Genomic DNA, 286977 nt, shown 5'->3' with positions numbered 1-286977 from the left:
CAAGGCCGAGGGCCTGTTCTGGCACAGCCTGAGGCACGTGGTCCTAACCGACAACCAGTCCCGCTACAACCACTTCTACGTGGACTCCATCAAGCAGTACTAGCCGGCTGACCGGCCGGCCAGCGGCCATCTTGGGAGTGAGACAGTGGCCATCTTGGAGGGTGAACCGATGGTCAAGGAAGACCTTTCTCTCTGTCTCTCACTGTCAAACTCTGCTGTGGCCTGGGAGGCGGCCATCTTAGGAGCAGACGGTGGCCATCTTGGGAGGGAGACAGCGGCCATCTTGGGGGTGAACCCACGGCAAAGGAAGACCTTTCTCTCTGTCTCTCTCACGGTCCACTCAAAAGTCTCCTGCGAGATTGACAGAGAAGCCACACTGTTGAAAAAACGACGCATTGGAGGTTTCTCTCCTGTTCATCCCGAAGCGACTTTGTTTTCTTGTGCTTGGGTGAACTTTATCTTAAATTCATAGGTAGTGTCTAGACTTTATTTCCTGTTTTATTTACCTTTCTATTTTTTTATTTTTTTATTTTATTTTTTGACAGGCAGAGTGGATAGTGAGAGGGAGAGAGACAGAGAGAAAGGTCTTCCTTTTGCCATTGGTTCACCCTCCAATGGCCGCAGCACCCAGCGCTCTGCGGCCGGGGCACCGCGCTGATCCGATGGCAGGAGCCAGGTACTTACCCTGGTCTCCCATGGGGTGCAGGACCCAAGGACCTGGGCCATCCTCCACTGCACTCCCTGGCCACAGCAGAGAACTGGCCTGGAAGAGGGGCAAGCGGGACAGAATTTGGCTCCCTGACCGGGACTAGAACCCGGTGTGCCGGTGCTGCAAGGCGGAAGATTAGCCTAGTGAGCCACGGCTCTTTCTATTCTTTCACTAATACATTGCATTAACTAATAAGTTTGGTAATGTGAAATTAAATTTGTAAGTTTTGGTGACTGGCAGGATGAATTTCCCTTCTTTGTCCCTGTTTATCAAAGTTTTCTTAGCTATCCAGGCACCTTTTTATCCATCTAAATGAGTCTTATAGTTAATTCTACTTAATTTCCATAAAAAATCCTGTAAAGATTTTTCTCAGAATTATATTGAACTTACAGATTAACTTGGGCATAATTAATATCTATATGAGTCCTCATAAATATAGTACAACTTCATTTACATGTGCCTTCTTAGCAATCTTTTTTTCTTTTAAAATTTTTATTATTTATTTTAAAGACAGGAAGATATAAAGAGAGACAGAGAGGATCCATCCATGGGTTCATGCTACAAATGCTCACATGAACGGAAGACAGAAGCCAGGCACCAGAAATTCCATACCGGCCTCACATTCAATGGCAGGGACCCAAGTACTTGGATCATTAAGCAATCCTTTTGGAAATTATTAAATATCATCTTATAATTTTTATATTTATTTCATGGCCCTAGTAATTGCCACATATTTTCCAAGATATCATTAAAAAAGAAAGTCTCACCTCTGAGAGCTTACCATCTAGTTAATGACATAAGATAAGAACATATGAAAATTTAAGTCACAGTAAAAAACTGGAATACTACAAAAAGTTATAGATATCGGGGCCTGCGCTGTGGCAAAGCAGGTAAAGCCACCACCTGCAGTGCCAGCATCCCAAATGGGCACCAGTTTAGGACCTGGCTGCTCCACTTCCGAATCAGCTCTCTGCTATGGCCTGGCAAAACAGCAGAAGATGGCCCAAGTCCTTGGGCTCCTGCACCTGCGTGGGAGGTCTAGAGGAAACTCCTGGCTCCTGATCAACCCAGCTCTGGCCACTGCAGCCATTTGGGGAGTGAACCAGCAGATGGAACACTTTCTCTCTGTCTCTCTCTCTCTCTCTCTCTCTCTGTCTCTCTGTAACTCTCCTTTCAAATAAATAAATAAATCTTTAAAAAATTTTTAAAGTAATAGATATTATAAGCTCCAGAGAATGTCAAATGACGTGAACAAGCAGTGCAGTAATTATTAGTAATTAATAAGTACCTGGGAACCAGAAAAAAAGAGCACTTTGAGTAAATATTGTAAGAGGAAACTCCACTATAATCTCCTTTCATCTAGATCTTGGAGAATGAGTAGGATTCAGATAGGCCTAAAGGATGTGGAGGGAATTTCAATTGGGTTGAACAACTTCAGCACAAACCCAAATGCTAGAAAGCACAAAACATCTGTATAGGACAATGTAAAAAATCTGTTTGGCTATAAAAGTGGAAAATAAAGATAAGAAAAGTCTCTCAAAGTTTAATAATGGATAATCTCCTAACTAAGGAGTTCAAAGTTGAACATAAAGTATGAGCAATGGAGGACCAGGAGAATGAAGGTTATTAGATAACTAGTGAGCACTATAATATTGAATATGCCATTTTTCCCACCTTTCTCTCCATTTGTCTGTGCTTTTTACTTAGCACATAATAGATTCTCAACAAATATTTCTTTAATGAATAAATAAATGATCTGGTTGTGATGTTAAGAATCTACCTGAAGTGGTGAAATGGAAGATACAGAACCTTTTAGAAATCTATTCCAATAATGTGGTTGTAAGTTGTTAGTGGCCTCAGTTTGGATAATGACAGTAGGAAAAGGGGGGGGGGGGGCACAGAATATAATGCTTCTGTTCTCCTGTTCCTAATAACTGATAAAATGAATATTTATTAATAGACTATGAAGGTAAGTTTCATACTTCCAAATATATTGTCTATTTTAAATAAATAACTACTGTCTATAAGATATTGTCAGTTAAATATATTGCAGGTTACCAAGTTGTTTAAGACTGGACATTAAGAATGGAAAAAAAACATGTGGAGCTGTTTTGGGTCTGGGATTTGATAGAGGAAATTGCAGGAAGATAAGGAGACAAGCACATCTAATAACGATACATAAAATTGATGCAATGCTTTACAGTTTTCAGCTGGGAAATAAAGCTTTGCTGAAGAAAACTCACTGAATTTTGCTGGCTGAGAGTCCTACCACTTTAATTTCAATTGGGTCCCAAATGCTGCTTCATAACCCATTTAGATAAGAGTAATCAATTATTCATCCTGAATTGATTAGCCCTTTCTCCCCATTTTATATACAAAGAAAGGCTCAGAAAAGTGTGTCTTAATCAAGGATGCTAGAAAGTGAGTGACAGAACCATGACTTGAAATTCAGCTTGTTGGGGCCGGCGCCGTGCCTCAATAGGCTAATCCTCCGCCTGCGGTGCCGGCACACCTGGTTCTAGTCCCAGCTTGGGCGCAGGATTCTGTCCCGGTTGCTCCTCTTCCAGGCCAGCTCTGTGCTATGGCCCAGGAGTACAGTGGAGGATGGCCCAGTTGCTTGGGCCCTGCATCCGCATGGGAGACAAGGAGAAGCACCTGGCTCCTGGCTCCAGACACAGCACAGTGCGCCAGGAAAGGGGAAGGGGAAGGGGAAGGGGGAAGGGGAAGGAAGGAAGGAAAAGGAAGGAAAAGGAAGGAAGGAAGGAAGGAAAAGGAAGGAAGGAAGGAAAAGAAAAGAAAAGAAAAGAAAAGAAAAGAAAAGAACAGTTTGTTGGGAGCAGGCCTTTAGCCTAGCAATGAAGAGGCCCAAGTCCTATATCAGAGTGCCTAGATTTGATTCTTGGCTCCTTTACTCCAGCCAATGCTGGATCCTGGAGGGCAGTGGTAATGACTTGATTGGTTTCTTACCTCTCACCTGAGAGATCTGGATTGTATTCCCAGCTCCTGGCTCCAGCCTCAGCTGAACACTAGCCATTATGGATCAATGGATGGAAGATTCTCTCTCCCCATCTCCCTTTCTCTCTCCCCTTTTCTCCCTCCTTCCTATCTCAATGTCTCTCAAATATTTTTCTTAAATCTATTTTGTTGAATTCTGAGTCCAATGAAATTTCCTTTCTGCACCATAGTTGTTTCATCAGGAGGCAAAGGATTTTTTTAATAGCACCATTAAAATGACCATATATTTTCTCTTCTGAATAGGGACTCAAATTTGGCCAGAATAGGGACACAAATTTGGTTAATCACATTGATTAACCTAGAAGGAGGTAAGCAGGTGGCACAGCAGTTAAGTCTCTGCTTAGGACACTCACATCTCAAATTGGAGTGCTGGCTCCAGATTCTGATCCAGCTTCCTGCTAATGTTCTTCCTGGGAGTCAGCATGGGATGGCTCAAGTACTTGAGTCCCTGCCCCCATGTGGGAGACCCAGATGGAGTTCCAGGCTCTTGGCTTCATCCTGGCCTAGCCCTGGCTGTTTCAGGCACTTGGGGAGTAAGCCAGCAGACGGAAGGTTTTTCCCTTTCTTTCTCTGTCTCTCTGCATTTCAAATAAAATGAAAAAAAATTTTAAATAAGGGTATAAGCAATTAGATTTCTCAAATATATGAGAACTATTCCATTGTCTATAATCAAATACTAAAACTGGAAGGACAGAAGAAGGAAAAAGAGGGCAAGAACAAGAGGAAGAGAAGGAAAAGAAGTAGCAGTGATTTGTAGAAACGGACCATAATATAGTGGAAATATCAACAGGTAGGATCATAATGAGACCTAAAGTAAGCCCTTGTTGATATGAGGCCTATGTGGAGTAAATACAGAGGTCAATATTGTTATTAAGAGCTATGTGATGGCCGGCGCCGCGGCTCACTAGGCTAATCCTCCGCCTAGCGGCGCCGGCACACCGGGTTCTAGTCCCGGTCGGGGCCCCGGATTCTGTCCCGGTTGCCCCTCTTCCAGGCCAGCTCTCTGCTGTGGCCAGGGAGTGCAGTGGAGGATGGCTCAGGTGCTTGGGCCCTGCACCCCATGGGAGACCAGGAAAAGTACCTGGCTCCTGGCTCCTGCCATCGGATCAGCGCAGTGCGCCGGCCGCAGCGCACTGGCCGCGGCGGCCATTGGAGGGTGAACCAACGGCAAAAGGAAGACCTTTCTCTCTGTCTCTCTCTCTCACTGTCCACTCTGCCTGTCAAAAAATAAAAAAAAATAAAAAAAATTTAAAAAAAGAGCTATGTGAGGCCACTGTTGACATCTGTAAATTCTTTTCAAGATTAGCCCAAACACTGACTCAAATGATATGTATTGGTTGATGTTAGCATTATTATAGTTCTAATGCTGTAAGTCCAAAGATCAACATAAAAACTCAACATGGAGAATATAGACCAGTCTGGGAAATAGCTATTAAAGAAAAAACACAGGGGCTTATGTTGTATCATAGCGGGTAAAGTTGTCGCCTGCAATGCAGGCATCCCATATGGGCACCGGTTCGAGTCCCAGCTGCTCCACTTCTGATCCAGCTCCCTGCTAATACACCTGGGAAAGCAGCAGAAGATGGCCCAAGTGCTTAGGTCCCTGAACCCATGTGGGAGACCCAGATGAAGCTCCTGGTTCCTGGCTTTGGCCTGGCCCAACTCTGGCCGCTGTGGCCATTTGGGGAGTGAACCAGCAGATCTTTCTCTCTCTTTCTCTCTGCCTCTGCCTCTCTGTAACTCTGCCTTTCAAATGAAAATAAATAAATCTTTAAAAAACATATATAAATACAGATGGTAATAACATGGCAGGTAAGACATTTGGGGATACGTAAGAAGTAGCTGGGAATAGCAAGTGCACCAGACTAATTGGAACACAAAGTTTGTGGTGAGAAGTAGTGGGCAAGGACTGTAAAGAAGACTGGACACATTGTGAAAAGCTCTACAATGCTAATTTAAGGAATCTGAATTGTCTTAGGTTGGCAGAGGGAAGCTGATAAATGTGTTTTGAAGGAGAATTGTGTGATACAAAGGTAGTGTTTCAGCAAAATTAATCAGACAGAAGGATGTGGGATGAGTCAGAAGGAGAATAGAGCCTGGAGGCTGAGGATGAATTAGGAGGCTGAGGGTGAGAAGGAGGTGATAAATAACTACAAAGGTAAAGGACACAAGAACATTTAGACATAAGACAAACAGGGGCTGAAATCCAGTGTGCACTCCACTTGCCAGTCCCTGGGCGTTTGCATCTGGGTAGCCTTTTTCTAATTCTCAACAAGTGACCAAATGGACTAGCAGGGCTCTGTGCCTGCATTAACTGTTTGATCCCTCCTTGCTGGTGAGAAAATTGATCCATTTCAAAGGGACTGTGGGAATCTAAAGATACTTCTTTTACAGCATTACAATGCCCAGGGTGAAAACACAAGCACTAAAATCAATGACCAGGGAGAACACATGACACTTTAAGGCAGCTCTTTTGATGTCAGGAAAATTCTAACCAACTTAGAAACAGATCTTTAAAATTGCCTTTGTGTTGGCCGGCGCCGTGGCTCAATAGGCTAATCCTCCGCCTAGCGGCACCGGCACACGGGGTTCTAGTCCCGGTCGGGGCGCCGGATTCTGTCCCGGTTGCCCCTCTTCCAGGCCAGCTCTCTGCTGTGGCCAGGGAGTGCAGTGGAGGAGGGCCCAAGTACTTGGGCCCTGCACCCCATGGGAGACCAGGATAAGTACCTGGCTCCTGCCATTGGATCAGCGCGGTGCGCCGGCTGCAGCGCGCCGGCCATGGCGGCCATTGGAGGGTGAACCAACGGTAAAGGAAGACCTTTCTCTCTGTCTCTCTCTCTCTCACTGTCCACTCTGCCTGTAAAAAAAAAAAAAAAATGCCTTCGTGAAACATCCTCAGTCCCTCAGGACGGAAGAGAAATCGGTGATCAGGTGAGGCTGAGGGATAGGGTGAGGCTCAGAGGTGAGGATTGAGGTATCATCTGGCTGGCAAGCAAACTATATATAACCAACAATCATTTATCTAATAATGAAACTTATTTGGGCTTCTGTTTCAAAATGTAAAATACAGACACCTATGCTTTCTGGTAACACTAACTTTGGGTGTATATTAAACACTAGAAGAAGTGGGAATGGGGAGAGATATTTGGGAAACAGAAAAGAAGACCATGATTAAAATGATACTGAATATATTGGACCTACTCACATTACCCAATTCTGGCATATTCTATGTGGAAGAATTTGTGAATAAATCCATTACACTCCCTCTCCAGTTTTACAGCAGCCATAAAACTAGACAAATTTAACTTCAAAGGTTAAGCCCCAATCTGTCTAATTGATTGTGGTAATCCCACATCATATTCTAAAGTGATTCATTCAGGACTAGGCAGATCAATGTATGCCATTTCCCTAGTCAAGGGGATTGGTTCAGGAATAAGCATAACCCATAACCCATTGGGTCAATGAGATATTTGGTCTGCTAACAACTTCCAGAAAAAAAGAAATGTTCCTACTTTAAAAAAAAAAAAGACTCATTTATTTACTTGAAAGTCAGAGTTACACAGAAGGAGAGGCAGAGAGAGAGAGAGAGAGAGAGGTCTTCCATACAATTCACTCCCCAATTGGGCACAATGGCCGGAGCTGCACCAATCCGAGGCCAGGAGACAGGAGCTTCTTCCAGGTCTCCCACATGGGTGCAGGGGCCCAAGTACTTGGGCCATCTTCTATTGCCTTCCCAGGCCATAGCAGAGAGCTGGATAGGAAGTGGGGCAGCCAGGACTTGAACTGGCACCCATATGGGATGCTGGCACTGGGGCGGTGGTTTTACCCGGTATGCCACAGCGCTGGCCCCTCTACTTTTTTTTAAGATTTATTTATTTATTGAGAGGTAGAGTTACAGAGAGAGAAACACACACAGACACATAGAGAGAAGTCTTCCATATACTGGTTCAATCTCCAAATGGCCAAAATGGCCAGAGCTGGACCAATGCAAAGCCAGGAGCTTCTTCCAGGTCTCCCATGTGGGTGCAGGGGCCCAAGCACTTGGGCCATCTTCCACTGCTTTCCCAAGCTATTAGCTGGGAGCTGGATAAGAAGTAGAGCAGCCAGGATGCAAACCTGTGTCCATATGGGAAGCTGGAACTGCAAGGTGGAGGCTTAACCTACTACACCACAGCACCAGCCCCCTACTTTTTTTTAAAGGCTTATTTATTTATTTTATTTATTTGAAAGCAGAGTGATAATATTCCTATTCTTTTTTTTAAATATTTATTTATTTATTTATTTATTTGAAAGTTAGAGTTACACAGAGAGAGAAGGAAAGGCAGAGAGAGAGAGAGAGAGAGAGAGAGGTCTTCCATCCACTGATTCACTCCCCAACTGGACGCAACGCGCGGAGATGCGCCAATCCGAAGCCAGGAGCCAGGAGCTTCTTCCAGATCTCCCAGGCCATAGCAGAGAGCTGGATGGGAAGTGGAGGAGCCGGATCTCGAACCACCACCCATGTGGGATGCTGGCACTGCAGGCAGCGGCTTAACCTGCTACACCAAAGCACCAGCCCCAATATTCCTACTCTTTTAAGAGAGATTTTTGAAAGCAATCTCTTCTATGACACAGAAAAGGAGGTTTTTGGTAGCATTTTCTGAATACAAGGGTAAGCTAGGCTTTGGTTGAAGTTGAAACAGTAGAGGCTTATGGAAATGACATTAAATAACTAGATCTGATGGAATTGTTGAACAGCTAAATCAAAACCACACGATGACGATGCCCTTCATGTCTATCAATATCCAGTTGTATGAACCAATAAGTTTCCACTATTATTTGTTACTTTATTTAGGTATAATTACATGCATTAAAATGCCAAATCTTAATTGTACAGCTTGATGACTTTATAAAGTGACCACACAGATCAAAATATTGAACATTTCTGTCATTCCACAGAGTTCCTTTGTGTCTCTTTCCAGTAACACCCATCCTTGCCCATTTAAATGAAATCATGTAGTATGAATTCTTTTCTAACTTTTTTCACTAGGCATAATGCTTTTCAGAGGCATCTATTCCTGTGGTAGTTTACTTTGTTTTCATCTTGAGTACTATTCCACCATATAAATGCATCACATGTTCTTTACTCATTCTCCCTTATATGGACATTTGAGGTATGTATTAGAGTAGGATCAGATATGCAAGAGATTAGAAATGATGTCTCACAGGAAAATGAGGAGGGAGTTATGAAGTAGAGAAGACTGTGAGAGCCATTAGATCTCACTGCAAATGAAAGAAAGAAAGGAATGCAGGTTGACTGGAAGGGCCCAAGACCACAGTGTGGTTCTAAAAGAGTTGGCCTAGGCCAAACTTGCCATGGGAGGAGACTTACGTTTTCCAGGGATGAGCCCAAGTGCCCCTTCTGCACTCATTTATGATGTGGGAGCAGCCTGTAGAAGACATGGCCTCCAGGTAATTTGGGCATGGGTTTTTAGATCATAACAAGCTAAGGTGGTCAGTAAAGTATGCGCCCCACAACCCAAAATCTGAGAGAAGTGTCCCCATGGCTGCCACAGTCCACTCCTTGATCTCACAGATTTAGTTTTTTTTTTTTTTTTTTTTTTTTGACAGGCAGAGTGGACAGTGAGAGAGAGAGACAGAGAGAAAGGTCTTCCTTTTGCCGTTGGTTCACCCTCCAATGGCCACCACGGCCGGCGCACCGCGCTGATCCGATGGCAGGAGCCAGGAGCCAGGTGCTTTTCCTGGTCTCCCATGGGGTGCAGGACCCAAGCACCTGGGCCATCCTCCACTGCACTCCCTGGCCATAGCAGAGAGCTGGCCTGGAAGAGGGGCAACCGGGACAGAATCCGGGGCCCCGACCGGGACTAGAACCCGGTGTGCCGGCGCCGCTAGGCGGAGGATTAGCCTAGTGAGCCGCGGCGCCGGCCCTCACAGATTTAGTTTTCCATGCAGGATCAGGCAGCAGATCCTCCGTGGTTTCTTCCTGGGGGGAAAGTCAGAAGAATTGTAGTGGAATGAACCAAATCCCCTATTTCTACAATTGATCTTGGGCCACAACTAGTGTTCATCTTTCTCTTCCATGATCCATTCCAGATTCCTCTCACCTTCCATTCTCATCTCAGCAGGTCTTGGAGCTTCTGTAGTGGTTAACACCCAAGCCCTCAATCCTTAGGGTTCTGAACCCTTACTAATGACACCCTGCCAGGCCAGGATTGTTTTACCAGTCTGCTCACGGTCACAGTAGGCAAGGGGGCACCCAGGTAGATCTCTTGGGTTCTCCCTATATTCCTTCCTGCTTCCACTGTGTAAAAGGAACACTACCTCCTTCTGCTTAAGCGTTAATGACTCCTGTCAGGATGCTGACTTTGCATCTGGTTGTTCTCAGACACGAGGTATCTGTGGTGCTCTAGCAGCAGCTCTAACTTGGGGTACATGGATCTGAACCTTTATCCCTGCAGAACCTAGAGTTCCAGGGACAGGAAGCCTAAAACCTCCCAGCATGTCTGTGGGAATGATAAGTGAGGCCCCTGCTGCTTCTACTCCTTGGTTTCTAGACCTAAGTCACTGGAGACACAGCACTATTTTTTTTTTTAATTTTATTTATTTATTTGAGAGGTAGAGTTACAGAAAGAGGGCAAGATAGAGAGAGAGGTCTTCCATTCACGGATTCACTCCCCAAATGGCTACAATGGCTGGAGCAGGACTGATCAGAAGCCAGGAGCCAGGAGCTTCTTCTTATTTCCCACATAGGTGCAGGGGCCCAAGCACTTGGGCCATCTTGCATTGCCTTCCCAGGCCATTAGCAGAGAGCTGGATCAGAAGAGGAGCAGCCAGGACACGAACCAGAATGCCGGAGCTGCAGGCAGAGACTTAGCCTACTATGCCACAGTGCCGCCCCGACACAGTACTATTTAGAAGTCCCTAATTTAATGCATAGACATCATCTTGAAGGCTAGCACCTCTCTCCCTTCAGAATGTTGTCTCTGAACTGAGCACTTTAAATATGCCTGCATTTAAGACCTTTCACGGGGCCAGCGCTGTGGCAATGTGGGTAAAGCTGCTGCCTCCAATGCCAGTATCCCATATGGGCACTGGTTTGGGACCTGGCTGCTTCACTTCCAATCCAGTTCTCTGCTATGGCCTGGGAAAGCAGTACAAGATGGCCCAACTGCTTGGGCTCCTGCACCCGTGTGGGAGACCTGGAAGAAGCTCCTGGCTCCTGGCTTCAGATCAGCCCAGCTCCAGCCATTGTGGTCAATTGGGGAGTAAACCAACAGAGGAAAGACTTCTCTCTCTCCCTCTCTCACTCTCCCTCACCCTCTCCTCTCTCTGTGTAACTCTGACTTTCAAATAAATAGATAAATCTTTTTAAAATGCAAAAAAAAAAAAAGACTTTTCAGGATTTTTTTGAGATTAGCTGCTACTGGAAAATGTGTTACATATGACTAGTGAGTTCCATGTTCATACACATCTTTTTTCTGGGAAGTAGGTCCCCTAGTTGGATGCTATTCCATGAATTTGTAAACCCCTTAATACTGGTATTCTCTGAGGTATGTGGGTGGGCATCCATCTTCAGGTACTGATCCCTTAGAAAGCAAATCTGACACTTCAAGAGTGGAAGGGGCCTGATATACTTGATCTGTCACCAGAGTCCAGTTAGTCTCTGGAACAGGACCACATCAAGAGCATAGTTGTTCATCTTGGTTTCCAGTAGGTTGGACATTCAAAGCAGCAAGAACTAGCTCACCCTTAGTATATTACTCTGTTCTCTGTTGCTATAATAGAATACCTCAGAATGGGTAAATTATAAAGAAAAGAAATGTATTTCTCATAGTTATAGAGGCTGAAAAGTCCAAAATCCAGGGGCTGCCTGTGGTGAGGGCCTTCTTGGCTGTGTTATAAAATGGTAGAAGATGTCACATGGAACCCACTCCCATGATAACTAAACACGCTCACTTACAGTGCATTAATCCATTCACAAGGGCAGAGTCCCCACAATCTAACCACTTCCCAAAGGTTCCCACCTCCCAACACTGTCATGATCAAACTAAAATTCCAATATGAATTTTGGAGGGGGTATTCAAACCATGGTATTTGATAAGTGGGAATGCCTTTTTTGGGGCCCACTTGTAGCCATTACTTGTGCCACTATGACTGCTCTTTCATGTCCCTGTCATGCCCGTTGTGGGGAGCACTAACCAAGTTGTTTTGTCTGCTTGCCCATTCAGTGCCTTTTCCATGCTTTCTGATAGTCCTTATTGTGTGAAACAAAATCCTTTTCTTTTGAGGCATATAACCAGGGAGCCCACACATAAGCCACTGTCCATAAATCTATCTATATTTCCATCTCTCTAGCCACTTCTCCCTCACAAGGTGGATAACCAAATGCCCATGTTCTCAGCTCTACCCATCTATGAAGCAGGTGTGTTATCTATTTTTGGCTTGTAACCACATTCCAAACAGACCCACCATACACCAAGCTCTGGATTTTTTCCCTCCTTCAGATATCATATCAGACCTTCTTCCCCTCACACAAACACACACACAAGCCGAGCGAAGAGCAACAGTGCAAGTGTGGTGGGTAATATAGGAATCTGCACTTCCTATTTGAGCCCTCCTCCACTGCACTCCCGGGCCACAGCAAAGAGCTGGACTGGAAGAGGAGCAACCAGGACAGAATCCGGCGCCCCGACCAGGACTAGAACCCGGTGTGCCGGTGCCGCTAGGCGGAGGATTAGCCTAGTGAGCCGTGGCGCCGGCCAACTCTGCCTTTCAAATAAATAAATAAACAAAAAAGCAACAACTTGAGAAGACTGTTTGTGTGCAGATGTGTGGTCAAACATTATTCTAGGTATTTTATGAAAATACTTTTGGATGGTATTGACATTTAAATCAGTAGACAGAGTAAGCAGATTGCCCTCCCTCTACCCCCACCAAAGCTTCACCCAGTCAGTTGAGGATCTAAACTGAGCAGAAAGGGTGACTCTCTTCCAACTAAGAAAGCCTGATTTCCTTTGAACTGGGACATCAGCTTTATTCTGGTCTTTGGACTCAAACTGAACATTAGCCCTTCCTGGGTCTCGAGCCTGCTGGCCTTCAGACAAGAACTATGTCACTGACTCTCCTGTTTATCAGGCTTTCAGACTGAGACTGGAGTAAAAACGTCCCCTGTTCTGAGTCTCCAGCTGACTTACCATGCAAATCTTTGCTGAAGAACCCTAATAGAATGATTATGTTCTATGTGAATGTAACTCCTTCAGACCCTCTTTCCTGGCAAAATTTTTTGGGTTTTTTTTGTTTATTTTTAAAGGTTTATTTATTTATTTGAAAGACAGAGTTACAGAGAGGCAGAGACAGAGGCAGAGGTAGAGAGAAACATCTTCTATCCGCTGGCTCACTCCCCATATGGTGGTAATGGCAAGAGCTGTACCAATTCAAAGCCAGGATCCAGGAGCTTCTTCCAGGTCTCCCATGTGGGTGCAGGGGCCCAAGCACTTGGGCCTCTTCTACTGCTTTCCCAAGCCGAAGCAGAGAGCTGGATCGGCAGTGGAGCAGCTGGGTCTAAGTCAGCACCCATATGGGATGCCAGCATCACAGGCAGAGGATTTACCTGCTAAGCCACAGCACCAGCCCTGTGGCAAAAGTTTAAAAGAAGGCATTCACCAACTCAACGGCTATGTAACTGAGGCCATATTAACCCAATACACCAATGACATTGAGTCTAGCATGGCAATTGCAATTAGGGCTGCTGCTTGGTTGAGCTTGTGGTAACCTACAGGCATCCTTTAGGGTCTTATTAGGCTCTACAGGGGCCACAATGCCAAATTAGATGAAGTTATAGTAAGGATCACCATTCCCTGCATCCTTTTTATCTTTAACTGTGACACTAATCTTCTCCATTGCCTACACACCAATTTCAACGATTCATGGGGGTCAGACTTTTCAGAGGCTTCCATTTGGCCTTTCCTAGTCTGATAATTCTTATCCTACAGGTCAAGGATCCAATGTGGAGGTTACTATAAATATGTCATCCTCAATCACACACTTGAGAGCCAAAGAATGACTATTGAGTGACTCCATGTCTCCCACTGATATCTAGATCTTGTCCAAGACTCCACTTATTGCTTGGCCTCCATGTGTCCCCAGTCTCAGATAAGGATCATGATTACACCTCAAGTCTCCAATAGCAATATCATTTCAAACCCTGTGTCCTAGAGTCCTCACAGGATGAGTAGTTCTTCCCAAGTATATACTCAAGTAAATGGCCATAGGTCCCTTTTTACAATACTTGGAGGGGGCATTATTATCACATATACTTGCCATGGTGTTGCAGGGTTCACTTTCCCTAGGAATTCATCACTTTCCAGTTGAATTTCAGAGTCTGAAAACTGGCTCAAGTTTGGAAATTTGGCAGAAGACCGTTAATTTCAACTAGAATGACTTCCTCCAGCCTCCTAATCATTTGTTCTGGTTTCTTTTGATTTTGTTTTCCATAACTGCCTAGAGCAAGTGCCCTTGACTGTCACTCCCACTCTGGCTTCTGGTAGTTAGGTGTTGATATAGGACCTCTGTTCTGGGGGGACCCTATCACCCACTTCCTAACAGGAATCCGAGTTTGTGACAGCCTCTAGCACCACTGGCTTACAGAGGAGAGACATTATTAACTTAATGATGCTGGGGTCCCTCCTCTACCCCCTTTCTGAGCGGTACGTCCTCCAGGACATTGTGAGGAACATAACCTTCTGGCAAGTATTCTGGTCTCACATAATATATACCTGCTCCCTTCTTTGAGCTTTCAGTCCCTTTCTCCACCGTCTACCATAACAATCAAGAACTTCAACCCTGCTCAGTATAGACTATCACTTTTGCCAGGCTTCTAGGATCTATCTACCCTAGAAGCGACTGCACTATCCTCTAGTCCTTGTCAGGGTGTTGAAATTGTGTGTCTGGAGAGAAGGCCCTTTAGTCAATAAATCCCCTCATCCAGTCTAATGTTTGAGTTCTCTGAGTACCAGCAGATTCCAGTCTCACTGGCATTCCTCTAGTTCCTGCCCAGTACACGGCAGCTACGCTTCTTTGGAGTATAGTTCTTATCCTTCCTTGTCAGGCTGAGCATGTTCCTAGCTATGTTATGCTACAGCCTCTCCCAGGTTAGAAGTCCAATGACTGAGAGCAAGTGGGGCCAGTTCCTGTGGGCAGAACTTGCTGACTTTTAAGGGAAAGATCTCAGTATTCTCCTTCCACATGGGGAGAATACTGATTCTTTTTTTTTTTTTTTTTTTTTTTTTTTTTTTTTTTGACAGGCAGAGTGGACAGTGAGAGAGAGAGACAGAGAGAAAGGTCTTCCTTTTGCCGTTGGTTCACCCTCCAATGGCTGCCGCGGCCGGCACGCTGCGGCCGGCGCACCGCGCTGATCCGATGGCAGGAGCCAGGAGCCAGGTGCTTTTCCTGGTCTCCCATGGGGTGCAGGGCCCAAGCACCTGGGCCATCCTCCACTGCACTCCCTGGCCACAGCAGAGGGCTGGCCTGGAAGAGGGGCAACCGGGACAGCATCCGGCGCCCCGACCGGGACTAGAACCCGGTGTGCCGGCGCCGCTAGGCGGAGGATTAGCCTATTGAGCCGCGGCGCCGGCCTACTGATTCTTAATTGGGAGGCACAGGCCGGTTTTGCAGGCTCAAAGGTTCAGAGAAAACTGTGGAGACAAATCTTCAGGTATATCTAGCTAGCCCTCTCTCACCCATGTGTTAGGCTTACAGGTTTTCCCAAAAAGGATTCTGACATTGGCCCCCCAAAAAATAAATTAATTAATTAAACTCCCTGCTTTAGCTGAGTATTCAGTTATCCAGAGTTCAGCCACTCCATTAAGTCCTGTGCTTAATCTTCAACTTTTCCTGCTTACCCATTGCACAAGATGACAGCATCTTTGTAAGCCACCAAAGAGCCTCTCTGGCTCTCATACTTGATTTCAGCTATCTGCAGATTGCCCCCTGCTTTTCCTCATTTGCTAGAAGGCATTGACACAACTAATGGACAACCATCTCACTTCCATTGTCCTTATAATTATTATTACTCCCCAAATTTTATCGTACTGGCCCTTCTATTCTGTTCTACATACATATCATTCCAGCTCACAACTAGGGAAAGTTTCACAATCAGAAGGACATCCTGTGCCTGCGCTGTCAGTGTACTACTTACCACCAAGGATGGGTGATGACTGAGCCAGTCTTCATCTTATTTCCTGCTTTCCTGGATCACTTCTGGTACCAGCTGTCAAGGGTTAGTTCCCCAGGAAGCAGATGTCAAGACAGAGTTGGGAACGTCTTGGTAAATAACATGTGTAGAAAGAAAATAGGAAGTGGAATTGAGCGTGCAGAATGGTCAGACTATGATGCCAACCTGACAAGGTCTCTGCCAGCCTTGGAGGGCAAAGATTACCCATTAAAGGAGCCCTACATTAAGCAGGAATAGCAAGGCACTTGTTTAATTGTTGCCCAGAGCCTTTGAGAAAAGCTTGCTCTCTGCTCACAAGCTGAGGTGGACCCTGAAGAAGCTAATAACTGGAAACCGCTATCTAAACACACTCCTCACCACTAAGCTAAAGCCCTTCTCAAGGGGAAATGAGGAACACAGCTGTGTGTCTGCCACCTTTTCCTCCCTTCTTGTGTACCCACCCTATCAGCTTTTCTGGGCAAGCCGTGAACTTTCCTAAGGTTTGCAATACGAACAACTTTTCTTCTTTGAGGATTCTCCCCGCTCCCCCGATTCCTACCATAAAGGCACTTGGGTTTCTGCTTTCTCCATTCTGCAGAGTTTGTCCATCTGCTTTTCATCTTCCCACTTTTTAAAATGCTTCTCTGTTTTCATCTCAACTGTACTTTCTGTGCTCAGGGTTTTAGACTTTCTTCATTCTCTTTCTACAAAGGGCTGGCTAGTATATCTTTTAGGCTTTATGAGCTGTGCAAAATCAGGCCATAGCAATAGCTTGTTAGTCCATGCTCCACAGCCTTACTACTCAAAGTAGGATCCACAGTGGCGGTGGTAGCGGCGGCGGCGGCAATAGCAGCAGTGTGGAGCTTGATAAAAACACGGAATTCAGGCCCCACCCAGAACTGCTGGACCTGCATTGCTGTTTAATGAGCCTCCCAGGTGATTCATATGCATGGGAAAGTTCAAGAAGTATTGGCCCAGAGAGGTTTGGAGGGAAAAGCAAATAAGTGCAAATGTTCAGCCCATTGTGTTTACCCAAAATTTCTCTACTTGAGCTGATTTGAGAGGCTGGCATTGTAGCTGCTCCATTTCCAATCCAGCTCCCTGCTAATGTCCTGGGGAAAGATGGCCCAAATAGCTGACTCCCTGCTACCCATGTGGAGACCCAGATGAAGCTCCTGGCTTTCGCCTGGCCTAGCCCTGATCATTGAGGCCATCTGGGGAGTAAAGCACAGGATGGAAGATATCTCTGTGTGTCTCTCTCTGCCTCACCCTCTCTTAATTCTGACTTTCAAAATAAATAAATAAATAAATTTTAAAAGAAAAAAAAAGAAAGCTGACTTGATTTGGGGTTTCTAAAACCTGCGATTGAAGGTGTGCTAGTTCATACCTTTTTGGCGATGGAACTCACACAAATTACTTCACTTTTCTGGACATTAGTCTCTTCTCCATAAGTAAATGGTTAAGTCTAATGCTATTTTAAGGTCTTTACTAGCTCACAAATTCCATGACCCAGTGTCTCTAGTTTTAAAAAGGATGGAGAAACTGGAGCCCTGAGCAAAAAAAAACAAAAAATGCAAGGAACTCAGACACAAAGAGACAAAGACTCAGTTATTGTACTTAAAATAAAAGAGGATTTGATCTCTGAATAAAACTAAATATACCATGAAGCTAATGCAATATAGGTTTCATTACTCCTCACTTGGATGGACTTTTTAAATCTTCATACCTACTTTGTTTTTGTACTTAATTTTATGTTCATAATTGTGTTCTTTTTCTTAAAGAGAGTACCTGAGATTGCATAAGTTCTTGCCCCACAAAACTTTGATCTGCCCCTATTTCTGAAAAGTAATGGGAAATAACCACATACAAAAGAGAGATGGAGAAAAAGATTGTGCATGGGGCCAGCACTGTGGTATAGGGGGTAAAAGCTGCCACCTGCAGTGCTGGCATCCCATATGGGCACTGGTTCATGTCCCGGCTGATCCACTTCCAATCCAGCTCTCTGCTATGGCCTGGAAAAGCAGTAGAAGATGGCCCAAGTCCTTGAGTCCCTACACCTGCATGGGAGACCCAGAAGAAGCTGCTGGCTTTGAACTCATCATTCTCATGAGTTAACCTAGTGCCAGAATTTGGCCTAATGGTTAAGATGACCATATACCATATCAGAATACCTGGTTTGAATTTATGACTCTGGCTCCTGACTCCAGGTTCCCGGGGAGGCAGCAGTGATGGCTCAAGTAAATGGATCCCTGCCACCCATGTGGACTGAGTTCCAGGAAAAGCAAGAGGAGGGGATCATTAATGAAATAATTCAGGAAAATCTAGAATTTCTAGATTTAAAAGTATAATCTTACTGAACATATCATTTTTCCTGTTCATATTAGGATGAAAAAAAGCTGAACACTAAACTTATAACTAACTAGAATGTGTGTTCAAACAGATAAATAATGCTTAGTTATGAATTCCAAAAACTAGCCTTGGGAAAAACCAGCTGAAGTTGCAAAATAATCCAGCTAACTGTCTAGTCAGCATGACCAGAAGACTGAATTTATTGTCATAGAGTATAAAAGAGCACAAATTACTAAGGGCACAATAATCTGGTCTGAGGGGGTTTCATCTTGGTTAATGAGACACTGAAATCTCTTAACATAATAATTTGCTTCTTTTAGATCTCAGCCAACAAATATTTTGTAGCTGCTTATTTGTACAGAACACCCTGCTATGCCCTCCTCATGTTAAAGTCAAGCCATCAAGAAAGTTTTTTTTAACATTTATTTGAAGATTTTTTAAAAAGATTTATTTATTTGAAAGGTAGAGCTAGAGAGAGAGAGAAGGAGAGACAGAAAATAGAGATTTCCCATCTGCTGGTTCACTCCCCAGATGGCTGCAATGGCCAGGATTGGTTTAGGACAAAGTCAGGAGCCCAGAACTACACCCACATCTCCTGTGTGGGTGGCAAGGGCATAAGTACTTGAGCCAGCATCAGCTGCTTTCCCAGGTGCATTGATAGGGAGTGGATGGGAAGCAGAACAGCTGGGAGCTGAATGGGTGCTCCGATGTGCAATGCCAGCATTGCAAGCAGAGGCTTAACTGGCCACAGCACTGGCCCCCAAGCCATGTTCTTAAGGAACTGCACTGACACCTGAGATGGATAAAATACTCTGTTGTCATACCACAACTGGATTCAACACCTGACTGTGTGACCTGCCACGAGTCATGTCCTCAGCAGCCCAGCCTCCGTCTTGCATGTCTTAAAAACCCTAGACCATCCTCAATGAAGAGGATGATACTGCTGGAGACCCTAGTCTGCTGGTATTCTCATTCATTGGTGGATTAAGCTTTCTTTTCTTTTTTTACTCTCAAACATTGTCCTCATTATTCTGATTTTGCACCGCTGACAAGGACTGGACTTTTGGTAGCAAAAGGATTGTAGCAAAAATTGTGAAATGACTAGAACATGAGGAGGTTAGTACTGCTTGGAGAAGGAAGGACCTTTTAAGCCATTCCAAGGAATAGAATTTTACCTAGTAAGCACATAAGAGCCAGCAGAGATTTAAAGAGGGAATGATCAGATTAGGTTGTAGACCAAGAGAACGGAGGAAATGTAGCAGTAGGGTGAAGAGTGTTGTAGAGGAGAGAGGGAATAATGTTAATGTAAATGTAAATGGTTCTAAGGATATTTCAATTGGCTAGGAGAAGAATGTTGAAGCAGATTTAAGAGCTATTTAAAAGGTGTACTACGGAACACTACTAGAAGACTTGATGAAAGATAAAGTAGAAAGTAGTTTCCAGATTTCTAACTTGAACTATATAGTAAAAGTTGAAGTAGGCGGGCACCACGGCTCAATAGGCTAATCCTCCGCCTGTGGCGCTAGCACCCCAGGTTCTACTCCCGGTTGGGGCGCTGGATTCTGTCTCGGTTGCTCCTCTTCCAGTCCAGCTCTATGCTGTGGCCTGGGAAGCGTGGAGGATGGCCCAAGTGCTTGGGCCCTGCACCCGCATGGGAGACCAGGAGGAAGCACCTGGCTCCCAGCTTCCGATGAGCGCAGCACACCAGCCAAAGCAGCCATTTAGGGGGTGAACCAATGGAAGGGAGATCTTTCTCTCTCTCTCTCTCTCTCTCTCTCTCTCTCTCTCACTGTCTAACTCTACCTGTCAAAAAAAATAGAGAGAAAAAAAGTTGAAGTAAATAATCAACATATAAAATACAGGAATAGGAGATTTAAAATTAAGCAGGATGATTTCAATTTGGGAGATGTTAGACTTGGTGTCTATGTAGGGAATCCAAGTGTAAATGGTCTGAAGCTCAGGAGAATAACTTAGGACATGGGAGACTTGGTTAGAGTTAGGGTAAGAGTTGGGTGTCTTATGGAAGAAGATGGGGTAACCCAAAGCAAGTATAGAGAGTTAGGTGGGATGGAGTGGGGCAGGGAGAGAGGAAGTCAGATGACACCAAGTGACTACCAACAATTAAGGAGTGGACACACAGAGAGAGAAACAAGCAAAGATAAGTGGAACCCCTCAAGAAGCAGAAAGTGTGGTCCTACAAGCCAAACAAAAGAAAAAGTTTTTAAAAGAAAGGCAAAACAAATAAGCAAACAAACAAAAAGCATAGGATAGGATAGAAAAAGAGAATTTATATTTGACCATTAAGAGATTCAAAATTTCAGGGCCAGCACTGTGGCACGGTAGGTTAAGCCCCTGCCTGCAGTGCCAGCATCCCATATCAGGGCTGGTTCGAGTCCCAGCTGCTCCACTTCCAATCCAGCTCCCTGCTAATGTGCCTGGGATAGCAGTAGAAGATGGCCCAAGTGCTTGAGCCCCTGCACCCACGTGGGAGACCTAGATGAAGCTCCTGGCTCCTGACTTTGGATCAGCCCAGCTTCAGCCATTGTGGCCATTTAGGGAGTGGACCAGCAGATGGAAGACCTCTCTCTCTGTCTCTCTCTTTCTCTGTCTGTAACTCTGCCTCTCAAATAAATAAATATTTTTTTTAAAAAAAGGAGGAGATTCACAATTTCAATATTATGGCATGTCATACAACTGGTTTTAGTTTCCAAAGGATTAAAAGAGAGAAGAATGGAGGACAAGTAAGCATAAATATGTGTAATACAAAGCAGTATGTACATAGTATTATAAGATAAACATACACTTTTCTATGCCGCTCGAAGTCTCATATATGCATGGTAGCTGGCTTCTTTCAGACTGCTGGCCTCCAAGTTACCCAGACAACACTGCCCAGGTTCCAACCTCCAGTGCTCCCCTATGCCCATTCAATAAGAGCAAAACTGATGGGCTCTTAGAACGCAGGCTTTTCTTCCATTCATCTCTCTCTTCTCTGGCGCACACCAACATTCCAGAAGGGGTTGGAGAGGGCTATTATGGTCAGGTAGGACTCTCCTCACCCCTACAATTACTGCCACCACTCTACAGAGTTTGTCATTCAGCCTAGTCCTTTGCACAAGACTTCTTCATTTATGATGTTTTTCTCTCAGAAGCTCCATGAACTCTCCCTCTAGTCCTGTCTCCACTGGGGTATACAGATACATATATGCCAGAACTCAAATATGAACCAATTTCAAGATCTTTCCCAAAGGTTTCCTGTATTTGAAGTAAACCATGGGGGCCGGCGCTATGGTGCAGCGGGTTAACGCCCTGGCCTGAAGTGCTGGGATCCCATATGGTTGCCGGTTCTAATCTCGGCTGCTCCACTTCCAATCCCGCTCTCTGCTATGGCCTGGGATAGCAGTAGAAGATGGCCCAAGTCCTTGGGCCCTTGTACCCACGTGGGAGACCCAGAAGAAGCTCCAGGCTCCTGGCTTCGGATCGGTGCAGCTCTGGCCGTTGCGGCCAGTTGGGGAGTGAACCAGCAGATGGAAGACCTCTCTCTCTCTCTCTCTCTCTCTCTCTCTGCCTCTCTTCTCTCTGTGTAACTCTCTGACTTTCTAATAAATAAATAAAATCTTTTTAAAAAAAATGAAGTAAACCATGGATTGACCTTAACACATTTTTTCAGTTACCCAAGGCAGATCAGGGGCCAGAGATAGATGGAAAATATGGAGAAAATTAAAAATATAGGGTCCAGCACTGTAGCACAGTAGGCAAAGCTGCTGCTTACAACACTAGCATCTCATTTGGGAGTGCTGTTTCAAGCCCTGGCTGCTCTGCTTCCAATCTAGCTTCCTAGTGATGCTCCTAGGAAGGCTCTGGAAGATGGCCCAGGTATTCGGGCTCCTGATACACACGTGGGAGACCAAAACAGAACTCCTGGATCCTGGCTTTGGCCTAGCCCAGCCCCAGTTATTGTGGCCTTTAGGGAAGTGAACAAGCGGATGAAGGATCTCTCCCTCCCACTCCTAACCCCCTTCTCTGTCTGTCTTGGTATCTCTCTGCCTTTCAAATAAAACTAAATTATTTATTAAATAATAACTAATATAAATTGGTGTGTCAGGTACTATACTAAGTTCTTTACATATATTTTACAGGTGAGGAAATAGATTCAAAAGTTAAATAACTTGCCCAGGGGCCAGCGTTGTGGTGTAGCAGGTAAAGCCACTGCCCGCAATGTCAGCATCTCATATAGGAGCTGGAAGCTCCACTTCCAGTCCAGCTCCCTGCTAACACTGCTAGGAAAGCAGCAGAGGTTGGTCCAAGTGTTTAGGTCTCCGCCATCCTCATGGGAGACCTAGATGAAGCTCCTGGTTCTTGGATTTGGCCTGGACCAAGCACTGGCCATTGCTGCCTGGGGAGTGAACCAGAGAGATGGAAGATATCTCTCTGTAACTATTTCAAATAAATAAAACTTAAAAAAATCTTTCCCAAAGTAACCATGGTTGGTGAATGGTAGAGATATGAATTGAACTTAAGCAGTTTAGTCCACAGTTCTTGTTGGGCTAAGGACAAAGAATTAAACACTGAAGGAAAAATAAAAACAAAGCAAATCCATTGCCTGCCCTCAATTATCCTTTTTGAATTGAAAGTTCAGTTTAATAAGAGGACTAAAATGTAAATAAAAGAAATGTCAAGAAAGCATAACAACAAAATATATAAAGCAAGTTACAAAAATAGAAGCAAACATCAACTACAACAACAGATGCAAGCAGTTTAAAATCCTACATTAAAGAACTAAGGCTGAGCAATTCCACTTCAAGCTGCTAATTTGGGCACAAGAATTCAACTTCCCCTGTATTAGTCAGGGTCCAATAAGAAAACAGAAATCACACCAGTAATTAGAACAGGAAAAATTTAACATAAAGAATTGTTGAGGGCTGGCACTGCCTGGGAAAGCAGTACAAGATGGCCCAAGTCCGTGGGCCCTTGAACCCACGTGGGCAACCAGGGAGAAGCACCTGGCTCCCGGCTCCAACCGTTGCGGCCATTTGGGGAGTGAACCAGCAGATAGAAGACCTCTCCTGTCTCTCTCTGTCTCAGCATCTGTGTAACTCTGCCCTCCAAATAAATAAATAAATCATTTTTTAAAAAAGAGAAATCAACAAGAGACAAAGGCAAGAATATCAAAAGAAGAAATGGGAAGAAAATTTCAGAAACTTACTCAACAGTGCAGATCAGGCTTGGCATCTTCCCTCTGCTGGCAGCGTGGTGCTGATTTCAGCATGAAGGCATCTTTCGGTGGAGAAGCCCTGACACTCATCAGTGATGTTCCCTTTGGTTAATTAGAAATACTAAATAACATGGGAATAATTTTGCTAGCCTAAAAGAACATGAATAAATTATAAGAAAACCATGAGTAAACACAATGTTCACATTAGCTTTTCATAATGGTTCCCATCTCAACTTCACAAACTTGAAAAGACTCCAAAGTTCAATGTGATGGAAAGTGAGAATAAAACTCAATGAGGCTCTGTCACATTTCAGATATATAAGTAGTTCTTATGCAACAGACAGCATGCTGCAGAGGTAGTAATTACTTTCCTGAAAGGTATTTTGGCCATGCTATCATGTGTACTTAAACAGGATTGAGGGGAAATTTTTGGCCAAGTATGAAGTGTGGCTTTGGAGTGAATGATTTTCCTACAATGACTCATTTTAGAGGCTTCGAAAGGATGAGGGAGACAACAGCAAAGTACCTTTCTTTCAGTTTTCAGAAGGATTCAGAGAGTAGTGGTTCTAGCCAGAATGGATGTTCTCACAAAGGGGAGAACAGAACTCCCTTGATTTAATGTTTCTCTTGTCTCCATGAAACTACCTTGCCTGGTCAAGGATCCTCCCTAGAAAGCACAGGAGAGTGAAGAAAAAAAAATTTACAGAAACATCATTTATATAAACAATTTGATTCACTCAAAATCAGCATTCTAGCACCATTCTGGTAACCCAGTTTCATGCAATTTCAGTGAAAGTAAAAACTTGCTAGCTAGCTAGTCTCCAGTCTCCAGGCTACTTTTTTGGAACTGGCACCCAGCCATGAGACTCTGGAATGACTCCAAAGCATGAGTCCACAGGTCCTCAGAAAATCCAATCAACTCCATTTGTAGGGCAGGAATAAATAATTAGAAAACGAGACAAGGAGCTGTTATTGTGCTGCAGTGGTTTAAGTTGCTGTTTGTGATGTCAGCATCTCACACGGGAGTGCCAGTTTGAGTTCCGGCCGCTCTTCTTCTGATCTAACTCCCTGCTAATGTGCTTGGGAAAGCAGCAGAAGATGACTCAAGTGCTTGGACGCATGAGACTCAAATGGGAGATCCAGATGGAGCTCCTGGCTCCTAGCTTCACTATGGCCCAGCTTTGGCCATTGCCACCATTTGGGAAGTGAACCAGCAAATGGAAGATCTCTTTCTCTTTCTGTCACTCTACCTTTGAAATAAATAAAACAAAACTGAAAAAAGAAAACAAGATGAAAAATAATTCAGCTTTTGGGACAGGCATTTGGCACGATTGTTAAGACACCACTTGGGATGCCCTCATTCCACACTGGAGTATCGAGTTCAAGTCACTGTTCCATTCCCAATGCCAGCTTTCATATTCCAGTTTTCACTGTATCTTTTTGGAACCTGAGAGAGTGTAGCTCAACCTGGGAGGCAGCACGTGATAGCTCAAGTGCTTAGGTCCCTGCCTTCTAACCAAGTGGGGCACCAAGACTGAATTCTGGATTCCTGGCTTCAGGCTGGCCCAGCCCTGGCTGTTGCAGCCATTTGGAAAGATAATCAGATGGAAAATATCTCTCTCTGTCTGCTTTCCCTCTCTCTCTGTAAATCTTCCTTTCAAACAAATTAAATTAAAAAAAATAAACATAAACTTGAAACCTGGGGTAAGCACTGTGGCACAGCTGGTTAAGCTACCGCTGCAACCCTGGTATCCCATATTGGAGTGCTGCTGGTGTTGAGTCCCTACTAATCTGTTTCCAATCCAGCTTCCTGCTAATGCACCTGGGAAGGTAGTAGAGGCTGACATCCATGTAGTAGACCAAGATGGAGTTCCAGGTGCTGACTTTGGCCTGGTCCAGCCCTGGCTGTTGTGGTCATTTAGGAAACAAACCAAAGGATGGAAGATTCTCTGTATCTGACTTTCAAGTCAAAAACAAAAAAAGAAGAGGGGCCGGCGCTATGGCTCAGCAAGTAAACACCCTGGCCTGAAGCGCCGGCATCCTATATGGGTACCAATTCAAGTCCCGGCTGCTCCTCTTCTGATCCAGCTCTCTGCTATGGCCTGGGAAAGCAGTAGAAGATGGCCCAAGTCCTTAGGCCCCTGCACCCGTGTGGGAGAAGCTACTGGCTCCTGGCTTCGGATCAGTGCAGCTCCGGCCCTTGAGGCCATCTGGGGAGTGAACCAGCAGATGGAAAACCTCTCTCTGTCTCTACCTCTCTCTGTAACTCTGTCTTTCAAATAAAATAAAATAAAATAAATCTTAAAAAATAAAAAAAGAAGGGCCGGCGCCGCAGCTCACTAGACTAATCCTCCACCTGCAGCGCCAATACCCCAGGTTCTAGCCCCGGTTGGGGCGCCGGGTTCTGTCCTGGTTGCTCCTTTTCCAGTTCAGCTCCTTGCTGTGACCCAGGAAGGCAGTGGAAGATGGCCCAAGTGCTTGGGCCCTGCACCCACATGGGAGACCAGGAGGAAGCACCTGGCTCCTGGCTTTGGATCGGCGCAGTGCACCGGCCACAGCGCGCCGGCCATAGCAGCCATTTAGGGGGTGAACCAATGGAAGGAAGACCTTTCTCTCTGTCTCTTTCTCAATGTCTAGCTTTGCCTGTCAAAAAAAAAGAAAAAAAAAATAAATAAAGCTTGTGCCACGGCTCAGTAGGCTAATCCTCCGCCTTGCGGCACCGGCACACCAGGTTCTAGTCCCGGTCAGGGCGCCGGATTCTGTCCCAGTTGCCCCTCTTCCAGGCCAGCTCTCTGCTGTGGCCCAGGAGTGCAGCGGAGGATGGCCCACGTGCTTGGGCCCTGCACCCCATGGGAGACCAGGAGAAGTACCTGGCTCCTGCCATCGGATCAGCGCAGTGCGCCGGCCACAGCGCACTGGCTGTGGCGGCCATTGGAGGGTGAACCAACGGCAAAGGAAGACCTTTCTCTCTGTCTCTCTCTCTCACTGTCCACTCTGCCTGTCAAAAAAAAAAAAAAAAAAGTCAAGGACTGAACAAAATGAATGCTCAGAAATGCTTGTCGGGGGCAGGCATTTTGCCTAGAGGTAAATAATCTGCACCCTACACCAGAGTCCCTAGATTCAAGTCCCTGTTCCCTCCAATGCCAGTCCTGCTAATGCACAACCTTGGAGGCAGCAAGTGATGGCTCAAGTACTTCGGTCTCGTGGTGATGGCTCGATACTTGGGTATCTGCCTCCCATGTGGGCAGTCTAGATTAAATCTCTAGCTCCCACCTTTGACCCAGTCCAGCCCCAGCCATTGTGAGTGTTCAAGGGAATGAATCAACAGATGAGAGCTCTCTCTCTTTCTCTCTCTCTCTCTCCCTCTCAAATAAATAAATAAAAATTTAAATGCTTGTTGAATGCTTGAATAAAGTCAGAGTGTTGTTACGTGTTAACATGAAAGGGGAAATCAGGGAGCTACAATAGGGAAGGAACATGAGGTGAATGATAGGGTTATGTTGTTCACACCAGGAATCTTTTGTAAACAGACAAAAAGAAACTCACTTTTTCAGACCCTCTAGATTTTACAGCTCACAAAAGCTATCCACTATGTTAGTGATGTTCTAGTTCAAATACATGTTTTTGCTGTGTGGTTTTCTTAAAGAGTCTAATTTAAAAAAAGAAATCATTTATTTGAAAGGCAGAGCTTGAGAGAGAGAGAGAGAGAGAGAGAGAGAGAGATCATCTTCCATTCACTGGTTCACTCTCAAATAGCTGCATCAGCCAGGTCTGGGCCAGGCAAAGCTAGAAGCCTGTAATACCATCCTGATCTCTTATGTCGGTGGCAGGGGCCCAAGTACGTGAGCCTACTTTTCCAGGTGCAGTAGCAAGGAGCTGAGTCAGAAACAGAGCAGCTGGTACTTGAACCAGCACGCCAGTATGGGATGCTGACACTGCAAGTGGTAGCTTCACTCACTATGCCACAAAGCTGGCCCCAGAGCCTAAGAATTCAAACATAAATATTAACAGAAATACAGGCCGGCGCCGCGGCTCACTAGGCTAATCCTCCGCCTAGTGGCGCCGGCACACCGGGTTCTAGTCCCAGTCGGGGCGCCGGATTCTGTCCCGGTTGCCCCTCTTCCAGGCCAGCCCTCTGCTGTGGCCAGGGAGTGCAGTGGAGGATGGCCCACGTGCTTGGGCCCTGCACCCCATGGGAGACCAGGAAAAGCACCTGGCTCCTGGCTCCTGCCATCGGATCAGCGCGGTGCACCGGCCGCGGCGGCCATTGGAGGGTGAACCAACGGCAAAGGAAGACCTTTCTCTCTGTCTCTCTCTCTCACTGTCCACTCTGCCTGTAAAAAAAAATAAAAAAAATAAAAATAAAAAAATATTAACAGAAATACAGATTCAACAAGACATAAAAGCTTAGGTGCTGGAATCAAACTAGATTGAGTCATGCTCAAGGAGGTGACCTCAAAGTGTCCAGGATGATGGCCGTTATATAAATTGGACACACAGCCCTTAGAGGGACAGAGTGGTTCTGCTCTGCAGCATCACCGAAGGGCACCTTGGCTAATGTCCTCGTACAACATGAGGAACTGAGACTACAAGAGTTTCTCTTTTCTTCATTTCTATGATTACTTATGTTACTTGAATTTATTTTACACTGTAGTGTTGGGATAGTGTTAAAAACCCAACAACATTGTCAAAGATGTTTGTGTTGCCTTTATAAACTCTGTTGTCTTAAATTTCTGGGTCCCTTCACTTCAAGTGTTTTCACTTAAAGAGGCTCTTGACACCTTTCACTCCTCCCTCTGTCCCTGGAGCCTTTCTGTGTCATATTCTCCCTGACTAATCAGAAATCAAAAGGACCTTTCTCAGAGCAGCTCTCAGATAGCTGAAGGAGGTAAGAGACCACCTCACATCATACTTTATAAAGGCAGACACCAGAGTGAGGCTCAGCCCTGGACTCTGGAGAACTGAGGTTGGTTTTCAGCACAGATGGCAGCAAAGTAGGATTCTGAGAAGAAAATGAAGAACCTAGTTACTTATGAAATGTTTGTTGTACAGTCTCATTTTGTTGTAGCATAAAATTATTCAACTCAGATTTAATTCTCATACCCTTCGTTTTTTCTACAAAGATTTGAAAAGCGTCACGTACTAGACCACTGGTAAAATGTCCTCAGGGGCAGGTATTTGGTGCTGCAGTTCAGCTGCCTCTTGGTACACCCATATCCCATTCTCAAGTCCTGGCTCTTCTCTCCATTCCAGCTTCCTAATACACATCTTGGTAGGCATTGGGTAATGATTAAAGTATCTGGGCACCTGCCACCTACGTGGGAGACCTGGATTGAGTTCAGGACTCCTGAATTTGCCCTGTCCTAGCCCCATCTGTTTTAGAAATTTGGACAGTAAATCAGCAGATGGGAAATCTAACATTTTTAGGATGTCTTTTCAACCATTCATACTTGTTAATTAGCCACACTGTCTAATTCTGAGCCCCCTATTTGTTCATTCTTAATATAGAGGATAATTAAGAGAAGTCACAATACTTAGAATGTATGCTATGTTATAAATATACAGCATTTACAATACTATGCCTACCGAGATCTTCTGTTTTTTCAAGTTTTTTCAACATCTAGATAACTGTCAGTTATGAGTCACACAAACAGTATTAGCAACAATCAAAGAAAGAAAAAATGTATTCTCAAACCCATTCTGGCAACAAATCAAATACCAAATATAGTTCTTACCACACAGGCTTACCGCTATGGTAGCAAAACAGTTGCTGAAGTTCTAGATCCCACAGATCTGCACCTCATCAAAAGGGTTCTTTGCAGTGGCTCCCAGTAGCAAGCTTTTCTTCCTCTAAATCCTAAGAAACAGGTTCTGATTGGGTTACCCAGCCACAAGCCGGGGAGAGGAGATTCAGATTGACCTGAATGATCGAGACCCACTCATATGACTGAGGGTTGGAGAAGAGCAGTTTCCCTCAACACTTTTTAGGGGAGAAAGGGAAGACTGGATTCTGAATAGCGTGAACAGTACTGCTTGTTTCCACAAGCAAACTTGATTTGTTTTACATCATTGTGATAATGATTTAGATGTGATTTTATAGTCTGCTTTTTAAATGTAATTTTCTATAGAACGATATTTCAATGTGGCAGACTAACAATATGCATACTTCCAGTGTTATTTAATGTAGGTCATTTTCAGTGATTCTGTCATTATTTTTTAAATGATCTACTTATCATTATTTATTTGAAAGGCAGAATTAGAAAGAGAGAGTGAGCGAGTGAGAGACCTTCCATCCACTGGTTCACTTGCCAAATGTCCCAGTGGCCAGGGATGGGCTAGGGTGAATCTAGAAATCTGGAACTCCATTCATATCTACCACACGGGTGGCAGGGACCCGACCCAAGCACTTGGGCCATCTTCTACTGCTTTCCCAGGTGCGTTAACAGGGAGCTGATTGGAAGTGGAGCAGTTGGGACTTGAATCAGCATTCATGAGATGCCAATATCACAGGCAGTAGCTTAACTTGTTGTGCCACACACCAGCCCCATTCTGTCATTGTACACTGTGGCAAAAAAAAAATTTTTTTAATTAAAAAAAAATGACTTAAATGAAAGATCCCTGTGAGATCCCAGCAGAAAGAACCGGCCATCAAAGAAGGAGGTACCTTTCTCTGAAGGGAGGAGAAAACTTCCACTTTGATTATGGCCTTGTCTAAATAAGGTCAGAGTTTGTGAACTCAAGAGGCTTCCATAGCCTTGGCAGCTCATGACAAGAACCTCGGGTGATCACTGACGTCATAAATAAGAGCATCGATTGTTAAATCAATAGCGGGAGTCACTGTGCACTTACTCCCCATGAAGGATCTCTGTCATTAATGTGCTGTACTATGCGAATTAAGGGTAAAACTAATACTCAAACAGTACTTTATACTTTGTGTTTCTGTGTGGGTGCAAACTGTTGAAATCTTTACTTAGTATATACTAAGTTGATCTTCTGTATATAAAGATAATTGAAAATGAATCTTGGCCAGTGCTGCGGCTCACTAGGCTAATCCTCCGCCTAGCAGCGCTGGCACACCAGGTTCTAGTCCCGGTCGGGGCGCCGGATTCTTTCCTGGTTGCCCCTCTTCCAGGCCAGCTCTCTGCTGTGGCCCGGGAAGGCAGTGGAGAATGGCCCAAGTGCTTGGGCCCTGCACCCCATGGGAGACCAGGAGAAGCACCTGGCTCCTGCCATGGGATTGGCGCGGTGCGCCGGCAGCAGCGCGCCAGCCGTGGCGGCCATTGGAGGGTGAACCAATGGCAAAGGAAGACCTTTCTCTCTGTCTCTCTCACTATCCACTCTGCCTGTCAAAAAAAAAAGAATCTTGATGAAGAGTGGGATGGGAGAGGGAGTGGGAGACGGGATGGTTGCGGGTGGGAGGGAAGTTATGGGGGAAAAAGCCGCTATAATCCAAAAGTTGTACTTTCAAAATTTATATTTATTAAATAAAAGTTTTTTTAAAAAAAAGATTAAAAAAACTTGAATGCAAAATACTGCTGATACTTTTAAGTTGATAACCTAAGCAAGTGAGATAAATTATGCATAGAAGCTGATATATAATAACAATGATCATAACACATCTTTGGTATGGTCAACAGGTTAAGGCCAAGAATTTAAGTCTATATTCATTTATTTATTTGTTTATTCAATAGATGTTTAATGGGGGCTCCTCTATGTCAATGTGTGAGAGCAGCAAAGAATGTAAAAATGAATCAAATCTGGCCTCTGACTTCAAGGAAGGTATAAGTTTTGTCAGCATTTTCTCCAAACCTCATTCTGGGTTCCATAATCTTGTTTGTATTTCACTTGGATGCAGCAAAATTCAGTAACAATCTTGAGCTTTATATCACCATGATTTGTTTCTTAGGGCAGCCTGAACACATCTGAATTTTTTTCATACTGACTTTTAAGCCACAGGACTGTGGTGTCTGATTGTAAAACAAACCCTTGCATATCTGTTTATGTGCTTCTAGAATGAGTTATCAGCACATAATAATTCCCAGATATCTAAAGGAAGACTTGGCCAAATGGAGACAAACACCATCCTCCTAGATGCCAATTTCCACAAATTAATATATTACTAAGTATAATTCTAATCAGTCATCAAATTAATTTTTTAAATTTCATTTATTTGTCTGACAGGCAGAGACACAGAGAGCTCCCAAATGCTGGTTCATTCCCCAAATGCCCACCATGGCCCCAGGCTAGGGGCCAAAGCTAGGAGCCAGGAAATCAGTCCAGGTCTCCCATGTGGGTGTTAGCAACCCAATGACTTGAGCAATAACTGCTGCCTCCCAAGGAATACATTAGTAGAAAACTGGAGTGAAAAGCCAGAGGCAACTATGGAACCCCAGACACTCTGATATGGGATGCCAGAATTTGAACTGGCATCTTAATCAATATGCCAAACACCTGTGTAACATGATTTACGATCATTTGAATACTTCATGAGAGAATATAAAATCAAGCAAAACATGAGTGAAGCTTACAAAACCATAATTAAAGTAGTGGTGTATCTTCTTTCAGAAGAATTCCAAATAATTCATGCAGAACCTCCCACACTTAGGAGGTGGATCTTACTCCTAACCTTTCCCTTTGGCAGGTAGGCTAGACTTAGCAACTCTCCATGAAAGGCTAGAACAGGAAAAGAGCAAAACGGTAATGCTGTAGTGGAGAACTCTAGCAACCACCACCTTAGTCATGTGACAAAGTCAGCATCATCAGTGATGTCACATCAGTTGATGAGATATAGGGTCGGTGCTGTGGTGTGGCAGAGAAAGCCTGTAGTGCTGGCATCCCACAAGAGTGCTGGTTTGAGTCCCAACTGCTCTACTTCTGATCCAGCTCCCTACTAATGTGCCTGGGAAAGCCGTGGAAGAAGCCCAAGTCCATGGGCCCCTGCACCCATGTGGGAGACCGAGAAGAAGCTCCTGGCTCCTGGCTTTGGCCTGGCCCAGCCTGGCCATTGCAGCTATTTGAGGAGTCAACCAGATCTCTCTCTCTTTCTTTCTTTCTTTCTTTCTTTCTTTCTTTCTTTCTTTCTTTCTTTCTTTCTTTCTTTCTTTCTTTCTTTCTCTCTGCCTTTCAAATAAATAAATAAATCCTTTTAAAAAAATGATGAGATGTAATGAGAAGGGCATTTCACCTCTGTGATATTCCTTCCATAGGAAGCCCAGTCTAATCATGAGAAAACTTCTGACCAACCCAGATTGGGGGACATTTTACAGAATAACTAGCCAATACTTGTCAAGACTATCAAGGTCAAAAAAAAGGGAAGACTGAGAAACTATCACAGACCGGAGAGACTGAAAAGACATGGAAACTAAATGCAATGTGGTAGCTTAGGTTGGAATAAAAAAAGACATGAGTGGAAATACTGGTGAATCTGAAAGTTTGGCATTTACCATAACTGCCACTTATAATCATAATAATATATCAATATTAGTTCCTTAGTTTTTCCTCAAAGTTACTTAAAATTATTTATTTGAGAGACAGACAGAGAGTTCCCATATGCTGGCTCACTCCCCAAACGCCCACAACAGCCAGGACTAGGTCAAATCCAGGTCTCCCATGTAGGTGGCAGGAGCCCAATTACATGAGCCAAGGTCTACGTTAGACCCCCCAAGGTCTACGTTAGCAGTCAGAAGCTGGCGCCCAGCATCAAGCCAGGCTCTTCAATATGTGATGCGGGTATGTTAATCAGTGTCTTAACTGCCAGGCTGAATGTTCGCCCCAGTTACTCAATCTTGACAAATGTACCACAGTAATGTTAGTCATTAATTATGGGGTAAACTAGGTGAGAAGGATATGAGAACTCCCTATACTCTCTTTGTAACTTTTCTGTGAAGTCAAAATTATTTTAAAATAAAGTTTGTTTAAAAATAAACAGGGGAATACAGGGTGTCAAGTGGGTTAAGCTGCCCCTTGGGATGCCCACATTCCATGTCCAGATGCCTGGGTTTGAGTCCTCCCTCTGCTTCTGATCCGGCTCTCTGCTAATGTATCCTGGGAGGCAGCAGATGAGGGCTCAAGTACTTGGGTCCCTGTCACCCATGTGGGAAACCCAGATGGACTTCCTGGCTCCTGGCTTCAGCCTGACCCAGACCAAACTATGGCAGGCATTTGGAAAGTAAACCAGGAGAGGGAATATCTCTTTATCAGCCTTTCAAATAAATGAAAATAAACCTTTAAAAACAGATTTGTGCTGGCACATTATATATAGACAGATCAACAGGACTGAATATGCTGTCTAGAAAGAAGCTCTGTTAGTATACAAATATAAGATACAACAAACGGGAACAGGCATTGTGATATAGCAGGTTAAGTCACAACTTGGGTTGCCTGCATCCCATATCAGAGTGCTGCTTCAATTCCCAGCTACTCTGCTTCTGATCCAACTCTTTGTTAAGGTGCCTTGAAAAGAGTAGATGATGGCTGAAGTCCTGGAGTCCCTCCTACCCACTTGGGAGATTTAGATGAAGTTCCTGACTCCTGGTTTTTGACATTTGGCTAAAACTCTTAGCTGTTGTAGCCATTTGGAAGTGAACCAGTAGATAGTAGGTCCCTCTCTCTTCTCTCTTCATTCTCTCTGCCTTTCAAATAAATATATAAATCATATATATATATACACACACACATATATATACATATATATATATAGAGAGAGAGAGAGAGAGAGAGAGGGCACTGTGATATAGTGGGTAAAGCCACTGCCCTGGGCACCAGTTCCAGACCTGGCTGCTCCACTTCTGATCTAGCTCTCTGCTATGGCCTGGGAAAGCAGTGGAAGACAGCCCAAGTCCTCAGGACCATGAACCCACATGGGAAACCCGGAAGAAACTCCTGGTTCCTGGCTTCAGATTGACTGAGCTCCTGCCGTTGCAACCATTTGGCAAGTAAAGCAGCAGATGGAAGCTCTCTCTCTCTCTCTCTCTGTCTCTGCCTCTGCCTCTCTGTAACTCTGCCTTTCAAATGAATAAATGTCTTATAAAAATATATAAGAAAGCGAAGATATCATAATTGTGGTCAATGTATATATTATTCAACAAATAAGGTTGAACCACAGCTGTTCAGCAAATTGAGGTGAAAGACAATTTGACCTTTACTTTTATTGACTCATCTATGCATAATCTATAATTTATTGAGCACAAATTATATACCAGATATATTAGGTATCATCATTGCTTCTTTTTCAAGGTGCTTACAATCTGCTTAGAAATGAGATGTGCAGCAAGTAATTAGAAATGTAATGATTATAAAGGAAAAATACTAAGTGCTTGAAAAAGTCTAAGGCATCAAAGGGAGTCTTCTCTGAGGAAGTGACAGTTAGGCTGACATGTAAAGAACAGGAACTAGCCAAATAACGAAAGGGTGAATAATCTAAGTAAAGCCTGAGGTAAGAGTGGCTGTGGTACTGACAAGGAAATGGGAGAAGGCCAGTGTGGCTCTAGGGTCAGCGGCAATAAAGAGAGGCAGAAGAAGATGCTGGGAAGTAGGCAGGATTCCATCATGCACAGCCTTGAAGGCCACAGTAAGTGTTCTGATCTTCTTTCTAAGAATGATGGAAAGCCACTGCAGTTTTTCCAAAGGAGAGATGATCTTATTTGCATTTTCAAGGGATAACTGCCTTCTGTGTGGAAAATGGAGAAGGGCAAGAATGAACAAGAGTTGAGCTAGGTAGCTGTGGTCATAACCCAGGAAAGTGCTGGTATTTATAAATACTAGCATGTTGGAGTGGAGTTTGGTACATCAATTAAGTTAACACTTGAGATGCCTATATTCCCTATCGGAGTGCCTTGTTCAAGTCCTGGCTCCTCTGTTTCCAATTCGGCTTCTGCATACCTTGGAAGGCAGCGGATGATGGTTCAAGTACGAGAGTCCCTGCCACCCAAGTGGGAGACTTGAATGAGTTCCAGGCTCCTTCGGTCTGGCCCAACTCAACTGTTGTAGGCATTTGGGGAGTGAACCAGCAGATGGCCAATGTCTCTCTGTCCCTCTGCCTTTTAAATAAAATGAAATAAATAAATTTTAAAATGTTTAGGGGCTGGTGTTGTGGCGTAGCAGGTAAAGCTGCTGCCTATAGTGCTGGCATCCCATGTGGGCATCGGTTCTAGTTCCAGCTGTTCCACTTCCAATCCAGCTCTGGGCTATGACCTGGGAAAGCAGGGGAAGATGGCCCAGGTCCTTGGGCCCCTGCACCCATGTGGGAGACCTGGAAGAAGCTCCTGGCTCCTAGCTTTGAATCAGCACAGCTCTGGCCATTGCGGTCATCTGAGGAGTGAACCTGTGGACGGAAGACTTCTCTTTCTGCCTCTGCCTCTGCCTCTCTGTACCTTAGCCTTTCATATAAATAAATAAATCTTTAAGAAAATTTAAATACAAGTATGTAGACAAGTGGACAGAAAAAAAAATTAATGTATTGTAGATGCATTTAGAGAGAATACAATAGAATTTCATGTTGGAATTGGTGTCAAAGTAAAGAAATGTGGGAATTCATGAATAATTCCTACCTGTTTGGCTGAGCAAACACTGGATAGTGGAACCACTTTGTAAGATGGAGAACAATGGAGAAAAAGATGCAGGAGGGTAGGGATGATGCTGTCAGTTTCATACATCCACAGGTAAAAAGAAAATTCTGGCCTGAAGATAAAGTGGCACACAATCAGTACATAAGTGGTAACTGAAATTATCAGAATAAATGAGATGACCAAAAGAGAGGGGTTAGTGTGGCAAAAAAAAGACAAGAGCCAAGGAAAACAGTCCTAAGGTACCATAACATTAAAAGATGAATAGTGGAGGAAGAGGCAGCCATAATACAGAGAAGAAGCAGTCATACATACATAATAAACTAAAAAATAGAACAGCAACACAGAAGCCAAGAATAGAGATTGTTAAAAGCTGCTAAAGGTTGAAGTGTCCCTTGGAATTAGCAATATAAGGTCATTGATAGTAATTATAGGAATGCAAGTCAGATTAAGTGGTTTGAAAACAGCAAAGGATAGGACTTCTAGTTTGAGGATAGCATAATGATCACTTAGAATAGTCTCCTAAAAATGCAGGAGATCCCTTAACTCAGGCCTTGAGAAAGCCAACGATGAGGCTTGTATTGCTTGAAAGGCCCTGTATTGGCATTCTCTGCAAGTCAGGAATGACAGGGTGTAATGCTGACATTGAAATGGGAGCTCTCTCTCTCTCTCTCTCTCCTGGTTGTTCATTTTTCCTGGAAAGAGAGATAGTAAGAGGCATGTGTTTACACTAATTCGATGATGACTGTTAATGAATGTGACTTGTGGGCTAAAGCCTCCACCTGCAGCGCCAGTATCCCATTTGGGTACTGGTTCAAGTCCCAGCTGTTTCAATTCTGATCTAGCTCTCTGCTATGGCCTGGGAAAGCAGTGAAAGATGGCCCAAGTTCTTAGGCCCCTGCACTCGTGTGGGAGACCCAGAAGAAGCTCCAGGCTCCTGGTTTAGGGTCAGTGCAGCTCTGGCCATTGTGGCCATTTGGGGAGTGAGTCAGTGGATGGAAGATTCTCTCTCTCTCTCTCTCCTCTGCACTTCTGTCTTTCAAATAAATGAATAAATCTTGAAAGAAAGTAAGAGAGAGAGAGAGAGGGAGGGAGGGAGGGAGGGAGGAAGGAAGGAAAAGAAATGCAGGGAACTGTTCTCTGCCATCTTTTTTTTTTTTTTTAAAGAATTTCCAGAAGGAATCAGTTCTGCAGGTTGATTTTGGACTCTGGCCTCCAGTCCTCCAGGACTGTGACAGAATGAATTTCTCTTGGGTTAAACCACACAGTTTGCGATAATTTGTTACAGCAGGCCTAGGAAAGCAATACAGGTGGCATTTAGCTACTGTTTTGTAGTTTATTATTTTCTAATTGTATGTCTTTTGTTGAGTATCTGAGTCATACATCATTTCCTCCAGTTTGACACTTAGCTTTTCACTTTATAATGCCATTAATTTATGTAATTTTTCTGGATTTAAACAATGTTGATACATGCTTCTCTATTTCAAAGGCAGAATAACAGAGAGGAAAAAGGAGATAGATAGACACACACACACAGACCTTCCATTGCTGGTTCACTCTCCAAGCAAATCCCTGTAACAGCCAGGCCAGGCCATGCCAAAGCCAGGAGTAAGGAACTCCATCCAGTTTCCCACACGGATGGCAGATATACAAGTACTTGAGCAGTCATCTGCTGTCTCTCAGGTGCGTTAGCAAGAAGTTGTACTGGAAGTGGAGGTGGGACCCAATCCTAAGCACTGCAACATGGGATGCCAGGCACCTCAAGCGGCAATCTAACCTCACCTTGTACCATAATGCCCACCCCCAACTTACATAATTCTTGGTGTAAGATGTATAAACCATTTCCTTCCTTCATGTTTTGTGCTTTTTAAAAACTTTATTTCAGAATACTTTTGAATTAACAAAACAGAAATTGTGAAGTAGTACAGAGTCCTCATATACCCCAAATCCACCTTACATTAGTATATTTGTCACAATCTATAAACCACACCCAGCTTCTGCTATTACTAATCTCATATAGTATATTTGTCACAATCAATGAACCACACTCAGCTTCCTCTAATTTTTTTTTGTCTAAACTCCCTCTATCCCTCCCACCACTCCTAGCTTCTAAAAGTCAACATTCTGTGTTCAGATCAAGTCATTTTTGTTGCTGTTGCTTAGCTCCCACATATGAGGGAGAACATGTTTTATTCTTGTGTCTTCCTTATTTCACTTAACATGATGTCCTCCAGGTCTATCCATTTAGCTACAAAGGACAGGGTTTCATTCTTCTTATGGCTGAATAGTACTCCGTTGTGAACATACGCATTTTCTTTATCTGTTCACCTGATATGACATTCTGTGCTTTTGTGTCCTATTTAAGAAATCCTGGCACTGGTATTGTAGCACAGCAGATTAAGCCACCAATTATGACACTGCAACTCATTTTGGAGTGCAGGTTCAAGTCTGGGCTGCTCTGCTTCCAATATAGCTGCATGCTCATGCACCTGGGAAGGCAGCAGAAGATGAACCCAGTAACTGGGCACCTGCAACCCATGTGGGAGACCAGAATGGAGTTCCTGGCTCATGGCTTTGGCCTTGCCCAGCCTAGGCGTTGCAAGTATTATGGGGAATGAACCAGCAAATGGAAGATTTTCTCTGTCTTTTTCTCCCCTTCTTGCTCTGCCTTTCCAAATAAATAAGTAAATCTTTTTAAAAAGAAAGAAATCCTTTTTACCCTGAAACAGTAATATTCTCCCATATTTTCTTCTCAAAGTTAGGAATTATTTTCAAACAATTGTTCCAGAACCATTTAATAAATAGCCTATTCCTTCTCCATTGACACATAATTCCACCTCTATCATATATCACATTCCATATATGAAAGAATTTGTTTTTAGTCTCCCCTATTCTGTGGATCTGTTTATCTACCCTCATATCAGTAACACTTAATTACTATAACTTTATATCAGTGGTTCTCAACAAGAGGAGATTTTACTTCCTTGGGGACATTTGGCTATATCTGGAGACATTTTTGCCTGGGAGTAGGGTACTGTTGGCAACCTGTGGCTAGAAGCCAGGATGCTGCCCAACATCCAACAATGCACAGGATAGTCTTGAATAACAAAAAATTATCCAGCTGAAAATCTCAATGGTGCTAAGGTTGAGAAACTCTTTCTTACAGTAAGACTTGGAATCTGGTATGACAGGGCATCATCTCATTAAATCTTCCCAAAAACTACATGAAATGTATCATTACTATTGTCCTTTACAGATGAGAAAAATGAGGTTCTAAAAGTTTGTGCGACTTGTATCACACATTTCTCAGTAATTGGTGAAACTAGATAGAAACCCAAATAAGAGGCTGACACTGTGGCACAGTGGGTTAAAGCCCTGGTCTGAAGTGCCAGCATCCCATAAGGGTGCTGGCTGCTCCTCTTCCGATCCAGCTCTCTGCTATGGCCTGGGAAATCAGTGGAAGATGGTCCAAGTCCTTGGGCTCCTGCACCTGTGTGGGAGACCCAGAAGAAACTCCTGGCTCCTGGCTTCGGATCGGCACAGCTCCGGCCTTTGCAGCCATCTGAGGAGTGAACCAGCAGATGGAAGACCTCTCTCTGTCTCTACCTCTCTCTGTAACTCTGTCTTTCAAATAAATAAAATAAATCTTTTTTAAAAAACTCAAATAAAACTCTCCCCTAATATAAGATAGTTATCACCATGTCCTAAGACAGGGCGCCCAAATCCCAGTGAGTTTTCAATTGATTAATTTCATTAAAAAAATTCACTGTGTACTTTTTATGTGCCAGGTCCTGGGTGGATGGTGAGAATGCCCAATAAATAAACCAAAACCTCTGCCCTCTTTGAATTCAGAATCTAGGACAGAGAGAAAAATGTGGGAATAATATCCCCTAAAAATGCTGTTGCAGAGGCTATCTCTTTGTATTTTAACATCTTCAAGGAAACTTTGTCATCCTATATACTTCCAATTGTTATTTAAAATAAGAATTTAAATCTGTGCTGAAACAGATTTGATAAGCAAAATTGAATTTTAATCCAGCCATGTTCAAATAACTGCAAATTCCGAATAAACTTATCAAGTAGAATTTTACTGTGTATGGAGAGTACATGAATGTTGGACAGTAACTACATACAGGTATATAACATTCATGAAAAGACCAATAATTAAGTCTCTTGTTTAGAGAAAATACTTGTGAATTAAATGAATTAACAGCAGGGAAGCTGAGATGAAGCAGCAAAATGAAAGCTAGCACCATTTAACCTCTCTCTGCCTTTCAGAAGTTTGGAATGAAGACCTGCAGTGTCATTAAGTTCTCTCTGTGGTAGCAGGATGGATGTGTTAGTCTCAAACCATCCATAATAGATGTGTGTCTGGTCTAGCCTTAGAAATCTACTCATATGATGATTGCTCCACAGTCTCCCTCGGTAGTTCCTAAGTGTTCTTAGAATTTTAATGTTTATTAAATACAAACCTCATCAACTTATTTTCAAAGCCCAGACAACAGCAGGCAGAATGTGTCGTAATTGATTTGTCACCTGTCCCTCCCTTGCCACATGCTCATCTTACATGCCAGGTATTTTCCAATGTCAGACTACTGCCCTTCTCTCCTAATTGTCAGACTTTCTTCTACTTAGTCTTACCTCCCCTCCCCCCTTCCTCTCCTCCCATTCACATCCTGCCCTTCCTTTTTGTGTGTTCAGCTCTCAGTGTCCTCCAGACTTAATTCTGGTAGTCCTCTTGATTCCAGCTGCCAGACCGAAACTTTCCAGTTGCCTAGTGTATTAGCCTTTCATCACTACAACAAAATACTTGAGGCAAATAACTTTACAGAAAAAAATATTCATTTAGCTCACAGTTTTGGAGGTTCAAGTTCAAGACTGATGGCCCTGTTGGTTTAGCCTTTGGTGAGCGTGCTGAAAGGTAATGGTGGGAGCATCTCAAACCAGGAAGAAGAGAGAGGCTGGGCCCAACTCAGACTTCTATAACAACCTCTCAGGAGACTCACCTTCCAGGACTTTGTGTTACAGCAGGTTAAGCTGCTGCCTGCAATGCCAGCATCTCATATGAGAGTGCCGGGTTGAATTCTTACTGCTCTACTTCTGATCCAGCTCTCTGCTAATATACCTGGGAAAGCAACAGATGACTGGGTTCTGCCACCCACGTGGAGACCCTGAAGGATTCCTGGACCCTAGTTTCAACCTGGCCTAGCCCTGGCCATTGCAGGCATTTGGGAAGTGAGCCAACTGATAGAAGATCTTGTTCTTTCTTTGTGTCTCCCTTTATTTCTGTCACTCTGTTTTTCAGATAAATCTTAAAACAAAAATTACCTTACAAGGGCATACCCCCAATGATCTAAGAATCTCCTACTAGGACCACCTTCTAAACACTAGAATGGATTAAGTTCCTGCCCTCTTAGTACCATTAACTTATGATTTCAGAGTTTAAACATCCACATGAGTGCAGGAGCAAAATTATATTCAAACTTTATCATCTGTCTTACTTTTTCTAAATAGCAGATGCTTTAGGCATGAGATTAATATTGTCTAAACACATACCTGGCTAAGGGAAACTGATGCCTATTTTATAATGTTTCATTTATTAGAAATAATTTAGTTTGGAAAACTTTCACCTATTAATGTCCACATTACCTAGTTGGCCATCTTTTACACCATTTTCAGCTATGTATTTCTTTCTTTTTTTTTTTTTTGACAGGCAGAGTGGACAGTGAGAGAGAGAGACAGAGAGAAAGGTCTTCCTTTTCCTTTGGTTCACCCCCCAATGGCCGCTGCAGCCGGCACGCTGCGGCCAGCATACCGCACTGATCCGAAGCCAGGAGCCAGGTGCTTCTCCTGGTCTCTCGTCTCTCACGCAGGTGCAGGGCCCAAGGACTTAGGCCATCCTCCACTACACTCCCGGGCCACAGCAGAGAGCTGGCCTGGAAGAGGGGCAACCGGGACAGAATCCGGCGCCCCGACCAGGACTAGAACCCGGTGTGCTGGCGCCACAGGTGGAGGATTAGCCTATTGAGCCACGGCACCAGCCTTATGTATTTCTTTTTAATTTAATCAATTAATTTATTCGAGAGGCAGAGACACACAGACAGAGCTCCCACTAGCTGGTTCACTACCCAGATGCCCACAATGGCAAGGGTGGGCCAAGTTGATGCCAGAAAACAGAAATTCAATCCAGGTCACCCATATATGGATGGCAAGAACCCAAGTACTTGAGCTATCACCTACTGTCTCCAAGGGTACATATTAGCAGGAAGCTAGAATCAGAAACAGAGCAGGTTCTCAAACCCAGGCACTCTGATCTGGGATGTAAGCAGACCTGTGACAGCAGCTCATCTCCTCAGTGGGGTGCCAGGCATTCTAGATAATAATTATGATAAAATGTAATAACTGGGGCCTGCATTGTGTCTCATTGGGTTGAGCCACCACCTGTAATGCCAACATACCATAGGAGTACCCATTCGAATCCTGGATACTCCGTTTCTGATCTAGGTCCCTGCTGATGCACCAGGAGGAACAGCCAAAAGTGACCCACGTACCTGGGCCCCTACCATTCATGTAGGGGACCTAGGTGGAGATCCAGACTCCCGGTCTTGGCACGGCCCAGCCCCAGCCACTGCAGTCATTTGGGGAGTGAACCAGTGGATAGAAGAATTCACTCGCTCCCCCCCCCCCCCGATTTTGTCTTTCAAATAAATATAATAAATCTTTAACAACAACAACAACAAAAAATCTGCTGTAAGTGTCATAGGACCACAGTGGAAGTTAGCTTGATCACAAATATTTCCCAAGTAACTCCAGTTTGGCTGCGAGATGTGACATGCTGACCAGGGTCTACAAAAATGTACTATCCCAGGGTACTTCAGAAAGTTCATACAAATGAAATTAACAGGTAGTATTTTTGTACAAATAAAATTTAAATCCATGCATAGATTTTTTTTAATAATACACATTTTCCATGAACTTTGTTTTTTTGAAAGAGAGAGACAGAGAGGTCCCATATGTTGGCTCACTCCCCAAAGCCAGGAACTGGAAACTCAATCCAGGTCTCCCATGTGGGTGGCAGGAACCCAATTATTTGACCCACCACTGTTGCATCTCTAAATAATGCATTGGCAGGAAGCTGGAGTCAGGAGCTGAAGCCTGGAATTGAATTCTGAGGTGGAACACAGGCATTATTTTTTTAAAAATATGTTATTTATTTACTTGAGAGGTAGAGTTACAGTGAGGGGGAGAGACAGAGAGAAAGGTCTTCCATCTGCTGGTTCACTACCCAAATGGCTGCAACAGCTGGAGCTGAGCCAATCCGAAGCCAAGAGCCAGGAGCTTCCTCTAGGTCTCCCATGCAGGTGCAGGGGCCCAAGAACTTAGTCCATCTTCCACTGCTTTCCTAGGCCATAGCAGAGAGCTGGCTTGGAAGAGGAGCAGCTCGGATTAGAACTGGCGCCCAAATGGAATGCTGGCACTGCAGGAGGTGGATTAATCTGCGCCACAATACTGGTCCTGGAACATGGACATCTTAAGCACTAGCCTAAATTCCTACTCCCTACATGAGCTTTGTGAAGAGCCCCTTATATGCATGTATTTCCAAAAATGTTGCACCAAATAAATTTACATTTTAATTCAATTTTTCCATGAACTTTCTGGAATAACCTATATGGTTCCTACTCTCAGGAACTCACATTCTAGCCAGGAATTTTGAATAGGGTAAGATGCCTTTAAGTTTACAAAAAGAAAATGCCTGAGTTGAGTCTTGAGGGATAAGAACTTATTGTGCAGACATAAGTGAAAGAAGGAACTGTTTCAGGCAGGGTAACAGCCTAAATAGAGACACAGACAAGAACCACAGGGTACGTGCAAAGAACCACAGATATTTTGGCAAGCAAGAGGGTAAGGGACAAGCCTAGGTGTGGTAAGAGGCGAGAACACAGAGGCATATGCATGTTTTGGATAAGGACTTAATAGTGTAGTCATGGTAGTGGTCGTATAGGCAGGTTTGAATACTAGAAAGAACACTCAGGTCATGAGGTGGAGGGGTGGGTTTCTAGCTTGGGCAAATGGATCTATTTGGTAACATTTATTGAGCTAGAGACCACTGGAGGAAAAAATATAGGTCACTTAGAGTGACAGAGGAGATGCAAAATGTTCAGCTTGGGGTACACTGAATTTAAGTGTCTCTGAGACATTAAAAGGGAAATATTTAGCGGGAGCTTGAATATGTTAAGCATCAGATCTGGGAAGATGTCAGGACTGAGGAAAACTTGTCAGTCATCAGTTTATAGGTGGTAGTTAAAACCAGGGAATGTGATAAAACTAAATATGCTCAGACATAAGATATTAATGGACAAAAAGTAATGCGATTTCCTCATGACCATCTTCTGGTCACTAAAGTGAGTCACCTAAGATGCAATAACAGAAACTTTCCCCACAGTATTTAATGAAACTTCACTTAGTTTTCCATTTTGTTTTCATTCCATTTGAATTTTTTAAAATGCCACAAGAAAGGGCACAGGCATTTAGCCTAGTGGTTTAAACATCTGCATTCCACATCAGAGTGCCTAGGTTCAATTCCCAGATCCAGGTCCTAACTCTCTTCCTGTCCATGCAGATCCTAGGAGGCAGCAGTAATGGCTCAAGTTTCTGAGCCATCAGTAGGGTTCCTGCCATCCATGTGGGAGACCTAGATTGTGTTACCAGTTCCTGGTTTCAGCTCCAGCCTAGCCCTGGCCATTGTGGGCATTTCAGGAGTAGACTAGAGGATGGGACCCTTCTCAAATAAATACATAAACTTTTTTTTTAAATAAATGCAGCAAGAAAGAAGTAGTGGCGGCAAAGGGTGGGGGTGGGACAACTTTACATTGAAGGAAACTGTCCATCACTAACTCAACTAGGTGATCAAGGTTGTTATCAGAAGTGGTAAGTCATGATAATAGTACATACCCTTGATATGATGACAATGACATTTTATTTCTGTGGTCTTCCTTCCCCAAACCCAGCACAACCAAGAGAAAAACTTCAGACAAACCCAGACTGAGGGACATTTTGTAAAAACGTCCTGGCCTGTGCTTCTCAGCAATTGTCAAGGTCGTGAAATAGAAAAGCATAAGAAAATCTCACAGACCAGAAGAGGCTGGGGAGACCTGATGACCACATGTAATATCTTGCCCTGGATAGGATCCCAGAATACAACAAGGGACTTCGGGAGAGAAAATCAGTGAAATCTTAAGAAAAGGGTTAATGTTAAGTAAAGTACTAATGTTGGTTTCTTAGCTGTGATATATGTTACCATGGTAATCTAGGATATGAACAATAGGGGAAACTGAATGAGGGATATATGAAAACTGTACTATATGCAAGTTTTCTGTAAATGTAGAACTGTACTGTTCTAAAATAAAACATATATTTAAACAAATACAGCCAGTAAACATTTCTGTTTTCTCCGCAAGTGTAGACTGAGACAAGCTGTGGACAAAGAATGGCCCCTGGGAAAAATCAACATTTACAAGATAGTAAGAGAAATGAGCCAAGAACCATTACTGAGGTTAGGAGAGTATAATGTTGTTGTTGTTGTTGTTGTTGTTTTTAAAGACTTTATTTATTTATTTGAGAAACAGGGCTGCAGACAGAGAGAGAGACAGAAAGAAATGTCTCCCATCCACTGGTTCACTCCCCAGATGGCTGGAACAGCTGGAGCTGAACTGATCCAAGGCCAGGAGCCAGGAGCTTCTTTTAGGTCTCCCAGGTGGGTGTGGGGGCCTAAGCACTTTGTCCATCTTCCACTGCTTTCCCAGGCCATAAGAAGGAAGCTGCATCGGAAGAGAAGCAGCCGGGACTCAAACTGGCGCTCAAATGGGATGTTGGCTCCACAGGCAGAGGCTTAGCCCACTACGCCACAGCACCAACCCAAGAGTATAATGTTTAAAAGCGCACCCCCAGGATCTAGTGCCAAGAAATCGAGTAAGATAAAGACCTAAAAGTCCACAGGAAATAGCATAAAAAGCCCAGAAACAGTCCTTCGCCTAACTGAAAACTTAATATGTCACAAGGTAGGCTTAAGAATCAATGAGGGAAATGATGAATTAGTGAATTATTTTTGGACAATTAGTTACTCATATGGGAGATAAAACGGACCCCTGTATCACACCATTTATTAAAAAATCAACTCTAGGGGCTGGCGCTGCGATGCAGAAGGTTAATCCTCTGCCTTCAGTGCCAGCATCCCATATGGGTGCCAGTTCAAGTCCTGGCTGCCCCACTTCCGATCCAGCTCTCTGCTATGGCCTGGGATAACAGTAGAAGATGGCCCAATTCCTTGGACCCCTGCACCTGCATGGGAGACCCGGAAGAAGCTCCTGGCTCCTGGCTCCTGGCTTCAGATCAGCCCAGCTCTGGCTAATGTGGCCATTTGGGGAGTAAACCAGCAGATGGAAGACCTCTCTCTCTCTCTCTCTCTCTCCCTCTCACTGTCTGTAACTTAATCTCTCAAATAAATAAAGCCTTTTAAAAAATCAACTCTATGTCAAAGATTTGAATATGAAAAAAGTACTTAAGTTTTTAAGAAAAAAATATGGAGGAGAGATGGAAGCAATGCTGTGGTTAAGGTGCCACTTGGGGGACTCACATCCCACATCAGAGTGGCCTGGTTCAGGTTCCAGCGCCTCAACTTCCCATTCAGCTTCCTGACTGTAACCACTCTGGGAGGCAGCAGTCTGTGGCTCAAGTATTTGGGTTCCTAACACCTAAGTATGAAGCCAGGATTGAGTTTCAGACTCCTGGCTTCGCCTGACCCAGAACTGGCTGTTGCAAGCCAGGGGGCAGATGTCTTTCTGTTTCTTTTTCTCTTTTTCAGAAAAGTAAAATAAATAATTTTTTAAAAAGAAAACATATGAGAATATTCTTTACCTCAAGATAGGGTGAGAGTTCTTAAACAAGATGCTATAAGCTCTAGTCACAAAATTGTAAAATAAGTATTAAAATTATAATACAAATTATAATTAAATATTAAATAATTAAACATTATCACTATAAATAGGTATAAATATTATAACTTCTTATAAATATTATAACTTCTTATAAATATTATAATTGAATAAGTATTAAAATTATAATACAAATTATTTCTACAGGAAAATACACTATCATACCATAAAACTGGCTAAAATTTAAACATTAAGCAATAGCAAGTTTTGGAGCAACTGTGGAGAAATTGGAACCCTCATCCATTGCTCTAAAGACATAAAATCAATTAGGAGGACAATTGTATAATATCTGGTAAAGATGAAGATTTATATGTGCTCTAGTTAAGTGCCCATACTCTTAAATATAAATGCAAAATAAATTACACATATACGTATGTGTGTATTAGGAGATATGAATAAAAGAAGACTATTCCTTGAAGCATTACTCAAGACAGTAAGAAAGTGGAAATAATCTAAATGTCCATCAGCAGGAGACTGGATAAATAAATTATGTACTTTTATTCAATGTGTAATAGATGTTAAAATCAAACTATTTAGTGAGGTGCTGAATCAGCATGCAGGACCTGCAAATGAGATTTTTAAAACCAACTGCCAATTTTGGACTTCTCACCACAGTAAGGGTAAAAAAAGTCTCAGTCAGAAGCGGAGATGGAAAGAGAAGAGGTACAGAGGTCATATCAGATCAGAACTGGCCACTGGGACCAGCGCTGTGGCTTAGCTGGTAAAGCTGCCGCCTGTAGTACCAGCATCCCATATGGGAACCGGTTCCAGTCCCAGCTGCTCCACTTCCAATCCAGCTCTCTGCAGTGGAGGACGGTCCAAGTCCTTGGGCCCCTGCAACTGCGTGGGAGACCCAGAAGAAGCTCCTGGCTCCTGGCTTCAGATCAGCACAGCTCCGGACCTTGTGGCCATCCGGGAAGTGAACCAGCAGATGGAAGACCTCTCTCTCTCTTTCTCTCTCTGCCTCTGCGTAACTCTTTCAAATAAATAAGTAAATCTAAAAAGGAAGAAAGGAAGGGAGGAAGGAAGAAAGAAATGGAGGGAGGGAGGGAGGGAGGGAGGGGCCAGTGCTCTCAACACTTAGGGCAAAAGATTCAGCAGTAAGTCACATGCATGAGAGCCTGTTGCTGCGGGGTCATGGCAGATCCCGTTCAGGAAGGACCTCTGGTAGAAAAAAGAAACCTTAGCCTCCAGACGCCTAGGAGCTGAAGAAGGAGGCGCCGTTAGAGACCACCTGGAAAACGTGTTTTCATCGATATCAGAAAAATGCTGCTGAGAAACCTCTATGATGGCGAGAAGGTTGGGGCAGGGGAGGGGTGTCTCCAGAGAACTCACTCTGCCTTTCAAAAATAAATAAATCTAGGCCAGCGGCTCACTAGGCTAATCCTCCGCCTTGCAGCGTCGGCACACCGGGTTCTAGTCCCGGCCGGGGCGCCGGATTCTGTCCCGGTTGCCCCTCTTCCAGGCCAGCTCTCTGCTGTGGCCGGGAGTGCAGTGGAGGATGGCCCAAGTGCTTAGGCCTTGCACCCACATGGGAGACCAGGAGGAAGCACCTGGCTCCTGGCTTCAGATTGGCGCAGCTTGCCAGCCACAGTGCGCCGGCCGCAGTGAGCCGACCGTAGCGGCCATTTGAGGGGTGAACCAACGGAAAAAGGAAGACCTTTCTCTCCGTCTCTCTCTCTCTGTCTAGCTCTGCCTGTTGAAAAAAAAAAAAAAAAAACTCCCAAATGATGTGTTTAAAGTATTGATTACATTTGGAATGCTATACAGGGGGTAAAACTGCTAACTCTGAGGAATAATACATCAACATATACATTTTCTTTTTTTTTTTTTTAAGATTTATTCATTTATTTGAGAGTTACACAGAGAGAAGGAGAGGCAGAGAGAGAGAGAGGTCTTCCATCCGCTGGTTCACCCCCCAATTGGCTGCAATGGCCAGAGCTGTGCCGATCTGAAGCCAGGAGCCAGGAGCTTCTTCTGGGTCTCTGACGTGGGTGCAGGGACCCAAGGACCTGGGCCACCTCCCACTGCTTCCCCAGGCCATAGCAGAGAGCTGGATCAGAAGTGGAGCAGACAGGACTCGAATCAGTGTCCATATGGGATGCTGGGGCCACAGGCAGAGGATTAACCAAATGAGCCATGGCGCCAGCCCCCAACATATACATTTTCAAAACTAGAATGTTGAATGAAAAAAATTACAGAAAGATATATACAGCAGGTTATAACTTACATAAAGTTTGCGTATATGTAAAATACCACTATATTAGGGTTCTGCAGAGAAAGAGAATTCACTTATTTATTATGGGAATTGACTCACACGATTTTGGAGGCTGATGAGTCTCATAATCTGCTGCTACTAGATGGAGAACAAGGGAAGTGGTGGTGTAATTCAGGCTGAGTCCAAAGGCCCAAGAGCTGGAGCACTGAAGTCCAAGGGCAGGAAAAGATGCTCAGACAGGAAGCAAATTCACCCTTTCTTTGCCTTTTTGTTTTATTCAGGCGCACAATAGATTGCATGACACTAACTCCCAATTGCAGGTGGATCTTCTTTACTCAATCTATTGTCTCAAATGCTAATCTCTCCCAGAAACACCCTCACAGACACACACATGAGTCATCTGTCTACTATTATATAGATACTATTTTCATATATAATACATATTTTATAATGTATACAATGCTATATATTACATAGTGTATATTGTGTTATATATTATATAATATAGAATACACATACACACACATATAATGTGTTTTCTATTACTAGCTATCTGGGCATCCCTTAGTCCAATCAAATTGATAATTAAAATCACATATCATAAACATTATATATTATTTTGATGCATTTGTGTAGTAAGATTATAAAATATGAATGAAAGTGTTAAATACTAAATTTACTCTGTGGTTACCTGTGGAAAATGAGTAAGAAGATTAGGGAAAGAAAGGGATACGAGGCTTCATGTAATGATTGATTTCTTTATCTGGATAGTGAGTACCTGAAGACTCATTGTCGAGCCTTTGTTTTCTTTTGCATGTGGCAATAGTTCTGAGGACAACGGATAGCTTATGCATCAAACACCTGCATCTCAGCCTGAGGGATTTCTCTGGCTGCAGGGGGATTCAGCCCATGAGCAAGGAGGCTGAGATACTGGGGGATTAGCACTATGAGGAAAAATCTGCAACCAATGTGGAGGAGTTAGTGGAAAATTTCCCAGGTTCCTCAACCCTTGGTGGGACAGTTCTACACATTCCTGCAGAAAGTACCCCACTGGATGGAGGCCCCAGTTGTCCCCAGCTGTAACCCTCTCATTAATATACTATTATTGGCTTTCTTCCATTTTCTGTCTCACTTTCCCATAAGCTCCCTGTGCTGTGTTCAGAGTGTGCTTAGGGAGCCCTAACAGACACAGCTTCAGGAAGCCCTCTCTGAAGCCCCAGGCACGGTTTTTGCTCCATCCTCTCCACTCCCTTTGCTCTAGCTCCTTGCCAGCCTTTGTCACACAATCCTAGAGACTTCCAATGGTAGGTCTGACTGGCACACTTTGAACAGTTCAAAGCTGGATACCCTGTTTTTTGTCCTTCTGGCTCCCAACACAGCCCAACCACTTACTGAGTTTGTGCTGAATAGGCTGAATTGCTGACAGTCCTTTTTATGTTTTAACTGATAGATCCTTACCCTCCTGGAAATTCTCTGATCCCCTTGGGCTAGGAACTATTTACAGGTGCTAAAATCAAGACACAGGAAGTTGTGACAAGAATAAATTCTTGAGGCTGGCTTTGTGGCACAGTGAGTTAAGCCACCAATCTGCAATGCCAGCATCCCATATGGGTGCCAGTTTGAGTTCTAGCTGATCCAGCTCCCTGCTACTGCATTTGGGAAAGCAGCAGATGGCCATAGTACTTGGAACCAGGATGGAGTTCCAGGCACCTGGCTTTGACATGGCCCACTCCAGGCTATTGTGACCATACAGAGAGTAAACCAGCAGATGTGAGATTTCTCTCTCTGTATCTCTTCTTCTCCCCTTCTCTCTTTGTAATTCTGCCTTTCAAATAAATAAACAAATTTTTAAAAAAGGAATAAATTCTCCCCTGGTTTGAATCAGAAATCAGCTATGGAAAAAAACACTTTATTAATTTTACATATTCTTTTTTTTTTAAGAATTATTTTATTTATTTGAAAGAGTTACAGAGAGAAGTAAAGCCAGAAAGAGAGGTCTTCCATTCTGTTGGTACACTCTCCAGATGACAGCAACGGCCACAGCTGAGCTGATCCGAAGCCAGGACCCAGGAGCTTCTTCTGGGTCTCCCACACGGGTGCAGGGGCCCAAGGACTTGGGCCATCTTCCACTGCTTTCCCAGGCCAAGGCAGAGAGCTGGATCGGAAGTGGAGCAGTCAGGACGTGAACCGCTGCCCATATGGGATGCCGGCGCTGCAGGCCGGGGCTTTCACCCGCTACGCCACAGTGCTGGCCCCATAGTTTTATATAAAGATTTACTTGATTTATTTGAAAGGCAGAGTTACAGAGAGAGAGGGAGAGGGAGAGACAGAGACAAAGACAGAGATCTCTATCCACTGGTTCATTCCCCAAATGGCCACAACAATCAGGGTTGGGCCAGGCTAAAGCCAAAAGCCAGAACCTTTATCCAGGTCTCCCATGTATGTGCAGGGGCCCAAGGACTTGGGCCATCCTCTGCTGCTTTCCCAGGCACATTAGCAAGGAGCTGGATTGGAAGTGGACCCTCCAGGAATTCAACTGGCACCCATATGGGATGCTGGCACTACAGCCAGTGACTTAACCTGCTGCACCACAACACCAGCCCTGAGTTTTATATATAAATTTTTACATTTTCCTTGTTTAAAAAAAACTGATGGGGCAGGTGTTTGGTATAGACACTGCTTGGGATGCCTACAACCCATATTAGAGTGGCTGGTGTTTAGCCATGGTTCTGCTTCTGATTCCAGCTACCGCTACCTGCTGATGCACATCCTGGGGCACAGCAGTGTTAGCTCAAGTACTTGGGTCTCTGCTGTGGGGACCCATGAGCCGGCCATGGGCCCACATGCTAAGGCTTGGCTTGCTGACCATTGGCATTAGTTACTGCTGTGTGGATGTTTATGGTTTCTGTTGAGCTGCAATATCCGGACCTTTCCATAACCCCAGGGTTGAGTCTACAACTATGGCCTTGGGGCTTCCCATACTTCTTTTCCCACTGACCAAGAGTTGAGAAAACACCAGGTGGAGCAACGATAAGCTTTCTGCTGGCGTCCGAGCCGCCTGCTACGTGACCAGGAGCTTGACTGGATGAAGATACGTGATCACCTTTATGGTTGGACAAGGAGCGCGTGGACTGTGCGTGATCAGGCACCCGATTGGAGCGCCGCTGCATGGACTGTAGCATGGACTAAGCTTGCATTACATGCTTCTGCAATGATATACTATATAAGCCGTTCGTGATGTAGTAACGGGAGCTTCCCCTTTCTTTCGGAGCTCCCCTTGCTCAAGGGTTTCTTTTTCTATCCTGTTTAAATAAAAGTCTACTGAAGACCTATAAGCTCCGAGCAACATCGTTCCTTTGCGGGCAACACTCTACCATCTTGGATTGAATTCTGGGCTTCTGCTCTGGCCTGGCCCAGCCCTGGCTGTTACTGGCATTTGGGATGTGAACCAGTACATGGAAGATATTGCTTTCTCTCTCTGTCTCTGTTTCTCTGCCTTTCAAACAAAATGAAAATAAAAATAATACATAATAAGGTAAAAAGTAATAAAGGCTGCTCATGTTGCTTTGAGTTAGTGTGTAGATGAACTGAAGAAACTGATAATTTATTATAAATAAAATGCAAACATGTTGCTTGAAATGAACACAAGCAGGCTGGTCCAGGACCAGAGATATCTAAAGAGAAAGGTGTGTGTGGTTTTAGCAAGGCGCCTTTATGAAACAGCAGAGAGTAGTAGCTAAGAGCATGGATGCAGAAGACAGCCTGTCTCTGTCTTCTTCTTGGTTCGTGTGATGCAAAACATTTTACTCAATCCCGCTGTTTCTTAGCTGCCTTAACTGTAATACGGAGATAATAATAAGATTGCTGTTATTGAGATGGAGGTAGGGATGATGACATTTCTGTTGCGCTTGGCTCACCCCTGCTGGCTTCATTGCCTTCTTCTTCTTCATGCCCCATCAGAATCTTTCTCTAGGCCTGTCATTCCTTCGCTTCTCTCCTTCCCCTATCCAGCCACTTCCTCAACCTCATTCTCTTCCCTCACTACCCGGATCCAGCCAACATCGCTCTTCATCGTTTGCTTGTGCTTTGGTCTCTCCTTCACATTACCACCTCCCTTGCCTGCCTCATCGCTCTCCTCCAGTCTGAGGACAGGTAAACAGAGAGGTATATGCATATTTGTAGGCCTTAGAATGGAAGTTCAAGAAGGTACAATGGAATGATTGAGAAGTGAGGCAAGAAAGGAGGGCAGGTTCATTAAAGGTGATGTAAAGAACAGGTGGGAAGGAGAGTTAGCAACGTAAGGTGACACAGGTGAATAGCATTCATCCTGAGAGTCCCTTGCAGGAAGCAGCACTAACCCTGGCCATTTTTCCCTGTAAGGCAGTGTTTTTCTGGACCTACCCAGGCCCTCAGGTGTAGCTCTCACTCCAGATGTCTGGAATAGCTGAACCAGAGTCATCTGTCTCTCCGACAGATAAAGGTGGCACTGTCGTCACTTCTGAAGAGCAGGTATTAGGAGAGGAACTTGGCTCTTCTAGTTTCTAGCCTGCCCCAATCTTGCAAGATCAACTTGGCTTTATCTGAGAAGTGGGAGATACAAATACTCAGTTTCTTATCTATAAAACACTGGCTCCCTGGCTATAGATCTAATTTAGATTACAATCTCCTGGAATCATGTCTAGCAGTGCTGCATGGAAGAAAGCATCAACTATAATGTCAGAGATATAAATTCAATTTTCAGCTTTGCCACTCACCAGCTATATGACTTTGAGCAAGTCATTGAACCTCTCTGAGACTTGGACTCCTCTTGCAGATTAAAGTATCCACCTACCAGGTTTTAGGGAGTACTAGATAAGATGAAATGTGAAATCCCCATAATATGTGAGGGCTGGACTGTACCAATTTATTTTTCATTATCATCCACTTCCTGGCATGGAGTGTACCCCCAACAATATTTGTGATAATTGAATGAGTGAGTAGGTACCTAACAAATTATAACTGGGAATCCCTCTGTGCAGGTTATAGTTTGATAAGGATTCTGGTTGATGGTAATGACACTGCCCTGACACAGTCAGAAAAAAGTCATTACATCAAATCCAAGGAGAGTGGCACATCAATCTAACGTGACTGATGTATTGTGTTCATGCACCACAGGTTTAAAGGGGCTCGTATGGAATTAAAGTTTCAATAGTATTGATTGTGCCCACTGAAGAGTTTAATACTGTGATTCTCAAACTTTAATGTGCCTGAAATCACCTGGGGATCCTTTTAAAACGCAAGTGCTCGGTAGTTCCAGGTGGAAACGTCATAAACTCCCAGGTGATGCTGAAAGTTCTGGTTTGTAGACCTCCTTTTGAGTAGCAAGGGCCAAAGCAAGGAGTCAGCTTGCTTTTCTGTAAAGAGCCAGACAGCAAATATTGTAGGCTTTGTAAACTGTACAGTATGCTGCTCAACTTTGCCATTCTAGAACAAAAGCAGCCATGAACAATACACAAACGAGCATGGTTGTGTTTTAATAAAACCCTATTTATAAAAAGAAGGCAAACCGAATTTGGCCTGTGAGTCATAGTCTGCCTGGCCGTGACCTAATACAGTTAAAATCAGTGTATGATTCTCATAATGGATATGCAGAAGTGCACTTCCTTAGCTCTCAAAGACTTTCTCACATATATAGTTATCTCCCCTTCCTGCAGATCTGTCTCTCCCTACCCACAATCTATATGGTTCCAGGAGCTCAGCACCCACTGCTAGTTTCCCACAATGGATTTAGATCCCAGATTCCAATGATTGGTTCAGGGTGGTGGTACCCAAGAGGAATTATTCACATTCTACTCTACAAAATGTCACGTTCTAGGACAGGGGTGAATTTTTTTTTCTGCCAAGAGTCACTTGTATGTTTATAATATCATTTGTGGGCCAGACAAAATTGTCAACTAAGTCCTACCTGCAGTTGCCTTGGCAGGACCAGACCAAATGATTTCATGGGCCTTATAAGGCTGCAGGCCGGATGTTCCCACCTCTGCTCCAGGGGATGCCTAAAACATGCCCTTTGCATAGAAAACAAGGTGAATGCATTCTATAGGTTACTTATAGATTTTCCACAAGATTCTGAAGTTGAGGGGCCAGCACTGTGGCACAGCAAGTTAAGCTACCACCTGCAATGCCAGCATCCCATATGAGCAACAGCTCAAGTCTGGCTGCTCCACTTCTGATCCAGCTCCCTGCTAATGCACCTGGGAAAGCAGTGGCAGACTGGTCAGGTGCTTGGGCCATGCCACCTATAGGGGAGGTCCAGCCCTGGCTGTTGTAGCCATTTGGGAAGTGAACCAGAGGATGGAAAACTGATTCCCTCTCTCCCTCTCTGTTTCTTCCTTTCAGATTCCAGAATTGACTCTAGAATATTTCTGCCTCAGTCTGTCTGTCCTCTTAAATATATATTTATATTTACATTTATATAAGAATATATAAATGTGGGCCGGCGCCGCAGCTCAATAGGCTAATCCTCCGCCTTGCAGTGCCGGCACACCGGGTTCTAGTCCCGGTTGGGGCGCCAGATTCTGTCCCGGTTGCCCCTCTTCCAAGCCAACTTTCTGCTGTGGCCCGGGAGTGCAGTGGAGGATGACCCAAGTGCTTGGGCCCTGCACCTGCATGGGAGACCAGGAGAGGCACCTGGTTCCCAGCTTCAGATCAGCACGGTGTGCCAGCCACAGCACGCCGGCCGCAGTGGCCATTGGAGGGTGAACCAACAGCAAAGGAAGACCTTTCTCTCTGTCTCTCTCTCTCTCACTGTCCACTCTGCCTGTCAAAAAAATTTAAAAAAAAAAAGAATATATAAATGTGAAGATGAAAGTTTTTTTTAAACCCTGTATATCTGAATGCTGAGAAAGTTAGTGATGAGAAAAATAAAGGGGAAATGCAGAAATAAAAAGGGTGAGAATTGTCAAGAGGGCTTCCTGGGCTCTCCATAGCATTGCAATCATGACTCCAGGCCACTTCTGAGGTCTAGCCACATCCTAGCCCTTCGGTTCTATGAGATACCTTGTATCCTTGTATAATTCCATTCTTCTTTTGTTTAAATCAGCAGAATTCTGTTGCATGCAAACTACAGTCCTACTTGCGTTAGCAGAAAAGGGAGTGTTTCAATCAAATTTGAACTCAGAGGTCGGTGCTTTGGTGTAGCAAGTAAAGCTGCCACTGTGGCATCTGCATCCCTTAAGGGCACTGGTTCAAGTCCCAGCTGCTCCACTTTCAATCAAGTTCCTTGCTAATGTGCCTGGGAGGGCAGTGGAAGATGGCCCAAGTGCTTGGGTGTCCTGCACCCACTTGGGAGACTCGGAGGAAGCTCCGGGCTCCTGGCTTTGGATCAGCCCAGCACTGGCTGTTGGTGACCTTTTAGGGAGTGAACGGGTGGAGGACGTCTCTCTCTCTCTCTCTCTCTCTCTGTAACTATGCCTTTTGAACAAATACATCTTTTTTAAAAATTAAAAATTTCAACTCAGTGGGATTTTTAAAAATCAGTTTATAGACTTTCAGCAGCATATATTTTTGTTTAAATGTGTATCTACCTGACAATAGAGTATATATAGTTTAATACATATTAAATTATATCTGTATTCTAATTATCTACATAGTAATAAATCATTTTGTCAGTTGTATAGTAACTCCTAGCCCTTTGCTTTGGTTAGGATTCAGTGGCAGAGGGGGAAAAAACCTACTCCTTTGGATAGAAAGAAATTTACTGCAAGGTATTAAATGCTTTATAATATGATAAATGGGCAAACACACACACACACACACACACACACACACACACTCTAGGCTGATCTTTCAGGAACAATTCTCCAAGCCACACCACAGCTTTGGACTATGACGGAAGTTGCTGCTCTTGCCAAGCAAAGGAAATCACCAACTGAACCAAGGAGTAATCACCAACAGTAGGCAGAAGCTCGGGAATCATGCCACTTCCTCCACATCAGGAAGCTGCCTACCAAATTAGGGAGCCATCACCTGCACTTCTGGGTCCAGACCAAACTGCTCTACAATCAAGACCAACAACATAAATGCCAAAACCTCTCTCTCCCCACCTTAACTCAGGTCATTTACAGAACCCCAACACAAAGGAGTCTGGGAATTGCAGTTTTAAGTTTTTCTGCCTCTGCATTCCAGGAAGCCACTCTATAATGAGACTGGAACAGATGTTGAGTGAACCAGTTCACGAAGTAAGTCACACCCCTAACTTACCACACAGTTGTGAAACAAAAATTATATTTTGGGGAGTAAAATGTAAATATTAGGAAACAAATAATAGCATTATACTTGTCAGATTGATACTACATAATTCAGAATTTCCCTGTTTCTGCCAGATAGTGTTGGCTATAAAGTATTCCTACTTATGCAACTGGAGTAGCATTTAAAATCTGAATGATTATGATGAATAAAGAAATTTATTCACTCATTCATTTAGCCAACATACTCTTTGGACACCTGCTCTGTGTGTGCCAGGCATTATTTCTATGCTGGGTTACAACAGAGAATAACAGATGTTACATCTTACCAGGTCAAGATTCTCTATGAACATTCTTTGTCAGGGCCAGCACTGTGGTGTAGCGGGTAAAGCTGCCACCTGCAGTGCCAGCATCCGATATGGGCACTGGTTTGAGTCCCAGCTGTTCCATTTCCCATCCAGCTCTCTGCTATGGCTGGGAAAGCAGAAGAAAGTGGCCCAAGTGCCTGGGCCCCTGAACCCATGTGGGAGACCCAGAAGAAGCTCCTGGCTCCTGGCTTCCAATCAGAGTAGCTCCAGCCATTGCAACCAGTTGGGGAGTGAGCCAGCGGATGGAAGACCTCTCTCTCTCTCTGCCTCTCCTTCTCTCTGTGTGTAACTTTGATTTTCAAATAAATAAATAAATCTTTAAAAAAGAAAGAAAGAAAGAAAATTCTTTGTCTCCTGGAAGGCTTAATGGATTCAGGGGGTTCTGTTGGCATAAGCAGACAAAGCAGTTTCAGTAGTCGATGACCCTTAATATTTGGCTTTTTAAACCCAAAAGGTGCAATTGCTTTGTCAAAGCTTTTAATAAAATATGTCAACTTTATTGCCTTAAAGATTAGGTAAAAATCTACATTTAAGATTTATGTTTTCAAAAAAACAGGCCAACGCTGCGGCTCACTAGGCTAATCCTCCGCCTGCAACGCCGGCACCCCAGGTTCTAGTCCCGGTTGGGGTGTTGAATTCTGTCCCGGTTGCCCCTCTTCCAGTCCAGCTCTCTGCTGTGGCCAGGGAGTGCAGTGGAGGATGGCCCAAGTGCTTGGGCCCTGCACCCGCATGGGAGACCAGGAGAAAGCACCTGGCTCCTGGCTTTGGATCGGCGCAGCGTGCCAGCCGCAACACTCCGGCCGTAGCAGCCATTTGTGGGGTGAACCAATGAAAAAAGGAAGACCTTTCTCTCTCTCTCTCTCTCACTGTGTAACTCTGCCTATCAAAAACAAACAAACAAACAAACAAAAACAAATCTCTCTTGACCAAAACTTCACCATCTGATGATCCTTAACAGTTTTGCCTTGCATGCCAACTAATCTTTGGTAGTGTGTAGTGGAAGAGTAAATGAAATTACATGTTCAGGGCCAGCGCTGTGGCGCAGTGAGTTAAAGCCCTGGCCTGAAGTGCCGGCATCCCGTACGGGCACCGAGTCTAGTCTTGGCTGCTCCTCTTCTGATCCAGCTCTCTACTGTGACCTGGGAAAGCAGTGGAGGATGGCCCATGTGCTTGGGCCCATGCACCCACGTGGGAGACCTGGAAGAAGAACCTGACTCCTGGCTTTGGACTGGCGCAGCTCCGGCCATTGCGGCCATCTGGGGAGTGAACCAGTGGATGGAAGATCTCTCTCTCTCTCTCTCTGCCTCTCCTCTATGTGTAATTTTGACTTTCAAATAAATAAATCTTTAAAAAAAAAAAAGAAATTCAGCGCCACGGCTCAATAGGCTAATCCTCCGCCTTGGAGCGCCGGCACACCGGGTTCTAGTCCCGGTCGGGGCGCCGGATTCTGTCCCGGTTGCCCCTCTTCCAGGCCAGCTCTCTGCTGTGGTCCGGGAGTGCAGTGGAGGATGGCCCAAGTGCTTGGGTCCTGCACCCGCATGGGAGACCAGGAGAAGCACCTGGCTCCTGCCTTCGGATCAGTGCAGTGTGCCAGCTGTGGCGGCCGTTGGAGGGTGAACCAATGGCAAAGGAAGACCTTTCTCTCTGTCTCTCTCTCACTGTCCACTCAGCCTGTCAAAAAAAAAAAAAAAATTACATTTTCCTTGTGCTGAAATCACTAAGCTAAGCACGGTCTTTCAGGAGTTAAATATTTGTGCTGACTAGTTTGTATCTTTTGTTCCAATTCATATGGATAAAAGCCCATACGGTAAAATGCAGAGGAGATGCACAAGGAAATTTCAGGCACCTGTCAGAATCATCACTGATGTAATTACTAGTTCATGCCAAACCAAAAGAAGACAAACAGAAAACTGTTCATGAATTTGCTTTTTTATTCATTTGGTATTCATTGAAAACCTATTATATTAGTTCTATATTGTTGCATAACAAATTACCCCAGACCTTAGAGGCTTAAAGCAACAATAACCATTTATGCTCTCTCACAGGGAGCAATGTGACAGAATAGTTCTAGCTTAGTATCTCTCTCGAGGTTTCAGTCAGATGTCAGCCAGAGCTGTAGTTATCTGAGGCTTGACTGGAGTGAAGGATCTACTTTCATGGGGGCTTCCTTCCTTGGGCAGTAAGTTGTTAAAGTCCTCAGTTCCTCTCCATACGCTCCCTATCATGGGTTTACTTCACTGCTCTTGCATGAGGGCATGATTTCCTCTGAATAAATGACCAAAGAGTAAAGGAAGCTGCACTCTTTCTATAACCTGGCTTCAGAAATCATACACAGTCATTTATACCATATTCTATTTGTTAAAAAAGTAGTCACTAGGCCGGCGCCGCGACTCACTAGGTTAATCCTCCGCCTTGCGGCGCCGGCACACCGGGTTCTAGTCCCAGTTGGGGCGCCGGATTCTGTCCCGGTTGCCCCTCTTCCAGGCCAGCTCTCTTCTGTGGCCAGGGAGTGCAGTGGAGGATGGCCCAGGTGCTTGGGCCCTGCACCCCATGGGAGACCAGGAAAAGCACCTGGCTCCTGGCTCCTGTCATCGGATCATCGCTGTGCGCCAGCCGCAGCGCGCCGGCCACGGCGGCCATTGGAGGGTCAACCAACGGCAAAGGAAGACCTTTCTCTCTGTCTCTCTCTCTCACTGTCCACTCTGCCTGTCAAAAAAAAAAAAAAAAAGTAGTCACTAAGTCTGACCTATCAAGAAAAGGAGATTTACACTCCTGCCTTTGAAAGGGAGTATCAAAGAATTTGTGTGTTGCGGTGGATATGTTTCTGAGAGGAGGCGCATGGGTGGGTGGGGGGGGCAAGAGGCGCAGAGTCACCACACAGACCCTGGGAAGCAGGTGAAAGCAGGCCTGAGGCAAGCAGCCTGCAGACTCATTTATTTCAGTTGCTACAACAGCTTACATAGCCAAGGCAGCCAATCTGGTCAAGGGGTGGTCTATGCCCTAACCAATCACAGCCTGTTTCCAGGCAGTTTCCAAAGCCATCAATCAAGGCCTGTTGTCAGCCAGGCTCTGTTGTCATGTGGTTTCTGAAGCCATCCAATCACAGCCTGTTGCCAGGCAGTTTCTGTTGTCAGCGGCCATCTTGGCATGACCTTCTCACCTCATTCCACCACATTTGTGGAAATACTTTTATTTAGGTACTTATTTTATTTAGGTACTTATTTTATTTAGGTACTTATCCTGGTCTCCCATGGGGTGCAGGGCCCAAGCACTTGGGCCATCCTCCACTGCACTCCTGGGCCACAGCAGAGAGCTGGGGAAATACTTTTATTTATTTTTAAAGATTTTATTTGGAGCTGGTGCTGTGGCATAGTGGGCTAAGCCAACACCTGCAGTGCCAGCATCCCATAAGAGCACTGGAACATATCCCTGGCTGCTCCTCTTCCAACACAGCTCTCTGCTATGGCCTGGGAAAGCAGTATAAGATGGCCCAAGTGTTGGGGTCAGCGCTGTGGTGCAGCAGGTTAAAACACCGGCCTGAAGTGCCGGCATTCCATATGGGCGCCAGTTCTAGTCCTGGCTGCTCCACTTTCCATCCAGCTCTCCGCTATGGCCTGGGAAAGCAGTACAAGATGGCCCAAGTCCTTAGGCCTCTGTACCCACATGGGAGACCCAGAGGAAGCTCCTGGCTCTTGATTTTGGATTGGTACAGCTCCAGTAGTTGGCAGCCATCTGGGGAGTAAACCAGCAGATGGAAGATATCTCTCTCTCTCTCTGTCTGCCTCTGCCTCTCTGTAACTATGCCTTTCAAATAAACACATAAATCGTAAAAAAAAAAAAAAAAAAAAAAAAAAAAGTGGAGCAGTTGGGATTCAAACCAGCATCTATATGAGTTGCTGGTACCACAGGTGGCAGCTTTACCTGCTTTGCCATAATGCCAGCCCCTGTGGACTTCTTTTAAGATTTATTTATTTGTTTGAAAGGCAGAGTCACAGAGAGGCAGAGGCAGAGAGAGAGAAAGAGGTCTTCCTTCCACTGGTTCACTCCCCAGATGGCTGCAATGGCTGGAGCTCGAACGATCCAAAGCCAGGAGCCAGGAGCTTCTTTCAGGTCTCCAACGCAGGTATGGGAGCCCAAATTCTTGAGCCATCTTCTACTGCTTTCCCAGGCCATAGCAGAGAGCTGGATCGGAAGTAGAGCAGCTGGGACTTGAACAGGTGCCCACATGGGATGCCAGCACTGCAGGCACTGGCTTTACCCGCTATGCCACAGCACCATCCCCATGTGGACATATTTTTAAAACACCACACCTATCATGTGCAAGTACAGTTGGCCCTCTACTGGCTCTGCATGTGTGGATTTAATAATGGATTAAGTTATTTATATCTCTATATAAATAAATAATTATATATGTGCCAAACATGTACATAATTTTTCTTGTCATTATTCTCTAAACATAACAGTATAAGTTATTAGTACAACTTTTACATTTTATTAGGTACTATAAGTAATCTAGAGATGATTTGAAGTATACAGGAGTATTGTGTGAGTTACATGTAAATACTATGTCATTTTGTATAAGGGACTTAAATATCCATGGATCTTGGTATCCACAGGGGGTTCTAAAATGGAACTGGGATAATTGCCAGGATACCATGCATATAAAACAGGCATGTAGGAGCGACATTGTAATGCAGTGGGTTAAGCTACTCCTTGCAATTCCAACATCCTATTTCAGAGTACTGGTTTGAGCTCTGGCTATTCTGCTTGCAATTCAGCTTCCTGCCAATGTGCCTTAGAAGGCAGTAGAAGACGGCCCAGGTACTTAGGCCTGTTGCCCATGTGGGAGACAAGGAAAGAGTGCCTGGTCCAGACCTGATTGTTGCAGCCATCTGGGGAGTGAACCACCAGATGGAAGATTGAGCTCACTCGCTCTTGCTCATTCTTTCTTTCTCTCTCTCTCTCTCTCCCCAAATAAAGAAATAAACCTTTAAAACAAAAAACAAGCAAACAAAAAAAGAAAAACAGGTATGGTCCTCATGGAACTTACAAAAAGGAGGAAGAGATAGGCTCTGGTTAAATAAACACAGAGACAAATGTCAAATTACAACTATAATAAGCTCTTTGAAAGACAGGTATACAGTGTGATGTGAGATAATGACAGAGTCCTGGGGCAGAGCGGAGGGGGGAACCAAAGAACTGATATTTTAGTCAAGACCTGAAGGATGAAAAAGGTCAGAGAACTGACTCAATCTGTGCATTGGGCTTGCAAATTTCCAAGAAATACTTCAATAACTAGAAATGTAGTTTTTAACAGATATGGGGAAATTTATAAGTATATAAAATTCTTTTTTGTTAAGAACATAAACTTTTATATATCTTTATTTGTTCATGGTTATTATATTTTGTATATCACATTTTAATACTTTTATTCAGTGTTATTTATAAAACTATTAATTTAAATTTTACATTTTTAAATATAAAAAATGGAGCCCACATGTTGCTGAACTGTAAGAACAAGGTATGGGGCCGGCACTGTGGTACAGCAGGTTAACGCCATGGCCTGAAGTGCCAGTATCCCATATGGGTGCCGGTTCAAGACCTGGACACTCCACTTTTTTTTTTTAAGATTTATTCATTTATTTGAAAGTCAGAGTTACACACACACACACACACACAGAGAGAGGTCTTCCATCTGCTGGTTTACTCCCAGTTGGCCGCATCAGCCAGGCTGCTCCACTTCTGATTCAGCTCTCTGCTATGGCCTGGGAAAGCAGTAGAAGATGGCTCAAGTCTTTGGTCCCTTGCACCCATGTGGGAGACCTGGAGGAAGCTCCTGGCTCCTGGCTTTGGATCCTCTGGCCGTTGCAGCCAATTGGGGAGTGGACCATCAGATAGAAGACCTCTCCCCCCCCCCCCCCCGCCCCGCTTCTCCTCTCTCTGTGTAACTCTGACTTTCGAATCAAATAAATAAATCTTTGGAAAAAAAAAAAAAGGGGGCCGGCGCCATGGTGCACTAGGTTAATCCTCCGCCTGCGGCACTGGCATCCCATATGGGCACCGGCTTCTAGTCCCGGTTGCTCCTCTTCCAGGCCAGCTCTCTGCTGTGGCCCGGGAGGGCAGTGGAGGATGGCCCAAGTGCTTGGGCCCCTGCGCCTGCATGGGAGACCAGGAGAAAGCACCTGGCTCCTGGCTTTGGATAGGCGCAGTGCCAGCTGTAGTGGCCATTTGGGGAGTGAACCAGCGGATGGAAGACCTTTCTCTCTGTCTCTCTCTCTATAACTCTATCTGTCAAAAAAAAAAAAAAAAAAAAAAGAACAAGGTATTATCTGTTGGATAGTAAAAGCAGACAAAATCAGCAAACAGAAGATGTCAACTTGGCAAACAGTTGTAATTCAACTGTCATTCTTCTGGGGGGTTACTATTTAATATCCAGAAAAAATTACAAATCACTGTCACACATAACGTAGAAGTCCCCATATCACTGATTCTCCTGTGTTCCAGATTACAGTGGCTTCTCTGGCTCAAGGTTCTTCCTTGGACAGGGTGCTCCCATCTTCTCATTTATCCTCATTGGCTGACACTCTCCAGCCCCTCAGGCTATTCCCCCGAGCTGCGCCAAACTCTTCTGATCCCCTACTTTCTTCAGCAGAGCAACTCTGCTCTCTTTATCTTACGCCCTCTCCTCCCCCATGTATTGCTCATTCCTCCCCATAATCATGGGCTTTTTGCTTGACAAAAAGAAGCACCTATCTGTTCCTCCCTTGAGAGTGAAAATGGCTCATGAATTATTTTCTGAAGAGCAATTTTTTCCTCTTCCCACTACAGAAAAATAAGCATTTCTGACACAGGGGCATCTGCCTCTCCTCTATGCATACTGTTCCCTCAGCCTGAAACACCCTACACACTCATCAGTTCCCTCTGTTGCTCTGTGACTCGTTCAATTTGCACACAAGTTCAAGTCTCACTCAATATCACTATCCCCAGTATCTGGTGCAGGTTTGCTGACTGACCAAATAATGTCTTCTCAACTCTCAAATAAAAGCAGCATTCATTTCTGGAAAAGATCCTTCAGAAAATTAAAGGAAAATTGATTCTGAATTAATTTAATAAGCCTCGTATTCTGAGCTACCATTGCTATCAGTTTCTGCTTCTGTGACTTTATTGCTAGAATTCTGATTGGCTGACGGTTAGCCCAGACTGGAACATGTCTCCCTTTCCCTCTTTATGTTTACTTACTTTCTCAATGAATGCATTTACAGCACAGAGCATGCTGCTTATCAGACCCTTAGCTGCTTCTCTGTGGTCTCTATCATTTTTCCAGACCTTTCTGGTGTTTTGTCATCTGGTGAGTATTTATGGGTTTGCATTTCTTTCTCTCCCAGTGAAATAGCAACAATTCTTTTGATTTTTTTCCCCTTTTTAAAAAGATTTATGCATTTATTTGAAAGGCAGAGTTACTGAGAGGGAGGGACAGAGGGAGAGATCTTCCATCTGCTGATTCACTCCCCAAATGGCTGCAACGGTGAGGGCTGGGCCAGGCCAAAGCCAGGAGGCAGGGGTCAGATCTCCCACATGGGTATAGGGGCCCAACTACTTGGGCCATCTTCCGCTGTTTTTCCCAGGCACATTGCCAGGGAGCTAGATTGGAAGTGAAACAGCCGGGACTTGAACGGCTGCTTGCCACTGTTGCCAGTATGCCAAGCAGCAGCTTTACCTGCTACACCAAAATGCCAGCCCCCCTCCCTTTTTTATATTTTAAAAATTTATTTATTTGAAAGGAAGAGTTACACAGAGAGAAGGAGACAGTATTTTGACTTTTAAAAATTCTCCTCTGTATAATCTGGAAAAGAGCTGTTTTCACAATGTAATAAAGAAGAAAATGTTTAAAAAGGAATGCACGTGTTCATTTAGATTTGGTCTTAAAGTAGAGATAAATAACTACGCATTATGACAAAACTATTTTGATAATTACTTGTGTTACTGTTTTAATGCTGTTTTTCTGTAACATGCCTGTGTATATTGTTAGCAAAATGAAGATTTTATCAGTCCCAGTCTTTTGCAAAGTATCTAACATTGTTAAATATAAATTATTACAAGGCAGCATTAAAGCCCTGTCCTGAAGCGCCGACATCCCATATGCCACCAATTCTAGTCCCAGCTGCTCCTCTTCTGATCCAGCTCTCTGATATGGCCTGGGAAGGCAGTAGAGGATGGTCCAAGTGTTTGGGCCCTTGTACTCATGTGGGAGACCTGGAGGAGGCTCCTGGCTCCTGGCTTCAGATCGGCTCAGCTCCGGCCATTGCGGCCATCTGGGGAGTGAACCAGTGGATGGAAGACCTCTCTCTCTCTGTCTCTACCTCTCTCTGTAACTCTTTCAAATAAATAAATAAATAAATAATGTTCAAATAAATAAAATAAATCTTTTAAAAATAGAAATTATTATAAAATAGTATGGTTTTGGACTAGGCCCCAACTGACTAGGCTAAAAACCAAAATGGATTCACTCATACCAAGCTGAAACTAAGCTTTATTTGACCTTCTGAGAAATCAGGAGAGAAAGATAATAACCAAATGTCCCAAAAGGTAATTTCAGTCACCATGGTAATTTTCCTTTTGCTTTAATTCCTACAAAAAAAAAAAGTAACCTGATACATACAAATCAGTCTTTTTTCAATTTTTCTGTTTCTCTGTCCCTCCCTTAAAAGGAAAGTAATTTGAAATGACCATCCATTTTTTGTTCTGCATTTCTATATTATTTAGCCCTTTTTTGTCTATTTTAAAACCAAACTCCTTTTGCTCAGTTCATTGGAACACTTATTCTATTTTACAAATGAAGTGTTACCCAATTCTAGAACTGCAAATAAAGCCAATTAAGATCTTTAAAATAATTGTTGTCGGTTGCCCCTCTTCCAGGCCAGCTCTCTGCTGTGGCCAGGGAGTGCAGTGGAGGATGGCCCAAGTGCTTGGGCTCTGCACCCACATGGGAGACCAGGAAAAGCACCTGGCTCCTGGCTTTGGATCAGCGCGGTGCGCCGGCCACAGCACGCCGGCCGCGGCGGCCATTGGAGGGTGAACCAACGGCAAAAGGAAGACCTTTCTCTCTCTCTCTCTCTCACTGTCCACTCTGCCTGTCAAAAATAAATAAATAAATAAAAAATTGGTGTAATTTTGTCCTTTGACTTCATTAACCTCTAATAGATTGATCATCGTGCTTTCACAAGTTTATTTCTTTCTTTTTTTTTTTTTTTTTTGACAGGCAGATTTAGACAGTGAGAGAGAGAGAGACACAGAGAGAAATTAGGGAAGTTCCCCTCAAAATTAAAAGTAGAACTTCTTGTATGCATGCGTAGCCTAGTGATTAAGATACCCACATCTCACTTTGAAGTACCTGGATCCTGACTTCAGCTTCCTGCTAATGCAGGTCCCGAGAGGCAGAAAGAAGGGTCTTCCTTTGCCGTTGGTTCACCCCCCAAATGGCCACAGCGGCCGGTGCACTGCGCCAATCCGAAACCAGGAGCCAAGTGCTTATCCTGGTCTCCCATGGGGTGCAGGGCACAAGCACCTGGGCCATCCTCCACTGCACTCCCGGGCCACAGCAGAAAGCTGGACTGGAAGAGGAGCAACCGGGACAGAATCCGGCGCCCCAACCAGGACTAGAACCCGGAGTGCCGGCACCACAGGCGGAGGATTAGCCAAGCGAGCCACGGCACCGGCCACAAGTTTATTATTTCTTATCCCCAAAACCATTTCATCTATCAGTATAATTAGACACAAAAATTCATACTTCAAACAGATTTTATCTGGTCATAATCTGGCTACAAAGACCTTTGCTAAAATTTAATAATGGAGCAAATAGGAGAGCATACAAAGTAGTTTTTATTAGTACCTGGGTTTTGAAGTCAGCAAATGCCTCTGTGTACAGGCTACATGACCTTGAAAAAGTCATTTTAACTCTGAACTCTAAGCTGCTATTTTGTAAAATGGGAGGTGGGGCTGCATAATTATTTCAACTAATGGCTGTAAGAATTAAATCAGATTAAATATGTAACACAGGGAGCACAGAATATGAAACACAGCAAGTGTCTAAACAGAAATTATTATTATATTATTATTCATTTCCTTTGGATATATACCCAAATTTTTAAAAATTTATATTTGAGAGGCAGAGAGACAGAGACAGAATGAGAAACAGAGAGCTTCCATCTGCTGGTTTACTCTCCTAAATGCCCACACTGGCCAGTCAAAGTCAGGAGCTAAGAATGCCATCCAGGTCTCCCACATGAGTGATAGGAACTCAATTACATGAGCCATCACCACTGCCTCTCGGGACCTGCATTAGCAGAAAGCTGAAGACAGGATCCAGGTACTTCAAAGTGAGATGGGGGTATCTTAATCACTAGGCTACGCATGCATACAGGAAGTTCTACTTTTAATTTTGAGGGGAACTTCCCTACTGTCTTCCATAACGACTATACCAGTTTACATTCTCACTAACAACCTACAAGGGTCCCTTTTATTCTCACTTCTTTCCAACATTTGTCATTTCTTGTATTTTTGATAACAGCCATCCTAACAGGTATAAGATGACATCTCATTGTGGCTTTGATTCACATTTTCATGATGTCAGTAATGTTAAGCTTATGTTTTTGTAAATTTATTGGCCATTCACATGTCATCTTTGAAGAAAAATGTTCAGGTGACTAGGACATCTGGGTGTGACAGCATCTTAGTGCGATAATTCTTAGTGTGATGGCAGAAACATGAATATCACATGAGGAGCCGGTGCCGCGGCTCACTAGGCTAATCCTCCACCTTGCAGTGCCGGCACACCGGGTTCTAGTCCCTGTCGGGGCGCCGGATTCTGTCCCGGTTGCCCCTCTTCCAGGCCAGCTCTCTGCTGTGGCCAGGGAGTGCAGTGGAGGATGGCCCAAGTGGTTGTGCCCTGCACCCCATGGGAGACCAGGATAAGTACCTGGCTCCTGCCTTCGGCACACCGGGTTCTAGTCCCGGTCGGGGCACCGGATTCTGTCCCGGTTGCCCCTCTTCCAGGCCAGCTCTCTGCTGTGGCCCGGGAGTGCAGTGGAGGATGGCCCAAGTGCTTGGGTCCTGCACCCCATGGGAGACCAGAATAAGTACCTGGCTCCTGCCTTCGGATCAGCACGGTGCGCCGGCCGCAGCACGCCGGCCATTGGAGGGTGAACCAACAGCAAAGGAAGACCTTTCTCTCTGTCTCTCTCTCTCTCACTGTCCACTCTGCCTGTTAAAAAAAAAAAAAAAAAAAAAAAAAAAAAAAAAAAAAGACTTCCAAATTAACTTCTACTCTTTACTCATCAGATTCAGTTAGCATAATTGTTCTGAAAGCCATGCATAGTTTTTTCAGTAATATACTTCTTTCCACAAACTGAAAACCCCTTGTATGTAAGAGTCTGAAGACCAAAAGAGGTGTGGGCTCAATATAGATCTTTGGAAGTTGTACCCAGGCTAGCCTACCAGAACAGTAGACACCCTAGTGACCCAATACTTTTAAAATGCATTAATTTGCTATAAAGTAAGAATAAAAATCAAATTTTTAAGTCACAGAATGCTTTAATATATAATATTAATATTTCAATCTTAAAGCTAATATAGTCATAAGATATAAATTCTGAAAATTTTTATGTAGGAAGTTTCATTCCACAGAAGTCATACTGCTGTCCTAGCTCTATCGGTAAAGATGACTTTTGCTACAAATAACAGAAACTACACTCTCAATGACTCCAGCAGAGACTGCTAATTTCCCTACCTAGGAAGTTCAGCATTAGTGGCGCCTCCAGGGTCTGCAGACAAAGACTCCTCTCAGCTCTGCACGCTGCCATCCTTGCTGCTGGCTCCACTCTCAGCTGTGAGTAAAACAGCTACAGCAGTTCCAGGCACCTCCAGACTTGACAACATTCCCAGGGAGAAGAGATACTGTCACTTCCAGGGACTGTCTCCTAGCAGTGAGACAACCTTTCTCAGAAGCACCCTCTCCCCTCCTCTCACAGATGTCCTTGCTATGGACTGAATGTTTGTGTTTCCACAATTTATACATTGAAATCCTATATTCCCAAGGTGTTGGTCCTAAGAGATTGGGTTTTTGGCAGTAATTAAATCAAGAGGGTGGAGCCCCCATGGATAGGATTAATTCCCTTATAAATGAGGCCCTTCAGTAAGAAGGCAGACATCTATGAACCAGGACAGCCCCTCACCAGTGCTCCAATACTGGACTTCCAAACCTCCAGAACTCTGAGACAAATGCGTACTCCAGCCAGTTTATAGCATTCTGTCCTAATAGCCCAAACTGACAAGAGAGTCTCCTTTGTCTCACTGAACAGGACCAGGATACACCCTCACTCCTAAATCAATGACTGGCAAGAAGGATGGAATAAGCAGAACATTCTCAAAGTAACCACCGGGGTGGAAAGGGGACTCCTCCATCTGCTTTCTCCAGGAGTGTCCCTCCGGGAAGGGTGGGTGAGCGCACCTGGAGAAGGTGTTCAGAAACAAGCAGAGAGCGCTCAGGAGCTTCCACATCTGCAGAAGAGCAGAAATGGAGTCAGCCGTGGTTTCCGTTACAGCGGGGCTTCCTGTCTGATGGAAGAGACACATCATAAACAGCTACATGAACCTGGGCTGTAGTTTGGTCTGCTGGTAAGAGCAGACTGGGATATGAAGTGCCAGTTCTATATTAACAATTATATGACTCGGCAGGTTACCAAAGCACTCTCTGTTTCAATTTCTCCTTCTTCTCCTTCTCTTTCTTTTTTTGGACAGGCAGAGTGGACAGTGACAGAGAGAGAGAGAGAGAGAAAGGTCTTCCTTTGCCGTTGGTTCACCTTCCAATGGCCGCGGCAGCCGGCGCATCGTGCTGATCCTATGGCAGGAGCCAGGTACTTCTCCTGGTCTCCCATGGGGTGCAGGGCCCGAGCACTTGGGCCATCCTCCACTGCACTTCTGGGCCACAGCAGAGAGCTGGACAGGAAGAGGGGCAACCGGGACAGAATCCAGCGCCCCGACCGGGACTAGAACCAGGTGTGCCGGCACTGCAGGCGGAAGATTAGCCTATTGAGCCGTGGCGCCAGCCCTTTTTTTTTTTTTTTTTTTTTTTTTTTCTTCACACAACATCTAGACCACGCAGGAGAGATGACACTGTTACTTCATCTGCATTTACAATGGCCCAATATTAGTTTATCCCATTTGTACAACTGCTGATAGCACTGAGAGCCCATAGCAGCAAATAAACGGAAAGTCATTTTACTCTTCCATAAAGCACCCAACACAGAGTAAATATCGAGTAAATGCAACAATTATTATTTTCATATTCGGGTGGTGGGAGGCCGTTGGAAGGGATTCAAGCAGGAAGGTGCACTGGTGAGATCTGTGTCTTGGCTGCATGGCTTGGGTAGTTTGTTCTGACTCTGCTCTCGGCTTCCTCTTCACCAGATCAGCGTGAGCATGTATCTCCCCAGCTGAGTTCACTTCTAGCTATCCCCACAACGAGCCCCACCAGACTCCTCCAGGCCCCAGCAGCATCCCTGTAAAATCTCTGTTGGTTTTAGCAAGGCTTCTACGCTTTGGAATCAGGATGAATTACTGCCCCTCATTTCACCCCTGTCCACTTGCATTGTTGCTGCTCAAAGAAATTAATCAAGTTTATTAAGCATGACCTCTCTTAGGAGCCTGCTCCCAGGCTGCTGTCTGTACCTGTCTGCTCCTCTCCTAGCTCAGTTCCAATCAGAGGCCTCTGCCTACATTAGTGCTTCTGTGGGGGCAGGGACAGGCGGCTGGGTGGCCACATCTTTTGTTGTTTGCAGAGACTGACGCACTGAGCTGGATCGGACAAAGGCAGGATGCTCTGCTACAGTGAGCAGGAGGCCCTTTGTTTCCATAGCTGTGAAAAAATAGGAACAAAAAGGATAAATGTTGCATCCAAATGCGCTAATAATTAACATGTAGCACCATGGATATAAAAAGCACTTAATGCTAAATTACAAGGATCATAATAGCTATTCTTTATTCAGCCCTCCTCCGTATGGCACCATGGCTTGGTAGCTAAGTACATATAAGCCAGAGCCTAACTGCCCAGGTCCCAAATCCTGGTTCTACCATCTATTAGCTCTGTGACCTCGAGCGAGCTACTCAATCTTTCCGTCTCAGTCCTTGTATCTGTGAAGCACAGACAATGAAAGAACACAGTTCATAAATTATGTGAGTTCAGACTATTCCTATAAAGCACCCAAACATGACCTGCCACACAAGAAATATATTTTTATATACCAGATTTTGGGTTTTACATACATTGATTATAAACTTAGACCTCAAAACAAACTTGTGATGTGGATGTTCTTATTATTATCCATATTTACCAGGATATGGATAGATAGTATCCTCATAATCCTTGCTATCCTAATAATATCCTTGAGGAAATCAAGACTCAGAGAGGTTGAATAACTTCCCAAAGGTTACACACCAAGAAAGAGGTAGAACCCAATTCTGTCTGACTGTCACGGCCGTCTCCTGTTATCACAGTGGAACACACCAGGTCTTTTCAGAGTGAAGGACAGAGGCAGCTCGATCAATGGCTTCCATCCCCTCCGGCCTTCCGTTACATACAGGCCTCCAGCCTGCCCTAGAACGTGCAAGGTCCAGTTCTCTGGAGAAGGTGGAAGGCCAGCCAGGGAAGAACTGAGACATGGCCTAGCTCTACTAATGACTTGTGTTAACTACTTGCCCACCAAGAGTTGAGCCACTTACCAGAAACTGGCCACTGGGCAATGAATGATACAGGTCCAGGGGACAGACAGATCTGGGGCCAAGGTGGCACAGTATAGACTTTACATCCTAAGAGACTTCGGACAGCACCAAGAAAATGCAGTGAATGGACCTGCATAGCTCAAGGCCCACAGCATTTGTAGAGCAACTTTGTGCCAGAGAACTTCAGATTCTTGAGGGATGTCTGAATTTTGTTTTTTGATGTGAAGGAATTTCAGAGTCTGGCTTGTTATACCTCATGTGGAGTGGACATGTGCCCATTCTAGTCAGGCCTCATCACAGTCCCCACCCAGCCTCCAACTACTCACTTGTCCCTCCAGTTGATGCCAGCTCCTCATGACTCCTCCCCTGTCCACAAGTCCATCTGCAATCAGATAAAAGCCAACTGGGTCTACCCAGGACTCTGGGAAATACTGTCCTGACTCCTCAGTGAGGACAAGGCCTGGTGTCAGCAAAATGGCTGTGAATGGACATTCCTGGAGGTCCCCAGGCTACGTTCACATCTACCTAATGTGGCATAGCCACTCGTGTGCAAACAGGCAAGATGTCGGTGCTATGTGTTCCCCCTGCCCCCCACCTAATGCCTCATTGCAGGGCTTCTCCACCCTTCCACCTGCACTTGTCTGTTGCCTCCCACTCACATCCCTGGGTTTCCAAATGAAGATCAGAGCAGGAGAAAAATGGTCAGGCTGAACTTCAGTGAAAATAGGAGGAGCTCCGTAGTTGGACAAATAAGGGTTTGAATCTCTTCATGTCACACAGCAGATGTGTGACTTGGGCTGGTTACTTAACCCCTCTGAGTCTGTTTTCTCATTTCTGAAAGAAAAATAATCTTTACGCTTAGGGTTTCCGTAAAGATTGGAAATAATATGTATAACTCTGTTATACCCAGTGGCACTTAATAACTATTGTCAGACACAGGCAGACATCTTTCTGTTCACTGAAGTACATTCACTTTCTCTGCCTAAATTCTTATAATCACCAGGCGGCATGTAATCTTCATGCACCAGGGATGTTGCTGTGAGAGGACGGGCTGGAGTGGAGCTAAGTTCCTTTAAAAAAAAAAAACAAAAACAACAATTGTATTAACAGTTGACTTTTTTTTTTTTTAAGATTTATTTGAAAGGCAGAGTTACAGAGAGGCAGAGGCAGAGAGATCATACATCCACTGGTTCACTCCCCAAATGGCCTTAATGGTCAGAGCAGGAGGAGCCAAGACCTTTTTCTAGATCTCCCACGTGGGTGCAGGGGCCCAAGGATTTGGGCCATCTTCTACTACTTTTCCAGGCCATAGCAGAGAGCTGGATCAGAAGTGGAACTTCTGGGACTCGAACTAGCACCCTTATAGGAGGCCAGCACTGCAGGCAGCAGCTTTACCCACTATACCACAGCACTGCTTTGAGTGGGGCTAAGTTCTCTTGCTGGACCTAGACTTTCATCTGGCAAAGACAGGAAGATTTTGATTCCTCTCCCTGTAGTTGTGAAATTAATCCTCCCAATTATCCAGGACCATCCCAGTTTTAGCACTGAAAGTTCAGTCTTGAAAAAACTGGGATGATTAGTCATCCTGTTAAGGGCACTGGCCAAGGAAGATGGAGGTGTTAGATCTGGAAGAAGCAGTGGAGTTTCTCATAATCAAGCCGAGGCCAAGGGTGACACCTAGTGGTCATATGAGAAATTGCAGTCTGGGTTTTTTTGGGCCCTCAGTTCCTAAATATTTTTAAAGCTTCCAACATGTGCCAACCCTTGGGAGTCTAAGTTTCAGGAGTCTTGGAAGGTATCCTAAAGGCAAGGTAAATTTATTCTGAGACCTACTGACTGATAAAATGCGGGCCAGGTCAAGGTTGGGGGTGGATTAGGAGAGAAGAACAAAGACAAAAACAGTTAAGTAGGAAGCAGCAGGAAACTAGTGACAGTACGGTGAAGCAGGATAGTGGTGAGAAGAAAATCTGGAAGTTTGTCAGGGCCTACTAACCATTGCCTTGACCCTAAGAGCAATCAGAATTTACCACTTGGTTTTAAGGACAGTCATATAATAAATATGCATTTCTCAAAGCCAGCTTTGGCTACAGGGTGGAGAATGGTTTGGAGTATAGCAAGTCTAAACCCAGTGAAGCAATCATACAGTTATTTTAGTACTCATATAATTCCAAGACGGTGGTGACCAGGACTTGGGTGGTGGCAGAGAGAGGAAGAAAGATGTAATGTTTCCAGAGATATTGTGGAAATCGGATGGACAGGAGTAGCGTGACTGACTAGAGGTAAGGGTTGAAGGACAGGGAGTTTCAAAAAATGACCTGCAGGTTTTTGGTTAGGTTCCCTGGAAAGTAGTGGGACAGCTGTGAAGGAGAGAGAGGACAATGCTGGGCATGATGGATTTGGGGGTGGCTATGGGGCATCCAAGTAAAGACAGCAAATAAATATTGAATAAAGGTTGGGAAGAAGGCTATAACTGTGGGAATCATCTGCACATAGGGCTGGCACCCATAGCCCTAGGTGGCATCAACATTTAAAAATGGGCAGAGGTAAGCGTCTGGCCTACCACGTGAAGCCACTAGTTAAACTGGGGCTAGTGTTGTGGTGCAGCAGGCTAAGCTGACACTTCTGATGCAGGCACCCTATACTGGAGAGCCAGTTCCAGTCCCAGCTGCGCCACTTATGATCCAGCTCCCTGCTAATATGTCTGAGAAGGCAGTGGAAGATGGCCCAAGTACATAAGTACCTGCCACAAATGTGGGAGACCCAGATGGAGTTCTTGGCTCCTAGCTTCAGCCTGACCCAGATCTGACTGTTGTGACCACTGGGGAAGTGAACTAGTACACGTGTGTGTGTGTGTGTGTGTGCATGTGTCTGTTGCTCTGTCTTCCAAATAAATAAATCTTAAAAAAAAAAAAAAAAAAACACCACCAGTTAAGATGTCCACAACCCATCCTCAGAGTAGCTGTGTTCCATATCCACTCCAGCTCCTGCCTCCAGCTTCCTGCTAATGCAGATCCTGGGGAGCAGCAATGATGGCTCACGTCACGGGGTACCTGTCACCCGTGTGAGAGACCTGGACTAAGCTTCTAGCTCCTGGCTTTGGCCTGGACCAGTCCCAACAGTTAGGGGCATTAGCAGCGCAAACCAGAAGATGAAAGCTTGCTTAGTCTCTTTCTCTCTGTCTCTCAGATTAAAACACACACACACAGCCTTCAGCCCAACAACTCTACTTCCCAGAAATCAGCCTATAAATGTGCTTTATATATGCACAAAGACTTATGAGGAGGATGTTTAGTGTGGCATTTTATAAACAACTAAAATAGGATACTACTTGCATGTTCAGTGGGGCTGGTTAAATTAACTATAACATATCCACATAATAGGATTTTATGTAGCCATTAAAAAGATCACAGTAGGTATACTGGTGAGTTTTTCATTACTACAATGAAATATCTGGCACGGGCTACTTACAAAGGGAAGAAGCTTACTTTGGTTCACAGGCCAACGCTGGGAGAACTCCCTTGGTTTGGCCTCTGGTAAAGGCTTTTCTGCTGGCAGAGGTCCTGAGGTGACATGGAGCACCACATGGCATCTGTCACAGGGGCTCCACCCTAACAACCTAGTCCAATCTAACCATTTCCCAAAGGCCCTACCTCTAAACACAATAATTAGATTAAGTGTCCACCCTCCTAGTACCAGTGACATACATTAGGGACCAAGCTTTGCACACACATGCCTTTGGGGACCCTCAAACTAATATCCAACCCATAGCAGTAGTTTACATGTAATGAAGTGGAACTCCAATCAAATACTGGATGCATTAAGAAAAAGGATAGGGGCCGGTACGGTGACATAGCTGGTAAAGCTGCCACCTTCCTGCATCCCATAGGGATACTGGTTCAAGTCCCAACTGCTCCACTTCCGATCCAGCTCCATGCTATGGCCTGGGAAAGCAGAAGATGGCCCAAGCCCTTGGCCCCTGCACCCACGTGGGAGACCTGGAGGAAGCTCCTGGCTCCTGGCTCCTGGCTTCGGATCGGCCCAGCTTTGGCTGCTGAAGCCAGAGGAGTAAACCAGCAGATGAAAGATCTCCCTCACTGTCTCTCCCTCTCTCTGTGTAACTTTGCCTTATATATATATATATATATATATATATAATGTGAGAGTAAAGACATAGGAAAAAGAAGAAAATCAGTAAAGCAGGCAATGTGAGCTTAGGTGAGATCCAAAGGATTCAGAGCCCTGGTGTGATCTTACGCAAGTGGGATTCTCCCTTCCCAGTAACAGAAGAGACTGCTTTCAAGATCTGGTGACTGGCCAGTGCCGGGGCTCACTAGGCTAATCCTCCACCTGCGGTGCCCACATCCATCCCGGGTTCTAGTTCTGGCTGGGGCGCCGATTCTGTCTCGGTTGCTCCTCTTCCAGGCCAGCTCTCTGCTGTGGCCCGGGAAGGCAGTGGAGGATGGCCCAAGTGCTTGGGCCCTGCACCCCATGGGAGACCAGGAGGAAGCTCCTGGCTCCTGGCTTCTGATCGGCGCAGTGTGCCAGCCATAGCAGCCACTTTGGGGGTGAACCAACGGAAGGAAGACCTTTCTGTCTCTCTCTCTCTCTTTCTCTCTCTCTCTCATTGTCTAACTCTGCCTGTCAAAAGAAAAAAAAAAAAAGATCTGGTGACAATAAATGGAAGCAATACTGACTGATGGTTCCTGCTGTTCTATATCTAGCAAGGGTCCCCTGAAGAGGGCCCTGTGAGGGGCAGGAAGGGTGCAGTTTACAGAGATGAAACAATTTAGTGGCTGACAACTGCTGACCAAGTCTGCAGGCCTTTGGCTAAGTTGTGCTCTTCACCTGGAACACTTATCTCCATGCCCTTCTGACGCCTTCCAACAATAAACACAGACTCAGCTTGTCAATGCCTACTCAACCTCTGGTCTCAACTTAAAGGTCCTTCCCTAGTCCTCCGGAAACTGTCAGAAGCGACATCCTCCCCTGACACACAGCAGCCAGGGAGGGTCAATAGAAACGCTGCGTCCGTTCAAGTTATCCTGCTCAGAAGTCTCCAGTGGCTTCCTGTCTCAGCAGAGAAAGTCACAGTCCTAACGCACCTGACTCACCACTCCTACTCTTCCCCAGCTGTAACACACCAACCCCATTCCTTTGCCAGGACTTGTTAGTGGACTTGTTCTAAGTCTCCTGAGAAAGAACCACCTTCCCTGGAAAGCCACCTGGCTTGCTCCCTCACTAAAAAAAAAAATCTCAAAATTCTGACACATGCTATAACAACTTTGAGGACATTACTTATGCTAAATGAAATAAGCCAGTCACTTTAAAAAACACATACACAAATACTGTGTGCGTCCGCTTAAGACAGTCCTCGAACATTCAAAAATCATACAAAGTAGAGTAGTGGGTGCCAGGGCTGGAGGTGGAGGGAAATCGAGAACTGCTGCTTCATGGATGGAGAATACAGAAATAGTTCGCACAAGAACATGGACTATGTTACGCACACACACACATTTTAAATATCACCTTCTCTGTGAGGTATTCTGAGTCACTCAGAAAATGTCAAGTCCTCCACAAACGAGGAGTCCAGCCAGGGGCGGGGCAGGGGCGGGTCTAGAAGGTGGGGGCTTCCGGGACCGCCTCCGCCGGAAACCAAAGAGGAGGGCCATCGGGAGGGGCGGGGCCAGAAAGGCGGGAACTTCCGGGGCCGCCTCCGCGGAACGGCAAAGAGGAGGGAGCTCAGGCGGGGCGGGGCCAGGGAACGGCGAACTTCCGGGGCCACCGCCGCGGGAAGGCCAGGGTGGGAAGCCCGGGGGGCGGGGCTAGAAGGTGAGAGCTTCCGGGGTCGGCTCGGCTAAGTGAGAGCTAAGGTGAGGGTCATGAAGCCAGAAGGTAGCGAGCTGGACTTCCCGTTGATCTGCGCGTAGCTGCAGGAAGGGGACGGAGGTTAGGATTTCCGAGGAAGCAGAGTTCCTCTGCTCGCCGCCAGGGCTGAGAGCTGGAGGAGGGACGCGGATCCACGACTTGGGCTCCTCAGCCCCCACAGCTCCCTGCTCCCCCTGGCGACCTAGGCACCGTAGAAGGCCGAAATGGCAGAAAGCCTCCAGCGGTGCCACCACTCGGCTCCGCACCACTCACTGTTGGACTCCGGTTCACCTCGGTCTCGACCTGCCCTTCTACCCTGTGCCACCGGTAGTCCCAGAGGGCATGGCGGCCAGGTCGGAGGATCGACCTTGGGACCGTCCCCCAGGGTCCTGCTGTAAGGGAACAAATGCCCTACGTAGATCACTGCCTGCATGCCGTCAGGACTGCGGGGAGTGGAGTCTGGCCAGGGGGGAGACCCCGCATCCACGATTCCCTCTGTCCCCACTTCAACTCTTCAGAGCCCAGTCTGAGCCCTAGACCAAAGTCAAGAACAGTCCCGTGTAGGACACCATGACCCAACCATAATCATCCTCATCTTTAAGATAGCCCCCACTTAGCTTCTAGAACCCTTATCCGGAGCAGATGGCAAATGAGGGACCAGAAGTCTTATTTCTGCTCTTTTGTACCTGTGGCTCATGATTGGAAATTCCTGCAGCTGGACCCAAGACCTGGAAACTAGAACTGCTTCCTCGTGGGGCCTCGGACCCGGTCCACCCCAGCCCTTTTTAGAGCCCTGTAGGCAGAGCTCTTTGCCCAGGAATCCACAAAACATTCTCAGTGTTCAGGCCTAGGGAGGAGTAACCCCTCCCTGTGCCTGTTACTCCTGATCCTGCTGCAGTTCCTCTTCGGGACTATGACCTTTGCTACTTTGTCTGCGCTTGCCCCACAGCTGGCCAGGGCAGAGCTCCTCACTACCAGTCCTGGCCCTTTCTGGGTACTGTTCTCCAGGCTACAGGCCTAAACACCCAGCCAGGCCTCTTTCTTTCTTTTAAAGATTTATTTATTTGAAAGGCAGAGTTACAGAGAGGCAGAGGCAGAGAGAGAGAGGTCTTCTAGATTCACTCTCCAAATGGCTGCAACAGCCAGAGCTGCACCAATCTGAAGCCAGGAGCTTCTTCCAGGTCTCCCACACAGGTGCAGGGGCCCAAGGACTTGGGCCATCTTCTACTGCTTTCCCAGGCCATAGCAGAGAGCTGGATAGGAAGTGGAGCAGCTGGGACTCAAACCGGTGCCCATATGGGATGCCGGCACTGCAGGCGGCGGCTTTTACCCACTATGCCACAGTGCCGGTCCCCAGGCCTCTGTCTAAGCCCTAGCCCATGACATCCTTCTCCCTCCTGCCTGTGAAGCTGATCAGGCTGTCCGGCTCCCATCCCAGCGGTCTCCCCAGCAGCATGTTTCATTGCTCCTCTGGGAGTGGGGCTCACATTCTCACAGAGCTTTGCTTATGCAGTTTGCCCATCTTGGATGCCCTTGGCTAACCCCTGAAAGGCCACCCAGCTGAAGTCAGAAAACTAATTCACTCAATCCAGTGATCTCATGCAGTCCAAGAGTAGCAGGGTGCCCAGAAATCTCTGGCTCAGTGCCCAGCTAGGAAACTTCAAAGTGTAAGGACTCCTGAGTTCTAGTCCTAACAGGGTGGGGAGGGTGAAGAACACCAGTGCAGCCGTTCTTTCAGGGCCTGAACTACCAGGATTTTCTCCAAATTTTGCTTGGGACAAGGGAGTTAAAAGTGTTGAGATGTGAGATTGACAAGACAGATGCGGCTGAGAGATGGCACAAATGGAAGGAGAGATATGTAGAAGCAACTCAATGGCCCATCTTCCCATAACGCCACTTCTTTGGACCATTTCAGAGAGGGAGCCAAAATATGTAACTTGAAATATTTTAGCATATATTTTTAAAAAGATGTATTTATTCAAAAGAGTTATGGAGAGAGGGGGGAGAAACAGAGATCGTCCGTCTGCTGGTTCGCTTCCCAGATGGCTGCAACAGAGCTGGACCAGGCTGGACCAGGAGCTTCATCTCGGTGTCCCACCTAGGTAGCAGGGCCCCAGATACTTTCCTAGGCCATTAGCAGGGAGCTGGATCGGAAGTGGAGCAGTGGGGACACAAACCAGCACCCGTGTGGTTTGCCAGCGTCACAGATGGTGCTTTACCTTCTATGCCATCATGCCTGCCCCCTAATGTTGTTGATGTTTTAATATTAAAGGAGCACTAGGGGCCGGGCATTGTGGTGTAGCAGGTTAAGCTGCCACCTGCGACACCAACATCCTGCTCCCATCCAGCTCTCTGTCAGTGCATCACGGAAAACAGCGGAAGATGGCCCAAGAGCTTGGGCCCCTGCACTCATGTGGGAGACCAGGAAGAAGCTCTTGGCTCTGGCTTCCACCTGGCCCAGCTCGGACCTTTGCAACCATTTGGGGAGTGAACCGGTGGATGGCAAAGCTAACTCTCTCTATTCCCCACTCCCCATAACTCTGCCTTTTAAATAAATAAAATCCTCAAAAAAAAAAAAAAAAGAAAAAATAAAGCAAATTCCTGAATTGTAAAGAAAAACATGAAACTGCTAAGAAAGTCTGTGCTTGAGGGAGAATTCAGGCTCCTCTCACCCCGGGCTGAGTCTGCTGAGCTGGGGGATGAGGGAGAGCCGAGTGAAGGCAGCAATTGTGATCTCCCTAAGGGTGTGACCCTGGGGAGGAGCGGCGCGGCGTCCTTGCGCTACCCGCGGCTGCGGGTCTGGGGGTAAAGGCGGAGTCACAGGCCCCGCCCCCTCCCCCTACTCCGCATCAGTGCTGGCTCCGCGTGGTTCTCACAGGTCCGGGATCTGCGGTGTCCCCAGGCGGCTCCACGCCGGGGTGCTGCTGCAGGGAGAAAAGCCCCGAAAGACTTCAACCTGGAAAAGAGCAAGGAACGCTCCCGGGAGACAGAACTGGCCTGCCCCGGTTTACGACCGGCTTCCGACGACTAGCCTGGGACTGAGAATCCCAAAGTGCCAAGCGACAAGCGAGCCGCTCCAGAAGGAAAGGACCAGTCGCCTCCCAGCCCGCCATGGCGGCGCCCGCCCGCAGACTGTGCCACATTGCCTTCCACGTGCCCGCCGGACAGCCCCTCGCCCGCGACCTGCAGCGCCTCTTCGGCTTCCAGCCCCTTGCGGTGCGGGAGGCAAACGGCTGGCGGCAGCTGGCTCTGCGCAGCGGTGATGCCGTCTTTTTGGTTAACCAGGGCGCGGGGCCGGGGGAACCCCTGTACGGGCTGAACCCGCATCACGCTGTGCCGAGCGCCACGAACCTGTGCTTCGACGTGGAGGATGCCGGCGCCGCCTCCCGGGCGCTGGCCGCTAGGGGCTGCAGCTTGCCAGTGCCCGCTGTGAGCGTGCAAGATGCGCAGGGAACCGCCACCTACGCCGTGGTCAGCTCACCTGCCGGCAATCTCAGCCTGACCTTGCTGGAGCGTGCCGGCTATCGCGGACCCTTCCTGCCCGGCTTCCGGCCGCTGACCTCTGCGCCGGGCCCCGGCTGGGTCAGCCACGTGGACCACTTGACCTTGGCCTGCAACCGTGGCAGTTCCCCCACACTTTCGCGCTGGTTCGAGGACTGCTTGGGTTTTCGCCACTTGCCACTGAGCCCAGGTGAGGATCCAGAGCTGGGCCTCGAGGTGGCAGCAGAGTCCGGGTGTGGGGGACTGCGGCTCACCGCCCTGCAGTCCCCAGTGGGCAGCGCCGTCCCTACCCTTGTGCTGGCTGAGTCCCTGCCGGGGGCCACAAACAAGCGGGACCAGGTGGAGCAGTTCCTGGCCCGCCATAGGGGGCCTGGGCTGCAACATGTAGGGCTCTACACACCAAACATCATGGAGGCCACTGAGCAGGTGGCACGGGCCAAGGGCCAGCTCCTGACTCCTCCTAAGGCCTACTACCAGCAGCCAGGCAAAGAGGAACAGATCTTAGCCTCAGGGCACAAGCCTAGCCTTCTGGCCCAACAAGGAATCCTGCTAGATGGCCATGCAGGCAAGTTTCTACTTCAGGTCTTCACCAAGTCTCTCTTTGCTGAAGACACCTTCTTCCTGGAGCTGATTCAGAGGCAGGGGGCCACAGGCTTTGGCCAGGGCAACATCAGGGCCCTGTGGCAGTCAGTGCAGGAACAAGCTGCTAGGGGCCTGGAAGACTGAGGGCCAGAGCTGGGTGCAGCCACCTGCCCTGGAACTCAGGAATACACCCGCGCACACACAAGGCCAGGAGAGTGAAAAACACTGCCCGTGGGGGCCAGGTGTGGCTTCCATCTCGTCAGGATGTGCCAGAAGTTGAGACTCAGACTGGGCTCCAAAGAGGTGCAATTTTTTTTTTTAAAATATAAGACTTTTCTTGGGGCTGGTGCTGTGGCACAGTTGGTTAACCCTCCACCCGCAGTGCCAGCATCCCATATGGACAACAGTTCGAGTCTCGGCTGCTCCACTTCCGATCCAGCTCCCTAATTGCCTGGGAAAGCAGTAGACGATGGCCCAAGCCTTGGGCCCCCTGTACCTACATGGGAGACCTAGAAGCTTCGGGCACCTGGTTTCAGATTTGCCCAGCTCCAGCTGTTGCAGCCGTTGGGAGTCAACTAGTGGATGGAAGACCTATATCTCTCCCTCTCTGTAGCTCTGCCTCTCAAATAAATAATCTTAAAAAAAAAAAAAAAGACTTTTCTTACACAGTCTAATACATATGCAAGATATAAAGAAGTATGATTAGGAAATAGCACTACTTTTGAAGCAGCCTATATCTCTCTGATCCCACTTCCCTCTCACATGTTGTGATTATTACGTTGTGGTTATTAACCCTTTGCTTTTTTGTATCACTGTATATGTACTACATCCATAAATAAAGAATTCAGTATTTGAGGGAGGAATGTAGGACAGAACAAACCCTCCCCTGTGTTCCCCCTCTCCCTAGGGAGCAACCACTGGGGTGGGAAGGGCCTGGATCAGGGTTAAACCCAAGCACCTGCTCTAGGGTGATGCCACTGCTCCAATCAAAGCCGACCTGAGACCCAGGCTGAGGGTGTTGGGTGTCAGCCGCTGGCAGGTGTTCACCCTCTCTGCTGAGGGCTACAGGAGGACAGACCACTTTGGACAGAAAACCCCTCCTCCATCTGCAAGGGCTGGCTGGGAGCATGGCCAGTGGAAGTCAGAACCAGGACATCACCATTTTCTGGTCCCTCAGAGGTGAGGGAGAGAATTAGGGAGAGGGTGCAAAGCTCTCAAACATTTCTAAAAAACTAGCACTTTATTTAATAAACAACAGGATTGTGGGTGAGGGTCTTCCAGAGGCATCAGTGGGTGGCACTGCTGAGGCTGGGCACATCCACGGGGATGCAGGGCCTAAGGAAACCATCCAGGACCTGCTGGCCCTTGCTGGGCCTTTTCCGACCGAGTGGAACGGACATGGGGGACCTTTTGGAACCCTGTGCGGAATCCAGAGGAGGGAGGCACTGAGGTAAGGGCAGCAGAATCCTCTCCTTCCTCCCCTCCTCCCACTCTATAGATCCAGCTCAGCTTCTAGCCGGAAATCCTGGAGGGCTTTCGGGCTGCCTCCACTATCTGCCCCTTCAGCCAACTTTCCAAAAGGTAACTCATGAAAACCTTTCAAAGACGCAACCCTGAGCCCGTGTCTCTCCCACCTAAAATGCCGCAGTGGCCTGCTGTCCACACCCGACTGACCTCTGCAGCTAAGCCAACACCCACTGCTCTCTGAGCACTGCAGATTGCACTGTGCCCCACCTGTCCTCACCTTACTTTGGGATCTGGAAAGAGCATCCTTACTGCAGAGACCCCTCCCAAACCTGAGGAAACCACTCATTTTAAGGACCCAGGTTACCACCCACTCCCAAGCAACCTTTTGAGATCCTGGGCTCCCAGACAGAATGAATGGCTCCCCATCTCATTTCCCATAAAACCTAGCACGAACATTTCCCACACTGTGAACTGGACTGTCCTCATCAAGGTGCTTTTGTCCCCAGACCCTGCACCTGACATTGTCAAGTCCCCAGATCAGGAACTTTTCCTCCCCATCTAGTGAAACCTGGAGCGGAGAAGATTCACCCAAACGTGTCAGCTGACCGGCTAAGTGCCCATGGATGTGGGCCTGGGAAGAGACAGCTGGGTGGAGGCCAAGAGACTTACCTTGCAGGTCCCTGGCTTTTGGCCCTCATACACACGGAAAACCTAGCCAAGAAGAGGGCGGGAGAGGAAGGGCTGGCAACGTCTCTGAAAGAGCCAGACCCGTGTTCTGCCCTCCACTTCATGCCCCCGCACTTTCATTTAAAACATTCCTTTTTTTTTTTTTTTCTGTTTCCACAGTAACAGTTTCTTGTATAACATGTGGGTAGCCAAAAAAAAAAAAAAAAAAAAAAAGTACAACAAAGACAATAAAAGTAGTGCCTTTTTCATGGCCGTGGAGACTGCCGCAGTGTGAAATTCCTCCCGGGTCAGCCAGCGAGCGCCAGGTGGTGTGCTTGCCAAGGTCTGGCCTTCCAGGGCCAGACCATACACTTGATACGTCACCTTGATGTGAGAGAACGTGTGGACCACCTGTGTGGAGTGCCAAAGGGCTGCAACAGGCCTGTGGATGCGGCTAGGAGAGCCATCATCCCCGGCCCCGCCCTGCCCACTCACCTCCCCGAGGTGCCGGAGCTGAGCAGCAGGGAGGGGCCCAGCCCAACTCTGCAGTTCCTGAAGCAGTGCCTTGTGCTGATGCTGCACTGGGGACTCCAAGGTCACGGACGGGAACTCCCACAGCCCTGCCAGCAGACCTGAGAGGGAGGGCAGCCCGGTGCGGGTTAGGTTTTAGCTGCTGCCGCCTCCATTCCTCCCTTGGTGCTCATGCCACAGCCCTCCACATCCATGATCCAGGTACCTGAGCTGGGCCTCTGGACCAGCAGAATGCGGGCACCTCCAAGGGCCTTGGGCTGCTCCAGGACACAGGTGGCAGAGCACTCCTCCCTGGGGGGCCTGCGGCTGGCCTTTCGGGGAAAGTTGGCCACTCCCAGGGTCTGGTCCCAGGGTTCTGAAGGAGGTGGGCACAGCTGGCACTGTCCAGTACCAAGAGCTGGAAATAAAGCCCCGAGCCCCACTCAGGTTAGGCGGGCTTAAGTGCCAGGCTCAGAGGGCAGGCTTTGGCCTGCTCTGCGGAATCTCACTCAGCCTTTAGGAAGCACCGGAATGAGACCCCCACAGGCAGCTGCCTGAGCACTGGGAAAAGCTGGGGCTGGGGCTGGGGCTGGCACTCACCACACTCCTCTACATCAGGATTGCCTGGCAGGCTCCGTGAAGCAGACAGCTGTTCTTGCTCCACCTAAAAGGCAAATGGTACGGGGTCATGGGACAAGGGTCATTCCCAAGGACCCCTAACTTCCCCTTACTCAGGAGGCTAACCCTCTGGCGGGCCCGGCACAAGCGCTGCACAGGGCATCGTTTGCAGAGTGGGCGCTGCGGGGTGCACACTGTGGCCCCCAGCTCCATGGCTGCTTGGTTGAAGTCCCCTGGCCGTACTGGGTCCACCAACTGCTGGGCGAAGCTCCTACAAGAAGGGAATGTCACTCTGAGCCAAACGCTTTTTGGAGATATCCCTCCCAAGCTCCCCTGCCACTCCGATATCCTACCAGAGCTGCTGGAAGACAGGAGCGCTGCTGGGATCAGCACCAATGGCTCGAACACGGCACAGCACCCGCACCACATTCCCATCTACCACGCCGGTTGCCTAGCACAGAGGAGCCTAGGAGTCAGCCTGGACTGGGAAGAAAGAGGGTGAGCATGCACAAAGTAGGGGTGGGCTATGGGCTCACCTGGCCAAAGGCGATGGAAGCTATGGCCCCAGCTGTGTAGCGCCCCACACCAGGCAGGAGCCGCTGCAGGGTCTCTGCGGTTCGTGGCACATGGCCCCCAAGTTCCTCTACCACCTGATAGGGGTAGGAAAGCTCAAGGTTACTACAGACTCAAGGTCCCTGGACTCCCAACTCCCCACGATTTCCTCACCTTCCGAGCTCCCTCCTGCAGCCTCCTGCCTCGAGAATAGTAGCCCAGGCCAGCCCAGAGCTGGTTCACCTCCTGTGTGTGGGGCCACAGGTCCACAAGATCACTGGTCAATCCCTCAGCTGTTTCCCTTTCCCCTACCCTAGTGTGGCTCTCACCTCCAGGGAAGCACTGGCCAGGTCCTGCAGTGTTGGCCACTTCTACAGCCCCAAGGCAGGCAAAAAGAGATGAGGTCACGGATGAGAACGGTAGAGGAAGCCTTCCTTACACACACCCCAAAGTATAGGCTCTCATCTGGGGTCTGACTCCTGACCCTCCCCTTCCTCCCATGAGTCACCTGCATCCATCGGGTGTAGTAGTTGATCACCGTGGCAACCTGAGTCTGCTGCAGCATGACCTCTGAGACCCACACTGGGGAAGAGGGGCTGGCATGAGGGCACTGCTGACCTGCTCGCTGCCTGAAGCCCCCAAAGCTGAGACCATGCAGGCAAAGCAGCCCTACTTTCAGGAGATGTACTGACCAGCATACGCCCGCCTGTCTGGGTCCACCTCATCCTCTGCCTGTCAATGCAACCCAGATACGCAGTTAGCATGGAGAGGGTTGGGTGCCAGTCTCTCCCCACCCCTCCATCCCTTTCCCTTCCCTGCCTACCCGTCTCCTCCAGGGTAGGTCCCGCTTCTCACGGTCATACCAGTTCAGCAGGCCCTCACGGAAGGCTGTGACTTCAGCTGAATCTCTGAACAGATGGTACGGGGAGACGGAGGCCTGCGACACCACCTCTTCCTGCTGTCTGGCCGGGCCTGCTGGGGCCTCAGGACACTCAGGGATTCTCCCTGTGCAGGCTGTGAACCAGGGACACAGGACACAGCAGCCTGTGGCAATATGCTCCCACCGAGGGCTTCCCGACCTCTGCTTAAGCCTCGGAGCTGCAGTCACAGTTCTCGTGCTCTATGCAGCCTTGGCCAAGGTTCTGGCCTTAATTTCCAGTGGTATGACCGGCTCATTTGTTTCTGGGCCATAATGGAAACCCAAGAGTGTCAGCCATGTAGAATGTACACTTGCACAGAGTTTTCCTGTTTATAAAACACTCCCAGTCTCACAAACATGTGCTCCCACAAAAGCCGTGGGAGAAAAGAAATGCAGATCACTGCTCCACTTCACTGGTAAGAAAGCAGCCATTCACAGCAATTATCGCAAAGTCACAAAGCAGCGTAGTCAGAACTAGGTCCTCAATTAGTCCCTCAATGCCATGAAAGGCAGAGTGACACACAGAGAGGGAGAGTAAGAGAGAGAGAGAGGGCAAGGGAGAGAAAGAATCCATCTTCCAGTTCACTCCCTAAATGGCTACAATAGCCAGGAATGGGCCAGGCCAAAACCAGTAGCCTGGAACTCCATTCAGGACTCCCACATAGGTGGCAGGGGCCCAGGTATTTGGGCCATCATCCACTGCTTCCCCAGGTGCATTAGCAGGGAGCTGGATCAGGAGTGGAGTAGCTGAAAACTCGCACCAGCACTCGGATATGGAATGCTGGCGTTACAAGCAGTGGCTTAACTCACAGTGCCACAGTGCCATCCCCAGTCTCAATGCCTTGACACATTCCATGCTCCCTTCCTAGCCCAAGGCTCCCCCCTTTCACGGCTGATGAAACCAGCCCCGAGCCTCTGGCTAGGGCCAAATTCCTCACCATCAGGGTCAGAAGGTGCAATTTGGCTGCTACCAAGGGCATGTTGTTTTCTTCGCTTCTTGCTGGCTGCCTGCTTCCTGTGACCACTTCCCACAGCTCCTCGTGGCTTCCTCATGATGGCCTAGATGAGAAAGACCCAATTAGGGGCCAGCCTTGTGGCACAGTGGGTTAATACACTGCCTGCAACCTTGGCATCCCATATGAGCACCAGTTCAAGTCCCAGCTGCTCCACTTCTGATTCAGCATCCTTGCTAATGCACCTGGGAAAGCAGTGGAAGATGCCCCAGGTGCTTGGGTCCCTGCCACCCACATGGGAGACCTGGATGGAGTTCCAGGCTCCTGGCTTTGGCCTGTCCCAGTCCCAGCAGATACAGCTATTTGGGGAATGAACCAGCAGATGGCAGATCTCTCTTTCCCTCTCTGTAACGCTGCCTTTCAAATAAATAAATAAATGTTAAAAAAAAAAAAAAAAAAAGACCCAGCCAAAGTCGTCAAAAGGCTATTTCAGGGTCATGCAGGGGCGATAGCTACCTTCCTGCCAACACCATTCACATGTCTCGCTTTTCTCATGCACTCAGGAAGCCCATGGGTTTGCTCTTGACTGGCTGTGGCATTGTGGCAACCCGTGAGGCTAACCAAATGGTCTCACAGGAACCAGCATGAGTACAGCCCTAGAGACATGCAAGCTTTAAGGGGCCATGGCTGGGATGGGTCAAGGACCAAGACCTCCTGTTTTGGAGCATTTGTGTCTCACTGATGCTTACTGTGACCGCGTGTGGGGAGAGGGGTTGTTTAGATGTGTCTGGGAGCATGTGGGGTGGGTGGGAGAATTCTCTGCTTAGAGATGTAGCATGGCTATGCTAAAACAAACTTTCATAGTCATTTAGTCCAAATCTTCATTTTACAGGCATTAGAAACCAAGGATCAGAGAGAAAAGATTTGCCTATGAGCAGATGGCAAATCAGTAGGGGATACAGATGAGCTATTTTTATACCTAATCTCTTCCTGATCTAGTAAGTCATAGCTGGCTGACCACTAGTAATGAGAAAATGCATCCAGGCGATCTTCACTGCTCCATTCTCTGGTTGCCTTGTCTTAGTGGCTGTAAGTACCTAAACTCAGTGAGCACCCACTCTATGCCAGACCCTGTCAAGTGCTTCACTGGATCTGCCATTCAACCTCTTGATAACTCCATCGCATGGACTATCACCTCTCAGTGGTTAGGGGAGAGCGAGCCTTGTACAGAGGAAGCAACTTTTTCTTTCAAACCCAGAACCTGCTCTGCACTTAAAAAAAAAAAAAAAAAAGATGTATTTATTTATTTATCTATCTATCTGAAAGGCAGAGAGAGAGAGAGAGAGATGTCTTTCATCTGCTGGTTCATTTCCTAAACACGTGCAACAGCCAGAGTTGGGCCAGGGCAAGAGTCCAAATCTCCACCCAGGTCTCCCATGTGGAGGTAGGCATCCCAGTACTTGGGCCATAATGCACAGCCTCCCCGGGCGCATCACCAGGAAGTTGGACTGGAAGCAGAGTAGCAAGGACTTGAACTGGCACTGTTATGGGAGGCAGCTGTCCCAAGTGGTCCTGAACCCACTCAGCCACCAGGCCCAGAACCTGCACTTTTATACTCTGCTCTATCGCTCCCCTGCTAAGCCTGTTTCAAACTCTTTACCACCTCATTTTTATCAAAAAAGCTTGCTTCCTCCTTCAGAGAAAAAAATGAATAAATGAATGTGTAAATTTATCTCCTTTCCCCTTTTTAAGGGAGAAATGAAACCTTCCTCTCAGGGTCCTGCTCCTCCAGTCAAGACCCACTCTCCTCCCCTTCAGAGCCAAACTTCCTTCACTTTCAATAATTTATTCTTTTTTAAAAAAGATTTATTTATGTATTTGAAAGGCAGAGTTACAGAGACAGAGAGAGGTAGAAAAACAGATCTTCCATCCGCTGATTCACCTCCCAAATGGCTGCAAGGATCAAGGTTGAGCCAGGCCAAAGCCAGGAGCCAGGAGCTTCTTCTGGGTCTCCCACGTGCGTGCATGGGCCCAAGCACTTCGGCCATCTTCCGCTGCCTTCCCAGGCACATTAGCAGGGAGCTGGATCAGAAGTGGAGCAGTCAGGATTTGAACCGGCACCCATATGGGATGCCTGTGTTGCACGTGGCAGCTTTACCCACTATGCTACAGTGCCAGCCCCAAAAAGAACTTATTCTACAACCCTTCTCCAAAGAGCAAAATGATCTTTTCAAGACATGATCATGCCACTTCCTTATATAAAGCCTTCCCACTAAATCCTTGAACAAATATTAATAGGGTGCCTACTATGTGCCAAGCAGTTTTAGTTACCTGGAAAACTGCAGTAACCAAAACAGCAAAGGTTTCTGCCCTCACAAAGTTGATATTCTCTAATGGAACACCATGGGGGCCGGTGCCATAGCTCACTTGGTCAATCCTCCACCTGTAGCACTGGCATCCCATATGGGTGCCGGGTTCTAGTCCCAGTTGCTCCTCTTCCAGTCCAGCTCTCTGCTGTGGCCCGGGAGCACAGTGGAGGATGGCCCAAGTGCTTGAGCCCCTGCACCCACATGGGAGACTAGGAAGAAGCACCTGGCTCCTGGCTTCGGATTGGCGCAGCGCGGGCCATGGCAGCCATTGGGGGGATGAACCAATAGAAGGAAGACCTTTCTCTCTGTCTCTCTTTCTCTCACTGTCAAATAAAAAAAAAATCTAATGGAACACCATGAATAACATGCATAAGAAGTCAGTTTATCTAGTATGGTTAGAAGGTGATAAATATTAGCATAGAGAGAACAAGTAGAGCAAGTACAGAGGATGTACAGTGCTGGGGTGGAGGGCAGAGTGCTGCAAATGTCAAGACCATGGTCAGGGACCTTACTAAAGTGATGCTTGGCCAATGACTTGAAGCGGTTGGAATTAGCACATGGACACCTGTGGGAACGGTGTATCAGGAAGCTAGTGCAAGGGCTCCAAGGAGGACGTCGGGCATGTTTATGGTATAAACGGGGGCTACTGTGGCTACAATGAAGTGAGGAGAGGGTACACGCTACATGAGGCTTGAGAGGTAGAGGGCAGGTAGAGCCGGATGACAAACTGCCTTGGAGGCCACTGGGAAGGCTTTGGCATCACCCGGCCCCCTTGCTGTTAGGAGCCCCGCCTCTTCCCAAAGCCTTGCGGCTCCACTGATCAGGACCTCATCCGCCTCATCTCTCTGACCATGCTCCAGCCACGTCGGCCAGAATTTGGTTGCTTCCATGCTCCCGTGTTGGCCCACTTTGAGGCCTCATGCAATCCATTTCCTCCGCCTGGACAACTCTTGCACGCTTTACCTAACACCTAATCGTTTTTCAGATCAGACCCCCAGTCATATCCTCGCAGCTCTCCACGGTAGCTCCCACATCAGGTGCGATCTCACACTTACAGTGATTCTTTTGGTCAGTGTCTGTTTCTACCACGGCTATAAAAAAACAACATAAAGGCAAGGTCAGGGTCTCTTCTGTTGGCTGTTGTGTCCTGATAATGCCAGGTAAACTGGACGCAATACATACCTTGTTAAACAAATTAGTGACACGTGAGATCGTTGAAGGGGCTTTCCCTTTGTCAGGATGGAAAAAATTCATGCAATTGTGAATACTGATAAGGACTCCGTAGAGAGAGAAAGTTGAAGATGAACGAGAAACAAGTGAATAGCCAAGGAAGAAAGTGTTGACGGGCCAAGGGGATGAGAACCAGAGCACGAGAGACTGGTCTCCGACAGGCCACCTCTCTAACTAGCAGTCCCTTTCGGTCACCTTCTGGGCCAACTGTGCTCCCCAAGCGCTTTACAATCTGCCCCTTTATCACCATCCCTACTACTGCACCTGTAATTCAAGCCCACATAACCATCGACCTAGCTTCCCGGCTAGTCCGGTCGCTCTACCCACTCTGCAGCCTCATCCTGTGCCCGGCTGCCCGCCACTTTCACTTCCCGGAAGCTCATGCGGAAGTCCCGCGAACCCTCCTCTCGAAATCTGCCGAGCAGAAGACAGCCCTCCCTTGGCCTAACTCCGGGGCATGCTCCACGCTCAGCGCTTGGCAGCGACGCTCCCTCTGGGAAGCCCGCCTCCGCCAGCCTCATCCCTCGCGCCGCCCTGATGAAGACAGCCCGATGCCGTAGCCCCATTCTCGCGCGCGCTGTTTAAGACATTACCTCCTGCTTGTTCTCCCGCGCCCAGCTCGCGGGGGCACGCCAGAGGGCGTGGCTCCTGCCAATCTGGCAGCGAGCCGGCCGGACCAGCCAATAGGCTCTCAGCGCGCGCTAGGCCCACGCCCCCAACCCAGACCCGGGAGGTCTGAACGGAAGTCCGACCCATTGAGAACCCGGAGGGCGAGACCCCGCCCCATAGCCGACAGCCCGAGTCGCGCCAGGAGACGAAGCGGAAGTCCCGCGAACCCTGCTACAACTCCAGCGAGGGAAGCGCGGCGTCATGGCCGCCAGCAATCACGATGGCGCAGCTTCGGCTCCAGCGGCCTCTGGCGGTGAGCGGCTTCCCGGGGACCGCTTTAAACGCCTATGAGCGCCGGGACGGGGAAGGCCTCGTGCTCTTAGTCCTGGAGACAGACTTCAGGCTTCAAGAGCACTAGCTCTTGCCCGAGCCAGCCACGGGAAGACTACAAGTCCCAGTGTGCATCGCGGCTCGGCGGCACTATCCTGGCGTGTTGGGAGGTAGTCAGCGGTGGTGGGGCGTGCCGGGAGATGTAGTCTGGAGCTCAGAGCTGTTGATAGTTGTGATTCGGAGAGTGGGGCACGCTGGGCGTTGTGGTCCGGAGGAAGTGGGGTGTTATCAGGCCATGGGGAATATTGGGAGCTGTTGCCTGTGGCTTTGGGGGCATTGTGGGAACAATAGTGTGCAGCCTTGTGGGATATTAGAGAGCTCTGCACAAACTTCCCGCAGAGTATGGGAAAAGGAACCGCAAAGGTCGTGTAGCCCAACCTCCCCCTTGATGATTGTGACACTGAGGGGAAGAAATGTCCCCAAAGTGTCACATTAATCCCCTGGCAGACTCAGGCTTCCTCTGTTCAAATTCAGGGCACTGACCACTGGAAGGCCTGTGTATGGAACAAGAGGGATACAAAGACCCTGGAGAAAAGCCACCATTGGAAACTGCCCCTCCTTCCCCACCCCATGGCCTTGCTTGGTATCTGTTCCCATAGGCCTTTGCCAGAGCATAAATATTCACCACTCTCCCCCCTAGGTTGTGTTAGCAACAGCACAAAATCAGGAGAGGAGCTGGTAGTCCAGGTTCCTGTGTTGGATGTGCAAAGTGACAACTTCAAGGAGATGTGGCCATCCCTCCTGCTGGCCATTAAGACATCTAGCTTTGTGGCTGTGGACACAGTGAGAATTGGGAAATAGGGGGGTGGGTGGTTCTGAATGGGTTGGTGTTAGGGACCTGTCACAACCCTCCCTTTATGCACGCATAGGAACTGAGTGGACTTGGGGACAGAAAGAGTTTGCTGAACCAGTAAGTATAATCCCTGTTCTTTTTAGTCCCAACCCTGGCAAGAAGGGCAGACCTCAACCCTGGAGTTGGTGGGGGAAGGGGGTACTGTCACAGTCCTGGATAGTTTGGGTCTTTCATGAAGCTACCTCCTAGCCATAGCCACCCCCAAACCCAACCTAAGGTGCATCGAGGAACGTTACAAGGCCGTGTGTCATGCTGCCAGAACCCGTTCTATCCTCTCCCTGGGCCTCGCCTGCTTTAAGCAGCAGCCAGAAAAGGTATGGGCTAATGGCACCCCCCTCTCAGGTCTATGGCTAAGGGGAGGAGGGAGTGAGATCCTGAGGAACATTGAGTGTAATGTTTTTTCCTCCCAAATTTTGATATAGTAGACCCTCTTTTTCTTCTAGGGAAAACACACCTATTTGGCCCAAGTGTTCAATCTCACCCTGCTGTGCATGGAAGAATATGTCATAGAACCAAAGTCTGTGCAGTTCCTGGTACAGCATGGCTTTAACTTCAACCGGCAGTATGCCCAAGGCATCCCCTACCATAAAGGAAATGACAAGGTAGGCCTGCAGCTTCTCTAGCCTTGAGTCTATGTCTTCTGGGACTTCTCTTCCTCAGACGCTAGCTAGATGCCTGGGGAGAATCTGCTTCTTAGGGAATATGGGGAATCACTAGTTTCAGGGCTGGGGAAAGGTGACTGATAACAAAGGTTGGTAGCCCTGGCTTAGAGAGAGGGAGAGTTTTCCAGGTAGGGGAATGTTTCCTTCCCTATGACCTCTTTTCTCCCACCTAGGGTGATGAGAGCCAGAGCCAGTCAGTACGGACACTGTTCCTGGAGCTAATTCGGGCCCGCCGGCCTCTGGTACTACACAATGGCCTTATAGACTTGGTATTCCTATACCAGAATTTCTACGCACACCTGCCCGAGAGCCTGGGAACCTTCACGGCTGACCTGTGTGAGATGTTCCCAGCAGGCATTTATGACACCAAATATGCTGCTGAGTTTCATACCCGCTTCATGGCCTCCTACTTAGAATATGCCTTCCGGAAATGGTGAGAGAATGGTTGAGGGAAGGGTGGGACTTGGTCCAAGCCTATTTCATCCACTCACGATATTTATCGAGTGCCTACCATGTGTCAGGCGTTGTCTTAGGTGCTGAGGATTCAGCAGTGAACAGAACAAATACTGCTCTAGTGGCGCTTATGTTAATGGTTGTGCTGTTGCAGTGAGCGGGAAAATGGGAAGCAGCGGACAGCTGGTGGCCCACACCTTACCCTGGAGTTCTGCAACTATCCTTCTAGCATGAGGGCCCATATTGACTACCGTTGCTGCATGCCCCCTGCAACCCACCAACCCCATCCTACCAGCATCTGTGACAACTTCTCGGTGAGAGCACTTGGCTGGGCTAGGGAGGTTCCGATGCATGGATTCCCTTCCTAAGCCTCCCCCTTTTTTATCTCTAGGCCTATGGCTGGTGCCCCCTGGGACCACAGTGTCCTCGGTCCCATGATATTGACCATATCATTGACACTGATGAGGCGGTGATGGAGGACAAGCAGCGACGGCGACGACGAAGGGAAAAGCGGAAGAGGGCTTTATTGAGCCTGTCTGGAACACAGACCTCAGGGGAAGCCGAAGATGATCCTCCCACGAAGCAGGTCTGTGGGGACAGCCTCAAGACTGAGGAAAGTGAGCAGAAAGTGGCTGAGGATGAAACTGGGTGCCAGCCTGGCTCTGAGCAAGGCCACAAAACTGACTTGGAGATGGACCTAAAGGCATCAAGGCCTGAAACAGCTGATGTGCCTACCTCGGAAGTGTCAGAGAATCAAGCTGGTCCTAATCCAGTGCCTGGAGATGGATTGCATCGGGCTGGTTTCGATGCCTTTATGACAGGTTATGTGATGGCCTATGTGGGTGTGAGCCAGGGACCCCAGCCCTGCAGCTCTGGACCTTGGCTACCTGAATGTCACAACAAAGTATATCTGAGTGGCAAAGCTGTACCTCTCACAGTGGCCAAGAGCCAGTTCTCCCGTTCCTCCAAAGCCCACAACCTGAAGATGAAGCTGGCTTGGGGCAGCAGCTGACCTGACTTCTGCCTAACTCAGAGCCTAGAAAGAGAAGCTGAGGGTAAAACAGAAGCGTTTGAGTGCCTCTGGCCTGTGAATGCCATACGCTGCATTGCTTCTGGACTTTCTCCTTTGCCCCAGAGGCTGAAGCACAAGAGTACAAGTAAGAAGGCTGACCAGCACCTGTAACACCAACTTTATTTATTTTTAAATCTGAAAATGTCTTGGGAAAGTTTTACAAAAAAATCAACAGAAACAAGTTATGAAAATATTTGACCAACTTCATTCTTTGGTTATTTCTTATTGCAGCTCTGAAGACAGACTGTTCCCAAAGCTCCAGCCATAGCAGGAAGGGAAGAAAATCAGTCTATGTATAAACCATTTAACCAACTGGCTGTATCACATATTGACAAATACATAGAGCAGGCCCTGGGGCCTACATAGCCAGCCCCACTCCCAACCAAAAGGTTGAAAGTCTTATGAGGCAGAACATTAAGACTCCGTTATAAATACAGAAATAGACTAATCAATTGGAAAAAGATCTTTGAATAGGTTAGCTAAGAGCCATGACCACCACGCTGTCTTGCCCTCCCCTTGCATAGAAATGTAGTGATGTGGTCTGATCATGCAGTAAGTGCAAACAGCAATTATTCAAGTGTCTTAGACGTACTGGCAAGAAGCACCCCAGTGTTCAGGTCTGAGAAACAGTCATGGCCTTTATGGCCATCTGGTTAGTTCCAGGTTCCATCCAGTAGCTTATGTGCCCCAAGGAGGAGCAAGACCTGGGATGGATGAACTGGGGTAATAACTGCCTGCCAGCTCAGCCTAGAATTAGGAGTCCTGGTCCTATGTGGGGAAGTGCACTGGAAGGTCAGGTGGGAACCAGAGCTCCTTGCTGGATTTCAGAGGCTTGGTATCAGCTGTTGGCCCTAACTAGGAACACCTCTCACTGCTGTCTCCCTTCCTACACAGCCTTTGGGTTTTGGGAGTTCAGTAGCTGAGTGTGGCTTAGCCTAGCCTGGTGCTCTATGGGCTGTGGGGAAGGGTAGAGGCTGGGCACCAAGGAGGCCCTACAGCTTTAGCTGAAGGTTCATCCCCAAGGTGAGACAGGGACTAAGCCCCCTCATGCATCCTGCTCTCCCTGGCTTTTCAGGCCCATGCTTGAGACAGAGAGGGGGCCTGGAGCCAAGCCTCTTGGCCGTTGTTCTACCTCCATCTCTTCAGAGGCACCTCCATGGCATGGTCTGGTCCCTTGGGGCCTGGGCCCAAAACCATTTTCTTCCTGGGGATCGGAGCAGTCCATGGCTTCATGGGCCAGAGCAGCTGGTAGAGCAGATGCCTGGAATGGTGGGATCTCTCTTACTCTGTACTTCAGACTACTGAGGCGTGGTGGGGGCCCATCAGATAGCGATTCTTCTCGGCCCACAAATGGACAGGCCTCGCGATGCAAGAACTCAGGCGAACCAGGCAAAGAACATGACCGACGAGCTGGTAGAGCCAAAGGTTCCTGCCAGTCAGCCAGGGGCATGGTTCCAGGCCCTGGTGCATCCAGGTCAAATACCAGGGAGATGACAGACTTGCTTGGCAGGTCAAATAACTTGATCTTGCCACCCTTGAGGTCCTGGCGTGCACTGAAGGGGTTGACTTTGGGGATGCGGGAAGCACCATCTCGTTGTGGCTGGTAATAAGGGTCCAAGACGCTCACTGTATGTGGGGGTTTATGAGAGAAGATGTCTGAACGGCTTCGAGATAGACAGACAGTACGTCTTGGGCTTGGGCGTGGTGACTTGTGAGGGATCTTGTCATCCAGTGAGCTTAGTCGCTTTACCCCAGGTACTTTCTCTAGGAGTCCTAAAGAACAGTGAATCAAGTCAGTTACTCTCAAATAGAAGCAGTATTTTTTTTTTTTTTTTTTTTTTTTGACAGGCAGAGTGGACAGTGAGAGAGAGACAGAGAGAAAGGTCTTCCTTTGCCATTGGTTCACCCTCCAATGGCCGCTGCGGCCGGCGCACTGCGCTGATCTGAAGCCAGGAGCCAGGTGCTTCTCCTGGTCTCCCATGGGGTGCAGGGCCCAAGTGCCATCCTCCACTGCACTCCCAGGCCACAGCAGAGAGCTGGCCTGGAAGAGGGGCAACTGGGACAGAATCTGGTGCCCTGACCGGGACTAGAACCTGGTGGGTCAGCGCCGCAAGGCGGAGGATTAGCCTAGTGAGCCGCGGCGCCGGCCTAGAAGCAGCATTTTATCACAAAGTGTTTTCACTCAGGAAAGTAAAATAAGTAGATGTCCCAGTTAATTAATGAGGAAACAGAAAAGGGAAGCAATATGCCAAGTCACAAGTTAAGAGGGTCAGTTACTTTTTCCATCATCCGCCCCTTCCCCTTGGTTCTGGACCTGAGACCTCTCAGTCACAGCCCTAGAAAGGCAGGCCCCACAGCTTTTCCTCTCTTGGGTCAGATTGGGCTGTCTAGTCTCAACTCTTACCCTTGGCTGTGGGCTGCAGCTTTCTGTCCTCTGGTTCTTCCTCCTGTAGGTGCCTCAGAATTTCCTCGAGGGTCTTCCCAATCTCCACAAAGGATGGCCGCAGTTTGGGGTCCATCTGTAGGCATCCACACTAGCCATTAGCCTGCCCACCTCTCCCACCCAAGGATAGCATTTGAATATACTTCTCGCACCCTTTAGGATTCAGATAATGCAGTTAAGACCTTTTCTGAAGGTCCCAGATCGTAATGGTGATTCCCAAGACTAAGATTAGGGAAGATACTATTGTTTATTACCCTCCTCTATTTCAGGCCCCTTGATGTGTGTGTCTTATCCTGTACTTTGGCCAGATCCTTCCAAAAGCGTATGCTCATATTGATTTATTCTATTCTTCCTTGAGTTCTGTTGCTAATGTGTTTCTGGGAGGCACCTTTACAAAGCCCAACTATCTTTTGGTCATAATGGGTAAGTCTAGTCCCAGAGCTTTGTAAAATGAAACTGACAAGAGCCTGTTCCATATATCTCAGGTCCAGCTGGATCCATAGTCCAATAATAAAACCTGACCAGAGCTCCAACAACAGCCAAGGCAAGGGGTGATGGGTCTACCCGGCGGATGATAACTGACTAATACAAAGCAGTTTTTTCTTTCCTTGGTCCAGAGCTCTGGAGAGCCTGGCTAGGCCTGAAGGAGGCGTTGTCATGCATCCAGTGAAAATGAAGCCCCTCATAAGACTAGTCAGCAGCCTCTCCCTGCAGTCCTAACCAGGTGAAAAGGGCCCCGCCATCTCCCGACAAAAACCAGGGGGAGAAAGACACTCACATTACAGCAGTTGAAGGTGAGCTGCAGAAAGTCTGGGGGACAGTCTCCCACCATGTGCTGGAAAGCGTCATAGTCCAGCCCGAAATTCTGTGGATGGGTATGGTGGGGAGGGTACAGGGGATGTAGGCAGACAGATCATTAATCCCCCCACCCATCCTGGCCTGCTCAGAAGAGGCTGGGAGCTGCCCCTGAAAAGTAGCCACAGACAGTTCCAGAAACTCCACCCCAAGGACGAAACCGTTCCATAACCTCAAACCAGCCCCATCCCAGTGTCATGATTCCTACACCTACCGCTCACCTCTGTGCGGGGAAGATAGTCCGGATCAGCCTGGATGCGGGCGATGATCTCGCAGAGGATGATACCATAAGAGAACACGTCCGCCTGGTAGGGTAGTCAGACCTCGGTTTCCCTCTCAGTGGGGGGAGGAGGTATCTGCCCCATTCTAACAGCCAAGGCCCAAGGCCCTATTATTATTTCATCCAGTCCATTCACTAGGCAGCTGCCAGGTAGTCCTGCTCTTGGCAGGAACAGTGTAGATTCTCACCCTGAACATAAAAGTGCCAACAGTGGATTCTAAGGAGAACTGGGCCTTGCGAGCCTCCAACTTACCTTTTCGTTATAGGGCTCATCTCTCAGAACCTCCGGTGCCATCCAGAAAGGAGATCCCACCACAGCCAGCTTCTCACTCCCCATGCTGTGGAGTGAGATGATAAGGAAAATGAGCTTGCCACTACCTGGTACAATGGCATATCTGACCATTAGGAATTCCTCTCTTCTAAGGATGGGTCCAAACTAGGACTGACTGAATTAGGGAGTTCAGGTTGAGCTGTGACCACATCCTGGCCTCTGGAGAAGAAGTTTCCCCTTAGTTTTAGCCCCCTCTTCAGTGACCCAACCACCCATTAGGGCTACCCACCTGACATCAGGGATCTTCTCAGCCAGGCCAAAGTCAGCCACCACTGCAGAGTAACCATTCTCATCTCTTTTTATCAAGCAGTTCTAGGGTTTCCCCAAAAGAAAAAAAAAATGTAGCTTAGAAGTGGGGATCAGCCACCCATAGTTATCACCTACCCCTTTCTACCACACAGTACCTTGTCCTCTGCTTCTTGGAGAACCCCATTCTTAGGCTGACCCTAATGGTCAGACCTGGAGCTGTCAGTCATGTGAGATGAATTAGTCCCGTATCTTAGGTGGCTGCCCTAGGGTTACCTTCAGGCTCCAAATATAAATGAGTGTTTATCTTTGCTTTCTAAGTGGTAGGCATGGTTTTAAGTGCTAGTGATCTCTCAACAGGGTAAAAAAAGGCAAATGAAAACCGTTCCTGGCATTTATAATCTAGGAGAAAAAGACTATCAGGCACCTGGCCTCCCTCCCTCCCTTCTTCCCCAGCATGCAGATATCCAAACTTCAGGCCTGAGCTTGGCCAGTAATAGAAGTATAGGACAAGTACCCAAGCTGAACACTTGCACTGTCCACAGGATCACAATCAACTTCCTCTCTAGTATTAGAGTCTATGACTCCATGTGGTTCCATCCAAGTGGCTTAACCCCACATCTCTCTGTCCCTGGTGCCCCTGGGCACACATTTTCATCCAAACTTCTTACAGAATAGTTTGACTTATCAAGTCTGGACAGGCCATCAAGCCTTTGCTTATACTGTTCCCTTAAAATTGGGATATTCTCCCATTTCTCCTTTCCACCTAAGAAAATGTTGTATCTTAAGGCAAGCTACCTTTTCAGACCTGCCCTCTCCAGTCCTCATCTTCATCTCTCTCATCTTAGCTCTTTCAGCTCCTCCTCTGTGCCACTTCCTCTTACAAATCCAGCAGAAAGGCTCTGAGCTTCTCAGGAGCATGTTCTGGTTTGGCCCTTCCTTCCTCATAGTATTCAATTCGTAAGAGAAGCTGAGGGTAAGCTCACTAAACAAATGCTGTCTCCAGAGAAAGGATGAACCCAAATGACTGGTAAATAAACACAAAACAGCAACCAGCTCTTCCCATAGAGCAGCATTCAAATAGCCTTACACTACCCTGGCTCAGGAAGCACCTCATCCCATCCCCTTCCTTCAGGCAGCAGGAAGCAGGGATCCTTGACTCAGAAACATTTCTGGGGCAAGCAAAGCCCTATCTGATCCAAACCAGCCCTTCCTCCGCCTTGCCAGCCTTGGTATCTAGTTACCAACACCTAGCCAAGTAGCCTCATGGTTACTTCACATCAGGTGCAAATTAATATCTTACTCTTGCCTTGGTGAGACCACACACTAGTCTTCCCCCAGCAGAAAGGAACCTATGATTTCATCACATTGTCTACCCCAGATCCCAGGTAGACAGCCTCTGGCTTTCTAGCAGTACTGTCCTTGTACTTGTCCTGGCTTTGGCCGTCTCATCAGTCCTGCTGGCTCACCATCTCACTTCTTCCATGACTTTGACTGTGAGAGGATGGGCCCTAGGCCAGCCTGGCTACTAGAAAGCCAAAGCTCCAGCTACAGGGCACAAGCCTGTGAGGCAGTGGTCGCTCATCTTTGGTTACCTCTTTCTTAGCCCTCCCCTCCTTTTGTACCAACAACTCAGGCAGCTGTTTCCAAGGCCCAATCTAAGTCCTATTTATTGTCTGTGTGACAGAACTCAGAAACAACTCTGTTAAAATCACCTGCAAGCAGCAGGTAAAGAACCTATCATGACCACAAGGCACTACCCTTGTCAAAGTTGTTAGTTTCTGCCCCATCTTCACATTTGCGGAAGCCTACTGTTTACTCACTACAAACCACCCAGCCAGGAGAAAGTGACTTCACAGTAGTGTGTCTAGGAGCAACTAAGAAATGACTAAGGCAGGGGCCAGTGTTGTGGCACTGCAGGTTAAGCCACTGCCTGCAGTGCCAGCATCCTATATGAGTGCCAGTTTGAGTCCTGGCTGCTTCACTTCTAGATCCAGCTCCCTGTTGCTATAGCTACCCATGTGAGAGACCCAGATAGAATTCCAGGCCTGGCCATTGCAGCTATTTAGGGAATAAACCAGAGATGGGAGACTTCTGTCTCTCTGCATCTCTCTCTCTCATGCATTGTGGGCAAGACTACCTAGCCTAGTGTGCCTAGAATGGGACCATCCTGTCTCTTAAGTTTTCTCTATGGTCAATAGCTAGGCATTGGAACCAAAAAGGAAAATGAAATACTGAAAACAAGCAAACAAACAAACAAATCCTTAGGCATCCGAGATGACAAGGAAAAAGGTGAGGAGACCATAGGATTAGCTCCCATGGGATTTGTCAACAAACTCCCGAGCCTACCCTTAAGGGATCTAGGCTGATGAGATTTGACTGGCAAATTTTCTGGTTTTATTTCCTTGTCTCTCACTCAGTCCTCAATGGTTTCTGCTGGAAGATATTCTCGAATATCTCAATGAACTTCAAGGCACTAAACTCAACAGACAAAACTAGTAGTTAGGTTACTTTATCTTTCTGTTCCTGACATGGCTAACTACTTCCTTTGGTGTTTTTACCTAAGATTCGGGAATCATGTTAGTATGGGGTATACAGAAAATAAGGCAGTCATGGTCATGGAGCTAACCAACTAGCCAGCAGAGGCTAAGTGAAAGTTATTCCTACTTTATTTATTTATTTAAACTATTTGAGAGGCAGAAAGACAAAAAGAGGGAGATAGACAGAACTATCTACTGATTCACTTCCCAAATGCCTAGGCTGAGTCAGGCTGAAGCTGGGAGTCAGAAATTCAATCTGGGTCTCCTATGTGAAGGGTAGGGACTCAACTATGTGAGCCATTATCACTGCCTCCTGGGGTACGCACTAGCAGGAAGCCGGAATTTGGAGCCAGAGCCTGAGCTCAAACCCAGATATTCCACTATGGGACATGAGTATCTTAACTGTTATGCCAAACACCCCTGCCCCCCCCCCATCCCTCTCTAAGCCATTAAAGTTTGGGATTTCCTTCTTTGTATTTGGCTACTCTGCAGACTCCAGTGCAGCCTCTTCTTCCCACCTCCTATGGATCATGCCCTCAGGGTTCTTTCTCTCTTGGCTTTAAATCTCTTCCTGGGCTCTACTGTGGAAACTAATACACATTTCTTTTCTAATTACCATCTCTGTGCTGGTGATTCTCAAATGTAAATTGTCAGTATTGATTGTTTTCTTCAAAGTTCAGATTTGAACTCTTGGATCACTCATACTGAATTCCATAAATGCAAATTAAAACCAAATTTTCCCTCAAAATCTAAGACTCTATATTTTTATGCCAGCTGGTATTGCTACTTTCTATCCAGTTTGCTTAGCTAGAAACCTGAGATTCATCCTAGACCTTTTCTCTTATTTACCAATTTTAGCCTCCAAATACTTTTCAGATCAGTCCCCCTCTCTTCATCCTCACTACTATTGCCCTAATTCAAGAGCTGATCATTTCTCCCCTTAGTCTTGCAATACTCTTCTAAGTGGTCTCTGTGTCTCCAGACTCGGTGTCCATGATCCATCTTCCTCATTTCTGCCAGCATCATCTGCCTAAAATGCAAATTTGTTTTCTCCTCTATTTAAAAGCCAAAAATCACAAATTATATAATTTGACTTATATGAAATGTACAAATCCATAGAAAATTGAAAATGTATTAGTGGGGCCAGCACCATGGTGCAGTAGGTTAATCCTCTGCCTACTGTGCCAGCATCCCATATGGGTGCTGGTTCTAGTCCCGGCTGCTCCACTTCCAGTCCAGCTCTCTGCTATGGCCTGGGAAAGCAGCAGAAGGTGACCCAAGTCCTTGGGCTCCTGCACCCAAGTGGGAGACCCGGAAGAAGCTCCTGGCTCCTGGCTTTGGATCAGCTCAGCTCCAGCTGTTGCGGCCATTTGGAGAGTGAACCAACGGAAGGAAGATTTTTCTGTCTCTCCCTGTCATTGCCTGTAACTCTCAAATAAAATAAAATAAAATCTTTAAAAAAAAGAAAAGAATATATATTAGTGATTGCCAAGGGCCGAAAGAAGAAGGAAATAGGACATAGGGTTTCTTTTTAGAGTGATGAAAACATTCTGAAATCAGGTAGTAGCAATGGTTGAATACACTAAAACTGTTGAAATGTATACTTAAAAAGGTAGGGGTGTGGCTTGGCATGGTGTTGCAGTGAGCTAAGGTGCCACCTGCAATGCCAGAATCCCATATGGGAGCACAGGTTCGATGAGTCCCAGCTGCCCTGCTTCCAATCCAGTTCCCTGCTGGTGTGTCTGGGAAGGCAAAGGAGGATGGCTCGAGTACTTGGGTCTTGTCCATCCATACGGGAGACCTGGATGGATTTCCAGGCTCCTGGCTTTGGCTTGAACCAACCCTGCCTGTTGCAGCCATTTTGGGAATGAACCAGTAGATGAGAGATATCTTTTCCTATATCACTCTGCCTTTTAAATAAGTAAACAAATCTTTGAAAATAAAATTAAAAAGCTACCTCCTGGATATCTTGAGAATTAAATAAGCAAAAAAGGGTAGGGACAGATATTGGAGCACAGCAGGTTAAGCTGCCACTTGGGAGGACTGCACCCCCCATAGGAGTGCCAGTTCAAGTTCCAGCTATTCTGTTTCCAGTGCAGCTTTCTGCTAAGGCATCTTGGAAGGCAGGAGATGATGGCTCAAGTGCTTAGACACCTGCCATCTATATGGGAGATCCAGCTAGAGTTCCGAGCTACTGGTTTCAGCCTGGTCTAGCCCTAGTTGTTGTGGGCATTTGGGAATTGAACCAGTGGATTTAAGATCTCACCCTCCCACCCCACATTACTCTGCCTTTCAAGCAGACAAAAAATAATAAATAAATGTGAGTCCATTTTATAAAAAGGGTGAATTTGTTAGTATACATATTATACTTAATTATACTTTACTATTATTATTTTATAATTGTATTTTATTAGGGAAGTGTAAATTTTTTTTAATTATTATTATTTTTTTTTTTTGACAGGCAGAGTGGACAGTGAGAGAGACAGAGAGAAAGGTCTTCCTTTGCCGTTGGTTCACCCTCCAATGGCTGCCGCGGCCGGCGCGCTGTGGCCGGTGCACGGCGCAGATCCGATGGCAGGAGCCAGGTACTTATCCTGGTCTCCCATGGGGTGCAGGGCCCAAGTACTTGGGCCATCCTCCACTGCACTCCCTGGCCACAGCAGAGAGCTGGCCTGGAAGAGGGGCAACCAAGACAGAATCCGGTGCCCCGACTGGGACTAGAACCCAGTGTGCTGGCGCCGCAAGGTGGAGGATTAGCCTAGTGAGCCACGGTGCCGGCCATTACTATTATTTTTAAAGTTATTTATTTACTTAAAAGACTTACAAGTGTAGAGGAGAAAGAGAGACACAGAGAGAGAAAGAGAGAGAGACAGAAATAGAGAGTTCAGAGAGAGAAATCTTCTATCCACTGGTCCAATCCCCAAATGGCTACAACGGCTGGAGCTAGGCCAATCCAAAACCAGGAACTAGGAGCTTCTTCCAGGTCTCCCACGTGGTTGCAGGGGTCCAAGGACTTGGCCCATCTTCTGCTGCTTTCCCAGGTGCATTAGCAGGGAACTGGATTACAAGTGGAGCAACCAGGACTTTAACCAGTTCCCATATGGGATGCCAGTGTGGCTTTACCCACTATACCACAGCACCAGACCCACAAGTTATACTTTAAAAAGCTGTTTGGGTGGGTGTTTGGCACAGCACTTAAGTGTTGCCCACATCCCATATCATGAGCTTGGTTTGAGTCCCGGTTCCCATGCTTCCAATCCAGCTTCCTGGTAATGCACATCCTGCAAGGCTGCAGATTATTGCTCAAGTATTGGGTCCCTGCCACCCATGAGGGAGACCTGGATGGAATTCCAGGCTCCTGGCTGCCACCGGCCCTGCCCCAGGTACTGCAGCATTTTGAGGAGTGAACCAGTAGATGGAATGTTTCTTTCTTTCTGCCTTTCTAATAAAATAAAAACCAATAGATAAAAAAAAATGTTAGGGGCCAGTGTATGGCACAGCAGGTTAAGACTCCTCCTGAAGGGCACCGGTTCAAGTCCCAACTTCCCCACTTCTGATCCAGTCCCCTGCTAATTTGCCTGGAAGGCAGTGGAAGATGGCCCAAGTACTTGGGCCTCTGCCAACCACATGGGAAATCCAGATGGAGTTCCAGGCTTCTGCTTTGGCCTAGCCCAGGCCAAAGAGAAGTGAATCAGCAGATGAAAGATTTCTCTCCCTCTCCCTCTCTCTACCCCCACCTCTCTCTGTAACTCTGCCTTTCAAATAAATGAATAAATATTTTAAAAATTTAAATAGCTGTCATTTTGTTAAAAGCTGACAGTAGTCCTTCATTTCTTCTATATAAAATCCAAGTTAGATATGATATGATACTATCAGACTCCTGTCAAACTTATCCCCTACCACTCCAACTGTAGTCTGCACACCACACTTTTTATGCCTCTGGCTTCATTTACACCATTCCTTTGGTCCAATGTGGAATATTATCCCCTTCCCACCATATGCTTATTTTTTTTTAATTTTTTTAATTTTTTTTTTTGACAGGCAGAGTGGACAGTGAGAGAGAGAGACAGAGAGAAAGGTCTTCCTTTGCCGTTGGTTCACCCTCCAATGGCCGCCGTGGCCGGCACGCTGCGGCCGGCGCACCGCGCTGATCCTATGGCAGGAGCCAGGTACTTCTCCTGGTCTCCCGTGGGGTGCAGGGCCCAAGTGCCATCCTCCACTGCACTCCCAGGCCACAGCAGAGAGCTGGCCTGGAAGAGGGGCAACTGGGACAGACTCCGGTGCCCAGACCAGGACTAGAACTTGGTGTGCCAGCGCCGCAAGGCGGAGGATTAGCCTATTGAGCCGCAGCGCCGGCCACCATACGCTTATTAAGTAAAATTCAGTTTTCAAAATTCAGCTCAGGCATCATCTCTCCAAAAAGCTTTCTCTGCAACCTTCAGAGTTGCATTAAATATCTTTTCCCAAAGCATCCTGTACATTCTCCTTTCTCTTATCTCAGCATCTGCTGTCACTTCTCCAGTTTAAGTCTTAGGAAAGCAGGCATGTCTTAAGAGGGGGATGACCTTGAAAATACTTCCTAACTCTGAGCCGGGGTTCGTTCAGGTAAGTGAAAGATTGCCTATTTCGTCCATCTGGTTCCTTAGAAATTATGACATTCCGCCCAAACATAATCGCACCAGTTCTTCCAAACAACGTCAGGTGGGCAGATCTGAAACTTAGGTTTAAGATGAGGAAAGTGTACTGTAAGTGGTAAAGCCTCAGTCTCCTGACTCTTATGGAATCTACTTCATGATTTTGACTTCTGTAGAGGAACAGGTTGACAAACTTCCCATTGGGGACTGCAAGACCATGGCACGAGCAACATAGTCTCACAGAAGCAGCAGGGGCCAGGGCCTGTGGAGAAGGCAACATTGTTTGCACAGGCAATATAAGACCCTTCATTTGGGACCCTCTCCCCTATATCCAATGTTGGCTAATCCCAGGGCATCTAGTATAACATTGGCATTTCTCATCCCACTTGGATGTAGCTCCAGAATAGATTTTGTGGCTACAGAGTACAAAATATGAAGCTTAGACTACTGAGGCATTCTGAAGGAGCCAAATTTTTAGGCTGTGTAGAATGCAAGATCTATTACAGAGAAGATGAATGTGATTTTTAATGAGATAGCCTTCCCTAGAGTAAGCAGTAGACATAAGAGAGGCCCAGTCAGACTTCCCTGAGGCGAGAGGTGACCCTTTAAGGTTCACAAAGCCCCCCAGGCACCACTGCTGCCATGCCTCAGCTCCTCTGTGTCCTCACCCCCATTATACATCACATTGTAGCACAGTGACAGGCATGTCTGCCTCTTCAAGGGCAGGGGACGATCCCATTTATCTCCGTGTCTCTAAACTCACACAAGGACACAGAAAGAGACTGAATAAAGTTTGTTAAACTAAAGTTTTATTAGATGACTAAGCAACTGGGCTTCTGGGCTTCTTTCAAAAGCATGTGTCAAATACACACATTCATCAAACATGGGTGACTGAGCTGAGAAGAGACTCAAAAGGGTAGCCATGGGTATATTTCCTGGAAACCTAAACAAATCCGTCAGAACTGTGCCTGAGAGAAGTTCCTCAGGTGTCCTGGAACAATCACACAGTCAGTATTGACACTGAATAAAACCACCTGAGTGGAGAAATGCAAGTCTATTTGGTGATGTTATTCTAAGCTAAAGCTGTTTCTTCAACAACAAAAAAGACTTTCAATGTGCCATCATCACCTGTTTTCTCTTAAGCCCAACAAACTCTCTCCATGAACCCAGATAGGATCAGTCAGGTGATTCTTCACCTCAAGACAGGTAAGAGGCACTTTTTTTAAGTGTTTATTTTATTTGAAAGGCAATGACAGAGATGATAGGTAGGTAGGTAGGTAGGTAGGTAGATAGATAGATAGATAGATAGATAGATAGATAGATAGATAGATAGATAGATAGGCAGGTAGGCAGGCAGATGCAGAGAGAGAAACATATTCCATCACCAGTTCACTCCCCAAAGGCCCACAACAACTGGGAGCCTAGTACTCTATCTGGGTCTCCTACATGGGTATCAGGGACTCAAGTATTTGAGCCATCATCTGCTGCCTCCCAGGGAATGTATTAGCATGAAGCTAGATCAGCAACAGAGCAGGGACTCAAACTCAGGTATGTGATATGAGATATGGGCACCTTAACCACTGAGCCACAACATGCGCCCAAGAGGTGCTTTTCACAGCATAAGGAGACCAGAGACTGAACTGCCCCATTAAATGCCTTATGGACTGCTACAGTCCAAGTCTCTCAGAAGATTATCTGTTTTGCTGTGTTGAAACCCAACCCTTGCCCTCAGTCCCACCTGTGATCTCCTACTTTTGTCTTAGCTCTTGCGTAACGAACTATTCAAATATCTGTCTCCTCAGTAAGACTAAGAGCCATGGAGGGTACAAATTGGGCTCCAATTATTTTTATGTTCCCTCAAATGGCACAGTACAAATGGCTCCCAGAAACTATTGAGGATTCCCATGATTAAAAAAAAAAAAACAACTCCAGGAAGCCCTAATAATCATTCTGCATATCCCTCCAGCATTCAACTTTGTAATTCATGCTCTCTTCACTCATAAAATTGGCATTTGCTGTTCCTAGTTGTGTAGTACAGCCTAAGACCAAAGCTAGGGGCTGGTACTGCGACGTAGTGGGTAAAGCCACCGCCTACAGTGCCAGCATCCCATAAAGGCACCAGTTCTGGCTTCAGATTGGCCCAGCTCCAGCCATTGCAGCTATCTGGAGAGTGAACCAGCAGATGGAAGACCTTTCTCTTTGCATCTGCCTCTTTGTAACTCTGCCTTTCACATAAATAAATAAATCTTAAAAAAAAAAAAAAAAAAAGACCAAAGCTAGTTAGGCTTTTCACTCTGGTGGAATCACCAGGGCGGCTTCTCTAGGGTCAAGAACAACAACCAACAACTAGACAGATCACAGTGTGTACTCATACTTCCATGGTTACTACAGAAGATCAGCAATACTTTGCCTTTTTTTTTTTTTTTTTTTTTTTTTTTTTTTAGGGTTTATTTTATTCGAAAGGTAGAATTACAGAGAGAGAGACAGAGAGACAGAGACAGAAATAGACCTTCCATCCACTGGGTCACTCCCCAAATGGCAACAATGGCCAGAGCTGGGCTGATCCAAAGCCAGGAGCAGGAGTTTCTTCCAAGTCTCCCACATGGGTGCAGGGGCTCAAGTACTTGGGCCATCCTCTGCTGCTCTCTCAGGCTCATTAACAGGGAACAGGATCAGAAGTAGAGTAGCTGGGACCCAAACTGGCACCCATATAGGATGCCAGTACAGCAGGTGGCAGCTTTACCCGCTGCACCACAGTGCTGGCCCCAGTGGTGCTTTTCTGATGCTAAATAGTAGTAGTGCTCTCTCATCTATTCTGATTTTTTTTTTTATTTATTTGACAGGTAGAGTTACAGACACAGAGAGAGAGACAGAGAGAAAGGTCTTCCTTCCATTGGTTCACCCCCCAAGTGGCCGCTACAGCTGGCGCTGCGCTGATCCGAAGCCAGAAGCCAGGTGCTTCTCCTGGTCTCCCATGTGGGTGCAGGGCCCAAGCACTTAGGCCATCCTCCACTGCACTCCTGGGCCACAGCAGAGAGCTGGACTGGAAGAGGAGCAACTGGGACTAGAACCCGGTGCCCATATGGGATGCCGACACCGCAGGCAGAAGATTAACCAAGTGAGCCACAGCGCCGGGCCCTCTCATCTATTCTGAAGATTCAAAACTCATACATAGTTATACTAGTTATTACTGGAACTACTGGTAGAAGCCTGAATGTGGTTATTGTTGCTTCTTGATGGAGCTTATGATCTGAGTAGTTTTAAAACCACACTACCTCCCACTTCCTTCTAAGTAAATTCTTCACATTGCCACTGCACAAATCCATTTCAGGCTGTTTCTTAGAAGTAATTACAAAATTAGATTGAACAGCTGTCTCATACAGACTCACTCAGAGTAGTATTCCAGTAAGCATGACAGGCGGCTCCTACAAAGACAATACTTTTACCTCCAGGAGGCGTCCTGATAGGAAAGTGGGGATCCTTTCACTCCACCTCAGGCTCAGGGTCATTTGGGAAAAGGCCTCTGCTTGTCTCTGCCCTGGCTTACCCACCTGGGACACATTGCTACTACTTCAAATCCCTCCTATTAGCTCGCATCTGAGAAGCCGGAACAGACCGCTGCTAGGTGGTCAAGGACAGAATCTCTTGTCTGGACTAGGAACACTGAGGTTCTAAGGACACCAAAATCTGTGCAGAAGGGAAAATACTGGGTCTGTAATCCAGAGTCTCAGCTCTTGAGCAAGTGTTTTGGCCTCTGTGCTATCAAGCCCAGGATTTGATTTTGACTGGATGCCTCAACTTAAGGCAGTGTCTAAGTTGATAAAACCACACCCATTTGCTTGGAACCAGTACAGTTTTCATTGACTTGATTTTCTAAAATATTCTGAGGGAGGAGAAATAGCTAATGAAAGGATAAGATACCACCCTCTAGGGCCCAATTGACCAACTGATCCATTCTTTCAGGGCTTTTCACAACTAGACCATAGCTTGTTCCCAGTTCCTACTTGCCAGTCTTGTTCTTCAGGAACAGTGTAGCTGACTACAAATGGCTTTGCGACTACAATCACCTCCCCAAAGCTCTTTCCTTTAATTTATAAACTAATAGCAGGGTCCCCCGGGGCAGTACTATAGTTTTCTAATTACTCCAATATAAGATAACCAAGGACTTACTACTTAAGACCTTATCAATGCTGAGAATATAGCTACTTCTTTCTCTCTACTCACTCCTTTAAAAAAAAAAAGATTAATTTTATTTATTTGAAAGGTAAAGTTAACAGAGAAGAAGGAAAGACAGAGAAATCTTCCATCTGTTGGTTCACTCTCCAAATGGTCACAATGGTCAGGGCTGGGTAAGCCCAAAACCAGGAGTCTGGAATTCCACTCTATCCAGTCTCCCACATGGATGGCAGAGGTTCAAGTACTAGGACCATCTTCAGATGCCTTTCCATGTGCATTAGCAGGGAACTGGATCAGAAGTAGAACAGCTGGGACTCAAACCCGTGCTCTGCCATGGGAAACTGGCTTCATAGACTGCAGCTTAACTTGCTATGCCACGCCAGCCCAGCTTTGCTAACTTCTTAGAATTGGCTCTCCTCCCCTTCATCTAAGACAAAAGGGTGTAGGAGTGTGAGTTATGCATGCAAATGTGTGGAGGGTGGGAATAAAATGACAGCTTTTTGGGGACAGATGCAAAACCTCTGTACATTTCCCTATAAGATTTCAATTCAGCTCTTGGGCAGAAGTCATATAAGATATGTTAGATGGCCATATGGTTCTCTCATCAATGATCAAACAGTACTATTTATATAAGCCTTGTCACAGTAGTGTCCTAGGCCAATTGGCCTGAGGTGTCTGCTTTGTAGCATGGCCAACTTCCTCTGAAAGCAACTGTTTTCTAACCTGGTCACATAGCAATTTGGACAGTAAGAGAATACTACAGAGACCAGCTGATGCCAAAAGGGAACTGGCAGGGTGACAGAAGCTCAATCACACAGACAGAAAATGGGTCAGTACATTATGGCCCTCAAGACCTGCACTCAAGTAACTAAAAACTCACTGAACTCTTGGTCTTGACAAATCTCTTAACTGCCTTCACGCCATCTGCAACTGCAACAAACATTGAGGAGACTGAAATTAAACATGAAGGTGCTCAAGACACACATGTTGCCTGGCTCAGCACAGAAAGGTACCTGCTCTGAGACGCTATAGGTTTTCTAGGGACAAGCTATAAAGACTAACGAGTTATATTCTCTGTGACTAAATGTTAAATCTGCAAGAAATCCCCGTATTTCTAAACTTGTTGATTGGTTTTTAATGCAGCCTTCTTGGTAAAGAGAGTTATCTCTCTCAAAGAGTTGTGAAAATAAAGCCTTCATACCTTGGATGTGAGGTCCCGATGAAAAATGCCTTTGAGGTGAAGGTAGCTGAGACCCACTGCTATGTCATAGGCTAGTTTCACCCTCACAGTCCAGGGCAAATGCAGGTTACTGTCTAGCAACTGTTCCAGGTTCCCGGAGTTGATATACTGAAAAACAGAAGGAAAACCCTGCTACCATTTATCAGAAATGTTGAGGTTGGTGGTAAAACCACTAGAGAGTAAACACCTAGAAGAGAGTGTATATGAATTTTTTTTAAGTTACCGAGGGCTTATTCTGCATCCAAGCTCTATGGTAGGTGCTGCAGAAGATACTTTTTTTTGACGAGATCATAATTTATCAAGAGATACAGAAACAATATCATGTGGTAAAGACTGAAATGTACAGGTATGGCAGCACTGTGCCACACGGAGGATAAAGTTACTAACTCAGTCTGGACACATCAAAGAAAGCTGTGAAGAGCAAACAAGGAGTGGTATAGTATGACAGCCACACAGAGGGAACAGCATATACAAAGTAACAGGTTAAATGCATTCAGAGAATCTACTCAATATGATCACATTGCATGTATAGGAGAATCAGGAAGTGAGACTAATAGGTTTTGCTAACATTTATGGACTTTATTTTGCCTGTAGGAATCAAATGAAGTATTTTAAATAGGGGAGCAACATAGTCATATTTGCTTTGGAAAGAAAAGAGTATTTTTGGCAGTGGTATGATAAATGGGTTAGAGTGGAGGAAACAGAAATAGGTTAGGAGAGTATTGCAATAATCCTAGCGTGAGAATGGCATCTGAGTGAAGGCACAAGTAGAGGCACTGAAACAAGGCACGGTTCAAAATGCATTCAATGGTAGAGTCAAAAAACCTTGATGATTGACCAAGTTGGAAGATGAGCGCAATGAAAAGCTCTAGAATGATCTGGGGCTACTTGTCCCTGGATGTCATTAAATACTCAGAATATAGTGAAAGGAACAGGTTTGTAGAAAAAGAGGCAATGTTAAAAGATTCCAAAGGGACACACTGAATTTAAAGTGATTGTGGGATAACCAAGGCAGAGATGTCTTACAAGGAGTCATTTTAAAGTTTTGAGAGACATTCTGGGTGAGACTAACATTTAGGAGGCAACAAATTGAGCTGACACAGTCAGTCTCAGACATCAGGGAATGTATGAAATTGCCCAGGGGTTGATGCAAAAGATGAATTAACAGAATCCCAAGGAATAATAAAATTTAATGGAATGGGCATTAGAAGAATGAAGTAAGAATGTCATCATAGGGGCTGGCACCGTGGAGCAGCAGGTTAAAGCCCTGGCATGCAGCGTCAGCATCCCATATGGTTGCCTGTTCCACTCCTAGCTGCTCCTCTTCCTGTCCAGCTCTCTGCTGTGGCCTGGGAAAGCAGTGGAGGATGGCCCAAGTCCTTGGGCCCTGCACCCATGTGGGAGACCCAGAAATCCTGGCTGCTAGCTTTGGATCAGCTCTGGCCATTGCAGCCATTTTGGGAGTGAACCAGCGATGGAAAACCTCTCTCGTTGCCTCTGCCTCTCTCTGTAACTCTGTCTTTCAAATAAATAAAGATGAATCTTAAAAAAAAAAAGTCATCGTAGAAGCTAAAGAATAATAATATTACCATAAAGAAAATGAACAACACTATCAAATGCTATGGATAAGAGGAGTCTGGGGGCCAGCACTGTGGCATAACAGGTTACAGCCCTAGTCTGTAGCACAGTATCCCATATGGGCGCCAGTTCGAGTCCCGGCTAGTCCACTTAGAATCCAGCTCTCTGCTATGGCCTGGGAAAGCAGTAGAGGATGGCCCAAGTCCTTGGACCCCTACACCCACATGGGAGACCCGGAAGAAGCTCCTGGCTCCTGGCTTCAGTTCAAAGCAGCTCTGGTAATTGCGGCCATCTGAAGAGTGAACCAGTGGATGGAAGACCTTTCTCTCTCTCTGGCTCTGCCTCTCTGTAACCTTGCCTTTCAAATAACAAAATAAGTCTTAAAAAAGAAAAAAAAAAAAAAACAAAAAACAAAAAACAAAAAACTTTCTCTTTGTCTCTCTCACTAACTCTGTCAAAAAAAAAAAAAAAAAAGAGGAGTCTGAAAAGGGATCACTGAATTTTCAACTAGGAAGTGACTGGCAACTATGACCAAAGTAGTTTCAGTAAAGTGATTAAGACCAGATTTAGACTGAAGTGAACTAAGGAGTGGGCAGAAAATAAGGCGGGGGAGGCACTATGTGAAGATGCACTCTTTCAAGAAATTTGACTTCTCTTTATTCCTTTGTACCCAAGAAGAGTGGCTTCGCTTTTTTTTCCCCAGTGAATAAGCATATTTATATACAGAAAATAATAGCAGCTAATTTTTGAAAACTTATTTTCATTTTATTTGATAGAATTTCATTTGCTGGTTTACTCCTGAAATGTTACAACAGCCATAGCTGAGCCAGGTCAAAGCCAAGAGCTCAGAACTCCATCTGTGTCCCCTAGTGGGTGGCAGGAACCCAAGTAATTGAGCCATCATCTGGTGCCTCCCACGGTGTGCATTAACAGGAAGCTAGATAGCAAGTGGAGGCATTCTGAACCAGGTTTTCTAAGATGGGATGCAGGCATGCCAAGTGGGGACTTAGTATCAGCCAACATGCATCCTAGCAGCTAATATTGATGTTATATATTTAGTGCTTACATTGTGCCAGGCTCTCTCTACATATGTTTTATAACTTATACACTGTTATACATATATATATATGTGTGTGTGTGTGTGTGTGTGTGTGTACACACACACTGTTTAATAATTTGCATAATAATTAGCCCTATGAAGCTAACTGGGCCATTACTCTCAGTTTACAGAAGCACTTAGAGCTTAACCAACTTGCTCAAGGTTACCCAATTATGAAGTGGTAAACACAGGCAGACAATGCAGTCTGGCTATAGAGTCCATGTTCTTTACCATTACATTGTATTGGAGAATGAGAGACCACATTCTTGATTCAGAAAGTCTCACACAGAACAGGAGCTCAAAAATTAAATTATTCAGGCCAGCACTATGGCGTAGCTGGTAAAGATGCTGCCTGCAGTGCCAGCATCCCATATGGGCACCAGTTCGAGTTCCAGTTGCTTCCAGTTTTGATTCAGTTCTCTGCTATGGCCTGGAAAAGCAGTAGAAGACGGCCCAAGTCCTCAGGCCCCTGCATCCATGTGGGATACCACAAAGAAGCTCCTGGCTCCTGGTTTTGGATCAGCTAGCTTCAGCCATTGCAGCCATTTTGGGAGTAAACCAGTGGATAGAAGACCTTTCTCTCTCTCTCTCTCTTTGCCTTTCAAATAAATAAATAAACCTTTAAAAAATGAATTCAAAACTTACATGATATATTATAATCCTTCTTTCAATGGGGAAAAAGGAATAAATTCCTCTAAGCCTAAAATTTGTTTCTTAATGCTTAGTCTTTGTGGCGATATAGGATTACAAAAGACTAGGGAACCTAACAATTAAGAGGCAAGAGAGGAGGCTGGCTCTGTGGCAGTAGAGGGTAAAGTTGCTGCCTGCAGTGCCAGCATCCCATATGAGCGCTGGTTCAAGACCCGGCTGCTCCTCTTCTGATCCAGCCTTCTGCTATGGCCTGGGAAAGCAGTAGAAGATGGCCCAGGTCCTTGGGCACCTGCACCCACATGGGAGACCTGGAAGAAGCTCCTGGCTCCTGGCACCAGATGGGCATAGCTCTGGTCGTGGTGGCAATCTGGGGAGTGAACCAGATGGAAGATCTCTCTCTCTCTCTCTCTCTCTCTCTCTCTGCCTCTGCCTCTGCCTCTGCCTCTCTGTAACTCTGCCTTTCAAATAAATAAATAAATCTTTTTTTTTTTTTTAAGACTCCACTCCATTTAAAAAAAGAGGGGCCGGCGCTGTGGCGCAGTGGGTTAACACCCTGGCCTGCAGCGCCGGCATCCCATATAGGTGCTGGTTTGAGGCCCGGCTGCTCCACTTCCGATCCAGCTCGCTGCTATGGCCTGGGAAAGCAGTAGAAGATGGCCCAAGTCATTGGAACCCTGCACCCGGGTGGGAGACCTGGAAGAAGCTCCTGGCTCCTGGCTTTGGATTGGCGCAGTTAGGCCGTTGTGGCCGATTGGGGAGTGAACCATCGGATGGAAGACTTTTCTCTCTCTCTCTCTGCCTCTCCTCTCTCTGTGTAACTCTGACTTTGAATAAATAAATAAATCTTTAAAAAAAAAAAAAGAGGCAAGAGAGCTGATTACTAGTCCAATTTTGCCATCTACTACTTTAATTTTAGAAAAATCAACTAACATGGCTATATATTCTTCAGTTTCCTCATTTATAAAGGGGGATGATAATCTGTAATCCACTTAATTTATAATGTTATTATGAGAGTCTAATAAAATATATGAAAGTGCTTAGAAAAAAGTTAAATGCTCTGATGATCTGAACTTCTGATGTGGTAATATAAACACCAAAAAGAACCAGTTGGGGGCAGCACTCTACAGCACTTCAGATCCCTGGATAAAGTAGATCAGGTTTGGCAAGGCTGACAGAATGATTAAAAATACACCTTCTACCTTCTCAAAAAGGAAACCTGTCGATCTGCTTCATCCTGCTTGATAATCCATCTCTGGAAATTTCAAAATAAGATGTTACAACAGCATGAGCACAGTGCCTTCTCTTTACACTGGTTAAATCTACCCAACATGTTCATTTGCTTAAAAGAAAGTGACCTTGCAAACTCTAAGGTACATGGAGGCAATGAAGCTGACATCTAAACATGCAGGTAAATTTCTTTAGCTCTGAAAGTAAAAAAGGTATCAAAGAGGTGCTGGCCCACTTATTTGGCACAGCAACACTGTAACATGCAGAGCCTGGCTTCATAATTCACTCAAGTTTCCCAACTGAGTACCAGGCAAAGAGACAACGATGAAAAGATTATATGTATACTCTGCAGGCCAGGACTCTTGGTGCAGGGTTCAGAGAAAAAAGTTTACTATGTTTCCTTCTTTAAACAGTTTTTTATAGCATTTTAATTTTTTTTTTTAATGCTTACTTTTCATCTACTTGAAAGGTGGGGAAAGAGAGAAAGAGAGAGGGAGAGCGAGCAAGAGAGAGAGAGAGAGAGAGAGAACAGGGGAGTGGGGGAGGGAGAGAGAGCTTTTCCTACCATTGGTCAATCCCCAAATGCAACAGCAAGGGCTGGGCCAAGCTAAAGCCAGGAGCCTAGAATTCCATCTAGGTTTCCCACATGGGTGGCAAGGGTCCAATACTTGACCCATCATTTGCTGCCCCCGGGGATGCATTAGCAAGACTCTGGATCAGAGTGAAGTAGCCAGGGCTCCAATATGGGATATAGGTGTCCCAAGCAGCAGGCTGCGCCACAACACCTGCCCCTACATGTTTACTCTGTTCAGTGGTGTCTCTGAAGGCCTGAGGAATCCATCCACAGAGTCAGAGGGTGGACAGCACAGGGACAAGGTGAGATAGATGAGGAATCATACTGGCTAACAGAGTCTGGCTTTTCAACACAAGAGGGAAAAGGCACAAGCCAGGACCACAGAAGGAAACCAAATGGAGTTTATTTTTACAACCCACTTCTCTTGCTCGCATTTTGTGAATGCATTTGTGGGGCTGATAAAACTCTGAGCCCTCAGAAACCACAACTTCTCAATGTCTCAAGACTTTTGCATGTATGAAGAAAGGAAGTTTTGAGACCTGCCAACAAGGAAGGTTTCTAAGTTGCTACACACTCTATGTGCACATTAGTTGGAACATTCACTTCCTCATAAGCAACTCCCAGTGCGGACCCAGCTGTGTGGCCTCTGAACAAATCCCTCTGCAGGAAACAGGAGCGAGAGCAACTGCCCTAGCACAGTCAGCTTTCCCCAGCGGGAGTAACAGCTGCTTTGTTTTTTTCCAGACTAGGCTCCCTTAGGCTCCTCTATAAAACAACCTAAGGTATTGGCAATATATTTAAATAACAGTAGAGAAGTTTTAGCATTTTTATTGTTTCTATTTTAAACTTTCAGGTTCAGAAACATGTATCTGTCAACCAAATACATTATAGGAAACCTCAATACCTCTCAGCAAATATTACTTATACCTACATCAACTACATCTTTATCTATATCATATTAAAGCCTGCCTCCTCTCCTCATGGTCTAATAAAATAGTATAACAAATGTTCTTCCATTTCATTTGTACTTGATGCTTGATTTCATTAAAGATACAGACTTTTTCCCTAGAAGGTATTCTTTTATAAGTGAATTATGTAAATAAACCTTTATTACTAAAATGGAACAAACCTATACCAACATCCAAAAAAAAAATCCACCAAAAGACAGATAAGTGGACAGTTTCTACAAACATTTAATGTATACTCTTCCCCTTACCGCCACCTCCAGTGAGAGTTAAGTACATCTCTGTTTACATCAACACTCTATCCAACAGTGTTTAGACAGCCAGGCATATAGTAAATGTGGGTATGCAAAGATAAATAAACTTGATACCTTAAAAAGTAGTTCAGCAAAAGACACATGGGTAAGCAAAAGATACCAGTAACCCTTCAGCAGAGGTAGACAGTGGAGCTATGAAAAATCAAGAGTAACTGCCTGGGGCGTTTGGAAGGTTTTAAAGATGATCCTAAAGAATAGTTGGGAGTTGTTGCTATGGACTAAATGTTTTTGTCTTCCCAAAATTCATATTTTGAAGCCTAATGCCCAGGGTAATGGTGTTAGTGGGTGGGGGCCTTTGGCTCTCAAGACCTAAGCACCTCCCAAGGGCTCCTCTTGAATGGGATTAGTGTGCTTACAAAGAGCTCTCTATAAGACAACAGTATGACAGTTCCTTGAAAAATTAAAAATAGAATTACTGTATGGTCCAGCAATTCTACTTCTGAGTATATATCCAAAATAACTAAAAGCAGGATCCCAAAGGGCTTTCATACACTCATGTTCACAGCAGCATTATTCTCAATAGCTAAAATATGTAACTAACGCAAGTGTTTATCAACAGATGAATGGATAAGCAAAGATATTTTATACATACTATGGAATATTACTCAGTCATTTTTAAAAGATTTATTTATTTATTTTAAAAGCAGTATTACAGAGAAAGAGGAAAGACAGAAATCTTCCATCCACTGGTTTACTCCTCAAATGGTTACAACAGATAGGACTGAGCCAGGCCAAAGCCAGGAGTCAGGAGCTTCACCTAGGTCTCCTACATGGGTGCAGGGGTCCAAGCACTTGGCCATCCTCTGCTGCTTTCCCAGGTGCATTAGCAGGGAGCTGGCTCAGAAGTGGAGCAGCTGGGACTCAAACTGGGACTCAAACTGGCATTGCAGGCCATGGCTTTAACCCACTGAGACACAGTGTTGGCCCCTATCATTCAGTCTTGAAAGGAAAGTCTGTAATCTGCTACAGTATAAAACAACCTTAAAGGACACCATGCTAAGTCAAATGAGACAATCACAAAAAGGTCAAATATTGTACGACTGCACTTATATGGGAACTTAGTCAAAATCATAGACACAGAAAGTAGAACAATGGTTTCCAGGGTTTTGGGGAAGAAGGGATTAGGGAAATCTCATTTAATGGGTATAGAGTTTCAGTTTTATAGGACAAAAAGTTATGGAGCTAGGTGGTGGTGATGGTTGTGCAACATTATGAATATAAATTTTAAATGATTAAGATGGTAAAATTTATATGCGTTTTGCCATGAGTTAGAGAGAAAGCTAGAGACAAAGACCCCAGGAGTTCCTTTAGTCCCTTCCACTGTGTAAGAACATAGTGAAAAGATAGTTATCTATGAGCCAGAAAATGGGTCCCATCAGAGAAATTTGTCACTGCCTTGATCTTGGACTTCCCAGCATCTAGAACCGTGAAAAATACATTTCTGTTGTGTATAAGACAAATAAAAAATTGTTGAGGCTGAAGAGTGTAGGTTCTTCTCACATATCCTCTGTTGTGTGCCAACTTAGGAACAGACACACACAAACATGCCCACACAAAATATTTTGGTGGATATCTGTGCACTATTTACCTTTCCCTGAGGTAATATTTACTATCTCCAGGAGTCCTATTCCCAATTCTTGCTATTTCTAGTTATCAAGACTAGTAGCTTTGCCCTAAATCATAACCATTCAGAATAATAAGGCAAAATAATAGCATATTTTTAAAACATTAAATAATCAATATGCTAATACTTCAAACAATCTTACTTCTGAACACTGGTTCAAAGGCACTCACAGAGAGTCTGAAGAAAATGCCAGGTCCAGCACTGTGGCGTGGCAGGTAAAGCTGCCACATACTGTACTGGCATCCCATATGGGTGCCCATTCAAGTCCCAGCTGCTCCACTTCTGATCCAGCTCCCTGCTAATGTGCCTGGGAAGACAGTAGAAGATGGCCCAAGTGCTTGAGTCCCTGTACCCATGTGGAAGACCCAGAAGAAGCTCCTGGCTCCTGGCTTTGGATCAGCCCAGCTCTGGCTATTGCAGCCATTTGGGGAGTGAACCAGCAGATGGAAGACCTCCCTCTCTCTCTCTCTCTCTCTTTCTCTCTGCCTCTGCCGATCTGTAACTTTGCCTTTCAAATAAATAAATAAATCTTAAAAAATAAAAAGACAACTATAAGAATGATTATTCCTTTTTGGAAAACTACTCAACTGGTCTGGAGCTAGGTACTTTACCAAAGGTGGACAATTGTACTGCAGCCATCTAGCAGAGATCATTTGCTGCCAACTAATTAGCAGAGTAGTGTTGTGGAAGACCCATTATTCCCTCTACTCATATATCTGTACAAACACTGAAAATCTACTAGGTGAAGACAAATGTAAATGAAGCCAGTCTCTACTCTTAGTTCACAATCTAGTCTAGATCATAGTCTAGTGGAAATGACATAAAATCAACTAACAATTTTCATCACACAGGAGAATAATGTATATGTTATATGTATGTTACACATATGTAACATATATGCCATATATGTCACATTAATATATCATTCTAATGACAACGCTAAAACTGAATGGGAAAGCCAGGAGTTGAAGCTTGGAGAACAGTTAGGACACTTCTGGAATTATCTAGTTAGGGGGTTGAAAAAAAAAAAAAATAATGCAATGGCAGCAAGAAAGGAAAGGAGGGGGCCAGCACTGTGGCGCAGCAGGTTAACGCCCTGGCCTGAAGCGCTAGCATCCCATATGGGTGCCGGTTCGAAACCCAGCTGCTCCACTTCTGATCCAGCTCTCTGCTATGGCCTGGGAAAGCAGTAAGAAGATGGCCCAAGTGCTCGGACCCTTGCACCTGCATGGGAGACCCGGAAGCAGCTGCTGGCTCCCGGCTTCAGATCAGCGCAACTCCGGCCGTTGCAGCCAATTGGGGAGTGAACCAGCGGATGGAAGACCTCTCTCTCTCTGCCTCTCCTCTCTCTGTATAACTCTGACTCTCAAATAAATACATAAAAATCTTAAAAAAAAAAAAAAAAAGGAAAGGAAAGGAGGTTATTATCTAAGCAATACCTCAGAGAGAGAACCAATACAATTTAGTATTTGATCAAAGGCAGGAAGTAATTTTAAAAGATAAAGTATACATAGTAATTCCAGCATAATTCTTAGCTCATTTTCCCCACTAGCAATACCATCAACATCCCTTCCTGGCTTACTCTATTAGCTTTCTAACTCTTCTTGTCCCTTTTTGCATCTTAAAAAAATTTAGCCCTCATTCCAATTCATTTTCCACAACAGAGCCAAGATAATCTTTCTGAAATGCTAATCTGAAACTACTCCCCCATTAAAATTATTTAATGATGCTTAATTTCTTAGGAGAAATCCCACAGTCCTTGACATAGCATATAAAGCCTTTCACTCCTGCTCATAAAGCTCAGACCCCTGCTTGTCTGCACATCTGTACACAGTGCTGGTCCCTTTACCTGGAATACCTTCTCACCACAGACACACACAGATATACACACACCTGGCTAGCATTCACTCATTTTGAGGATTCACTACTATTTTATGTTAGAGCTGGAGGTAAGAAAGACATTCTATGAAAAAAGAACACGAAGAGAAGAAAGTACAGAGATTAACAATTATTCTTTTTCAGCTAAAATACACAAGATAGTATAGTGGGGAAGTGCAAAGACTGCAGAGTTAGACTGCCTTGGATTGAATCTCATCTTTGACTACAATTAGTTGTATAACCCTGGGCTGGTTACTCAGTTTCTTTAATACACATTTATAAAATGGTAAGAATAATAGTACCTAACCCATACAGATGTGAATATTCAACAATGTATAATGTCAAATAAAGTTCTCAATGTTAGTTCATTATTTTTATGCTTATTATAAGTGTTGAAGTTCTCGAATACCAAGATGAAGTACCTATAGTTAATTTGGAAGACCATGAGCATCACTGAATGTTTACAGGGAAAAATATATGATCTGATGGGGGTTGAATTATGTCTCCTAAAAAATATGTTCAAGTTGTAAACTCTGGTACCTGTAAATATGACCTTATTTGGAATCAGGATCTTCGTAGATGTTGTAAGTTAAGATAATATCATAGGCCGGCGCTGCAGCTCACTAGGCTAATCCTCCGCCTGTGGCACTGGCACACCGGGTTCTAGTCCTGGTCCGGGCGCCGGATTCTGTCCCGGTTGCCCTCTTCCAGGCCAGTTCTCTGCTGTGGCCCGGGAGTGCAGTGGAGGATGGCCCAAGTGCTTGGGCCCTGCACCCCATGGGAGACCAGGAGAAGCACCTGGCTCCTGGCTTCGGATCAGCGCAGTGCATCGGCCACAGCGCGCCAGCCACGGCAGCCATTGGAGGGTGAACCAATAGTAAAGGAAGACCTTTCTCTCTGTCTCTCTCTCTCTCTCTGACTGTCCACTCTCCCTGTCAAAAAAAATAAATAAATAAAATAAAAAGATGATATCATATGGGCTCATGCTGTGTGATGAAGGTTAAAGCCACCATCTGCAGTGCCAGCATCCCATATGGGCGCCAGTTCAAGTCCTGGCTGCTCCACTTCCTATCCAGCTCTGGTATGACCTGGGAAAGCAGTAGAAGATGGCCCAGGTCCTTGGATACCTGCACCCATGTGGGAGACCTGGAAGAAGCTTCAGGCTCCTGGCTTCAGATCTGAGCAGCTCCGGCCATTACAGGCATTTGGGGAGTGAACCAGCAGATGGAAGACACCTCTCTCTCTCTCTCTGCCTCTGCCTGTCTGTAACTTTGCCTTTCAAATAAATAAATAAGTAAATAAATCCTAAAAAAATATGGTATCATACTAGAGTAAGGTGGACCCTTAATTCAATATGACTATTATCTTTATAAAAAGGAGGAGAAGAGACACACATAATACGCAGGAAAATATCATGTGATGATGGAGGCAGAAGTTGATGTAACATATCTACATGCCAAGGAATACTGAGGATTGCCCACAACTACTAGAAACTAGAAGAGGCATGGAAGGATCTTCCTCTAGGGACTTCAGAGAGAACACAGCTCTGCCAACACTTTAATTTTGGGTTTCTAATCTTCAAAATTGTGAAAGAATAAATTTCCACTGTTACAAGTCACCCAAACTATAGTGCTTCATTTTGATCATTCTAAGAAAGAAATCCATGGCCCAAATTGCATTTCAGAAAGACCATTCTGGTAGCACAATGGAGGTAGGTTTGGAGGGTATTGCAACAGCCAGATGAGAGGCAACTAAATATCTGACTTACAATGCTGTTTTGGACATGAACAAGTAGGCTAGAGTCAGAACATGCAAAGGTAGAATCTAAAGGATTAGATATGACAACTAAGGAAGAGTAAAGGCAACTCAGAGATTCTAAATCAAGATGTTCAGATCAGCAATGCAAAGAGATCCAAAAATCTTCTCTGACTTAACTGTGCCATCAATAAGGCAGAAACTGTCAGAAATTGCACCAATGTCGAATAGCTAAATCAGTGGCTTGTCAGCCCCCTGCTTTCTGGATGGACCTTCTACAGAGGAGAACCTGGGCCCTGGCCTAGTTTTCAGCATAGCCCAACAATGCCTTTGTGTTGGCCACTGTGTTTGTTGGTTGGCTCCAAACACAAAGGCTAGCAGACATCCCATCTTGCTGGCTTGGTTTAAAGAAGAAAAGAAAGCTTTGTTACTGCCCTGGGTAATTCCAGGACAGGCATCCCAAGAGCGCCCTGTGGGAGGCTTGTGCTCCAAAGGAGCCTCCTGTTCTCAGCTCGAGGATCCACAGTCACTGTAATCTGCCAAGGGCCAAGTCTGCCACGGTTCAGCCTCCACTCCAGGAGGCTCACCAAAGCCTGTCTGGTTGAAAGAGTCAGTAGTAATGAGCTGAGTCAAAAAAGTGAAATTCCAGCTACAAAGTAAAAGGCTTTTATTAACCCAAAATATGTTTCAGAATATTTAAATATTTCATTCATTCTGGAAGACATTTTACTGCCCAGAATATCCTTCTTCTCTCTCCTAGTTTTGCTCATTCTTGTTCATCCCTCTAAATCCAGCTGGAGTCTCTTACTTTGGGAAACACTCACTGAATCTCTATCCCATACTCTGCCACTTTAACAATATTACATATTTCTACTCTTGTTTATCATATTGTAGTATAACTTTGATGGTAGGGACCAGGTCTTTCTCAATTCTGTAAACCCAAGATCCAATGAACTAATAAAAAAAAAAGAAATGTGTGCTTTTAGAGGAACTTTCTGATAGATAACAGGCAAAAACAAATATTTAGTAATGCTTACTGTTTGATAGGAAATATGGTAAATATAAAGTGATACACAAAACAGCACATTTGGCCATTCAGTGATACGAAGTTCAGGGGATACTCTTACTACACTCTGTGAATAGACTCCTCAAAATGATAAGAATCACATGACTTAGAAAATATAACTGGGGGGCTAGCGCTGTGGCGTAGCAGGTAAAGCCGCCGCCTGCAGTGCTGACATCCCATATGTGAGGCAGTTCAAGTCCCAGCTGCTCCACTTCTGATCCAGCTTTCTGCTATGGCCTGGGAAAGCAGTAAAAGATGGCCCAAGTCCTTGGGTCCCTGCACTCATGTGGGAGACCTGGAAGAAGCTCCTGGCTCCTGGCTTCAGATCGGCACAGCTCCGGCTGTTGCAGCCAATTGGGAAGTGAACCAGCAGATGGAAGACTTTCTCTCTCTCTCTCTCTCTCTCTCTGCCTCTCCTTCTCTCTCTGTGTAACTCTTACTTTCAAATGAAAGAAATTATTCTTTAAAAAAGAAAATATAACTGAGCTCTCTCTTTGGAAATTATGAGATGCTTCTTTTATCAGCAACTGAAAATTGAAGTAGATAAAGGAAGTCACAGTCACAACATTATGTTGGTTTAGCATGGCTGAAGCGCTATGAGTGTTTTTCTATGCATTCAAGTTTAAGCTACTACAAACATCAAAAAGACCCTTTACCAGAGTGGACTTTTGGCCTAGTGGTTAAGATGCATGTATCTAGGGCTAGTATTGTAGCACAGCAGGTTAAGCTGCTACCTCCAATGCCAGCATCCCATAGCAGAATGCCAGTTTTTTGTTTTGTTTTGTTTTGTTTTGACAGGCAGAGTGGTGCCAGCATCCCACATGGGCACCGAGTTCTAGTCCTGGTTGATCCTCTTCCAGGCCAGCTCTCTGCTGTGGCCCGGGAGTGCAGTGGAGGCTGGCCCAAGTGCTTGGGCCCTGCACCTGCATGGGAGACCAGGAGAAGCACCTGGCTCCTGGCTTCGAATTGGCACGGTGCGTCGGCCGTAGTGACCATTGTGGGGTGAACCAACGGAAAAAAGGAGGACCTTTCTCTCTGTCTCTCTGTCTCTCTCTCTCACTCACTGTCCACTCTGCCTGTCGGCGCCGCAGGTGGAGGATTAACCTAGTGAGCTGCAGCACCGGCCAGAATGCCAGTTTGAGTCCCATCAGCTCTGCTTCCGTTCCAACTCCCTGCTAATGCATCTGGGAAAGCAGCAGAAGACAGCCCAAGTGTTTGGGCACCTGCCACAAATGGGAGACCCAGATGGAGTTCCAGACTTCTGGTTCAGCCTGGCCCACTCTCATGCTGTTGTGGCCATTTGGAGAGTAAACCAGCAGATGGAAGATCTCTGTCCCTCCTTTTTTCCTAATACTCTGCCTTTCAAATAAATAAAACAAATTTTTTTTTAAAGATTTATTTATTTGAAAGTCAGAGTTACACACAGAGAGAAGGAAAAGCAGAGAGAGAGAGAGAGATCTTCCATCTGCTGGTTCAGTCCCCAGAAGACTGCAAAATCAGAGCTGTGTCAATCTGAAGCCAGGTTCACTCACCAAATGCCCACAATGGCTGAGACTGAGACACAGCCAAAGCCGAGAGCCAGGATCCCAGTTGAGGTCTCCCACCTGGATTACAGGAATCCATTTACTTGAACCATCACCACTGCTTCCCATGGTCTGCATTAGCAGGAAGCTGGAGCTGGAACCAGAATCTAGCATCAAACCCAGGCACTCTGATAAGGGATTCAGGCATTTAAAAAAAAAATTTGTTTTTCAGGGCTGGCACTCTGGCATATTAGGTAAAGCTGACACCTGCAGTACCGGGATCCCATATGGGCGCCAGTTCAAGTCCCAGTTGCTCCAATTCTGATCCAGCTCTCTGCTATGGCCTGGGAAAGCAGTAGAGTATGGCCCAAGTGCTTCGGCCCCTGCACCCATGTGGGAGACCCAAAAGAAGCTCCTGGCCCCTGGCTTCAGATCAGTGCAGCTCCAGTGATTGCAGCCATCTGGGGAGTAAACCAGCAGATGGAAGACCTCTCTCTCTCTCCCTCTCTCTCTTTCCCTCTCTCTGCCTCTGCCTCTCTGTACCTCTGCATTTCAAGTAAAAAAAAAAAAAGTAAATCTTTAAAATATATATATATATGATTACACATTCCTCATAGATTTTTTAATTTCACTTTTTTAAAGAAACTTAACTAACTTTAAAGAAGCACCCAAGAATGATACATCTTTTGGAGTACTTAGACATAATTATAATACAACTCTTTGAGGACAGAGGCACATTTATTTTAAGATTTTATTTATTTTTCGAAAGTCAGAGTTACACAGAGAGAGGAAAGGCAGAGAGAGAGAGAGAGAGAGAGAGAGAGAGAGAGGTCTTCCATCCGATGGTTCACTCCCCAATTGGCCACAATGGCTGGAGCTGCGCCGATCCAAAGCCAGGAGCTAGGAGCTTCTTCCAGGTCTCCCACATGGGTGCAGGGGCTCAAGGACGTGGGCCATTTTCTACTGCTTTCCCAGGCCTTAGCAGAGAGCTGGATCGGAAGAGGAGCAGCCGGGACTAGAATCAGCGCCCATATGGGATGCCAGCGCTTCAGGCCAGGGCGCCAACCCGCTGTGCCACAGTGCCAGCCCCACCCACAGAATTTTTTAAACTCTTACATCAAACATCTCATAGTCAAAATCAAATTTGTTCAAAGTAAACATTAAAAAATAAATCTGGGGGGGGCAACATTGTGGCACAGCAGGTTAAGCTGCTACCTGCAACACTGGCATCCCATGGTTCAATGGGTTCTGCTGCTCCACTTCTGATCTAGCTCCCTGCTAGTGGCCTGGGAAAAGCAGTGGAAGATGGTCCCAGTGCTTGGGCCCCTGCACCCACATGGGAGACCTGGAAGAAGCTCTTGGTTCTTAGCTTCAGTCTAGCCTTGGCCGTTGTAGCCATCTGGAGAGTGAACCAGTGGATGGAAGATCTCTCTCTCTCTCTCTCTCTCTCACTCTGCCTTTCAAATAAATAAAACAAATATTTCTTAAAAAACAAAAACAGATAAATCTAGGGCAGGCATTAGCCATAGCAATTAGGACACCAACTGAGACACCCACATCCCATATTCAAACCAGGGTTTGAATCTTAGTTCTACTTCCACATCCAGCTTCTTGCTAGTATGCACTCTGGGAGGCAGCAGGTGATTGTTCAAGTAATTGAGTGTCTGTCATGCATTGAATTCCTGACTTTTTGCTTTGGCATTAACTTGTGGGAATTTGAGGAGTGAACCAGTGAATGAGAGATCTCTCTGTCTCTATCTCTCTCTTTCTCTCGCCTTTCATTTTTTAAAAAACTTTTAAAAAAGACAAATCTGGGGCTGGTTCTGTGGCATGGTGGGTAAAACTGCTGCCTGTAGTGCTGGCATCCTATGTGGGTGCCAGTATGATTCCCAATTGCTCCACTTCTGATTCAACTCCCTGCTGATGCACCTGGGAAGGCAGCAGAAGATGGTCCAAATGCTTGGGTCCCTGCACCCAAGTGGGAGACCTTGAGGCTCCTGGCTTTGGCTTGGCCCTGCTCTGGTTATTGTGGCCATTAGTGGAGTGCACTTGCAGACTGAAGATATCAGTCTCTCCTTCTCACTCTAATTCTGCCTTTCAAATAAATGGATGGACCTTAAACAAAAAAGACAAATCAGTTGCAAACTTTCTCCAAGAAATAAACCAGTAGTTAATGAGCTCAAACAGGACTTAAATCATGTCAGATCTCCAGACCATTCCATCTAGCCTGTCTTCCTATGCCAAAAATCTTTAACTACTCTACTAGTGATATGGCTACTAGAACTATGTTCAAAAGCATTCTTCCCTCCACTTGCTACCCCAGGTCTACTACAACTCTGTACCTTCTCTCTCTCTCTCTCTCTTTTTTTTTTTTTTTTTTTTTTTTTTTGACAGGCAGAGTGGACAGTGAGAGAGAGACAGAGAGAAAGGTCTTCCTTTTGCCGTTGGTTCACCCTCCAATGGCAGCCATGGCTGGCGTGCTGCAGCTGGCGCACCACGCTGATCCAAAGGCAGGAGCCAGGTGCTTCTCCTGGTCTCCCATGGGGTGCAGGGCCCAAGCACTTGGGCCATCCTCCACTGCACTCCCTGGCCATAGCAGAGAGCTGGCCTGGAAGGGGGGCAACTGGGACAGAATCCGGCACCCCGACCGGCACTAGAACCTGGTGTGCCGGCGCCGCTAGGCGGAGGATTAGCCTATTGAGCCGCGGCTCTCCCACAACTCTCTACTCTCTAGATCTAGAGAAGAACCTTTGATTTAACTTGCCATTGGACTCAAACAAACAAAGCAATCCATTAAAGAAAGTGAAGTACTCTGGTACCTCCCACCAGATCAGAGTAGTCTTGACAGTGTACAAAATGAAAAAGGAAACCAAAAGAGATTAAATTTCTAATTAAGGTGATTTATATCAAAGGAGCCCCTGTCTTCAAAGAACTAATTATTTCTTTCATCTCATCCTCCTACGTCAATCAATTACTTGGGCTCTGGATAAGGAAGAAGTAGGGGGCCGGCCCTGTGGCATAGTGGGTAAAGTCACCACCTGCAGTGCCAGCATCCCATATGGGTACCAGTTCAAGTCCCGGCTGCTCCACTTTCAATCCAGTTCCCTGCTAATGCACCTGGGAAAGCAGAGGAAAATGGTCCAAGTCCTTGGCCTCTGCACCCATGGGGAGACCAAGAGACCAAGGAAAAAGTTCTTGGCTCCCACTTCAGATCTTCTCAGCTCTGGCCATTGTAGCCATTTGGGGAATGAACCAGAGGATGAAAGATATCTCTCTTTCTCTCTCTCTGCCTCTTCCTTTCTGTTACACTGACTTTCAAATAAATACATCTTTTAAAAAATAAAGAAATTAAAGGAAGAAAGCAAACTCCAGACTTAAAGAGCATTTTCTAATGGTAAATGATAAAATGAAAGAGAAGATTTCCAACTAAGTTTCCCTGCCAATACAAACTCCCAAGTATAGGTAGAAATCTCTGAAGGCTGATGGTAGGGAAACAAATGCTCTCAAAATCACAGATATTCAAAATGACTACTTGGAGTTACCTACTCAAATGAAGGAGTGTGGAAAAAGGAACTGGACAGTTCCAGTTTTGCTTCAGAGAAAAGAGATTTCAGGTCTGAGTCACATAAATATCAGGAAGGGCCATCTATATCCTCAAGGGAAAAGAAAGAGCTTTCTCTTTTCACTTATTTTCTCAAATGTCAGAATGATGAGTCCTATTTAATGATGGAGTAACTGTGTAAAACTCAGTTACTTCTGAACAAAGTAAGTCTTAAATTTATCATATCAATTTGTTCAAAATTGATCATGTATCTAATCTTTATCTTTCCTGTGTCAGCAAGTGGGACACTAATGCCAATTCTTAATTCAAAGCAGCATAAATAATGTTACTCAGAAGAGTTTAGCAGATTTATAAACAGGGAATGATCATAACCACTAAATTCTTTTTTTTAAAGATTTATTTATTTGAAAGTCAGAGTTACACAGAGAGAGGAGAGGCAGAGAGAGAGGTCTTCCGTCCGATGGTTCACTCCTCAGATGGCCGCAGCGGCTGGAACTGCACCCATTCGAAGCCAGGAGCCAGGAGCTTCTTCTGGGTCTCCTACATGGGTGCAGGGGCCCAAACACTTGGACCATACTCTACTGCTTTCCCAGGCCATAGCAGAGGGCTGGATTGGAAGAGGAGCAGTCGGGACTAGAACTAGCGCCCATGTGGGATGCTGAAGCTTCAGGACAGGGCATTAACCCACTGCGCCACAGCGCTGGCCCCATAACCACTGAATTCTAAAACCCTGTCCAAATACATTCAGAAGGTCCTGACACACAATTATCTTTACTTCATGAGTTCATTGCAATTAGGTTCAATGCAATGTCTGGATCAGTGCATTAAAACAAATACTAGAATTAAACAATAAATGAAGGCCGGCGCCACGGCTCACTAGGCTAATCCTCCACCTTGCGGTGCCGGGACACCGGGTTCTAGTCCCGGTTGGGGCGCCGGATTCTGTCCTGGTTACCCCTCTTCCAGGCCAGCTCTCTGCTGTGGCCAGGGAGTGCAGTGGAGGATGGCCCAAGTACTTGGGCCCTGCACCCCATGGGAGACCAGGATAAGTACCTGGCTCCTGCCATCGGATCAATGCGGTGTGCCGGCCGCAGCACACCAGCTGCGGTGGCCATTGGAGGGTGAACCAACGGCAAAGGAAGACCTTTCTCTCTGTCTCTCTCTCACTGCCCACTCTGCCTGTCAAAAAAAAAAAAAAAAAGAATAAATGAACTAAGTGTCCCTGACTACCTGCAAATAGGGATCCCTTCTCCACTCTCCATAAATCAGCTGGCATCACCTACTTCAGTCTTCAGAGTTTAGATAGGAAGGTCTTGTCTAAGGAAGGACCTTAAGATGCCATGGTATGCTATTCTTGAAAGGCATAAACAAAGACTAAGTCTGGCCTTCTATATTAGAGGAACTATGCCAATTACAGTGTTATGCTAAAAAAAATCCCAAATAATAAACACACAGCCTAAAGGAAAGTCACATCCAATTGAACTCTTCAAGTTTTCCACATTTCAATAAATAGTACCACAACTGACCTAGAAACTGGGCAATATTTGATTCTTTACTCTCCTTCTCAAAGTCACTACCAAGACCTTGCATTTCTATTTCCCAAAAGAGATTTCTAAACATCTTCATAGGCTCCATCTCAAGCTACTGCATCTCTCACTGATAGTTCAAATAATTGGGTTCCTGCCACCCACATGGGAGATCTGGATGAAGTTCCTGGCTTCCCACTGCCATTGCCAAGGCCATAATAGGCACTTGATAAGAGAACCAGCAGATGGGAGCACCCTCTCACTTGCTCCCTCGCTCTCTTTCTGCCTCTCAAATAAAATTTTTATAAATTAAAATTATAATCCAAATTCTTTCATGATAATCTGCTATCTGAAATCCTTTGATGGCTCCCTACCATGTTGAAAATAAAATACAAAATCCTTATCATGGTTTACAAGGCTCTACATGATCTAGCCTTTACCACTCTCTCAAAAGTTTAGTCTTGTTCTTAGCTACTGTTTCAAGGGTATGGAATAATAGTATGATATGATGAAATAGACTTGAAAGGCAGTTCATTCTAAGCACTACATCACACATTCGATTTCCTTCTATAAAGTCTTTGCCAAGTGGCCAAAGTTGTCCATGTTAGCTTTTTCAAGAAACAAGTTGGTGAAGAAAAGAACCACTTTAAACACAACTGCTGTTCTCCTTAATTGTGGTTAGTGATAGCTGTCTCTAGCCTCTCAAAAACCAAGCATTTTATACCTCAGCTTCCCTACCTTGGTGGGAAGGCAGTGCCTGACAAAGCCTAACTACTTCCTCTACTCAACCTCTACCTCTTCAATTTGCTGCTAGTAACAAACCAAAATAGTTTCAGCCTCATGGAACTGACAAAAGGACAAAAAACAAACATTCAAACAAATCAAGAATTATAGTGAGGGGCCAGCATTGTGGCACAGTAAGTTAAGACACAGCCTGCAATGCCAGCATCACAAATGGGCACCAGTTCAAGTCCCTGCTGCTCCACTTCCCATCCAGCTCCCTGCTGATGCACCAGAGAAAGCAGCAGAGATGGTCCAAGAGATGGTGCCATTCACAGGGGAAACCTGGATGAAACTCTTGGCTCCTGGCTTTTGTCCAGCTGAGCCCCAGCCATTTAGGCCATTTGGGGAGTGAACTAGCAGATGGAAGAACTCTCTGTCTCTCTCTCTCTCTCTCTCTCTCTCAAACTCTGTCTTCCAAATAAATAAAATCTTTTACAAAAGAATTATAATGAAAAAGGAAAGTGCACTATGTAAGAGAATAATAAATAATGATTTAGATGAGGGAAAGTCATTAGAAAAAATTACAATGAAGTAAAAATTTAAGCCAAGGCTTGCAAGTAAGAATTAAGTAGGCAAAAGTGAGACAATTTTTCTGGTGTTATTTAATCTCTCTAATTCTCAGTTTCCTCTTATATAAAATAGTAATTATAATGGTTATATCTCAGAGGATTGTCATAGGTTCAAAAAAGAAAACACATGTAAAACATTTAACATTCCAAGAATTAATTACTTATTTCCTCAAAGAGTACCTGTGATTTTATAATCAGAAAAATAAGTCATTTTTTGGCAGGCGTTGTGATACAGTGGGTTAAGTCACCACTTGAGATATTAGCATCACATATTGGAGTGCCACTGAAAGTCCCAAGCACTCCGTTTCTAATCCAGCTTCCCGTAATGTGCCTGAAAAGGCAGCAAATGATGGTTCAAGTACTTGAGTCCCTGTTACCTCCAAGAAGAGATTCGGGTGGAGTTCCTGGCTCCTGTCTTTGGTCTGACCTCAGTTCCAGTTGTTGCAGCCATTTGGGAAGTAAACCAGAGAATGGAAGATCTCTATTTCTGTCTCTCCCTCCCTGTCACCCTGCCATTCAAATAAATACTTTTGTTTAAAGTCATTTTTTAAAAAGTGTCTCTTGTCCATATGGGCACCAGTTCATGTCCCAGCCGCTCCTCTTCCAATCCAGCTCTCTGCTAATGGCCTGGGAAAGCAGCAGAAGATAGCCCAAACGCTTAGGCCCCTGCACCCACTCAGGAGAACTGGAAGAAGTTCTTGGCTCCCAGCTTCAGATCGGCTCAGTTCCAGTCATTGTGGCCATTCAGGGAGTGAGCCAGCAGATGGAAGATCTCTCTCTCTGTCTCTGTCTCTCCCTCTCTCTGTCTGTAACTCTGCCTCTCAAATAAATAATAAATCTTTTCTTTTAATAAAAGTATCTCTAATACTGCCATGTACAATAAATAGCTGGCTAAAATATAAATACTTTCTTATCCAAATGCCTTAGTTGGCTTAAAGATTTATCAAGTAACATGACTTTTCTTTGTACTATCAAAATTCCAATGCTTAGTTTTATTCTTTCTGGATGTACCAGAAATATGTTTGACTGACTAGCTCATCTGGACAGAAAATAAGTTGTTAGACAAGTTAGTTACAGAGTTAACGGATGACTATGCCAGAGGTATCAGAGTTGAACAGTGCAAAAGACTATTTAGAAATTATTCCATTCTTGAGGCAGAGTTCCAACTAATTATATACTAAAATGCACTAGAAATCTTATCTCTATTTTACTTTCTAGATAGTATAAAATGTTTCTTTATTTTTCCTTATTCAACCATTCAGCCATGACACATGAAATGTCTACTAAATAGGAGTATACAGATCAGTAAAATACCATCCCTACCCTCATATGTAATAACTAGCAATTAACTGGCTTTATAGGACACTTTCACAGTTACCTCATTTGAACCTTGTAATATCTTGAAACATTCCTGATTTTAAAAAAAAATAGAAATCAAGCTCAGGGAATTTAAATAACTTGCAAATAATTATTCAACTACTAAACAGTGGAGCATATATTTGGATTCAAAGTCTGGGTTCCTTCTATTCTAGAAGCTAATACTTGTATAGTGAAGTTGAAGCAAAAACAACTTTGATACATGGAAGGCTATGTAGTAAGAGAGGTACAGGGTTACACTGTTTTTTGAGACACTGTCATCCCATATTTGAGTGCCAAATAAACCTTTTTTTTTTTTTAAGGAGATAGATAGAAAAATACTACATAGGAGAGACAATAAATGAAGTGAAAGATGACCAAACAAGTGTGGGGTAGACTGGGAGAGGGAAGGCACAACAGTAGCAGAGAAAGAAAAGAATCAGGAAACCTTTGAGCCAGGTCTTGGAAGGAGAAATATCCCTATAACAGAAGGAAAGCATGCATTCCAGGCTGAAGAACAATATGATAAAGAGGAAGGGAAACATAGATGATGTTCAGTAAACAAGAAATTCAGTTTGCCTGCATTTTAGAGTATTTGTTAAAGAAGACAACCAGGAGAAAAAAGGATTGTGCCAGAGCATAAAGAACTAGGATACCAAGCTGAAAGTTTATCCTGAATTCCTTTTTTAATCCTAGTTGTGCATTAAAATAATGTGGAGATTTAGTTATTCCAAAGTTATTTTAATTTTTAATTGTCAATAATTGTACCTATTGATAGGGTATAGTGTGACATTCAGCATCTGTTTACAAATTGTAATGATCAAATCAGGGTAACTGGGAAGTCCGTCACCTCAAACATTCATAATTTCTTCATGCTGGGAACATTCAAAATCCTCTCTACTATCTCTTTTGAAATACACAATTCAATCTTGTCAACAATAGTTACTCTACTGTGCTATTAGAAGATATTCTTCCAATCCAACTGCACTGCTGTACCCATTAACTATCTCTCCATTCCCCACCTCCACCCTTCCTAGCCTGTGGTAGCCACTATTCTAGTCTCTAATTCTATGAGATCAACCCTGTAAGCTTCCATGTGTAAGTGAGAACATGTGGTATTTGTTTTCCTGTGCCTGACTTATTTCACTTAATATACCATCGTCCAGTTCCATCCATATGGTCTCAAGACAGTATTTCATTCTTTCTTTTATGGCTGAATATATTGCATTCTGTATTTATACTATATTTTCTTTATGCATTCATAAAGATGAATACATAGATTGATTCCATTTCTTAATTATTGAGACCAGTGCTGCAATAAATATGGGAGTACAGACATCTCTTTAATAAACTGCTTTCCTTTCCTTTGGATATATATCTAGCAGTAGTGGAATTGGGTCATATGGTAGTTCTATTTCTAGTTTCTTGAGAAACTTTCAGACTATTTTCCAAATGGCTGCACTAGTTTATATTCTCACCAGAAATTTTTGACAATCTCCCTTTCTCCATATAGTGGCCATTCTTTGTTACTTTCCATCTTTTAGCAATAGCCACTCTAATTGGGCTGAGATAATATTTCACTCTGATTTTGGTTTGCATTACCCTGCTGATTAGTGAGCATTTCACATATACTTGTTGGCGATTTATATATCTTCTTTAGAGAAATGTCCGTTCAAGTACTTTGCCCAATTTTTAACCAGAATATTTTTTGCTTTTGCTAATGAATCACTCAAGACCCTCTTATATTCTTATATTAACCCCTTGTCAGATGAATAGTTTGTAAATATTTCCCTCATTCTGTAGGTTATCTCTTCACTTTATTGGTTGCTTCCTTTGCTACACAGGTTATTCATTTATTCAATTAAGAAATATGATACACAACTATCATTTGTCAGGCACTGTGCTAGGATGTCAATGTAAATAAAAATAGTCCTTGGCCTCAAGAAATTTATAATCTGTACATATAAGCAGTCTACTACAATCAATGATAAATATTATGGGAACATACAGGAGTTATGCCAAACTAATCATGGGAGATCAGAAAAGGCAGAAAGTGATATCTAAATTGGATCCTCAGGAACTGGCTGGACCAAGAGGAGAAGGAGAAGTGCACTGTAGGCAGAGAAGGGCTGATGCAGAGATCCAGAGGTGGAACCAGCCATGTCCCATTTGTGGAACTAAAAGAGGTTCATTATAGCCATAGCAAACAGTTCAAACAGGACCAAAGAAGCCAGAAATGTGAGCAGTGAGCCCAGAGAGCAATAGTAACATCAGATGTTTTGACTACTTGAGGGCAAAGAGGAGCAATAGTTAATGCAGAGAAATAAAATTAGGTGTGTATTAAACACTGTGGTATTGGCTTAAAGACAGACATATAAACCAATAGAACAGAATGGAGATCCCAGAAATAAAAACTCACATTTTAATGAGGAAAGGATAGTCTCTGTAAAAAAAAAAAAAAAAATGAGAAAAGCAAATGAAAACCATAATGAGGTATTACCTCATACTCATTAGGATGGCTGCTATAAAAAAGAAAATACTGGGGCTAGCATTATGGCTCAGCAGCTTTAGGCACCACCTGTGACACTGGTATCCCATATCGGAGCGCTGTTTCAAGTCATGGTTGCTCTGATTCTTTTTTTTCTTTTTTTAAAGATTTATTTATTTTCAGGGGCCAATGCTGTGGTGCAGTGGGTTAACCCTGAGCCTGCAGTGCTGGCATCCTATACAGGCGTTGGGTCAAGTCCCAGGTGCTCCACTTTCAAACCAGCTCCCTGATAATGCACCTGGGAAAGCAGTGGAAGATGGTCCAAGATTCTGTACCCCTGCAATCACATGGCAGACCCAGAGGGAGCTCCTGGCTCCTGACTTCTGCCTGGCACATCCCTAGCCATTGAAGCCATTTGGGGGGTGAACCAGTGGAATGAAAGATCTCACTCTCTCCCTTCTCTGTAACTACCTTTCAAATCAATGAACAAATCTTTTTAAAAATAAATAAGTAAAATTTTTAAAATATTTATTTGAAAGAGTTACACAGAGAGAGGAAGAGACAGAGAGAGAGAGAGATCAATCTTTCATCCACTGGTTCACTCCGCAAATGGTCACAACGGCCAGGGCTGGGCCAGGTTAAAGCTGGGAAACAGGAGCTTCTTCCAGATCTCCCACATGGGTGCAGGGAGCCAAACACCTGGGCCATCCTCCATTGCTTTCCCTGGCACACTTGCAGGGAGCTAGATTGGAAGTGGAACAGCCAGGACTCAAACTGACACCCATATGGGATGCCGGGATCGCAGACAGCAGCTTTACCCACTATGCCATAATGCCAGCCCCTGCTCCACTTCTAATCAAGCTCCATGCTAAAGAAAAAGCACCTGAGAAAGTAGCAGAGGGACCAAGTACTTGGGGCCTTGCCATAGGAGACCTGGATAGAGTTCCCGGCTCAGCTCTAGCTGGAGTGACCATTTGGGGAGTGAACCAATGAATGGATGCTCTCTCTCTCTCTCTCTCTCTCCCCCTCTCCCTCTCCCTCTCCCTCTCCCTCTCCCTCTCCCTCTCTCTTTCAAATAAAGGAAATAAATCTTTTAAAAAAAAAAACATCTTGGGGCTAGCACTGTGGCATAGTGGGTAAAGCCGCTGCCTGCAATGCCAGCATCCCAAATGGGCTCCAGGTCAACTCCCGGCTGCTCCACTTCCAGTCCAGCTCTCTGCTATGGCCTGGGAAAGCAGTGGAAGATGGCCCAAGTCCTCGGGTCCCTGCATCCACGTGGGAGACCCAGAAGAAGCTCCTGGCTCCTGGCTTCAGATCAGTGCAGCTCTGATTACAGCCAATTGGGGAGTGAACCAGAGGATGGAAGACCTCTCGCTCTCTCACTCTCTCTGCCTCTCCTTCACTTCCTGTGTAACTCTGACTTTCAAATAAATAAATAAATCTTTAAAAAAAAAACTATCTTGTGTACTGCTGTAATTGCTACAGAAAACAATACAGAGATTCTTCAAAAGATTAAAAATAGAACTACCACATGGTCCGGCAATCTCATTTCTGGGTATATATCCAAAAAACTGAAAGCAGAGTTTCAAAAACATATCTACATATACATGTTCATAGCAATATTATTTGTAATAGCAAAGATGTAGAAATAACTCCATCATTCAACACATGAATGAATAAAAAATAGTATATACTCATACATACAATGGAATATTATTCAGTCCTAAAAAGGATGGAAATCTGTTTCATGCTACAACACGGATGAATATCAAGGGCATTATGCTAAGTGAAATAATCAGTCACAGAAAGATAAATATTGTATGATTCTACTTATATGGGGAATCAAAAGTAATCAAATTTATAGAAAAAGAGAGAAGAGTAGTTATCAAGGTCTGGGGTAGAGGGAAATAGGAGTTATTTAGTGGATTTAGAGTTTCAGTTGTATAAGATGAAAAAGACCTGAAAATCTGTTACGTGACAACAGAATATACTTAATACTAACTACTGAATTGTACACTTAAAAATGCCCAATATAGTGGAAAAAAGACATATATTTTAGAACGACCATTCTGACTGGCTACAGAAACTACAGATTTGGAGCTGGCACTCTGGCACAGTTTGTAAAGACACTAACTGAGTGCTGGCATCCCATACAGGTGATGGTTTGACTCCTGGCTGCTCCACTTCCCATGCAGCTCTCTGCTATGGCCTGGGAAAGCAGCAGAAGATGGTCCAAGTCCTTGGGCCCCTGCACCCACGTCAGAGACCCAGAAGAAGCTCCTGGCTCCTGGTTTTGGATTGACTCAGCTTGGGCTGTTGCGGCCAACTGGGGAGTGAACCAGCGGATGGAAGACCTCTCTCTCTTTCTCTCTGCCTCTCTTTCTCTCTGTAACTCTTTCAAGTAAAAATAAATAAATAAATAAATATTTTTTTAAAAAAAAGAAACTACAGATTTAAGGTATGGAAGAAGACTAATAGAAAGACTAGATAGAAAGTTGTGACAAGAGATGATGATGATGAGAGAAGGATTGGGGTAAGACAAATAGATTAAAGATAGTAACACAATAAAATGAACAGGACATGGTGATTGATAAGATATAGAAAAAGGGAGTGGTCAGAGATAAAGGAAAAGGAAACTATTGTTTGTAGAAGAACTAGGTACTATATTCATACTTTTACATGTTATTAATTAATTTTTTATAACTGAAAGATAAGTTTATTTTCATACAAAAACTTTTGAAATCCATGCATACTGGGACCTTCAAAACATTTAGGGGAAATGCATAGTATGAAAAAAACTGCATGGATTTAACATGTTATTAATTTATTTAACACAGATTTATGTTTTTAAAAGGTTTACTTGTTTATTTGAAAGGCAGAGGCAAAGAGAGAGGGAGAGAGAGGTCTTCCACCCACTGGTTCACTCCCTAGGTGGCTGCAATGGCTGGAGCTGTGCCCATCCAGGAGTCAGGAGCTTCTTCTGGGTCTCCCACATGGGTGCAGGGGCCCAAGGACTTGGGCCATCTTGTACTGCTTTCCCAGGCCATAGCAGAGAGCTAGATTGGAAGTGGAGCAGCCAGGACTCAAACCGGTGCCCATATTGGATGCCGGCACTGCAGGCGGCCGCTTTATCTACTATACCACAGCGCTGGCCCCACAAACATTTATTGAGTAGCTACCTATGCCAAGGACTTCAGAAGGCTTTAGAAAACTGTTCTGCCACCTTCATAGAATAAGAACTTTTTCTGAAATTCACTTAAATTGGCCCTTGATATAAGGATATGCTTAATAATAATTTTCTCAGTAGGAAATAGAGATAAACAATAGCTTTAGGACAGAGAAGTGTGCTAAAAAGAATGGGGCCTGGCGTTGTAGGGTAGTAGTTAAAGCTGCCACCTGCAGTGCTGGCATCCCATATGGGTGCCAGTTCAAGTCCCAGTTGCTACACTTCCGATCCAGCGCTCTGCTATGGCTTGGGAAAACAATAGAAGATGGCCCAGGTGCTTGGGCCCCTGCACCCATGTGGGAGACCCAGAAGAAGCTCCTGACTTCTGGCTTCAGATGGGCTCAGCCCTGGCTATTGTGGCCATTTGGGGAGTAAACCAGTGGATGGAAGATCTCTCTCTCTCTCTCTCTGTCTCTCTGTCTCTCGGTAACTCTGCCACTCAAATAAATAAATAAATCTTTAAAAAAATATTGTCACCTTACAAAAAAGAAAGACCAACCGAAGTACTTCTCTAAATTCTTCTGCTGTCTTATCACTATCAATACTGTAAAAGATTCATCAAATGAAAGGAATAACCACTTAATGATTTTTCTTATTATTATTTAGGAGGTAATACAACAACTGAAAAATGCCTCCTTCCAAATAAATGAAATATTTTTAATAGAAAAATGGATAAACAGGATTGTAACAAGGAAGATGTCACACAGAGTACTCCTCTGAACCTCTCCATGTGGATCTCGAATAAATATCTCAAATGAAACCTACTCAAAACTGACTTCTTTTTAAAAAAATACTTGTTTTATTTATTTGAAGGGGGGGGGGTGTCTTCCATTCACTGGTTCACTTTCCAAATGGTCACAGGACCAGAACTGAGTTGATCTGAAGCCAGGAGCCAGGAGCTTCCTATGTGTCTCCCATATAGATGCAGGGGCCTAAGGACTTGGGCTATCTTCTGTTGCTTTCCCAGGTGCATTAGCATGGAGCTATATTGGAAGTGGAACAGCCAGGACTCAAACCAGCACTGATATGGGATACTGGCACTGCAGGCCGGAGCCTTAACTCACTGGGCTACAGTGCTGGCCCCAAAACTTTCCTCTTGATCATATCACATCTTCTCTGCCATTACCTTCCTCATCTCTATTAACAGCAACTCTAGATGCTGAGGTCAAAAACCTCTTTGTTATTCTTGACTTCTTTCATCCACTCTTATCCCAATTCCAATGCATTAAGAAAGCCTGTTTTTTTCCTACTTTAAAAATAGATCCACAATCAACAGCTCTACTGCAACTATTCTGGTCCAAGTTACCATAATCTCTCACCTTTTTTTACACATTTTTTAAAGATGTATTTATTTTTATTTGAAAGTCAGAGCTAGAGAGAGAGAGAGAGAGAATCTTCCATCCATTGGTTCATTCTCCAGGACTGGAATGGCCGGGGCTAGGCCAGGCTCAAAGCCAGAAACCAGGAGCTTCTTTCAGATTTTCCTTGTGGGTGCAGGGGCCTAAGCACTTGGGCCATCCTCCACTGCTTTCCCAGACACATTAGTAGAGAGCTGGATCTGAAGTAGAGCAGCCAGGACTTGAACAGCTGCCCATATGGGATGCTAGCATCACAGGTGAATGTTTTACCCAATATACCACAATGCCAGTCCCCTACACAGTTCTAATTTATTACACAGACTTTATGGTAACAGTCTTAACTGGTCTTCCCACATTTTTTTCTTTTTTAAAGATTTATTTTATTTATTTGAAAGGCAAAATTATATAGAGAGGACTTCCATCTGCTGGTTAACTCCCCAAATGGCCACAACAGTCAGAGCTGTGCCAGGCTGAAGCCAGGAGCCAAGAGCTTCAGCTGGGTCTCCCAAAATGGGTGCAGGGGCCTAAGCACATGAGCCATCTTCCACTGCTTTCCCAGGCATATCAGCAAGGAACTGGATCAGAAGTGGAGCATCCAGGACTTGAACCGGCACACATATTGCATGCCAATGTCGCAGGTGGCAGCTTTACCTGCTATGCCAGCCCTGGTGTTCCCTTGCCTTTTACTACAAATCATATCATGGCATACCTCTAGTCACAAACCTCCAAGGACTTCACAATTCATCCCAAGTAAAAGTTGAAGTTCTTACATGGCTTATAAAACTCTATGTGGGGGCCAGCATTGTGGTGTAGTGGGTAAAGCTACTGCCTGCAATGCTGGCATCCCATATGAACACCAGTTCGAGTCCCAGCTGCTCCACTTCTGATCTGGCTCTCTCCTATGGCCTGGGAAAGCAATACAAGATGGCCCAAGTTCTGGGCCCCTATGCCCTTGTGGGAAGACCTGGAGGAATCTCCAGGGTCCTGGCTTTGTATCGGCCAACTAGGGAGTGAACCAGCGGATGGAAGACCTCTCTCTCTCTGCCTCTCCTTCTCTCTCTGTGTAACTCTGACTTTCAAATAAATAAATAAATAAATCTTTAAAAAAAGAAAGCATATCAAAGAAGAGCTAGCGTTATGGCACAGCAGGTTAAGCCACTGCTTGAAATGTTAACATTCCATATTGAAGAGCCATATGGGCGCCAGTTCGAGTCCCAGCTGCTTTACTTCCGATCCAGCTCTCTGCTATGGCCTGGGAAAGCAGTAGAAGATGGCCCAAGTCTTTGGGCCCCTGCACCAGGGTGGGAGACCTAGAAGAAGCTCCTGACTCCTAGTTTTGGATCGGCCCAGCTCCAGCCATTGCAGCCATTTGAGGAGTGAACCAGCAGATGGGAGACTCTCTCTCTCTTTGGCTCTGTCTCTCTGTAACTCTTCCTTTCAATTAAATAAATAAATCTTTAGAAAAAAAAACAACTTTGTGCAGGCAATTGTGGCACAGCATATTAAGCTGGTGCCTGTAACTTTGGCATCCCATTTGAGTGCCGGTTCAAGTCCCAGCTCCTCCACTTCCAATCCAGCTCCCTGCTAATACACCTAGGAAAGCAGTAGAAGATGGGCCTCACCTATGTTGGAGACCTGGATGGATGGAATTCCAGGCTCCTGGCTTCAGTCTGGTCCAACCTTGGCTGTTGGCAGGCATTTGGAGAGTAAATCAGTGATGGAAGATCTCTTTCTGTCTCTCCCTCTCTGTTGCTCTGCCTTTCAAATAAGTAAATAAACTTTTTTTAAATCTAAAAATTGCCTATCTTTTAACACCATATAAACAACTATTTGTTGTTTAGTCTAATTCCTCTGATCATCCCTTGCTGATTACATTGTAAATTCTATAACAGAGTTTTGCTGTTGTTTTTCCTCATTATTGTATTCCCAAAACCTAGAATAGTGCTAGACACATAGTTAGATCCAAATAAATATTTTTGAACTAATAAACAAATCAGAAACAAGCAAGCATGTCAGGAAAAACTGCATTAAGGATAAACTAAATGAACTTTTTATTATTTGTGGATTAGACTGCCAACTTCAAATTTTTGTTTCTCAAGCATCATAGAGTGTTACTAAAAATAACAGCAAAAACTATGTACCAGAATATACTTAGATTTTTATTACCAAATGACCAAAGTTAAAAATTAAAGTCACCTTTTCCAAAAGTAAAGTACATGCCAAAATATATTTGTAGAAACACTTTCAGCTATTTTTGCAAGTAGAAGTTTCAGTGAAATAAACAAACTTATAATTGTGAAAGGATGTGAGATGTGACATTTCACACTATTTTTAATTTCTGGCTTTTTCCACTGGGACTAATCCAGTTTTCCTAGAGCTGGATCTGCACTAGACAATCAACTACAAATATATCTAAATAAATATATGGGCCCAGTCATACAGAGCATTATTACAGGCCCTATCAACAAGATAGAGTCTCAGCATACTTGGAATTTGACCCAGCTTGGAGAACGGGAGGTAGAAGAGAGATAAGGGCATTTCAAGTTCTGGAAGACACACCTAAAGGCAGGATGTGCAGAGAACAGCAAAGACTCACCTAACTGAAAGGCAGAGCTTCAGATTTAGAGGGGGTCTAGAATGCTAGAAAGTGTTTAGACAGAAGCATCACATTATCATGCAGCTTCCAATTGGGGAGCTTGAAGCACTCAATAGTCTTGTGTGGAAAGTCTTTCTTGAGATCACCATGGAAATGTAAGCCACTTAGAAATTATTTAGAGCTTTTCACCAAGATGGCGCCAAAGGAGAAGAAGGAAGCTCCTACCCCTCCTAAAGTCGAAGCCAAAGCAAAGGCCTTGAAAGCCAAGAAGGCAGTGCTGAAAAGTTGTCCACAGCCACAAGAAGAAGATCTGCACATCACCCACGTTCTGGCGGCCCAAGACACTACGCCTCCGACAGCAGCCCAAATATCCTCGGAAGAGCACCCCCAGGAGAAACAAGCTTGACCACTATGGCATCATCAAGTTCCCCCTGACCACAGAGTCGGCCATGAAGAAGATAGAAGACAACACCGCACTGGTGTTCATTGTGAATGTCAAGGCCAACAAGCACCAGATCAAACAAACTGTGAAGAAACTCTATGACATGGATGTGGCCCAAGTCAACACCCTGATCAGACCTAATGGAGAGAAGAAGGCATATGTTTGAATGGCTCCTAATTATGATGCTTTGGATGTTGCCAACAAAATTGGGATCATCTGAACTGAGTCCAGCTGGCTAATTCTAAATACATGTGTTTTCACCACCCCCTGCAAAAAAAAAAAAAAAAAAAATGATTTGGAGAGGGCCAGCACTGTGGTGCAGCAGGTTAAAGCCTCAGCCTGGGGCACCAGCATTCCATATGGGCGCCAGTTCAAGTCCCTTTGCTCCACTTCCCATCCAGCTTCCTGCTATGGCCTGGGAAAGCAATGGAAGATGGTCCAAGTCCTTGGGCCCCTGCACCTGTGTGGGAGGACCCAGAAGAAGCTCCTGGCTCCTGGCTCCTGGCTTCGGATCAGCTTAGCTCTGGCCGTTGCAGTCATCTGTAGAGTGAACCAACAGATGGAAGATCGATCTCTCTCTCTCTGGCTCTACCTCTTTTTCTTTCAAATAATAAAAATAAATCTTAAAAAAAATTATCTAGAGAATGAGACAGCCTATGAAAAAAAGAAAGAGGCCAGGGTACACCATAGTACCAAACGTGGAATGAAGAAGGTGGCTTGGAATTGGGTCCTCCAGCTCAACCATCCCAGCTGACAAATGTGGATCGGAGACCCAATGAAGCCTCTCTCACTACCTGACCTACAAAACCACAAGCAAAATAAATTGCTTTAAGCCACTAGGTTTTGGGGTAGTTTGATAAGCAACAATAGATAACGTGAACAAGTCTTTTTTACCCTAAGCCCAGAGCCTAGCGAAGTACTTAGGTCACAGCAGATTCACTAAAAGTGGTGAGTGGTATGTGTCAATTGAATCTCTTTCTTCATAGTTGCTAATTCACATCTTTATCATTTCCTCTCAACCTCTCTAGTACTTTAGAAAATCCTGAAGCAGTCATTGTTGGTACCTGTGGTATGTCTTCAACTACCATGTGGTAATAACAGCCTCCCCAAAGCTGCCCCACACTTGAAAATGGGTATGATTCTGCTGCCAAAAGTAACCCAGGCAGGGAACCAGGCAACTTTGCCTCTCACTCAAGGTAAATAAGGCCAGAAGAATATCTGTACTGGTCCACACAAAAACAAGAAAGAAGCAAACATTATCGCAGCACATCAAGAAACAGGAATCAGGGTCTGGCTGCCCATTTTTATAAATAATGCATTAATTTGGTCATTGAATCCACAGAGTTTCCTTTCATTGTAAGCTGTCTGATTATATAAGTCTTCTAATAAGCCTGACAAAACCTACTCAGAAGGCACACATATCAACTCATATAAATAAGAAGTTCCCAAAATATTTACTCTTTAATAAAGAAATACAAAGGTAATTCAAGAAGTTCACAGAAATGGAATTAAAAGATATGTTAATCTGGTGCCTAAAAAATCGAAATAATGCAGTTTTTTCCATGATATGCATTTTCTATGAACTTTTTAAAAATAATATGCATGAATTTCAAAACTTTCTACATCAAAATAAATTTATCTCAATTCAATATTTCTACAAATATTTTAAAATACTCTCAAAGGCATATGGCAGCACAGGAATGGGGAGTAAGGACAATGAGGCCATATAAATTAAACAAACAAAAACCAAAAAGCCACCTCTCTGAAACAACATGTAGGGCCGACCCATTCCATTCTCTCATGAGCTAAAAGCATTCTTTTTCCAGTACCAATACCTGCTTGATTGGGTGTTCTTTCTGTAAAAATTATCTCTGGCCCAGCACTGTGGTATTACAGGCTAAGCTTCTGCCTGTGGCACCGGCAGCTCATATGGGTGCCAGTTCAAGTCCCAGCTGCTCCTCTTCCGATCCACCTCTCTGCTATTACCTGGGAAAGCAGTGGAAGATGGCCTAAGTGCTTGGGCCCCTATACCCACATGGAAGATCCAGAAAAAGCTCCTGGCTCCTGGCTTTGGATCGGTCCAGTTCTGGCTGTTTTAGCCATTTGAGGAGTGAACTACTGGATGGAAGATCTTTCTATCTCTCCCTCTCTCTGACTGTAATTCTATCTCTCAAATAGATAGATAAAATCTGGGGCTGGGGCTGGGGCTGGCGCTGTGGTATAGTGAGTAAAGCCACTGCCTGCAGTGCCAACATCCCATATGGGCACCGGTTTGAGTCCCAGTTGCTCCACTTCTGATCCTGTTCCTTGCTAATGCATGTGGGAAAGCAGTGGAAGATGGCCCAAGTGCTTAGGCCCCTACATCTGTATGGAAGACTCAGAAGAAGCTCCTGGCTCCTGGCTTCAGATCACCCCAGCTCCAGCTGTTGCTGCCATTTGGGGAATGAACCAGTGGATGGAAGACCTCTCTCTCTGCCTCTGTCTCTTTGTAACTCTTCCTTTCAAATAAATAAATATTAAAAATAAATAAATAAGATCTTTTTTAAAAAAAGAAAATTATCTCACCAGGCCAAAGAATATTCTTCAATTATAGAATTAGCTGAGTAGCTCTCATTATCACGTTGCATAAAGGGCAAGAGAGACCCCCAATAATTCCATCCATCAAGCCAACTCATTGGCTGACTCCTTTAAACAGAGATTACAATCACTTGAGACCCCTGCCCCACGACCATATCCAACACATTCCTCTTATCTCTAATATTCTAGCCACCGAGAGATTCTGCACTAACAGGTTCCCAAATTGCTTGATTGTGAGAACATGTTCTTTGCGCCTTTTGTAACAAGCTTAAAAGGAAAAACGTGATGAGATAGCACACAATTTGTCCCAAAACATCTCTCTTTCTTCTTTTCTCTCTCTTCTAAATACTACTCTACCCCTCAACCATCTTGGATATGGAAACTATACAACATGTAAGTTGGCAGCAGCTACCTTTTGATTATGAATGACAGCCAACTTTAGGATAAAGTTGATACTCTAAAGACAGAACAAAGAGATGGAAAGAACAGGGTCTCTAATTAGCATCTGTGTGCTGTTGAACTAAATCAATCCTTAACCTAAAACACTGCATGAATTCCATCTGTATGAATCCTTTTGCTGTTTAAGGCCACTTAACTATGTTTTTTTTGCAACCAAGATATTATAATATCCTCCAATAACCAAGAAATACCTTTTCTAAATAACATAGAAGACATCAAAAGTTTGTAAGAGGGGCCAGCTCCATGGTGCAGTAGGTTAATCCTCCACCTGCAGCACTGGTATCCCATATGGGCACCGGTTCTAGTCCCGCTGCCCCTCTTCTGATCCAGCTTTCTGCTATGGTCTGAGAAAGAAGTAGAAGATGGCCCAAGTGCTTGAGCCCCTGCACCTGCATGGGGGACTGGGAAGAAGCGCCTGGCTCCTGACTTGAGATGGGCACAGCTCTGGCCATTGCGGCCATCTGGGGAGTGAACCAATGGAGGGAAAACCTTTCTCTCTGTCTCTCCCTCTCATTGTCTATAATTTTACCTCTCAAATAAATAAATAAAAAATCTTCAAAAAAAATTAAGAACTGGGTCCAGCACTGTGGCTCACTTGGTTAATTCTCCACCTTGCGGCGCCAACATCCCATATGGGTGCCGGGTTCTAGTCCCGGTTGCTCCTCTTCCAGTCCAGCTCTCTGCTGTGGCCTGGGAGGGCAGTGGAGGATGACTCAAGTGCTTATGCTGCTGCACCCGCGTGGGAGACCAGGAAGAGGCTCCTGGCTCCTGGCTTCGGATAGGTGCAGCGCCAGCCGTGGCAACCATTTGGGGAGTGAACCAATGGAGGGAAGACCTTTCTCTCTGTCTCTCTCTCTCTCACTGTCTATAACTCTACCTGTCAAATAAAAAAAAAAAAAAGTAAGAATTGAATTCTACAAATGCATGTGTTACGCATGGAAAATCCTGTATTTAGCACTGTGGAGAATATGACAGTTAACTAAGGAGAGCATGTTGTAATGGAAAGGGTATAGAACTTGAAGTCAGATTAACCTGGACCCAATTCTTCTTTGGGAAATTCACTTAATCTCTCTAAGCCTTAGTTTTACCATCTATAAAATGCAGGAAATAAGACTACAGAACTGTGATAATTATAGTTAATACAAAGTACCAAGCACAGCACTCAGCCCATAGAGTAACCAGTAGTGACTGTAGTTTTTAAACTAGGAGAAAGTCATTACCCTCAAGCAGAGAAGAAAAGATAAATAACAGTATGTATAAAGTAAGGGAGACTGCCAAGCAGAGTTTCAATTCTTCACATCTTACTAAATATGTACCCTTTAAGAAGTAACTTTGCAATGTATTCCTGATGTGGACAGATCATAATTCCCATCCCTAAGCTCAGGCATTGACCTGCTTTGTCCAATAGAGTGTTAGCCATGCAAACTTGAAAACAGTCACTTAGAAGCACTTGTGCAAATGGACTGACATATTCTTTTAAAAAATATATTTATTTATTTGAAAGGCAGAGTTACAGAGAGGCAGAGGCAGAAAGAGAGAGAGAGAGAGAGGTCTTCCATCCACTGGTTCACTCCCCAGATGGCCACAATGGCCAGCGCTGTGCTGTTCTGAAGCCAGGAGCCAGGAGCTTCTTCCAGGTATCCCACATGGGTGCAGGGGCCCAAGGACTTGGGCCATCTTCTACTGCTTTCCCAGGCCATAGCAGAGAGCTGGATCAGATGTGGAGATTCCAGGACTCAAACAGGTACCCATATGGGATGCCAGCACTGCAGGCAGTGGCTTTACTTGCTATGCCACAGCGTCGGCCGCTGGCATATTCTTGCTGTTCTGGTATCATCTTGGTTTTTCTCAAGATTTTATTTGTTTGAGAGGTAGAGTTACAGACAGAGAGAGAGAGAACAGAGAGAAAGGTCTTCCATCCACTGGTTCACCCTGCAAATGGCCCTGGTATCATCTTTTAAAAAATTATTTAAAAAGGAGAGAGAGTGGGGCTGGCACTGTGATGCAGCGGGTAAAGCTGCTGCCTGCAGTGTCAGCATCCTATATGGGCGCTGGTTCAAGTCCCGGCTGCTCCACTTCCAATCCAGCTCTCTGCTATGGCCTGGGAAAGCAGTGGAAGATGGCCCAAGTCCTTGGGCCCCTGCACCCACATGAGAGACCTGGAAGAAGTACCTGGCTACTGGCTTTGGATCAGCCTAGCTCTGGAAGTGAACCAGTGGATGGAAGACCTCTCTCTCTCTCTCTCTGGCTCTACCTCACTCTGTAACTCTTGCAAATAAATAAAATAAATCTATATTAAAAAAAAAAAAAAGGAGAGAGAGAGAGTGGTTGAGCTCTCATCTGCTGGTTCACTCCCTAAACCAGGAACTAGAAATCCAACAGATCTCCCAGCAGGAAGCTAGAGTCAAACCCAGGCAGACTGATACGGGATGTGGTGTCTTAACTGCTAGGCCAAATGCCCTTCCCTGGTATCATCTTTAAAAGGACAAGTCCAGTCTAGCCAATTGGTTTCAGAAGAAAGATGAGAAACAGCTGGAGCAAAGCTAAGCTCTGCAAATCTCAGCCTGGAGCAGACCACCAGCTGATCTGTATGAGGGAACCTAAGTAAAACCAGCAGAACTGCCCAATCTAGCCCAGCTCAATTTAGCTAACTCTGGAGATGTATAAGAAACAAATGTTTATTGTTACATGCTTTTGGGTTTTGTGGTTGCATGAAATATGGCAATAGCTAATACATAGGGTCTTATTTTCTGTCTTAAAATTAAAGACTTCAACTTCCCTAATACTTGTGACTAAATCAAAGACAGGTCTTCTGAGTCAAAGATGTACTTAGTAGACATTTCTACTCAATACAATAAATACAATATGGATTCTTATTTTTAAAAGATTTATTTATTTATTTGAAAGGCAGAGTTAGAGAGAGAGGCCTTCCATCTGCTGGTTCACTCCCCAGGTGGCTGCAACAGCAGGAGCTGTGCCAGTCTGAAGCCAGGAGCTAGGAGCTTCTTCAGGTCTCCCACGTGGGTACAGGGGCCCAAGGCCTTGGGCCATCTTCTACTGCTTTCCCAGGACATAGCAGAGAGCTGGATCAGAAGTGGAGTGCCTGGGTCTTGAATCGGTGCCCATATGAGATGCTGGTACTGCAGGTGGCAGCTTTACCTGCTAAGCCACAGCACCAGCCCTACAATATAGATTTTTTTTTTTTTTTAACAGCCAGAGTGGACAGTTAGAGAGAGAGACAGAGAGAAAGGTCTTCCTTTGCTGTTGGTTCACCCTCTAATGGCTGCGGTGGCTGGCGCACTGCGGCCGGCACATTGCGCTGATCCGAAGCCAGGAGCCAGGTGTTTCTCCTGGTCTCCCATGCAGGTGCAGGACCCAAGGACCTGGGCCATCCTCCACTGCACTCCCGGGCCATAGCAGAGAGCTGGCCTGGAAGAGGGGCAACCGGGACAGAATCCAGCGCCCCGACCGGGACTAGAACACGGTGTGCCGGTGCGGCAGGCGGAGGATTACCCTATTGAGCAGTGGCGCCGGCCCACAATATAGATTCTTAATTCAACTCATTAAACTCAAAAGTTTCCAGGTGATCTTTTTACTAAATTCTGTTCACTTTAACAAATACTAGTTGGGGGACAGCGTTGTGACATAGCAGGTTGGGCCACTACCTGTGATGCTGTCATCAGCAGATGGAGGATCTCTCTCTTTCTCTCTCTCTCTCTCTGTTACTCTTTTTTTCTTTTAAAGATTTAAAAATTTTATTTGAAAGGCAGAGTTACAGAAAGAGGAGGGAGGGAGAGATCTTCCATCCGCTGGCCTACTCTTCAAATGACTGCAACAGCCAGAGCTGGGCTAGTCTGAAGCCAGGAGCCAGGAGTTTCCTCCGGATCTCCTAAGTGGGTGCAGGGGCCCAAGCACTTGGGCCATGCTTCACTGCTTTCCCAGGTACATTAGCAGAAAGCTGGACTGGAAGCAATGCATCTGGGACTCTAACTGTTGCCCATATGGTACACTGGCACAGCAGGCAGTGGCTTTACCAGCTACACCACAGTGCCAGCTCCCAACTCTATCTTTTAAATAAATAAATAAATCTTTAAAAACAAAAGCAAATACTAGTTTGCTTAAAAACTTAGAAGTCTACCTTTACATAAGTAGTTTAAAAGCAAAATTAAAACCTGTGTCTGACTATTACAAATTCAATTAATGTGTACAACTAAAATGAAGTCTCATGGAAATGTTTCAAGCCCAGGAAAGTCCAGATTGCCACTGTAATGGTATATGAGAAATATTCTTCCTAATACTGTCAATACTTTATAGGCATTAACGAGAGCTATGCTTGTCTACTGTAATTATAGACCAATAAATTCAAAGAGACCAATTATAGACCAATAAATTCAAAGAGGAATGATAATCACATTACTCTGGAGGGCAAGCATTCAATGTTTCAAAAAATATTAACTGAATGTCATCCAACTTTCAAGGGTTGTATGAGATGTTATTAATAATTTATTTTTATGATCATTACTAAAACCAATAGCTATACTGTCAACACAAATTATGAGAAAATTAAACCTAGAATTCTCCAGAGACCTATACCATCAAAGCATTTATTGATTCCTTTTGACAAGAGTTGGGGCTGGCAGTGTAGCGCAGCAGGTTAATGTCCTGGCCTGAAGTGCCAGTATCCCACATGGGCGCCGGTTCTAGTTCTGGCTGCTCCACTTCCAATCCAGCTCTCTGATATGGCCTGGGAAAGCAGTGGAAGATGGCCCAACTGGCCCAACAATAATGCTAATAAAGAAATACTTTAGGACTCAGCTTCTGGTCCTCTTCTCTATCTACACACCCTGGATCAAGTGCTATTGTTTTTATTCCTATATTACTAAGGAAAACATCTAGTCACAGAGAGATTTAAACCTAGGCAATCCAGATATCAAGGACCTGGGCCAGGATTGAAGGAGCTGCTTGGGACATCAGTGTCCCATATTGGAATGCCAGTTCAAGACCCAGCTGCTCTGTTTCTGATCCAGCATTCTTATGAATATGCAATGGATCATGGCCCAAGTGCTTTGGCCTCTGCCACCCATATGGAGTTCTTGCTTCTAGTTTTGGCCTGGCTCAGCCCTAGCTGTTGCAGCCATTTAGGAAGTGAACCAGCAGATGGAAGTTTCTCTCTCTCACTCACTCACTCACTCATTCTCTGATACTCTGCCTTTCAAATAAATCTTTTGAAGATTTATTTATATATTTGAGAGGCAGAGTTACAGACAGAGGGAGAGACACAGAAAAAGGTCTTCCATCAACTGGTTCACTCTCCAAATGTCAGTAATGGCCAGAGCTGGGCTGATCTGCAGCCAGGAGTCCAAAGCTTCTTCTAGGTCTCCCACGTGGTTATAGGGACCCAAACACTTGGGTCACCTTCTGCTGCTTTCCCAGGCCATTAGCAGGGAGCTGGATCAGAAGTGGAACAACTGAGACTTGAACCAGTGCCCACATGGGATACCAGCACCACAGGCAGAAGCTTAACTTACTACGCCACAGTACTGGCCCAAATAAATAAAAAAGTAAACAAACAAATATTTCAGAGGCCATGCTCTTAAATTCCTCACCATTCTACCTTCTTTTGCTGTCCACATAAGAGACAGGATATAGCCACAGACATGGTACCTTCCAGTGTTTTCGATAATTGAGAAAAGAGGCATAGGGTGAGGCACAAGAAACCTTTCTTCATAAGATGTCAAGGATTGATACTAGGAACCAAGCCAGCAGGAAACCAACACTCTTGCAAATTCTGTTAAACAACTTTCCTTCCTACATTTCTTCACTATATTCTTTGGTACTTACTTCTCAATGAAGAATGTGAAAACATTCTAGAACGTTCTAGTTGCTCATGAGACTAATTTGAGAAACTTACAAGGATACAGATGGGCCCTATTTGGACCTGTTAAATCTAGAAGACTCCAGAAATCTGTTTTTAAGAAGCACTGTAGCAAATTCTGAAGCTGATAATCTGGCACCTAAATACTGGAAATCTTTCTTCTAGAGAGAATTCACTGGTCTCCAGAGAATGAATGATGACTATCACACATTTTTATCTGCCTAGCAGAGGCTGGAAATGAAATGAGAATACAGATGGAAAATTGATTCCAATGATTAGTAAGACCAATCAGGAAACTAGAACAGTGACTGGAATTCTAGATCAGGACATAAAATATTTCCAGGCATTCTGGGAATTTCTTACCATGAGAGAGTCTGCAGTCAAATGATGCTATCCCTTGGCATAGGAGGGAGCTATCCAGGGAACAAGAACCAATTTAACACTTGAGCACTCATATTCTCAGAGTACTCACCAAGTATCATGAGGGAACACAAGAGCATTAAGAGAGATGACTACTGTCCCCAGGCAACAGAAGAATGCGTTATTAACACTTTCATTTTCACACAGACATAAATACACATACATTTTACTTACATAAATGAGTAATACTTTGGGACCATAAATGTTGAAATCTTACCTCTGTAAGTGCATGCAACTGTCCTTGATGAACACATACACCCATGAACCTAAAGAAAAAAATGTTTTAACAAGTGAAAAGAACATGAACATAAATACCATATAGAGTAACTACTTTAGTTTCCCAAGCATTAGAAATTATCCAATATTTGTGAAGTCCCCTGAATTCTTGTATAACCTAGAGCCTCCTAATTTTTTTTTAAAGATTTATTTTATTTATTTGAAAGAGAGTTACAGAGAGAGGTAGAGACAGAGAAGTCTTCCATCTGCTGGTTCACTCCCCAGATGGTTGCAATGGCCATAGCTACACCAATCCGAAGCCAGGAGCCAGGAGCTTCTTCCAGGTCTCCCACTGATAATGTTCAGTGACGTCTGATTATGTTCAGTGTTGTCCAGAAAGTGAGGAAATAATAATTTTTACACCATTGAGATCTTGGCACAACTTTTTTTCAACTGATAATTGACCATATCTACTAAAAGTTTACTTGCTCCAACAACTCCCTTTCCAGAATTATCTTACAAATATACTCAATTCAGTGAGTGAAACTACTTGTAAAAAGATGCTATGGTCTGAATGTCAATGTTTTTCTCAAAACTCATATGTTGAAACTTATTCCCCAATGTGATAGTATTAAGGGGTGGGGACGTTGGGAGGTGATTTGAGTGGGATTAAGGTCCTCATAATAGAAGCTCAAGGAAGTTGTTCCCTCCACTATGTGAAGACACACCATGTATGAAGCAGAAAGCCCTCACCAGATACCACATCTGTTGGTACCTTGATCTTGGACTTCCCAGCCCCCAAAACTGTGAGCAGCAAATTTCTATTTATAATTTGCCCAATCTAAAGCACTGTGTTCAAGCACCCCAAATGGCTAAGACAAAGGATAACTACTTCAATAATGTATATGAATCTAAATACCTATCATTACAGGACTGTTTAAAATATTTATGGTATACTCACAGATTGGAATGTTATAGAGCCATTACAAAAAAAAGAAATACATATTATCCACTAATACGGGAGAATATCCAACATGTAATGTTAAAAGAAAAGGTTTGATGTTGTGGTACAGCAGATTAAGCCACTGCTGGCATCTCGTATCTGAATGTTAGTTCAAGTCCCAACTGTTCCACTCCCCATCCAGCTCCCTGCTAATGTACCTAGGAAGGCAGTGAAAGATGTCCCAAGTACTTGGGCCCCTACTACCCATGTGGGAGACCAGGATGGAGTTCCAGGTTCCTGGCTTCAGCCTGGCTCAGTCCCAGCCATGGCAACCATTCAGGGAGTGAAGCGCAGATGGAAGATCTCTCTCCCTCTGTCTCTCCCCTACCCTCTGTCAATCTGCCTTTCAAATAAATAAATAAATCTTAAAAAAAAAAAAAAAAGAATTGCTTATTTACTTGAGAGGCAGGGAGGTCCTTCCATCCAGTGGTTCATTCCCCAAGTGACCACCATGGCCAGGGCAGAACCAACTCCAATCCAGGAACTTCTTCTGGGTCTCCCACATAGGTGGCAGTGGCCCAAGCACTTGGGCCATCTTCTGCTGCTTTTCCCAGGCAATTATCAAGGAGCTGGATGGGAAGTGGAACAGCCAGAACACAAACCAGGGTCCATATGGGATACTGGCATCACAGGCAGCAGTTTTTACCTGAGTTCTATACTACAACTCCAGGCCCTAAAATATCTTTAAAAAAGAAAACATAGAGCTACAACACAATATAGCATGATTCTACTTATGTAAAAAATGTTTATATAGTAAAGAAAATGTCTATAAGCCTTAACAAATGGAATTGTACTGAGAAAGTAAAGGGTAGTTTTACTTTTTGTTTATTCATTTCTATTATTTTACAAAGTTTTTTTCAACCGACTGTTATATTTATATGAAATATTTCAAAAAGACTGTAGAAAAACAAAAAGATAAGTTGTCAGGGCCAGTGTTGTGATACAGTGAGCAAAGCTGCTGCCTGTGACACTGGCATTCAAAATGGGCACCAGTTCATGTTCTGGCTGCCCCACTTCCAATCCAGCTCCCTGTTAACGGCCTGGGAAAAACAGTGGAAGGTGGCCCAAGTGCTTGGGCTCCTGCCACCCATGTGGGAGACCTGAATGAACCTCCTGGCATCAGGTTTCAGCCTGGCCCAACTCCTGCCATTGCAGCCATTTAGAGGGTAAGTGTGTGAAACAGCTGAAGGAAGATCTCTCTCTCTCTCTGTCAAATAAATAAATAAATCTTTTCTTTAAAAAAAAGTTTACTTTGGTGCAAAATAAAAAAATTGAGATCCTGGCATAGCTTTTTCATATTACTTATTTTCCGTATATAAGATGCTTTATATACCTGGATATCATAATTTTTATCAAATAAGCTTAGTTTTATATTCTAATCCTTCCTTCCTCCCTCCCTTCCCTTCCCTGTCCTCCCCTCCCTCTCCTCCTCTCCCTTCTCCTCCCTTCCCCTCCTTTCCTGCCCCTTCCCTTCCCTTCCCCACCCCTCCACTCCTCTCCCCTCCCCTCTCCTCTCCTTTCCTTCTGTCTTTTATTTATTTGAGAGCCAGAGAGAGAGGCAGAAAGAGCTCCTATTCACTGGTTTACTCCCTAAATGCCCACATCAAAGAACTTAACCCAAATCTCACACATGAGTGGCATGGACCCAAGTATTTGAGCCATCACCTGCTGCCTCCCAGGGTGTGCATTACTTGGAAGCAGGAAGCAGGAGCAGAGCTGGGACTTGAACTCTGGCAGTCTGATATGAGACACAGACATCTTTTTTTTTTTTTCCCTCAGGCAGAGTGGACAGTGAGAGAGAGAGACAGAGAGAAAGGTCTTCCTTTTGCCTTGGTTCACCCCCCAATGGCCGCTGCGGCCAGCACACCATGCTGATCTGAAGCCAGGAGCCAGGTGCTTCTTCCTGGTCTCCCATGCGGGTGCAGGGCCCAAGGACCTGGGCCATCCTCCACTGCACTCCCGGGCCACAGCAGAGAGCTAGACTGGAAGAGGAGCAACCGGGACTAGTACCCAGTGCCCCAACTGGGACTAGAACCCGGAGTGCCGGTGCTGCGGGCAGAGGATTAGCCTATTGAGCCGCGGCACCAGCCAAGACACAGACATCTTAACCACTAGGCCAAACACTTGTTCTTGGATTCCATTTTCTACAAACTTTTTGATGTTCCCTCTTATATAAAAATAAATTTTAAATAAGAACCATAAATCAGTGATTATGATTGATGGTGACGATAAAGTAGGAGAGGATAATTATCATAAAAACAACAATAGGGGCTTGGGTTACCAAGAAGGACAAAGTCTCATTGACAATAAATTCCCAAATAAGTTCTAGGTTAGATGTACAAAGAAAAGGAAGAAACTGAGTACAAGGGAAGGTGCAAGGCACAGCCGTGACTGTACTAGAAAGGACCATAAATTCCACGAAGGCAGAGTCCATGCTATATTATTCCATGTGTTCACAACACCTAACACTGCCTAGGAAACAGTACACAAACTCAGCAAGTGATCAGTTAGCGAAAAGGAACTGAGTGGGAAGAATGACTGGTTGGTTGTGATATCACAGCAGTGTTTAAGGCATGCTGCTTCCATATTTCAAATAATTTGGGAATATCAGAGTTTCTTCAAGGGGCATTTCTAGACTCCTAGTTTTCTGTAAGTTTATCCACACATTTGAGATAGGAAAGAAACTGAGAAAGGATCTAGGAGGTATTAAAAACAAGGTGTATGGGGGCCAGCGCTGTGGCATAGTGAGTAAAGCTGCTGCCCGCAGTGCCAGCATCCCATATGGGCGCTGGTTCGAGTCCCGGCTGCTCCACTTCTGATCTGGCTCTCCTTTATGGCCTGGGAAAGCAGCAGAAGATGGCCCAAGTCCTTGGGCCCCTGCATCCGCGTGGGAGACCCAGAAGAAGCTCCTGGCTCCTGGCTTTGGATTGGCACAGCTCCAGCAGTTGCGGCCATCTAGGGAGTGAACCAGCAGATGGAAGACCTCTCTTTCTCTCTGCCTCTCTCTCTCTCCCTCCCTCCCTCTCTCTCTCTCTCTCTGTATGTGTGTGTGTCTCCTTCTCTGTGTAACTCTGACTTTCAAGTAAATAAATAAATCTTTAAAAAAAAAAAAACAAGGTGTATGCTTCAATGACTACTTGAAACTTATCTATGACATAGGAAAAGATGGCAATCAAAATAGCAAAGTAGTTGAAAAGACTCTGAAATTAGAGGGCATGAGTTCAAATCCTACTGCCACTCTTTACCAGGCAAGCATTAGTTTCACTTTTTGTAAAATGGATATAATAGTGATAACAACATAAGGTTCTTGGAAAGACTGAATAAAATAATCAAGGTAAAGTGCACAGCACAGTGACTGGTGCATATTAAGAGTTAAAAAAAAAAAAGCAATTATCACAACTAAAACCTAGAAGTGGACCATGTAGAAATTAAATTGGCCATGGACGGTGCCGTGGCTCACTAGCCTAATCCTCCGCCTGGAGCACTGGCACTCCGGGTTCTAGTCCCGGTTGGGGCGCCGGTTCTGTCCCGGTTGCTCCTCTTCCAGGCCTGCTCTCTGCTGTGGCCCGGGAAGGCCGTGGAGGGTGGCCCAGGTCCTTGGGCCCTTCTCCCACATGGGAGACTAGGAGAAAGCACCTGGTTCCTGGCTTCGGATCAGTGCAGCACTGGCCGTAGCAGCCATTAGGGGAGTGAACCAAAGGAAGAAGACCTTTCTCTCTCTCTCTCTCTCTCACTGTCTATAATTCTCTCTCTGTCTCACTGTCTCACTCTGCCTGGCAAAAAATAAAAATAAAAAATAAAGAAATTAAATTGGTCATAGGTGGCTAGGAAGAAGCTGGCTTCTAAATTCCCACTCTCCTCTTCATTTCTGAACACTTCTTCCTATTCCCAATTCCTTGTTTTTAAAAGTGGGACGTTTTGACTTCATTTATCTGCTTCTTCACCATAAAACTCACCACCTAATATGGAAGAGAGTGAGTCAGAGGAAGGTGGGGTAGGTTAAAGTCTATCAAACAATGAATAAAAAGCTACACAGAGTGGTGAGAACTGAACGTGTTTCTTGTCAGCAGGGCACATTGTCTATAAGCTAAGTGACAGAATATCTAAGAATTTCAGTCACCATCAGAAACTAGTTGGGCAGGGGAACATGTTTGGCACAGTAGTTAAGTCACTGGTTAAGACACCTGTACCCCATATAAAAATCCCTGGATTGGACTGGCTCTGTTTCCAATCCAGTTTCCTGCTAATGTACGGTGATGGTTCAAGTAGTTGGGTCCCTGCTACCCATTTGGGGGCTGGATTAAGTTCCCAGCTCCTGGCTTTGGCTCAGCCCAGCTCAGGCAATTGTGAACATTTGAGAATGAACCAGTGAATGGAAGTGTTTCTCTCTCAAATAAATTTTTAAAATAAAATAGGTATGGGGCCGGCACTGTGGCGTAGTGAATAAAGCCACCGCCTGCAGTGCCAGCATCCCTTATGGGTGCCAGCTCAAGTCCCAGCTGCTCCACTTTTGATCCAGCTCTCTGCTATGGACTGGGAAAGAAGTGGAAGATGGCCCAAGTGCTTGGGCCCCTGCACCTGTGTGGGAGATCCAGCGGAAGCTCCTGGCTTTGGATTGGTGCAGCTCTGGTTGTTATGGCCAACCGGGGAGTGAACCAGGGGACGGAAGACCTCTCTCTCTCTGCCCCTCCTCCTCTCTCTGTGTAACTCTCACTTTCAAATAAATAAAATAAATTTTTAAAAATAGGTAGACATATCTTCTTTAAATGTTCATATAATACACCAATTCTTGGAATAATGAATAGTTATGAACTAAGTTATTAAAAATTATTCATTTGGTGCTGCTTAAGAACAGGATGGCAAATAAAACAAAGTTCCTGCTCTCACAGAACTTTTATTCTAGAGATCATTCTATTGGAAAGCAACTATAATAAAAAGATAAAGCATTTTTATGCACAATGTGGTTAAACTATGCATAATTTCTGTTTCTGGTCAGCCTCTTACAAAAAGACTGTTCCCCAGAGATAAAAAATGGTATCCCTGCTTAGGAATAATTCTTTTCCCATTATCCCACCCTAGCAATGAGCAACAAAGTAAAATATGATAAAGCTACATTTCCTCCTCCACAAAGGCTCTCCAAACTATGATGGGCACTAGCAGAGGTTGGCACCTATGGCCTGTTACTTGTTTGTATAAATTAAGCTTTACTGGAACATAGCCATGGTATTGTCTATGGCTGCTTTGGTGTTAAAACTGAAGAACTAAATAGTTGTGACAGAGACAGTGTGGCTTACAAAGACTAAAATATTTACTATTTGGCCCTTTGCAGAAAAACTTGCAGACCTTTGCCCTAATGCATAGGGATATATCCATTTCCACCTAGGAGACATTAAGCAAGTTACCTAATCTTTTTCTTTTTTTAAAGATTTATTTATTTATGTGAAAGAGTTACACAGAGAGGAGAGGTAGAGAGAGGTGTTCCATCCGATGGTTCACACCCCAGTTGGCCGCAACGGCTGGAGCTGTGCGGATCCGAAGCCAGGAGCCAGGAACTTCTTCCGGGTCTCCCACGCAGATGCAGGGACCCAAGGACTTGGGCCATCTTCCACTGCTTTCTCAGGCCATAGCAGAGAGCTGGATCAGAAGTGGGGCAGCCAGGTCTCAAACTGGCACCCATATGGGATGCTGGCACTTCAGGCCAGGGTGTTAACTTGCTGTGCCATAGCGCTGGCCCCCCCTAATCTTTATAAATATCAATTTCCTCATATGTAAAAATGAACATGAAAATAATACTACCTTCAAAAGTTGTTATGAGGGGGGCTGGTGCTGTAGCCAGCATCCCATATGGGTACTGGTTTGAATCCTGGCTGCTCCACTTCCAATCCAGCTCTCTGTTATGACCTGGGAAAGCAGTGGAAGATGACCCAATCCTTGGGCTCCTGCACCCATGTGTGAGACCTGGAAGAAGCTCCTGGCCCCTGGATTCTGATTGGCCCAGCTCTGGCCACTGTGGCCATTTGGGGAGTGAACCAGTGGATGGAAGACCTCTCTCTCTCTGTCTTTGCCTCTGCCTCTGTAACTCTGCCTTTCAAATAAATAAATATTTTTTTTTAAAAGTTGTTATGGGGATTAAATGGGAAATTTCAGGTACAATGTTTAGCAGTGTCTAGTACATGCTCAAATAATGGTTAGTGGTTTTTACTTATCACTATTAACAATCCCAAATTACGCCATCCTTTACACAGCTATCAGAATTACCTTTGGAAAACAAAATATGTCATTACCTTCTTCATAATTCTGCGGTGGCTTCCTTCTACCTAATAGAGTATCATCAAAATTCCTTTCCTCAACATTTTTTTTAAAGATTTACTTATTTGAAAGACAGTTACAGAGAGAGAGAGAGAATCAGAGAGAGAGATTCCATCTGCTGGTTTACTTCCCAAATGCTCACAACAGTGAGAGCTGGGCCACAGAATCCAGGACCTGGAATTCCATCTTGTCTCTCACATGGATGGCAGAGGTCTTGGGTCATCTTTCTTGGTCTTCCTAGGTACATTAGCAGGGAGCTGGAAATTGAGGGCTTGAACATGGTGGCCCCCTTTCCTCTGCATTTAAAATTCCATGATCTGCTCCAGTTTACCTTTAGAAACTCTCATTTTCCCATGAGCTTTATTCTTCACCCATCTCTCCCTCTCCTCTGGCTCTATCATTCCAGCTCACAAATACACCTAGATTTCACACATCTTGAAAAATTCTTCCCCTACCCCTTCCCTAAGACATCATGTTACTTGATCTTTTCATTTGTTGCAAAACTTTAAGCATGCATTCTCTGTTTACATTTTGTAACCTTCATTCATTCCTAAACTCATTATAATATGCTTTTTGCCCACATCACTCTTCAGTAACTTTCCTCACTGTGGAAAATCTTTCTATTTATCTCTGCATTTCTGTACTCAGCATAGTGTCTGATGCACGCTCTCAGTAAAGATTTACTGCATGGCTTGAATGATTCTTCTGGCCTGGAAATGTAGTTAAAGCTCTTCCCTTGAGTTGGAATACCATACTTACTGGAAATCATTCTTCCAAGATTAGCTAAAGTCTCATATTTTCTTTTTTTAATCTTTTTTTTTTTTTTTTTTTGACAGGCAGAGTGGACAGTGAGAGAGAGAGACAGAGAGAAACGTCTTCCTTTGCCCTTGGTTCACCCTCCAATGGCCGCCACAGCCGGTGCGCTGCGGCCGGCGCACCATGCTGATCCGAAGGCAGGAGCCAGGTGCTTCTCCTAGTCTCCCATGGGGTGCAGGGCCCAAGCACCTGGGCCATCCTCCACTGCACTCCCTGGCCACAGCAGAGAGCTGGCCTGGAAGAGGGGCAACCGGGACAGAATCCGGTGCCCTGACCGGGACTAGAACCCAGTGTGCCGGCGCCGCAAGGTGGAGGATTAGCCTAGTGAGCTGCAGCGCCGGCCCAAGTCTCATATTTTCTATAAGTGTTCTCCTGAATGCCCTCAGTTAGTGTTAATCCCTTCTCTCAGTCTCCTCCCCGTCTCACTCCCCCTCCCACTGTCCTGCTAGAACTTTTTGGCCCTGCTTTGAATTATTGCTAAATAGCATTAAATAAAGTGGTCTGGATCTGGATTTGAATCGTGACTCTACTACTTACTAATGACCTTTCTGTATTTCGATTTCTTCACAGATAAAATGGGAATTTTTTCCAATTTATTTTCATTTTATCTGAAAGGCAGGGAGACAGAGAGAAAGAGAGTGAGAGGGAGAGGGAGAGGGAGGGAAGGAGGAGGGAGATCTTACATCTACTGGTTCATGCCCCAAATGCCCACAAAGCTAGGGCTATGCCAGACTGAAACCAAGGAGCCAGGAACTACATCCATGTCTCCCACATGGCTGGCAGGAATCCAAGGACTTCAGCCCTCATCATGTATTGCTTTTCCAGGGTGCACATTATCAAAGCTGGATTGGAAGCAGATCTAGACTCACCAGGTGCTCTGATATGAGATGCAGGCAGCCCAAGCAGTATCCTAACCACTAGGCCAAATGCCTGAACATCCCCCTCCCCTTCTAAAATAGGATTGATTGATTGATTGGAAAGGCAGAGTGACAGAGAATGAGACAGAAAGAGGGAGAAAGATATCTTCCACCTGCTGGTCCATTCCCCAAATGGCTACAACAGCCAGGACTGGCCTAAGCAGAAGGCAGGAGCCAGAAACTCTTGGCCTCTCACATGAGTAGCAGGATCTCAAGTACTTGAGCCGTCATCCACTGTTTCCCAGGTGTATTAGCAGGGAGCTGGATAGGAGGTAGAGTAGCCAGAACAGGACCAGCACTCTGATATGGGATCTGGGGCTCCCAAGCAGCAGCTTAACTAACTACTACAACACCCACCCCTTTATTTAAAAAAAAAAAAAAAATGGTTGCTTATTTCAGAGGCAGAGAGACAGAAATAGAAAGAGAATGAAGCCAAGAGAGAGAGTTTCCATTTACTAGATCAGTCCCCTAATGCCTGGGCTGGGACAACCAAATCCAGGTCTCCCACCCGGATGGCAGAAAACCAATCACTTGAGCCATCTTGACTTCCAGAGTCTGCATTAATAGTAAACTGGAGATCACTACTAAACTAACTACTAAACTGATCTTCTGTTAAAAAAAAAAAAAAAAAGAAAGAAAGAAATTATCAATTCCCAACTTGACTCTCACTGGGATTTAACATGACAATAGGTCTGATCTGATTTCATCATCATTTAAAAAAATCATCTATTATTTTTCACTTTATGTTTCTGTGTGGGAGCAAACTGTTGAAATCCTTACTTAATGTATACTAAGCTGATCTTCTGTATATTAAGATAATCGAAAATGAATCTTGATGTGAATGGAAGGGGAGAGGGAGTGGGAAAGGGGAGGGTTGCGGGTGGGAGGGACGGTATGGGGGGGAAGCCATTGTAATCCATAAATCGTACTTTGGAAATTTATATTCATTAAATAAAAGTTAAAAAAAAAATAGTAAACTGGAATCAGAAACAGAGCCAGATATCGATCCCAAGCAGGCTTGATATGGGACACAGGCCTCTTTACCAGTATATTAACAGTTGAGCTAAAGGCCTGTCTAAAATGAGTATTCATATTACCTAACACATATAGTTGTTGTGAAGATAGAATGACACAAGTTGGGCTCCTGGAATGTAATAAACACCATAAAATGTTAGCCATTGTTTTTTTTTTTTTTTAAGATTTATTTTATTTGTTTGAAAGACAGAGTTACAGAGAGGTAAAGGCAGAAAGAGAGATCTTCCATCCGCTGGTTCACTCCCCAGATGGCTGCAATGGACGGAGCTGCACTAATCCAAAGCCAGGCACTAGGAGCTTCTTTCAGGTCTCCCATGTGGGTGCAGGGGCCCTACGACTTGGGCCATTTTCCACTGCTATCTCAGGCCATAGCAGAGAGCTGGTTCAGAAGAGTAGCAGCAGCGCCCATATGGGATGCCAGCACTTCTGGCCAGGGCTTTAACCTGCTGCGCCACAGCACCGACCCAGCCATTGTTCTTTTTTTTTTTTTTCTTGGTTCCTGCCACACCTCCTCCAGAGGAATCATTGACATAGGTAAGGATACTATAGCCATTGTTCTTTTAACATTCCCGACTCTAGCAGACTTGGAATATAAGCTTCTAAGAACACAGATCTGGGGCAAGCGCTGTGGTACAGTGGGTAAAGCCTCTGCCTGCAGCAGTGGCATCCCATATGGGCACTGGTTCGAATCCAGGCTGTTCCACTTCCAATCCAGCTCCCTGCTAATGGCCTGGAAAGGCAGCAGAAGATGGCCCGGCCGGTGCCGCGGCTCACTAGGCTAATCCTCCTCCTTGTGGCGCCGGCACACCAGGTTCTGGTCCCGGTCTGGGCACCGGATTCTGTCCCGGTTGCCCCTCTTCCAGGCCAGCTCTCTGCTGTGGCCCAGGAGTGCAGTGGAGGATGGCCCAAGTCCTTGGGCCCTGCACCCCATGGGAGACCAGGATAAGTACCTGGCTCCTGCCTTCGGATCAGCGCGGTGCGCTGGCTGCAGCGCGCCGGCCACGGGGGCCATTGGAGGGTGAACCAACGGCAAAAGGAAGACCCCTCTCTCTCTCTCTCTCTCACTGTCCACTCTGCCTGTCAAAAAATAAAAAATAATAATTAAATTAAAAAAAGAAGATGTCCCAAGTGTGGAAGACTTCGAAAAAGTTCCTGGCTCCTGGAGCCCCAGCCATTGCAGCCAGTGAACCAGTGGATAGAACTTCTCTCTCTCTCTCTCTTCCTTCCTCTACTATGATAACTCTGACTTTCAAATAAATAAATAAATTTTTTTAAATAAGATTTTTTTCTCTTTTATTTCTATATACAGTGTCTGATACACAGTAGTTTATATATAAAATGCTAAGCAAATGCTTATTGAATGAAGAAGTAATAATCACCAATTAACTTCACAGTGTAAACTCATTTTATAGGAATATTTACAGGAGTCAGCACTTTGGCTACCAGGTAAAGCCACCATCTACAGTGCCAGCATCTTTTATGGGTGCCGGTTTCAGTACTGGCTGCTCCACCTCTGATCCAGCTCTCTGCTAATGCACCCTGGAAAGCAGTAGAAGATGGCCCCAGTCCTTGGACCCCTGTACCCGCATGGGGGATCTGGAAGAAACTCCTGGCTCCTGGCTTTGGATCGGCCCAGCTCTAGCCATTGCAGCCATGTGGGGAGTGAATTAATGGATGGAAGATCCTTCTCACTCTTTTATTTCTAGATTTCTTTATTTGAAAGGCAGAGTTACAGAGTGCAGAGGCAGAGAGAGTGAGAGTGAGAGTGAGAGTGAGAGAGAGAGAGATCTTGCACCCACTGTTTCACTCCCCAATTGGTTGCAATGGCTAGAGCTGTGCCAATCCAAATCCAGAAGCCAGCAGCTTCTTCCAGGTCTCCCACATGGGTGCAGGGACCCAAGGATTTGGACCATCTTCCACTGCTTTCCCAGGCCCTATTAGAGAGCTAGATTGGAAGTAGCCTGTATTCAAACCAGCACCCATATGGGATGCCAGCACTGCAGGTGGTAGCTTTTCCCACTATGCCACAGTGCCGGTCCCTCTCTCTCTTTCTTTCTGCCTCTGCCTCTCTGTAACTCTTCCTTTTAAATAAATAAATAAGCAAATAAATCTTTCTTAAAAAAGAATATTTATAGGCAGGGACAGGCTGGGAAGCCTAAAGTTTTCTGATTTTCTTTAATTAAATTTTGCAAACGGGGCAGGCGCTGTGGTGCAGCGGGTTAATGCCCTGGCCTGAGGCGCCACCAGCATCCCATATGGGCTCCCGTTCCAGACCCAGCTGCTCCACTTCTGATCCAGCTCTCTGCTAGCTCCTGGCTCCTGGCTTCGGATTGGCTCAGCTCCAGCCATTGCAGCCAATTGGAGAGTGAACCAGCAGATGGAAGACCTCTCTCTCTCTCTCTCTCTCTCTCTCTCTTTCTTTCTCTGCCTCTCCTTTCTCTGTGTAACTCTGCCTTTCAAATAAATAAATAAATCTTTAAAAAATATTTACAAACAAGTCAGGCAATAGGATTCTACTAGAAAAACAATGACTACATTTTCTAAAATCATGAGTCTTCTAGAAGCTGAAAAGACCTTTGTGTGTGATACACCGTATTTCTCTTCTCCCCAGGCCACTATCATTATGACCATATCATCCACAGAGGTAACATCGATAGCACATTCAGGCAGAGTCAGGCAGGCTCCAGCCTCATATGACAGTTTTCTGTCTGCCTTCTTCTCCACTCCTCACTCACATCACCACACATCATGGTTGTGTCACACAACTCTACTTCTGTGAGCAACTTTGCCTGACCTCTCCCACCTCATTCCTTATCCTGGAAACCATCACCACCACCTCCAGAATGGTATCACAAAGCTGGAAAGTTAAGACAGGTGTTAAATGTATACTGGAAAAGCTTGAGCAGAGTGAAACACTCTAATTGGTATAAATGGAATATAATTTATTTTAAATTTTAAAATTTATTTTCACTTTATTTGCCTCTCTCTCCCCAAATGCCTATAATAGCCAAGCTAAAGCTAGGCACCCAGAGCTCAAACTGGACCACCCATGTGGGTGGCAGGAACCCAGGTACTCGAGCCATCATCTGTTGCTTCCCAGGGCGTATTTTAGCAGCAAGTTGGGTTGGAATGGAGGAGCTGGGACTCAAATCAGGCAGTCCAATATGGGATATGGACATCCCAGGTAGCATCTTACCCATTGCAGCAAATGCTCGCTTCTAGAATATACTTTATTTTTTTCTTTGTTAATATTTACTTACTGGCCGGCGCCGCAGCTCACTAGGCTAATTCTCCACCTTGCGGCGCTGGCACACTGGGTTCTAGTCCCAGTTGGGCGCCGGATTCTGTCCCGGTTGTCCCTCTTCCAGGCCAGCTCTCTGCTGTGGCCAGGGAGTGCAGTGGAGGATGGCCCAAGTCCTTGGGCCCTGCACCCCATGGGAGACCAGGATAAGTACCTGGCTCCTGCCATCGGATCAGCGCGTGCACCGGCCGCAGCGACCATTGGAGGGTGAACCAATGGCAAAGGAAGACCTTTCTCTCTGTCTCTCTCTCTCACTGTCCACTCTGCCTGTCAAAAAAAAAAAAAAGAATATTTATTTACTTATTTAGTTATCTTTTTGAAAGGTAGAGTTACAGAGAGGCAGAGTCAGAGAGAGAGAGAGAGAGAGAGACAGAGAGAGGGGTCCATCTGCTGTTTCACGCCTCAAATGGTTTCAATGGCCAGAGCTGGGCTGATCCAAATCCAGGAGCCAGGAGCTTCCTCCAGGTCTCCCACATGAGTGCAGGGGTCCAAGCACCTGGGTCTTCCTCCACTGCCTTCCCAGGTGGAGCAGCCCAGACTTGAACCGGCGCCCATATGGGATATGGGCACTGCAGGCGGCAGCTTTACCACCACAGCACCAGTCTCCCAGAATATACTTTAATAAGGAAATATTATTCATCCTTGACAGAGAAGTGTTATGACTATAAAACATGTACTATCAATAGTAAGTCTTCTGTGAAATTTGTATTGTTAATTTTATCAAAATGCAAGATTTAGATGAAGCCTCAAGTCTTTTTTAGGGGTGGGTATTTGGCATAGCAGTTAAGATATCACTTCAAGGGGCTGACATTGGGGTGTAGTAGGTAAAGCCACCACCTGCAACTCTAGCATCCCATATGGGCGCCAGTTCGTGTTCCAGCTGCTCTACTTCCAGTCCAGCTCTCTGCTGATGACCTGGGAAAGCAGCAGAAGGTGGCCCAAGTGCTTAAGCACCTGCCCCATGTGAGAGACCCAGAAGAAACTCCTAACTACTGGCTTTGGCCTGGCTCAGCCCTGCTGTTACAGCCATCTGGGGAGTGAACCAGCAGATGGAAGATCTCTCTCTACCTTTCAAATAAAATAAGTAAGTAAAAATCCTTTTTTAAAAACCTTTTTTAGTATAAGACAGGACCTTAAAAGAGTACACTGTGGATGATCCTTATTCTCTTCCTCTATCACCCCCTAGATCACTCCAGCTAGAATTACCTAGCTCTGGAAAGGAGTGTTTTCTTAATTTATATACTTCAGAGTGAGTGATTACTTAACTTTGCTATTTCAGTTTCATATGAGACACACATTCCTGCTGAAAAGTAAGGAGAGTTGCTTTTGTATTTTAGCCCAGTGCTTCCCAAATTTTAATGTGAAAACAAACCAATGAATGATCTAGTTAAACCGCATACTATGATCCTATAGGTCAGAGGTTGCAAGAACCTGTGAGTTTGAATTTCTAATAAGCTTTTGGGAGTTGCTGATGCCACTTGATTCATGGACCATACCTTGAGCAGCAAGGCTCTGTTTAGACAACAGACAGTCCATCATTGCTCTAAAGTTAGTAAAACAACAGGAAACTCAACTCTGATACCTCTGGTAAAATCGACTAATTAGAGACTTAATTTGCCTTGATCTTTCTGGTAGTATGATTTGAAATTCTACATAAAGTATCATTACCATGCTTCTCCAAACTTTTGCCTTCTCTCAGGCTGTTCCCTTGCCTAGAACGCCCATCTCCTCATTTCCACTTAGATTTTTACCTATACTCTAAGTCCAGTTCAAATACCTCTTTCCCACAAAACAAATCTGGTTCCCTCCAAGGAACAATGATTTCTGAATTAGCATGTTTCTGTGCTACCAAGGCACTTTATCTACACCACTCTCCTATGGTATCATTATTTCCTACATTTAAATATGTTTTATCACATGCATTATATTTTCTCTACTATACCATAAGCTGCTCATCAGCAAGATCTTGTTATTTTGCCTGGCATATGACAGAATATAAACATTTGCTGGGTAAATTTACAACACAACTCAAGTCACTCAAAAAATTTCAAGTGCTTACTATGTACCAGGCTCTGGTAACGAGAATTATGATAATAACAGCTAACTTAATGACCACTTGCTATGCCGATATTGTTCTAGGTGCTTTCCATTATACTAAATCATTTAATCTTCACAATAACCCAATGAAATAGTACTCTTATTACCTCAATAATACTAGTAAAGAAACTGAGGCATGCAAAGATTAAGCAACCTGCTGATCAATGGGAGAGTCAGGAGTCAACCGCAGACTCTATGCTTTTTTTTTTTTTTGAGATTTATTTATTTATTTATTTAACAGGTAGAGTTACAGACAGCAAGAGGGAGAGACAGAGAGAAAGGCCTTCCTTCCATTGGTTCACCTCCCAAATGGCCACTACAGCCAGAGCTACGCCGATCCAAAGCCAGGAGCCAAGTGCTTCCTCCTGGTCTCCCATGCAGGTGCAAGGACGAAGCACTTGGGCCATCCTCCACTGCCTTCCCAGGCCACAGCAGAGAGCTGAACTGGAAGAGGAGCAACCGGGACTAGAACCCGGCACCCATATGGGATTCTGGAGCCGCAGGCGGAGTATTAGCCAAGTGAGCCACAGCGCCAGCCCAGACTCTATGCTCTTAAACCACAATGTTGGGCCGGCACCACGGCTCACTAGGCTAATCCTCTGCCTGCGGTGCCGGCACACCAGGTTCTAGACCCGGTTGGGGCGCCAGATTCTGTCCCAGTTGCTCCTATTCCAGTCCAGCTCTCTGCTGGCTTCGGATTGGCACAGCGCGCTGGCCGCAATGTGCCTGGCTGTAGCAGCACTTGGGGGGTGAACCAATGGAAAAAGGAAGACCTTTCTCTCTGTCTCTCTCTCTCTCTCTCAGTCTTAACTCTGCCTGTCAAAAAAAAAAAAAAAAAAAAAAAACCACACACAATGTTTCTATTATCTCTTTCTATAGGTATAAAGAGCACATAAAAATCAACAAGATACCATTTTTTTTAAAGATTTGTTTTTTATTTTATTTGAAAGGCAGAGTTACAGAGAGGCAGAGGGAGAGAAAGAAGTCTTCCATCCACTGGTTCACTACCCAAATGGCCACAACAGCCAGAGCTGAGCTGATCTGAAGCCAGGAGCCAGGAGCCTCTTCCAGGTCTCCTACACAGGTGCAGGGGCCCTGGACTTGGGCCATCCTCTATTGCTTTCCCAGGCTACAGCAAAGAGCTGGATCAGAAGTAGAGCAGCCAGGACTCAAACCAGCACCCATTTGAGATGCTGGCCCTGCAGCCGGAGGTTTACCTGCTACGCCACAACACCAGTCCCAAGACACCATTTCTTAAGAAGTTGGCTACTCAAAAAGCTTTAGTAGCAGTTCATAGCTCCTGATTAAAGGTCAAATTCTTCAGCATGTTATCTGAAGGTCTGAATGATCTGATCTGAATCTCTCGCTCTCTTTTTTTTTTTGGACAGGCAGAGTGGACAGTGAGAGAGAGAGAGAGAGAAAGGTCTTCCTTTTGCCGTTGGTTCATCCTCCAATGGTGCCGCGGCCGGCGCACGCGCTGCTGATCTGAATCTCTTGCTTTATCTCTTGTTACATCCACCTACATGTTTTATGTTTTAGTTCTGTAACCTGACACTCCTAAATGTGTTGAATTCTACTTTCATGTTGTTGCTAGAATTAGTCTGTCTGAAATCCTTTGTTAAAGGCTCTGTTTACATTAAAACTCCGCTCAAGAATATCTCCAGACAACAACAACAAGAATTTATATAGAATTTAGTGTGCCAGGCATGGCCACATATAAGATTATTAAATTCTTAAGATTGTCCTTTGAGGTAGGTTATAATAATCTCTAATCAGACATGATTTTTAAATGTTTTTTAAAATTTTCTCTGGTCTTTGTAATCAAAATTAATTTTCTAATCCCTATACATTTATATCAGTCTATTTAAACCTTTATAGTAGTACTTATCAAGTCCTGCCTCCTACAGCAAGTTTTTTCTATGTCTATATCTTTCACTAAATTAGCATGTTCTTAATGGTAGGGATCCTGTGTGTGGAAGAGAATGGCTTTTTAATAATCAAATTGCTTGCCTTTTCCTCCTGAAGTAGATTATACTTCCCAGTATTCATTACAGTTGGTTAAGACTATAACACTGGGGCAGGTGCTGTGCCATAGCAGGTAAAGCTACAGCCTGCAATGCCATCATCCCATATGGGCACCAGTTCAAGCTCCAACTATTCCAGTTCTGATCCAACTCTCTGCTGTGGCCTGGGAAAGCAGTGGAAGATGGCCTAAATCCTTGGAAGAGGCTCCTGGCTCCTGCCTTCAGATTGGCACAGCTCCAGCCGTTGATGGAGTTCACTCCACCTAGGGAGTGAACCAGTGGATGGGGTACCGGTTTGAGTCCTAGCTGTTCCACTTCCAATTCAGTTCCCTGCTAATGGCCTGGGAAAATCAGTGGAAGATGGTCCAAGTAATTGGGTCCCTGCCACCCTTATGGGAAAAAGAGAAGAAGCTCCTGGCTTCTGGCTTCAGCCTGGCCCAGCCCTGGCCATTGCAGCCATTTGGGAAATGAATTAGAGGATGAAAGATCTCTCTCCCTCTCTCTGTAACTCTGCCTTTCAAATAATAAATAAAGCCCTTTTTAAGATTTATTTTATGAATTTGAAAGACAGAGCTAGAGAGAGAGAGACAAAGAGAGACAGAGAAAGAGACAGAGAGAGAGAGAGATCTTCTATCTGCTGGTTTGCTCCCCAAATGGCTGCAATGGTCAGAGCTGAGCTGATCCAAAGCCAGGAGCCAGGAGCTTCCTCTAGTTCTCCCACTTGGGTGCAGGTGCCCAGGTACTTGGGCTATCCTCTGCTGCTTTCCCAGGCACTTTAGCAGGGAGCTGGATCAGAAGTGGAGCAGCCAGAACTCCAGCCGGTGCCCATATGGGATGCTGGCACTGCAGGCTGGGGACTTAATCTCTGCCATAGTGCTGGCCCCAATAAATAAATTTTTATAAAAGGTCGGCACAGCTCCAGCCATTGTAGCCATCTGAGGAGTGAAGCAGCAGATGGAAGACCTCTCTTTCTCTCTGCCTCCACCTCTCTGTAACTCTTTCAAATAAAATAAATAAATATTTAAAAAATAAAAGAAAGAAAGAAAGAAAGGAAGGAAGGAAGGAAGGAAGGAAGGAAGGGAAGGGAAGGGAAGGGAAGGGAAGGGAAGGGAAGGGAAGGGAAGGGAAGGGAAGGGAGAAGGGAGAAGGGAGAAGGGAGAAGGGAGAAGGGAGAAGGGAGAAGGGAGAAGGGAGAAGGGAGAAGGGAGAAGGGAGAAGGGAGAAGGGAGAAGGGAGAAGGGAGAAGGGAGAAGGGAGAAGGGAGAAGGGAGAAGGGAGAAGGGAGAAGGGAGAAGGGGGAAGGGGGAAGGGAAGAGAACTACTACTTACTGGTCACCTACAATAAACCTAGACACTGTGCTAGATGTTTCATATATATTACCTGAGATTAAATCACTCTTGTTTTACCATCTTAGAAAAATGAAGTTTAAATATTTAAGTGACTTAACAAAGCTTGGTGGTGGAATGGGAATCTGACAATTTGGCTCCTCATGTTCTGCCCTGTGACAATGGGTAAGGAAGGAAAAAGGCCAGTTCAATGATAACTTCATTTTCACTGTATAGAAAAGAACTGTCCTTACCAATGGAAATCAAGCTGGTTTGCTTTATGAGCTTTACTGCTGCCAACTTTGAGCAATAATCACATCCATATTGCAGGAGTTCTTTTGACCTGTACTGGTCTTTCCAGAAAAACATCTGAGTCCACAGATTATGGTAGTAACAAGTAAGAGGCTTGAAATAACCTGCACTAGAATAGTAAAATGTGGGCTTCATTTTGATACAGATATGCAGCCTAAAAGGTCTATATCTAAAACACTGAAACCTAGTCAGATTGACTTAATTTTCCTCTAAGAAACTAAATTTTCAGAAGTTTTAATATATTTTTCTTTGATTTCCTCCCATAATTTTGCACTAGACTTTAAACTTTAATGTGGCACTAAAAGGATCTGCTCTGTATTTTACTCCCAAATAAAGCAAGGATGTCATCACTCGCTTGGACTAGAAAAAAATGGCCAATAACAAGAAAAAAAGAGAGATGAGAGAAAGAAAGAGAGAGCGAGTGAGCAAGAGAGCACAATGGCTTAGATCTTAAGTCTCAAAAGGACTATGAATCTAGATCCATAAAAAGGTAGTAATAATCTTAGGTAAGGCTTGCTATAGTCTGAACATGTTTTAGAGGTATCACATCATAGAAAACTGGTTGGGCTAGGTCCTACATATGAAAATTCATAAGGAAAACTCAGATATTAACCACCGGGGTTTCATATCAAGAGACACTAAACAATGCTGGCTTAGTCTAGCTTTCGCTTTTCTATACTTGGTTTTATTGTGCAATTTTAGGATAGTCAAAGGCAGAATAAATATTGCTCAGCAATCAGATCATGCTGATAGTACTACACATAACAAGAGGACGAATCAGGTTCACAGTCTAATTCTACTTTTTTAAGTGAAGCAATACAAAGATATAAAAAGCTAAAATTAGGAACCGGCATTGTGGCACAGCAGGTTAAGTCACTTCCTGAAATGCCGGTATCCCACATGAGCACAGGTTCCGAGTCCCGGCTGCTCCACCTCTGATCCAGCTCTCTACTAACGCTCCTCGGAAAGCTGCAGAGGATGACCCCAGTGCTTGGGCCCCAATGCAGGAGACCCAAATGAAGTTCTTGGCTCCGGGATTCAGCCTGGCCCAGCTCTGGCTGTTGCAGTCATTTGGGGAATGAACCAGAAGATGGAATATTTCTCTCTATCTCTTTCTCTCCCTCTGTAACTCTGCCTTTCAAATACATAAATAAATCTTTTTTTATGAAAAGTTAAAATTAGACCAGCTTGCTTATGTTAGTTTAATAAATATAAACAAATATCCTCAATTTTGAATAACAATTGAAATTATTAAACTGACATCAAGAATTAATTCATCCTGTATTATCTTTAACAAAAAATGTTAAGCCACATTATCCAAAACAGCCATACAAGCAGCAAAATAACAAGTCTCATGACAAAAGCAGAACTATTAATAATAATACAGGGGCCGGCACTGTGGCATAGCAGGTAAAGCCGCTGCCTGCAGTACCAACATCCCATATGGGCACCAGTTCAAGTCCCAGCTGTTCCATTTCTGATCTAGCTCTCTGCTATGGCCTGGGAAAGCAGTAGAAGATGGCCCAAGTTCCTGGGCCACTTACCCGTGTGGGAGACCTGGAAGAGGCTCCTGGCTCCTGACTTCAGATCAGGATAGCTCTGGCAGTTGTGGCCATCTGGGGAGTGAACCAGCGGATGGAAGACCTTTCTCTCTCTCTCTCTCTCTCTCTCTCTCTGTACCTCTGCCTCTCTGCTACTCTGCCTTTCGAATAAACAAAAATAAATATTTTGAAATAATAATAATACATGTACATGCAATGGCTTTAAATACATATTGCCAAAAATGGTTTTTTATTTATTTTTATTTTTTTAAAAGATTTATTTTATTTACCTGAAAAATGGTTACAGAGAGAGGTAGAGAGAGACAGAAGTCTTCCATCTGCTGCTTCACTCTTCCAAATGGCCACAACAGCTGGAGATGAGCTGATCCAAAGCCAGGAGCTTCTTCTGGGTCTCCTACACAGGCACAGGGGCCCAAGGACCTGGGCCATCCTCTGCTGCCCTCCCAGGTGCATTAGCAGGGAGCGGGATCACAAGCAGAGCCAGGACTCAAACTGGTGCCCATGTGGGATGCTAGTGCTATATGCCAGGGCTTTAACCTGGTGCACCACAGCACTGGCCCTGAAAATGGCTTTTTATTAATCCAAGAATTTTGGAAGAAAACTAATATCCACAAACCCAAGTATCTAAGTTGTATGCCCAAGCCCTGAAAAGACTTCTTCCTGGAGTGGATATCTGGCCCAGCAGTTAAAATGCTGTTTCAGGGCTGGCACTGTGGCATGACGGGTAAAGTCACCGCCTGCAGTGCCAGCATCCCATATAGGCACTTGTTCGAGTCCTGGCTGCTCCACTTCTGATCCAGCTCTCTGCTATGGCCTGGGAGAGTGGTAGGAGATGGCCCAAGTCCTTGGGCCCCTGCACCCACATGGGAAGACCTGGAAGAAGCTCCTGGCTCCTGGCTTTGGATCAGCGCAGCTCCAGCCCTTGTGGCCAACTGGGGAGTGAACCAGTGGATGGAAGACCTCTCTCTCTCTCTCTGCCTCTCCTTCTCTCTCTGTGGAACTCTTTCAAATAAATAAATAAATCTTAAAAAAAAAAAAAAAAGACGCTATTTCAGACACACTCTGGCTCCCACTCCTGACTTCATCTTTCTGCTAAGGTCTAGCTGGTATTAAGTTTTGCCTCCTGAAAGACATCCCATGTGGGTGCCGGTTTGAGTCCTGGCTGCTCCACCTCTGATCCAGCTCCCTGATGATGGCCTGGGAAAACAGTAGAAGATGGCCCAAGTGCTTGGGCCCCTGCCCCTGTGTGGGAGAGCTGGAAGAAGCTCCTGGCTTTGGATCGTAGCCTAAGAAAGTCAGAGGTGTGAATAAGAGCAAACTGCCATCATACAGAGCATAATTGATTGTTAGGATGGACGTCAACAAAAGCAAAGGCAGTGGTGTGTGAACCTGAGACCTAGAACTCCATTTAAAGATTCATTGAGAAAAGGATTTCAACACCAAACATGTGAGTGTTAGTAACAGCTCCAGCTGTTATGGCCATTTCTAGAGTTGAAACAGTGGATGGAAGATCTCTCTGTCTCTCTCTCTCTGTGACCCTGCCTCTCAAATAAATAAATAACATGTGATAGGTATGATTTCATTCCATTTTACACGTAAGAGAAACTGAAGAGAGATTGATCAGGGCACACAACTAGCAAATGTGGGTGCAGGGGCCCAAGGACTTGGGCCATCTCCTACCACTCTCCCAGGCCATAGCAGAGAGCTGGATCAGAAGTGGAGTTAGGATTGTATCCTTAACTTATTTATTTGGAAGCAGAGAGTTCTCAACCACTGGGTCACCCCCAAAATGCCTATAACAGCTAAATTTGGGTCAAGCAGAAGCTGGGAGTTGGGAAAGCAATCCAGGTCTACCACACAGGTGGCAGGGACCCAGCTATTTCAGCCATCCAGGTTCTTCCAGGTTCTGTATTAGCAGAGAGCCAGGGCAGAGCCAGGACTTAAACCCAGGCACTCTGATATGGAATACAGGCATCTCAAGTGGAATCTTAACTGCTAGTCCAAATGCCCACCATTACACTGCTATTTGTGACCTTATCTATGACTTTACAGTGTGGAGACTGAAGATTCTCCACTATTTTATTTTATTTTATTTTATTTTATTTTATTTTATTTTATTTTTGACAGGCAGAGTTAGACAGTGAGAGAGAGAGAGAGACAGAAAGGTTTTCCTTTTTCTGTTGGTTCACCCCTGAAGTGGCCGTTATGGCTGGTGTGTTGAGGCCCGCGTGGTGCGTGGATCCGAAGCCAGGAGCTAGGTGCTTCCTCCTGGTCTCCCATGCGGGTGCAGGGCCCAAGCACCTGGGCCATCCTCCACTGCACTCCCTGGCCACAGCAGAGAGCTGGACTGGAAGAGGAGCAACCGGGACAGAATCCAGCGCCCCACCCAGAACTAGAACCCGAGTGCCTCAGGCGGAGGATTAGCTAAGTGAGCCGCAGCACCATCCGGATTCACCACTTTTAAACTGCTTCCTGGCCGGCACCGAGGCTCACTAGGCTAATCCTCTGCCTTGCAGCGCCGGCACACCGGGTTCTAGACCCGGTCGGGGCGCCGGGTTCTGTCCCGGTTGCCCCTCTTCCAGGCCAGCTCTCTGCTGTGGCCAGGGAGTGCAGTGGAGGATGGCCCAAGTCCTTGGGCCCTGCACCCCATGGGAGACCAGAATAAGTACCTGGCTCCTGCCATCGGATCAGCGCGGTGCGCCGGCCGCGGCGGCCATTGGAGGGTGAACCAACGGCAAAGGAAGACCTTTCTCTCTGTCTCTCTCTCTCACTGTCCACTCTGCCTGTCAAAAAAAAAAAAAAAAAAAAAAACTGCTTCCCTTCCAATTTTGTTAAAGGAAATTTTGGGTAAAGTCAATATTCAGGAGAAAAAAAAATTTGGCATTTATATTTTTACAATTGATTATAATCACTACTAAGATAAGTGTGTACTATATTATTATTACATTTTATTTCTTCTACAATTTCTGGTGTATTGCTTTCTTTTTCATTTGTTTAATTATTATAGGCTTGCCACTAATTCTTAACAAAGTCTCTGAAGGGATTGTAAAATTCTTCTGTGTATGGATTTCTGTCCTGCAAACACATCAAAAAATCTAAAAATTCTTTCCTCAAACTCTCCTCCTCACATCTCTCCTGGAGCGCATAATCTTTCTGCTCCAATTTGAATTGCTTATTTTCTACACAACAATCTTGCTGAGACTTCCAGTTATCTTTCTACCCATTCTTTCTAGATCTTGTGCTTTCTTTTTTGTTTATTCCTTTGTTTGATGGGACACATCCTCCAGTAGCTTCATGAGAAAGGGCATAGGAAACACAAACGTTTTTATATATCATCTGTTTGAAAAATGTATTTTTATGTCATGCTTGATTGGCTCTTAGGTTGAATATAAAATTCTCATAGGAAATCATGTTCTGTAAGAAAGTGCTGTTCCAGTGGCCTAGCTTTCAGAGCTGGTATTATGGTCTAACACCGTTCTGACTCTCAACACTTTGAGTGAGAGCAGGAACTTTTTGTTGTCAGTTGTTTTTTACTAATATTCTAAAATTTCACAATGATAATGCTTTGAGGTGGGTATTATTTCACTCATTGCATTAGCCTTTTAGCCAGTCCTTCCAATCTGGAAACTCATGTCCTTCAGTTCTCAAAGATGTTGTCTTATTAGAACAGATTTCATTAATCTTTTAAATTTTAATTGCTTTTTAATAATAATATTTAATTATATCCCCCCAATTCTTTTAATTTTCCTTTTTCTCTATTTTTTTTATTATTTTTCCCTAATAATGGAGGATTTCTTCAACTTTATCTCCTTGACCTTCTATTGAAATGGTCTATCTTTTTTTTTTTTTGACAGGCAGAGTGGATAGTGAGAGAGACAGAGAAAAAGGTCTTCCTTTTTGCCGTTGGTTCACCCTCCAATGGCCGCCACGGCCGGCGCACTGTGGCTGGTGCACCGCGCTGATCCGATGGCAGGAGCCAGGTGCTTCTCCTTGTCTCCCATGGGGTGCAGGGCCCAAACACTTGGGCCATCCTCCACTGCCTTCCCGGGCCACAGCAGAGAGCTGGCCTGGAAGAGGAGCAACCGGAAAAGAATCCGGCGCCCCGACCGGGACTAGAACCTGGTGTGCCGGCGCCGCTAGGTGGAGGATTAGCCTATTGAGCTGTGGCGCCGGCTATCATATTTTTTAATTTCTAAGAATGATAACATTTCTGGTCTTCTATTCCTAGTTTATCATGTTCTATTCTTATTTCATAGCTGCAGCATATTCTCTAACCTTCTAGAAAAGAATAATTAAATTGTAAAATATGTTGGTTACTTTAAAAAAAAAATTCTTATTTGGGGAAATTCATTTTCACCAGAAAAAAATTCACAAATTTCCTGGTAGCTGGTGGGGGTGAAAGTGGGATAGGGAGATTCCTGCCTGCCTGAGAACCTAGTGATGGAAGGGGATTACAGGTCTCACAACCCTCACCATTAGTATCACGTCACTGCCCTCCTCTTTTTTTTTTTTTTTTCCAAGATTGTATTTATTTATTTGAGAGGTAGAGTTACAGAGAGAGAGAGAGACAGAGAGAAAAGTCTTCCTTCCGTTGGTTCACTCCCCTAATGGCCACAACGGCCAGAGCTGTGCTGATCCGAAACCAGAAGCCAGGTGCTTCCTCCTTGTCTCCATGAGGGTGCAGGGGCCCAAGCACTTGAACCATCTTCCACTGCTTTCCCAGGCCACAGCAGAGAGCTGGATTGGAAGTGGAGCGGCCAGGATTAGAACCAGTGCCCATATGGGATGCCAGTGCCACAAGCGGAGGATTAACCTACTGCGCCATGGTGCTGGCCCCATCGCCCTCCTCTTAGTATGGCATTCTTCCTTTATCTTCTATCATACCATCATGCCAGATCTTCACTAGTATGAAGTATTTCTGGTCCAATTTTACCCCCAAGGTAAACGTCATCTCTTGTTGAGTGGGTAAGAATTAACTGATTAGCTGCAAGATAAGGGAACCAGGCCCAGTTACCCCTTAAAATACTTTCAATCACCATATTTTCAGGCCATATCTAAGCTCGACTTTCAGTTCCTAAGCTTTTGTAAGTTTCTGTGATGCAAGCTGGCTTGCTCCTAATGGGCATCAGCTTCTGTAGACACTACACCATAGGCCAGTGTCAATACAATGGAGAACAAAACAGTTCTTTTTTTAAAATCAAGATTTATTTTATTTATTTCAAAGGCAGAGTTCCAGAGAGAGAGAGAGAGAGAGAGAAAAGATCTTCCATCCGCTGGTTCACTACGTAAATGGCCACAATGGCAGGAACTGGGTCAGGTTGAGGCCAGGAGCCTGGAACTCCATCCTAGTCTCCCACATGGGTGGCAGGGCCCAAATCCTTGGGCCATCTTCCATTGTTTTCCCAAGCACATTAGAGGGGAGCCGGAACAGAAGTGGAGCAGACAGGACTTGAACCAGTGCTCATATGGGATGCCAGCATAACACACTGAGCCACAACACCACCCCTAACAAAATATAGTTATATCCTCAGGGAGCCCACCCTGTATTGGAAGCTACTAACAACAAGTAAATAAATAAATGAACAAGATTTTTCAGAAGTGGTAAGAGCTACGAAGCAAAGCTGGATAAGAAGAGAAGCAATATAGATGACTATTTACAGGTTAGTCAAAAAAGTTTCCTTGAGGAAGGGCTATCTCAGCAGCACATCATATAATTCTGGGGTTAAGACATTCTAGGAAAAGGGGAAAGTAAGTACAAAGATCCTGAAGTGGGAAAAGCTTGATATGTCTGAGAAACAAGAAGGCTTGTCAGGGTAGTTACCATGGAGAAAGAAAAAGGAAGAGTGTTAAGAACTATGGTCAGAGGCTGGCGCCGTGGCTCACTAGGCTAATCCTCTGCCTTGCAGCGCCGGCACACTGGGTTCTAGTCCTGTTTGGGGTGCCAGATTCTGTCCCGGTTGCCCCTCTTCCAGGCCAGCTCTCTGCTGTGGCCAGGGAGTGCAGTGGAGGATGGCCCAAGTGTTTGGGCCCTGCACCCCATGGGAGACCAGGATAAGTAGGCTGGCTCCTGCCATCGGATCAGCGCAGTGCGCCGGCTGCAGCGCGCCGGCCACGGCGGCCATTGGAGGGTGAACCAACGGCAAAGGAAGACCTTTCTCTCTGTCTCTCTCTCTCACTGTCCACTCTGCCTGTCAAAAAAAAAAAAAAAAAAAAAAAAAAGAACTATGGTCAGAGGCAGGTAGGCCAAAATAATTTTAAAACCATAGAAGCAGATTCAGCAGGAGGTGGAATGATCTTACTTACTTTTTCAAAATTCAGTTTGGCTAATATGGGGCAAGAGGGGAAGCCAGGAGATCAATTAGGAGAGTTGAGAGTATAGTAGTAGATGTAGAAGTGGTAAGAAGTAGTCAGATTCAGAACATACTTTGAGGATAATATTGAACCACTTAATAGAATGAAATAGGGTGCAAGGGAGAGATATTAATTATTACTCCTAGGTTTTTGGCCTAAGTAATAGATAAATGATAGTTACATTTATTGAGATACCAGAAGTCTATGGAAAGAAATGGGGGTAGGACAGAAAACTGATCAGTAACGGCCTATAACGGGCACTTAATAAATGGTAGCCATTGTTTCTTTATATTAAAAATCACCTTTCTAGATTATACTACTTCTCCACTCACAATCACATAAATATCACTAAAGTTTACTTTGTTTTATAAAATTTTTCTGGTTATATGAAATTAGACTAAATCATAAGTCATTTTCCTTCTATCTTGGCACAATGAAGAAGGAAAAAAGTTAAGATCTCCTCCTTTAGGCTAGTATTGTGGTGCAGTGGATTAAGCTACCATGCTGGCATCCCAAATGGGTGCCAATTCGAGTCCTCACTGCTCTACTTCCAATCCAGCTCCCTACTAATACATCTGGGAAAGCAGTGGAGGATGGCCCAAGTGCTTGGGTCCCTGCACACAGTGGAAGAACCAGATGCTGCTCCTGGATGCCAGCTTTGGCCTGGCCTAGCCTCAGCTGTTGCAGTCATCTGGGGAATAAACCAGAGGATGGAAGATCCCTCTCTGTGACCCTGCTTTTCAAATTAATTAATTAATTAAAAAAATAAAACTACCTCCTTATCAGTATGCTAGTGTTACAAAAGGTGCTTTGAGAGGTCCCTATCTTGAGACTTTTTCACTTATTCACTTTGATTACAATGATAAAATCAGAAAGATCTTTTTTGAAAAAAAAAAATTATTTATTTATTTGAAAGGCAGAGTTACACAGAGAGAGGAGAGGCAGAGAGAGAGAGTCTTCCATCTGCTGGTTAACTCCCCAATTGGCCCCAATGGCCAGAGCTGCGCTGATCCAAAGCCAGGAGCCAAGAGCTTCTTTCGGGTCTCCCACACAGGTGCGGGGCCTAAGGACTTGGGCCATCCTCTACTGCTTTCCCAGGCCACAGCAGAGAGCTGGATCAGAAGTGGAGCAGCTGGGTCTCAAACCAGTGCCCATATGGGATGCCGGCGCTTCAGGCCAGGGCATTAATCTGCTGCACCACAGCACTGGCCCTAGAAAGATCTTTAAATCATCATTTTTTAAACACTGTCCATTTATTCTGGAATACACACACATACACACACACACATTCACATTCACATTCACATTCACTTTCACTTTCACATTCACTACCTCCTAAGATGATGCATTTTTGGGGCCGGCGCTATGGCGTAATGGGTAAAGCCGCCTTCTCTCTCTCTCTCTCTCTCTCTCCCTCTCCCTCTGTCTCTGTCTCTGTCTCTGTACCTCTGCCTTTCAAATAAATAAATAAATCTTTAAAAGTTTGTGGGGCCAGTGCTGTGGTGCAGTGGGTTAAAGCCCTGGCCTGCAGCACCAGCATTCCATATGGGCTCCAGTCCTAGTCTTGGCTGCTCCAATTCCCATCCAGCTCTCTGCTATGGCCTGGGAAAGTAGTAGAAGATGGCCCAAGTGCTTGGGCCCCTGAACCCACATGGGAGACCTGGAAGAAGCTCCTGGCTCCCAGCTTTGGATCAGCTCAGCTCTGGCCATTGCAGCCATTTGGGGAGTGAACCAGCAGATGGAAGACCTCCCTCTCTAGCTCTACTGATGTATGTAACTCTTTCAAATAAGTAAAATAAATCTTTAAAAAAAGATTTGTGAAAAATTAAACTAAAAGATGTTTATTTTTTTATTTGACAGGTAGAGTTATAGTCAGTGAGAGAGAGAGACAGAGAGAAAGATCTTCTTTCCATTGGTTCACTCCCCAAATAGCCGCTATGTCCGGTGCTGCGCCGATCCGAAGCCAGGAGCCAGGTTCTTCTTCCTGGTCTCCCATGCGGGTGCAGGGGCCCAAGCACTTGGGCCATCCTCCACTGACCTCCCGGGCCACAGCAGAGAGCTGGACTGGAAGAGGACCAACCAGGACTAGAACTCGGTGCCCATGTGGGATGCTGGCACCACAGGCGGAGGATTAACCAAGTAAGCCATGGCGCCAGCCCCAAGATAAGTTTATTTAAAAAAAATTTAAATATGAACAAATCTGTCATCTATCCTTTTAAACTTCTTTCTGCCTCTCTGCTGCCAACCCAGTGACTAGGTTCAGATATACACTGCTCAGAGGTGGTTTAACAATTCTAGGTCCAAGATGAATGTTTTCTATCAATAATAACAAATACCAATAGTAACAAAATAATAATAATAAATGATAACTATACAAACAAACTGGCTAATTCATAAGCTCTACTTTTTTTTTTTAATCATACATTGCCACCCAGAACATCTATAAGGTTTAGATGTTGTAAAGAATGAACTTTGTCCACAATATACCCAGGTACTTTACCAAAAATGCACATACATATCTGGTTTGTTCTAAAACAATCTTCTAGATATGGAGATACTAGAAAAGAGCCTTTCCCTTCACCCTCCTCCTCATCCACCAATCCAGTGACTAAGTACAGGACTACAACATCTACTCCAAGAGGTAGCTTAACACGGGTCACTCCCAGAAGATAGCCCTGCCTAAAAACTACCAAAAGGGGCATTTGCATATGGATTATCTTACTACCTATACTTTTAACATATTTGGCCATTAGGACTTATTCATCTTTAATACAAAATGTACACATAGAACAATGGTTAGATGATCTGAGTAATCTACAGGAACTAAGTCTTCTGTGCATTCTTCCTTCCCCTGCCCACTACCCAGGACAAGTCAGCACTCTCTCCAAAGCATCAAGTTTAACAACTCCACCCTAAAATACAACCACTCCTATGAGATAATACAAATTACGTAAATAGGTGTTACTTTAACATTAGACACTAGATGTTTCCAGTAAGGACTTCAACTTCCCACTACCTACATAGTGGCACTTAACATAGTAAAACAAAATGTACAAACATGGTGGACAATGGTTAATCTTGCCTCACCAGAAACACACTGATGAAAAGCCCTTTGGACTTTATTTTCTTCCTTTCATCTCTGAACCAGCACAAATCTAACACCATGAATTGCTCAGAGAAGGGTTTCATCATTCCACTTCTAAAAGTCAGTAAAGCCCAGAAGTTAAATAACTTGTCTAAGAGATCACAATTCAGAAGTGGTAGAAGGATGTTAAATGCACCCAGAAGAAGCTCCTGGCTCCTGGCTTCGGATCAGGAGACTGGGAAAAAGCTCCTAGCAGCTCCTGGCTTCAGATCGGTGCAGCTCCAGCCGTTGTGGCCATTTGGGGTGTGAACCAATAGAAGGAAGACCTCTCTCTCTCTCTGTCTCTCCCTCTGTCTGTAACTCTACCTTTCAAATAAATAAATAAAATCTTTTTTTAAAAAAATGGAAGGCAGGAAAAAAAAACAGATCATACCTTAACTTTCAGTCTACAGAATTTTTTACTTAATTCTGAAATCAATGTGAACCATAAAAAATTTTTAAGAAATTATACAATCAGAGCTACATATCAGGATATTAAAAAGGGGGCAAAAAGAGGGAAAATCATTCACCCCACCCCAGGTAAAAGTAAAGAAGCCTGAATTACAGTAGATATATAAGAGAAGGAACAGATGCATAAATCTCTGAAGATTTAGGATTGAGGCTTAGCTTCTAACTAAAAACAAGGAATAAAAGGAAATAAAGATGACTAAAGGTGACTTGGTATTTCTCAGGACAGGTAACTAGAAAGATGGTCATCTGAACTAGACTAGGAAAACATCCCGCCACATTCTCACAGCATTGGTTGCTGCTAGTCTATTTCCTAAACGTATAGCTGGCTTCCTGAAGAGACTGTCTGGAAGGACACAGGCCTCTACTTCTCTTGTGTTCATCACGACACTACCTAGCGAAGGGCTGCAATGAATACTTCCAGGTAAATATTTTGTGAATCAAAGATATATTCTCAATTTCAGCAAAACATTAATCACATTGTGGTAAATAGATTTTGAAAGGAAACCAAAAAAAAGCAAAAAAAAGTGCATGGGCATTTTAAACAAAACAAAAAAAGGAAACTAAAAGCAATTTTAAAACAAGTTTGAACAAAAATCTGTAGGTCAGAATATGACCTTAAAAAAAAGTGAGCACGAGAATATGAATGAGGAATTTAAAAGAAATATTAAATTTCCCATGGAATAAAGGATAACAAAGAGGTATGAGAAAAAAATCCGGGTGCTGGTCCTCAGAAAGCCCACTGGGTACTGGAAAGGAGCAGCGCACAGAACTGGGTTGCTGATCTTGAGCACAAGACTTCTGGCATAAACAACCTGATTCACAAGAGGCCCAGACAATCAGTCCCTGCACTCAACAAAGTACTTTATTGTTCCTTTTTTAAACTGATAACTTAGAGCAACTGGTGAAGAAACAATTGGTCTTAACTGTATCCATGTACAAGGATTAAAAGAAAAATACATACAAAGAAAATTTTTACATCTACTGCCTCTATGACTTACAAAACCCACTTTTCCTTTCAAATAGAAATCTTAGGAGGGAAGGAGATAAAAGAAAAAAAGGAAGTAGTGAGGTTGAGGTCGAGAAAAAGGGAGAAAACTACAAAAGTCCAGCTCACTTATGCCTGCTGGGCACACAATAGTTTTGGCAGCTGAGGACCAAGGCATGCCCAAGAATGACAAGCCTACCATCTGGCAGTTCACACAGATAGCCTTCTTTCCCAAGCAGACCTTCCAAATCACTAGTGCAGTGATTTTCTTTTCTTATACAGAATTCTTATACAGAATTTAAATATAAAATAGATAAAAAGTGAAGCAGCCCTGGAGAGATGAAGCTGACAGGACAAGACAGCCGTATGTGCTCCTGGAGCCAGCTTCTAAGCAGGCACACCTCTAATAATTCTAGAGTCCCAAGAGATTGGTTCTTCCCAATTCCAATTTAATAATCTCAATTTGGGGTTAAAGTCTGCCTTGCACTTCTGCTTCAGTTTCTGTACCAACAAATAGTAAATAAATTGCTACAATAACTAGAAAGCATTTAGGAAATATGAACTTTAAGAACTTTGAGGATGGAATTTAGCCATGCTTAGTTTGATATTTAAGGAGTTATAAGAAAACATAATTAAGTGATCATGTTACTATAGTGGTCTCTGGGTAACAAAAGTCAAAAGGACTTTGCCCCAGGCCACTGCTTAAGATAATTTCCTTTTGTTGTATTCAAAATATACAATGAAAGTGAAGATACAAAAACATGAAAGACATAAGCAATTAGAACCTTCTTTTAAAAAGTAATCAATTTCCAGGCTTTTAAACCATGGAATATTTGAGACAGATGGTTTATGCAGAACAAAAACAGTCTCATTATCAGAGTACAAACTCACTGTGTTTAACAATGATTATAATTTTCATATGTTATACTTACAGTGTGACAGTTACTATGCCAGAGGCTTTATATATGTTATCTAATTAGTTGGCTTATTGTGAAGATCAAGATAAAATTAATGCTACCTTTTATACATTAGAAAATTTAGCTGAGAGCAAAAATTATTTCTTTTAAGTTAAAGAGAGTGGGGAATATGAGTCATCCCAAGCTGAGAAAGCATACCAGGGGCCGACACTGTGGTATAGCAGGTAAAGCTACCGCCTGCAGTGCCGGCATCCCATATGGGTGCCAGTTGGAGTCTTGGCTGCTCCACTTCCAATCCAGCTCTCTGCTATGGCCTAGGAAAGCAGTGGAAGATGGCCCAAGTCTTTGGTCCCTGAACCTGTGTGGGAGAACCAGAGAAGTTCCTGGCTCCTGATCAGCATAGCTCTGGCCGTTGCAGCCATTTGGGGAGTGAACCAGCAGGTGGAAGACCTCTCTCTCTCTCTCTCTCTCTCGTTCTCACTCTCTCTCCCTCTGCCTCTCTGCCTCTCTCTGTATAACTCTGACTTTCAAATAAATAAATAAATCTTTTTTAAAAAAGAAAGCATATCAAAGAGGATCTAGTGTTGTGGCACAGCAGGTTAAGCCACTGCTTGCAATGCTAATATCCCATATTGAAGAACTGAATCCTGGAACCAGCATCCCATTTGGGCACCAGTTTTAGTCCAGGCTGCTCCACTTTCAATCCAGTTCTCTGTTAAAGTGCCTGGGAAAGCAGCAGAGGATGGCCCTAGTGCTTGGGTCCCTGTACCCATGTGGGAGACCAGGAAGAAGCTCCTGGCTCCTGGCTTCTATCTAGTCCAGCTCTGGCTATTGAGGCTTTAGGGAGTGAGTCAGCAGATGGAATCTCTCTCTCTCTCTCTCCTCTCTGTAACTCTGCCTTTAAAATAAATAAATAAATAAATAAATGCTTTAGAAGAATAAGGAGGAGGAGAAGGACAATGATGAGGAGGGAGAGAGGGTGAGGGGGAAGGGGGAGAAAGAGAGGGAAAGGAAAGGAGAAGGAGAAAGAGAAGGAGAAGTGCTGAGTCCTAACTGCTCTGTTTCTGATCCAGCTTCCTGCAAATGCAGCTAGGAAGGAAACAGAGGATGGCCCAAGTACTTGAGCCCCAGCAACCCATGTCGGAGACTAACTTAATCAACCTCATTAACATGTGCTGGCTTAATCAATCCTTATTAACAACTCTATGAGGTATTTACAATCATTATTCTCATTTTGTAAACAGGAAAACTAGAGCTCAAAGAGATAGAGTAACTTTTCCAAAATCCAGAATTTTAATCTAGGTAGTTTGATCTAGAAGCTAAATTGTTCATTAAAAAAATTATTTATTTGAAAGGCAGAGTTAGAGATAGAGAGGGAGAGAGAGATCTTCCATCTGCTAGTTCAGTCCCCAAATGGCTGCAACAGCCAGGACTGGTCCAGGCCAAAGCTAAGAGCCAGAGCTTCACCATCTCCCACATGGGTGTCAGGGGCCCAAGTACTTGGGCCATCTTCCACTGCTTTCCCAAGGGCATTAGCAGGGAGCTGAATCAGAAGCAGAGTACCAGGACTCAAACTAGTGCTCTGATATGGGATGCCAATATAGCAGGCAGCAGCTTGGCTCACTGCACCACAAAACTGATCCCAACCCTTCTTCTTTTTTTTTTTTTTTTTTTTTTTTTTTGACAGGCAGAGTGGACAGAGAGAGAGACAGAGACAGAGAGAAAAGTCTTCCTTTTGCTGTTGGCTCACCCTCCAATGGCTGCCGCGGCCGGCACACTGCGGCCAGCACACCGTGCTGATCTGAAGCCAGGAGCCAGGTGCTTCTCCTGGTCTCCCACACGCATGCAGGGCCCAAGGACTTGGGCCATCCTCCCTTGCCCTCCCAGGCCACAGCAGAGAGCTGGCCTGGAAGAGGGGCAACCGGGACAGAATCCGGCACCCAGACCAGGTCTAGAACCCGGTGTGCCGGCACCACAGGCAGAGGATTAGCCTATTGAGCCGTGGCGCCGGCCCCAACCCTTCATTTTTGATCATTCTACTACATTACATTAAAAGCAGACAAATAATAATCGTACATATTAACGGGGGATAGTGTGATGTATTGATATAAGCATATAAAACATGATTAAAGCAAACTAATTAACATATTTGTCATCTCACATCATTTTTTGTGATTAGACATTTGGAATTTATTCTCTTAGCAATTTTGAAATATATAATAAATTATAATTAACTCGAATTGCCATATTGTGCAATAGGTCTTAAAAACTTATCATTCCTATCTGAAATTTATATACTCTTCCTACATCTCTCCATTCACTCCCAACTTCTGTATCTTTTAACCACCATTCTACTCTACTTTTATGACTTCAACATTTTTTGTTTTTATCAAGAGAGACTGAGAGTCAGAAAGAGATAGCTCCCACCTACTGGTTCATCCCCCAGATGCCTGCAATGGCAAGGATTGGGCCTGGCTGAAGCTGAGAACTCAACTCAGGTCTCTCACATGGGCAGTAGGAACCCAACCACATGAGTCATCACCACTGCCTCCAAGGTCTACACTAGCAGGAAACTGGTCAGGAGCCAGAATCAGGTAGCAAACTCAATATGGGAAACAGGAATCCAACATCTTAACAGCAAGGCTTAAGGCCCACCCCAAATTAAACTTTTATTGAAAAAAATATATATATAGTGGCTGGCTTATTTCCCTCAGCATAATGTCCTCTAGGTCCATCTAAGTTGTCATAAATGACATGATTTCCTTCTTTTTTGAAGACTATATTGAGTGCTATTGTGTATATATACTATACTTATCTGTTGATAGACCCTTAGATTAATTTAATATCCTAGTTTTTGGAAATAATATTACAAAGAACATGGAATTGCAGATATCTCTTTCACATACTGATTTCAATTCCTTTGGATATAATGCCTGAAGTAGAACTGCTGGATCATACATATGTTCTATTTTTAGATTTTTTAGGAACCTCCATACTACAGCTGATCCTTGAGTGCAAGACCAAATGCAGAGAAAACATACATTAAAGACTGCAGAAAGAAACACCTAGGTTTTACTTTAGTGGAGCCAAAAATCTCAGGGAACTGACTATACTAAGGGTGAACTAGATATTTCAAACCTTGAGAAATAATCACCATTTTCTGGCTGGATGCAATTTGTGAATACTAGCAACATGGTCAACCTATCCAAAGAAATTAAAATGTGGTGGAAGAAAAATATCTTCAATTAACAAATTGTAAAAAGTATTAAAAATAATATTTAAAAATTACTTTCAAAAATGATTTACATATTAAACATGTACTCTGCAAACTATCCTATAAATAAATGCTTAACTTTCTTGGACTTGTTTTTGCTCAGCACTTAGTTTCATTTGCTGCATTTCATTAATTTAATATTTAATCATATTTATAATATAAAAACATTAGGATATAGCTCACAATAAATTAAAGGGTATCAGAAAAAAATCAGTTTTCTTATTTTTAAGTGTAATATAGCAATAATTCTCAATACAAGTTTCTAAACAGGAAAATAAAAAAATAAATAATAAATGAGGTTCTCATTATTGTCAATATTAGCTGGTGTTTTTTTTTTCCCTTTACTCAGTGGTCATATGGAAAAGCCTAATGAGTTTTTTTCACTGACTCCTTAAAAAGCTTTGCACTTTTACATCTATGTTTTATATAGGCACTATTTTACGCCTCTCTGAATTTGTTCTCTTTTACAATCCTGTTAAAATTCAAGCTCCAGTTCAAGCCCCCTCCTCTAAGTCTTCCCTGACTGTCAAGTTAGTATGATCTACTTCTATAGCACTTAGAGATTATTCTACCCAAATGGTGGTATTCTAGTTTATTAGTGTTCTTTCCACAGATGTAAGTCCTAGATCCCCCAATAGGGTGTAGATTCCTTGCTAGCAGATACTCCATTTTACATAAGAATATACTCTTAGACCTTGCTGATGTCTGACATATCACCAGGCATATATTAGATGCTCAAAAATATGTTGGTGTCACATTCCCTCAGACTTACCCCAAAGGGTAAAGCTAAAAACTTGCCATGGGACTCCAAATCCCATTAAGTTGACAGGTACCAATGCCATCTTACTAGTTAAAGTGATCAGTTTAAGTTCATAACTGATCATACAGAAGGATTAAGTGTCAAAGGGATCACATAAATAAGACTAAGTGTCTGCTAATAATAATTGATAGAATTAAAAGGGAAGGAACGATTCAACATGGGACAAAGGCCACACAGCAGACTCAAAGAATGACAAATGCTCTAAACAGCACTCTGGCCTCAAAATCAGCCCTTAAGGTAATCGGATCTGGCTAAAAAGCCCATGAGAGCATTTCAGGCATGGAAAGCCAAGACACTGTGGCAAAAAATGACCTACGTGAAAGATCTCTGTGAGTGAGAACCCAGTGGAAAGAAGGGGCCATCAGAGAAGGAGGTACCCTTCTCTGAAGGGAGGAAAGAAGTTCCACTTTGATTATGGCCTTGTCTAAATAATGTTGGAGTCTGTGGATTCAAGAAGCTTCCTAGCCTTGGCAGCTTATGACAAGGGCCTCAGGTGATCACTGACATCATAAATAAGAGTGTCAATTGTTAAATCAATAACAGGAATCACTGTGCACTTACTTCCCACACAGGACCTCTGTCCTTAATGTGTTGTACTATGAGAATTAACAGTAAAACTAGTCTTCAAAACAGTACTTTATACTTTGTGTGTCTGTGTGGGTGCAAACTGTTGAAATCTTTACTTAGTATAGAGGTGATCTTCTGTATATAAAGATAATTAGGGCCAGTGCTGTGGCACAGCAGGTTAAAGCCCCAGCCTATTGCGCCAGCATCCCATATGGGTGCCGGTTCGAGTCCTGGCTGCTCCACTTCTGATCCAGCTTTCTGCTATGGTCTGGGAAAGCAGTAGAAGATGGCCCAATTCCTTGGGCCCCTGCACCCATGTAGGGGACCCTGAGGAAGCTTCTGGCTCCTGGCTTCAGATCAGCTCAGCTCTGGCCATTGCGGTCATTTGGGGAGTGAACCAGAGGAATGAAGACCTCTCTCTGTAATTGTCTTTCAAATAAATAAAATAGAGGCCGGCGCTGTGGCTCACTTGGTTAATCCTCCACCTGTGGCGCCGGCATTCCATATGGGCACCAGTTCTAGTCCCAATTGCTCCTCTTTCAGTCCAGCTCTCTGCTGTGGCCCGGGAAGGCAGTGGAAGATGGCCCAGGTCCTTGGGCCCCTGCACCCACATGGGAGACCAGGAGGAAGCATCTGGCTCCTGGCTTCGGATCAGCACAGTTCTGGCCATAGCGGCCATTTGGGGGTGAACCAATGCAAGGAAGACCTTTCTTTCTGTCTCTCTCTCTCTGTCTATAACTCTACCTGTTAAATAAATTTTAAAAAATACAAAAATAAATCTTAAAAAATATATAATTAAAAATGAATTTTAATGAAGAATGGGATAGTAGAGGGAGTAGGATGTGCGATGGTTTGGGGGGAGGGGGTTGGGTGGGTATGGGGGTAAGAACCGCTATAATCCAAAAGTTGTACTTATGAAATTTATATTTATTAAATAAAAGCTTTCTATAAAAAATGTGTTGGTGTGATTTATAAAAGAAAGACATCTCAATAAAAATACTGGTTGAATATTTTTGTAGTGGACTAGGAAGCCAATCCTGTATAAAGGTAGATTTGTTCAATAAGCACCATAGAGCCAGTGTTGTGGCGTAGTAGGTAAAGCCGCAGCCTGTGATGCCAGCATCTCATAGGGGCTCTAGTTCGTGTACTGGCAGCTCCACTTCTGATCTAGTTCCCTGCTAACGTGCCTGGGAAAGCAGCGGAAGAGGCCCAAGGGCTTGGGTCCCTGCCACCCACATGGGAGACCTGGAAGAAGCTCCTGGATACTGGCTTCGGCCTGGTCCAGCACTGGCCATTGTGGTCATCTGAGGAATGAACCAGTGGATGGAAGATTTCTGTCTCTCCTTCTCTCTATGTAACTCTGACTTTCAGATAAATAAATAAATCTTTAGTAAATAAATAAATAAACCATATTATTTAATTCTGTAATTTAGTACCACTGACTGAACACATAAGTCATATTTAAATCAATATGGGGGCCAGCACTGTGGCACAGTGGGTTAAAGCCCCATCCTGAAACACCAGCATCCCATATGGGCACCAGTTCTAGTCCCAGATGCTCCTCTTCCGATCCAGCTCTCTGTTATGGCCTGGGAAAGCAGTAGAAGATGGCCCAAGTCTTTGGGCACCTGCACCTGCGTGGGAGACCCAACTAAAGCTTCAGGCTCTCCTGACTTTGGATCAGCTCAGCTCCAACCATTGTGGCCATTTGGGGAGTAAAGCAGCAGATGGAAGACCTCTCTTTCTGTCTCTACCTCTCTTTGTAACTCTATTTTTCAAATAAATAAAAATAAATCTTAAAAAAATATGATTTCTCTCTAGATCAATATAAACATACAAATTATTGGCAATAAATGTCTCTAAGTGAATAGCATTTTAAAATTTTCAAGCATTTGATGCAGAAGTTAGGATGCTGCTTTGGACACTCAAATCCCATATCAGAGTGCCTGGGTGCCCAATTTCAGCTTCTTGCTAGTACACACCCTTGAAGGCAGCAGATGGCTCAAGTACTTGGGTCCCTGCCACGCATGTATAGGACCTGGATTAAGATACAGCCTCCTAGCCGGCGCCGCGGCTCACTAGGCTAATCCTCCGCCTAGCGGCGCCGGCACACCGGGTTCTAGTCCCGGTCGGGGCGCCGGATTCTGTCCCGGTTGCTCCTCTTCCAGGCCAGCTCTCTGCTGTGGCCAGGGAGTGCAGTGGAGGATGGCCCAGGTGCTTGGGCCCTGCACCCCATGGGAGACCAGGAAAAGCACCTGGCTCCTGGCTCCTGCCATCGGATCAGCGCGGTGCGCCGGCCGCAGCGCGCCAGCCGCGGCGGCCATTGGAGGGTGAACCAACGGCAAAGGAAGACCTTTCTCTCTGTCTCTCTCTCTCACTGTCCACTCTGCCTGTCAAAAAAAAAAAAAAAAAAAAAAAAAAAGATACAGCCTCCTGGCTTTGGCCTGGCCCAGCCCTGGTTGTTGTAGGCATTTGAGAAATGAACCAGCAGATGTGATACCTCTGTGTCTGTCTCTTTGCCTTTCAAATAAATAAATAAAATAAATAAATATAAATATGCAAAGTATCTTACACAAAAGCCATTATAACTTTTAAAAGATTTATTTTCTTTCTTTGAAATACAGAGTGATAGGGGGAGAGACAGAGAGAGAAACAGATCTTCCATATATTGGTTCAGTCTTCAAATGACCACAACAGCCAGAGTTGGGCCAGACTGAACCCAGCAGTCTCCCATATGGGAAGAAGCAGCCCAAGTACTCAGGCTACCTCTGCTGCTTTCCCAGGTGCATTAGCAGGGAGCTAGATCAGAAGAGGAGTAGCTGGGACTCGAACAAGCACTACAATATGGGATGCCAGCATCACAAGTGGCAGCTTAACCTTCTGTACTCCCAAGCCCTCACACACATTGAATTAAATTGTCCTATTTGGTTTCATTTGGAAATATAGTTGCCTCACTATAATATCAATTAACGTGGAAAAAAATTGGATACTGATTACTAGAAAGTTATTATATAATCTTATTTTATATATGTATATATAAAACATTCATATATATATATATATGTAATTTCCAATTAAGTGCTAAAAGTTAAGGGCAGACAACTTGAGGACAAAATTTCACTTTTATTTTCACTCACTAATTTAATTATGATTTCTCATAAAGCAATTAGGAAAATTAAATAACCACTTAAAGACCACTCTTTTCAAATCGACTGGAAACAATTGTTCTAATGAACTGCTACTAATGTTCTAATGAGTAAAGCAACTTGAGAGACAGAGGAAGTTGCTTTATTAAATGCAGTTAATTACCAGGAAATTAAGTCTGAGTAAGTAGAAAAAAACTCAGAGCATAGCTAAACCACAGTTAAGATAGATTCAGCATGATAATCCCTGAATCTCTTTTTGGCTCTCAGTGGTAATCTAGCAAGCTTCCAATACCCTAACAGCTGCCTCACTGATCCCGAGAAGGAAGGAAAAGCCATTACCTAAGGATGTTGGGATGAGAGAGTCTATTCATGAGCTGTACTTCTTTCAGCATATTTGCTCGGTTACTGCTCAAGGTATTCATCTTAAGAGCCATCACCTGACCCGAAGCTCGGTGGCACACCTGGAAAATACAACCGGATAGCAAAAGAGGGTCAAGGGCAGCTGCTATATTAGGTCAAAGTCTCCACATGTGAAATATCCCCAAGATGTTTCTGTACAGTTAAGATAAAACAGACATTTAATTACATCAGAGTCTCACTTCTCTTAATGAAGATAAATCAACACCACACAAAACCAAAACTGTTTCACATTGACCTGGTCAGGAAACATTAATAACAACTCGAGAAATCATGTATTTTTTATTACCCTAGAAAAAAACGAGGGAAATTTTTTAGACTAATTCCTTTTAACTTACATTGGTGAGTGTTAGGATACCAACAGATAAAAGTGTGTTTTGTGGAATTTTAAGAGTACTGTGTTTATAAGAAACTTAAACTCACATACTCAAAATCTCCACCATGAAAGTATATCTATAAGAAAAAAAGCATTGTATGTTAAATATAGAAAGAAGTCAGTAAACCTTTTAGAGTTAAAATTGTAGTAACTCAACCCAAAGCACCTTATAATCATTCACATACTTAAGTTAGATACAACAAAAACATGAGTCATACCACTTACACTGTTATCTGCACACACTGAGGAAACTCTATACTTAAAATATTCACCCTCTATAGAATTGAATCTATTTTACATGTGTAAATATTATTTTCTCATTTCAGTGCACACTCCACAGGTTTTAAAAACCATAAACTTTACTTGCAAGAAAATGAACTATTTCCACCCTCTAAACGTGGTCTTAGTAACAGCAAAATGAGACTACCAAGGGAAATATTTTTGTCTTACCCAAAGCTCAATTATTCACTGAGATGTGTGTGTTTCCTGCTGAGGAATTATGAATCAGACAGTGGAAAAATTATAAAGTCCCAAATGCATCATTACTTTCTGGTTAAAACAATTCATTTCAGATCTTGCACAACAGGGATTTGCTATGTGAAAATGTCATCATCCTAGGGACTTTAGGGGGTATTGCTTCAGTATGTTATACTTGACCAACTGAGATTTTCAATAGAAAATATGTCAACTTCAAAAAACTCCTTGAAATTATAATAGCCCCAGACATTCAACATATCTTTGAATACATGACACACATCCCAGCTTATCTTTGAATTTAAGGAAACAATTTTTCAAAGTAGCCAGACAGAAGACAGGAGTAGGGTAGGCAGAATGGAAAGAGGACACTCAGAGCCATAGGCGCTCTCATCCGAAAAACTGAGGCAGAGCATAGGTGCCTCTCCCTCTTCTCGATCACACAGTGTGATTTGGAACCCAACTCCCTTCTCAATGCAGCAGTGATTCTGCTGTCGTGCTCCTCCTGATGGATGAAAGAAAGTTAGCTTTCCTTTTCAGATCCTGCATGGGTAAGTTAATAGAAACATTTATATACAAAGAACTCACTGACAGTATTTTTCCAACTCTATTTACAAGACATTTCTGTTTTAATAAAGACTCTCCATCTGAAAGTCATTCTACTGTTATTTTTTTTTTCATTACCTGAAAATTGTCACTCTGACTTTTTAACAAAATGTTACTTTTAGGAAAGCTTGCTATTAGAAAATATGTACAATTCAGGGCTAAGCAATTTGCATCTCAAACTAATCAGAAAAAAAGTCCACTTAAATAAATGAACAAGATGCTGATGTTGACAGCTTAGTTTGTCTTTCTGCTGTACATTCTTTCTGTCCTGTCCTCTAGCTCCACCCCCAAATTCTTCTTATCTTTCAAGGCCACACCCAAATAGTCCCTCCTCTCTTATATCTTTAGTAACTATTTAATCTTTTTTTATAGTGCCTCTTAACATTTATAACACCAGATATGATTAGTATAATACTCATCACATAGTTGTATACAAAAATATCTTGTCACCAGGCCATAAAGCATCTTAAGACCAGGGTCTATATTACATTCATCTCTATCACTCAGCCATGAAAGACAAGGGTTAGAGAGCAGGGAGAGACAGATACAGGCAGAGCCAGGAGCCAGGACATCATCCTGGGCTCCCATATGTGCGCAGGGATTCAAGTATTGGAGCCATTTTTAGCTGCCTTTCCAGGCACATTTAGCAGGTAGCTGGATCAGAAGCACAGCAGCCAGGATTTGAATCAGCATTCCGATTATAGTTTTTTAATGATGGAAAAAAATTTTGCATGTGGCATATGTCCAAGACCATTTTAAAATAGCAAAAAGTAGAAGGAAATTTATTTAACAGGAGTTATCTTTGTATATAGGACTAACAATCTTTTTTCTTTTATTTTTCTTCATTTTCCAGTTCTTTATAATGTACTTGTTTTACTTTTCCACTAAAAAAAAAAACGCTTCTTAAAATTTTAATTTACATTTACTTTAATTAAAGAGTTTATGCATAAATTTTCTTTATTTTGTTTTATTTCTTTGAAAAGCAGTGTTACAGAAAGAGAGAGAGGGAGAGACAGAGAGAGATCTTCTATCCGCTGGTCTACTCCCCAAATGGCCACAATGACTAGGGCTGGGCCAAATAGAAGCCAGGAGCCAGGATCTTCTTCCAAATTTCCCACTGGAAGCAGGAGCCCAAACACTTGGGCCATGTTCTGCTTCTTTTCCCAGGCTTAATTCAAGTAGCTTCCTTGACTTCCCAAGACTATGGGGTGCCAGCTTCACAGGTGGCAGCTTAACCCGCTATGCCACAATGCCAGCCCAACATATAACTTCTTTGAAGCACATTAATATCATATAAATAAGCTAAAGTTGCTTTTAACTACCAGATAAATTAATCTCAATCTTCTGTGCCCATTCCCTCCAAAAATGATAATTTCTCTTTTCCAGACCTTTTAAAAAATGCTGACAAAAAAAAATCCTCTGACACAGAAACACTGACATATATATGGATCCAAGGATATGTGTCACATTATATCATGATTTTAAAAATATAAATATCAGTATATATCCTCTGTGCTCTTTTTATTGAAAGACATTTTGGTGATCCTTCCAAGGTAGCAGCTAAAGATCTATTCATTTATACTTTAAGCAGATTAGTGATTGCTTAGGAACTGAGAAATAGCAAAGTATAGGAAGAATGGAGATTGCCTACTTAATCTCATTTAAAATTAGTTTGTGCTGACAGCTGCACAACCTTGTAAATATAAAAAAAATTGACTTTCACACTTTAAGTGGGTGAATTGTATGGGGTATGAATTGTCTCAATAAACTTGTTTTTTACAAAATTCCTTTCCACACAAAAAGTAAAATCCCACTCAGCGTTAATGACTGAAAATGCTTCAACTTAATTTCTTTTAAGCAATATTTTATTCAATAGTGCAATATGTGATAAGAAACCAAAAATCTAGATAAGCAGTTTCTTTAAAAAAAAAAAATGATAGAGCATGGCATCCAATCTTAAAAAGAAAAGTGCTGTAGAACAGAGCTGTTCAACATACTCGGAATTCCAGGTACCCCATGGGTTCCAAGGAAGTTTCAGGAGTACACCAAAACAAATGAAAACTACAAATAGCGTTAAATAAGATTACCTAGTCACTAGAAAAGTTTGGAGAACAAAGAGTTTCTCTGCCAGCAAGATAGTTTTCTAATGATCATACCCTACTATCTCACAATTCCTCTGGACAAAATCTGAATAAGGGGAAGATAAAAGAAAGAGAATTACATAAAGGATGATCAGAAGAAAGATGGGAGCAGGCATTTGGCCCAGCAGCTTAAGCTGTCATTTGGGTTGCCTGCATCCCATATTGAAGTGCCCGGTGTGAGTCCTCAGCTACTCTGCTTTTGATCCAGTTTCTTGCTACTGCACACTCTGGGAAATAGCAGGCAATGGCTCAAGTACTTGAGTCCCTGTCACGCACATAGGAGACCAGATTAAGTTACAGCCTCCTGGCTTCAGCGTGGCCCAGTCCCAATTGTTGCAAGAATTTAGGGAGTGAAACAGCAGATTGAAGATTTCTGACTGGGGGGTCAGAGTTGTGGCATAGTGGGTAAAGCCACTGCCTGCGATACCAGCATCCCATATGGGCACTGGTTCAAGTCCTGGCTGCTGCACTTCTGATCCAGCTTTCTGCTAATGTGCCTGGGAAGGCAGCAGAAGATGTCCCCAAGTCCTTGGGCCCCTGCACCCACATGGGAGACCCAGAAGCTCCTGACTCCTGGCTTCAGTTCAGCCCAGCTCTGGCCCTTGTGGCCATTTGGGGAGTGAGCCAGAGGACAGATCTCTCTCTCCAGCCCGGCACCGTGGCTCACTAGGCTAATCTTCTGCCTGCAGTGCTGGCACCCTGGGTTCTAGTCCCGGTTGGGGCGCTGGCAGTGGAGGATGGCCCAAGTGCTTGGGCCTTGTACCTGCATTGGAGACCAGGAGGAAGCACCTGGCTCCTGGCTTCGGATCAGCGCAACACGCTGGCCATAGCAGCCATTTAGGGGGTGAACCAGCGGAAGGAAGACCTTTCTCTCTGTCTCTCTCTCACTGTCTAACTCTGCCTGTCCAAAAAAAAAAAAAAGTACTAAATTTTTTATTTATTTATTTATTTATTTTGACAAGCAGAGTGGATAGTGAGAGAGAGAGACAGAGAGAAAGGTCTTCTTTTGCCATTGGTTCACGCTGATCTGATGGCAGGAGCCAGGTACTCATCCTGGTCTCCCATGGGGTGCAGGGCCTAAGGACTTGGGCCATCCTCCACTGCACTCCCTGGCCACAGCAGAGAGCTGGCCTGGAAGAGGGGCAACCGGGACAGAATCCAGTGCCCCGACCGGGACTAGAACCCAGTGTGCTGGCGCCGCAAGGCGGAGGATTAGCCTAGTGAGCCGCGGCGCCGGCTTAAAAAATGTACTAAATATAAGCAAAAGCTACAATCACGACTGTTGTATATAAGCCACAAGTATACATGTGATACAATATTTAAAGTTTCATTGCATTTTTTATGTTTGTTTGTTTTCATCTACTCAAAAGGCAGAGTGAGAGACAGAAAGAGAGATCTTCCATTTACTGATTCCCTCCCCCAGTGCTTAGGTCTCCCACACGGGTGGCAGAGGCCCAACCACCTAAGCCATCTTCTGCTGCCTCCTAAGATGCATTAGCGGGAACATTGAATTGAAAGCTGAGCAGGCAGACTTGAATCAGCACCCCAATGTGGGGTGTGAGAATCCCAAGTGGCAGTTTAACCCTCTGTACCACAATGCGTGCCTGAGTTTCATTTTAAAATACATCAATTCACACAACCCAAAACACGGAAATTCCCCAAGAAAGCTCCCTCTGTGAAACCCCTGAAACTTCAAAAAGGTTGTAAAACCAGATAAATATAATAGGGAAAATAATGATTTGGTAAGACACGTTTTGAGAAGCTATACAATATGTAACAAAAATCATTTCCAAAGTACACAGCCCTAAGAAGCACTGCACTGTTATCCTCTCCCTCACAGACTTTTCAATGCTAGACATCTTTAAAAGAGTTGAAGGATAGGGGATGGCACTGTGTACAGCAGGTTAGACCAGTGCCTACAACACTGACATCCCATATGGGTACCAGTTCAAGTGCTCCACTTCATTTTTTTTAAGATTTTATTTATTTATTTGAGAGGTAGAGTTACAGATAGTGAGAGGAAGAGACAGAAGAAAGGTCTTCCTTCCGTTCATTCACCCCCTAAAAGCTGCAAGGGCCACGCCAATCCGAAGCCAGGAGCCAGGAGCTCCCACTTGGGGCCCAAGCTTGGGTCTTCCAGGGGCCCAAGCACTTGGGCCATCTTCTACTGCTTTCCCAGGCCACAGCAAAGAGCTGGATCAGAAGAGGAGCAGCTGGGACCAGAACCAGCACCCATATGGGATGCTGGCACCACAGGCAGAGGATTAACCTACTGTGCCACGGCGCCGGCCCCAAGGTGCTCCATTTCAAATCCAGCTCTCTGCAAATGTGCCTGGGAACGCAGCAGAAGATGGCCCAAGTCCTTGGGTCCCTGAACCTATGTAGGAGACCCAGATGGAGTTCCTGGCTCCTGACTTCAGACTGGTCTAACCCCAGCTGTTGAGGGCTTTTCAGGAGTGAATCAGAAAAGGGAAGATCTCCTAATCTCTCTCCCTCCATCTCTCTCTCTCTCTCTGTCACTCTGCCTTTCAAATGAATAAATAAGTCTTCTCTAAAGAGTGGTTCAAAGTAGGTAAGTTCTCTCCTCCTTTTCTTTCTTTTGTAAATGCCTGCAATACAGGTTCAGCTCCTTGGAATTTATATTTGGTAGATTTAGCAACTTTCTTGTTTTAGGAACCTACCTTTGACTACTGCTATTTGTTTTCCTTCCTCTCCATACCTTCCTCCAAAGAAAAGTATTTCTCAAGGTTCAATCTTTTTTTTTTTTTTTTTTTTTTTTTTGACAGGCAGAGTGGACAGTGAGAGAGAGAGACAGAGAGAGAAAGGTCTTCCTTTGCCGTTGGTTCACCCTCCAATGGCCGCCACTACAGCCGGCGCACCGCACTGATCCGATGGCAGGAGCCAGGAGCCAGGTGCTTTTCCTGGTCTCCCATGGGGTGCAGGGCCCAAGCACCTGGGCCATCCTCCACTGCACTCCCTGGCCATAGCAGAGAGCTGGCCTGGAAGAGGGGCAACCGGGACAGAATCCGGCGCCCCAACCGGGACTAGAACCCGGTGTGCCGGCGCCGCAAGGTGGAGGATTAGCCTATTGAGCCACGGCGCCGGCTCTCAAGGTTCAATCTTTACTACTCTAGTCTTTTCTGTCCATACTCTTTTCCTTGACTGTTTCTGGCATTCAAAATATCTTCAGTTTTGATGGTTAAACATGTGCTCAATTTCTAAATTACACTTTTTTATGTAAGAGTAATATTATACAATTAAGAATCTATACATTTGATCTTCCTTAACCTTATTGATTTTGAAGACTGTCTTATCCATCTGGAGCAGTTTAATTGTAAAATAGATGGTTTGATAAGGAGACACATGAACGTGCACATGTATTGCTAATGGATTTTTGTGAGGTTGGGGATGGTTCTGATCACTCTCAGAACTCACTACACTTTGAACTCCCAACTAGTGTTAGTATTAAACTGACATTTCAATCAAAGCAATGCCTCTGAAAACTGCTATCTCAGAAATGCCTAGCAAACTTTCTCCTAAACTATACCATCAGGTACATAGAGCTTAACTGTTTTCTAACATAATAGATATCAACATATATAAGTACTGTATTTTGTTAAAACAGTATCATATATTATATGTTGATGAAAATTTTTTTTCAAAGAAATTTGATAAGCAGAGAAAGAGAGAGACAGAGAGCATTCCCATTTGCTGGTTCACTCTCCAAATGCCCACAATGACTGGAGCTGGAAAAGGCCAAAGCCAAAGAAATTAATCCAAGTCTTCTGCATGAGTGGTAGGAAACCAATTATTTGAGCCATCTTTACTGCCTCCAAGGGTCTGCATTGCCAAGAAGTTAGAGTAGTCAGAGTGAGAAACCACAGCTTGGAACTGAACCCACTCACTCCAAAGTGGGGCATAGCCATCTCAATCACTAAGTCAAACACCCACTCCCAATGGAAATGCTCTCGACAGTGAGGTCTCAGAGAGGCGTATGAAGAAACACAAACACAACTAAGAAATAAAACGCAATTCGAGAAGAATCCCTTAGTGTTTATAGAATTAGGCTGCAAAAACAACCACATTTAAAGAGAATAGATGCACTCTTACATATTTCACAAATTACAATTTGGTGAGTTGAAAAAAGTATAGTCAGGAGGACAGCATTGTGTAGTGGTTAAATTCCTACTTACAATACCAGTGTCCCATATGAGCACCAGTTGGAGTCCTGACTAATTTGCTTCTGAACCAACTCCCTGTTAATGTGCCTGGGAAGGCAGCAGAAAATGGTCCAAAGGCTTGGATCCCTGCCACCCATGTGGGAAACCTGGATGGAATTCCTGGCTCCTGACTTCAGCCTGGCTCAGCCCTGGCTGTTGTGGCCATTTGGGGAGTGAACCAGCAAATGGAATTCTCTCTCCCTCTCTCTCTCTCTCTCTCTCTCTTTCCCTTCCTCCATTTCTCTCTACCCCACCCTCACCCTCACACTCTACCTTTCAAATAAATAATGAATAAACCTTAAAAAAATTATAGTCAAGTTTTGAGTACAGTTAGGACATTGATGCCAGTGTAGCAGCACTAGCATTTTGAGACACAGCATTTAAGTTCTTGGACAAAGTGATCAAACATTAACATAAAACATTTCAGAGGCCGGTGGTGTAGCATAGCAGGTTAAGCCACCTTCTGCAACACTAGTATCTCATATGGGTGCTGGTTTGAATTCCAGCTGCTCCATTTCAGAGACAGCTGCCTATTAATGCACCTGGGAAAGCAGCAGAAGATGGCCCAAGTGCTAGGGCACTTGCACCCATGTGGAAGACCCACATGAGGCTCCTGGCTTTGGCCCAGCCCAGCCTTGTCTGTTGCAGCCATTTGGGGAATGAACCAGCAGTTGGAAGATCTCTTTCTGTCTCATCTCTCTCTGTAACTCTGCCTTCCAAATAAACAAATAAATCTTTTTTTAAAAAATCCAAGAACGAAATAAATAACATTCACTTACTAAAATGTTCCCCTTACTTCCCTCAAGCCACAAACTGTTAACTCTGCTACAGATTTAGAACTTGCATGACAAACTGCATGTTTGTTAAATAATAAATGAACAACCATGAAAGCAAATAAATCAATTTTTCAGTACCAAGCAGATGGTAGATATCTGGCTGTTTTAGTTTATATGTTTACTGTTTCTTGCAGCTTGGCATTTCCAGACGTGGTACTGCCAATTTAGGATTCTACGCCAGACAGAGAAATTGAGAACTTCAGTCTATCTTATATGTGTATAACTAATTATATACTTGTCACACAAACTGAATCAGGTTGAATTGTGTAAGAAAGTCAAAATATATCCAAATTTCATTCTACCAATAGTAATAGCAACTCATAAAAGGTTTAGAAACCATTTCTTTGTTTCTTATATAATGAATCAAAATCAGATATAATCTTCCATTCTTCGGTTAGGTAGAAAAGAATTCAAACCTTAGCTGAGTGATTTACGTATTGTGTATTTAGCAAAGAATCAAATATCAGGGCCAGTGCTGCGGTGTAGCAGGTAATGCCACCCACCTGCAGTGCCAGCATCCCATTTGGGTGCCAGTTTGAGTCCTAGATGCCCTACTTCTGATCCAGCTCCCTGCTGATGCACCTTGGAAAGTAACAAAAGATGGCCCAAGTGCTTGGGGCCCTGCATCCATGTGGGAGACCCAGAAGAAGCTCCTGGCTCCTGGCTTCGGATCGGCCCAGCTCTGGCCCTTGTGGCCTTTTGGGGAGATAGAAGATTCTCTCTCCGTGTCTTTCCCTCTCTCTGTCTCTAAAACAAAATCAGCAAATCTTATATTAAGAAAAAGATAACAAATATCTTTGAATTTCATCTTGTTTATAACACTGAAGTATTATAGACATTGAATAAAACAATGTGCATAAGTCCTTAACATGGTACCTAGCACAAAGAAAAGAACAATAGATCTTAGCCGCCTATATAAAAGAAATAACAAGTAGCCCTTAAATAGGGTGTATTATGTATAGACATTATTCTAAGTGCTTTATATGTACTTGCTCATTGTATGTTCTCAACAACTTGATAAAGTGGGTACTATTATAATTCCCATTTTCTGCATGAGAAAATGGAGGCATAAAAATTAACAACTTCTATAAGGTCAGAAGGTTTATGCTTCAAGATTCAAACTAAGACCATCTAGCTCTAGAGTCTTTACACTGCCTCTCAAGGTATTCTTGTACTACTACCATTACTACTATTACAACACACACAGAAACACTTCTTCCCCCATCCTGAGATAAATATTTAGTGATTGTTCTCTGTGTAAGTCTATGATATGTACTGAAGATACAAAGATGAAACCAGTTTTTCATTTAACAGAGAAAGACAAATGTAAACATATGCCATAAAATATATTATTGTTCTGATAAAAACTCTGTATAAAATATACAGGAAGCATGAAGGAGGAAATGACTGATCATTCTATGAAAAATATGACAATGGTAAGAAAACAAGACAATCAGTCCTCAAGGGATTGACTCCATGACATCCATGATAAACCAAACCCCACTGATACTCAAGTCCTTTATATAAAATGGTGCAGTATTTACACATAATCTACTAACAATCCTCTCATATACTTTAAATCATCTCTGGATTACTTACAACACAGTACAATGCATATGCTACACAAAAAGTTGCTGCTTTCTTTGGGAAATAATGACTAAATAAAAGTCCGGACAAGTTCATTACAGATACAATTTGTTTCCAAATATTTTTAAAGCCCATGGATAGAGAAATGACTGTAGGGGACCCAGCTATTTCATTCCTAGGTATATAACAAAAATTAATGAGAACAGATATTCAAACAAATATTTGCACATGAATGTACACAGTAGTATCATTCATGATAGCCAAAAGGTAGAAAAAATTAGATGTGGGGCCGGCACAGTGGCATAGCGGGTAAAGCTGTGGCCTGCAGTGCCAGTGCCAGTATCTCCTATGGGCACCAGTTCATGTCCAACTCCACTTCTCATCCAACTCTTTGCTATGACTTGGTAAAGCAGTAGAAGATAGCCCAAGTCCTTGGGACCCTGTAACCACGTGGGAGACCTAGAAGAAAATCCTGGCCCCTGCCTTTGGATCAGCGCAGCTCTGGCTGTTGCAGCCATCTTGGAAGTGAGACAGCAGACAGAAGACCCCTCTCTCTCTCTCTCTCTCTGCCTCTGCCTCTCTGTAACTCTGCCTTTCAAATAAATAAATATTTTTTAAAAAAGAAATAATCAGATGTACATCGATAGACAAATATATAAATAAAATGTGGTATTACTTACACTTTTGAATATTATTGGGCCATAGAAAAGCATGAAGTACTAATACATGCTATGAAGTAGATGAATGCTGAAAATATTATGCTTGGGGCCGGCACTGTGGTGTAGCAGGTAAAGCCGCTGCCTGCAGTGCCAGCATTCCATATGGGTGCCGGTTCAGGTCCCCGCTGCTCCACTTCCAATCCAGCTCTCTGCTATGGCCTGGGAAAGCAGAAGATGGCCCAAGTCTTTGGTCCCCTGCCCCCACATGGGAAGACCGGGAGGAAGATCCTGGCTCCCAGCTTTGGATCAACGAAGCTCCAGCCATTGCAGCCAATTGGGGAGTGAACCAACGAATGGAAGACCTCTTTCTCTCTTTCTCTCTCTCTGTCTCTCCTCTCCCTGTTTAACTTTCTCTCTTTCAAGTAAAAATAAATAAATCTTTAAAAAAAAGAAAGAAAATATTATGCTAAATAAAAGAAGCCAGCCACAAAATGTCTTATACAGTATGATTCCATTTATATAAAATACCCAGAATAAGCAAACCCTTACAACAGGAAGTAGTTTAATGACTGCCAAGAGCTGGGGGATAGGAAGGATAGAGAGTGACTATGAGTACAGAATATTTTTCAGCATAATAAAAGTATTCGTAAATTAGATTGTGGTGATATATATAACTTTATGAATGTACAAAAAACCACCAAATTATTTATATTAAAAAGGAGAATTTTACAGTATGTGAATTATTTCACAGTTAAACCATTATTTAAAAATTTTACATTGAGGCTGGCGCCATGGCTCACTTAGCTAATCCTCCGCCTGCGGCACCAGCACCCCGGGTTCTAGTCCCTGTCGGGGCGCTGGATTCTGTCCCAGTCGCCCCTTTTCCAGGCCAGCTCTCTGCTGTGGCCTGGGAGGACAGTGGAGGATGGCCTAAGTGCTTGGGCCCTGCACCCACATGGGAGACCAGGAGGAAGCACTTGGCTCCTGGTTTCGGATCAGCACAGCGCGTTGGCCATAGTGGCCATTTGGGGGGTGAACCAACAGAAGGAAGACCTTTCTCTCTCTCTCTCACTGTCTAACTCTGCCTGTCAAAAAAAAAATTTTACATTGATATTTTATTTTATAACTCCAGGTATTATAGTTTTCAAAATATATATTACAATATTACAATATTACAAAATATATATTACAATATAGTTTTCAAAATATATATTACAATATATATTACAAAATATATATTACAATATTACAATATATTACAATTTATCTCATTGGTTATTTTTGTTTGTTTGTTTGTTTTTATTATTTTTTGACAGGCAGAGTGGACAGTGAGAGAGAGAGACAGAGAGAAAGGTCTTCCCTTGCCGTTGGTTCACCCTCCAATGGCCGCCGCGGCCGGCGCGCTGCGGCCAGCGCGCCGCGCTGATCTGATGGCAGGAGCCAGGTGCTTCTCCTGGTCTCCCATGCGGGTGCAGAGCCCAAGCACCTGGGCCATCCTCCACTGCACTCCCTGGCCACAGCAGAGAGCTGGCCTGGAAGAGGGGCAACCGGGACAGAATCCGGCGCCCCAACCGGGACTAGAACCCGGTGTGCCGGCGCCGCAAGGCGGAGGATTAGCCTAGTGAGCCGCGGCGCTGGCTTGTCATTGGTTATTAAAATTACTTGAATTCTGACAAGATATAGGATGCTGGCATCATAGGTGGAGGCTTAGCTTGTTGTGCCACAATGCCATCCCAGATTTTCTATTTGAAGAATGAAAAACCATCTTTAGCAAGGTCCTAATGATCTTTATTGTAACAGCATGTGAATTAGTAGTCCATGAGTTATAATTAGAATAATCTGTCATTTAATTACCAAAATTATTGCTTAAATTATCATTTTAAACAACTGTATTTAGCTCTATAGTTATAGATAGTTATAGTTTTTCTGATCCCTCTCCCTGCTAATGCAACTGAGAAGCAACTGATGATGGCTCAAGCACTTGGGTCCCTGCCATTCACATGGGAGACCCTGAAGGAGTTCCTGGCTCCTGGCTTCAAACTGGCTTAGACCTAGATGTTTGTGCTACTTGGGGAGTGAACCATTGGGTAGAAGATCTCTCTCATATCCTGCCTTTCAAATAAATAAATAAATAGTTTTTTTAAATAATGAAAAAGAGGAATATATTGTAACTGTAAAGAGGGAAAGCATTTTTCTTAACAATTTTATTTGACTAAGTTTGGATTAACTTTATAGATTAAAAATCCTTTAGGGCCAAAATATTAGTTACTAGGTGAAATGTATTTTATTTAAGAGACAGAGAGAGATCTTTTGTCTGCTGGTTCACTCCCACCGAGTGAAGGTCCTCATAATCTTTATTATGGTGGGCTAGACCAAAGCCATGAGCCAAGAACTCACCCTGGGTCTCCCTTGTGGGTGGCAGGGATCCAACTACTTGAGCTACCTGCTGCCTCCCACGATGCACAATAACAGGAAGCTGCAATCAGGAGCAGACCTGCAGCTCAAACCCAGGTACTCCACTACAGGATTTAGGTGCCCCAAGCAGTGTCTTATTCACTGCACCAAACACTTGGCTCTCAATTATTCTAAAGGAATGAAAACAAGGTACATAAATCCTCACTCAGTGTAAAGTCATCCATCAATCAACTTTCTTTTGCTATACAGGGCAACTAAAAGTCCTTAAGTTACCTACATAATTTGTATCCTCCACACCAGAAGTCAAATACTTCCTTTTATTGCCACTGATACACTTTTTATTTAACCTGACCTTTAAAGCTCTGTAATCATCTGTACTTTGTAATCAAAGATAGAAACTAATCATCAACTAGTTGTGCACTATCGCTATTAGATCAGGGGTTGGCAAACCTTGTCTGTAAAGAGGCAAGTGGTATATATCTCCAGCATTAAGGATCATATGTTCCCTGTTCCAACTACTCAATTTACCAATTTGCCACTGTAGAACAAAAGCAACCATAACACATTAACAGGGGCAGGTGTTTAGCTCAGTGCATCCTGCATCCAACATCACAGTGCCTGGGTTTGAGCTCTGGCTCTGCCTCCCAGTTCCAGTTTCCTGTTAACATGAACCCTAGGAGGCAGCAGGTGATGGGCTCGTGTAGTTGGATCCCTGCCACCCATGTAGGAGACCTGGATTGAATTCTAGACCCATTGTAGGCTGGTGCCGCGGCTCACTAGGCTAATCCTCCGCCTTGCAGCGCCGGCACCCCGGTTTCTAGTCCTGGTCGGGGTGCCAGATTCTGTCCCGGTTGCCCCTCTTCCAGGCCAGCTCTCTGCTGTGGCCAGGGAGTGCAGTGGAGGATGGCCCAAGTACTTAGGCCCTGCACCCCATGGGAGACCAGGATAAGTACCTGGCTCCTGCCATCGGATCAGCACAGTGTGGTGGCCGCAGCGCGCCGGCCACGGCAGCCATTGGAGGGTGAACCAACGGCAAAAGGAAGACCTTTCTCTCTGTCTCTCTCTCTCACTGTCCACTCTGCCTGTCAAAATAAATAAATAAATAAATAAAATTTTAAAATAGACCCATTGTAGAAATTTGGGATGTGAACTAGCAGATAGGAGCGCATTCTCTCTCTTTTATCTCTCTCCCTTTCTCTCTAGCTCTCAATAATTTTTTAAAAATAAGCAATAACCCAACAAAATTCTTAAGAGGAAGAATAAAATGAAGCTGCAATGATTCAATTATAATAGCAGTGTGTACGGGGATATAAATAGACAAGTCAATGGATGAAATAAAGTCCAAAAGTGGTCAAAAATACATTGGAAATGGCTGGCACTGTGGCCCAGCAAGTTAAATCACCACCTACAATGCCAGCATCTCCTATCAATGTACTGATTTGACTCCTGGATGCTCCACTTCCAATCCATCTCCATGCTAATGTGCGGGGAAAACAGTGCAAGGTGCCCCAAGTGCCTGGTCCCCTGCCAACCAGGTAAGAGATCCAGATGGGGAGTTCCAGATTCCTGGCTTCAGCCTGGCCCAGCCTCGGCAGCCGTTTGGTGAGTGAACCAGAGGACGTTAGATCTTTCTCTCTCTCTTTCTCTTCCTCCTTCTTTGAAACTTTGCCTTTCAAATAAATAAATATTTTTTAAAAAATAATGAAATTTAGTATAGAATAAAAATGGTATTTCAGATCAGTGTGAAAAACATATCAATGTAAGTGTACTTCAAAAGGTTTGCAGAAAATGGACTTGAAAAATGTTTATTTTGATAAAAAAAATTTTGAAATAAGGGAATATGAGGATTTCTTCAAAAATCACATGGATAATGTGCATAAATTTTTTAATAGATTAAATTTTTTTTAGAAACTAATGTTTATTTTCCATAAATCTCATTTCTATTTTACTTTACAGACTGTGAAGAGCAGCTTAAGACCACTCAATGGGGCCAGCGCTGTAGTGCAGCAGGTTAAAGCCCCAGTCTGTGGCACCGGCATCCCATATGGGTATCAATTCAAGTCCCGGCTGCACCACTTCCTATCCAGCTCTCTGCTATGGCCTGGGAAAGTAGAAGATGGTCCAAATCTTGGGCCCTTGCACCCCCGTGGGAGACCCAGAAGAAGCTCCTGGCTCTTGGCTTTGGATCAGTCGGATCAGCTCCGTTCTGACCATTGCAGTCATTTGGGGAGTGAACCAGCAGATGGAAGATCTCCCTCTCTGGCTCTACTTCTCTCTGTAACTCTCTTTCAAATAAATAAAATAAATCTAGGCCGGCGCTGTGGCTCACTTGGCTGGTTCTACGCCTGTAGCGCTAGTACCCTGGGTTTTAGTCCCGGCTGGGGCTCTGGATTCTGTCCTGGTTGCTCCTCTTCCAGTCCAGCTCTCTGCTGTGGCCTGGGAAGGCAGTGGAGGATGGCCCAAGTGCCTGGGCCCTGCACCCCATGGGAGACCAGGAGGAGGCACCTGGCTCCTGGCTTCAAATTGACACAGCGCGCCAGCCACAGTGCACCAGCCGTGGCGGCCATTTGGGGAGTGAACCAGCGGAGGGAGGACCTTTCTCTCTGTCTCTCTTTCTCTCATTGTCTAACTCTGCCTGTCAAAATAAAATAAAATAAAATAAAATAAATCTTTAAGGAAAAAAAAAGACCACTCAATGGTCGTTCCTACCCGTTAGATAGACTGAGCAGACCATCTTCAGTGGTGGGTTGCTGAATAGGCACAGAGGATATCTGCATGCCTTTAGAGCAATCTGTGACCTCAGGATAAGTAGCAGTAAGCTCAGGAGCTGGGGCAGCCCATTCACCCTGAAAGTTCTCCTTGTCCACAGTTTTTTCAGTGGTGGCCTGTTCCTTTTCAATGTCTTCAGGATCTCTGTAGAGGTAGAGGTCAGGCATGACCCACTCCCATGGGTGTTGCTGGGAGACAGTACCATACATGCGCAGAACATTCTGGGCCAGCATCTACCACATCAGACCCACAGAGTAAGCTCCCTTGTTGTTACATGGGATGGCAATGTCCACAGAGTGCAGAGAAGAGTCTTTGTCACATAGAGCACTGGTAGACCAGTTCAATAAGATGCCTCTGTGAGAGGCTGGTGGTCAGCACTACAATTAGTAACTAGCAGAAGACATGGCTCCCAGAAGGGTGCCTGCATCCAGCTGGTGAAAGTCTCAGCCATGAGGTGGCCAGCAACAGGAGCAGCTGTGGGCACCATCATGGCTCAGCCTGTTAACCTCCCACTTGTGATGCTGACATTCTATATCAAAGCACTGATTCAAGTCCCGGCTACTCCATTTCCCATGCCACTCCCTGCTAGCATCTGAGAAAGTAGCAGAAATGTGGCCCAAGTGCTTGGGCCCCTGACACCCATGTGGCAGACCAGGGTGGACTTTCTTGCTCCTGGCTTTGTCCTGGCCCACCTCTAGCTGTTGCAGCCATTAGCGGAGTAAACCAGATGAAGGAAGGGCTCTTTCTGTGTCTCCAGTGGCAGCAGCAAACTTCAGTACAGCACTCTGGCAGTGCTCCTGGAGGATGCAACACTGGCATCAGCTGGGGCTTCAATAGCAGCAATGGCACAGGCCATCAAAAGAAACTTCCAGGGGCCAGCGCTGTGGCTTAGTGGGTTAAGCTACCACCTACCATATGGGCGCCGGTTCAAGACCCAGCTGCTCCACTTCCTGTCCAGCTCTCTGCTATGGCCTGGGAAAACAGAAGAAGATGGCCCAAGTCCTTGGGTCCCTGAACCCATGTGGGAGACCCAGAAGCAGCTCCTGGCTCCTGGCTTTGGATCGGCGCAGCTCCAGCCATTGCGGCCGATTGGGGAGTGAACCATCAGATGGAAGACCTCTTTCTCTCTCTCTCTCTCTCTCTCTGCCTCTCCTTCTCTCTCTGTGTAACTCTGACTTTCAAATAAAATAAATAAATCTTAAATCTTTAAAAAAGAAACTTCCAGGTCGGCGCCGCGGCTCACTAGGCTAATCCTCCGCCTAGCGGCGCCGGCACACCGGGTTCTAGTCCTGGTCGGGGCGCCGGATTCTGTCCCAGTTGCCCCTCTTCCAGGCCAGCCCTCTGCTGTGGCCAGGGAGTGCAGTGGAGGATGGCCCAGGTGCTTGGGCCCTGCACCCCATGGGAGACCAGGAAAAGCACCTGGCTCCTGGCTCCTGCCATCGGATCAGCGCGGTGCACCAGCTGCAGCGCGCCGGCCACGGCGACCATTGGAGGGTGAACCAACGGCAAAGGAAGACCTTTCTCTCTGTCTCTCTCTCTCACTGTCCACTCTGCCTGTCAAAAAAAAAAAAAAAAAAGAAAGAAAGAAAGAAAGAAACTTCCAGGGTCCTCTTAAAATTTATGATGTAGATGCCAACATTTTTCCTTTTGTAGATGTCCTGTTCCATTTGGAAGTCAAGGTTAGTGCCATCTATCTGAGTTCTCGCTAGAAGGAACTTGAGGACATCCTCTTCCTTCATTTGCAGGAACTCAAGGGCTCCAGACATTGTGACAGCTTCCCTTTAAGTTACATCAGGGATCAGTAACAATGCCATATGGATCCCTTGTTGGATAGTACAGAAAGCAGATTTCAAAATATTTTTGCATCAAAATAAACTTGTCTTTTAATTCCATTTTCCATGCATTTTTTAATACTTTAGATTTTTAAAAATGTATTTGAAAGGAAGAAAGCAAACACACAGTGGGGGGGGGGGTGTGCTTGAGAGATAGAGAGAAATAGAGAAACAAATAGCGTTGTTCCATCTACTAGTTAATTTCCTAAATGACTGTAACAACCAGGGCTGGGCTAGGCTGAAGCCAGAAGCCCAAAACTCAATCTAGGTCTCCCTCATGGGTGGCAGGGAGCCAAATACTTGAGTCATCTGCTGCCTCTCAGGATGTGTACTAACAATAAGTTGTAATTGGAAACAGTCCCAGGACTTGAACCCATGCACTCCATTATAGCATGTGTGCCTTCCAAGCAGTGTCTTAATTGCTATAGCAAACACCTGTCCCTCTGTAAACTTTCTGAAGTACCCTCATAGATCATAAATGTTGCTGGCATAACAGAGTAACCATCTAGAAAAATGAATTCTAGATAGAGAAAATATTTAAATATTTTTAAATCATAAGTTATTTTAAGGGAAATCATAAGTTATTTTAAAAATTGCTAAATTTTTTAAATTACTTATTTTTGAGAGGCAGAGACACACAGAGAAAGACAGAAAGAGAGCAAGCTCCCATCTACTGGCCCACTCCCCAAATGTGCATAATGGCCAAGCTTGAGTCAGGCAAAGGGCAGGAACTGAGAATTCAGTCCAAGTCTCTCATGCAGGTAAAGGGATCCAACTGCTTAAGCCATCACTCACCACCTCCCAGAATGACCTTTAGCAGGAAGCTAGAATCAAGATCATAGCCAGGACTTGAACCCAGGCACTCTGATATAGGATGCAGGCATCCTAGACAAGCATTGTTAACTGTTAAGCCAAATGTTAGCTCCAGAATTCAAAATTTTTGTACCAAAATAAATATCTTTTCATTTCATTTTCCACAGACTTTTTTAAAATATTTATTTTTTGAAAGTCAGAGTTACACAGAGAGAGGAGAAGCAGAGAGAGTGAGAGAAAGAGAGGTCTTCCATCCTCTGGTTCACTCCCCAGATGGCCACAACGGCCAGAGCTGTGCCAATCTGAAGCCAGGAGCCAGGAGCTTCCTCTGGGATTCCCACACAGGTGCAGGGGCCCAAAAACTTGGGCCATCTTCTACTGTTTTCCCAGGCCATAGCAGAGAGCTGGATCGGAAGTGGAGCAACCAGGTCTTGAACCGGTGCCCATATGGGCTGCCAGCGCTCCAGACTAGGGTGTTAACCCACTGTGCCACAGCGCCAGCCCCTCCACAGACTTTCTGAAGTACCTTTGTACATTCAAAATGCCAAGGAAAATAATTGCTGTCTCAAATCGTATACTCATTAAATCAACATTTAAGAGTTTATTCAGTATAAAGATAGAGGTAACCACAATAAACATAAGCAGATGATAACCTCTGTCCCTTTAAGGGAACATTTAATTTTAGACTAAACATTCTAAATATAAGAAACTATAAAATATATTATCACATATAGAATAAAAATAGTAATGAAAAAACATACAACCAAAAAAATAGGAAAATACTTACAATAAAGAAGATACGAAATACTAGTAGCAGATAAAATGGAATAAAAAGCTAAAAGCATAAAATAACACAAAAAGTGTACAACTCGTGTTAAGTACATAATCTATCTGTAGTGTACAACCCAATACTAATAATGAACTTCTATTAATACATATCTCACAAGATGCCCTAGCAACACATAAAATACTGAGAGAAAAGAAGAAACCCATAATCACACTGGAAAATTTTAATACAAGTTTTTTTTAAGAAATTATCATTTGGATCAAAATAAATAAGGCCACACAAAACATTTGAGTAATAATAAAAAAAACTACTTATACAACAAAAACAGAGAATTTGTTCCAAACTCATTTGCAGTGGTCAACAAATCTGACCATAATGCAAAAAAAAATCTAAATTTTTTTTTTGACAGGCAGAATTAGACAGTGAGAGAGAGAGACAGAGGGAAAGGTCTTCCTTCTGCTGGTTCACCCCCCAAATGGCTGCTACAGCCGGTGTGCTGCGCTGATCCAAAGCCAGGAGCCAGGTGCTTCCTCCTGGTCTCCCATGGGGTGCAGGGCCCAAGCACTTGGGCCATCCTCCACTGCCTTCCCGGGCCACAGCAGAGAGCTGGACTGGAAGAGGAGCAACCAGGACAGAATCCTGCACCCCAACCAGGACTAGAACCCAGAGTACTGGCGCCGCAGGCGGAGGATTAGCCTACTGAGCTGCGGCGCCAGCCTAAATATATTTTTTAAAAAAAGATACCAAGCAGGTCATTCCTCTGATCATTATTAAATAAAATTAGAAATTAAATATAAAAAAAAACTCCTCCCAAAAAATTCACCATGTAGAAAAATATTTTAAATACTTAATTATTGAAAAGGCAGAGTGACAGAGGGAGAGACAGAGAGAAAGATAGATCTTTCATTCACTGGTTCACTCCCTAAATGTCTACAACAGCCAGTTCTGGGCCAGGCAAAGCCAGGGACCAGGAACTCCATCCTAGTCTCCGACTAAGTGGCAGGGGCCCAAGTACATGGGCCATCCCAGGAGCATCAGCAGGAACCTGGATCGGAAGTCGGGTAGCCAAGACTTGAACCAGTACTTTGATATAGAATGCCACCATTATAAGCAACTGCATAAGCCACAATGCTGGCCCCTAAAATTTTTTTAATGTTTATTTATTTATTTGAAATGCAGAACAACAGAGAGAGTAAGAAAAATATCTTCCATTTGCTGGCTCACTCCCCAAATGGCTACAATCACAGAGGCTGGGCCAGGCTGAAGCCAGGAGTTGAGAACTCCATCCAGATCTTGCATGTGGGTAGCAGAGACGCAACTATTTGAGTCATTATTTCCTGTGTCCTAAGTGCACTAGCAGGAAGCTGGATTGGAAGCAGATTAGCCAAGACTAAAACAGGCCCTCAAATATGAGATATAGGTGTCTCAAGCACTACAACATCTTCCCCCCCATGTAGAAATGTTAAAACTTCATTCTATATAATTGTTAGATTAAAACGGAAGTCAAATCAAATTACATTTAGAAATGATGACAACATATAAAAACATGTAATATGGCCAAATCAAGAGGAAACTTTAAAGCATAAATGCATATATTAAAACATAAATATCACAACTAACTGAAATAATAAAATTCCAGCAGCTAGAGAAAACAAACAAAAAACATAGACCTAAGGAAGTAGGCATCAGCAATGAAGATAGAGCTAGAAAACAGTGAACCATAAAGCACACACAAACAGAAGATAATCAGTAGAATCAAAAGGTAATTATTTGACTGTCAGGTTCTGCCCAGGGTGGAGTTATCAGCAGGTCTGGTAAACATTCAGAGTCAAATTTCCTTAGAGCAGGTACGTGGGCAGGACTAATGAACCTCCATAGCCAAAATCCAAGTCCCTAGAATACTGCCTAGTCCACAGAATCTTTCTTAAGCTTTTATTTTTTTTTATCAAAAACAAACAAAAGGCCGGCGCCGCGGCTCAATAGGCTAATCCTCCACCTAGCACACCGGGTTCTAGTCCTGGTTGGGGCGCCGGATTCTGTCCCAGTTGCCCCTCTTCCAGGCCAGCTCTCTGCTGTGGCCCGGTAGTGCAGTGGAGGATGGCCCAGGTGCTTAGGCCCTGCACCCCAAAGGAGACCAGGAGAAGCACCTGGCTCCTGCCTTCGGATCAGCGAGGTGCGCCGGCCGCAGCACGCCAGCTGTGGCGGCCATTGGAGGTGAACCAACGGCAAAAGGAAGACCTTTCTCTCTGTCTCTCTCACTATCCACACTGCCTGTCAAAAACAAAACAAAACAAAAAAAAACAATAACAACAAAAAGCTCTTAATGTAGGTGGAAACAAGAGTAAATCCTTTGAAAGGAAAAATAAAATAAATTTCTGTTAAGTGAATGAATTTAAAACTGAAGACACATTAAAGAAAGAAGACATACATACAGATAAAATCATAGGTAATTACATTAGTTGCAATCAGGTTTGGCAGCAAATAACTGAGGTCAAATTTTTGAAAGTGTTCAGGCCAGCGCCATGGCTCACTAGGCTAATCCTCCACCTGCAGCGCCAGCACACCGGGTTCTAGTCCCAATTGGGGCGCCAGATTCTGTCCCGGTTGCTCCTCTTGCAGTTCAGCTCTCTGCTGTGGCCCAGGGGTGCAGTGGGTGATAGCCCAGGTCCTTGGGCCCTGCACCTGCATGGAAGACCAGGAGAAGCACCTGGCTCCTGCCTTCGGATTGGCACGGTGCCCCCGCCGCAGCGCACCGGCCATTGCAGGGTGAACCAACAGAAAAGGAAGACCTTTCTCTCTGTCTCTCTCACTGTCCACTCTGCCTGTCAAAAAAAAAGAAAAAAATAGTTCAACAATATTTTTCCTTCACAAATCTCTAGAGGAGGCACTATAGGACCAGGAGCTGTGTTCCATGAAGACTTGGAGATTCAGACTCCCTCTATCCTATAGCTCTGCCACAGGTGGGTTCTATTTCCAAGGTCACTTCAAGTTTTGGCCTGGCCCAGCCCTTGCTACTGCAAGCACATGGAGAGTGAACCAGCAGATGGAAAGTCTCTGTCTCTACCTCTTTTTATCACTCTGTCGTCTTCTTTATTTTTTAAGATTTATTTATTTACTTGAAAACCAGAATGACAGAGACTTGGCAACAGCCAGGTCTGGGCCAGACTGAAGCTAAGAGCCAGGAACTCTCGGGTCTCCCACAAGGGTAGCAGGAACCCAAATAGTTGAGCCATCCTCTGCTGCCTTCCCAGGCACATTAGCAGGAAGCTAGATAGGAAGTGAAGTAGTCAGGACTCTAACTGACACTCCAATATGGGATGCCAGTGTGGCAAGCAATGGCTTAACCTGCTGTTCCACAATGCCAGCCTCTGTTGCTCTGCCTTTCAAGTAGATGAAAACACAAAGACATTTTTTTCAAAAGACCAACAATTCAATAGAAAGTTAAGCTCAATTATGCACAGAAAGTTTTCAGGAAACACAAACAACTGTCAAGTATATGAAAAAAAGTTCAATCTCCCAAATAGTGATGCAAAATATAATATATATCATTTTAATCATCACGTGTCAAAAATCCATTTTGTTGGTCAGGTTCTGGAAAAATAGACATTCTTACATATTGCTGATAGGAAAATAAATTAGTCCAATCTCTATGGAGGTCATAACTGGGAGATAGCTATCAAAATTACAAATATATATTCCCTTTGATCTAGCTAGCAACCCAACCTTATCCTCCTGATTTACCTGCATGCATGCCAAAAGGCATGTTTATAAGATTATTCATTGTTTATAATGGCATATGTTTGGAAACAGCACAAATACTCATGGAGAACTGGTTAGATAAATAATTAAATACCCATATAATGTGGTACTTTTCAAGTATAGAAAAGGTTAAGAAAAAAGTTTATAAAAGTTTATAAAGTCTGGCCGGCGCCGCGGCTCAGCAGGCTAATCCTCCGCCTTGAGGCGCCGGCACACCGGGTTCTAGTCCCTGTCGGTGCGCCGGATTCTGTCCCGGTTGCCCCTCTTCCAGGCCAGCTCTCTGCTGTGGCCAGGGAGTGCAGTGGAGGATGGCCCAAGTCCTTGGGCCCTGCATGCGTGTGGGAGACCAGGATAAGTACCTGGCTCCTGCCATCGGATCAGCGAGGTGCGCCGGCCGCAGCGTGCCAGCCGCGGTGGCCATTGGAGGGTGAACCAACGGCAAAGGAAGACCTTTCTCTCTGTCTCTCTCACTGTCCACTCTGCCTGTCAAAAAAATAATAATAATAAAGTTTATAAAAGTTTTTAAAAGTTTATAAAAAAGTTTAAGTATTGTATGGGAAAGTCTCCCAAAAACAAGTTGAAAAAGGAAGGACCAAAGTATTGTGTATGATACATTTTACTTTTTCAAAAAAAAAAAAAATAAATAAAAAAAAATAAAAGAGAGATAAGGGTGGGCATATGATCTAACAGTTAAGATGGTAGGATCAGGGCCAATGTTAAGGCACAGCAAGTAAAGCCACTGCTGCCTGCAATGCCAGCATCCCATATGGGCACTGGTTTGTGTCCCAGCTACTCCACTTCCAATCCAATTCCCTGCTATAGCCCTGAAGAAAGCAGCCAAAAATGGCCCATATGTTTGGGCCCCTGCTATTCACATGGGAGACCTGGATAAAGCTCCTGGCTTTGGCCTGGCCCAGCCCTGGCCATTGAGGCATCTGGGGAGTGAACTAGAGGATGGAAGAGTCTCTCTCTCTCTCTCCATCTCTCTCTCCCTCTCTCAAAAAACAAGACATCAATATATCATATTAGAGTGCCTAAATTCTATTCCTAGCTCCAGCTCCCGATTCTAGCTTCCTGCCAGTTAAGACTTTGGGAGACAGTAGTGATAGTTTAAGTGATTGAGTTCCTACCATCCCAACATGGGATACTCAGATTGCAGTTTGAGCTCCTGACTTTGGCCTTGTCCATCCCTGGTTTCTGTGGGCATTTGGAAAATGAACCAGTGTATGGAAGACCTCTCCCTCTATATGTCTCTGTCTCAAAAAACAAAAATGATTTTCCTTGTAATAAAAGATTAATCAGGGCAAGCATCATGGCACAACAGGTTAAACCACTGCTTCAGACTCTCCTATTCCATATTTGAGTGTCAGTACAATTCTTGGCTACTCTGCTTCTGATATAACTCTCTGCTGATGTACCTGGGAGCCAGCAGATGGTGGCTCAATTACTTGAATCCCTGCCACCCACATGAGACACCCAGATGGAGTTCTAGCTTCTGGCTTTGGCATGGCCAATCCAAAGTTACTATGATCTTTTGGATGGAAGATCTCTCTCTGTGTCTCTCCCTTTCTCTCTGCCTTTCAAATATGTACATGAACAAATAAATAAATCTTTTAAAAATCTTAATCTGCAAAGAATTGAGATCTTGGGGCTGGTGCTATGGCATAGAACGTAAAGCTGACACCTGCAGTGCTGGCATCCCATATGGGTGCTGGTTCAGGTCCCAGCTGCTCCACTTATGATCCAGCTCTCTGCTATGGCCTGGGAAAGCAGTAGATGGCCCAAGGCCTTGGGCCCCTGTACCCATATGGAAGACCTGGAGGAAGCTCCTGGCTCCTGGCTTTGGACTGGCACAGCTCCTGCTGTTGCAGCCACCTGGAGAGTTAACCAGCAGATGGAAGACTTCTTTCTCTCTCTCTCTCTCTCTGCCTCTCCTTCTCTCTGTGTAACTCTGACTTTCAAATAAATAGATAAATCTTTTTTAAAAATTGAGATTTTTAACATACTTTCCAGTAACATGTTTTCTTATTTAGATCTTTTAAGCCTGTGGTAGATGTTATCAATAGCTTCTAGATATTGGCAATAAGCATTCTTCCTTCAAAACTGTTCATTTTGTTCTTGGCAATAACCACTAACAGACAAGTTACTTATGCAGATTCTTTGAGCTAGAAGTGGCCAGGTGAGCATAGATCTAGTTATTGAAATATAAAATGAAATCTGTAGGAATTCTGGGAAAATTTTTGCTGTTCCAAACAAAAGGAAAAATGCAATTGGTGATTCTCTTTCCCATTCTTTTCACCTTGGAACTGAAACCGTTGTCAGGTGACTGTGAAGTTGCCACGCACGAAGAAAGGTCTAAGGATTGCCAAGAAGCCGATCCCAGCATCATGGAGCAGCTGAACCAAGCTAGCAACTGTCTACCTCTAGGCTTTTTATTTTATGAGAAAAATGACTCACTTTTATTTAACCTTTACCCAGTCAGATAGTCTCCTAACACATTCCTGAACACATTCCTAACTAATCAAGTAGACTTCAGTCAAGTTACTTTTCTCCCTATGTTTAGTCCCAAATGTTTGAATTGTTTTTTGCTATTATAAACAACAGATTCTTGTGTTCTGTATTCTTTTTTTTTTTTTTTTGACAGGCAGAGTGGACAGTGAGAGAGAGAGACAGAGAGAAAGATCTTCCTTTGCCGTTGGTTCACCCTCCAATGGCCGCCGCGGCCGGCGCGCTGCAGCCGGCGCACCGCGCCGATCTGATGGCAGGAGTCAGGAGCCAGGTGCTTTTCCTGGTCTCCCATGGGGTGCAGGGCCCAAGCACCTGGGCCATCCTCCACTGCACTCCCTGGCCACAGCAGAGGGCTGGCCTGGAAGAGGGGCAACCGGGACAGGATCCGGCGCCCCGACCGGGACTAGAACCCGGTGTGCCGGCACCGCTAGGCGGAGGATTAGCCTAGTGAGCCGCGGCGCCGGCCATGTTCTGTATTCTTTTCTAATTGGTTATTAATGGTTTATAGGAAAGTTACTGATTCGTATATATATATTACTGTTCTATCTATCCCCCTTGCCAAAGTTTTGTTGTAATTCTAATACTTGGTCAATGGTTGATGAGTTGATATCCAAAGATTTTCTCAGTAGACAGTGATATCATTTACAAACAACAATAGTTCTCTGAGCCTTCCTTTTTTTGTAAAGTTTTTTATAATTATTTATTTGACAGAGAGGATTTATTTATTATTTACAGACATAAAGAGGGAGAGACAGAGAGAAAGATCTTCCATTCTTTGGTTCACTCGCCAAATGGCTGCAACAGCTGGAGCTGGGCCAGGCCAAAGCCAGGAGCCAGGAGCTTCTTCCAGGTTTCCCATGTGAGTGCAGGGGCCCAAGGCCTTGGGCCATCTTCTACTGATTTCCTAGGCCATGATAGAGAGTTGGATTGGAAGAGGAGCAGCTGGGACTTGAACTGGTACCCATACGGAATGCCAGCATGGCAGGCAGAGGCTTAGCCTACTATGCCACAATGCCAGCTCTTTCTTCCTTTAAAAAAAAAAAAAAAAAAACCTTTTGGCCATCAAAGAAGGATGTATTGTTCTCTGAAGGGTGCAGAGAACTTCTACTTTGCTTATGACCTTGTCTAAACACTGATAGAGTTTGTGGTCACAAAACAATTCCATTGGGCCAGCACTGTGGTGTAGCGGGTAAAGTCTCTGCCTGCAGTGCCGGCATCCCATATGAGCACCGGTTCGAGTCCTGGGTGCTCCATTTCCAATCCTGCTCTCTGCTATGGCCTGGGAAAACAGTAGAAGATGGCTCAAGTCCTTGGGCCCCTGCACCTGTGTGGGAGACCTAGAAGAAGCTCCTGGCTCCTGGCTTCGGATCAGCGCAGCTCCAGCCATTGCGGCCAATTGGGGAGTGAACCAGTGGATGGAAAGCACCTCTCTTTCTCTCTCTCTCTCTCCCTCTCTCTCTCTGTAACTGACTTTCAAATAAATCTTTAAAAAAAAAAAAAAAAGACTTCCACAGCCTTGGCAGCTCATGACAAGAGCCTCAGGTGATCACTGATGTCATAATAAGAGTGTTAGTTGTTAAATTAACAACAGAAATCACTGTGCACTTAATCCCCATATAGGACCTCTGTCCTTAATGAGTTGTACTATGAGAATTAACTGCAAAACTTGTTCCCAAACAGTAGTTTTTACATTGTGTGTGTATGTGTGTGCAAACTGTTGAAATCTTTACTTAGTAAAGAGTTGGCCTTCTGTATATAAAGTTAATTAAAAATGAATCTTAATGAAGAATGGGATGGAAGAGGGAGTAAGTGGTGGGACAGGAATGGGGGTGGGAGGGTAGGTATGGGAGGAAAAACCACTATATTCCTAAAGTCGTACGTATAAAATATTATTCATTAAATAAAAACTTTAAAATAAAAAAAAACAACCTTTTGTCCCCCTTTGAGGCACTGCATTAATATATGATATTGGATATGAACAAGTAGTTTTGAAGGCAAGTTTAACTTGAAGCATCTTATTTCAATGCTCCTTTTACTTCATATTTACTAAAAGGGACATGGAAAATACCTCTCTCGGAGCCGGCACCGTGGCTCACTTGGTTAATCCTCCACCTGCGGCACCGGCATCCCATATGGGCACTGGTTCCAGTCCTGGTTGCTCCTCTTCCAGTCCAGCTCTCTGCTGTGGCCTGGGAGGGCAGTGGAGGGTGGCCCAAGTGCTTGGGCCCTGTACCCGCATGGGAGACCAGGAGGAAGCACCTGGCTCCTGGCTTCGGATCGGGGCAGCACGCCAGCTGCAGTGGCCATTTGGGGAGTGAACCAACGGAAGGAAGACCTTTCTCTCTGTCTCTCTCTCTCACTGTCTATAACTCTCTCTGTCAAATAAAAAATTTAAAAAAAAAGAAAATACTTTCTCTTTTAGAAGGTTCCTTTGGGGCCATCACTGTTGCACATCAAGCTGCCACCTGCAATGCCAGCATCCTATATGATCACAGGTTTGAGTCCTGGCTACCCACTTCTGATCCAGCTCCCTGAAAAGTCACCTGGGGAAAGCAGCAGAAGATATCCCAAATACTTGGCCCCTGCTACCCAGGAGGGAGCCCTCAATGGAGTTCCAGACTCCTGGCCCAGACCCAGAATTGTGGACATTTGGGGAATAAACCACCAGATGGAAGAACTCTCTTTCTCCCTCTCTCTGTAACTTTGCCTTTCAAATAAATTTGAAAGAAAAAACAAAGATTTCTTTCTATTCCTTAATGAATGCCTTTGTCAGAAAAGATTATTGATGATTATCAAAAGTACAGTTTCTAATGAATGCATACAACTTTATACCATTCTAAAGTAGAAAAATAGTTGGTTAAATCAGCACAAATTGGGGCCATCTGTATGTTGCAAATTCAAGAGTAACCACTAAAAAAAATTCTTTTAATTAGTATAACTAGGGGCCAGCGCTATGGCGCACTAGGTTAATTCTCTGCCTGCAACACCAACATCCCATATGGGCGCTGCTTCTAGTCCTGCTGCTCCTCTTCTGATCCAGCTCTCTGCTATGGCCTGGGAAAGCAGTAGAAGATGGCCCAAACCCTTGGGCCCCTCCACCCATGTGGGGGACCCAGAAGAAGCTCCTGACTTTGGATCAGCTGAGCTCTGGGCCATTGTGGCCATTTGGGGAGTGAACCAGCGGATGGAAGACCTCTCTCTCTGCCTCTCCTTCTTTCTCTATGTAACTCTGACTTTCCAAGTAAAATAGATAAATTTTAAAAAAGCATATCTGGGCCGGCACTGCGGCTCAATAGGCTAATCCTCCGCCTAGTGGCGCTGGCACACCAGGTTCTAGTCCCGGTCGGGGCACCGGATTCTGTCCCGGTTGCCCCTCTTCCAGGCCAGCTCTCTGCTGTGGCCAGGGAGTGCAGTGGAGGATGGCCCAGGTGCTTGGGCCCTGCACCCCATGGGAGACCAGGGGAGGCACCTGGCTCCTGGCTTTGGATCAGTGCGGTGCGCCGGCCACAACAGGCCGGCCGCGGCGGCAATTGGAGGGTGAACCAACAGCAAAGGAAGACCTTTCTGTCTGTCTCTCTCTGTCACTGTCCACTCTGCCTGTTAAAAAAAAGATGACTACTGGATACACACAATTAAAATCTGTCTGCATGTATATATACATACATATATAAGAGGACACTATAAACCATTTGTGGAAAATGGTTCTAGTCCCGGTTGGGGCGCCGGATTCTGTCCCGGTTGCCCCTCTTCCAGGCCAGCTCTCTGCTATGGCCAGGGAGTGCAGTGGAGGATGGCCCAGGTGCTTGGGCCCTGCACCCCATGGGAGACCAGGAAAAGCACCTGGCTCCTGACTCCTGCCATCGGATCGGCGCGGTGCGCCGGCTGCAGCGCGCCGGCCGCGGCGGCCATTGGAGGGTGAACCACCGGCAAAGGAAGACCTTTCTCTCTCTGTCTCTCTCTCTCACTGTCCACTCTGCCTGTCAAAAATAAAAATAAATAAATAAATAAATAAATAAAAGATAAAAGGAATGTGCATTTGGCCTAGTGGTTAAGATGCCCATGTGCCATACTGAAGTACATGGGTTTGATACCCCATTCCAGCTCCTGATACCAACTTACTGCTAAATGTAGAACCTGGAGGGCAGCATTAGATGGTTCAAGTAATTCAGTCCTGCCACTCATGTGGGACATCTGAATTAAGTTCTTGGCTTCTTGCTCAGGCTCCAGATGTGTTGTGGACATCTGGGGAGTGAATCATCAAATGGGAGTTCTTTCTGTCTTTGTCTATCTCTGTGTGTGTCTGTCTTGCCTCTCAAGTAGATTTTAAAAAATAAGTAAGCTTATTTTGGTGCAAAAACATTTTGAGGGGCAGGTGTCCCATATCAGAGACAATTTCTAGCTCCAGTTCTCAATTCCAACTTCCCAACAATGCAGATTCTAGAAGGCAACAGGTGATGACCCAAGTGTTGGGTCCCTGCCACCCACATAGGAAACCTGGATTAAACTGCTAGGTCACTGCACACATTTGATTAGTGAATCAGCAGATGGCAGTTCTCTGTCTACCTTTAAAAAAATTGTTTTAAGAGTTTATTTATTGGGGCCAGCACTGTGGTGTAGACAGTAGAGCCGCCACCTCCAGTGCCGGCATCCCATATGGGCATCAGTTCGAGTCCCGGCTGCTCCACTTCCAATCCAGCTCCCTGCTATGGCCTGGGAAAGCAGTAGAAGATGGCCCAAGTCTTTGGGCCCCTGTGCCTATGTGGGAGACCAGGAAGAAGCTCTTGGCTCCTGGCTTCGGATTGGTGCAGCTCCAGGCATTGCGGCCAATTGAGGAGTGAACCAGCAGATGGAAGACCTCTCTCTCTCCCCCTCTCTCTCTCTGCCTCTCCTTCTCTCTTTGTATAACTCTGCCTTTCAAATAAATAAATAAATCTTTAAAAAGGAGTTTATTTATTTATTTGAAAGGCAGAGTTACAGAGAGAAGGAAAGATAGAGACAAAGACAGAAAGAGATCTTTGGGCTGGACCGGCCAAAGCCAGGATCCAGAAACTCCATCTTGGTCTCCTACATGGGTGGCAGAGACCCAAGTACTTGGGGCCATCATCTGCTGCTTTCCCAGGTGCATTAGCTGGGAGCTGGATCAGAAGTGGAGTAGCCAGGACAGCCATACAGAATGCATCACAGGCAGCAGCTTAGCCTGCTATGCCACAATGCCAGCCCCCTAAATTTTTTTAAAGATTTATTTATTTTTTTGAAAGGCAGAGTTACAGAGAGGCAAAGGCAGAGGAAGAGAGAGAGAGAGAGAAATCCTCCATCCACTCTCCCCAAATGGCCATAACAGCTGGAGCTGGGCTAATCTGAAGCCAGGAGCCAGGAGCTTCCTCTAGATCTCCCAGGAGGGTGCAGGGGTCCAAGGACCTGGGCCATCCTCTATTGCTTTCCCAGGCTGTAGCAGAGAGCTGGATCAGAAGTGGAGCAGCCGGGACTCAAACCAGTGCCCATATGGGTTGCCAACACTGCAGATGTTAGCACTACCCACTACGCCAGAATTGGCTCCTAAACCCAACAATTTTCCACAAAAATAAATATTTTAATTCCATTTTCCATAAAGTTTCTGAAGTACCTCATATATGTCTCCATATAGGTTTTTTTTAATTATTATTATTCGACAGAGTTATAGACAATGAGAGAGAGAGACAGAGAAAGGTCTTCCTTCCATTGGTTCACTCCCCAAATGGCCACTATGGCCAGCGCTACACTGATCCGAAGCCAGGAGCCAGGTGCTTCTTCCTGGTCTAACCATGCAGGTGCAGAGGCCCAAGCGCCTGGGCCATCCTCCACTGCCCTCCCAGGCCACAACAGAGAGCTGGACTGGAAGAGGAGCAACCGGGACTAGAACCCGGCGCCCATATGGGATGCCAGCACTGCAAGCGGAGGAATAACCAAGTAAGCCACGGCGCCAGCCCCTTCCATATAGTTTTTATATATGTATATAAGATGTGTGTATAATATATGAGCACAGAAGGTCCATTAGTAAACATACCAAACTATTAATGATTGTTATTGTAACACACACACACAGAGGCATGCACACAAATACATACACATAAACACTCACTGAGGCAGAAGGGAATAGAGGAGATCCTATATTATTTGAATTTTTGATTTACATTATCAGTTTATAAACTAAATAGTTTGAAAGTTTACAATCATGATCAAGATCCACAAAAACCTGATTAAGAAAAGCCTATGTCCTAGTTAAACAAAACTATCAGTTCTTTGCAGTGAACCTGACCATCAGCAAGACAATATGAGAAAAGCTGAAGTATCATTTACCTTGAAAACTTCAGAGAAGAAGCCAGATCCTATTTTTTCACAGGTAAAATCATCCAAACGCGTCAGTCTGGAGAAGGCACCTATAAGAGCTCGGTATGAAGATGGCCAAACTCTTCCCACCTGGGTCATGTTTCCATCCCCTCCTCCACCTCCTTCAAACTCTTCAAGACGTTCCACACGTGGAGGAAATCCTGCAATTGAATTCCGTTTGCTCCGATCCATAGTCTCAATAATCACTTTCTTTCTTCTTTTAAAAAGAAACTCCAGACATAATAAATTTGTGTTGAATTTTGCTTCTCTTCTGATTTGACACTAAACGAAAGATGAAAAAGCATTTAATTAACACCACTAGTTACTAAGCACATGCAAATCAATAAGGTCTTGATACAAAAATATTCCCTTTCACATTTTAGCTCCTGATTTTTATATCTAAAAAACTTTTATGCTTTCACCTTCAAAAAGCACTGATACAGTTTTTTAAAGATTTATTTAAAAGGCAGAGTTAAGACAGAAGAAACAGATTTTCTATCCGCTGGTTCACCCCCACAAAAGGACACAATAGCTAGAGACGGGCCAAGCCAAAGCTAGAAGACAGAAGCTAGTCTAGATACCTACTAACACATTTGGGAAAGCAGCAGAAGATGGCGAAGTGCTTGGGCCCCTGCACCCACATGGGAGACCTGAAAGAAGTTCCTGACTCCTGGCCCAGTCCTAGCTGTTGCATCCATTTGTGGAGGTGAACTGCTGCTGAATGGAAGATCTCTCTCTCTGTGTTTCTCTCTTCCTCTGAATATAAATAATATCTTTTTAAATTGTCATTTTTTAAAGATTTATTTATTTGAAAGGCAGAGTTAAAGAGAGACAGAGGCGGAGAGAGTGAAAGAAAGAGAGGTCTTCCATCCATTGGTTCACTCCCCAATTGGCTGCAACGGCTGGAGCTGTGCCGATCCAAAGCCAGAAGCTAGGAGCTTCTTCCAGGTCTCCCACGTGGGTGCAGGGACCCAAGGCCTTGGGCCATCTTCTACTGCTTTCTCAGGCCATAGCAGAGAGCTGAACTGGAAGTGAAGCAGCCGGGACTCGAACCATGACCCATATGGGATGTCAGCACTGCAACCGATGGCTTTACCTGCTATGCCACAGTGCTAGTACCAAAATTGTCATTTTGTTAAAAAAAAAAAGAATATATTGTACAAAGAGGCTTCTGAGAAAATGAGAATTCTTTTTAAAGATGAGAAGATGAGAATTTATTTAAAAATCGTATCCACAAATCACATTGAATCTGATAAAAACTAATTAAAAATTAAACTTTTCAAAAAATTGAAAAAACTAAATTCCATGATGAATGTAATATTCCTTATGTATTTAATAAATTTCTAAATGAGCATTAAAAATCAGATTTAGATATCACAAATTATTTGTAGATACTTGACTATAATAAATTTTATAAGTAGAACTAGAATTATAATAACAACAACAAAAAACAAAAGCCTACACTTCTACCAGTGCCCTTCATGGTCTCACATAATTTTTTCTTAACTTGAAAAACTAAGCCTAAACATATAAAAATGACAGAGACTACAAAATTACATGATGTAATTTTTTTAAAAAATTATATCTAAAAGCAATCTAAATATTCACCTTTTATTAAACAGCACAGTCCATTAGAAGTAACTATAGAAGGTTCTACCTCTTCTGATATAATTGAGAAAAAAAGGACAAGCCTGGATGGGCAGTTGTACAATGGTTAAGTTGCTGCTTGAGATGAGTGCATCCCTGGGTTTGAGTCCTGGCTTCATTCTCTCTTTCAGTTTCCCAATAATGTGCATCCTGGAAGGCAGTGGGTGATGGCTAAAGTGCCTACCTATGTAGGAAACCTAGATTGAATTCCCAACTCCTGACTTTGGCCTGGCCCATCCCTGGCTGTTGCAGGCATTTGGGAGAGAACCAGCAGATGGGAAATCTCTGTCTCTCTTGTCTCTGCCTTTCAAATTAAAGAGAAAAAAAATACAAGTCCACATATTATTTTAGCTCATCGCTCTCTCTTTCTCTACTCCTACTTTTTTTCCCAAGAGAATATTCTAAGAATTCTACACAAAATATAACATTGTGGACTATTCAAATAGTAAAAGGCTTTGATAAATGTGAATTTCTACCCTGCTTACCTCCAAACCCCTCCATAGCCATAGCCAGAAGTCAGCACTCCACCCAGTATGAACCAATCACAGACAGTTCTTTTCTTAGAAATTTGGAATTGGAAATAAGATACTCCAGCCTCAATGTAGCTGCTTTCTATAATGGCAGCCATGTAAACTCAAGAGCTGCTGGCTACGCCATTTTACCACACAGCCTTAAAGGCAGAAAATGTCAAGAGTTCGAGGCCAACTTTCAAAGAAAAAAAAAAAGAGAGAGACAGAGAACATCTAGATTTCCCTACTGGACTCTAGTTCCTTATTCCTAAGTCCTAACTTAACCCTCCCTGGCTTAGGCTCCATGAGACATCCTTTTATCTTTAGAATAAATTATTGTTGTTTCATTGAGTTCTACAGAATCTTCACAGAAAAAATTATATTCCCAAAGAATAAATTATTTAAGTACCTTTATTGAATCTATGCATAACAGTGATATTGGGATTAACAAACCAAAATTTTAAGGTCACAAGAACAAAAATTTAGGGTTTATAAGACTAAAAATTTTGAGTTCATTCATTTATTTTATATCTGAAGAAACCTAAGGCCCAGAAAGGAGAAGTGCTGTTTAAGTGCTGTGAAGTATTTACTAGAAAAGCTAGACTTGGAAAAAAGGAACCAAGAGTACTGAATTTCTCAAAGTATGTCTGCTTCAAAATCACCTTGCAAAACATGGCTCTGGCTCTCACCCTTAATCTACTAAATCAGAATCTCTTGGACAGAGGTCTGGAAATTTAACCAAGCTCCTCATTGATTGTTATGCATTTTCCAATTTAATCCTCAAAACATAGCACCAAGGTAGGTATAATCTCCATTTAACAGAAAAAGTGGGCCGGCACTGCGGCTCACTAGGCTAATCCTCTGCCTACAGCGCCGGCACTCCAGGTTCTAGTCCCAGTTGGGGCTCTGGTTCTGTTCCGGTTGCTCCTCTTCCTGTCCAGCTCTCTGCTGTGGCCCGGCCCGGGAAGGCAGTGGAGGATGGCCCAAGTGCTTGGGCCCCTGCCACCTGTATGGGAGACCAGGAGGAAGCACCTGGCTCCTGCCTTCGGATCGGGCAGCATGCTGGTCGCAGTGGCCATTTGCGGGGTGAACCAATGGAAGGAAGACCTTTCTCTGTCTCTTTCTCATTGTCTAACTCTGCCTGTCAAAAAAAAAAAAAAACCAAAAAAAAAAACCATAGACTTGGAAGGTTAAGTAACCTGCCTGAGCACACACAGCAGGAAGAATCGGAATCAAGTTCAATCCAGCAGAAAAGCTCAAGTTTTTTCCGTTTTGTTATTTCTTAATTCAGTGTTTTTCCACTGTGAGAGATATAAGGCGTTAAGTTAGCCAGAGGTAAGTTAAGTTAGAACAAAGAGTTTCAGCAGAAATCTAAGCTGATTGTAATTTGGACAGAAAAAAAGAAACTTAACTTTAGAGAAATAAAATATATAAAAGTGAAACTGAATTATATAAAACATGGTTGCCTGCTAAATTAACTGAACTATTTAACAGGTTTGCCATGTACTGTTTTTTTCTTTTTTTGAGATATATTTAATTTTTAATGAAATGAAATGTTAACCTCCTCCATGCCCTCAGGGTTTCCTGGGGGTGGCAAAACTCCGTTCTCTATACTAAAGCACAGGAAGACAAAATTGCTCATTGCAGCTCAACAGGTCTTGTTTTACGTTCTCAGCTAAGTAGGAGGAGGTAGGGAATCACTAACTGTAACTGAGCTGGTTTGGTAGGAGCCTATTACAGAGTTTACAATAGCAGAAAAGACTGACAATTTTGATATTTTCATTTTGAAAAATAAATAACATCTTAGCTCACAGCTCTTTTCTAGAGAAAGTATTCTTCAAACATTAAGGGTATATACTTAGACAAACTCCAAAGTACACAAGTACAGCAGACCTGAACAAGTTTATTCCTTTTTTTTTTTTTTTTTTTGACAGGCAGAGTGGACAGTGAGAGAGAGAGACAGAGAGAAAGGTCTTCCTTTGCCGTTGGTTCACCTCCAATGGCCGCCACGGCTGGCGCGCTGCGGCCGGCGCACTGCGCTGATCCGAAGGCAGGAGCCAGGTGCTTTTCCTGGTCTCCCATGGGGTGCAGGGCCCAAGTACTTGGGCCATCCTCCACTGCACTCCCTGGCCACAGCAGAGAGCTGGCCTGGAAGAGGGGTAACTGGGACAGAATCCGGCACCCCGACCGGGACTAGAACCCGGTGTGCCGGTGCCGCAAGGCGGAGGATTAGCCTAGTGAGCCGCGGCGCCAGCGAGTTTATTCCATTTAAACCAACATGTGGTAAAAGAGAAAAAGGAAACCAAATTTCATCTGTAGGAGTAAGAGATAAATTTTAGCAAACCTTCAGCAGTTACCAGAATGAATTATATCTACCAATGTGCTTATTCTTTTTTAAATATTTATTTATTTATTGTTTGAAAGGCAGAGTTAGAGAAGCAGAGGAAGAAAGAGAGCAATCTTCCATCTGATGGTTCACTCCCCAGATGGCTTCAACGGATGGAGCTGTGCAGATCCGAAGCCAGGAGCTGCTTCCTGGTCTCCCACACCGGTTCAGGGGCCCAAGGTCTTGGGCCATCCTCTACTGCTTTCCCAGGCAATAGCAGAGAGCTAGACTGGAAGTGGAGCAGCCAGGACTTGAACTGGTGCCCATATGGTATGCCAGTACTGCATGCAGTAGGTTTACCTGAGCCACAATGCCAGCCCCTGTGATTGTATTTCGAAAACAATGTTGGGGCCGGTGCTATGGCGCAGCGGGTTAACGCCCTGGCATGAAGCGCCGGCATCCCATGTGGGCGCCGGTTCTAGTCGTGGTTGCTCCACTTCCAATCCAGCTCTCTGCTATGGCCTTGGAGTGCAGTGGAAGATGGCCCAGGTCCTTAGGTGCCTGCACTCAAGTGAGAGACCCAGAAGAAGCTCCTGGCTCCTGGCTTCGGATTGGCACAGCTCCAGCTGTTGTGGCCATCTGGGGAGTGAACCATCAGATGGAAGACCTCTCTCTGTGTCTCTACCTCTCTCTGTAACTCCATCTTTCAAATAAATAAAATAAATATTAAAAAAAAAAAACAATGTTGAATGGGGGGGAAGCAAGTTTTAATGTTATCAAAATTAAATTTAAAAGAATTTTTTTAAAGATCTTATTTATTTGTTTGAGAGGCAGAATTACAGAGAGAGAGAGAAAGACAGAGAGAAAGGTCTTCCATCCTCTGGTTCACTCCCCAGATGGCCATAACAGCCAGAACTAGGCCAATGAGGCCAGGAGCAAGGAGGAGTTTCTTCTGGGCCTCCCACACAGATATAGAGGCCCAAGCACTGGGGCCATCATCCACCACTTTCCCAGGGCATGGCAAAGAGCTGGATCAGAAGAGGAGCAGCAAAACTTGAACCGGCACCGATATAGGATTCCAGCGCAAGAGGCGGAGGCTTAGTTCAACATGCCACAGCATCAGCCCCTATAAAGAACTTTTTAATTGTTACTACAAAGGGCCAGCATTATGGCATAACAGGTTAGGCCACCGGAGACACCAGAATCCCATAAGAGCACTGATTTGAGTCCCAGCTGCTCCACTTCCAATCCAGCTCGCTACTAATGCACCTGAGAAAGCACTGGAAAATGACCCAAGTGCTTCGGCCCCTGCTACCCATGAGGGAAACTTAGATAGATTTCTAGGCTCCTGGCTTCAGTCTGGCCCAGCCCCTCCATCATGGCCATTTGGGGAATAAGCCAGCAGGTGGAAAACCTCTGTCTCTCTACCTCTCCCCCTGCCTTAATTCTGCATTTCAAATAAATAAGTAAATCTTTTTTTTTTTTTTTGACAGGCAGAGTGGACAGTGAGAGAGAGAGACAGAGAGAAAGGTCTTCCTTTGCCGTTGGTTCACCCTCCAATGGCCGCTGCAGCCAGCATGCTGCGGCCGGCGCACCGCGCTGATCCGATGGCAGGAGCCAGGTGCTTATCCTGGTCTCCCATGGGGTGCAGGGCCCAAGCACCTGGGCCATCCTCCACTGCACTCCCTGGCCACAGCAGAGGGCTGGTCCAAGCAGCATCTTAACCACTGTGCAAAACCTGGGATCTTATTTAACCTCTCTACAATTTATTTCCCCATCTGTAAAATAGAATAAAAAAGTAACTACATTATAGTATCCCATACACAGTAGCTCAATCCATCCTTATAATAATGATAGGCTATTGATTAAATGAATAGTACCTGAGAAACAATAAGCATTTCAGGGACGGAGCTGTGGCCATAGCAGGTAAAACCGCAGCCTGCAGTGCCAGCATCCCATATGGGTACCGGTTCAAGTCCTGGCTGCTCCATTTCCGATCTAGCTCTACGCCATGGCCTGGGAAAGCAGTGGAAGATGGCCCAAGTCCTTAGATCCCCTGCACTCATGTGGGAAGATCCATAGGAAGCTCCTGGCTCCTGGCTTCGGATTGGTGCAGCTCCTGCTGTTGTGGCCAACTGGGGAGTGAACTAGCAGATAGAAGACTTCTCTCCCTCTCTGCATCTCCTTGTCTCTCTACGTAACTCTTTCTTTTTTTTTTTTTTTTTTTTTGGCAGGCAGAGTGGACAGTGAGAGAGAGAGACAGAGAGAAAGGTCTTCCTTTGCCGTTGGTTCACCCTCCAATGGCCGCCGCGGCCAGTGCGCTGCGGCCGGCGCACCGCGCTGATCTGATGGCAGGAGCCAGGAGCCAGGTGCTTTTCCTGGTCTCCCATGGGGTGCAGGGCCCAAGCACCTGGGCCATCCTCCACTGCACTCCCTGGCCACAGCAGAGAGCTGGCCTGGAAGAGGGGCAACCAGGACAGAATCCGGTGCCCCAACCGGGACTAGAACCCGGTATGCCGGCGCCACTAGGCGGAGGATTAGCCTAGTGAGCCACGGCGCCGGCCGTAACTCTGACTTTCAAATAAATAAATAAATCTTTAAGAAAAAATAAGCATTTTCAACTCCTGTTATTATTTTTTTGAAACAACTGCCATCTTCTTTTTTAAAGTTTTATTTGTTTCTTTTTTTTTTTTTTTTAAAGAAGAAAGATAATGACAGAAAGAAATCTGGGGCCAGTGCTGTGGCATAGCAGGTAAAACCACTGCCTGCAGTGCCAGCATCCCATATGGGCACCAGTTCGAGTCCACTTTTTTTTTTTTTTTTTGAAAGAGTTACAGAGAGAGATGGAGACTGAGAAAAAGAGGTCTTCCTTCTTCTGGCTCACTCCCCAAATGGCCGCAACAGCCAGAGCTGGGCCAATCCAAAGCCAGGAGCCAGGAGCTTCTTCTGGGTCTCCCACATGCGTACAGGGGCCCAAGGACCTGGGCCATCTTCTGCCGCTTTCCCAGGCCATAGCAGAGAGCTGGATAGGAAGTGGAGCAGCCAGGACTGGAACCAGCACCCATATGGGATGCTGGCAGTGCAGGCTGGGTTTTTTTTTAACCTACTGTACCACAGCGCCAGCTCCTGCTCTACTTCTTTTTTTTTTTTTTTTTTTTTTTTTTTTTTTTTTTTTTGACAGGCAGAGTGGACAGTGAGAGAGAGAGACAGAGAGAAAGGTCTTCCTTTAGCCATTGGTTCACCCTCCAATGGCCGCCGCAGCCGACGCGCTGCGGCCGGCACACCACCACGCTGATCCGATGGCAGGAGCCAGGTGCTTCTCCTGGTCTCCCATGGGGTGCAGGGCCCAAGCACTTGGGCCATCCTCCACTGCCTTCCCAGGCCACAGCAGAGAGCTGGCCTGGAAGAGGGGCAACCGGGACAGAATCCAGCGCCCTGACTGGGACTAGAACCCGGTGTGCCGGCGCCGCAAGGTGGAGGATTAGCCTAGTGAGCTGCGGCGCCGGCCTGCTCTACTTCTGATCCAGTTCTCTACTAAGGCCTGGGAAAGCAAAAGATAACCCAAGTCCTTGGGTCCCCTACACTCACATGGGAGACCTGTAAGAAGCTCTTGGCTCCTGGCTTCAGATAGGCCCAGCTCTGGCCATTGCAGCCATCTGGGAACTGAACCAGCAGATGGAAGACTTCTCTTTCTCTTTATCTCTCTCTCTCTCTCTCTCTCTCTGCCTCTGCCTCTCAAATAAATAAATAAATCTTTAAAAAATTAAAAAAAAAAAAAAAGAAAAGAAATCTTCCTTCCTAAATTAACTGCAACATCTAGGGCTGGGCCAGGCCAAAGCCAGGAGCCCAGGACTCAATCTATGTTTCTCACACGGGTGGGAGGGACCTGAGTACTTGAGCCATCATCTGCTGCCTCCCAAGGTGCACGTTAGCAGAAACCTGGAACTGGAGGCAAAGCTGAGACTGAAACCCAGATACTCTAATACAGGACACATGTGTCCCAAGCTGTATCTTAACCCATTATGTTAAACACCTGCCCATAATTATTAAAGGTACATTTTTAAAAGATTATTTATTTGAGAGGCAGAATTACAGAGAGAGGGAAAGAGAGAAAGGGGTCTTCCATCTGCTGGTTCACTCCCCAAATGGCCATAATGGCTGGAGCTGGGCCCATCTGAAGCCAGGAACTAGAAGCTTCTTCCAGGTCTCTCAGGTAAGTCAGGAGCCCAAGCACTTGAGCCATATTCCACTGCTTTCCCAAGTCATTATCAGGGAGCTGGATAGGAAGTGAAGCAACCAGGACTCAACCTGGCGACCGTATGGGATGCCGGTGACACAGGCAGAGGTTTAACCATATTACAGCACAGCACCAGCCTCTTTTGAGATAGGTTTTTACAGTATGTCTCCCAGAGATTTCAGCTGCCAGTTGTGGGACAGCATCCCATATCAGAGTGCCAGATTGAGTCCCAGCGCCTTTATTTTCAATCCAGCTTCCAGCTAATGCATCTGAGAAGGCAGAAGAAGATGGCCCAAGTCCCTGCCACTCATGTGAGAGACCCAGATGGAGTTCTGAGATCCTGGCTTTAGCCTGGCCCAGCCCCAGCCATTGTGGCCACTTGGACAGTGAAATAGTGGATGGAAAATTTCTCTCTCTGCAACTTTTTCAAATAAATAAATCTTTAAAAAAAAATAAAATGAAACTCCCTTCCTAAATTTTCACAAACCACTAGTTGAGAACTACTATACTATACCAGAAATACATATTTTAATGACTTTTTTAAAGGGTCCACGTGGGGCTGGCACTGTGGCATAGCAGGTAAAGCCACTGCTTGCAGTGCTAGCATCCCATATGGGCACAGGTTCAAGTCCTGGCTGCTCCACTTCCAATCCAGCTCTCTGCTATGGCCTGGGAAAGCAGAAGATGGCCAAGTCCTTGGGCTCCTGCACCCATGTGGGAAGACCCAGAGGAAGCTCCTGGCTCCTGGCTTCGGATAGGACTGGCTCTAGCCATTGTGGCCATTTGGAAAGTGAACCAGTGGATGGAAGATATCTCTCCCCCCACCCACCTCTCTGTAACTCTGCTTTTCAAATAAATAAATCTTTCAAAAGGGGGAGGGGGGGAGGTCCATACACTATGCCATCATCTGCTAACTCTGGTTAGCAGGAAGCTGGATCACAAGGTGGAGTAGACTAAACTCAAACTGGCACACCAATATGGAATGGTGGGTGTCCCAAACAGTGGCTTATCCTCTTCATCACAATCCCCACCCCAAGAGGGAAATGTCTTGACGGTTGGAGTTATTATCATCACAATGGCAAGGGTGTCAGGTGGCACTATTTTTGTGGGCAGGGACCAGAGAAGCTAAATGTCCTATAATGCACAGAACAGTCTTGCAGAACAAAGAATTGTCCTGCCCTAAATGTTAATAGTGCCCAGCTGAAAAACTCTGTGTCAGAAAAGCTTACTCACTTTTGTTCTTAAACTGGGAAGCAGTGTGTTGACAGCCATTCAGAAATGCCAAAATTATGTGACATACAAGGTCATAAATAATTTTTAGTAACTGTGTTCTCACGTTCACTTTTTATAGACTTAGAAGTTCAAAACTTTTTCTTTCTTTCCTACAGAGGTTTGTCTTTCAAAGTTTAATTTTCATCTATATTTGGGCTGATTTGTTTTCCACAAAGAAGGTACAGTGACGAGGCTGGCATTGTGGTACGGTGGGTAAAGCCACCACCTATGATGCCAGAATCGCATATGGGCACCAGTCTGAGTCCTGGATGCTCCACTTGCTTTCCAGCTCTCTGCTGTGGCCTGGGAAAGCAGTAGAGGACAGCCCAAGTCCTTGGACCCCTGCACCCACGTGGGAGACCCAGAAGAAGCTCCTGGCTACTGATCAGCTCAGCTCTGGCCATTGCAGCCATTTGGGGAATGAGCCAGCAGTTGGAAGACCTCCCTCTCTCTCTCTTTCTCTCTCTCTCTCTGTCTGTCTCCACCTCTCTCTGTAACTCTTTCAAATAAATAAAATAAATCTTTAAAAATAATCATAACTGCAGCCACCATTTACTATTTGCCATGCATTCTACCAAGTGTTTTATGCATGTTATCTCTAATCTGCAAAATAGTTATTATCACCTCCAATGTAAAGAGAAATCAATTAAGAACATGAGGGATTATGACTTGCCCAAACGCCAACAATTAGTCACATATTCAGTATTCAAATCCGTAGTTCCTAATATAAACACATCCCAGTATGATATATTTCCTCCAGAAACACAACTAAATTTCTGTGGAAAAATTATTTGTGAATTAGTCATAGAAAACTACTACTATTCCCCACCACCCTTCAACAGGGAGACTAAAAAGTATACAGATCATAACTCTATCATCCTATAATGCAAAACACTCATTCTACAGGCATAAAAGTTCTGATTTAAACAGATTTTCTAAAGAATAGATGCCAGCCTGACAATAAAAATATATCAACTCTTAATCCTTCCCTCTTTTCCACTCTTAAAGTACAGTACTTGTTGCTCACCCTTCATTTCATGAAACTGAAGTAAATGAAACTTTATGATATATAGATACAATAAAATCCTGCAGTACATGGAAAAACTGTCAACCAACAAATAGCAGGACATGGCAAATTGTCAGCAAGTAACCAAATCTCCTCATTCATCCAAATATGGAAACACGTATGCACAAAGATCATCATGAGATCCCACAAAGTGAATAAAAAGGATTTCTGATATTTCCGTGGACTTTTATACTTTTTATAAAGCATAAAAAACATTTTTGGTTTTTTTCTACAATCCTAAGAAGCCCCTAAGTAACCCAAAATAAAACAAGGATTTGATGTGATAGGTAGCCCAGAAAACTGGCCACTCAGTTTTCAGAATGAGAACGCTGACAAATATGAGTACATTAGCTGTGTGTTGAAACCAAACACATGTCAAATCTGCATGACAGGTCTGTTCAGCTGTTATCCTTTCTGTGGACGACACAGCAAATACAGACACATTTCAGGATGATTGCCTAATTAAATATAAAAGCAATACTGCTGAGCTTGCCATCCCACTGTGAAATAATGAGTTGCAGTTTCCATTCAAACCAAAAGCAATCTAGCTTAAAAACTGGCATCCCTATTTAATTAGCCACGAATATATACAATAGCATACATTAGTGCCAGACAGTTCAAAAGCCAGTTCCTAAAAGTGTATTAGCTCTTTTGAATAAGCATCATATTTGCTGTGTAACGAGAATTCACCAGGCTCTGCTGCATGACGTAAGACAGAAACTGAGGTTCAAAGCTGTAGATGTAGTACAATATTTTGATCAATTCAGGAATCTCCTCTATTATCTGATTCAAACGTTAATTCCTGATAGATGTGAGACATTATGATAGATGCTATAATGCTTAAATAATGGTGGGCATTTACTAAAACTCAGATACTTTTCAAGTACTTCATATTTAATACTCCTAACAGCCCAAATAAAACATACTACTATTATTTCCATTTTACAAATGTAGAAACAATGAAGGAATTAACTGCTTGATCTCATACCCAAGAAGCAACAAACCAGAATTCAAACTTAGAACCTATACTTTTAATCACTACACTTAATAGTGCCTCTCTGGGAGGAAGACATACAAAAAGGAATAAAACATGACTTCACAACTCCAGGAGCTCAGTCTCCTGGAGAGACACATAAATCAATTAATATAATATGGTACAATTGCTAAAGACAGATTAGATATGGGATGGGTATTTGGCATAAGGTTTCTGGGTTCCATTTCTGACTCTGCTTCTCCATCTCCATTCCAGGTTTCCACTAATGCTTTAACACCCTAGGAGGCAACAGGTGATGGCTCAAGTAATTGGGTTCCCACCACCCACATGGGACACCATTTGGATCAGCCCCAGCCATTGCATGCATTTGGGGAGTGAATTAGTAGGTGGAAGCTCTCTCTCTCTCTCTCTCTCTCTTTCTCTTTCTGCTACTTATGTAAATACATGTTTTTTAAAAGTACATAGAGCTTAATTAATGTCTTGGCAGGGGGGCTTGCATTGCAGCATAGTGGGTTAAGCTGTTAACGTACAACCCAATCATCCCATATTGGAGTCCCAACTGGTCCACTACTGATCCAGCCCCTGCTAATACACATGGGAAAGCAACAGAAGATGGTCCAAATGCTTGGGCCCTTAACATCCATGTGGGAGACCAGGATGGAGCTCAAAGTTCCTGGCTTCAGCCAAGCCCAGCCCTGGCCATTGTGGCCTTGTGGGGAGTGAACCAGCAGATGGAAGATCTCTCTCTCTCCCTCATTCTCTCTGTAACTCTTTCAAATAAATAAATAAAACTCTAAAAAAAAAAGGTATGTCTAAAATGTAATGTATTGGAGTGAAATGGACATTATGAGATTCAATGATTGTTTATAGCCCTTGTCTCTTCCATTGAGGAATAGTTGGTTTTTTTCTTCATACGCTATTACTTAATGTAGGGTTAACTTTACGATCATTAAATAAACTGAAAATAGATCTTTGTAAAAAATAGGAGTGGGAGGGCCCAGAGCTGTGGCATAGCAGGTAAAGCTATGCAGTGCTAGCATCCCTTATGGGCGCTGGTTCGAGTCCTGGCTGCTCCTCTTCTGATCCAGCTCTCTGCTATGGCCTGGGAAAGCAGTAGAGGATGGCCCAAAGCCTTGGGCCCCTATACCCACATGAGAGACATGGAAGAAGCTCCTAGCTCCTGGCTCCTTGCTCTTGGCTTAGGATCAGCGCAGCTCCAACTGCTCAGCCAACTGGGGAGTGAACCAGCAGATGGAAGACCTCTCTCTCTCTCTGCCTCTGCCTCTCCTCTGTGTAACTCTGACTTTCAAATAAATAAATAAATATTTTTTAAAAATTAAGAGTATGAATGGAAGAGAGGAGAAAAAAGGGTTGGCACGTGGGAGGAAGGAAGGGTAGGGTGGGAAGTTTCACTATGTTCCTAAATCTATACATATATGAAGTACATGAAATTTGTATGAATCAAGTAAAATTTTTTTGTTTAATTTTAAACATAAGGTATTGGTAGGGGCCGGTGCTATGGCACAGCGGGTTAATGCCCTGGCCTGAAGTGCCAGCATCTCATATGGGCACCAGTTCAAGATCCAGCTGCTCCACTTCTGATCCAGCTCTCTGCTATGGCCTGGGAAAGCAGTGGAAGATGGCCCAAGTCCTTGGGCCCCTGCACCCACGTGGGAGACCTGGAAGAAGCTCCTGGCTCCTGGCTTCAGAATGGCGCAGCTCTAGCCATTGCAGCCATCTGGGGAGTGAACCATCGGATGGAAGACCTCTCTCTCTCTCTCCCTCTCTCTCTCTGCCTCTCCTCTCTCTGTCTAACTCTGACTTTCAAATTAATAAATAAATATTTTTTTAAAATAAGGTATTGGCAGTGAAGACAGAGAAATGGAAAAGAAGAAAAGTAACTTCAAAGGTGATCAGGTTGATGTAGGAAGAACAAGTATTGCGTAACTAGATTCCCTCACGTGTATCTGGTTTGGGTGATTGGGAGAATGACTAGGCAATTACCAAAAAGAAATTATTTGTTTTCTTTTTTTTAGGGTTTATTTAGTTATTCAAAAGGTGGAGTTACAGAGACAGAGGCAGAGAGAGAGAGAAAGGTCTTCCATCCACTGGTTCACTCCCCAAATGGCCACAATGGTCCAGAGCTGAGCTGATCCAAAGCCAGAGCTTCTTCCAGGTCTCCCACATGGGTGCAAGGGCCCAAGGACTTGGGCCATCTTCTACTGCTTTCCCAGGCCATCGCAGAGAGCTGTATTGGAAGAGGAGCAGCCAGGACTCGAATCGGCCCCCATAAGGGATGCTGTCACTGCAGGCTGGGGCTTTAACCCACTGTGCCACAGTGCCGGCCCCTCTGTGTAACTCTTTCAAAATGAATAAATAAATCTTTAAAAAATAGATAAGTTTAGGAGCACATTTGGAACAGTGGTTAGGATGCCACTTGGGACACCTGCATCCCATACCAGAGTTCCTGGGTTCAAGTCCCACTTTGCTTCTGATTCCAGTTTTCTGGTAACATGCACCCTGGGAGGCAGCAGATGATGGCCCAGATACCTAAGTCCTTGCCACCTATGTAGTAGACTCCATTTGAGTTCCAGGCTCCCGGCCTCAGGCTTCAGCTTGGCCCTGCCCTAGCTTTTGTAGGCATTTGGGGAGTGAAACAGCAGATAGAAAAATTCTCTGTTTCTCTTTCTCTACCTTTCAGATAAAAACGAATATTTTTAAAAGATACATTTATTTTGGCGGAAAAACAATTTGAGGAGCTGGCACTGTGGCATAGCAGGTAAAGATGTCACCTAAGTTCTGGCATCCCATATGGACGTCGGTTCAAATCCTGGCTGCTCCACTTCTGATCCAGCTCTCTGCTATGGCCTGGGAAAGCAGCAGAAGATGGCCCAAGTCCTTGGGCCCCTGCATCCACGTGGCAGACCCAGAAGAAGCTCCTGGTTCCTGGCTTCAGATCAGCCCAGCTCCAACTATTGTGGCCATGTGGAGAGGGAACCAGTGGATGAAAGACTTCTCTCTCTGTCTGCCTCTGCCTCTTTGTAACTCTGCCTTTCAAATAAATAATCTTAAAAAGAAAAAAAATTTTAAACGTATAGTTTTTTTCATGATAAACATTTTCAATGAACTTTTTGAAGTCCTCTCATGTGACAGAGCCCAGGCTCCTTCTCTGTGTCTATAAGTGAGAACAGGTAAGAGGCCAAGGAGGAACATCAACATATACAGAACAAAAAAACGAAGAGTATACAAATGAGACTGAAAAGGAACAGCAGAGATAAAAGTAAAGCAAACAGAAAGTATGTCACACAGACCAAAGATGGAAATCACAAATACCACAAATCAGTACATGCTATGAAAAGTGCCCACTGGTTTGGACACTACAGAAGCCAGAGTCAGTTTACCCTTCTGAAACAACACCAGTACCAAAGAGCTCATTATTTCCTCAAGCACCCTGCTTCATTATTGGAAAACTGAATGTTAAAAAGTTTTTTTTTCTTTCCAATGAAAGTAAACCATAGGCTTGTTCAAATTCTGACTCTGAGAGAATTAAGAGTCAAAACAACAAAATACAATAATACTTGCCTAGATCCTGATTTGCACAAACCACCTTTAAAAGATAATTGGGGTTCATTAGTAAGTTGGCCACAACCTACATCAGAATGTCTAGGTTCAAGTTCCAGCTCCACTTCTGATTCCAGCTTCCTGCTAATGTATACCCTGGGAGGCTACAGGTGAATGGTTTCAGTTACCGCCACTCACGTGGGAAACCTGCAGTGAGTTCCCAGCTCCTGGCTTTGCCTGGCCCAGCCGCAGCTGTTGCAATCATTTGGAGAGTGAATCTGTAAATGTGGGATCTCTCTCTCCCCCTCTCTCTCTCTCCCCCTCTCCCCCCGCCCTCTAACTGCTCAGTCTGGTGATGGATAAATGTATGCTTATTACATTTTTTCACAATGAAAATGGAAATGGCTGAGGAAACAAAAGATTACAAACTTTGTGTCATTTATAAAAAACAGCAAATAAATACAGCATAGAGATCACAAATACCAATGCTAGAAATCAATACCCAACTGGTTTTATGCTGTATGAATGAGTACTGGTTAGTTGGAAAAATTCTAGTGAAGCAGTATACATATATTTTAAAATGTTGCATCTTAAACAACTTAGATGGAAAAGCAGGTAACATACCATGGCAAACTGTTCTAGAAAATTAAAAAAAAAATCTAATAATGGCAAAGATACGGAGACTGGATGCTGAGAGAGCAGTGGTAGCAGCCTGGGCAGCAGCGGAGGATGTGCGGCTGATCAGAGGCAGAGTTGGCAGGGACCATGATTGGAGGCGAAGCTGGAGAGGACAGTGGGAAGGCCAAGGCTAAGGCAGTGTCTTGCTCACAGAGAGCTGGGCTACAGTTTCCTGGGGCCATATCCACAAGCACTTGAAGACTTGCACCACAAGCCATGGAAGGGTGGGTGCTGCTGCTGCCATGTACAGTGCTGCAATTCTGGAACACCTCACTGCTTCCAAGAATCTCAAAGCGAAGTATATCATTCCATGTCACTTGCAGCTTGCAATTCATGGTGATGAAGACTTGGATTCTCTTATCAAGGCTACCATAGTTGGGGGTGGTTTGATCCCTCTCATCCACAAATCTCTGACTGGAAAGAAGTGTCAGCAGAAAACCACTTAGAGGGTTGTTTAACCCAACCATCTTCCTCCCCATCATTGTACTATTACTGAGACAGAAGAAATGATGAGGATATGTGGGATTTTTAAAAATAGTTAAATGTAAAACCATAATTACTGTAGATATGAAAGAAGCATTATTTGTACATTCTCAGACTTGGAAGCTTGATAAAAGTATCTTTTCATGTGGTGATAGTCATGTTGATTGGCTAGGTTTCTCCATGTTTTATACAAAAATGGAACTGATAAACCATTTTTTAAAAAAGGAAAAAGAGACTAAAAAACATGTAAACATAAAAAGTTTACAAATAATATAAAAAAGCAATATTTAAAAATAAAATATTGGAACCAGATTGTAGCACAGTGAGTTAACACACCATCTGTGATGCTGGCATCCCATATGGATGTCAGTTCAAGTCCCAGCTGCTCCACTTTCAATCCAGCTAATGGGTCTGGGAAAGCACAGGAAGATGTCCCAAGTGGGTCCCTGCCACCCACACACAGCCAGGGATAGACCAGGCTGAAGTCAGGAGCCAGGAATGCTATCTGGGTCTCCCACATGTGTGACAGGAACCCAAATACTTGAGCCATCATCCATTGCTTTCCCAGGCAAATTAGCAGGAAGGTGGATCAGCAGTGGAGTAGCCAGAACTCAAATCAATGCTCCCATACGGGATGCTGGCATTGAAAGTGGTAGTTTAACCTGCTGCACTACAACACCAACTCTTTTCTTCTTTTTCATTTAAGATTTATTTATTTATTTATTTCAAAAGCAGAGCCTCAGAGAGAATTGATCGCCATTCATTGGTCCACTCCCCAAATGGCTGCAATAGCCAGGTATGGAAGCTGGGACCCTAGAATTCCATCCAGGTCTTCCATATGGGTGGCAGGGGCCCAACCACTTGGTCATCTTCCACTGCTTTCCCAGGCACATTAGCAGGGAGCTGGATCAGAAGAGCAGCAGTCAAGGTTCCAACTGGCACTCATATGGGATGTCAGCAACACAGGCAGTGACCCAACATTTCATGCCACAACACAGGCCCATCTTGTCTTTTTTAGGGTAGCTTTTCAATGGTCAAGTCTTTCAGATTTCTCATAGAACCACAGCATCAAGATCTCTCTGATCACTTACTTTAAAATTTAGCCTTGTGGGGCCGGCACCATGGCTCAGTTGGCTAATCCTTCGCCTGCAACACCGGCATCCCATGTGGGCGCCGGGTTCTAGTCCCGGCTGCTTCTCTTCTAGTACAGCTCTCTGCTGTGGCCCGGGAGTGCAGTGGAGGATGGCCCAGGTGCTTGGGTCCCTGCACCCGCATGGGAGATCAGGGGGAGGCACCTGGCTTCTGGCTTCCAATCGGTATAGTTCCAGCCGTAGAGGCCATTTTGGGGGGTGAACCAACGGAAGGAAGACCTTTCTCTCTGTCTCTCTCACTGTCTAACTTTGTCAAATAAAAAAATTAAATAAAATAAAAATTTACCCTTGGGATGGATACTGTGGCACAGCGGATTAAGCCACTACTTGAGATGTCCACATCTCATAACTGAGGGCCACTTCCACTTCCAGTCAGCTTCCTACTAATGCACCTGGAAAGGCAGTGGGTGCCAGCCCAGATGCTTGGGTCCTTACCACTCATGTGGGAGTTCCTGATTCAGGCCTTTGGGGAGTGAACCTGCAGACAGAAGATATCTCCATGTCTATCTCTCTGTTTCTGTGTGTCACTCAGCCTTTCAAATGAATTAAAATTTAGCTTTAACTACCCTTCCATTTGTGGAAACTCTCTCTAAAACACGATAGCAAAAACAATGTATATAATGTTACATGTCCGATCTAACTAGCACAGAATTCAATAGGACTATTGTTTTCCACAGTCTAGAGATAAAGAATACAGTTTTAGATCTTCTGTGTATACTAAATGTTTCTATAACTTTATATGCTAGAACATGAAATTATACAAATTATACTAATATTGGACCTCAATCAAATGACGTTAGATGCTAAGGCACTATGGAATATATGAATTTCCAGGATAATATCCCTTGTGATCAGCTTTCCTTTGACTTTTTTTTTAAGGATTTTTTAATTTTCTTTGAAAGACAGAGGTACAGAGAGAAAAAGATCTTCCATCCACAAGTTCATTCCCCAAATGGCCACAAGGGCTGGAGCGGGGCTGATCTGAAGCCAGGAGCCCAAAGCTTCTTCTGGGTCTCCCACATGGGTGCAGAAGCCCAAGCAGCTGAACCATCTTCCATTGCTTTCCCAGGCACATTAGCAGAGAGCCGAAGTGGAGCAGCTGGGATGCAAACCAGCGCCCATATGGGATGCTGGCACTATGGACAGAGGCTTAACCCACTACACCACAGCACTGGCCTTATAAACAAATCTTTAAAAAAAAAAAAAAAAACCTGAATGTGACCACTTTGGGCAGCTAAGCAACTCACTTCTTATTTTATAAGATTGTTACAGGGATTATGGGAAAGAAAGCAATAAAGAGGAAACAAGGAATCTGAAAAGATGGAAAACAAAATTAATAACAAGAGGATTATTTGAAATTCACCCATTGATAATTTTATTCAAACTTTTTTCTCGAATATTTTGTTTTTCTTAAAGGGAATATTTTATAGTCATTAAAATGACAATCATTATAAGCATATAAAGATATATATACAAGAATATTAATTTATCTATTGTTGTTAACAGAGAAAAATGAACCAATCCAAATGACCATCAACAGGAATAGGTTAAATAAATTATATTACATCCATATGATATTATGTAGTCATTGAAATAATAAATTCTATATAAACTAACAAAGAAGGATGCCCAAGATTCACAGCTAAGTGACAATAGCAAGTTACAAAACAAAATGATACTGCAATCTAATTTTAATTTTTAATATACTAGTAAATATTAGCATATGCTTAGAAAACAATTTAGATGGGCCCATGTTGAGACACAGTGGGTTAAGCTACTGCCTGCAATGCCAGCAGCACATATGAGCACAGATTAGAGTCCTTGCTGCTCCACTTTCCATCCAGCTCCCTGCTACATCACCTGGAAAAGCAGCAGCAGATGGCCTAAATACCTGGCCCCTGTTACCCACATGGGAGACCTGGATGGAGTTCCAGGCTCCTGGTTTCAGCATGGCTCAGCCCTGGCCATTGCAGGCATTTGGGAAGTGAATGAGTACATGGAATATATTTCCTCTCTGTAACTCTGCCTTTCAAATAAATCTTTGTTCATTTTTTCAAGATCTATTTATTTGAAAGGCAGAGTTACAGAGAGAAAGAGAAAGAGAAAGAGAAAGAGAAAGAGAAAGAGAAAGAGAAAGAGAAAGAGAGAGAGAGAGAGAGAGAGAGAGAGAGATCTTCCATCCATTGGTTCACTCCCCAGATGGCTGCAGCAGCCAGGGCTGTACCAGGCCAAGGCTGTGCCAGGCCAAAGCCAGGAGCCTGGAGCTTCTTCTGGGTCTCCCAGGTGGGTGCAGGGGCCCAAGTACTTGGGCCATCTTCCGTTGCTTTCACAGGCACATTAGCAGGAAGTTGGATGAGAAATGAAGCAGCTGGGACTCGAACTGGAGCCCATATGGGATACCAGCATCACAGGCCATGGCTTAGCCCACTGCACCACAGCACCAGCCCTCAAATAAATCTTTAAAAAAAAAAAAAAGAAAGAAAAAGAAAACAATTGAGAGTAATACATATGTACTAAACTGTTATCTTATAGAGTTGGTGATTATAACAAACTTTTACAAAAACAATGCATTTCTATAAAGTTAGTTATGGTTATTTTATCACTATTGTATTTATTTTTTAAAAGATTATTTATTTGAAAGACAGAGTTACGAAGAGGCAGAGGCAGAGCTAGAGAGAGAGAGAGAGGTCTTCCATCTTCTCGTTCACTCCCCAGAAGACCTCAATGGCTGGAGCTGAGCTGATCCAAAGCCAGGAGCAGCTTCTGGGTCTCCCATGTGGGGGCAGGGGCCCAAGGACTTGAGTCATCTTCTACTGCTTTCCCAGGCCATAGCAGAGAGCTGGATTGGACGTAGAGCAGCCAGGACTCGAACCAGCGTCCATATGGGATGCCAGCACTGCAGTAAGCAGTTTTATCTGCTACACCACAGCGCCGACCCCAGTATTTTATTTATTTGAAAGAGAGAGAGCACCCATCCACTGGTCTCTTCCCCAAATGTTCACAATATTCAGGGCTGGGCTAGGCTGAAGCCAGAAACCAGAAACCCAATCCAACTCTTCTACATGGATGACAAGGACCCAAGTGCTTGAAATGTGTACATTAACAGGAGGTTAGAATTAGGAACAAAGCCAGGACTCAAACCCAGGCACACCAATATGAGATGCTGGTGTTGTTGTCTTTTGACAATAACCATATATTACTTTCCTTTTTTAAAAAATGAAGAGAGGGGCCAGTGCTGTGGCACAGAGGGTTAAAGCACCAGCCTACAGTGCCAGCATCCCACATGGGCACTGGTTCGAGTCCCAGCTACTCCACTTCTGACCCAGCTCCCTGTTAATGCACCTGGGAAAGCAACAGAGGATCGCCCAAGTCCTTGGGTCCCTGAACCCGCGTGGGAGACCTGGAAGAAGCTCCTGGCACCTGGCTCCTGGCTTCGGATCTGCTAAACTCCAGCCAGGACATTTGAGGCGTGAACCAGTGGATGGAAGACCTCTTTCCCTCCCTCCCTCCATCTCTCTCTTTTCCAAATAAATAAAATAAATATTTTTAAAATAGAGGGAAAAAATAGAGCAGCTAAAAACTAAGGCAACAGGTGATGACTAAAGTATTTGGAACCCCTATACCCATGGAGGAGAAACAGATGCAATTCCTGGCTCTTGGCTTCAGCCTGGCTCAGCCTTGGCTGTTGCAGGCATTTGGGAAGTGAACCAGCAGACAGTTCACTTTTTCTCTCTTTCTCTCTCCCCCTGCCCATCACTCTGTCTTTCAAATAAATAAAAGGAATAAAACACACATTTTTATTACAAAAAGTATTTCACACAATGCCCACTTTCACAGGTCTTTATACATACATATTTTTCAAATAGCTGTTTTTGAGTCTAAAATTTCATTCCTTTTTAAATACAATTATCTGTAATAATCTATGATTTCATGAAAGATTTCAATAGCATTTCAAACTAGCCAGAAGGAAATAAACTGCAACTTGTAACAGTTCCTGCAATATACATAGTTAAAAACCTTCAGGGGTTGGCACTGTGGCTTAATAGGTAAAGCTGCCACCTGCAGTGCCAGCATCCCATATGTATGAGTGCCAGTTTGAGTCCCAGCTGCCCTACTTCTGATCCAGCTCTCTGCTATGGCCTGGGAAAGCAGTAGATGATGGCCCAAGTCCTTGGGCCCCTGCACCTGCATGGAAGACCTCGAAGAAGCTCCTGGCTCCTGGCTTTGGATTGGCGCAGCTCCTGCCATTGCGGCCAATTGAGGAGTGAACCAGCAGATGGAAGACCTCTCTCTCTCTCTCTCTCTCTGCCTCTCCTTCTCTCTCTGTGTAAATCTGACTTTCAAATAAATAATAAATAAATCTTTAAAAAAAAATATCTTCAATGATATCTCTTGTCTAAAATTCCCTAGCCTAACAGTCACACACTTGGCTCCACTAAAATTGGTGTAATCATTATCTCCTAGACTCCACTCATCATTCCAATGTCATGCTCCCTTCCTACCTCAGCTTGAGTGATGTTCACCTATTTGCAGCTCTGGTAGTATGGTCTGACTACACTACTTACTTTGTAAACTAATGTCATTTTGATTTCCTAGCTCCACTCTCCTATCTCTTCCAATCTATTATCCAAGCTAAATAAACTTTTCTTTCTTTCTTTTTCCCTCACACATACTCTAAGTAAACTTTTGAGAACTCTTCTTACAAAGAAGAGTTATATAAAGGTTTTATACAAACAAAACTAAATAAAGGATTTAAATAGTAAGGTTTTATACCTTATACAAAGGTTTTTCCTCATTTGGCCCCTACCCATCTCTTCAGTCTCATGTATCTCTACTCCTCTACCTATAGACACAATCTATTTTTTTTTTTTTAAATAACAAAGTATCACAACTTTTTTTTTTTTTTTTTTTTTTTGTTTGACAAGCAGAGTCGACAGTGAGAGAGAGAGACAGAGAGAAAGGTCTTCCTTTGCCATTGGTTCACCCTCCAATGGCCGCTGCGGCCAGCGCGCTGCGGCCAGCACACCGTGCTGATCCAATGGCAAGAGCCAGGTACTTATCCTGGTCTCCCATGGGGTGCAGGGCCCAAGCACTTGGGCCATTCTCCACTGCACTCCTTGGCCACAGCAGAGAGCTGGCCTGGAAGAGGGGCAACCGGGACAGAATCCGGCGCCCCGACCGGGACTAGAACCCAGTGTGCCGGTGCCGCAAGGTGGACGATTAGCCTAGTGAGCCGCGGCGCCAGCCGACACAATCTATTTTAAACACAGAGAACTATGAGGAGTCTTCAAAAATGTCATGGAAAATATATGTTATAAAAAAATTATGCAGCCATTAACTAGGCTACTCCTCCGCCTGCGGCACCCAGGTTCTAGTCCCGGGTGCACGCTGGATTCTGTTCTGGTTGCTCCTCTTCCAGTCCAGCTCTCTGCTGTGGCCCGGGAGGGCAGTGGAGGATGGCCCAAGTCTTAGGGACCTGCACCCGCATGGGAGACCAGGAGAAGCACCTGGCTCCTGGCTTCGGATCAGATCAGCGCGCCGGCCGCAGCAGCCACTTGGGGGGTGAGCCAACGGAGAAAGGAAGACCTTTCTCTCTGTCTCTCTCTCTCTCTAACTCTGCCTGTCAAAAAAAAAAATTAAGCATGGATTTCAAAAAAAACTTTTGCTCCAAAATCAACTTATTTTTTAATTCCATTTTTTATGTACTCTCAGATTTGTAGAGCCCCACTCACACTTCAATGCTTATACATGCAATACATCTCTCTCACGTGTTCTTCCTAACCTCTTCCAATTGGCTCTCTCAGTAATCATCTCATGTAGCAAGTGTTCTCTGACCCCTCAATCTCCTTTTTCTGCACTTTGATTATGCCCTGCATAAATCTCTGTTATTAGAGTTATCAGGCAATATTTTAATTATTGTTTATCTGTCTCTTTCACTGGACTATGAGCTCTATGAAGGCGTGGACTCAAACTTGCTGACCTTCAAATTCAAATTTTATTTCATAATTTATGTTCTTTTCATTTATTTGAAAGGCAGAGGCAGAAAGGGCAAGAGATCTTCCACTCACTGGTTCACTCCCCAAATGCCTGCAACAGCCAGGGCTGGGCCAGGAGCCCAAAACTCATCTGGGTCTCCCACATGGGTGGCAGAGACACAAGCCTTTGAGGCATCACCTGCTGCCTCCCAGGATGTGCATTAGCAGGAAGCTGGACCAGAAGCAGAGGATCTGGAACTGAAACCAAGGGAGCCAATGCAGGATCTAAGCATCCCAAGTAGCAGTTTAACTGCTGCACCAAACGCCTGCCCCAAGCATACAAATTTTAACATTATGATGAGTCACAATATAAAGCAAAAAAAAGGAAAGATGACATCGAGATTTCCTACTTTTTACATAAAAAATAAATTCATTCTTTCACTCACATAGTCAACAAATATTTACTTAGCACCTCTCAGGGGTCAGGCACTACGCCAAGCCCTGGAGAGTTAATGATGACAACGTAAACAAACACAGAAAAAGTATTCTGAGAAAATACAGTCCAAAATATTAGCACTGTTCATTAATTCTTCGACTCAGGCAGACTATGAATAATTTATATCTTCCCCTTTAAAATATTCTCTATTATCCAATTCTTCCTTAATGAATATGCATTACCTTTATAATCACAAAAAATGTTAAACCCTTTCAAATCATACAAATTTCTACTAATTAGTAGGAATACAATATCCAAAGCAAATAGTATGCCAATTTGCAAAGCATCACTAATATGAGAGCAAAACCATTTTTGAGAACTCTTATACCTAATACAAGGAAAAACAAGCCTAACATATACAAAAATATTTCAGGATTTCCACAGTGAAATCATTGTGAAAAAGATCCCAGGAAACTGTCCAAGGAAAACACTGACCACAAGATCTATACCACTCTAGTTTTCCACATTGCAGAAGGAAAATTATATCATTCTACTCTGTTTCTTGCTGGAGAAATAATAACAATCTCTATATAACGTGTTTAAAAGACAAATTAATAAATATCACATTTCATCTGCATAATGATTTACAGTTTATAGTTTGCAGAGCACTCTGACCTTGACAATATTTCTGTTTTCTTGTTCCTTTGGATACATTAAAAAACTAAGGAATGAAATGCAGAACGACTCAAAACCCAAAAGCCAAACAAGAGGACTGAGAAGTTTGTCTACATAAAAATCCAAAACTTCTGATAGTAATAAAATAAAAATTCATAAGACAAATATTAAAATGGGACAAACACCTGCAAAACAAATATTCACAAAACATTTTTTCATATTTAGAAAGTCCTAGAAATCAATAGGAAAGAAATCTATGACTCAATAGAAAAACAAATGAAGGATTTAACTAGGTAGTTTACAGAGAACATGAGTGACTCAAACACATGAAACGATGTTTAACCTTAGCATAATTTAAAAAATTAAAATTACTCTGAGGCATCATTTCTATCAGATTGGCAGAAAGTCAAGTTTGATAACAGCAAGGTTTAATATGAACACTGATCCTGGAACCAGAGTGCTTGGTTTGAATTTCTGCTACTTAGTAGCTGCGTGGTTTGGGTAACTCACTTAAATTCTCTATCCCTGAAAAAAAGAGATAATATTAGTACCTATTTCAAAGGAATATTACTAAGAGTAAAAGAGTTGGTCAGCATTGTGGTGCAGCAGGTAAAGCTGCCACCTGCAGCACCAGCAACATTTATGGGTGCCAGTTCATGTCTTGGCTGCTCCGTTTCTGATCCAGCTCTGCTAATGGCTTGGGAAAAGCAGTGGAAGATGGCCCAGGTGTTTGGGCCTCTGCCACTCATGTGGGAGACCTGGAAGAAGCTCCAAGCTCCTGGTTTCAGCCCAGCGCTGGCCACTGCAGCCATCTGGGGAGTGAAACAGTAGAATGATCTCTCTCTCTGACACTCTGTAACTCCAACTTTCAAAATAAATAAAAAATCTACAACAGTACCCATGGGCTGATGTTGTAGCACAGAGGGTTAAAGCCCCAGCCTGCAGTGCCAGTATCCCATATAGGCACTGTTTTAAGTCCCAGCTGCTCCTCTTCCAATCCAGCTCTCTGCTATGGCCTGCGAAAGCAGTGGAAGATGGCCTAGGCCCTTGGGCCCCTGCACGCACATGGGAGACCTGGAGGAAGCTCGTGGCTTCAGATTGGCGCAGCTCCAGCTGCTACGGCCAATTGGGGAGTGAACCAGCAAATGGAAGACCTCTCTCTCTGTCTCTCCTTCTCTCTCTTTGTAACTGACTTTCAAATAAATAAAACTTTAAAAAAAAAAAAAAAAAAGTACCCATGGCATAAAGCAAGTACTGTGTAAGTATGAGCTATGAAACAGCCAGTATTACTGAGTAAACAGGCAACACATTGAAATAAAACTCCAGGGGCCGGCACTGTGGCACAGCGGGATAAAGCTCTGGCCTGAGGCACCGGCATCCCATATGGGCACCAGTTCTAGTCCTGGCTGATCCTCTTCCAATCCAGCTCTCTGCTGTGGCCTGGGAAAGCAGTGGAAGACGGCCCAAGTCCTTGGGCCCCTGCACTCATGTGGGAAACCCGGAGGAGGCTCCTGGCTCCCAGCTTCGGATTGGCGCAGCTCCAGCCATTGCAGCCATCTAGGGGGTCAACCAGCGGATGGAAGACCTCTCTCTCTGTCTTTACCTCTTTCTGTAACTCTTTCAAATAAATAAAATAAATCTTTTTAAAAAATAGAAAAAAAACTCCAAATAAAGCAATTTAGCAATATATTTCATATTGATAAATGCTTATATCCAATAACTTAGAAACTTTACTTCTGCAATTTTATCCCACAAATCCTCTTTCAAAAATGTAAAATGAGGGGCCAGCATTGTAGCATAGCAGGTAAAGCCACGGCCTGTGATGCCAGCATTCTATGTGAGAGCCTGTTCAAGACCCAGCTGCTCCAATTCCAATCCAGCAGCCCTGGTGGTTGTGGTCATTTAGGGAATGAACCAGCGGATGGAAGATTTCTCTGTGTGTGTGTGTGTGTGTGTGTGTGTCTTCTTCTCTCTATGTAACTTTGACTTTCAAATAAATAAATTTAAAAAAAAAAAAGAAAAATGTCTGAGATGACAAATATGCCAATTACTCTGATCTGATCATTACACATTGTATGGATGTACTGAAATGTCACAAAAACATGTACAATTACTCTATGTAAATTAAAAAATATAAATGTAGTGGTGAGTAGTGTGGCTCAGTGGATTAAGCCACCACTTGGGAAACCTACATCCTATATCGGAGTGCCTAGAATCAAGCCCCACCCCCACTCCCCATTCAGCTTCCTGCTGGGAGACAGTAGATGATGGCTGAAGGACTTAGATTTCTGCCACCCATGTGGGAGATCTGGATGGAGTCCCTGCCTCCTGGCTTCTGGCTGGCTCAGCACCAGCTGCTGCAGACATCTGATGAGTGAACCAGCAGAAGATATCTCTCTCTTTCTCCCTCCCTCTTTCAAATATGTTTATTTTTTAAATGAAGACCCATAATTTACCAAATCACAAAGTATTTGTATTTGATACACCATCCCAAACATTACAGAATAACTTATCATACATCCAGGGCATCAGCTATGTGAAAATCTCACTGTCAATTCACACACACAAACATCTGTACTACCTAGTACTAAATTCTTTTTTTTTTTTTTTTTTTTTTTTTTTTTTTTTTTTTGACAGGCAGAGTGGACAGAGAGAGAGACAGAGAGAGAAAGGTCTTCCTTTGCCGCTGGTTCACCCTCCAATGGCCGCCGCTGCAGCCGGCGCACCGCGCTGATCCTGGCAGGAGCCAGGAGCCAGGTGCTTTTCCTGGTCTCCCATGGGGTGCAGGGCCCAAGCACCTGGGCCATCCTCCACTGCACTCCCTGGCCATAGCAGAGAGCTGGCCTGGAAGAGGGGCAACCGGGACAGAATCCGGCGCCCCAACCGGGACTAGAACCCGGTGTGCCGGCGCCGCAAGGTGGAGGATTAGCCTATTGAGCCACGGCGCCGGCTTAACCTAGTACTAAATTCTAACAAGTGACAAGAAGCTCCAGTCCAACACTGGACCCCTCCTTAGTGATCAGCTCCACCTCAGTTCCTAACATCTACTGTGGCTCCATCTCCTTCTGTCACACTAAGCAACTATGACATCTACACTGATGGTAAAGTCAACATAGTCCCTTAACCTCCCACCACTTCAGTAACATACTTTTCCATTCCTCTTCAATAACTTTGAAATAGTTACACCATTTTTCTGTCTTTACCTTGAAATATTGAACTCTGAACTTTTCAATTATATATGTTTTACAAAATCTGGTCTTTAATCACATTTCTGATTGTCTCCTTCTCCAATTACCCAGCCTTCTTACAGGTTTTACTTCTTATAATCCCCAACTTGAACTTCTCCAAGCACATTTCCCACACTATTCCTAGCAGTATACAGTTGCTCCCTATTTTACCCTTCTGTCTTGTAAATTCTAATTCAGGATCAACCCCCTTCCCCCAACCATCTTCTTTGCCTTTCTACACTTAGATTGTTGGAAAGTATAAAATCCATGCTATTGGGCCACGTTCACAAATGTATCTAAATAACTGGCTCCACATATGGTCATCTATTTTTCTTTTCAATCCTTAATTTATTCCTTTTATTTTACATTAAAAATTCCCATGGTCATAACACTCAAGACAGAAACTCACCATGTATAGGGCAAGCATTTAGCCCAGCAGTTAAGATGCTCATATCCCATATCACAGTACATGGATTCCATACCTGGCTCTGGCTACTGATTCCAACTTCCTACTAATGCAGACCCTCAGAGGCAGCCATGATGGCTCAATTATTTGGACTCCCACCACCCACATGGAAGACCTGGATTGAGTTTCTAGCTCCAATTTGGGTCTCAGTCAGACATGCAGAGAGCAGAGAGTAATCCAGCAGATGGGTTCTCTCCTCTCCTCTCCTCTCCTCTTCTCTCTCTCTCTCTCTCTCAAATACATTTTTTAAAAAGTTTTAAACTTGGGTTTAAAGTTAAACCACTACCTGCAGTGCCAGCATCCCATATGGGCATTGGATGGACTCCAGGCTGCTCCGCTTTGATTCAGCTCCCTGCTAAAGCACCTGGGAAAGTAGTAGAGGATGGCCCGAGTGCTTGGGCCCCTGCAACCATGTAGAGACTCAGAAGAAACTCATGTCTCCTAGATTCAGCTTGGCCCAGCCAAGCTGTTGCAGCTCTCTGGGAAGTGAACCAGCAATTAGAAGACCTCTCTCTCTTTCTCTTCCTAACTTGGCCTTTTTTCCCTTCTATCATGTCATTATCCACCTTGAATTCTATCTTTTTGGTGTCAAAGAATGAAATGCCCAACGTATTTCCCCTCAACCTGGAAAACTCATACTAAAAAGAAACATACATGTGTGCTACAGTGGAAAGAATACAGTTTCACAAGTAAACAGTCCATCTGCCAACAGTCGCTCCAACCGTAAAACAGAAATGCTGACACATAAGCTATAAGATTTTTGTGGTCTATAAAGCATCATGTGGGGACGTACATTTGGTGCAGTGGCTGGGACAACATATCCCAAATCAGAGTGCCTGGGTTTGAGTCCCAGCTCTGCTTCCAATTCCAGCTTCCTGCTGGAACACACTTTAGGAGGCAGCAGGTGATAGATCAAGTACTCGGGTCCCTTACACTCACATGGGAGATTCAGACTGAGTTCCCAGCTCCTACTTTCAGCCTTGCCCAGGCCTGGCTGCTGCGAGTATTTAGGAGTAAACCAGCAGCTTGAAGATCTCTGTCTCTGCCTCTCTGCCTCTCTCTCTCTCTCTCTCTCTCTCTCTCTCTCTCCTCTCTCTCCCCCATATCTCTTTTTCATATAAATATAATGGAAAATAAAACAGCCGTTTTTACAAAAAAATCTTTATGGGTACCTAGTATATAGTATATTCCCAATATACAATAAGTTTCACTACTACCAGGTTTTTACAACCACACTGTTGAAAAAAATAATTTTACTGCCTCCCACTTACTCCTCAATCCATCATGATTTGACTACTGCTACCACTGCCATCATCACAGTATCAAACTGCCTTTCAAAAGCAACAAGTGACCTCCCAATTGCCAAATTCAGTGGTTTCTTCCTGACTCTAATTTTGCTTGACCTCTAGAGCACCTGACACTAACAGTCATCCCCCCTCCCTTCTTGAAACTGTCTTCCTTTGACTCTGTCACAATGCCATTCTGTTCTAGTTCTCATCCCATTCCTTTAACCTCCCTTTTTCAGTGTCTATTACCCCTCAAACAATGGCACTCCTTCTGGTCCATAGCCCTTCTCTTCTTTCAGTATTACCTTCAAAGACTTCAAACATGCGCCATTATGTTCTCTTGAACTTCAAACTTAGCGTTCAGTTCCAACTTTTCTCCCAATTTTCAGACCCCAATTTCGAGCCACCACAGTGGTATCTGGAAAACACCTCAAACTGACTTATTCAAAACTAAATTAATTATTTTCCCTCAACATTCCTTCTTCATGTTCTCTATTCCACTAACCCCACAAATTCAGCTGAGTCAGAAACCCCTCACTAATCTCTCAGGTGTATTCTGAAACCTCCTGGAAGCGCAGGCCATTCATTCTCTTCCTTTTCAAACCGATCACCATCCCAGTTCACTCTCCTCCCTCTCATCAGCCCCCGACTTCCCTCCGTGGGCCTTCTGCCTCTCACTGTCCCCACTTTCAACTCTCCCTGGGCATCTTACAAACCTCTCAACGCTCCTGGGGCCTACAGAATAAAGTCCGCATTCTTTCGCAAGGTTTTCTCAGAGGTATACATGGCTTTTGAATTAGACAAACCTGAGTTTCATTTCCAACTAACTCTGAGCACTGTGAAGGGCAAACGGCAGAGAAGTTGGGGTTGGGGGCGGGGGGCAGTACCTGAGGACGGATTCTGGGAGGGCACAGTGAGTGTCTGCGAAGGGGCAGTGGGTCGGAGGGAAGTCCCGGGAGGGGTCCGGGTCTCCGAGGGAGGCGCGGCACTGAGCCGCGGGCAGACGCCCGGGGGGCGAGGTGGAGCGCTTTGCAGCCCGCGTTTTCCGCGGAATCTCGTGAAGCGAGGAAGGTGCCTGCGAGGAGTCAAGCACCAGATCCCCGACACGCGCGCGGTAACTTCTGATGGGCCGCCGGCCTCTGAGGGGTGCAGACGCCGGGCCCCTGTCCCGGGACCCTGGGGGAAACCAGAAGGGCCGGGGAAAGGGGCCGAGAAGGGAAGTGTCCCCAAGCCGCTGAGAAGAGCCAAAGGTTCGGGTAGGGTGCCAAGGACCCCGAGCGCCAGAGCTCCGGGCCGAGGGGATGTAGCAGCAAGCGCACGCGGGCCAGGATGCCCCAGGTTTGTGCCCCCACGCACTCTCTGGACGTTACCTGAGGCGGGACTGAGCAGCCAGAGGGGTGCCGGCGCGGGCGGGACGGGAAGGCGGCGGCAAGGAGGGCGCATAGTAGCCCTCACAGCTCGGTGGCGGCAGCGGCTCCTTAGCCAGCAGAGGCGGTCGGGGCACCTCGCGCAGAAGCCGGCGACTCGGGGGCACTAGCAGCGGCAGAGAAGGAGGAGGCAACTGCCATGGCCCCGCAGTCGGGGCCGCTCCCCCGCCTCCCTGGCGGGTCCCGGAGGAAGATCCCACCAGCCAGCCCCAAGGAGGCAGCTGGAACCTCCGCTAGGCTCCCGGGCCGCGGGACGACTGAAACACCTCCCCGCGGAGCAGCAGTTCTGGGGGCGGGGCCTCCTTGAGGCACGCCCCCCTCGAGCCCTCGCTCAGAGTAGCCAATCAGTCGTCGATTCTTGATAAAGGGGCTCCTGGTGTTGCCCAATCAGCGTAAGGCATACCACGTGGTACGAGGGTGGGCACAATGGGCGTCCAGAGAAGCCAATCAACAGCCCTAGGCGCCAACTCTGGGGGGGGGACGAAGGGAACCAATAGGAAGGAAGTGGAGGTAAAAACAGAAGAGGCAGTGTGTGCTTGGAAAGGCGGAACAGAGGAGAGAATACACCTGGGGAAACCCAAGTTCTGAAGTCTCTCTGAGGGAGGGACAGTAAACACAAGGTGGATCAATCAAAATGTCAAACACAGAAGCGATAGGTAATTGATAAAGCCGATTGAAAATGGATTAGACCCTTCGCGGCTCTTGAGTTGATAAGTTAAGGAAAAGTCCTATGCGCCGTCCGCCAGGATCTCAGTGAGACTTAAAAACCAAGAGCGATGAGTAAAGACGCTGGCGGAACAATTCATCTAGATTAAGAGATTCGATTCGGTGAAGACGCAGAGGAAGGAACACTTGAGCTGACTTGAAAACAGGATTTTGAAAGAGCTGGGGGGGGGGGGAATAGAATTCTATCCAACTGTTGGACAGACACATGTCTCCTCATGCTTTCCATATGTCTGGGCGTTCATAATCTCCTCACTTAGCAGACTGCAGTATCAAGAAGGCAAGAGCAGCCAGGGTCGGCGGATTGTGCACCTTACTGCATCAACACTCCCTCAGATTAGAGACCTCCTTTTAGACATCTTCAGGCTTCCCTTCTCCTGGAAGAGGGGAGTCTCGATAGATGAGTGAGATCTAAACAATCGGAGTATAGGTGGTATACATTTCTGATGGCAATAAAGTGCATGAAAGATATATGTGTTAGGAGATAAGGCAGAGAGAAGAGGCTAAACATGGGTTGGGCTCAAATGCCAGACATGTCCCTTTTTTTTCATGCTGCGATAGCTATTCTCGAGTGGGAGCATAACCTAAACAGTGTACTGGTTCAGGAAGATTAATCAGTAGTTCACAGGATTTCTGAAGGGAGAAAAGATCACCCCAGTCCTGTCCCCTGACCCAAAGCCCTTTTGGTATCATTTTTCTAGCAACAAATCATGTGCTGCCACCTGGTGACAGTTTAAATACCACTGTTCCACATTACTATTTAATATTGCTGTTATGAAAACCCTGGCAATCCTTATAAAGTGGGTGATAAATAAATACAGCACTGGTAGCAACCAGAATTGGACGATGCCACCATGCCAGTGGTATCAGATGTCCAGCGAAAGATATAAAAACAGGAGTGCCAGGGGCCGGCACTGTGACACAGCAGGTTAAGCCACTGTCTGGGACACCATCATCCCATATCAGTGCCAGTTTGAGCCCCAGCTGCCCCACTTCCAATCCAGCTCCCTGTTAATGCACCTAGGAGAGCAGCATAGGATGGCCCAAGTGCTTGGTTCCCTGCACCCACACATAGACCCAAAAAAAGCTCCAGGCTCCTGGCTTCGGTATAGCACAGCCCTAGTCATTTGTTGCAGCAATCTGTGGAGTGGACCAGCAGATGGAAGATCTCTTTCTCTCTCTCCCTTTCAAATAAATAACAAGTAAATCTTCTTTAAGATTTGTTTATTTATGTGAAAGGCAGAGTTACACAGAGAGAGAAGGAGAGGCAGAGAGAGAGAGAGAGAGAGAGAGAGAGAGAGGTCTTCCATCCACTGGTTCACTCCCCAGTTGGCCACAACAGCTGGAGCTGTGCTGATCCAAAGCCAGGAGCTTCTTCCGGGTCTCCCACACAGGTGCAGGGGCCCAAGAACTTAGGCCATCTTCTACTGCTTTCCAAGGCCACAGCAGAGAGCTGGATCAGAAGTGGAGCAGCCAGGACTCAAACTGGCGCCCATATGGGATGCCAGCACTGCAGGCACTGGCTTTACCCACTACACCACAGCGCCGGTCCCAAGTAACTTAAAAAAAAAAAAAAAAAGTGCCTTCTGATCTCTACTCTCAGCAGTTTCCCAAAGCTGAGGGAACAGGAGGATTTTCATACAGCTATTCAGGTGTCAAAGCCCCCCCACCCCACCCCATGTGCTTTCTACTAATGAATTCAGGGCCTCCTCCACAACTAAAGGTAGTTACTGCCCATTCAACTCAACCTTTTACTACACTTTTATATCAGATAACTGTCTCCTCTCTCCAGCTAGACTGAGTTCAGATTTGGTACCTTTACCTGAGCCCAATGCAAGCGTTAGTGCTGGGCAAATGCATACTTGGACTGCTTTTTTTTTTTTTTTTTAATTTATTTATTTGAAAGGCAGAGTTACAGAGAGGCAGAGGCAGAGAAAGAGAATCTTCCATCCACAGGTTCACTCCCCAAATGGCCACAACAGCTGGAGTATAGCCAATCTGATGCCAGGAGTCAGGAGCTTCTTCAGGGTTTCCCATGTGGGTGCAGGGGCCCAAGGCCTTGGGCCATCTTCCACTGCTTTCCCAGACCATAGCAGAGAGCTGGATTGGAAGTGGAGCAGTCAGGACTTGAACCAGCACCCATATTGGATGCCAGCACTGCAGGCGGCGGCTTTACCTGCTACATCATAGCCCCAGAACTGCTTTTAATAAGCATCCACTTGGCTATCTTATAACTGTATTCAGCAGTAAAAGAGGCCTATGAGGGCTCAATGAGATGCTGATGTTTCCAAGAAAACCCTGGATGGACTATCTAGAACATATGCCTGGGTAAGGAGAAAGTAAAGCTCCCCTTAATCACCTAGGAAGATAAACTCTCCGGAGAGAAATCAAGTGGTGGAAGGATTGGAACCATTAGCCACAAGGTTGTTTTTTTTTTTTTTAATTAAATACAATAGAAAATATCAGAATGTATCATTCCAAGAAAGAATAAGTACTGAGACATAAAATTTTTGTTTCAGTTAATAAAATACATACATATAGTTATTAGGTTGCAAAAACTTCTGATAGACACTAGATTAGAGGTAGAGACTGAGGGGCCGGCACTGTGGCACAGTGGGTTAACGCCCTGGCCTGAAGCACCGGCATCCCATATGAGTGCTGGTCCAAGTCCTGGCTGCTCCACTTCCCATCCAGCTCTCTGCTGGGAAAGCAGTGGAGGATGGCCCAGGTCCTTGGGCCCCCGCACCCGCGTATAAGACCAGGAAGAGGCTCCTGGCTCCTGGCTTCAGATCAGTGCAGCTCCGGCCATTGCAGCCATTTGGGGAGTGAACCATTAAACGGAAGACTCTCTCTCTCTCTCTCTCTCTCTCTCTCTGCCTCTCCTCTCTCTGTGTAACTCTTACTTTCAAATAAATAAATAAATCTTAAAAAGAAATAGAGGTGGAGACTGAAAGCAGAGACCAAGGAGAAGGCTGTTGCAGAAAAGCAGGCTGGGGTGACAGGGATGAGCTGTGGAGAGGCTGATGTGAGCTAGAGATGAGGAAAGGAAGCCCCCTACCGTCAGGTCCAGAGCCCACCAGAATGTCTCACCCTCACCTACATCCCCACAGCACCACTGCCTGAGAGCAGTATCCTACCTACTCATCAGAACAGGAGCTCCCACCTCTTTCCAACTACAACTGAGCTTGTACTCAGAAAGTATAGCTATAATGTCCATGAACTTGAATTTCAGAGGTAGATGTCACAGGAAACAGTCAAGTAACAGGAGGCAGAACTGAGTCTATGCCATGTGGGGGCTGAGTCACAGAAAACACATGAGGGAGGGGTAAGCCATTTTATTGCAGCTGGGGAGTAGACAGGCAGTACAGTGCAAAGCCCCAATAGAAAAGGCAGGCACCTGCTAGAGGTGGCCCAGAAACAGGGTCTTGGAGGGGAGGGTGGACATGGAAGGCTTCATTCCACTACTCTTCTAAATCCTTACAGGTCACTCAGGAGCATCTTAGGGTCCTGAAGGAATGGGTCCTCTTGCTCAAGACTCAGGCCATGGTGCTGAAAGCAGCTGGGCTCCAGGTTAGGAAGGGTGCTCCCTGGGAGAACTAAAGAAGGGAAAGAGAAAAGAAAACCAAGCATCAGCGAGCACTGTGAAATGTACAGAGCTAGGCCTTGGGCCTTTCTGGTAGGGAAGGACACACAAACCTTGACTTGGAAGAAGCAGCAGCAGAGGTTGATAGATTCACAAAGAAGGAGGCAGAGACTCCATTCTACCCAGTTGTCATCCACCCATTCAGAGTCAGCCTCCCCCAGAACTGGGATCCCTGCCTTTACCCGTAACTAGCTTCTTTAAAAGTTTCCAGCTACCATTACCACCTGGAAGATTGACTTCAGAGCTATATGAAGAAAGAGACATGGCGAAGGTGGTGGCAAAGGGCAGCTTACACTGAAGGACATCATCAGAGGTCCTGGAAAAGGGAACACAATCAGAGTCACAGGTGGTGCTGACGGTACAAGAGGCCCTCCCAGCACAGTACTGTCCTCCTTCCTGAGGCTAGGACTCCAGTCTCTTCTCCTTTAATCCTTTAAAACTATAAAGATACCTCAGTGACTCTGAACAATGCCCAGTGCTGCCATTATGAGCTATAATCTACACACTCATCCCACCCCTGGAAGCCCAGGTCAAATTTAGCATTAACTGAACTTTGGTAGCCAGTGCCTCATCTCTGTCAGTCAAAACCCCTCCACTGGCACAGCACCCGCATCCCCTGACCTGAGGAAGTTGTGCTCCCGCCGGGCATCCTGGACCTCTGTCATGGCAACCTCCAGGGCGTGACCCTTGTGGCCACTTTGCAGCTGCTCCAACATCTGCCAGATCATGGGCCCATGTTGAACCAAACCTCTCCCTCTGCAGGAGGAAACCCCCTCCCCATGATTGGCCTCCCAGGACACCTAGAACCCTCAAGTGGGCAAGGACAGCTTCTTATGGCCTGAAGTGGAGTAATTAGAAAGAGATATGAAGAAAAGCAGAGTACACACAAGGAAGAGGGAAATAAAGATGGGGAGAGAGTGTTCTGGCCTGCTCGCAGAAAGGGGTAGATAGAGAAGGGAAGGGGCCTCAGTGGGGAAGTACATAGAGAAGATCTGGTCCTGGTCCTACCTTCCAGCTACGGGCCTGAGCCTGCCGCCCCTCAGCTACCTGTTTCAGGAGCAGCTCCTGGTGCTGGCCTACAGATGAGAGCAAACTTAAGTGGCTGCTCCCTGACTTCTTTTCTTCTTCCTTCCTGCCTGAGGACCTTATGCTGAAGACAAAGACAGAAGCATTCTGGTCCAGCTGCGGGAAGCTTCCAGGCTGACTGGAGAGACTAAATTCACACTATGAGAGGCAAAGAGCAAGACGAAATACTTGGCCAGACTTCTCAGTAGCTCAAGCAGTCAGTGCTATGGCAACTTCCTGGGAGAGCAAGAAGACTTTCCAGAAAACAGGACAGGGAGCACATACTCACCCCCAGTCTGTTACTTACTCAGCTGGTCCCGCAGTAACTTCAGTTCCTCCCGCAGAATCTCTGACTCCTCCCACAACAGTTGCCGCCTGCAGTGTTAGCGTAGAGTCGGTCAGCAAGCCCAGAGTGAGGAAGAAAATGCCCTCCTAGAATGCCAAGAGTTCAGAAGCCTGGAGAAAGCGAGACCTTACTCATCACTTACTCAGACTGCAGCTCCTGGTGAAGCCCTCTGATCTGACTGCCCTTTCCTGGTCCTGCTTGGCCTTGGGCTTGGGCCTGCTCTTGTACCTGGCTCCGAAGGCCCTGCAGGTCCCTTCTCAGTATCTCCAAGCGTTGGTCCAGGGAAAGAGTCCTGTCTTCTGGCCCCCCCTGCAGCAACTTCAGTGATGCTACAGCGGGACAAGTTGGGGGTCAGCCCGTCTGAGTTTCACACATGAGCCCACTTTAGTTACAAATCAAGAAACACGCGTACACACAGCAAAAGTGTGTGGACACATACAAAACTGGGTGAATGATGTGAACAGCTTGTCAGATACCTTCCAGGGCACTGATCTTGTATTTCTGCTGTTCTCGCTCTTGCAGCAGACCCTGTACAGACTGCCTTAGTGCTTCGGTCACCTACAAAGGTAGAAAAAAACACACGAGCTCCTGTATAAGAGGCCTTCCCAACCCCTACTATTCTTGTCTCACACAAACACCATATAGCACACAGGAGTTCAAGCCTCACCTGAGCCTGAGACTGCAGCTGGGATCGAAGAAGAGTAATTTCATCCCAGAGAGAGGGTGGACGGTAGGTCCCAGTGCAGCTCCTCCTCTCTGAGACACTGGGAGTCTCCAGAGCCCAAGGGTGTCGAGCTAGCACTTCTGACTGGGGAGGCAAGTGAAGAGGGGAAATCCAGGTCCCAGCCAGGTCCCCTGCTGGGGGAATAAGAAAGGGACAAATGCAGAGTCCAGTGGGGGGTCGGGGAGAGAGAGTTCAGGAAAGGAAACAGTTGGAAGAAGGCAGATTTTGGAAAGGCTGGGAGAATACTTCCCTGCAGTGGTGACTTCAAGGGGATACAGCCGCTGCTACAAAAGAAAGTTACACCGGCCAAGTCTGAGAGTGCAGTATCCTGCCCCACCCCGCCACACACAGCCTGGGGCCTAGAGCACCCCTCACCTTAATCCGGGCCACATTTCTATCAGTTGCATTGAGAAGCACATCAAGCTGCTCAGACCAACTCAAGCTCTGGCTCATATCCTGGTGGCGGGAGTCTGGCTCCCTTGGCGTCTTGTGCCGTTGCTCTACCAAGGTACAACCCAGGAAAGGCCACCACGTTAGATCGAAAGAGGGGAGTGGGGATGCAGTATTGGAGTAGGGGTGCAATATCAGACCAAACTACGTCTCTGGGACTAAGCAAGGGCGGGGCGCTCCTGAGGAACTGGAGGAAAGTGAGATACTCTGATATATAATTTTTTTTTTTTTACAGGCAGAGTGGACAGTGAGAGAGAGAGACAGAGAGAAAGGTCTTCCTTTGCCGTTGGTTCACCCTCCAATGGCCGCCGCGGCCGGCGCACCGTGCTGATCCGATGGCAGGAGCCAGGTACTTATCCTGGTCTCTCATGGGGTGCAGGGCCCAAGGACTTAGGCCATCCTCCACTGCACTCCCTGCAGGCCTTTGTTTAGATTAATCTTCAACTGTGTTCCCATAAGGAGGATTCATTAGAAAATTCCATTTGTACAGCTCACTGACATGGTTAGCGCTTGGCCATCTGGCTTCAGTGCTCTCTTTCTTGTACCTTGATAAGCACGTCTGGTAGCTGTAAGACCTCTCTGTAACTCCCTTTGTCAAATTGATGCTGATTCCTGTGAAATTATTCCTTTGAACTATGTTGTAAGATGACCCCTGCTTACCCTCGACTGTTACAATCCTTGTCTTATACTATATAAGCTACCTCCTTCTCCAATAAAGTGAGACCTTGATCAGAATATTGTCTTGGTCTCCCTTCTGTGTCTGGTTTGTCTCTCCATTCAGGCCTGCCCTCCTCGTGTCCTAGTTGATTACCCCGCGGCCGGCCGGGGCAAGGTGGGATCTGAATGCGCCGAATCTTGGTGGAGACCGTCCCTGATCCAGGATACGCGCCCCACCGTGCCAAATCAATGCCTGCTACTATTGCCGGCGGCTGGGTTCAAACTCTCCAGAAGTTCGACTTCAGACTGGCTACCGCACAGCCACCTGGGAAACTGAGTTCGTCTCTTGCGGTGACAACTGGCGACGGAGGCGGCAGAACTACGTCTCCCTGGAAGCTACCATGGCACGCACACCCCCACCGTGAAGCTTGCCGGGAAATCGAGTCTTCGTGATTCTGTAGGGGTTGACTCCAAGGACCTAACAAACTACGTATCCCAAGATGCATTGCGAAGAACCAACAGGCTTCCGCTGCTGGGCCTGGTGGTTCCTGGGAAATGGAGTCCAAGCCGTCTTGAAACACAACGGCCCCTTTATCCTTGAGACTCCATTCCCCAGCAATCTCAGCGTGCAGCGTGTGTTATGGAGCCGCATGTCGCAGAACTGCAGCAGAAGGTTGAGGACACGTTGTGTCCTTTTGGCTTCGAGGTTTATCCCTTCCAGGTTGGTTTATCCCTCCTGCAGTTAGAGGGTGAGGTGTATATGATTGGGCTTGGTGCAAACGGCGTGAGAGCCCGGGAGCCTCACCGAGATCCTCCGGCCCGCTGTCCATCTGGCTGCTGGGACGGGGTGTCAATGGGTATTTGGGTTAAAAATGTAGAGAAACGGTCGCATGTTTGTCCTTTTACCCCATTGAATGCCAGATTGATGAATAGAGGCGCTTTATAATCCTGTAACCTGTGCGACGTTATCACCTACATAGTTTACAGGGAAAAGGGACCCGTTGGGGAGAATCACCTTGGAAGCTTCCCCAAGGAGTTAGGAGAGGGCAAGGCTTAGAAGGTTTGCGTGGCTATGATTTATTTCAGCTGGGAAGGGAAGGGCAAGAAAACAAGAAAACAATTGGCTGGTTTGTTCCATCTACCAACAGAAGGATAATTCACAATGTTGCTAATCATCAGTGCTGACTGGTTGCAGAAACTGCACCCGCCTGGCACAGAAGTCTCCGCGCTTCCCTCCCCCCTCACTCCCCACTCCCGTGCCTTTACTTAGGACCGTCTGCCCCACATCAGTGCCCCCTGCACTGAGAAGTGTACTTAAGACACAAATTAAATTAACTGGGCTTGAGACTGTTTGTCTGATGCTGAGAGCCCACTTCCCACTTTTTCCATTGAGTAGCTCACAGCAGTGCTGGGAAGTAGAGAGGGAAAAATAGGTTGGGTCTACCTTGAGAGAGGACTTGCCAGAAAAAAAAAAAAAAATTGAGCTATGAATGAAAAGATAGATTGGAAGGAAGGAGGATTATGTACATCTGAAATATCAAGAACAACTTGAAAAAATGTTTAGGAGAAGTGGTGGCACCCCCACCCCCACCTCCCCGCATCCCCCGACCACCACCTTGCTTCTCCTGGATACCCCTCCACAGCACCTACCCTTATCACACAGTCAGTCAATAAAGCTTTCCTCTGAGCAAAAAAAAAAAAAAAAAAAGAAGAAGAAGAAGAAGAAGTGGTGCATGACAGGTGTGAAGGAAATGACTGACAAGTCAGGCAGACCTGGGTAATGGGAACTGTTGTACTGAACGGAGCCCGCTGCAACCCTGCTAAGGCCTGAATCTCCCAAATCTGCTTCCTTCCATCTCACTGATTCATCTATGCCCTGGTCCAGACCACCATTTCTCATTTGGATTACTCCAATAAACTTTGCTGTTACCTCACCTCCAATCCATGCATCACACTGCAGCCAGATAGTTAAATCTTCAGTGGCTCCTCATTGTCACCAAATTAGATCCACTAGCACTGAAGGCCAGTCACAGTCTCACTCCTACTATTTCTCCAGCCTTCTCCCTTCTCCCATATGCAGAACCTTCACTCCCACCAAACTAGACAATTTGCCCTTCCCTAAATGTGCACAGTGCTTTTCTGCCTATGCCTTTGCTTATGCTATGACCTCTATTTAAGACACATAACAGGAGTGGGCGTTTGGTGCAGCAGTTAAGGCACCTCTTGGGATGCCTACATCCCATATTGGAATGCCTGGTTAAAAAATCCCAGCTCTTCTAATATGCTCCCTGGAGGCATTTCAAGTACTTGGGCCAGTGCCACCTATGTTGGGGACCTGGATGAAGTTCTAGGCTCCTGCCTTCAGCCTCGCCCAACCCAGACTGTTGTAGGCACTTGGGGAATGAACCAATGGATGGAGGATCTCTCTCTCTCTCCCTCTCTCTCTCTCAGCCTTTCAAGAAAAAAAAAAAAAATGGAAATTACAACACACCCACCAGATTCTCCCTTTCCACATCAACCTTCAGTTTTCCTTACCAGCCTTTGGGACTCAACTCCCAAGAAAGCCTTTTCAGAAGACCCTCATCCAGCAGTGTACTGCACTGATCACAGTACAATTTCTGTTATGAGTTGTGCAGGAACTCTGCCTCTCTATTCTAAAACTGTCAAATTCAGATGAGTTCCCCGTAAACATGCATCACAAAGCATCAGTGAAAATTTATTGAACAGTGAGATGGAAACTGAGATAAGATACATGTGGCCTGAATACCAGGCTAAGGTATGAGCCTGGCTTAGGCCTAAGCTAACCCTCCAGCCTGGCCTGAACTTTCTATCTATTCCAGGTGGCGTGGTACAATGAACTACTGCCTCCAGCCTTCCACTTGCCCCTGCCAGGACCTACTCTGGCCTTCCTAGTACTCAGCACGCCTGCCATGTTTGACCAGGCCCTCAAGCCCTTTTTGCAGAGCTGCCACCTCCAACCACTGACAGACCCCGTGGACCAGTGTGTGGCCTACCACCTGAGTCGTGTTAAACAGGTGAGCAAAACAACTTTTCCCCAGCTTCCAGATCTCCAGTTGCTTTCAGTTCATCAAAGCTCAATGCAGGGTCTAGAACTAGAGCTAAGAGCCGCTCCTTCATAGGTGAAAAGATACCCTAATGTCAGCCTTGATATTCTGAACTCTACCCCAACTCTGCTTCCTTTGCAGACCCCCAGTCTGAAATCAGTCTTTTTTTTTTTTTTTTTTTTTTTTTTTTTTTTGACAGGCAGAGTGGACAGTGAGAGACAGAAAGGTCTTCCTTTGCCGTTGGTTCTCCCTCCAATGGCCTCCGCGGCCGGCGCGCTGTGGCCGGCGCACCGCGCTCATCTGATGGCAGGAGCCAGGAGCCAGGTGCTTTTCCTGGTCTCCCATGGGGTGCAGGGCCCAAGCACCTGGGCCATCCTCCACTGTACTCCCTGGCCACAGCAGAGGGCTGGCCTGGAAGAGGGGCAACCGGGACAGAATCCGACACCCCGACCGGGACTAGAACCCGGTGTGCCGGCGCCGCTAGGCGGAGGATTAGCCTAGTGAGCCGCGGCGCCGGCCTGAAATCAGTCTTACCCTACACAGATGAGCAAACTTACGAAACCCAAACCATTCTTCTCTTGGTCTTCTGGCTGAATGAGTCCAACATCTTCCAGGCATTACTCACCTGCTAGTTTTCTGCTATCCATGGAAGCCTTTTAGGACGGACGGAAGTGTTTCCCTCCAGCAAACTCAGATACACATAAATAAGTGCACCACACGTTGTGTCTCCCGAGAGTTAGGCCTTGTCTTCCTCCACACTAGAACACTGGAGGAAAGAGCCAAACCACCCCTCATACTGGAGGTTTCTGAGCAAGACTGCCTATTTCCCTTCAAGCAGAGGCCCTCTTGGAAAGAACTTGTAACTTTCACAATGAAAGAAATGACCCAGGTTATGCTTTCCCTTCAAACAGGACTTCTGACGGCAGGACCTTAACAAATTCATGACTCCCCTCATGCTGACAGGAGCCTCTTTCTCTCTGTCCCAGAGCCTCCCAGAGCTGCAGATAGAAGTCATTGCTGACTATGAGGTACACCCCAACCGGCGTCCCAAGATTCTGGCCCAGACAGCGGCCCACGTGGCAGGGGCTGCCTACTACTACCAACGACAAGATGTGGAGGATGACCCCTGGGGAAACCAGGTCAGAGGGCAAGTGTGAATGAGGGGGCTGCGGGGAAATGGTAAAATCCTCCAACATGTCCCTATTAGGGCTCACATTCCTTTGGCTTCCCTGGGTGACAACCCAGACGGCTATGTCCTAGGTAGGGGACTGGCCCCATCATATGCTTTCTGGAATTTTCCTGGGGATACATCAGGTCAGAAAACCTGGTCTATTCTGTCTTACAGGGCTCGGGCTGGAGAGAGTAAAGCAGTGATCAGGAGACCTGTGATGAGACTGGAAGTTGAGGCTCAGCCTAAGGGACCTTTCCTCATGCTTAGAAGGAGTGTTCAAGAGTGGGCATCTGGTGCAGGGGTTAAAATGCTGTTTGGGATACTCACATCCCATACCAGAGTGCCTGGGTTCAAGTCCTGGCTTTGCTTCCAGTTAGCTTCCCTGGGAGATAGCAAGTAATGACTCAGTATTACTTGTGTCCCTGATACCCATGTGGGAAACCTGGATTGAGTTTCTAACTCCTGGCTTCATCCTGAGCCAGCCACAGCTGTTGTAGGCACTTAAGGGAGTGAACTAGCAGATGGGAGATCCCTCTCCCTGCCTTTCGAAGAGGTTGTCCTGAGAGAGGCTAATGTGTGGAATCAGTCCATTGAGTAGAAGTGATGGTGTTGCCACGGTGACTCCCCTGACCTTTCCTGTATCCTCTTCCCAGCACATATCGGGTGTATGCATACACCCCCAGTTTGGGGGCTGGTTTGCTATCCGAGCGGTGGTGCTGCTGCCAGGGATAGAGGTGCCGGACCTGCCACCCAGAAAGCCCCCCGACTGTGTGCCTACAAGAGCTGACCGCATTGCCCTGCTTGAAGGCTTCAATTTCCGTTGGCGTGACTGGACTTACCGGGATGCTGTGACCCCACAGGAGCGCTACTCAGAGGAGCAGAAGGCCTACTTCTCCACCCCACCAGCCCAACGCTTGGCCCTGTTGGGCTTGGCCCAGCCCTCAGAACCTAGGCCCTCATCCCCTGGGCTTTCCTTTACTACAGTCAACTGCAAGAAGCCTCAGAATCCTGGCAGAGCCCGGAGCTGGCTCAGCCCGAGAGTCTCACCACCTGAATCCCCTGGCCCTTGACAGCTTACTCTCTGCAGAATCCTTATTTATACTGGCACTTACCAAGACTTAAGAGTTTATTCTGGGTACGAGATGACCACTTCTGGTACTAAGTCTTCAATGTGGTCACCAAGGCTTGATCAGGGCTGACATTGTGGTGCAGCAAGCAGGTTAAACTACCACATTCCAAATGGGTGCCAGTTGTGTCCCAGTTGCACCAATTCCAATCCAGCTCCCTAATGCTTGTGGTACAGCAGAGGATGGTACAAGTATTTGGGCCCCTGTCACCCACGTGGGAGACCCAGTTGAAGCTCCTGGCCCAGCCTTGGCCATTGTGGCCATTTGGGGAGCAAACAGATGGAAGCACTCTCTGTAACTCCCTTTCAAATAAATCTTTAAAAGAAAAGCTTATCAAGTGGTTGATGTGATGGAGTAGGTTGAACTGCTGCTTTTTGACCCTGGCATCTCTTAGCTCAGTGCCAGTTTGTGTCCCGGTTCCTCCACTTCAGATCCAGCTTCCAGGCCCCTGCTACTTGCGAGAGACCAGAATGGAGTTCCTGGCTCTGGCCTGCCCCAACCCTGGCCATTGCAGCCATTTCTGGAGTGAGCCAGAAAATGGAGTATCTGTTCTTTCTGTGGTTCTTCAAAGTACTTTAAAAAACAAACAAAAAAAAAAAAAAAAAAAGGAAGGAAAATGGGCCACTGCCATCGCATAGCAGGTACAGCCACCACCTACACTGCTGTATAGGCTCCAGTTCAAGTCCCCCATTGCTCCATTTGCTCCATTTCCAATCCAGCTCTCTGCTATGGCCCCTGCACCCACATGGAAGACCTAGAAGAAGCCCCTGGCTTCAAATCAGCTCAAGCCATTGCAGCCATCTGGGGAGTGAACCAGTGGATGGAAGACCTTATGTGGTCTCTACCTCAGTAACTCAACTAAATCTTTAAACTATGACACTAGCCCTGTATTTCCCCTCCTTGTTCAGTTCCAAAGGGACAGAAGCATCCAACTCTGTTCTCTTACAGGCTAAGCTTTATAGCTGGTTCAAATAATTGTATTGGGACCATAACTTGCAACTTGACCTATTGCATAAGTTGTAATATCCTAGCCTACACTATAATAGGGCTTGCTTTTCTCCAAATATAGTAAAACTTTACACCTAGTTCCAATTCCTATATTTTGCTTCAATACAATTATTTATTCTAAGCAGCTCTATTTTGCCCTCAAGAGGGAAAGCAAAGCATAATTTCCTCCTTAAAAAAAAAAAAAAAAGGCAAACACCTCCTAAAATGAAGAAAGTCTGTTAAAGTTTAATAGATACTACAAAAGGTCAGTGGACTGATGCCCCACTACTGGTACATCATACACATCAAATGGCCTTGTGCCCCAACACAGCTCAGGCCATTCCAAACAAAGGGAAAAAAAGGCTGGACTCCCCAACCCTGTAGGATAGGCCTTTCCTTTATAGCACACCATATCTTGGCTGAATCTATAGTCTTCTACTTTAACCAGGGAAATAAAAGTACAAAAAGATTTTGTTCTCATGGTTGCACGCTGCAGCCTATCACTAACTGGCTCAGCGCTCACTTCTGCTTGGAGAAATATTCTTTGCTCTTCTGGACATCAGGCTTGATGGTATCACTGCCAGGCTTCCAGCCAGCTGGGCACACTGCAAGAAAAGGAATTACTAATTAAGAAGCTGTCCAGTGGTTTGCACCTCCCTCTCCCACAGACAAAGGGCTGCCTCAAAAGCAGACATGGGCTATGAAGAGATCCAACACTCAGGCGCTAGGAAATCCACACTGCAATCTGTCATTCAGCCCTTTAGTTAAGACTACTTTATAAAGCTTAAATAACTGAAATCTCATCACAGCACTAATACACCATCACACCGAATTTAATCATGTAGCTCCTGAAATTTCCAGAAATTAAAAAACAGCTTCTATAGTATGGCCCCTTTTTTCTATTTCTTCAGCATGGCTTTGTTTTAGTAAATCTCAAGTACATACAGCAAAATATTAAGATTTGTTAACAGTGGGTGGCAGGTAAATGGGTATTCACACTTTCATAATTTTGTGTATGCTTCAAATAGCAAGTCTAAATGGTCTTCAACAATTGATGCTGGCACAGCCAAAACTAGAAACAACCCAGTGTCCACAGAGATGAACAAAGCACAGTACATACAATGATCTGTCATAAGGAGAAATGAAGTTGTGATACAGGCTACAATACGGACAAACCTTTAAACACTGATCATGAGAACCTAAACATACAAGAATACTGTATGGTTTCAATCTTTATAAACTAACTAGAATAGGCAAACAGATGGAGCCAAACTAAAATAGGTTCCCAGTGCATGGAAAGAAAAGTTACTATTTAATGATTATACTCTTTGGGATGAGAAAATACTAAACATAATGGTGATGTTGGTTAATCCTCCGCCTGCAGCGCCAGCATCCCATATGGGCGCCAGGTTCTAGTCCTGGTTGCTCCTCTTCTAGTCCAGCTCTCTGCTGTGGCCCGGGAGTGCAGTGGAGGATGGCCCAAGTGCTTGGGCCCCTGCAACTGCATGGGAGACCAAGAGGAGGCACCTGGCTCCTGGCTTCGGACTGGCGCAGCATGCTAGCCATAGCAGCCATTTGGGGGGTGAACCAGCGGAAGGAAGACCTTTCTGTGTCTCTCTCTCTCACTGGCTAACTACACCTGTTCAAAACACACACACACACATACACACACACACACAAAGGAGGTAAAATATTTGCTATTATTCCCTCTTCCCAAAGATGAGATGAGCTAAATAATAAGAAAGCTAGGACGGTATAAACCAGTAACACTAGGCTGCTGCTTCCTCTGGCAGCCCAGCAGAGCTCAGCAGCCTCATCAGTGTTCTTTATCTCTGACAAAACAAAAAGCTGAAACCACAAAGGATTCAGGACCTCTACAGAAGGCACTGCTTGTTTCATTATATTCTACCCCTTGGGTAAGTTAATTTTGGATCTTTTGCATAGCATTCAACCTCCTCCTAAAACATCGAGTTAGCAATGTACCTTAACTGGCCTGAGTAAAATCAGGAGACCAAACTCGGATTTTCCCCCTTGCATTTGCCATTGTGTTCTCAGAGACAAGCAGTCGTCATCTGCCACAGCAGAGTCATTTGCTAAAGTGAGAGATAGCAAAGCCCCTTCCGGTCCAAGGGCATCACAACCTCAGATGTCCGACTCTGCAACCAGCACTCTGGACACAAGGGATAGATTAACAGATAAATAGGAAACCCATCTAAACAGGGAATCTCCATCTGATGGTTACATAGCTACTGGCTTTAGTGGCACCAAAGGGTTAAAAGACAGGTCATAAACAAGTTGCAAAAAAAAACAAACAGCAGCATGAAATCAAAAGACCAGGCCACAGCCAGAGTTTGCCAGCAGGTTAACATGGGACCAAAAGATTCCTCTGACTAGGATGACACACAGCTAAAGAATAAACCAGCCATAAGGACCTTGCCAACAGTCTCTTTGGCACTAAGGCCTCATAGTTTTTTTAACCACACTCATATATTGGTGATAGAAAAGACACCCCCCCACACACTTAGATGTTTGGTTTAAACCCAATAGTGTTTCCCAGTATCAATATGGATCCCAGCCAAACTGGCTGAGTCACAAATAAACTAGCCTTCCAGCACAGCTAACGTGCCACAACTCTCCAAGGGGAAAATGGCAACAATCACCATAACCTCAGCATGAGAGGCACAGAAGGTAAAGCAGCTAAAACTGGTGCCTGCAATGCTGGCAACCCCATAAGTGCCGGCTGTGTCTCAGCTGCTCCACTTCTCATTCAGCTCCCTGATAATGGCCTGGGAAAACCAGCAGAGGATGGGCCAAGTGTTTGGGCCCCCGCCACCCACATCAGGGAGACCTAGAAGCAGCTCCTGGCTGACCTGGCCCAGCACTGGCCAATGTGGCCATCTTGGGAGTGAATGAGCCAAGACTTCTCTCTCCCTCTTTCAAATAACTAAAGAAGGCCCGACACAATGTCATTTACAGCATTTTAATTACCTTTAGGGGAAAAAAAGGTAGTCTTTGAATTTAAAGTACTAGTTTATTGGTTCTTTTAAAAATGTAGGATTATTTGCCAAACAAAACACCACATAAAATACCCAAGATAGTTCAGCATTCACAGCTCTCAAATATTGAGACTATTTCCAAAGTGCCAGGGAGAGAGCTGTATCTGTTCTAGTGGGACTGGAAGCAGCAATACCAATAGTCTAAAGACAGAAGCTTCAGAATTGTGAAAGCCTGGACTCAAGAGTGTAGCCTATATGCAGTGCCCAAGGAAAAGTCCTACTTTGTCATTCCGTGCTCTATCCTGGTGCCAAACCTCATCGTCCACCAGAGGGCAGTCTCAGCAACTGTCAGCTACTTAAGGATAATGTCCATAGGCCTTCCTGCAGATGGTGCTCACTGATCCCTAGAATCAGTCTCTTCCATTCTACCTAAGATGGACGGCACTTTTGGGTTCCCCAAACACACACCAGTCATTAGGAAGCTAGTTAAACTACGTAGCTTCCAGAGAAAGAAAATGAGATGTAGTTAGAACTTTGTCAAACTACATCTATATTCCTGATCTGATGCCACAGCACCTGATCAAAATTTATCTTCCCCTCAATTACACTGAGGTAAAGATTCCTATTCTTCCATATAACCAGCACTTGCTTGCTCCAGGACCTGAGTCCTTAAAAATCAAGCTCAGCTTCCAGACAGGTGGACACGTGGGGTTTTGTGGAAGGTGCCATACCCCTTTTCTCATATGCCTTGCACTGTGCAATCTCTTAGTATCCTTTGAATAAACCAGTAAATGTAAAACACACACACACATGCAAAATTCTAACTTCTAACTCTTAACAACCACTGTTGAAAAAAAAAAAACAAAAAGCTATGGTCTTACAACTGAAGTGGTAGAATCAACATTTTAGTGCTCTTCTATTACAACACTGCAAGCACACACAAGGAGAGAGCTACCAATGCTGCAGTGATAAGTAAAGGGCCTACACGCTAGTGAGTACTGGATAAAAACCGAAAGTTGAATGTGCCTGCCAATTCATGTGTAGCTATCATAAGGACAAAACCCGGATCTCTGATCAGAATCAGTTATCTGAGACTTCCACTGAAGAACCTTGATATCTATACTGAAATCCTATAGTTCAATCCTCCTCCCATGCTTTAAGGTTTTTTCATTAAACATTTGTTATAATCCACTTGATAATTATAATTCTTAAATATAACTGTCCCTGCATAAGAGAATAGTTTTAGATGTCAGAAATATATTTTCTATTAGCTTTTGCATCTGTCTTTAATAAACAACCAGTCTTGTTTCTATTTTACAGATTTCAAAACTGTATCACTGCAGCCAGCACTGGGCACAGCATGCATCCCAAGTGAGTGCCAATTCAAGTGCCAGCTGCTCCACTTCCAGTCCAATTCCTACTACTGCACCTGAAAAAGCAGAACCAACGTGAGAGCTCCAGCCTGGCTCAGCCCCAGCCGCTGCAGCTGTCTGGGGAAGGAGTGAGCAAGATGGAAGATCTCCCTCCCTCCCTGTGTCTCTCCTTCACTCCATCTTGCAAATAAATAAAATTTTTAAAGAAATCTCCTTTATTTTTTAAAACCCCAATAAAAACAGATATGGAAAACAGGGATTAAGTTCTCCCAATAAAGCTGGCATACTTTAAACATTAGGGCAAAACAAAAGGTTGAGAATCACATCTCTGAGATCCTCCTACACTCTAGTCATATCTGTAGCACTCAGTGATTCAAAATGAGGACAGAAATGGAGAATAAGCAGTTTGAACAAAAAAGCCTTTATCTTCCCCAAGCTTTTCCATTGCTCCCCATCCCCATAATCCACTGTAATCCAGATATTTCAATTTGTTAGAGGCATAATCACCCTTTCCTTCTTACAGTGTTTAGTAGTCTTTGCTCCTATCATCTTTCCCACCCTATTACCACTCTGTGCTTACCTTCCCCATGTTTGTCAGTAAACTGGAAGGCCTGAACTAGTCTCAGAGTCTCATCCACAGAGCGGCCAACAGGGAGGTCGTTTACAGTGATCTGTCGAAGGATACCCTTATCGTCGATGATAAAGAGGCCCCTGGAAGAATGAGAGACGCAACAAAAGGTTTACAATAAATAAGAGAATAAATGGCTTTCAGCCAACTGGATAATGCTGATCACCCGCCCCCCAGGAAGGTACACAAACCTGAATGAGATGCCTTCATCAGCCTTTAAGACCCCATAATCCTGGGCAATGGTGCGCTTAGGGTCTGATATCAAGGGAATGTTCATGGGTCCCAGTCCTCCTTGTTTCTTGGGTGTGTTGATCCTACAAAGGCACACGTAAGGTATGACCATTCATGCAAACTTTTGCATAGTAAGATTAACTCTACTTATTTCTTCCTCTTTCCCATATTCCTAATCTAACTTCCTAAAAAACTTCAAATATTTTGTAGCAGTAAAGTGAATGGCTGAGAACATTTAAGGTTAGTCACCGGGTGTACTCAGCTGCTTCTCCTCTGCTGCCAGGTAATAAAAGAGCAACAAAGGAAGGCAGAACCATTGCAGTCCTTCCATGAAGAGCTGGAAGTCAGTGAACTCTACATGCCAATATACATACCAAGCCAGGTGACAGAAGTGAGAATCCACGGAAGCACCAATCACTTGGCAGTTGAGTTTCTTGAATTCTTCTGCCCTATCACTGAAAGCAATGATCTCCGTAGGGCACACAAAGGTGAAATCAAGAGGGTAAAAGAAGAACACAATATATTTTCCTGGGGAAGGAAAGGAAGTCCTAGATTAGCCTTTTAAGCACTCTTCCTTGATTCAGAGAGAATAAAGCAGACATTTTCCTATGGAAAAAGGCTTTTTAAGTTGATGAAAGACAATAATTGTTAAAACACTAAGATGCTTGGGGTAGGTGTCGTGGCACAGCAGGTAAAGCTTCCACCTCCAATGCCAACACCCCACATAGCTGCTGTTTCAAGTCTCAGCTGCTCCACTTCCAATCCAGCTCCCTGCTAATGTGCCTGGGGAATCAGCAGAAGATGGTAGTCCCTGGGCTCCTGTCACCCATGTGAGAGACCCAGAAGAAGCTCCTGGCCCAGCTCTAGCCACTGGGGAGTGAACCAGCAGATGGAAGATTTCTGTTTCTCCCTCTCTGTATGTAACTCTTTCAAATAAATACTTTTTAAAATATGAAAAAATAAAACAAGATGCTCAATACAGATGTCTCTCAGCAGCTCTTCTAGAACTGCTGCAGCAGGAGGACCCAAGTAAAAAATGCTCCTTCCAGTTCCACACCTTATTCTGTCTCCTCCATGTTCTCACAGCTACCAACTACAATATAAACACTAATTTTGATCTTCTCTGAGTGGTTAAAATTAACACCAAATTTTCCAAAGAAAATCAAGGATACAATTATCAGCACTGGGTGGCCTAACTCCAGTGCTGACAAACAGTGCCAAGCGAATTGCTGGTGTCTCCTCTACTGCAAGGTGGTTATAAGAACCCAGGCCCTCTACACTTCTCTGCAATGGATAAACTACAGTAATGGGATGGTTAACTTTAAATGATTACACGAATCACAAGAAATGTCTTCTTAAAAAACCTAATAGAGGGGCCAATGTTGTGGCACACTGGGTTGAGCTACAGCCTGCAGCACTGGCATCCTGTATGTGTGCCAGTTCAGGTCCTAGCTGCTCTGCTTCTGGTCCTGCTCTCTGCTGGTGCGCTGGAGAGGACAGCAGAGGGTGGCCCAGGGTACTTGGGCCCCTGCACCCAAGTGGGAGACCCAGGAGAGACTACTGGCTCCTGGCTTCAGCCTGGCCCACCCCTGGCCATTGCAGCCATTTGGGGAGTGAGCCAGCACTCCCCAAAATTCTCCCTCTAATTCTGCCTTTCAAATAAATCAATCTTAAAAAATATTTCCTAAGAAGGAAGTTCCAAAAGTGGAGTGGTACAGTGGATCACTTGCCCTCTCACTTGAGAAATTCATAAATCCTATCAGAGGACTGAAGACTGCGAGGCAGATGCCAGCTCAGATACTTGAGTTCCTGCTACACCCAGGAGATGCAGATGAAGCTCCTGGCTCCTGGCTTCAGTCTGGCCCAGCCTTTGCTGTTGTGGTTATTTGGGGAGTGAACCAGAGATATATCTCTCTTTTATTTGAAAGGCAGAGTTACAGAGAGAAGAGGTATCTTCCATCCACTGGTTCACTCTCCAAATGGTCCCAACAGCTGAAGCTGGGCCAGACCAAAGCCAACAGCTTTTTCCAGGTCTCCCAAGTGGGTGCAAGGGCCCAACTATTTGGGCCATCTTCCACTGCTTTCCCAGGCCCATTAGCAGGGAGCTGGATGGAAACTAAAGCAGTTGGGAATCAAACCAGCACCCAGATGGGTTAAGAGTTCCACAGGCTTAACTCACTACACCACAGCACTAGGCCCAGATTCGTCTCTCTTGATTTCTGTCATTCTGCCTTCTAAATAAATCAATCTTAAAAAAAAAAAAAAAATGTTCCAAGAGCACTGATAGGGAACAGGGCTTCTAGCTCCAATTTTACTGAAAGTCACTCAGATTACAATTTAAGCAGATATTCCAACTGGCCAGGCAGCCTCTCACTGCCTAATGGGCTGAGCTACTGGAACAATTTCAAATATTCAGTTATTTCCAGGTGGCAGCAAAGTCTGAAAAGTCTTAACAAGCAGCCCTTGACATTCACTCTGGAAAAAGAGTAGAAACTGACTCAGCTAAACACCTTCTCTAGGGCTTTGTATTAACAAGCACTTTGACGCCTCAGCAGGTCAAGCCCTAGGGAACTGGAGAGCAGCTCCTGCTACTTGTCTGCACCCTTAGCAAGGTCCCCTCCCTATGGTGCTATTCACCTGGGTCAGAAGCTGCTGACCCCTGCACAGAAAACCCCATTACGTGCTCTCACCCCAACAACCAAGTATGATGTTCAAGGGACCTCATCAAATGTTCTACCCAAAATCCAACTCTAGGAACTGATGACACTACCCTACTAAGAAGGGCACTCCTGACATGTGCATTTCAGGATTCTGTTCTAAGGTATCTACATACATCCTCAATCGCCCCAGGAGACCCAGCTACTCTGGGAATTCAAGGCAAGGCAATCCTCCAGAGAACTTGCCAAGAGTCTGCAAGAAACTGACAGAAGGAGGAGTTGTTCCAACTTAATTCTTCTCTAGGGCAAAATAAGCAAGGGAAGATGTCCTCTGCCTAACAATATGTTATTTTTTTTAAATACTTATTTATTTGAAAGGCAGAGTTGAGGGCAGAGAGAGACAGAGATCTTCCACACACTAGTTTGCTCCCCAATTGGCAGCAACAGCCGAAGCTGGGCCAATCAAAAGCCAGGAGTTTCTTCCAGGTCTCCCACATAGATGCAGGGGCCCAATGATTTGGGTCATCTTCTGCTGGTTTCCCAGGCCATAACAGGAAGCTGGATTGGAAGTGGAGCAGCTTGGACTCAAACCAGTGGTAGCTTTATCCATTATGCCACAGTGCCAGCCACAATATTTTAACTGCTGTGACACACACATTCCACAAACTGAACAAGAACAAGCAATGTTTCAGCTCAAAAATTTGAGCTCTGAGAGGTCTTAAGTAGAAGAGGCTTCTTAAACTAAAGTCTAATAATGAGAATTTCGCCAATAATACAACTAAGGAGAAATACTGGAAAGATAATTGAGCTACTATGTCCAGGCATTAATAAAGCATGTGCTTTCTGCGTAAGTAGTCTGAACCTAGGATAGCTACCCTGTGATCACTGATAATCACTTTACTGCAACATGATGGCAACAGCTTCCAAAAAACCTTGTCCGAAAGCAGTGGAAGGTGGACCAACTGCTTAGGCCCCTGCACCCGTGTTGGAGACTGGGAAGGAGCTCCTGGCTTTGGATCGGGGCAGCTCTGACCGTTGCAGCCATTTGGGGAGTGAACCAATGGAAGGAAGACCTCTCTCTGTGTCTTTTTCTGTCTGTAACTCTACCTCTCAAATAAATAAAATCTTTAAAAAAAAAAATAGACCTTGTCCGAGGTTATGTAAAACATCCTAAGGTCAAACTTAACAGAGGCACAAATCTAACAAGCCATCCCTGCATTATAAGATAATTGCATTTTATTAAACCCAATGTAATTACTCATTACTCTTACCTTTGTAGTCAGATAGGCTGATGTCTTTGAACTGACCATCTGGCATAACAGCTGTGGCTTTGAAGTTGGGGGCTGGGTGCCCAATTTTAGCATTTCCTGAAGACATTTTGCTATCAATTTGAATAACAGAAAGTTATAAGCAAGCCTTCACCTACTTAAGAGACTTAGTTGTACATCAATCAAGGAACTGTCCAATAGCCCTGAGTAAATTTTACACTACTAAGATGCACAGGCCAGCAATCAAGGGTGAAAAACTGAAATTTCCAACTTTTAGAACAAAAAACAAGTGTCAATCTGAACCTTTGTTTAATCTGAAAACAGCATGGCAGTTATTTTACCACACCAAGGTCAACTCTGTTTCAGAACTATTTGTGCAAGTGCATTTTGCTCTGTATATTCACTTTACAGAGAGGGAGGGAGATGGAGTTTCAAACTAGAACCCAAATGTAAAGTGGCACAAGGACTGAACGCCTGTCTCCCAAAAACAGTCGGCTTTGTGCCTCCAGCTGCCTTTACAATGTGGGAAGCACACTGACCTTTTTCCAGGTTAAGTCTGTCCAAGACAGCACACAAATGAAAAGCCAACCCAACTTTAGGTGTTGCCCTACAAGTCCTTTCAAAATAAGTTTCTCACTTCCCAGCCAAGATCCTGGGGGTAAAAGCAAGAACAAGAGGCAATTTACTGCTAAAAAGCAACAAACACTGCCCTGGATTCACACCAAGACAAGGAGTTGAGATTTAACTAAGTCATCCGCCTGAAAACTCAAGCAGCTAATTTTCCAAGTCCCACAGTTTCTGGAGTTTGTTACCAAAACCAAAGGAAACGTTAAGTATTGCACCTGGAAAACACTGTACGCTTTTTTTTTTTTTTAAAGATATCTTTTAACATCTTTCACCAGAAAAAAAATAGCATGCTGAAACTTGGTGATCAACTATAGGGTGTGATCCTAAAATGGGCCTTCTTGCCCAAACCTGCTTTTTCGGACGCCCCCCACGTTCAAAGCCCAAGTAACCTGCACAACAGGCTGCTGGACTTAAAGGATCTGATGTGCCCGAGATCGCGGCGACGCCCAGGCTCAGCACTGCCACTTCAGGTGCTCGGCGGCCACTCCCGCCATCAGCTCCGCCCCATCCCCGCGGACAGAGTGCGCAGTCTTCAGCGAGGGCACCGGAATCAGCACGAACTCCATTCCGCAAACGAGAAAATGCCGGAGAGGAGACCTTCCTAGCAGGGCCGGGCACAGCCCTCACCCCATCGCACAGTGGCCTAGGCACACGCTGTCTCCTACAGCCACAGGTCAGGATGCACGTACTTGACCGAAGCTTCCCGAACCGCCCCGCCTGAAGGACAGCTGTCGGAGACCCCCCACCCCCACGAACGCCCTCCGCCTGGGGTGTGGGAGGAGGTGCAGGGTATCTACGCTAACCCGGGGCTCAGCCACGTCCCGCGCCCACGAGGGCCTCACGTGGGCGGGCGCACGGCCCGGGAGCCTCACAGCACCCCCACGCGAGCACGGGCAGGGCCCAAGAGTTGGTAAAGTCCAGCAGGTGTGTTACGGGGCGCTGCACCTAGCTCCTCCAGACCGCGAGGCCCACGCACTCACCAGTTCCAACACAGAAGTCTGAGAGACACAGAGAATCGTCGCGAGCCAGGAAGACGAAGCCCGCAGTCCGCGCGGGGCGCTGCTTTTATAACCTGTAGCGTTCTCGCGAGAGTCGGAGCGGGCCGGGGGGTGCGGGAGGAGGGGAGAGGAGGGGGATCCGGGCCGAGCCCGCCCCGCCCAGCGCGCTCCGCGGGAATGACTCAGCGTTTTCCCGAGTTGCGGTGGGCAAAGGCTCAAAAGGTGGAGCCCACCGCCCTGCCTCCGTGGCTGAGGTCGGAGAGCGAGGGTCCCTCTTGACCGTCCCCAAACTCAACGCTTCCTTTATGAAAGAGACCGAGATGCCCCACTTCCAGGACCCCTGTGCTCTGTACCCTCAAGTTCCAAACCGGGTTGAGGACCCTCGCTGCTGCGCGCGGAGGACCCGTCTAACTACAGCCAGCCCTAAGAGCTGTCTTTCCAAGCAGTTCTCAAGTCTGCCTAGGTCCCCACAGCCTTTGCCCTCGGCCCTTAGACCCTTAAATTGTTCTCTTAAGGGTTCCTTCTTCCAGTGGTCCCTCCCACAGCTGCTGAAGGGAATCTTTCTGAAAGCAGGTGATGTGATTCCTCAAATTTGTAGATTAAAAGCTGGAGCTCTGTAGACAATGTCTTGGGGTAAAATGCCTCGCTATCGTTTTATATGTAACCTTAGGCGGTGTCAACCCTGTTGAGCCTTAATTTTCTTCACCTGTAAAATGGGAACATTAACACTTAATTGAGCTCTCCCTGTAAGCAGCCTCGGGTGTTTTGGGAAAGTGGTTGCTATTCTTTTGACCTGGAAAACCTCGCAAACTCATGCAAATCAAGAGGTTTGAACTGTCTTTGTTCATTTTAAGAACATCTGTAAAACTGATCGGAAGACAGAAATTAGCCTCTGGGTGCGGAAGGGGCCTAAGGAAAACAAAGCACCTGCAGGAGGAATGTGGAAAGGAATGTAGCAGCCCCGTCAGCCTGGAAGTAGCCCATAGCTTTCCACTACAAAGTCCTTCCCTCACCCCATAACTTTATAGGTGGTCCCAGACTTCTCCCCAAGGAAAGCACACCCAGGAGAATTCAGTCTGCTAACATCATTGGGTAATAAGACCCAGGGAGAAATTTTACCTACTTCACACCCAGCAAACCCTCTGTCCAGGGGAAGGGGGGGGGGGACCCAGACCCCAGACCCTTACACGCCCACATCTAAATGCGCAGGACACTCAGCTCTCAGTTCTTTGCTGAGATGCCCTCCTGGTCTGTCAGGTTTTCTCTTCATTTGCCTTGTTACCTGGCTCACCCCAGTCAGTGACGGCACACTCAGATCCACTGGAGAGGTGCCCACCACTCTGACGGATGCCCTACCTCATTCAACCTTGCTACCTTGCTTACTGCTACTATCTCAAGTCTGAAATTCTTGTCTTGCATAAAGACAAGAACCCCTGAGCAGCTATCTCTGCTAACAAAACTACCCAGGTCATCAAGGCTATGTGCATATCTGAAAAGTCAGCAGGTATCTAAACAATACCACATTAAAAAGTAGGGTGTGCCATTGTGTACTTACAATGGTGGAATGGGTAGGAGTGCCCAGGCCAAACCGTGGGGTTTGACACAGGATCAGTAGCCAAAAAGGTGCTGAATTGCTGAATTTTTGTTGCACATGCTTAAAAATTCAGAATACTGCTGAACTTAAGGGTTTAGATGTAGATTCGTCATTGAACATATCCAGGTGAGGGGCCAGCATTGTGGCACAGTAGATAAGCTGCCACCTGCAATGTTTGCATCCTGTATCAGAGCCCCAGTTTGAATCCCAGCTGCTTTGCTGTTGATCCAGATCCCTGCTATTGCAACTGGGAAATCAGTGGAAGATGGGGAGACCCAGATGGAGTTCCAAGCTTCTGGCTCTAGCCTGGACCAGTCCAGAGCATTGTGGCCATTTGAGAAATGAACCAGCAGATGGAACATTTCTTTCTAAATTATCTCTTTTTCTCCATTACTTTTTCAAATAAACAATAAAATAGGCCGGCTCACTTGGCTAATCCTCTGCCTGCGGCACCGGCACCCCAGGTTCTAGTGCCGGTTGGGGCGCCAGGTACTAGTCCTGGTTGCTCCTCTTCCAGTCCAGCTCTCTGCTGTGGCCCGGGAGGGCAGTGGAGGATGGCCCAGGTGCTTGGTTCCCTGCACCCACATGGGAGACCGGGTGGAAGTACCGGCTCCTGGCTTTGGATTGGCACATTGCCGGCTGTGGCGGCCATTAGGGGAGTGAACCAACGGAAGGAAGACCTTTCTCTCGTCTCTCTCTCTCTCACTAACTCTGCCTGGCAAAAAATAATAATAAAATAATTACTACAAAGAAAGAAAACCTATCTAGCAGAAGAAAGTACCCAAGATGGACCACTGTACATATATCTGATTATGATCATGATCTAATTAACTCATACATGAATTCCCCCTGCCACACTGAGATGATCCTCACTGAAAAGGAACAGATTGATATTAAACCAAAGTAGGAGGTGGCACAGAAGAAAAAAAATTAATATCCCAGAAGACCTCCGCCTTGCGGCGCTGGCACACCGGGTTCTAGTCCTGGTCAGGGTGCCGGATTCTGTCCTGGTTGTCCCTCTTCCAGGCCAGCTCTCTGCTGTGGCCCGGGAGTGCAGTGGAGGATGGCCCAAGTGCTTGGGCCCTGCACCCCATGGGAGACCAGGAGAAGCACCTGGCTCCTGCCATCGGATCAGCGCGGTGCGTCGGCTGCAGCGTGCCGGCAGTGGCAGCCATTGGAGGGTGAACCAGCGGCAAAGGAAGACCTTTCTCTCTGTCTCTCTCTCTCACTGTCCACTCTGCCTGTCAAAAAAAAAAAAAAAAAATCCCAGAAGAAACAAAAATTTAATGGGGCCAGCATTGTGGTGTAGCAGGTAAAGTTGCCACCAGCAATGCCAGCATCCCATATGGGCACAGGGTTCATGTCCCGGCTACTCCATTTCCACTCCAGCTCCCTGCTAATGGCCTGGGAAAAGCAGAAGATGGCCCAAGTGTTTTGGGCCCCACACGGGAGACCCAGAAGAAGCTCTTGGCTCCTGACTTCAGCCTAGCCCAGGCCTGGTCATTGCAGCCTTCTGAGCAGTGAGCCTCTGTCTCCCCCTCTCTGGTGCTGACTGTTGCAGCCATCTGGGGGAGACAGCCAGTAGATGGAAGATTCTCCCCCCACCACCACCATAACTCTGTCAAATATATAAATCTTAAACAAACAAAAAAGATTCAGGAATAAATTCAGCAAAAAGTAAATGCAAATAAAAATTTTTAAAAAGCACAATTGAGTTCCTCTATGGTTGGTTCATTCAGCACAGTACCCAGTTCTTAGTATACATTAGACATGTTAGCTATGATCACTATTAACATTTCCATCCTCTTTACTTTAAACACCTGGAACAGAGCCTAACTGTCTCAAGACCAGGAACCTACCCATTCCTTCCTCGTTGGCTGGGGAAAACATTTTCAGTAATAAAGTGAAGAGTTACTTCCTTTAAAGCTGTTCATGACCATGGCTTATCCC

The 286977-nt window shown here is 45.0% G+C and overlaps 7 protein-coding genes, 1 long non-coding RNA gene, 1 other non-coding gene and 2 pseudogenes across 21 annotated transcripts; 5 read left to right on the top strand and 6 right to left on the bottom strand.

Moving 5' to 3' along the window:
* The window catches only part of TLR8 (toll-like receptor 8), a 3460-nt pseudogene extending 3297 nt beyond the window's left edge, over window positions 1-163 (top strand).
* Window positions 164-71001: 70838 nt separating this feature from the next.
* LOC127493841 (small nucleolar RNA SNORA20) lies at window positions 71002-71131 on the bottom strand. Its single transcript, XR_007924379.1, has one exon. It is a non-coding gene; the product is annotated as a small nucleolar RNA SNORA20 (small nucleolar RNA).
* LOC127493622 (uncharacterized) lies at window positions 71121-78296 on the bottom strand. Its single transcript, XR_007924084.3, has 2 exons — window positions 78163-78296; window positions 71121-71773 (listed from the first exon to the last, which is right to left on the bottom strand). It is a non-coding gene; the product is annotated as an uncharacterized LOC127493622 (long non-coding RNA).
* A 3052-nt stretch (window positions 78297-81348) lies between these two features.
* Window positions 81349-83237, top strand: HPDL (4-hydroxyphenylpyruvate dioxygenase like). The gene has a single exon (XM_008265349.5). It carries the CDS (start codon window positions 81613-81615, stop codon window positions 82726-82728), a length of 1116 nt encoding a protein of 371 aa, XP_008263571.3. The 5' UTR covers window positions 81349-81612; the 3' UTR covers window positions 82729-83237.
* Window positions 83238-83805: 568 nt separating this feature from the next.
* On the bottom strand, window positions 83806-92598 carry MUTYH (mutY DNA glycosylase). 5 transcript variants are annotated; one of them, XM_089300765.1, is made up of 18 exons: window positions 92462-92598; window positions 91821-91867; window positions 91694-91729; window positions 88255-88375; window positions 87221-87411; window positions 87090-87129; window positions 86906-86979; window positions 86727-86768; window positions 86572-86643; window positions 86382-86495; window positions 86199-86296; window positions 85972-86116; window positions 85828-85891; window positions 85454-85645; window positions 85213-85349; window positions 84979-85128; window positions 84721-84762; window positions 83806-84002 (listed from the first exon to the last, which is right to left on the bottom strand). In XM_089300765.1, exons 4-18 carry the CDS (start codon window positions 88367-88369, stop codon window positions 83871-83873), a joined length of 1608 nt encoding a protein of 535 aa, XP_089156891.1. In that variant the 5' UTR covers window positions 88370-88375; window positions 91694-91729; window positions 91821-91867; window positions 92462-92598; the 3' UTR covers window positions 83806-83870. The 5 variants fall into 5 exon arrangements, with proteins under 5 accessions (XP_089156891.1, XP_069934683.2, XP_069934684.2 ...); XM_070078582.2 differs by lacking the exons at window positions 91694-91729; window positions 91821-91867 and adding an exon at window positions 90212-90351 and having other exon boundaries at window positions 92462-92587; XM_070078583.2 differs by lacking the exon at window positions 91821-91867 and having other exon boundaries at window positions 92462-92533.
* A 55-nt stretch (window positions 92599-92653) lies between these two features.
* Window positions 92654-96098, top strand: TOE1 (target of EGR1, exonuclease). 5 transcript variants are annotated; one of them, XR_016211055.1, is made up of 8 exons: window positions 92660-92790; window positions 93508-93650; window positions 93737-93777; window positions 93938-94034; window positions 94164-94322; window positions 94556-94815; window positions 94904-95149; window positions 95227-96098. XR_016211055.1 is itself a non-coding variant. In XM_002715140.6 (8 exons), exons 1-8 carry the CDS (start codon window positions 92739-92741, stop codon window positions 95845-95847), a joined length of 1533 nt encoding a protein of 510 aa, XP_002715186.3. In that variant the 5' UTR covers window positions 92660-92738; the 3' UTR covers window positions 95848-96098. The 5 variants fall into 5 exon arrangements, 4 of the variants coding, with proteins under 4 accessions (XP_089156894.1, XP_002715186.3, XP_089156895.1 ...); XM_002715140.6 differs by having other exon boundaries at window positions 94990-95149; XM_089300769.1 differs by having other exon boundaries at window positions 92699-92790; window positions 93910-94034; window positions 94990-95149.
* TESK2 (testis associated actin remodelling kinase 2) lies at window positions 96010-258991 on the bottom strand. 5 transcript variants are annotated; one of them, XM_051857854.3, is made up of 11 exons: window positions 258641-258991; window positions 227252-227563; window positions 195056-195177; window positions 154361-154409; window positions 112614-112760; window positions 100046-100128; window positions 99739-99823; window positions 99427-99510; window positions 99129-99215; window positions 98312-98426; window positions 96010-97680 (listed from the first exon to the last, which is right to left on the bottom strand). In XM_051857854.3, exons 2-11 carry the CDS (start codon window positions 227471-227473, stop codon window positions 96953-96955), a joined length of 1722 nt encoding a protein of 573 aa, XP_051713814.1. In that variant the 5' UTR covers window positions 227474-227563; window positions 258641-258991; the 3' UTR covers window positions 96010-96952. The 5 variants fall into 5 exon arrangements, with proteins under 5 accessions (XP_051713814.1, XP_051713812.1, XP_089156890.1 ...); XM_051857852.3 differs by having other exon boundaries at window positions 112614-112781; window positions 258641-258976; XM_089300764.1 differs by lacking the exon at window positions 99427-99510 and having other exon boundaries at window positions 258641-258985.
* LOC103350285 (histone H2A.V pseudogene) lies at window positions 243600-244192 on the top strand (annotated as a pseudogene).
* Window positions 258992-262739: 3748 nt separating the features above from the next.
* CCDC163 (CCDC163 homolog) lies at window positions 262740-265381 on the bottom strand (the record flags this gene model as incomplete). The annotated part of the gene is made up of 8 exons (XM_070078580.2): window positions 262740-263016; window positions 263285-263379; window positions 263685-263779; window positions 264072-264139; window positions 264436-264503; window positions 264617-264803; window positions 264951-265032; window positions 265142-265381. Coding segments are annotated over 8 exons (954 nt in total), but the record flags the coding sequence as incomplete, so codon positions are not given.
* A 1477-nt stretch (window positions 265382-266858) lies between these two features.
* MMACHC (metabolism of cobalamin associated C) lies at window positions 266859-271996 on the top strand. Its single transcript, XM_002715139.6, has 4 exons — window positions 266859-267026; window positions 269146-269340; window positions 270357-270509; window positions 271195-271996. Exons 1-4 carry the CDS (start codon window positions 266946-266948, stop codon window positions 271609-271611), a joined length of 846 nt encoding a protein of 281 aa, XP_002715185.1. The 5' UTR covers window positions 266859-266945; the 3' UTR covers window positions 271612-271996.
* Window positions 271997-272876: 880 nt separating this feature from the next.
* PRDX1 (peroxiredoxin 1) lies at window positions 272877-283477 on the bottom strand. The gene is made up of 6 exons (XM_002715138.6): window positions 283416-283477; window positions 281812-281921; window positions 278258-278411; window positions 277844-277966; window positions 277605-277735; window positions 272877-273260 (listed from the first exon to the last, which is right to left on the bottom strand). The coding sequence occupies exons 2-6, from the start codon at window positions 281915-281917 to the stop codon at window positions 273175-273177; spliced, it is 600 nt and encodes a 199-aa protein (XP_002715184.1). The 5' UTR covers window positions 281918-281921; window positions 283416-283477; the 3' UTR covers window positions 272877-273174.
* Between the last annotated feature and the right edge of the window lie 3500 nt (window positions 283478-286977).

This window comes from Oryctolagus cuniculus, chromosome 7 (genome assembly GCF_051225735.1).
Source record: "Oryctolagus cuniculus isolate XC-2025 breed Fujian yellow rabbit chromosome 7, ASM5122573v1, whole genome shotgun sequence".
Lineage (NCBI taxonomy): Eukaryota > Metazoa > Chordata > Mammalia > Lagomorpha > Leporidae > Oryctolagus > Oryctolagus cuniculus.
The sequence above is the reverse complement of the archived record's forward strand: the minus strand, read 5'-3'. Positions and strand labels throughout refer to the sequence as shown.

Excerpts from the sequence above, each read along its gene's own strand:
- MMACHC (XM_002715139.6), top strand. The coding sequence starts at position 266,946 with ATGGAGCCGCATGTCGCAGAACTGCAGCAGAAGGTTGAGGACACGTTG. Across the intron at positions 267,027-269,145 it reads TCGAGGTTTATCCCTTCCAG|GTGGCGTGGTACAATGAACT; the intron begins GTTGGTTTATCC and ends TATCTATTCCAG. Across the intron at positions 270,510-271,194 it reads ATGACCCCTGGGGAAACCAG|CACATATCGGGTGTATGCAT; the intron begins GTCAGAGGGCAA and ends TCCTCTTCCCAG.
- PRDX1 (XM_002715138.6), bottom strand. The coding sequence starts at position 281,917 with ATGTCTTCAGGAAATGCTAAAATTGGGCACCCAGCCCCCAACTTCAAA. Across the intron at positions 278,412-281,811 it reads CAGCCTATCTGACTACAAAG|GAAAATATATTGTGTTCTTC; the intron begins GTAAGAGTAATG and ends TTCCTTCCCCAG. Across the intron at positions 273,261-277,604 it reads TACTGACAAACATGGGGAAG|TGTGCCCAGCTGGCTGGAAG; the intron begins GTAAGCACAGAG and ends CTTTTCTTGCAG.
- MUTYH (XM_089300765.1), bottom strand. The coding sequence starts at position 88,369 with ATGAGGAAGCCACGAGGAGCTGTGGGAAGTGGTCACAGGAAGCAGGCA. Across the intron at positions 86,297-86,381 it reads CTTCCATCGCCTTTGGCCAG|GCAACCGGCGTGGTAGATGG; the intron begins GTGAGCCCATAG and ends CCTCTGTGCTAG. Across the intron at positions 84,003-84,720 it reads AAAAGCCAGGGACCTGCAAG|GGTTCCAAAAGGTCCCCCAT; the intron begins GTAAGTCTCTTG and ends GATTCCGCACAG.
- TESK2 (XM_051857852.3), bottom strand. The coding sequence starts at position 227,473 with ATGGATCGGAGCAAACGGAATTCAATTGCAGGATTTCCTCCACGTGTG. Across the intron at positions 195,178-227,251 it reads TCTTCTCTGAAGTTTTCAAG|GTGTGCCACCGAGCTTCGGG; the intron begins GTAAATGATACT and ends TGTATTTTCCAG. Across the intron at positions 99,216-99,426 it reads ACTATCTTCCCCGCACAGAG|AATTTCGGGCTGGACTATGA; the intron begins GTGAGCGGTAGG and ends ACCCATCCACAG.
- TOE1 (XM_002715140.6), top strand. The coding sequence starts at position 92,739 with ATGGCCGCCAGCAATCACGATGGCGCAGCTTCGGCTCCAGCGGCCTCT. Across the intron at positions 94,816-94,989 it reads GAATATGCCTTCCGGAAATG|TGAGCGGGAAAATGGGAAGC; the intron begins GTGAGAGAATGG and ends GTGCTGTTGCAG. Across the intron at positions 95,150-95,226 it reads GCATCTGTGACAACTTCTCG|GCCTATGGCTGGTGCCCCCT; the intron begins GTGAGAGCACTT and ends TTTTATCTCTAG.
- HPDL (XM_008265349.5), top strand. The coding sequence starts at position 81,613 with ATGGCGGCGCCCGCCCGCAGACTGTGCCACATTGCCTTCCACGTGCCC.